Source organism: Lithobates pipiens, unplaced genomic scaffold (genome assembly GCF_037356315.1).
Source record: "Lithobates pipiens isolate NorthernLeopardFrog02 unplaced genomic scaffold, aLitPip1_a1.2 Scaffold_30, whole genome shotgun sequence".
Taxonomy (NCBI): Eukaryota; Metazoa; Chordata; class Amphibia; order Anura; family Ranidae; genus Lithobates; species Lithobates pipiens.
The window spans coordinates 116354396-116642753 of NW_027507791.1; the positions used below are offsets into that span (position 1 = coordinate 116354396).

Consider the following 288358-nt stretch of genomic DNA (forward strand, 5'->3'; position numbering starts at 1 on the left):
TGAAGTTAGAAGCTGATTGGCTACCGTGCACAGCTGCACCAGATTTTGCACTCTCCAGTTTTAGTAAATCGACCCCTATGTGTGTAGGCAAAAAATATATATTTAAATTGCTTGTAGACTCTAACGAAAAAAATATTTTAAGTGTTCCTTCATGTTCTGTTAAATATACCATCAAAAACATTTAGTTATATGTATCTAAAAAGTGCAAAAAAATCTGTTGATCAAGTCAGAAATTTAGAGCTTTCCTGTGCTCACTTCGATCCCTTTCACACTGGGGCAGTTTTCAGGCACTTTAGCGCTGGAAATAGCCTCTGCTAAGTGCCTGAAAACAGCCTCTCCCCATTCATTCAAGTGTGACTTTACACACTCGAGCGGTGTGCTTGCGGGATGTTCCGAAAAGTCCTGCAAGCAACATTTTTGGGGCAGGTTGGGAGCGCTGTATTTTGCGCTTCCAAAAAGCCCTGTCCATTAGATTGAATGGGCAACACTTCCAAAGTGCCTGAAAAGTGATTCGGAAGCGCCGCATAATGGGCGTTTTTTATTTTGGTTTTTAAACCTTCTGGAAGCTTAAAAAAATGACCTGTGGATTTGCCAGAAATGCATTATCTATTTGCTATCACACAGGGGACCAATATGGCGCTAGATGATAGCCTTTTCAACCGGACATCAGGGATCTATTATATTAGTCCCCTGATGTTTTCCCTGAATTCCACTGAAGCTAATGAAGAGCCGACTGTACTCCATTTGCTTTTTCCCTGGCCACAGCCGCCAGGGAAAGTGACACTAGAAACTAGAAGTGACAAAATCCTCATTACTCCAGGGCTCTTACCAGCTTGGGGAGATCAGTGGACATTCCATGTTCTCCCTCCCCTCTATCCAATTATACCTAATATGTGGGTCCCAGGTCTGAAGGTGAAATAGCGGAGCCCAGGAAACATGGCAGAGAGGCACATGTGCGAGTGCAGGGTGTACCAGTGAATGTTTCAGGGTTCTGTGGAAGATGTACAGCCACAGATTCCATACTCCTGAACGCTAACAGTCAGCCTGTTAGATTTGCATGCACTCTTGGCTGCTGCTGCCACAAAGGTATAACGCATATCAGCAGAAGTAAAAGTGGTACATTGATAAACCTTTGGGACATTTGCATGCATTTCACAGATGTACTGCATACACTTTTTCATTTTTCTTTTTGTTTGCCCTGACATACACTTTTACTTTACTTACTTAAGTTGACCTAATGTGATTTTTCTACTTTTGTTTCATTGTGTAAAGTTTTAACAGGATTAACCTTTTAGGAAAAATTGTGAAAAGTTTTTCCTTTTGATGTTAGTTGTGAGCAAGTGTTTTTTCCATGGTTGTTTTGTTCTGCTTTGGATCAGGATAGAGAGATAAAAAATAATTGTTAGATAGCTTACTCTTGCCTACAGATCAAATACCTATCTGTGTACAATGCTAATGCACATAAAGTCTTATTTATATTCTATGAACGTGGTAGTGTTTAATTTCCAGAGTTTATCTTAACCTACTAGTATATTGTTTGCTAAAAGTTCACCAATGGATCTTCATGTACGTGATATTCCTTTCAGAAAACTGTAGTTTATGATCATGCCAGGATAAGGCCATTAGGAAAGCAAATTGTCAAAAAGCAAAACAGTTTTTTGTAACACCCCTCTCAAAATTATAGAATAAATTATATGGACCACTGAAATTTGTGTGGAGAGGGCCCACCAGTGCAGGTGAACATTCAGAGTCAGTAACTGATAGGCACTAGGACATATTCTCCCGTCTTCTTTAAGCCAATAGCTACAGCAATGATTCCATACATAGAGTTCAGTGATTAGGCTTCAAACTAGGGTTTCTTTTCCAATCCATTGACTGTAACTGTCTGTAAGTAAAACATGAGTGCAGAGAGGGGGCATAAACATGATGCCCTTACACAGTTGAATTAGACAAATGTAACAATGGAGGTTAGGAGCTTTCAATTCTAAATGGTTGTGATTCCGGCAATATGCAGAAGAAGAGAAAGAAGACATGATCCTTTTGCTGGAGATTCTGTTTTCATTTTTTTGAATTCTGTTCAGTCTGTGGTGAAAGTTTTAAGCACAAATATAACAATGATGTAGGGGAGGTGCCCATTCATTCATATCTTTATTCATATCTTTATCAAATTCATACCCTAAAAATATCACCTAGCTATTAAAATAACAAAAAGGGCATGAATTTTTATTTTGAAAATGTAATTTTTAAAAGCAATCAATTTCCAAACATTTATGTACAATATATCTAAACTATGTGGTGCCTACCTATTTGACAATGTTAATTTTAGTTATGAGTGCATTGTCCAGGAGTGTTGATAGTCAGGCAAAGCCAGTGAAACAGTTGGTTTATGGAACACATACCCTTACAGTACCAACTTGGACACCCAAGGCAGCTTGTTTCCAGGACTGGAAGTTCTAAAGATCTCATATCTGCAAACAGGTATTTCACAGTTTAAATTACCAGATTAGGAAAGAGAATATCAGGGAGTGGGTATAGGATTATGTATAAGGAGGTTTTCTATGTATTCATTTTTTCTATTGGTTGAGTAGGACGGATTTGTGTCTTTTTTTCAACCTGACTAATTATGTAACTGTGTTTTTTAAATACATTTAAGAAATTGTAAAGAATGTGTGTACTAAGGTCATTGTAAAGAACTACGTAATGGGTGTTTCATGTAAAAATGGCAGTGGGTTTGAAGACCAACAATTTTGTTACAAGCATATAAAATGAGTCTTTACAGGGGTGAGCAGACTTTAAAAAAAAATCTCGCAAAGAAGGCGTTGGTGGATAGCAGTAGATTTAAAGGTGAACGGCATGTGTTTCCTACTGGAAAACGGCCCCTACGCTTTAATCAGCAGGATTCATCAGCACAGTTATTGATCCAGTGAATTAATCTAATTTAGTGAGGTCCCTACTATAAGAATAAAAAGCAGCAACCTTTGTCCTTGTATATCTTTTTCCACCGGCAAAAATTTTACATTTAAGCACCATAGAATAACAGGTATTCTCTTGTGTCTGCACATACCTTTGTGTGTATTCTCCCATGCTTGGAAACACGGGGCGTTTTTAATATACAACTGTTCTTGCTAAAGATGGTGGATGAGCTTCTCCTCTTGCTTATGTGTATTACTGTTGGTTCTTAAAAATGATGGTGGCTTTAGAAACCAAGAGTAAAGCACAGGGGGCATACTGTATGTGCATATCAGAGCACCTCAGGTTTTGGGTGCTTAAAGCATATGTAAACCTTAAATTGAAACGGAGATTGCTTACCTTTATTCCTCACAAATCTTATAGTAATTATTTTATAAGTGCACAGTCTGTAAAACAGAGTACATTTTTGGTGACCCTGTCAGTCCCTTTAGAAAGTTCTCTTTCTTACCACACTGGTCATGGAAAGTGCTTCATGCTAGAGTAGGTAGTTAACATCTTTATTCCTTAGTGATACAGAAAATTCTGGCAGCACCTAGAATGTGGACTGTCGGGGAATGTCAATAAACTCTGCATTGCCTTCAACAGCCTGAAACTTTGTAAGTCTCCACCCTACTTCTTCTGAGCTGTGGGGGAGAAGAAGGGACTGAGTATCATGTGATTGCTGATAATTGAAAATAAAAAAAGTATTTACAGAGGGGTTTTTACATTTTCTTGTTTGGGGAACATATTAGCTTTACAGATACTTTAAGAATAAATTCAAAGGTACCAGACGGTGCTTACTTTCAGTAATTTTTCCAATTTACTTTTCTTTTTTTTTTTTTCTTTTTTTTGCAAAAAGAGAGTTTTTTTTGTAGTCTGTTATTATGTAATATTTACAATAGGACTGCACCTAAAGGAAAGCAGGCACAAGATTTAAGACAAAATTTAAATTTATGTGATTTGCTACTGCATTGCATATTATCAGGGTGCTTATTGGAAGTTATAAAATGTATGGAAACATCATCTTAGCTAATATGTATTTGTAACAGACACTGATCTAGACAGAACAACTTCAGGCATCCTGATCTTTATTTACCATGGGATTCTCTCCTTCCAGAAACATCATTAAATATGAATGGGATCCTCTTCATTAAGAAACCAGCTGTTTGGACTTCCCACAGAACAAAGCTTTGCAATACACATTGGGGACATTTATGAAAGCTGGTGTTTGGTTCACTGGAAACCAATCAGATTCCTTGTTTTAGTTCTCAGTCTGCAGTTTAGAAAATACACCAATAAACCAATTTGCATAAATGCCCACACTCCCCTTCAGAGAAAGAGATATCAGAACCACATCAGAGTATAGCAGTTATACATTGCATGAATTTAAGCTTCGGTTCCCTTCCATAAACTGCACTTCGTCGCACAGGTGGGCTCAGACTTAGCCAAATTACTTAAATTTACCAACTTTTAATGCTTTCACACTGTTTATTTTTTTGTTTTCAAGTAGAAAAATATTTCTCATACATTCAAAGTGGTACACAAAAGAAAATGAGTGGGATTTCTAGTTTTCTTCAATGATTTTCGCTCGTATTATCCGATAGCACCATATCGATACATTCTTAACGTAAACATCCTGAGCACTTTCTTAGAAAGCGAGACCAGAATATATTCATTGTCATATATTTTAAATATATATATATATAAATATATAAAGAGAAAGAGAAAAAAAGATAATTTGGTGACTATTGTGTTAGCCACTGGGATGGGATGAGATATTTTAGAGTACACTGAGGAGAGTTGGGCATGGCAGGATTTAATAACTGTGTTCACAGATGTAATGATAGACAGGTTTGTGGGAAGAGCAAAAAAAGGGGTCTGTAACGCTTTCGCTGTGATGAATCCATGCAACACAAGGTGTTGTACGTCCCTGTGACACTGAATGGGTTACCATATTGTCATGGGGTAGGGCCACTGGAACTCACCTCATGTCTTCAGAGATACATCATATTTTTGAGGTAGGTTCCGCTGACCCTAGCAACCTTTGAGAAAACAAAATAAAGTAAAAAAGACAAAATGTGTATGTGTGGACATTAAAATATGAATTCAGCTCCCCCATGAATAGTGAATGAATGGAACATTCTAGGAACTAGGTTGACAGCTGGGCAGGAAAAAGTTTTCACACCTGCATTTTGATTGGCTTACAATATTGTATTTTCTTTTCATGTTTTTGGAAGGAAGAGCTTTCTTACCAACCGCAGTCAGGAGGGTTCCCAAATGGATTAATCTCTGAAAGACAAAGTAGTGAAAGGAGAAGAGAGGGTGTGGAGAGGTAGTAGCAGAGTGATGTGAAATGAGTTCTAAGGGAAAGTGGATAGTGTAGGATTCAGAAACCATTCTCAGACAGTCATTTAATGGTGATTAACACTTTTTTTGTAACGACTCTAATAATTATCTGTCAATCTTCAAACACTTTATTATTAAAACACTGCTTACTTGTATTTTATAGTCCATTGACAGCTATCACTAAATTCTACTGTCCTGTCATTCAAAATGCTATATACACATTCACTGATGCCCGAATGGGCTTGCTCATGACTGAGGTAGAAGCAGAGCCAAGAAACATATTTTCAAACCATATTTTTAAATTGTGCACCCGTTGCAGTGCCCCCTAAATTATTCTTTATAGTTGTAGCTTTCAGTTATGGTATAAAAACAAGTTGCTCACCTTTCACCAAAACCAGGGAAGAAATTACATGCAACACCCTTGGGACTGGTTTGGTTAATGTTTCTCCTCCGGTGTGGATAAGGCTAACTCTATTAGCTCCTACATCTTTGCATACTAATTTAAGCATGGGTTAGCCAGAATGCCAATTCCTTGATTAGCACACCTGCTCCAACATATACGTAATTCAAATCTGGTTATTCTGTGAATATAAAATGAGGCTAGATTCAAACATGATGTTCTCTTTTCAAAAACACACCAGTACTTCTTGGGAGACAATCCTTTATTGTTTCCTTTCCACATCCAACTGACTTTTGAACTGAAATGATTCACTGAACTTTACCTAAGAAAAGGAGATTGAGTTTGAGTGTTTTATATTTTTTACATAAAATTGCAAACATGAAGCCATCTGATTCTGCCAAAATCAGTTTTTGAACTCATATGTAAAGCATTTATGTATGTGCTTTCTTGGGTGTCATCATTGAAATCAAAAAGCTTTAATTACTTTGGCTCTTTCTTAAAAATTGTAAAATTAACAAAGTTTGGTCTAAAAATGTTCCTAGTGTGTATAAGTAAAGTGGGCCATGTTCATTTTGCGTTATGTAGACTGCATTAAAATATCCTGTCTTCTGGCTCCATAGCAGTGAAGTGGGATGGTCAGCAATGAAGCAGTTAAATGTGGGGCTAAAGATTGTGCAGCACAGCATCCATTCAATCACAGCAAAGTAAATGAAATATTGATTGAAAGTGTCCCTGAAAAGAGAAAGCCATTAAGGAGGCACAGGAGTCATGGCGTTCTTCATCCTCTGAACTCCCTCCCCTCCCACCTTCAACAAAGCATGAAAATTAAGTGCATTATTCCCAGGAGTTGGGCCTTTGTCCCTGAGCAGATACTGCTGGTGAGGACAGAGATAATGCTACTGTAAGCTGAACCTCTTGTGTCAGCTACAGCTTGCCTCCATACCAATTGTAATAATACTGCCTATTCCTAAAAATCACTCACCCCAACCAGCAAACAAACACAAATGTCATGGATCCTATAAAGCACAAGACTCCACAATGACACATGTTATTTGTATAGCTCAGTAACTGCCAACTGATAGGACTAGGAGCTCCATGTGGTCCTCCTACCTACTGCTCAGGATTGAATTAACTATTTAAAAAGTATTTTTTAATTGTGATTTTCTTGGTTCCTTACAAACACCTTTTAGGTCCTATTAGGATAAACTGAAAAGTGATGGACAATCCAGTGGAATACTACATTTTCTACAATCTTATCAATATGTTTGACTATTTATTACTAGAGACATTACAAGTCATTAATATAATGACTTCATATTTACCTGAGTTGGCATTTTTTTTTTTTTTGAGTTTTCCTCATGTAGAGTTTAAGTAAAATTATAGCTTCTGGCCTTTTAAGGAGTTAGAGGTTTCGTACGCTCTCTCTAGACTATATTATTAATACCCACTACGTGTATGTGAGTAAGCCTGCTTGTTTATATTTGTAGGCACTGCTATCCATACTCATATAAATGTCAGCAAAACCCTTCTGTCCAATAATGTCACAGTGGAAAGACATCTTGTGGCTACATGCTGAACTTAACATATTATTACAATTTCATGGTAGCAGTAATCCCTGAGAATGAGCACATCTTATTATGTTACCTGTGTACTATTTGGTTTGCCAACATGCACTCTTTAGTGAATTTAGCTTTGATGACCATTGAGAGAACCTTTTACCTACTTTTGTTAGAAAGCTCTAAGCTAGGTAATTAGGAATTTATTTATATTCTCTTTGCTACGAAGCCTAACTATGACTACCAGCCATCAGCAGAGCACCCATGTCTCTGCATTATTAAAGGAAACCTTTACTAAGAGGATATGGAACTCTCTATCTAAAAAATAAAGTTACCTAGCTGTCATGTTGTTCCAAAGGATTGAGGGCTTTTACTTATTAACCCAGAACAAGTGTGCAGATAAGGAGTTCTGACCTTCCAGTCTGCATGCAGGTTCCAGACCAAAGACTCAAAATATTGAAGCCAGAGACAACAAGTCAACTAGAATTCTTAGGAGGTCAGCAATGGCAGATTTCTATAATTCTCTCAGTACAGGCTTTCGTTAACCATTAAAAGCTCCAAACAATAACTTTTGGATGCTGAAGAGTATATCTGTCTAAAACTAGACTTCTTTCCAGCCAGGATGACAGTGATACATAAACAGGGGTGCACAGAAAGAGTACAAACGCCATTTCCTCAAACTAAGAGGGAAGGGTGCTTATTGACTGGTACTTTTTAACATCTTAAAATCCTTCCTATAAAATCAAAAAGGACATTAATATGTGTTGTTCTGGACTTAATATGTGTTGTTCTAGTTTATGACAAATAAATCAAGTGTGAAAAAGTATTAATGTACCTGTAAATTCTCTTCTCCCTCACAGATTAGATCTGAAGCACTGCAGTTAAAAACCAACCAACAAGTTAAGTGAGAAAACCCAGTGGGAACCTGTGTAAAAACTGGAGAACAGAAAAAAAGGAGAGGTGCCACTGTTAGAGAAACCAAATGGATACTTGATTTCTGTCTGTAGCCTGCTCTAGAAAATGACCTGCCTCTCAATGACCATTTCATAACAGACAAGGTTTGGATATTAGAAATAATGTCGGAAAACTGTTTTAGTGAATAGTTTGTGGTAGCCAGACAAACATTGGCCACAGAAGTTCAGTTTTTATTGGTATCCTCTCTGTAGTAACACAGGAAGGAAGTAGGTATGTATTTTTGGGTCAAATGTCAGTGTAAATAAGAAAACAATTTGATTTGACATTTTTATTAACTGGATATGATTCTAGCGACGTGGACTCATGAACTGACTATAAGTTGTAATCTGCCACCTACAATATAAGGAATGTCCCTCCAAGAGCCACCTACAGTCATTTTGACTATTCCATAGAGCACCCCTGGATCCTGGAAAACCGACTAGCACCTGGGTTTACCATGATGGCCCACCTACCTTCCGTGCTTCATCTGCCCATGGGTGTGATGAGTAGTTTTACTAACCGATTGAGGAGTGAGAGGTGAGATAGAGCTGGCAACCACTGAAAAGGGTCTCTTTTGTGTCTTTAGAATGCCCTGGTTTTCTGAGTTACCTAGGAATGCTTTATAGGGCAGCAGAAAGAATGTTCAGCCCATTAGAGATGCAATTTTTACAATGTAAGTGGTAGTTGGAAAATTATTTTTAGCACACTTAAACATGCATCTTTATAGGATTCATCACCCACTGGCTTCTTAGCTCTCTGAAGGTCTCTAGCAGCAAGCAATGGTTTCCCACCCTTCATAGTGCTGTAAATGGACAGTTCCATCAAAAAATGATGACTGACCATGAATGTTGTAGGTATGTAGCAATTTAGAAACAGAGAATCTGCAACCACAGAGATATAACCAGCTAGTGGGTGGATTTAACTTTCTGGCATTTACCAAAAGTTGATGTATGTGTTCTAGTTCAAACTACCTTTTAAAGAAAACTTCAACTGCTGACTTCCCCCTGCAATGCTAGTTGTTTGGTTGTAATCCTGATTCATCGTCTTTGATGCTATCTAAGTCACTGGCCTAGAAAAAACATGCTAGAAACGAAATGTGAAGTCAAAGCTTTGGATCTGCATATTTTTTCTGGACCGTGGCAGGTACCTAGCTTTTCTAGAAAGTGAGGTCAGCCTCCAAACTTTCTCAGTATGGATTTCCTTTAATTGGTGATGGGTGTTGGTATTTTTGCTCAATTTACATAACATGTTTTATGGAAAAATTTAGTTATTATAAACTAGAGTTTGATTTAAATGTTTTCTTTTTAGCAGAACCTGTTTTTCTTAAGTCTTTGCTTTGATCAGAGTTATGCTGTAACTCTTGACAACTGATCAACTTAAATGATTTCATGAATTGCTGGTAACGGCTACTTGTCAGGGCTTACAGCACATCACTGCTCTTTACTCATGTCATTAAATAAGCCCTAGCTGTTTATAAGTAGAAAGCAAACACAGTGGTAGGTACATACAATATCTGGGGTGTGAAAAAAGCAGAGTGTACATCTCATGCAAGTTGTAGTGGTTAATCCTGTTAAAGCACATGCAGTAATCCGTGGTTCTTTTCTACAAAGCCTGGGTTCTATTCCGGCCTCAATGTCTCATTTTTCTTAACTGAGAAAAATCTCTTCATCTGCCAGTGCCTCGTCTACTGACCACTATAATGTCACCTCTTATGCAGTGTATATCCAGTATAATTGTAGCCCTGTGAACACTGCAAGCACTATATAACATCAATACAACTCTAAACACAGGCAAAGCAAAACTAACACTAAGCCCTTCTAAACTGCAGGAACTGGTAACTGAGGCCCTCTGTTAGCAGATAAGAGTTCAGTTCTTCTGAATGCATTAAAACTGTGTCAATCATGTTCTGAAATAATCATTAGCATTTAAATTCCCCCATTTTGCAAAGGATCAATTGAGCATTCCAGAGTACAGCTGAGCAGGCTGGCAGGGTCTCTGTATCCATGGCAATCCCGAGCCAGTCCCAATGGTCCATGTATTGGAGCTCATGCTTGGACAGAATTAAAGTGTGACAAGGCATAATTGAGTGACTGGTTTACACCACAACTGTGAGCTACAGAATAAAAATAAAAAAAAGAACTGCGAGGGGCAACATCTGAGTAACAGGAACTCAGAGATTACTGCAAATTGTCCTTATGTGCTGAATTATGGCTTACAACATGGTAACTCCCCACTGGATTTTGTTTTAATAAATTTGACCCAATATCATAAAGGAGCAAACTATTAAACATCTATATAGAACAATGGTATAGCAACTCCCAGTAAAGAAAATGTTGCTAAATCTAGCTTGCTCGATGTCCATAAAGTGCAACTGCTTTGTGCTACTGGCAGATAGCCAGGTTCTTTATCATTTTGCATTATAGGAGAGGACAGTGCTGCTTTGTACACCTTTCTTGTACTAAAGTGCTGAGGGATGGAGGGGTAAGACTGTACAGGAGGTGCTAGGTGCAGGAGAATATATGAGTGAAGCTGAGTTAATGGTGATGCTGTAAAGAAGCACATTGTCAAGACATGAATGGGTCGGGCATTCTTTTACAAGACAAAAGCAGCTTCCTGTGTAGTCCTCCGCTTCGAGACGTGCTGCTGGTTATGATTCGAAATGACAGGCAAAGAAACCTTTTCTTTGTAAACCGCCCCCCTCATGGTGAAGTTATAATAATTGTGGTTCCTTCTGTCAGGTTTTCAAGACTGAGGAAGGAAATAGATCCATTTAAACACCCATGAGCTATACATAGAAATGGACACTTAACCCTCTCAGTGCCAAAGAGGGACTACAATGAAATGCCTTAGAGACCCTCCTGTGTCAGAGATTTAAGAGCTATTGATATGTTGCAGGCCACTTAAATTGACAAGAAGGCACTTAAAGAGCTCTCAACAGCTATGGAAGAGTAACCATTTCTGAAACATGGAAATATGTGGTACTATTCTGTCACCTGTTATTAACTACATTGAGGTGGCAGTGAATCACTGAGCCGTAGGCTGAAATAGCTTCACTGAAAGCAGAACAAGTTACATCTACTATGTGAGAACAAAAAGAACTGTAAATAGCAATTGACTTTATTAAAAAAAGGCAATATGCTAGGAACAGATACATGCAGTCTTCCTGAGCAACCAATCAAAAGTCAACTGTTATTTCTGTGACTTTATTAAGCAGATGAATGCTGTTTTCTAGCTGGTTGATAAGAGTTGGTGCTACTTATCATCTTTGCCATCATTGTTTTGTTAAGGAAGAGAGTGTATAGCTAAACAAGTAGGTCAAAAAGTTATTACAGCTATAAAGGTGCCTTATTGTCAAAAATGGCTGCAACATGTCAACAGAGATGGCTATAGGAACATCCATGTAATGGGCTGAGAGTAAGCCCAGCTCCCACACTACACATAGTCTGAACCAGAGGGTGCAGGTTTCTCACACTGTGAATGGAATGTATGATTCCGAGATACTGTTGGGATAGAAAGATATGACAAAGGGTTTGTAACATTTTCTCCCAAGAGTTCATATAAACAGATCCCTCAGAAGCCACTTCTCTGCCTCTCACAGCTCTTGGTATTTTAAAGTGTGAAGCAGCTCTTTCTATTCCATGATAAAATAGCTCTGCTGCTGCCTTTATTGCAAAATGAATATGCTGCAATGTGCATGGGTGCTGTGAACTTGGGACTATCTTCCCAGACTTTTCTCTGTAGAGAATAAAAGATTACAATCTAAAGACAAGGAATGACCCTTGTGGAATGCACCCTGCCGCTGTCGTCTGACCACACAGTTAACACCAGAAGCAGAGCATTGTTAGTGCCACATACAACACGTCATGAGAGGCTGACGGCTGTAATCACGGTAGCATCCGGTGCAGCATGTTCATTTTAAGGAGGATATCTGAGCATGAAAAGCTGATGACCTGTAGCTCTGTGTTGGTGCACCTGCTAACACCAGGACAGTGGGGAAAAAATCTGAGAGGTATTATTCACTGTTAATGTATTATAAATGAATTGAAACTAGTGACATGCAAGGAAAATAATGAGACGGGAGACAGTGATGGTACATGATGAACAAAGCACATTTATAATGATATGAGTAAATATATTCGCATCATCGGCTAACCACTAGTTACACTGTATTGTCATAAAAACTTACAGAGCTACAGAGACTATTAACGATAAATAACCATTACCAATTAAAACACAGTTTGTACGACAGCTTTGCTCTTTCCATTTTTAAAAACAAGCAATATCATTCCTTTTTTTAATATATATCAGTTTTCTCTTCTTGAAAATGTTTTTTTTTTCTTTCTGTAATCAAAGAGAAAGTGAAAATGGAAGGAAAGTAAGAAGAAATTGACTTGATCATCAGATTGGAATGGCTGGTGTCCCCCAAACTTGAGAGGCCTGTGACGCAACTTCTAGGTAGCCCAGTATTCCTCACAGGCCTCTCCAAAGTTGGGGGGCTCATAACAGTGAACAGAAACTGTACAGGAGTAAGGCAGGAAAGTTAAGGGTAAGGGAACTGACAGTAAGGACTGGAGGTCTTAAATCAATATTCCAGTATCCACTGAATATGGGACACTGTTGACTCAATAAAACCAAATAGTGATGAAGGTCATTTTTTAAAGTTCAATGAACTAAATAAAATAAAAAATCATAAGGGTAAAAAAAAAAGGAAACAAAAGATCACAGTTCAGAAAGAGAGATGCTGGACGAGAAGCCAGACGAGAGGACATCACAATCATTGTTCAGTTATCGGTTGCACAGGAGGAGCAGCGGAAAATGTCACTGAGTTGGTTATGATGGACGTTATCAATGAATTGAAGTTGAGATGGAAGGAAAACTGTTGTTTGGGAATTTCTCAGCCTGATGATCCAGAGGTAGCCAGCATTTTAGTTTTTTTTTCTTTTTTTCTTTTTTTATTATTATTATTTACTATTTTAATTACTCTCTTTGTCCATTGATTTTGATTTTTTTTATTGTTTTACGACTGCATGCATAGCATGAGAAGATGCTGGGTTTATGAACGGCCACATTTTCAGTGGCTTGAGGTGGCCCAAATGCAGAGGTTAACATAATGATCTGGCTAGTTGGCACTCAGAAACATGGAGGAGGTGACAAGTTGGAGAACAAAAAGGCTTATTCTAGAAAATAAAACCAATAAAAATGGCCCTTGGAGGATCCTGTACTGTGACAGGTAGACACACGCCGGAAATGAACACTATCTCAGCTAAACGAGCATGCAGGGAAGTACTGACTGAAGCCGACATAAAGATGCCCCACGGAAAAAGAACATGCAGGTAAACGACTATCGGAGCCTGCGATGGCTGGTTGAGCCTTGCCCCGGAGGGATCAAAAACAGCTAAAAATCACAGATACTGTTCACAGTAAAATCTACATTGACAACACTAAGAGATCGCTAGTGTTAAAATTATACACAATCAGAAGCGTTTTTAAAAGGCAACGCCCTCGCTAAGTCGTTGCAGATAATGAAACCTCATCAACTAACAGTTGGCACTTTAATCTGTTGTGTGTGTGCGTGATTTGGCTTAGAAAAAACTCCAATACGCTCACAGCACAGCATTATATCTAAAAGGGGAGAGGATGTTAATGGATCAACTGGTGTGTGGCTGGCCAGGAACTAGGGGGTCTGCTTAAAACCCCAGTCCTACGAACCCCAAATGTAAACCTTTAACCTGAATTGAAAGCAATAGTTAAGTGTCTTGATCATATCCTACCTTGGAGAAGAACAAACATTGTAGCTAGAGGTTGTGCGTAAAAAAGAGGAATGCCTTCTGAGTTACAATTGTACCACCTCAGCCCTGCAATCATAGCAATTAATTGGTTAACTTGGACTGCCATGATGAAATGTTACTAAATGGGTGACAGCGTTGTTTCTCCAGAGCAGGATTGGAAACAAGGTCATCTAGGGGAGGAAAGAAAGCTAGGCTGATTTATTAAGCAATTAAAACAAGATGGGGTGAGAGACTGGGGATTTAAAAGGATTTCAGCATGAAGGGACAGGAGGGAAAACCCAATGAAGGAAGAAAACAGACACAGCTCTTGTCAAAACTGAACGTCACCCATCAGAGTAGTTAAATCTGATGAGATTCATGAGCCATAAATGAGAGAAATGGAGCCTGGCCAGCCGGAATATTCACCGCCATACAGGTTGTTATGAAGACACTGATCTGTAAACTTATCAAAAAAGGTTATTTTTTTCCACAGTTTTAACCATTTTAATATATATTTTACAGTGCTTTTTTGCAACTATATTGCTTTTAGATAATATATATATATATCTCTCTTTTAATGTTTTAATTTAAAACTATTTTTCTTTTTTTTTATTCCAAAACATGTGTTCCCTCACACACTGCCACCCCAGGGCAGGACGCATAAGTGAAGTTGGACAGTGCTTTTGATTTCTTTACTCCCTTTTTGTTTTATAGGTACCTCACCCACCCAACCCTCCTGCTGTTTTCCAGCAAAACAGTAGTTCAGTTACAGCGTCGCTAAGGACTAATACTGATTACCTTGTGATTCTGAAGGGACCAGCAACACGTGGCTCTGCAATGCATTACTGGACACGTCAGCCCTCACAGAGATTAAAATTAATGTGTCACTTCATGTTTACATTCAGTTCATTTTCGACTACAACAATGCTGGTAAAATGGCAGGCTTCAAAAAAATTTTTTTTTTTTTTTTTTTTTTTTTTTTTACTTTCTGACGCGTAAACAATAAAACCTCAACGAGAGAGAGATAACCTGTCAAAATCCTTCAAATAAAAATTAAAAAAATTAAAAAAATAAAAAACACTAAAAAAATTCCCTCTCTAAAACATCCGTAGAACATGTATTATTTACAGATGCGCTTTGTCAACACTGTTGCGTTCATTTGCATAATTATATATTAATAACCCGACGCACACACTTCCCCTGCCAATAACAAAAAACAAAACAAAAAAAGAATATCCAAATAAAAAATAAAATATAAATCGCTCCTGCAAAATACAGTACATCCATGAAAAGAAGAAAAGGGATTGGGTAGGGGGACAATTAAGTTAACATCCAGGAAAGGGAAGGAAAGGGAGGTCATTTAACCCACTTTCTGTGGGTTGGCCGCCCGGACACCTTGCTCGTAAGTGACTCGTTGCGTTATTAGATACTGGGCAGCTTGTGTGGCGGCTGGTGTGCCTGTTATGGTTACCTTCCGGTTTCTGGTGCCGGGGACAAACTCCCCCTTTTTAGAGATCTGTATCCTGGCTCCAGTCAACTCCTGATATTCCACCAATGTCTTGCCACCTTTGCCAAGTATGGCACCTACCAAATTTTCTGGCACAGCAATTTCTACTACGTCCTTGGAGCCGTCCGTTGACTTCTCAGTCCCCAAAATGGCACTAGCAGCTAGAGGGGATGCTGCCCCGAAATATCCATTGGTAGCTGCGGTGGCAGCAGCCAAGCTGCCTAGTGCAAACGTCCCAGCCGCTCCTCCTGCAGTGCCACCACCCCCAGTTGCTTCGCTGGCGTATGTAGCTAGCAAATTGGCTGCTGCAGCTGCGGCTGGGTTGGCGCTTGCAGCAGCAGCTGCTAATGCTCCTGTGGCTGCTGCTTGACTCAATCCCAACCCTAATGTATTGAGGTTGTAACCATAACTGGCCAAAGTGTTGAGTGCTGATGTAATAGCAACTAGATCATTGCCAGTAAAGCCAGAGAGAACAGTGGGGAAGGCTGCTACCCCAGCAAGGTTAGCATGTCCTAGGAGCCCTGCAGCAGCAGCAGCCGTAGGTAGAACTTCAGCAGTGTTGGCATAAGGGGATCCTGTGGGATTGGAGTTAGCTACAGGTCCTGTAACATTGGCATAGCTGATGTTCAGACAGCTACCACTCTGTGGGTCCTCTTGGATCTTCTGCACTATCAGCTCTACTGCCTTGCGGTTTTGCTCTGGCTCGCCACTTACAGTCACCACTCGTTCCTGCAGATTAATCCCATCTGGTTTCTGGGAAAGCTGCACCCATGCACCAGACTGTTCCATTACCGCCTTCACAGTGGCACCTCCCTTCCCGATGATCAGACCTGCAGTGCTGTTTGGAACGATGATCTTCACCTAAGGTCAAAAAAGCATGAAGAGGAGCCCATAAAAAAGAAAAAGAGAAAGACAGATGGAAATCACATGAAAAATAAAGAAGCATAAATCTCAATGAGGTGTATGATGAAGGACAGTAACTAAGCGAAATATAGTAATATTGTTACATGGCAAAATTATAATGGGTATCTATTTTTAGTCAATAACCCTAAGAATCACCATTAAAGAGTCAATAATCTTGAGAACAACAATTTAAAGGTAGTGAAGAGCTTTTTATTTTAAACTCTTATAAGAGCACCTATGCTAATAAACGGGAATCTATGGGTGCCAAAAATAGCTATTAAGTAAAAATAATAATATTAATTTACTGTTACATTAAAATAAAGGGCCAGTTCATACCAGGATGCAACACAGGGAAGGTGCATTCTGTTTGTGTTTCTGGCACAGAACTCAAAATAAACTGGGGTTAATTTACTAAAGGCAGCTAGACTGTGCACTTTTGTGATTGCAGTTGCTCCAGGGTTAAGTAAATAAAGGAGAGCTCTGCACTTCCATCATCCAATCATGTGCAAGTAAAAATGCTGTTTTTTATTTTCCTTGCATGTGATTGGGCATTCTTTGTAAAGTGAACCTTTACCTCACTTACTAAGCTTTGGAGCAAGTGCATAGTCTATTTGCCATTAGTAAATCAACCCCAATGCCTTTGCTAGCTGCTGCAGGTGCCAATGTAACATTGACAGCACCCCAAATTCAGATTGCAAATACAGTATATGTGCAAGCACCAAATCATATGGTAGTACCATGCAATTTGTTGCCACACATTTTTTAATGGTGCATGCATTCCCCACATTCTGGTGAAATTTCAACCCATTCATATGAATAGGCAAAGTTGCATCATATAGGAATGTGTAGGAATTCAGATATGAACCAGCCCTTTAAAATAAGATAAAAATGAAAAAATAAATAAAAAGCAAGAAGCTTAGGGCATTGGCCACAGTTGAGATGCATGCCACAGCACTGTTTAAATCACATACATAAATCAAGTTACAAGAAGGACTTATAACCTTATGTCTCACTTAGGCCTGGACGTTTTATTGCTTTTAATGTTTTTAGCCATCTTGTTTCAGATTGTAGGAGGGCTTTATCACCTCCTCTACTGTTAGTGTGTATATTGTTTAAAGCATAGAATTGAAGTTAGAATCTGACTGGCTACCACCAGAGTTTGCACTCTCCAGTTTAAGCTTTGACAAAAAAAACCTGGAAGCTGATTGGTTTCTATGCAGAGCTTCACCAGATTTTGCACTTTCCTGTTTTAGTAAATCAACCACTAAGTGTGTTACTGGCTGGATAATCTGGAGAAAATAAGGGGGGGGGGGGGAGAAAAAATGGAAACAAATGCAGCCACCACTTTTAAGAATTGGTAAGTTGCAATATAGTACAAGTTTATTTTTGGGGTTAACACCACTTTAAAATACACATAATAATAAAATATTCATTTATATATATCATAGTTGGTAGCTATTTTTGGTACCCTTAAAGTTCCATTTATATGACTAGGTGTTGAGATTACAAGGAATGTGGTGCTAATGGTTATCTATCAATCCAATTGAGATTGTGTATTAGTTCCTAGTAAGACTATAGGTTTTAGCATGCCCAGCACAAATAGGTTTTGCATTTTACAATTTTGGAAGAGAACTGGTTGACCAAGCTCATGTTATGGCCCGGCACTAAAATTTCCCCCAAAAACAGTTTAAAATTTTCAAATGGCAAATAAAATATAACTTTATCTATATAATATAATGAAATATAACTCTGCTCAGGTTATTGTTCCAGTGCCATCTGATAATATTTGGGAGGATGTATGAACACTGAAGACAAGAAAATGTACATATATCTACAATAACAATCAACTACATTTTCCATGGGCAACACTTCCACTTTACCTTTCCTTAAAGTGGTTCTAAAGCCTTTAGGTTTTTTTCACCTTAATGTATAGAATTCTTTAAGGTGAAAAACCTTGTGTGCTGCAGCTCCCTTTCAGGCACCCCCTTTTTCTTACCTGAGCCCGATCCAATCCAGCGTTGTGCATGTGCTCCTGCCACTGTCTCTCTCCTCATTGGACAGATTGATAGCAGCAGCTATTGGCTCTCACCGCTGTCAAACAAATCCTGTGACACAGGAGTGGGGGGTGGGCTAGAGTCTCGCTGTCTGTGTCAAAAGACGCAGCAGCAGGACTTGGGAGTGAGGCTGCACAGGTGCCACCACGGAAAGTGGCTTTCCATGGGGGCACCCGATGTAGAGGAGGGACCTGGAATGCCAGCGGAGGACTCCAAAAGAGGAGGTTCAGGGCTGCTCTGTGCAAAACCAGTGCACAGAGCAGGTAAATATAGACATGTTTGTTATATATTTCTATATATATATATATATATATATATATATTTTTTTTTTTTTTGATAAAGTAAGGGAGGGTTATAGCCCCTGTCAGACATTTTTTTGCCATCTGTGTCCCATTGCCGAGATTTCCCTTCCCTTCCTGTCCCATAGCCAAACAGGAATTCCTTGGGGACTCCCAGGTCACCAGAACTAGTGTCCCCATTGGAAGATTTCCCCTCTATTACTTTTCTGAAGACAACTCAAAATTTCTTTTTTTTTTTTACTTTCCCTTTCAGTGATACAAATCTTCTTAATGGGGGCATAGACAGCAAAAAAAAAAAAAATGACAAGTGTTCTGAACCCTCTCCACTCCAGTTTTTTCTGTCCAAAACTCTTCAATTCTTTGAAAGAATAAAGAATTGCAGACTTCTACATTATAAGGCTTGCTATAAGTCTAACCACACATGACCCATAATTGGCAAAAAAAGCCCCAAATATTTGTAACAAGCCATAAAAGCGACATCCATTATAGGTGCAAGTCATTACAATGTTGTCCATGTTGTGAATAAATGTAAAATTCCTTATCCGTCAATCTCTAAGATAATGATCTGTGTTGCCTCCGTTGTAATGCTGACCTTACATAGTACAATAACTTTCGATCCAAAATTTCATAGTTTCAGAAGATTTTTTTCACAAAAATAGTTTGAAAGGATTGTTGAAGAATCAATTTATGAACTTGACTTCATTTTCTGTCAGGACAGATCATTTCTAGAGTGAATGTTGCTAATGCAAAATGCAACTGATTTATGAAATCAATATCATTATTGTGATATTCATGTATTAAACTTTATTTTTGGGGCATCTCTATACAGGTACTCCTCACTTAACGACCAGGTTCCGTTCCAACGACCAGGATGCCATTATTGTCTCTGTATACTGAATATGTTTTTATCCCTCAACCTTAAACTAAATAAAATGTTATGTACATTTTATCAGCGTACATTACTGCCCATTGTTGCCTTAGTAGCCGCTTTCTCCCTGGGTAACCTTACCTGGGCTCCTTTTTTTGTATGTCTGTTCCAATGACTAGGTCGATAAACGAATTGGTTGTTAAAAAAGGAGTCACAAGAAATCCATATTTTAAGCATTCTTAACTACTCTACTGTATTGTAAAAAAAAGGTCTAAACACAAAACTCCAGCTCAATAACGTTGTTTTAATGTCCTAAGTACAGAGCACAAATTTAAATTCTGTACTGTACTGTACAATACAATGATGTACAGAGGGTCGTTCAGGTGTGGAGAGCTGGTCTTAAGTCCAAGCGGTCGTTAAACAGGTAAGTCGTTAAACAAGGAGTATCTGTATCTATTTATATTATGTTAGACCTTTTCTGTGTATTTGGGTTTACTGTTCTCCTATGTTCTGTTCTCCTATGTGCTTCAAATAATATTCCTTGGAGTGAAGTAAGGCTTTATGCTCCACTCCTCTTGTTGGCTGCCTTACAACTAAGTTTAAATGATGTCAGAATGTTGTGCTAATTAGAAACTTTTGGATTGTGCAACATTGCATAAGCAGAGACAACTAAGTTATTGGAAAGGGTTAAAGGTTCAATGCCACCCACGCGAGATGCAAAGGGGTGAGAACAGTTCCTGACAGACGCTCATAGGCAGGAGAACACCCGTAAATTACAAAATCGCTGGCAAGACCAAAGAGCGCAGAGTGTAATTGACTGTAATGAAACATTGTAATGAAATGATTGATCTAATTAGCTCTGCCTGGTTATCAGTTGTCCCCTCTGCATGAGGTTGGTGTCACAGTTTCATTCTTCATGCATGTAAGGTTTGCAACTGAGAAGGAGACCCATCATGTTTGGTGCTATAAAGTATGTTTCTTCCACACTGATTTATATCTATCTTTATAGATTTTCTATACCCTAAATATGGAAGGACAGTACCCAGTTTATCATATGGCACTTGAACAGGTTGCTTTATTAATAACTGTTAAGTAAGCAAAATTACAAGATTAAAAATACTATTCTAGGCATTTTTACTAAGACAAGATGTACATTTCTATTTCCAGCTAAATTGTAACTTAACACAGTTGGAAGTGAAAATGTTTTTCATAGTACAATTGGTTGCTTAAGGAAACAGGGAGCTGAAAAAACCATTCATGTAATATCTCTGTATGTCTGACTTGTGGGGCCACAAAGAGGCAAATGTCTCACTAAGGTCGGGTTTACGCATGTGCAGCTGCAGTTCCCAGCATGGGCCCAGTGCATCCCTGTTGGCCAGTTCAGGTCCTTATTTTTGCCTTAATCCCCACCTGAACCAGACTCAAAGATGCACAGGACCCTTTTGGAAGGCAGACCGCAGCTGCCCCAGACCTGTGTGAACCGGCTCCATTGCAAGCCAGGCACACTCGCATGTCATGCGAATTGGATGCTGGGAAAGCCGCATCCAATTCACACATATGTGAATTGGGCCTAAGCGTGATATGTCATAAGGTTGCTGCCAATCCATAAAGGCATAGTTTACCTTTACTAAAAAAACTACCTATGCAGATATGGGATGTCTGTAGATAAAAACAAACTGTGTGGCTTTCACCAAGTAAAATAATGCTCTTTCTATAGGAGTAGGACATTTATGTACCTCATGAAGAATAACTGGAAAAGTTCTAGGACTTTGCTAAGGGCGTTCCTAAGAGATGCCTTGCTGTTACTTTTCACCATCACAGAAGCAAGCTTTTTCTCTCTCACATGCGGTTTCTCTCCCCTGATGCAGTAGCTCTGAGTTCAGTGTTTGAAAGCTCACTACTGTGGTGATAGAGGTGAACAGTAACAGCTAGGCATCTCTTAGCAACATCCTAGGAGTTTTCCATTTATGTTTCATAAGGTATGTAAATGGCCTACACCTATAGCAATGACATTATAGAGCTGTGGTCAGAGCTGCACAGTTTGTTTTTCTCTACAGACTCCCTTTATCTGCATGTGCATTTTGTTTTTTGGTAAAGGTGAACTAAACCTTTAAAGCAGAACTCCAGTGACATTTGTTTTTGTTGCTTTGGATAGCAGGGGAAATTGCTGGGCCCTTTCTTCAGACTTTTTTTCTATTGCTGTTTGTGCCCCCCTGGGTGGAGAAATTTTCCTTTTCTGTTCCGCAAAACAGGAAGTGGAACTCTCCCCAAAGTGGAGGGGGGGGGGGGGATTCTCACTTTTGACAGTTGTCACTGGAACCAGTATCCCCATTTCAAGCTTTCCACTATAATGTGGTTGCAGTTATAACTGGAAAAGTAGGATTTTTCTTTATATACTGTGATTTAGGATTTAGGATTTTTCTGCACTTGGTGATAATGATCTTTAGGGCATTTATAGTGAGTGAAATCTCCTAAATGTGGACACAAATGGAAAAAAAAGTCTGACAGAAGTTTGCACCCTTACTCACTTGGTGCAAAACTGAAAAATAAACTTTTTCACTGAAGTTCCACATTAATGGTGTTGTCATACCACTGGGGCCCATCCTAGTGTTCTGCCTGACCTTAATGATGTTTGAATGTGATGACATTCCCATTCGCTTTCAAGAAAGGGAACGACTGATACCCACTTACAGTCAACAAATTAGAAAATATTTGCGCACCTTAACAATTGCAACTGAAACACTCTTTATCTACCCCAAAGTAAACTTAGCAACCGAATCAGTTGTATTGCTTGTGTATGACAGCTCTTATGCCTGTTTCAAGCAAAACTCATTTGGAGCTGGAAGGACATACCCTTTAAGCCAAATTGACAAGGACAAACGTAATGTTTACCTTGGCTGTTTTCAATAATTTCACATGTGTATATGGGCTGAAGCTAGAAGGCATATGAGCTGCCTGGAGGTTCAAGGCTGCCTTAAAACTCCCTTAGCCAATCACTATGATCTGCCTGTATACATTCATAGGATCACTTTCAAAACTAAACAGTCAAGTACATAAATGATATAGATTAGCGTCATTAGTATGGCTTACGCATTACTAAAAAATTAACTCTTTGGATTTTAGCAACCTATTACTATTTTATATTTTATATTATAAAACATTACACTAATATTATAAATTATACCACATCTCTATCTCATTGTATCTATGCAATAGCAATATTTAAAAACAAATGTACGTTATTACTCTAATAAATAAAATAAATAAACAAAACTCGGTAAAGCAAAAATTCCTGAAATCGATGAATAGAGTAAAATGGAGTCAATGAATTATCTGAGAAATGACAGTTTAAGTGTTCACCATAACTTTGCGGCCTATTTGTAAAGATTAAAATGACAGTATCCAATTTTTCCATTATTGTTACTTTTAATGCTGTCTGGGTTTTTTCTCTCCTCGCTTTAATATACTTTATAAAGGTAAAATTAAACTATTGAACTCTCCTTGTAAATCAGATTTGCTCATTTATAAACATTTACTCACAGCTTGTTTTTTTTTTTTTTGCTAAAAAAGTCACCAATAATTTTGGTCATCCCAAACTAGGAGCTATCTATCATTTCCAATACAGGGGAGCCAGACCATGAAATTTCCTTGACGTGGAGTAATAATTTTTTTTAACTGTATTCCTCAATATGCGTGCATTTTATTTTCTTACATCTTTTTACCTCATGTATTATTATTTCCAAATTTTATAAAAATTGAAACGTGGTGGTAACATATGATGCAGTATGGATAAACAAAGAAATTATTTTGCTGATCTATATAAATAGGCCCCGTAGTACAAATGACCATTCATAAAATTCTTATAATATGAATTAATTAATCTTTTTCTAGTGATGTTATAATATATCAGGTCATTATTCATTCTTTCAAATCCCCATGCATGTATTTGATGTATGTCTGCTGATTAAAAAAGACGATTATTTCTATAATGCATATACTCAGGGTTTTATATATATTTCAAGAACAGTTTTAAATCTTAATGAATTGTACAGTGCGTTATACTCCAACACTGAGGCCAATTTGCTGAAAGCGTAAAGGGTCTGTTGCCTGGCCAGTGAGATTTCAGCAGTCATGCTTCTGTCAGGTTAGAAAGTAATCAATAGGCTATTGCTAGGGGTAATATAAACACTATTTTACACTTTTCTCCACTATTTTTTTTTTTTTTTTTTTATAAATCTGCTTTATTGAAGCAGAGCATGCAGTACTTCTTGTGTGATATGAATCACCAAATGCTAAAATGAATTATGGCCTTAATGAATAAAAACATCAACCAGCTTATTGCCATTCAGCAACAATGCCTATTGCTATTCTTGCTAAATGCAGTGGACTTGAGTATTAAAAGGGCATTATAATAACCTGCTGTTATTTCCCCAAAAACTTCAGATTCACTTTTGCCCTGGCATATGGAAATTAAAATACTAAGTGGGAACTTGATTGTTGTCTGTTGGTTGCCCTTATTAGTCTGCTTTTGAAAGATCATGTTTGACACATCTATCTATCTATCTATCTATCTATCTATCTATCTATCTATCTATCTATCTATCTATCTATCTATCTATCTATACTCCTAACTTCATTGTTTCACATAGTATGTCCATATTGTTCTATATTATATAATGATATAAATATTTTAATAATTGTAGCAGTGATTAGTAGAGCCTGTGCATCAATGAACTCAATGCCAACTACCGACAGCAATGCTGCCTAGAACATTGATGAGAATATGCTTCTGTTGAATGAAATATAGATTGCCAGAAGCTTATTGGATGAATAACTTAAAGCTATTTCCACACAGATATTTTGCTGGAGTCTGGCTTTGAGCAATATTATGAACTTTCAAATTTTTTTTTTTTCTAGAAAGTAGAACAAATAGAATCTAGAACTGATACCCAGATCGACCATCTGAGTTTTCACTTTCTAACCTGCACTGCTAAGTAAAGAAAGCTGGAATCCATTGGTTTCTGTGGGCAACATAATTTCTTTCATCTTGGTTTTAATGAGTCCCCTGTGTATTGTATCACTTTACATAAACTGAGCATTAATAATCTGGAATCTAAGAATTTAGTTAATGATGATCCCTGGCATGTTGATGGAATTTCACTTTTCTATGTGAAAAATATGAGATATGGAGAATGGTACTGTACCTGGCTGGCTCTGGAGATGGTCATGGGGTCGGATGGAGAGGACTTGGTGGCTGGTGGTAATGATGACAATGTCTGCAGAACAAAGCAGGGTCAGAAGCAGAATTCAGTCAGCTCTAGTAATAAAATGACACCTTCACTGCCAGCAGGCTGGAAAGTCATTCTGAGGAACACGCTGTCTGGCATTGAAGGTGTCTAACCAAAGGGGGAGGAAAAAGCATAAAAAACAAAGTAAAAAGCATTCTCAGGAAGAGCAAGGGTGGAGAGGAGGATGGATGACATTGGAAGAGTGACAAAAAACAAAACGTTTTCACCAGGAAAGATAAGAAAGGAAAAAAATACCACCACAAGCAACATATACAAGTCTAAGCAATTTGAATTGCTGCTACTATATGTGAGGAACCAGAATCAGGGGATTTTAGAATGGTATAACCAGTGTACCATTATGTGAGAAGGGAGGGTTTAACATAGTAAGGGCCATGCTAATCATTCAATTCTAGATAGTGCTATATTCATCATGGGTTTTTAACCACAGTTAATCTAACTTCATGAGTCTCAGAGACCTGCAATAGTTGTAAACAATTGCTGCAATGCGCAATGCTCAACAACCACTGAGGGTTCCTGCAGCCCATGTAATTAGTCTAATTAACTGTAATTTGTTACAAAACTGATCAGTTGAGGAAGCAGTGGTGATACTTGTTCTTGCCCAATGACACAGGAGCCACAGGGGTTAAAAATATCAAACATCTAAACAGCACACACCATTCCGGACCTTCTGCATGTTTCAGGATTTACATTAAAATAGCAGCTGCAGAAAGGCTACTGTTTACAATTAACACAACCCTTTCAATTGCACGTCAATAAATTCACAAGTGAAAGAATCAGCAATTCAATAACAACTCTGGAATCTGTATTTATAAGAATTCACCTTTTCAATTATTCAAGAATTATTGATTTGATTGAGGCCTCCAGACTTACTTTGTTACTGTTTCTTTGTGATTTTTTTATTTTTTAAAGGCAGCCTGGACTATTTATTAGGAATTATAATTTAATTATTAGGTAATTGGGTAACATGTATAATGATTTTCTAATAGGGTCAACTGTAACAAAAATCTCATCTTTGTGTGGTTGCAGGCAAGTTGAATGACGTGCTGCCTTCTTATATTTCCATAGAGACCCTAGTGGTGAGGTTTTTCCTCCAGAATTCCCAGTTCCACACACAGTTACGGTTCCTGTTACAAAACTAAACCAGAGAGTAACACCGTTGTTACAGTCTTGTCTCTGGGTAACGGGTGAAAAAAAGATATAAAGATTGGCAGGTGAATCAACCCATTAGTACCCACTCCATTTTGAGTGGAATTGGCCTTTGAAGCATCTATATTCCCTTTTTTGTTTTTGCAATGGCCTGTTTAGCACTTTGAAGCAATTACAGGTAAACCATTTAACATGGAATAAAAAGTCAAGCCATGCATCAATATTTAAGTCTTATAGACCATTTTAGTAAACCGAATACAAGACAACCTAACACATCATGTATTTAAACACGTACACACCTCTTGCTCCACAAATATAGCAAAATAATTAGTCACAAAGCATTTTCATAAAACATATATACTAGAAAAATATTTAGGACAATAAAATAGACTGTCAATGATCAAGAGACATCAGTCTGCCATTATTATGTAACTTTATCTCAGCTCTTCTGTTTTTATTAGATCTTATAAGTATAGATTTATTAGCACTACTAGTATACTTCTGTAATATATGGTAGTCAGATTTATTCTTAATAATGGTGAATAAATAGTGCTTCTATTGAACATTCATGTGTGGTTTGCTGTTATGCTTTTTCATATTTGTGTAAAAATATATTCTTAGTAATGTGTAAGCTGGCTGGCATATTTCTGCTGGCAAGGGCTCACTGTACAAAATGTATCATGTTTCTGTCAAATTTTAATTCTCTGATCACTGTGACTATATTATTTATTTTTCCTAATAAATATTATTGTTGTTAAAATTCCTCATTGTTTCCATGCCTCCAAAGTCCGATCTATGGTTACTTTTCTAGTACCCCTCCTCTCTGGTCTACCTGGGCAGAGATTGAGCCTGTATACTCCAAGTTACCAGGTAGTTCACTTGGTTCTGGTAGGTGAAGAGTTGGTGGGGGAATGTAGGAAAGGTAAGTACATTATCAGCAGGAAAGGAAGGGTTGGGGTGGTTTATCAAGCAAACCTGTAACTTTGCGCTGAATGAGCGAAATATGGATTCACTTTAAGCATATCCCTTTATACAGTAGATCCTTTTTGTTGCCAGCTGCCTCAGCATTTTAACTGACAGCTATGAATATCTTAAGTAAAAAAGTGACCAGTTTTTTCTGCTACTGGTTGTCCCTGCATTACTGGAGAACCTAATTCTTCTAGGAAAGCCAGCCATTTAACAGTGTGGGGAAACCTGACTTGTGGAGTGGCAAAACAATTGTAACGGTAATCATTTGCACATTCTCAGTGCTGAGTGATAAGCTCTAACTGTGACATTCAAAACCACAAAACTAGTGGTGTGCCCTCAGCTAGATTGTGAAAGGGATGTCTAACACACCAACAGAAAACATCTAACAAAATGATAACATAAATGCATAATTTCGCTGATCAGATCTGTTCAATATGTTTTGTCAATGTTCCCTGCATGTGCAATAGCATACTGTATGCTTTATTTCAAAACAATTGTTTTCCCATTAATCCTGTTAGTTGAAAGTAGATGAACAGTGACAAAATAGTGGCACACAAGTGTCTCTTGAAGACTAAAGAGGGACTTTTGTATATGGACATTTAGTCCTCGCTATTGCAAGTTCTAGCTGAGCTTTGCTGCTTTGCATTGCTGTTGATTAGCACTTTCACAATGTACATGGACTTAGGAGAGAGTCAGTGACCCCTATGACCACAACACAGGGCATGGATACAGTTATTCAGGGTTATGCAAAATAAAGGCTTCAGAAGCAAGCTTTTGTCAATTAATGCCCTGAATTACCATATCGCCAGCCAGTATGGCCATCCTAAGGGCTAGAAATCAATTTTTTTCTGATTCATTGTGTTTACAATGTTTGTTATTAAATGCCAACAGAACACCGCAGCTCAGCTAGAGGAGTACTACAGAATAAACACCCATATCCAATCAGCCCACTATTTGTACTCTGTTAAAGAGTCAGTGCATCTAAAAGTGATATTTTAATTATAAGCAGTGCTTGAATGGCTGAGTCACCCCATAGCTTCTTAAATGTCTTGGATACTCCAGCATGGAGATTTCGTACTCATATAAGCCATGAAAGTTGTGCAGACTCAGAAACTCCCATTCAAAGATCTTTTCAATATCCCAGGGATAACAAATTAACAAATTTTCACGTAGTTTTACTCTCCATCATCTACCAAAAACTGAAATATTAGTATAGCGTGGACTGGCTCTTTATTGAATCAGTTAACTTAGGACTGGATAAATATAGGTGTCTGAACTGCAAGCAAAACATCTTTACTTGGTTCTAATACAATTTCATCCATTCCTGTGTTAACTCGCTCTGTGCACTAGAGCTCAAATTCTCAATAACAATGAAGGGGCACAGAACACATACTTGTTTAATGCGATCGGGATTGACTGTTGTTTGTGGCTGCAGGATGCTAACTGGCTCGGTCTTGGCCACGTTCTGTGGCATTTCTCGTATCTTCTCTGCGATGAACCCATGGACGGCATTGAGAGCTTCAACGGTGCCCTGGATCAGACAGACCCTTTCTGTGGTACCTGAAAAGATAGAAAGGTAGATGCCTTGAAAATATATTTTTTCATATCATTACAGCAGCATGTAGTGCAAATTAAAAAAACATTTGAATGTGATACCACAGATCTCTCTTTGGGGCTGAGCTATGAAAACTGGACCAAAAAGAATGGTGCTAGAGTGGAGCAGTTTCCGATGGCAAACAAGCCGTTTTCACTGTTACAATCAGTCGCAAAATATACATTTGGTGAAATGCTTTACTTTGGCCACAGTTTTACAGTTTACGTAAATAAGCCCCGCCCTCTCAATTATTACTGCTGTTCTTTGTCCTTGCTGAAATGGCCTTTTCAAGTATGTCTAAAGCCAGCATTTTTCTAGTTATGGATAGAGTGGGGAAATGTTAGAAACCTTGTTCAGTATTGCTGTCTGCGTCCCTGTTGGGAAAAATTCACTCTCTCTCTGTGTGTTAGTTACCTTTGTTACCAAAAATGAAACGATGGAAAAACAAAACATTTTTTATTTGCCACCTGAAGTAAAGGTAATTCTCCCAAATAGGACCCTAAAATGACCAAAACTAAAAAGAAAGTTTTGACTTTAGATACGTTAAGCAGTAAAATGGGAAGCACTGCATTGAATGTACAAAGCTAAATTGAAATATAACAATGGGTGAAAACACATTACAATATATATGTATACATTAAAGTAGTGGTAAAGGAATAGGCTTTTTAATTTCTGCACCCTATAATGCCAATTCTGGTTACAAGTTGTAGCCATTGAAAAAAATGCTACTGTCCATCCATATTAAGTTATTTTCTTCTTGCCCTCCTGCCATCTTTTTTTCCTTTACAGATAATCAATGACAATATGAATATACATATTGAAAGATGAAATAGATTGATCTATCTTTATAAAGGTTGTGTTGAAATATTAAATAGTCTCTTAACGAAATGATAACCAGAAAAGGAGGTTATATATCTCCCCAGGGCATTCTGAATATTTCACAGCCTATCTGGAGTTTAAATAATGGTCACACAGCATTGGAAAGGTTGTCGGCAATATCAGGACTAAACAGTATACTGTATTACCCAGCCATTCTGTTTCTATAGAATTGTATCCATAAATGTATATGTCAAAGCTTCACTATATGATCTGCTATTATTACTGTATATATTATATTTTATAAATATATATATATATTATAGCGGACTTTTGTCATATATTTATCTTTACTTTTTCAATTACAGGTTTCAAAGCAAAAAACATGGGAATATAATAAAGGCATTTATACAATTGAGCTTATTTAGCCTGCACTAAGAGCAAATATGATGAGATTTAACGGAACTAGATTTATGTAGAAGAATGCCACTTGCACTTTACATTACTAAAAATACAAATTTCGTCTGGGTTATTAAACACTAACATAAACTAATTTGAACTAAGAATTGTTCAAATAACTGAGTGTTTCAACGAAAATGAAAGCATGTATCAGTGGGTTTTGTGAGATGCAATACCTCTTATGTACAGGTAGGCACAACTGCAGTGTATCAGTGTTACTAATAGAAGGATAGTGCCTGGATACTGCCCTTGATTGATGCTGCTAGCAAATGTTAATTGCTGTAAATAATGTGGATATTAAAGCACTGGATTTGATAGCAGAGAACAATACTTTGGCCATCTGCCCAATCTGTATATTGGCTGTAGTTTCAGAGCCTAGTTTTCATTCAGGCATTGCTGTCATTCTCCAGACAACCCCACTGTTTAAATTAAGCTTGGTGCCCAAAAAAAAATGTGGCATCCTACGTACCCCCGCTTCTCACTCATGTGAACAGGCAGGCTAGGTATTCTCAATCCAGAAGCTCCTATCTGTCTTTTACATACAAAGATAAATATTTGCAGAATTATGTGAAAAAAGGCCCTTAACCCCCAACTCAGGATCTACTAGAAACATGAATTAATTCAGATTGCTTCCATGGCTGTGACACACCAGGCACCCATGTGCACATTTGGTAGGAATGCCCCCTAGTTTGTACCTTCTGGGTTGAGGTGTTTGGGATCCTATCAACTTTGTTTGGTTTGCCCCTGATACCAGACCCTGTGGTAGCGCCCCTGAACAACAAGCCGCAGGCTTTAACATATCGTCAGTTAAAACTTTTACTATTTGTCACCACAGCAGCTAAACAAACCATACCTAAAGCATGGAAATCCACCTCCTTATGCATACTGACTATGAAACATAGAATCACCCAAGCCATGATCCATGGCAAGACTGAAGCAGTCATACTAGACAAAGTGGCCATCTAGGAAAGACTCTGGAGGCCTTGGCTCATCCACTTTTCGCTGGTGATCGCTAATGACGCTGAGTGCTGCATAGCTGCAACTTAGCAGTGGACTTTGCACAGCACCTTGACAGGTGAATTGCCACATTAGCCCATCAAAGACTTGGACTTTCAGGCATGGATCCCTGGCTGAGACACCTGAACGAATTACTAGGTCTTCCTGACCAATAAAAACAAACCACAGACAACTGCATTTGAGAACACTGCGATGTGGAAGGATAAATCCCAAAAGTGAAGGATATTTCACTCAGTTTACTTACTGTTACCTAAATGTTACCCTTCCTGTGGTCCTTCAGTGAAGTTTCTAAACTAGAGGCCTGGATTTAATATGATACAGGCTCCCTACGCCCTACCGCTCCATTTACTTGAAATGTTATCGCCTGTTGTTTTATACAGACTGCTGTATGTTTATGACTTTTTTTTATAACTGTACAACTCTTTTGATGTATTGTACTGTATTGTATCAATAAAATATTTGTGCGAGAATTAATTTAGATTAGATTATATATTAAAGTAATGCACGTGGCTATTCTAACTTCTGTAATTTTGACTGGAGAGACTGAAAGATCAGTGGGGCAGTTCTTGTTTTTCTGGCAGGTACAGAAGAATTAAATGACTGGATAAGGCTTTACCCACATATTGGTAGACTAGAACAATGCTTTATGGATAACAGGACTGCTTATTATGTGTTATAAGTGTATGTAATTAAATCATGGTTCATATATGTAGACAAGTAATGGCTTAATTTAAGCATCTTACCCTATTACAATATATATACCGTATTTGCCGGCGTATAAGACGACCCGGCATATAAGACGACCCCCTAAAAACCTGCACAGTTAAAATGTTTTGCCCGTACTCACCGTTTAAGACGACCCCCGATTCCGAGGCTTCCGACGCTTCATATTCCTCTTCTTCTTCGTTCTTGCTGGAGCCATTTCCTTCTTCCTTCTGGTGCTGGAGCCAATCACGGCGAGCAATGTATTCTATTAATGAATACAAAGCCTGCTGGGATTGGCGGAGGCTGTTACATCATCAGCCCGCGCCTCACTCTCAAAGCCAATCGGAGCAGGCTACTGTGTGTAGCCTGCTCGGATTGGCAGAGATTGCTGCTCCAATCCGAGCAGGCCCTGTATTCATTTGAATACATCGCTCACTGGGATTGGTTCAGTGGTATATACTGTATGTAGCCGAAGCTACATACAGTATTACCGGACAGCCAGAAGGCATCCCAGCAGCGGACCCGGCGTATAAGACGACCCCTCCTTTTTGCTCAGTTTTTTTAAGCGTAAAAGGTCGTCTTATACGCCGGCAAATACGGTATATATATTTATATCCTAGGGATTGTGTTGGACCTGCCCACCTATGACTGCTACCCTAGTTGGGAGCTTCAAAAATGTTTTAAAATAAATAAGGAAGGAGACTTCCCTCCTTCCTCTACATGTAATGTGAAATGTGGCATGGGACAGAAGGGCGCTCCACTGTGGAGATCCATTAGATATGTAATTTCACGTGCCAACTGAAATATTAGTTTTGGGGTATAATGGGGAAGATTTACTCAAATTAGAGCACTCAGAATCTGGTGCAGCTGTGGAAGTTAGCCACTCAGCTTCTACCTTCAGTTTGTTTATTTAAGCATTTAAAATAAAACATGCAAGCTGATTGGCTTCTGTGCAGAGATGTACCAGATTTTGCATACTCCAGTTTTGGTAAATGTCCCCCAATGTGTCTTTAGCAAAGTGCAAAGAACAGTGAGGTGTTGTAACCAATCAGAGGGGCTAATGTGACACTGATTTCTCAAAGGTTGATTGAGATACCACACAACAGCTGCATTTTCCTTTACGTGACTCAATAAACTAGCAATAAAAAAACAAATCTGTGCAGTATGGAAGTCTTACTGAATGGCAACAAATGGGAACATTGCAGAGTTGAAAAAGCGCATGTACAACAAAATGTCTGCCTTTAGATAAATATACTAGCTGAGGTTGCTCTCTCCATTGCATGTGCTCCCCAGCCATTGAAAACGACTGTTTATTATAACTTATCTAAGAAAAAAAATTCTCAAAAATAAAAATTCTCAAAAATCCTCCTGGTAGTACCTGTCGGACAAGCATTATAAATTTATGAATGCCCTCTTATTGCTAGACTGACAAATACAATCAATATCTTTTGCTGGAAAATAGTCAGCGAGTAGAAGAAGAATTATCTCCCTTTATTTTAGTGCTTTTTGTTGCCATAAAGTGGCACAGCAATTCTCAGCGGTGATCCACACACCCGCCACGCTGGCAGAGCTGTGGTTACCACCGGTAATAAAAATAAAAACCGTAAATCAACAAACTCGAGGAAAATTTTGTCATGTTTAAAAGCTTTCAGGCTTCATTAGTGTCTAAAAGGAACAGCAGGGTCCTTCATCATGGTTACTGAGCTGACAGGACAGAGCACTGTATTATAATGCTGCTGAGATGTGCTCACATAAAGCAAGGGAAAAAAATTGCTGTGATAAGTGCCTCCCGGACCATAGTATAAATCAGAAAAAGGAACAACATCTTCCTGCGGACACACAAACCTCGCTCTCTTTTTTGATGCCAAGATCATATATTAATTGAAATAAAGTAATTACTAGAATAACCCAAATAAGGTAAGGTAAAGGTAAGTTTTCAGGAAGGCTACTACCATGGCTCTGTAAGAAGTCACTATGGCCCTCAGCTGTCCAAAAAATGAATAAGGTGCATTTCATGAATATACGTTTCTAAACTGCATATTCCATATAAATACCAAATTTGATTTAAAAACTGAGAAGACTTTATTAGGCCACTGCTTTTATTGTCCTTTATTTAGATGTGCTATATTCAGCCCCTAGATACCATGTCACGTGGTTACCCCATTATCCAGAATAAAATATGGAAGGACACAGGGCTTTTTGTACAGTGTAGCATAAAAATACAACAGGTGGAGGTGTTGCTCATAGTAATCACATGTTTTGCCTTTATATTTTTTCTGTCCTGTGTCAATAACAGGTAAAAGACAGTTGGTCTACTATGGAAAAACGGCAGAAATGCTTCACCCTTAGTTACATTTTACTATGAGGACCTCCATGGCAACCATGCCTAAGAGCCATGAATTAATTCAAACCATGGATAGCGCTGATGTTTTCTTTAAAACCCGATGGAAGTCTCCAAAATAGTGAGTGTGCCAAATAGGAAGCAAATATAAATGCCATTTTGAATAATCCTACCTTACAATTCTGCCACAGTAAATTTCTAATCACTGCTCTTTGTGGCAATGCAGCTGCATAGGAAGAGGATAAAGACCTGTGTGTAAGTAGCACTTTTGCAGTTATGCAGAAAAACAAAGATGATGCCTATTTTTCTACAAGTAGTAATGTGCGTATGCTTGATCATTTCTCCTGCCCTCGTTGTTGTGGACAAGAAAATATATCCATGACAGCAAGAAGTTCTCATGAGTGCACCTAAAAATTTAAGTTGCTAATAGCATTTAAAAAATGTAAAAACTAATTTTTGTAGTGCAAAAGGAAGATATATTTACTCCAGAAAAAGAGGGACCTAACTTGGGCTTCCCAGCAGGGTAAAAATGTGCTTCGATAGATGTCATTTGCACTCTTAAGCACAAAAACATAAAGTATTAGAGAGCTAATGCTTATTAGATGGGAAGGGATAGTCAAGAAACCAGAATCTGGAGGAGATGGAGGGCCTTCAATATTAATTAGTACAAAAATGAATAGATGGATTTAGAATGATTATTTTACAGGATTTACGGTATATAGCGCCAACAGTTTGCACAGCGCTTTACAAGGTGAGGGCAGACAGTACAGTTAAATTACAATTCAATACAGGAGGGATCAGAGGGCCCTGTTCGTTAGAGCTTACCTGAGTGTAGTTCATCCTTTATGGTTGCCCTATGGAGGTCAGTTTTCAAAACACAGGTGAAGATCACAAGCTTTTGTTCATCCAGCCTTCTAAAAACTTGGGAATGGTTTGAACAATTCTTATCTTATCTTATTTTATCAGAGTAACTTATAAGCATAATGCAGTTTCCATGTGTTACCCTTTTATAATTGTGTTCATGTACAAGGGCCTTTTCACAATAGGTTTTATTTCTTTAAGTATCTATAATAGAAAGTGTTTTATCTCTTATATTTTTGTCCCTGTTCTTTTTTTTCAGGTGCCTCAATAAAAGAGTGCTCACTATACAAAACCTTTTGCTGACAAAGGAACCGCAGTTGTCAATGAGCAATTTGTTTGGAACCCTGCCTAAGAGTTTACTATTGGTTTAGCGTTCCATAGATAAGTAGATCCCAAAAGAACCTAGTAGACAGAAAGAAACATCGGATCTGCTAGGCACCTGGCTCAGGACACAGAATACATTCGCAAAAGATAAATCAGAAAACCTGAATGTGAAAACATTGGATTATCGGTGTAATGTATAACACAGTAATGTCACAACCTGTCACACTGAATAGGAGATAAAGGTTAGCTCATTATATACTGAGCTCATTATCCTGAATTTATATATTTGCGTAAAAAACTTTGAATTAACTGCAGCCCGGAAATTTCATGGCAGACGGGAAATTGGTAAAGCAGCTAATTCAAGTTGTTCTTAGTGATTGCTGTGGTCTGGCAAACTTCTTCCCACTAAGCTTCGACAAACGTAACTTTTTATAACCTGCACAGAGCTGCCAGCTCCCCATTTATTGCCTAAAGAAAAGGACATTAAGTACATGTTTTCACTCTATCCTGCAGCAAGAACGCCCCATGTGATCTCAGTGAGACAAGCAGCTGCCTCAGTACCAACGCCGACTGCCTTTAGCTGTCTTTAGCTGCACTGTGCCTATGAGCTCATGGGTGCCAATACGGTTTCTTAATGTTTAAAGACAAATAAAATGAAATCTTAATGTGTTGCCCCAATCACTTAAAGACTGAGGGCTAATTGTAATAATTAGCAGGCAAATGGAATGTGCTAATTGTTCAGAGTGGCTAATTGCTAGTGTGTGACTGTCACTGGGTGAAAACTGTATTTATCGTGCACCCCCAACCACCAGACACCACTCACCGCACAAGGAGAGATTTTCAGGGCAAATGATAAACTCCTTCCTGTAAGATCCTGAAATCTAACGACCGGATAAAGATCTTTTTACATTTTCTGTGAAAAGAAGACCCTGAAGCACAAATCTGCAAAGCGGTATACACATTAATATGTATGTAGCTTGCACTGATAAAGAAATATCGGAATGAATAGGATATATAACTAAGTGAAAGGAAAGAGAAGGCGCCTCAAACAACCAATTCAATTTCAGCTGATGGTTTTCTAATACAAGTTACATAGAGAGAGTCGGTTTTTCTTCCTAAGTGGCAGACTTTTTCTTTTCTCCAACTTATATTACCTTTTCTTTAGTACAAGAATAACTCACAAAACCTCATATAAATACTGCAGCCAAGGAAAAGTGACAAAAAAAGCTCACAGCAAACAATAAAATTTTAGATTTCATTTGTTAACCTAAAATAGTAAAAACTATTTCAACACATGAAACACATGATCAGTGGCTTCAGATTTATTTGGGAGGTCCCATATTTTTGATGATGGTGGGTGTGTTGAAGACATCTGCATAAGAATGGTGAATCTGCTGAAAAGCAAACACTATTGAACTTAAGCAAGTGCTGTAGAGACTGGTGAGGCTTTATAAACCCTGAATATTAATAATGCTTAATCCCATTGGGCTCAGCTGAAAATAACAGTTTTTTTTAAAGGATCTATATTATTGTGTAAAAGCTTTGCATGCTTGCATTCTAGCATATAACATGTTGCATAGCATCAAGTGAAAGCACTTGATTGGCTTTGCAATAAATATTAGTAGCTATAAAGTCTTTGGCGATCTACTAGAGCACTGGCAAAAGACTTGTTCAGTTACGTAAACTGCACATACAACCGAAACCCAAACTGTATCTGTAAAGACTTTTCAGTATGTATCATTGGAGAAGTGAAGGGGTTACAGTGTCATACTACAGACACAAAGCATTAAACCCTACTGGTTTAAACCCCTTTCTATACTTTGATTCCTGCTGCTATAATCTGCCAAATGCCTTGTTAATCCCAGATCTAGGGGGCAAGTATTATTTTTTGTGGGATTAAGCATATGCCACCCTTGAATGCTGGGACAGATATTAAGGAGATGCAACTAGGATACATATTAATAACTTATAAAAGATCATTTATTCCTCTATAGACAAGGAGCATTAAACACTGTTGCTGGCTGCAAATAAATTCTCTTCCTAAGACAGAAGGTTGCTTTTATTACACATCAAACCTCAGGAGGAAAATATCTTTTTACATTTATATGTTAAAAGATGATGCGCAAATATGGCTGAAGCACTGTTTGTTTACGAAAAAGCACAGATGGCCATTGATAAAGCCAGGCTTAATTGAACAAGTTTAATACTTCCAGCCACAGAAAAGAATACTCTGGTTTTTATTCTCTTGCTTGCAGATGTGCTGTAAAGACAATTTCCTATAACTTCAGTCTATACAAATTTTTATTGTTATTAACACTATTAGCAAACTAATATGTACAGTATGTATCCATATTCTCTACAGATCATGGATCAAGGACATATCAGATTTTTAAAAAGCAGATTCCCGTGTTTTTTATTTATTTTTTCATGGGTGGTTACATTGAAAAGCCAGACCATGTTTCTGTGTACTTTATTACAGAATTTTGTAAATATTTCTTAGCCTAAACGAATAAAGATGATTTATACTAATCTGCCATGGTATTTTTTTTTTTAATAAAATCTACACATGTACAGTGTAAATCTGCATGTACAGAATGCTGGTGAATAAAATATTTTATTTTTGGCTTCCTCTTAGGATGTATTGTCTAGAATTAAAGATGTGTGACATTCATATCTTTCACCACTAGAGGGTGGCAAAACACATTAATATATTTATCTGCTAAACAGAAAGAAAATGTCATAAGCATAATAAATTCAGCCTTTAATACTCACTGCAAATGATAATAGGTAAACTAACATACTGAATTACATTTATACATTCATACATTTATATATATATATATATATATATATATTATATATATATATATATATACATATATATATATATATATATATATATATATATATATATATATATATATATATATATATATATATATATATATATATATATATATATATATATATATATATATATATATATATATATATATATATATATATATATATATATATATATATATATTATATATATATATATATATATATATATATATATATATATATATATATATATATATATATATTTAGCAGTAGGTGGAATGAACAATGTCTGCTCTGTCCACATCATTACGGTCCATTTTTTTATAACGGGGATTATATATTTATCTAGTAAACTGAGAGAAAGTGTCCTAAGCTTAAAAATTCAAAGGAACCTTTAACACTAACTGTAAATGATAATAGGTAAACAACTGGCATACTGAATTTTTCATTTACTAGTTTATATATGGATATATATATATACATATATACATATCTATCTATCTATCTATCTATCTATCTATCTATCTATATATATATATATATATATATATATATATATTTTTTTTTTTTTTTTTTTTACTGTGAGAAAGACAGATATCTAGCTATTCAGCAGCTGATGTTGGAATGAAGACTCCTCTGTCCACATTACGGTCCATGTTACACCTATGTGCATGCAGTAATGTACATGTATAACGAGGGAGGGCTACTGGGTGCAGCCTAACCTGGGTTTATTTGCCCTTTTAAAGTGCCTTATCTCATGTTTTCAATAATTTTTTGTTCATGTGTTATCTAACATGGAATAGGAATATTTAAGAACAGCAAAATGGTGCAAAGTGTTTTAAAATCCACAGCATTACGTTTATTGTGCATTTATGTAAGTCTGCCATTGAAGTCAGTGTTCCTGCATAATGTGGATTAGAGTAAAAAATGCAAAATGTTCTATTAAAAATGCTGGTATGCAGGCATATGTGTGAAATAATTATGCAGGCACCATAGGGGTTGATTTATTAAAACTGGAGAGTGCAAAATCTGGTGCAGCTGTGCATGTTAGCCAATCAGTTTCTAACTTTAGCTTGTTCAATTAAGCTTTGACAAAAAAAAATGGAAGCTGCTTGATTTCTATGCAGAGCTGCACCAGATTTTGCACTCCAATTTTAGTAAATCAACCCCATATATGAAAGTGTTTTTGCTAAGAACTAGAGTTATTTCTCAACAAACACCAATCCAATTCAGGCTTTCAGGTATGTTTGATGTTGGTTGGTGGAGGAGCATTAGTTCTTAACTACATCTCAACAAAAATGCACAAAATGGGCTTGATTAACCTCTGCTCTGTTGTAGAAAAAAAATAAGACATGTGGAATCTAAGGAGTTGCTTTGGAAAACACAGTTTTTTACATCTTCTCTACTATCACTGGAATTACAACCCAATGTATGAGAGATGTTACATGCACGCAGTAGAAAGTAGTATTATAAAAAAATGCCAGTTTATTCATTCATATTAGTTCAACAACACATACTGTATATATACATTTAATCCGACCAACAAAATTAAGCATTTGCATTAGTGTGATGTTCTCAGTGAAGAACAATCATTGTTTGTTTCAGATCACATATTACAGAGGAGGTTGTACGGAAATGTTTATTCATGACAAGATTATTTGTAATGATCACCAACAAAGAAGCCACTGTATCAGACTGCAGGCCGACAGAGCATTTATAAAACTGTGGTGTTCCCTTAGACTCACAGCTCCATGTATAAAATAAAAGAAGGGAGGTATATAAAAAATAAATAATTAAATGATCTCCTTGTGGAGTGCTGAGACCTCAGAAGGTAGACTCTAAAGGGGACATAGACAGAAAGCCAGAATATTCATCAGTAAGTACCCAACAATGCAGCTTTATCTCTACTTACCATAGGTAAAGTCCAATTCCATTTTTTATTCAGTAGTCATGCAATTATAAACATGAAAATGAGCTCTCAGGGCAATGCTAATCTCTTTGTCCTCTTCTAGATTAAATGATGTCCAACACTACTCAACTCACTTTTGTGAGTAAATAGGGGAAGGCTGGAATTGGCCTTTATGGTGCCATTCTAGCACAGAGCTATTACATCACTTGTAAAAACCCTTTTCTACAGCTGTAAAGAAAAAATTCTCCAAATGAAGCTTCTAAAATAATTTAAGTGATATGGGCGATCAGGGCAATGTAGGTTAAGGACACCTTAAAAATGATATATAGTGCCTGGACTGCAATGATGCCTGGTTCCATTCAGCATCAGTCATTTTGTTTCAGGACAGCTGAAACTAAGTGTTTGTTCTTTCAAGACTTCTTGGTCACACCAACAGAGTGCACTATCACACGTCCGCTTGGTGTGTGCTGTGAAGGCCCTGCAACCTTTAATTCAGTTCTACAGGCTGCAGCTCAGTGAAATGTGGTGGATTGCGCCAAACCACACTGCTCTGCATGTCATACTCTTTTCAGCTGCTATGATAGAGTACAAGGTTTGTTTATGTGTTTGGACTGCATTGGGCAAGGCTGTCGCCAACTTATCGGGTGTGAATGGGTACTTAAGCATACAGTATAAAGTGAATCTACGTGATCCTAATTTCCAGAATCTATGGTTTCGATCCAGAACAATATGCTCAATTTTGGGCCAGAGCATTAGGAAAAGGTTAGGTCATATGATAAACAATGCTCTGCACAAATCCTCATGTTCTTCTGGAGGATCAGTTTTTTATTCACATTTCATTTCAAAAAACCTTGCTATAGCTTGAAAAAGCCATATTCCTCTGTTTTGCTGAGTTTCAGTATTGCCTGGCCTGGATGTTGATGAATGGGATTCTATCTGTGAGCTATAGATGTATAGCGTACAAACTCCCCAGTGGTGTGACTGCTCCTCATTTGAAAATGTACATGCTAAAGGAATTGTAGCACTGGGTCCTCTCCCCCTCCTGACTTTCACTGCTGCCTAACCATTTTCTTGACTTTGTCTACTCCTTTGTAATAATCCCCACCCTTCTAAGTTGTATATATGAAATGATTCATTTGGTTTTGAATTGCAGCAGGATTTGTTTAACCACCTGGGAGGGCAGATCTGAGCCTATATCAGTAGACGGACCTGATGTTTTATTCTGATGGACCATAGCACCCCTAATGTGCCAGTACAACATTTTATACATGCACTTTCTCTGACTCCAAATGCAAGAATTTTGAATGTGCAGATTAACGTGTTAATCATACCTACCTTGTCTAGGGATTTAGTCTGACATGTTGTTGTTCTTGTATTGCTTGGAAAAATGTTCATTAAACATTTATTGAAACTAAAACTATGCATAATAAGTCATCCAGTAAAATCTAGAAGTCATGAAGACAATCTATTGTATCCAAAGAAGCTTTGTCCACATGCAAGAACTGTCACTTCTACCAGTGGGAAAGACAGCGCATACACCTTCCAAAGATGTATGACTATGTGGTGCAAGGCTTTGTACTCACTATGAACACTCTGGAAAAAAAATTTGAAGGTTATCACAAAGTCGCTGCCCACGGGACACCAGGGTATTAAAAAGACCCTGCAGCCAGGCCATTAATTTCAACAGAAATCTTCGAAAATATTATTTTGTGTCTCATTTGGCTGTATTTGTCCTGTCGGTTGACGTCATAGAGCTGGTCTAGGCATTGGAAGGATTGCGACCATATGGTCTGATGCTGCATCCAGCTAGGTAAGTATGATTCACAAAAAATTGCAAATCCCATACTTCACTTTTAATGTTATTTTTCCATAAAAACCTCTCAAAGGCCTGAGACTGCTACTGGGTGACAATATCTTGGATCTGAGCAGACTCAGAGCTGTTACTCAATAAACCTCTATAGTATTCTCCTCTGTTTCTCCACAGTTTCTGTAGGGAGGCATAGAAGAGAAGGGCCAGCACAGAAGAGGAAAGGGTTATGATGTGCATGAAGGGAGGGGGCTCACCTAGGGAAAAGCCTCTTCCTGAAATAATCAATTTTTTAGCTTGTTCAGAGACACATGTGATGAGATGTGTCAGAAGGAGCACAATGTTTTGACAATCTGCTACTTTTTTGCATTGTGAACTTTGTGACTACCATACAAGACTGGTACCCATGGGCGTCTGCAGAAGTTTTTTTGCGGGGGGGGGGGCATCCTGTTAAGGTCACCCATGCTCTGCCCCTTTATGACAATGTCATAAAGGGAGGGGCTTAGTCATTATCGCCAAATAATGTGATAACCCTCCCCCCTTCCACTGCCACATGTGTTCACTTATAGGGGGGCAGAGTGTACCTGGTTTTGCCATGGTGATCTGAGCCACATTCAAAATCATGCAAAATATGCTGCGACCACAGCAAGTGAAGGTATAAATAAACATGCAATTAGGCAATCGATCAATTACAAAAAAAATAAAAAATCTATGCCTGCATGGTGCAGCACTGGCTTAAGCCAGTGGAGATTTTAAATTCTATATGGGCACAATAGCATCTTTATGCTGGTACCTGTAGTACAGAGATCAGGAGCGCTAAGAGAATTCAGCATGGCTGCTACTGAAATGGGTCTGTCACAGAACAATGGCTAATTGTAGTGTTATGCCCTGTACACACGGTCGGACATTCCAACAACAAAATCTGTCAGATTTTTTCCGACCGATTTTGTTCGAAACTGGTGTTGCATACACACGGCCGGACAAAGTTGTCGGAAAATCCAATCGTTCGGAACGATGTTCGTTCGTTACAATAGGACTACGTTGAGACTAGTAGCCAATAGCTTTGGTCTCGTAATTTGATTTGAGCATGCGTGGCACTTTGTCCGATCGGAATTCTCTACAAATGATCAGAAAAAGTCTGAATGGATTTTTTTATTGGAAAATTTGAGATCCTGCTCTCAAACTTTTTCCATCGAAAATTCCGACAGAAAAAGTCCGATAGAGCCCACGCACGATCGGATTTTCCGACAACATAATCTGATTGGACCTTTTCCGTCAGAATTTCTGACACAGGGCATTAGAGTTTACATTACAGGTTATGTTAGGTTATTGTTAGCATCAGTGATTGGGGATTTGAAGGTCAGGCTAAACATTTGCAGAGGAGTTAAGTGTAAAATGTGAGTAATGGTTGTGGAAGGCAGGTTAATTTAGGTATTAGGTTCGGTTTTAGGGGTTATGGGTTAAGCATATATAAAGGGTTTTGAGTTAGGGACAGAGGTTAAAGCTCTAAGCAGGGAGGGTTAAGTTTTAGGGGTACTGTAATGTTCAGGTTGCTTAGATGAGCTGCAGGCTTTGCACATGTTCAGAGAATTCTGCCCTGGAAGCTAACAGCACTGAGATTCAACAAACTGGGGTAGCATGGGTTTCAATATATGTAACAAAGCAGCCCCTGAGTAGCAATCATTTACAGCAGGTTGTATCACAGACTTGGAGCAGATTTACCAAAACTGGAGAATGCACAATCTGGTGCAGCTGTGCATAGAAACCAATCCGCTTCCAGGTTTTTTGTTGTCAAAGCTTAATTGAAAAAGCTGAAGTTAAAGTGGTTGTAAACCCTTACAAACCACTTTGACCTACAGGTAAGCCTAGATTAAGGCTTACCTGTAGGTCCAAGCAATATCTCCTAAACCTATATGGTTTAGGAGATATTTGCTCGAAAACAGGCACCGCTGTCTACGGCGCATGCGCCGTAGACAGCGGCGCGCAGGCACACTGAGCGCGGCATTCTCAGCGACGGAGCTGCCGCGCGTGTCGGCTCCCGTGCGCATGCGTGGGAGTGACGTCATCGCGGCTTCGCCGAATGACAGCGGCGGAGCTGCGAGACCCCACCAACAAGATGGATGCGGCGGACTACAGGGGACAGCAGCGACTTCGCTGGCTCCTGTGTCAGGTAAGTGACACATAATGGGCTACTATGCGATGCATAGTAGTCCAATATGCTTTGCCTTTGCAGGGAATGAAAAAGGAAGTAAACTCATCAGGGTTTACTTCCTCTTTAAAAGCTGATTGACTACCATGCACTGCTGCACCAGATTTTGCACTCTCATTCTAAGAATCTGGACACAAAAATACAAGTGCACTGCAAGCATTGCTTATGTCAGTTTGGACCAGTTTATATTTAAAGTGATTGTAAAGGATTTTGTTTTATATAAAATAACAAACATGTCTATACTTACCTGCTATGTGTAATAGAATTGGACAGAGCAGCCCCGAACCTCTTCTTCTGAGGTCTCCTGCTGGAGCTCCTGGCTCAGTGCCCCCAATAGGAAGACGCTTCCCATGGGGGCACTCATGTGGGTTCCCTCCCAAGCACCACTGCTGCGTTCATTTACACAGATAGCGGGACTTGGCCCTGACCCTGATCCATCGTCACTGGCTTTGATTGACAGCAGTGGGAGCCAATAAGATACAGAAGTCAGGAGAGATGGGAGCTGCAGACAAGTACAGCGCACGATCAAATGAGAGCTTAGGAGGGAATGAGTGGGGGGGGTGGGGCAATAAAGACACCTAAACAGGGAATGCATTAAGGTAAAACATGTTTATGCTTTAGAACCACTTTAATATCATTTGTGAATCTCGTAAAGATGACTTACTAAAATATTCATATCAGGAGAAGGAAAAGTATGCCTACAACAATGTGGTGAACACTTATTCAAATCTATCATCTTTCTGGTGTCATCTAAACTTGTGTCAGTATTATACCTGATATGATATATTCTGTAATTACAATAAAACTTTAATAATAATAATAATAATAATAATAATAGTAACTTGCAGTATTAAATAAATCATGCATCTAGGTCATAGCAGAACTGGGAGTACAGCGCTAACATATGAATCATGTATTTATGTATCTATCCACACTTAACTGTGTAATGGAGCAGTAATAAATATGTACTGGCTTTACTGATAGCCTCAACACCACTGGCAGTGGTCTAGGGAATGCAGAATTTTACCACTTCTCTATCTCAAAGTGTCGTTTTTTCTCAAGTTCCAGGGTTGAGAGATTTAAAACATAAGACATGGAGAATGCAGGTAAAATATTCATGTAATTAATAACATTCATATAATCGGTCCATAAAATACTGTGCGCAGTCAATATAACCTGAAAGTCAAAGTCAATTGTAGCTGAACCGCCAGCCTAGCTGTACAGAGCTAGCAGTGAGTGTTCAGTGATAAACTAGGAAAGCTGAATACTGCAGAAGGAAAGAAGGAGGCAAAGTAAAAATAAAACTGTACACTTCACATAGATAGATAGATAGATAGATAGATAGATAGATAGATAGATAGATAGATAGATAGATCATTTTTTGACAACTGACTTTGGAATTTAGTATAATTAAATTGGCTTAGTAAAGTGATACAGGTTGTAGACCTTTGATAAGGGTGTATTCAGCAATACACAGTGAAACCAAAAAATAAAGAAATAATTATACAACATGCATGAAAAAATGATTAGCTTTGCCCCAAGTTACCGATGTTCATATTACAGCTGTGGTTAACCATATATTTAGCTTAAATGATTACATTTAGATCAGTTGTAACTGGACATGAAGGGAGATCTAACCAGTCGATGACTAGCTAGACTGCATTCCAACATAGTTATATATACAATATAACAATATTGTAGTCACCTATGCAGTACATAGAGTCAGATTAGTATGGACTGGCCACACTTGTGGTCATTAGTTCCCAGAGAGGATATAAAGATCCACTATAATATGCATGCAACAGAGATCCCGATGCAAGTTATATACGTAACAATTAATTTTTACCATAATATTCCCATACGTTTTGGTACTATTAACACATAAACGTGCAAAATATTCTATTAGATATGATGATTTTTTAATTGTGAGTTCTCCCAAAAGCACTTTTCGGGCCCTTCAAGCTAAATTGAGTGACTTATAAAAATGGATTCCATTGTGTGATCATAACATTATAGATGGTTTGGATTAGAGGATGTCAATGTATCTGACAGCACCACTAGGTGGGTTTAGACTATAAATATGAATAGACTTATCAGGAAAAAATCGAATGACATGACAGCCAGTGGGAGAGGGTGAAGAGTTAAAGACCCGCTTGTTGCTCTGGCTAAACTGTCCTATATTTGTGGGTTCTGTAGCCTGCTGTGGAATGTAAAACCATAGGGAGTTTCATAGCCTTAGTTTAAGCTGCAGAAAGAGAGCAGACAGCTGTTCCTTTCTAAGCAATCATCACAGCTATTAAAATGAGGGGTTGTTCCTTATCTTCATGAACTGGCCTCATGTCCTATTCACTTTTTCCCAGTCGATCTGTGACACGGTGATCTGCCTTACTGATGACCTCTGACCTCTTCACCTCTACCTGCTTTAACAACTGCAGTGAGAGGGATTGACACAATTTGATTCTAGAGTTAATTAATCCTATTAATTCATAGCACAGCAACTTGTCTTTTCCTGGTGACACAATGACATATAAATACTTCATATTCATACCAGCTGACACATAAAGTATGACACCTAAATACTGCCTAAATCCTTTTACCCAGAAATTCTTGTAGGGTTTATGATATGTACCATACACTAGCATGACAAATAATAACTACATAGTACGCATATTGATTGTGCCTCTGTAAGGAAAAGAACAACCTCTAAAACAGCATTTCTCAACCTTTTTAACATGGAGGAATCCCTGAGCTTTTTGGCTTCAGTGAACCCCTGCTAACAATTATTATATTTACAGCTCACAGTACATTAGTGTGAAGGTCACCGTGAAGAATGTTCCTTACTTTGGTGGTCATTGGGAAGAATTCATCCCTTACAGATTACTAAAAATAATATTGGTGTCAATGGTTACTCATCTCAGAGGCAGATATCTCTTATTGCTTGAGGAACCCCTAGCAACCTCTGTCTGGAGGAACCCTAGGGTTCCACGGAACCCTGGTTGAGAAACCTGGATCTAAAACAGTGATTCTCAACCAGGGTTCCGTGGAACCCTAGGGTTCCTCCAGAGGTTGCTAGGGGTTCCTTCAGCATTGGGCCATTTCTGCCTCTCAGATAAATTCCCACTGACACCATTGATCTTTTTAGCTATCTGTAAGGAGGTAATTCTTCCCAATGACCACAAGTGTAAGGACCATTCTTCCTACTGACCATCACACTAATGTATCATGAGTTGTAGATTTCTAATTTTTAGCAGGGGTTCCCCCGAGACTGGAGAACTATTTCAAGGGTTCCTCTGTGTTGACAAGGTTGAGAAAGCCTGATCTAAAATAATGAAAGGAACAAGCTCTATAATAACACCTTCTCTATGAAGCTTGAAATCATTTTTTTGTATTATAAAATAGTCTGGTGTTACAATCACATAAATGTTCAATATCATGATTGTTTCCTGAGCTGCTTATATGCATTCAAAATAACCCTATATGCATTGAAATACACCCTGCTGTTCGAACAGCATGATCCAGATACTTCAACATGACTGTCCTATAAATGGCAGCATGCTTCGGTCCTTTTCTTTTACTTTTTGGTTTTAATTGCCTGACTTGCAATTGAGTTTCATGCTAGAATTTGTGTAAAAGATGTTTAGGAGTGTATGTATGAATGAACCTGTGTGAGCATCTACTAGTAGTTCAAATAAGCATTTTTACTTAAAAACTCCCCATTATGGAGTCTTACAAAGATTTGTGTGACAGGGAGTTGTCTATTAAGATATTTTTCTTTAACTTACCCAAAATTCCACAACGAGCATAGTAGTCTAGCGTCTATCAGGTAGGAATTATCAGTACATAGGGAACCGATCCAAAAAGCTACGGTCTAACCCAATTCTTAATTTAAATTCTGCTTCGCAAATGGAGATGAGGAAATCATGATGGAAAGTTCAAACTATAGAAATCCTAATTAGTATGTGGAGGTAAATTACACCAAACCCCTATTAAATCCATTAAAACTATCTATGGCCAAAATGTAAGAAAAAAAATGAAATACCACTTTGAATTTCAATTATTTCTAGCTTACTTCTATTAATATGAATGACCTTAAAGTTTGTAAACTTTATGAAGATCCCCACACATTTACTTCCTTGCATGCAGTGACACATATTCACTATGCCTTGTAAGTAGGAATTACTGTGTCACACATTTCACAAAACCTGTATTCTGAACTATAGAGGTGCTGAGGAGGAGTTTCAGGAGGCAATTACAGGGATCACTGCTTGCAGGAAGTAAGGTACTATGGGACATGTAGTCCTTAGAAATTGAAAGTAAACAGCAGAGAAAAAGCTGCAAAGCATGTAGGGGGTCCAAGAAGATGTGAAAAGAGATGGTCAGCAGACAAGCATAGTTAACAACATGAAAGGAGACTTTTCAAGTAAGTCCATATTGGATTGCCAATTCTAACTATTGTTTGTTTTGCTATTGCAATGCTGAGGTTATAAAATAAAAATGCGTGTGCTGTGACTTTAGATCTCTTTTGATTATTTAACTCCATTTTAATCATTGCTAGAACAAATAGGGGTTGACTTACTAAAACTGCAAGGGCATAATCTGGGGCAGCTGTGCAAGGTAACCAACCAGCTTCTAACTTTAGCTTCTTGATAAAAAAAAAAACTGGAAGCTGATTGGTTTCTATGCACGGCTGCACCAGATTTTGCGCTCTTCAGTTTTAGTAACTCAACCCCATATTGTCCAGTTGTGACAGAAAGGTCTATTTCTCCTGGGTAGGCTCTCTGTTCATGCATCCCAAGAATACATTGATAATATACATTACTGTCGAACCAACTACTGACTAAACCTATTTCAATGTGTTTTAAACATCTGTAGAGAAATCAAGCCAGTCTTAAGCAAATACATACATAAATTTGCTTGATACAGCAGAGGACAAAGTCTTGAGTTACTCATTCCCCAACCCCTTCTGTTCTTCTTTGTCCCTGAACAGTGTGCAGCCAAGGGACTTATCACTGGGAGCAAATGCACTAGAAGGTGCTGCATAAAAGGTTAAGCCCAGTGCAGTGGTTGAGAACATCAGTTTATGGGTAAGTGCTTGAATCTGTCCCTTGAGTTTCAAAGGATCAATTTTTCAATTAATAAAACACAAAAGCTTGGAGTGCCTGAGATGCTGTACTAATGAAACATGGCAATCAAACCAACTCTTGCATTTAACTCATGTTAAACCAGAGTTGCTATTACTGTACAGGGATAATCCTGAATAGTGATGGACGAACTTCCGACGGGACGTTTCGCGAACGCGAAACGCGAACGGGCACAAACGTTCGCGAAAACGACCGTTCGCCGCGGGCTCCATTGACTTCAATGGGAGGCGAATTTCGCAAACCTTTAGGTCGAATTTGCGGCCACGGGGTAATTATTAGGGGGTAGCACGTAGTCCCACCACCTGGACAATAGCATAATACATGTATGAGGTGAATTTGGGATCGATAACTACAAGCATTTTTTTTTTATTTGGGAAATTGTTCTGACAATTCAGGACTATGGAGCTAATGAAGGCAATGGAGGAGAGGGAAGGTCAGGGACCAGGGTAGGCAAACAAGAGGGTGCAGGAGATACAGAGCACTGACAGCAGCACCGTAATACAGAGCACTGACATCAGCACCGTGACATACAGCGCTGACAGCAGCTCCGTGACATACAGCGCTGACAGCAGCTCCGTGACATACAGCGCTGACAGCAGCTCCGTGACATACAGCGCTGACAGCAGCTCCGTGACATACAGCGCTGACAGCAGCTCCGTGACATACAGCGCTGACAGCAGCACCGTGACATACAGCGCTGACAGCAGCTCCGTGACATACAGCGCTGACAGCAGCTCCGTGACATACAGCGCTGACAGCAGCTCCGTGACATACAGCACTGACAGCAGCTCCGTGACATACAGCGCTGACAGCAGCTCCGTGACATACAGCGCTGACAGCAGCACCGTGACATACAGCGCTGACAGCAGCTCCGTGACATACAGCGCTGACAGCAGCTCCGTGACATACAGCGCTGACAGCAGCTCCGTGACATACAGCACTGACAGCAGCTCCGTGACATACAGCGCTGACAGCAGCTCCGTGACATACAGCGCTGACAGCAGCACCGTGACATACAGCGCTGACAGCAGCTCCGTGACATACAGCGCTGACAGCAGCTCCGTGACATACAGCGCTGACAGCAGCTCCGTGACATACAGCACTGACAGCAGCTCCGTGACATACAGCGCTGACAGCAGCTCCGTGACATACAGCGCTGACAGCAGCTCCGTGACATACAGCGCTGACAGCAGCTCCGTGACATACAGCGCTGACAGCAGCACCGTAAGCAGCCCCAGGAGGAAGTCAGCACAGCACAGGGATGGTGTGATCCCCTCATAATAAGAACCCCCAGGAGGAAGTCAGCACAGCACAGGGATGGTGGGAGCCCCTCATAATAAGAACACCCAGGAGGAAGTCAGCACAGCACAGGGATGGTGGGAACCCCTCATAATAAGCAGCCCCAGTAGAAATATGACACCGCTCAACCTCTTCAAAGAGGAGGGTAGGGGCATATAGTACGGTGTGCTTTTTTGGGTCAGGGAAGTGAGCCAAATGAATTAAGAAGGTCTGTGTGCTTGATTCCAAAAATTGTTTATAGACATATACATGGTCTACTGATCACATGTGTTGAATTCCTCCGAGATCCATGCCTCATTCATTTTTAGAAATGTGAGGTAGTTAACACTGTGGTGAGCTAGGCGAGTACGCTTATCGGTCACAATCCCCCCTGCTGCGCTGAACGTCCTTTCGGACAGGACACTGGATGAGGGGCAAGCCAACAGTTCGATTGCAAATTGGGCAAGCTCTGGCCAGAGGTCAAGCCTGCCCACCCAGTAGTCTAGGGGTTCATCACTCCTCAGAGCGTCCACATCGGCCGTTAACCCAATGTAGTCGGACACCTGACGGTCTAGGCGTTCCCTGATGCTGGATCCGGATGACACCTGTCGATGGGTCGGCTGAAAGAATGACCTCATATCCGAAGTCACCAACACATCTTCAAACCGGCCTCTTCTTGCAGGCGCTGTTGGATTGGTACCCGCAAATCCTTCTCTGGGAGTGGGAATTGCTCCTCTGCCAGCGCACGCAAAAGCAGAATGCAGCATTTCTCGAAGCAAGGCCTGGAAGTGCTGCATTCTGACAGCCCTCTGCGACGGCGGTAACATTTCCGCCATTTTGTGTTTGTACCGGGGGTCTAAGTACGTTGCCACCCAGTACTGGTCCTTGACCCTCATGCTTTTTATACGGGGGTCCCTATTAAAACACTGGAGCATGAAGGCCCCCATTTGCACTAAAGTGGAAGCGGTGTGGTGGCCTGGCTCCTGCTCATCATCCAGGATAATGTCGTCCTCTTCATTCTCCTCTCCCCATCCTCGCACAACAGGGATCCCAGAAAGGTTTAAAGCATGCTCTTCTTGCTCCTGCTCATCCGCCCCGGCACCATCCTCCTCTGACTCCTCATCAGACTCCTGTTGTTGACTTGTCTCAGATAGAGTAGCCCCCCCTGGGAATTCATCCAGCATTGCGACTTCCTCATCTTCCCGCTCCTGCTCCTCCACAGCCTGATCAATGACACGACGCAATGCACGCTCCAGAAAGAAGGCATAAGGTACCATGTCACTGATGGCGCCATGGCTGCGACTGACCAGTTTGGTGATCTCCTCAAATGGCCGCAGAAGTCTGCATGTGTCGCGCATGAGCAGCCACTGGCGCGGTGAAAAAAAACCCAGCTCCCCAGAACCGTTTCTTTCGCAGAGTTCATACAGGTAGACGTTAACTGCACGTTTCTGCTGGAGCAGCCTATCAAGCATATAGAAGGTTGAGTTCCATCGCGTCGGGCAATCGCAAATAAGACGTCTGACCGGCAGATGGTGTCGCCGCTGAATGTCAGCAAGGCGAGCCATGGCCGTGTAAGATCTTCTGAAATGGGCCGAGATTTTCCTTGCCTGCCGCAAGATGTCCTGGACCCCAGGGTATTTGACAAGGAATCGCTGCACGACCAAGTTTAAGACGTGTGCCATGCACGGCACGTGCGTGATTTTGCCCTGTTTCAATGCGCTAAGCAGATTGGCACCGTTGTCACACACCACTTTACCAACTGTCAAATTGAGCGGTGTTAGCCACTCATCTGCCTGTGAACGCAAAGCTGAAAGGAGTGCCGGGCCAGTGTGGCTCTTTGCTTCCAGGCACAACAGACGCAGCACGGCATGGCAACGTCTCACCTGGCATGTGGAATAGGTTCTGGGGAGCTTGGGCGGTGCAGTGGAAGAGACGCTAGCAGCGGAAAAGGAGGAGGCAGCTGAGGAGGAGAGGGAGGAGGATGGAGTAGGAGGAGGAGAAGAAGAGTCAGGCCTGCATGCAATCCGTGGCGGTAAAACCAAATCTACACGGGTGCCACGGGTTACATGCTTGACGGCCGTCAGAAGGTTCACCCAGTGGGCAGTAAAACTGATATACCTTCCCTGCCCGTGTTTGCTAGACCACGTGTCTGTGGTCAGATGTATCTTGGCACCGACACTGTGTGCCAGAGATACATTCACTTGCCGCTGAACATGGCCATATAGCTCTGGGATGCCCTTCTCTGAGAAATACTTCCTTCCTGGGACCTTCCATTGTGGTGTTCCAATGGCCACAAATTTGCGAAAGGCCTCCGAGTCCACCAGTTTATATGGCAGTAGTTGGCGGGCTATGAGTTCTGACAAGCCAGCCGCCAACCGTTGGGCAAGAGGGTTATCCGGCGTCATCATTTTTTTACGCTCAAACATTAGGCCCACGGAAGCCTGCCTTTTTGCAGAAAAATGTGAGCTTGGCGTGATGGAAGGTGGAGTGGAGGACAATTGTGAGGAGAGAGGAGAAGGAGAAGTAGAAGACGAGGCTGGACGGTGAGAGCCTGCAGTGTGGCTTTGTGTGTTCCGTTGCTCCCACTGGGCTCGGTGATGGCTGCTCATGTGCCTTCTTAAGGCGGTCGTCCCTAGGTGAGTATTGGGCTTACCGCGACTAACGCGTTGACTGCAAAGATTGCAGATGGCAACGCTATTGTCAGCAGCGGACACGTTAAAAAAAGCCCACACTGCGGAGCCATGTGCCGGTGTCCTGGGAGCGCCAGATGTGACCGTACATGGTCGATGACTCGCTCCTGATACATTTGCAGTCTGCTTTGTCCCTGCTGTGCAATGTAAGTCATTGCTGCTTCTCCTCCCTATCTGCTGGTCCATATCTCCCTCTGAACTCCCCTCCTCTTCCTCTCTTGTGGGCACCCACGTGACATCACTAGACACGTCATCATCAACGTCACCTTCCCCACCGCTATAAGTAGAGTAGGCAGCAACACCGGGGACCAACCTCCTCCTTGGGCTGATCTGGGTACTGGCGTCAGACTGCTGAGTAGCGCTTGTTGCTACCTCCTCTTCCTGATCCAATACCAAGAGTGGCTGCGCATCAGAAATGTCCTCTTGATATGGATCGGAAAATAATTCCAGTGACTCAAGCGGAAGGTATGTGGTGGTGGTGGTGGTGGTCGTGTTGTTGGTGGTAGTGTCTTTGGGGGTGCACATAGCAGAGAGTGAAGAAGAGGGTGCAGATCGAGAGGATGAGGAGGGTGCAGAAGAGTAAGGCTGAGCGAGCCACTCAACCAAGTCTGGTGCATCCTTTAAAGTAATTGAACGCACCTTCTGCAACTTCCCACTTTGGCTCAAGCCTGTTGCTCCTGCCCTACCCCTACCACCCCTGCGGAAGGGCCTGCCTCTTCCTCTGCATGTCATTTTTTAAATGACCCTGTGACAAAACTCTTAGTCCCTATACCGCTGAAGGACTGCTGCAGTATAGGTGAGCGGTCAGCAGTGGTGCACGTCAACCCTATCTATTGTGGACCTATAGCGGTCCTTACAGAACAGCAGACTGTACCGCACTCAAGCCTATGTACCGTAGCACCCTATACCAAGTTACCAGTCCTTATAAGAACTTTTGTGGACCAAGCAGGTTGTGTATTAGTGTTTAGCAGACTGTACGTCAGTCCCTATACCGCTGAAGGACTGCTGCAGTATAGGGCAGCGGTCAGCAGTGGTGCACGTCAACCCTATCTATTGTGGACCTATAGCGGTCCTTACAGAACAGCAGACTGTACCGCACTCAAGCCTATGTACCGTAGCACCCTATACCAAGTTACCAGTCCTTATAAGAACTTTTGTGGACCAAGCAGGTTGTGTATTAGTGTTTAGCAGACTGTACGTCAGTCCCTATACCGCTGAAGGACTGCTGCAGTATAGGGCAGCGGTCAGCAGTGGTGCACGTCAACCCTATCTATTGTGGACCGATAGCGGTCCTTACAGAACAGCAGACTGTACCGCACTCAAGCCTATGTACCGTAGCACCCTATACCAAGTTACCAGTCCTTATAAAAACTTTTGTGGACCAAGCAGGTTGTGTGTTAGTGATTAGCAGACTGTACGTCAGTCCCTATACCAATGAAGGACTGCTGCAGTATAGGGCAGCGGTCAGCAGTAGTGCACGGCAACCCTATGTATTGTGGACCGATAGCGGTCCTTACAGAACAGCAGACTGTAACGCACTCAGGCCTATGTACCGTAGCACCCTATACCAAGTTACCAGTCCTTATAAGAACTTTTGTGGACCAAGCAGGTTGTGTGTTAGTGATTAGCAGACTGTACGTCAGTCCCTATACCAATGAAGGACTGCTGCAGTATAGGGCAGCGGTCAGCAGTAGTGCACGTCAACCCTATGTATTGTGGACCGATAGCGGTCCTTACAGAACAGCAGACTGTACTGCACTCAGGCCTATGTACCGTAGCACCCTATACCAAGTTACCAGTCCTTATAAAAACTTTTGTGGACCAAGCAGGTTGTGTGTTAGTGATTAGCAGACTGTACGTCAGTCCCTATACCAATGAAGGACTGCTGCAGTATAGGGCAGCGGTCAGCAGTAGTGCACGGCAACCCTATGTATTGTGGACCGATAGCGGTCCTTACAGAACAGCAGACTGTAACGCACTCAGGCCTATGTACCGTAGCACCCTATACCAAGTTACCAGTCCTTATAAGAACTTTTGTGGACCAAGCAGGTTGTGTGTTAGTGATTAGCAGACTGTACGTCAGTCCCTATACCAATGAAGGACTGCTGCAGTATAGGGCAGCGGTCAGCAGTAGTGCACGGCAACCCTATGTATTGTGGACCGATAGCGGTCCTTACAGAACAGCAGACTGTAACGCACTCAGGCCTATGTACCGTAGCACCCTATACCAAGTTACCAGTCCTTATAAGAACTTTTGTGGACCAAGCAGGTTGTGTGTTAGTGATTAGCAGACTGTACGTCAGTCCCTATACCAATGAAGGACTGCTGCAGTATAGGGCAGCGGTCAGCAGTAGTGCACGTCAACCCTATGTATTGTGGACCGATAGCGGTCCTTACAGAACAGCAGACTGTACTGCACTCAGGCCTATGTACCGTAGCACCCTATACCAAGTTACCAGTCCTTATAAAAACTTTTGTGGACCAAGCAGGTTGTGTGTTAGTGATTAGCAGACTGTACGTCAGTCCCTATACCAATGAAGGACTGCTGCAGTATAGGGCAGCGGTCAGCAGTAGTGCACGGCAACCCTATGTATTGTGGACCGATAGCGGTCCTTACAGAACAGCAGACTGTAACGCACTCAGGCCTATGTACCGTAGCACCCTATACCAAGTTACCAGTCCTTATAAGAACTTTTGTGGACCAAGCAGGTTGTGTGTTAGTGATTAGCAGACTGTACGTCAGTCCCTATACCAATGAAGGACTGCTGCAGTATAGGGCAGCGGTCAGCAGTAGTGCACGGCAACCCTATGTATTGTGGACCGATAGCGGTCCTTACAGAACAGCAGACTGTACTGCACTCAGGCCTATGTACCGTAGCACCCTATACCAAGTTACCAGTCCTTATAAGAACTTTTGTGGACCAAGCAGGTTGTGTGTTAGTGTTTAGCAGACTGTGCGTCAGTCCCTATACCGCTGAAGGACTGCTGCAGTATAGGGCAGCGGTCAGCAGTAGTGCACGGCAACCCTATGTATTGTGGACCGATAGCGGTCCTTACAGAACAGCAGACTGTAACGCACTCAGGCCTATGTACCGTAGCACCCTATACCAAGTTACCAGTCCTTATAAGAACTTTTGTGGACCAAGCAGGTTGTGTGTTAGTGATTAGCAGACTGTACGTCAGTCCCTATACCAATGAAGGACTGCTGCAGTATAGGGCAGCGGTCAGCAGTAGTGCACGTCAACCCTATGTATTGTGGACCGATAGCGGTCCTTACAGAACAGCAGACTGTACTGCACTCAGGCCTATGTACCGTAGCACCCTATACCAAGTTACCAGTCCTTATAAAAACTTTTGTGGACCAAGCAGGTTGTGTGTTAGTGATTAGCAGACTGTACGTCAGTCCCTATACCAATGAAGGACTGCTGCAGTATAGGGCAGCGGTCAGCAGTAGTGCACGGCAACCCTATGTATTGTGGACCGATAGCGGTCCTTACAGAACAGCAGACTGTAACGCACTCAGGCCTATGTACCGTAGCACCCTATACCAAGTTACCAGTCCTTATAAAAACTTTTGTGGACCAAGCAGGTTGTGTGTTAGTGATTAGCAGACTGTACGTCAGTCCCTATACCAATGAAGGACTGCTGCAGTATAGGGCAGCGGTCAGCAGTAGTGCACGGCAACCCTATGTATTGTGGACCGATAGCGGTCCTTACAGAACAGCAGACTGTAACGCACTCAGGCCTATGTACCGTAGCACCCTATACCAAGTTACCAGTCCTTATAAGAACTTTTGTGGACCAAGCAGGTTGTGTGTTAGTGATTAGCAGACTGTACGTCAGTCCCTATACCAATGAAGGACTGCTGCAGTATAGGGCAGCGGTCAGCAGTAGTGCACGGCAACCCTATGTATTGTGGACCGATAGCGGTCCTTACAGAACAGCAGACTGTACTGCACTCAGGCCTATGTACCGTAGCACCCTATACCAAGTTACCAGTCCTTATAAGAACTTTTGTGGACCAAGCAGGTTGTGTGTTAGTGTTTAGCAGACTGTGCGTCAGTCCCTATACCGCTGAAGGACTGCTGCAGTATAGGGCAGCGGTCAGCAGTAGTGCACGGCAACCCTATGTATTGTGGACCGATAGCGGTCCTTACAGAACAGCAGACTGTAACGCACTCAGGCCTATGTACCGTAGCACCCTATACCAAGTTACCAGTCCTTATAAGAACTTTTGTGGACCAAGCAGGTTGTGTGTTAGTGATTAGCAGACTGTACGTCAGTCCCTATACCAATGAAGGACTGCTGCAGTATAGGGCAGCGGTCAGCAGTAGTGCACGTCAACCCTATGTATTGTGGACCGATAGCGGTCCTTACAGAACAGCAGACTGTACTGCACTCAGGCCTATGTACCGTAGCACCCTATACCAAGTTACCAGTCCTTATAAAAACTTTTGTGGACCAAGCAGGTTGTGTGTTAGTGATTAGCAGACTGTACGTCAGTCCCTATACCAATGAAGGACTGCTGCAGTATAGGGCAGCGGTCAGCAGTAGTGCACGGCAACCCTATGTATTGTGGACCGATAGCGGTCCTTACAGAACAGCAGACTGTAACGCACTCAGGCCTATGTACCGTAGCACCCTATACCAAGTTACCAGTCCTTATAAGAACTTTTGTGGACCAAGCAGGTTGTGTGTTAGTGATTAGCAGACTGTACGTCAGTCCCTATACCAATGAAGGACTGCTGCAGTATAGGGCAGCGGTCAGCAGTAGTGCACGGCAACCCTATGTATTGTGGACCGATAGCGGTCCTTACAGAACAGCAGACTGTAACGCACTCAGGCCTATGTACCGTAGCACCCTATACCAAGTTACCAGTCCTTATAAGAACTTTTGTGGACCAAGCAGGTTGTGTGTTAGTGATTAGCAGACTGTACGTCAGTCCCTATACCAATGAAGGACTGCTGCAGTATAGGGCAGCGGTCAGCAGTAGTGCACGTCAACCCTATGTATTGTGGACCGATAGCGGTCCTTACAGAACAGCAGACTGTACTGCACTCAGGCCTATGTACCGTAGCACCCTATACCAAGTTACCAGTCCTTATAAAAACTTTTGTGGACCAAGCAGGTTGTGTGTTAGTGATTAGCAGACTGTACGTCAGTCCCTATACCAATGAAGGACTGCTGCAGTATAGGGCAGCGGTCAGCAGTAGTGCACGGCAACCCTATGTATTGTGGACCGATAGCGGTCCTTACAGAACAGCAGACTGTAACGCACTCAGGCCTATGTACCGTAGCACCCTATACCAAGTTACCAGTCCTTATAAGAACTTTTGTGGACCAAGCAGGTTGTGTGTTAGTGATTAGCAGACTGTACGTCAGTCCCTATACCAATGAAGGACTGCTGCAGTATAGGGCAGCGGTCAGCAGTAGTGCACGGCAACCCTATGTATTGTGGACCGATAGCGGTCCTTACAGAACAGCAGACTGTACTGCACTCAGGCCTATGTACCGTAGCACCCTATACCAAGTTACCAGTCCTTATAAGAACTTTTGTGGACCAAGCAGGTTGTGTGTTAGTGTTTAGCAGACTGTGCGTCAGTCCCTATACCGCTGAAGGACTGCTGCAGTATAGGGCAGCGGTCAGCAGTAGTGCACGGCAACCCTATGTATTGTGGACCGATAGCGGTCCTTACAGAACAGCAGACTGTAACGCACTCAGGCCTATGTACCGTAGCACCCTATACCAAGTTACCAGTCCTTATAAGAACTTTTGTGGACCAAGCAGGTTGTGTGTTAGTGATTAGCAGACTGTACGTCAGTCCCTATACCAATGAAGGACTGCTGCAGTATAGGGCAGCGGTCAGCAGTAGTGCACGGCAACCCTATGTATTGTGGACCGATAGCGGTCCTTACAGAACAGCAGACTGTAACGCACTCAGGCCTATGTACCGTAGCACCCTATACCAAGTTACCAGTCCTTATAAGAACTTTTGTGGACCAAGCAGGTTGTGTGTTAGTGATTAGCAGACTGTACGTCAGTCCCTATACCAATGAAGGACTGCTGCAGTATAGGGCAGCGGTCAGCAGTAGTGCACGGCAACCCTATGTATTGTGGACCGATAGCGGTCCTTACAGAACAGCAGACTGTAACGCACTCAGGCCTATGTACCGTAGCACCCTATACCAAGTTACCAGTCCTTATAAGAACTTTTGTGGACCAAGCAGGTTGTGTGTTAGTGTTTAGCAGACTGTGCGTCAGTCCCTATACCGCTGAAGGACTGCTGCAGTATAGGGCAGCGGTCAGCAGTAGTGCACGTCAACCCTATGTATTGTGGACCGATAGCGGTCCTTACAGAACAGCAGACTGTAACGCACTCAGGCCTATGTACCGTAGCACCCTATACCAAGTTACCAGTCCTTATAAGAACTTTTGTGGACCAAGCAGGTTGTGTATTAGTGTTTAGCAGACTGTGCGTCAGTCCCTATACCGCTGAAGGACTGCTGCAGTATAGGGCAGCGGTCAGCAGTAGTGCACGGCAACCCTATCTATTGTGGACCGATAGCGGTCCTTACAGAACAGCAGACTGTACCGCACCCAAGCCTATGTACCGTAGCACCCTAGACAGACCAAGTTACCAGTCCTTATAAGAACTTTTGTGGAACAAGTGAGTTGTGAATGATTAGCAGACTGCAGCAGAAGGGCAGCAGTCAAGTATAATATTCTTTCTATATTTGGAAGAAAGAATATTATACGTGTACAAGCCTATTACCGTACCACTGATACCAGTCCTGAAAAGAACCTTTGTGGAACTAATAGTAACAGCAAGTCTTTAAAATTATCCTCACTGCCTGACACACTGCTTCCTGCCTGTCCCTATACAAATTGGCAAAAAAGAGTAGGCTGGAACGATTAGCTGGAACAGCTCTTTTGTGGACCTGATAGTAACAGCTAATGATGATGATGATGATGATGATGAAGAAAGACTAATCTGGCTGAGCTGTCCCTAAAATAGCAGCATACAGCGCTCTGTCCCTTTATCTAAACTGACAAAAGAAACTCAGGCTGCTGACCTAACACCTATACCAGTCCTGAAAAGAACTTTTGTGTACCAAATAGCTAGCGTTTTCTCTGTCCCTACTCCACACAGGATCCTTTCCCTACAGTGACAGAAGAAAGAATGTAAAATGGCCACCGGATCGGGTGTATTTATAGGTTAGGGGGAATGTCCAAGTGTCCATGAGCTGTCATGTCTCAATTGGTTGTCCTGTAACACATGATAAACGTGTCACGAAAGGTTAAAGTTCTTGTATACATTAAACACGTAAGTCCGCCGGGGCGAACGACGGAAAAAGGCGTTCGAACCCGCGGACGGCGAAAGTCGGAAATTCGCCGCGAAACGACCGCCGGGCGAACCGTTCGGCCATCACTAATCCTGAATACAAACTGTACAGTAAGCAGAAAAGTGGTCTGGACATAGATATACCACACTACAGTATATTCCTTCATCGTTTTATGCAGTACATCTTCTGGAGTTATTGTACGCAGGCACATCTTAAACACCAAATGCATATTTCTGATGGATCTGTTGATCACAAGCTAAGAGGAGCTAGCTGGCACTGCTTAGTAGGATTCAAAGAAAAGATCAGCTGGAAGTCAGCTGATTTCTCTGCACCGGGCTATTCACGAGTCTTAATAAAGAATACATCACCAGTAATTAGTACTTTATATACTCCTTGCATATCATACCATTAAATTGATATATTATACTGATCTTTAGAGTTCATAGAACTATTCACATTAGATCCCTGTCTTTTCTAAGCGTATGTTTTGATATCCTTTCTCAGTCACACAAGAATACAGATTACAAGATGCTTTTTTGGACTTTGGGGGAAAAAAACATGCAATTATAAGGGAAAACTACAAACTACACGCCTTGGCCTATAACTGGATAGTGAGGAAACAGCGGCACTCTACTGAAGTCATCTCTGTGCTCTCTCCTCACAATCTTTCTGTGGTAGATTGGCAACCTTGTCTATTGGAGGAGTGGAGCATGTTTTGTTTGACTAATGCCAGGTACACACGATCGGAATTTTGGCCAGCAAAAGACTGATGAGAGCTCTTCATCAGAAAATGCAACCGTTTGTAGGTTCCATCGGAATTTAGCTGGCCGAATTCCCGACAGCAAAAATTCCGATAACCTGTATGCATGTCCGACACGCAAAAACTCACGATTCAACTACGAGACGGAAGCTATTGGCTACTGGCTATTGAACTTACTTTTCTAGTCCCATTATACGTGTTGTACGTCACCACGTTCTTGACGGTCGGAATTTGGTGTGACCGTGTGTAGGCAAGACAGCTTGAGCGGAATTCCATCGGAATTCCGTTGGGAAAACCATCAGACCTTTTTCCGACCATAATTCTGATCATGTGTACGTGGCATAAGAACCATGCCTCTTGTACGCCTAGTACTTCTATGTACATCTAAATAAAATACATTTAAAATGGACGTTTAGGCTTAGTCTGCACCCACTCACCTTCTAACTCCTATACTGACCATACCTACAGAAGAAAGATGCTTATACTTACCTATTCTCAGGGCACTCCAGTCTGGTCATGTAATCAGCTCCCTGCGGCCTTCATCAGGGGTAAGGAGGGACAGCTGACAGTGGATGCCCTATGATGTTACTACCCAGGCATTCCATCCGCTGTTGGTGATTTCTCCTCTCCCCTGGAGCCACATGCTGGGGAGATCATGTGACCAGACAGGAGTGTTCTAAGAATAGGAAAGTATAAGCATCTTTCTTTTACAGGTAGGTTAGTGTAGGAGTTAGAAGGATGAGGTGGGAGTAGTTTGAAGCATAATTAATTCTAGCCAGGACTTCTACTCTTTTATGTACAAAAGACTCATGTTATACAGAACACAATTTGTTATTATTTGCTCCTGAGTTTCTGCACTGAGCTGTTTGGCTTCTACCTATCTCACTATATCACCTCCACTGATGTCAGAGATATCCTATTCATGCTGGTCAGTCGGAATTTCCAACAGAGAGCAGCAGTGAGTGGAAATGGTACAAATAGAGGGAGAGAGAGGGCAAAGCACTTCAAAGCTGCTGCTTTAAAAATAGATGATTGCAGGATAGATCAGGCTAGATTAGTCCTCTGTGTACTCCATTAGGGTATGTGTATGGGAAACTTTAAATGTTACATAGCATGATCTAGTCTTCACCTTTAAAACAAATATCCCCCTAAAAGAGTGTCATGAAATAAATGTGCACTTTCCAGGAACAAAGATCTCCACTGTCCCACTAAAATAGCAATGAAAGGCCATCCATGACATTTTATAAGAGGTGGATCCTAATAATATTCCTATAAAGGAAGGAACTAGGGAATGGGCAGTCTCATGACTTGATAAAGTACTAAAGGCAGGCTTCTGGCAAGATGGTGCAGCCAAAGTTCATACATCCACATGCTGGATTCAGACCTATCTTAGCCACATTATTATATGACTGACTATTGTGTATGACCTTTAAAGCAACAAGACTTACTATATCTGTACTATATTTATCCTCATTGAAAGTGCAGTTGTCAGACCCTAATTGAGTGACTGTGCTGAGCAGAAATTAATTTTGTAACTGCAAAATAGATATACTGTATGTGCCACCAGATTTTCTCTCTTGTTGTCCCTCGTGCTCCTTCAGTTGACAAGAAGCCAGGATGAAACTGTATGCTGTGCCCTTACAACAGAAGGGGATTTCATCACCATCAGTCCCATGCTGCCTGCTAGCACTTAGATACTGTACATAACTGCAGGAGGTTTGCTGCCCTGCTTTTGGAGACAATCATACTGCCATTTGTCCCAGTGGGCAAAGCTGATGGTGTGATTTCAACACTAAAAGGAATAGAGAGACAAATCAGGACATACGGTACATATAACATTTTTAAGTATACATTAAAATACTGGCATTCAAGACAATGGAACGTTTTAAACAGAGATCCTCTGTTTAGGATGTGATTTGGAATAGTTCAATCTAACAGAAGGTCTTTGCTGTTGTCCAGGAGCTTGCAGGCAGAATCCCACCCACCCTGACCATGGATGTGAACCTTTTTAGCTAAACTCTCATTTATTGTTTTTCCATGGTTTGTCTACTTCCATAGAGAATCCACTAGAGGGCGAGTACATTATACGTCCTTCATTATGTACTGGATTACCCATTGGTATACATTAGAGTGACTTGGGTAGATTGGATGAGTGGCAGATGTGATAACAGTACAATATAATTACAATATCACTTTGGGGGCCGTGTCAACAGACTTTGGGCTTGTGTCAATGACATCCATTTGTAATCAGATTAATATGCTGTTGAGTTCATTCTGAATTTATTGAAAGGTGCATCTGACCTGAGGTTGACCTCCTACAGTACCTTGCATTTGATCTGCTGCAAGCAGGTTTTTGTATCCCAGTAGATTTGTATGGGAACACAAAACCTGCTTGAAGCAGATCTTAAAGTCCAAATTGAGTTGCACAATTTTTGTGCCTGCATATAGTCACTCACGTGTTAAGAATTAGTATTTTTGCTTGATAATGGTTTTTAACACCTGAAAATGCTTCTTCCTGCCCTTCTTTACAGTGCTATCTCTTGACATAGCTGAGTAACAACTACAACCCTCAGAACAAATGTCCTCATATAGACCAGAGGGGATGTCTATGACCAGGTCTATTACTGAGTGCACATTACTGAGAACATTTGATCCAACTCTGGGGCCTATTAGACTGCTTGGTCATATTTAGACACAATGCACAACTGATGTACCGGGAAAGTGGGGGTAAGGCAGCCCATACATTACATTAGTAATTTTCCCCACCCATACATTTGAGGTGGATGGGGTACCTACGCCTTTTGAGCCTTTGTACCCTGACAGAGGGGGAATTTACCCGCTGTCAGAATAGACTAATCAGTGCTGCTGGCTATGGCACTGATCATGCAGAATTTTTTCAATAGGCTGGTTGTACAGAAGTTGATCGATAAACCAACTCCTGCACAACCAGCCTTCTCATATATGGATCAAAATTTGGCTAGCCCCTGCCATGCATGGCTGGCTTAAAGTGGTTCTAACGGCAGAAGTTTTTTTTTATCTTAATGCATTCTATGCATAACAAACCTTCTGTGTGCAGCAGCCCCTCTAAGCCCCCCTAATACTTACCTGAGCCCCATTTCAATTCAGCAATGTTGCACAAGAATCTTGGCTATCCTCTCCCTCCTCATTGTCAATTAAAGTCAGTGAGCCAATGAGAAAAGAGAGGGGGTGGGGAGCCAGCTCGAGTGCCCCCATTGCAAGCATCTTGCTTTGGGGGCACTCGGCAGGAGGGAGGGGTTAGGAGCGCTGGCGGGATACCCAAGAAGAGGAGAATCTGGGCTGCTATGTGCAAAACCACTGCACAGAGCAGGTAAGTATGAAATGTTTGTTATTTTTAAACAAAAACAAAACTGACTTTAATATCACTAGTCAATGGAAATAGAGGTTATTAATACAAATCCTGTTTGACAACATATTTATTTCTGTGACATCAACTGGGCTTATCAAATTCCACAGTCTTAAGAGGAATATAGCCCAATTCAGACTCCTGGGATATAGGCTATTAATAATAACACACCTTCATTTTGAGCTTTATTTGAACCCTTTTTATAATGATCCCATTGTTCTTTTTATAAACCAATAACTAACCCGTTTTAGAAACCTGTGCTGAAAAAATGTGTAGGCTGCCCATGCTAATACTGCTTTCTGAAAATGCTAGTTGCCTAGCTGTCATTCTGATGCAGTGCTGTCAATACCCTCTGGATCACTGACCTGTAACAGATATGCAGAGCCGGTGTTCTGTTTTCACTTGCTCACTTATTTGTTTTAGGCCAGTGACTCAGAGACAGTATGTAGGCAGAGAGAACCACCCAGATATGTTTCTATCCTTGCAGGTTTTCTTTGATTATCCAAATTGGGGTTGATTTACTAAAACTGGAGCGTGCAAAATCTGGTGCAGCTGTGCATTATAGCCAATCAGCTTCTAACGTCAGCTTGTTCAACAAAGCCTTGACAAAAATAAAACAAAATAGGAAGCTGATTGGTTTCTACACAGAGCTGCACTAGATTGTTTACTCTCCAGTTTTGGTAAATCAACCTTATTGTGTAATATTGCTTGCATGTGTTGACTTCTGAGATACATGCAGACCATTATGAATACATATTAAAATCTCATACCTCCTTTGTTGGTAATAATTAAATATGATCTATATTCCCAATGGAGCCTTCAATTCAAACATTAATAAAGGGACACCTCAGCATTCCACTGAACAAATTGTCAGAAAGACAAAAAACAACGCAACCCAAAAACTAGCTTCAAAACTAGCTTCAATGGAGCTTATGAAAAAGTGAACTGTGGCTTTACAATACAGACCACCACTGGTGACCTTTAGACCCCTTTCAAACTGGGGTGCTTTGCAGGCGTTTCAGCGCTAAAAATAGAGCCTGGGTCTTAGAAATGAAATGGTAGGTCATATTTGTTACAGGTTCTATGTTAGCTGGGACAGCGAAAATTGCTAAAGTCTTAGCCCTTGTACACACGGTCGGACATTCCGATGGACAATGTCCGATAGGACCGTGTTGTCAGATAATGCGACAGTGTGTGGGCTCCATCAGACTGTTTCCGTCGGAGTATCCGAAGGACCAAGTTTTCCAGCTGGGCTATAAAATTTTCCGACAACATGATCCGACTTTGTCTGATCATGTGTAGAGAATTCCGATCGGACAAAGTGCCACGCATGCTCAGATCAAATTTCTAGACCAAAGCTATTGGCTACTAGCCTGAACGTAGTCCCGTCCTAATGAAATAACGTCATCACGTTAAGTACGATCAGATTTTCTCACAACTTTGTCCGACTGTGTGTATGCAACAGTTTCGGACAAAATCCATCAGACAAAATCTGACGGATTTGGTTGTCGGAATGTCCGACCGTGTGTACAAGGGCTTAGGTCTGCTTCAAGATTTATCAAGACTAAGGAAAAAAAATGAACTGACTAAAAATGGGCAAAAATTGTCACTAAAGATATTTTTTCTATGATCCTTTTTTAAAGGTAAAGAGAAATCCCTAATCTGTTTAGTAAACAGTACAGACAACGTTTTCTAAAAAGATCCCTATCTCTACCAGTTGTGGGGCATAAGGAGAGCAAGTCCCATTAAAACCTATGCTGACCTAATGTGGTATTTATCAACACAGCATTCAGCAGTTTATAAAATTGCAGTGTACAGACTTGCCTCTCTGATATTGTCCAGAGAACATACCATACAAAGCAAGGTGCTAATATCTGATTGCCACCTTGAATTGCACTCAGTGGATGAGTGAAAGTTTATTTTTGATGACGGCAGCCTCACAAGCAGATGATCTTTTCAGGCCTCCCATGCCTCCATCTGCTTTCTCTCTGGCTCTCAGCTATTCTCTGCAAGTGTTTCCTCTAAGATTAGAAGATGCCCTACATTCTGCCCTACTTCCCAGCAGCACATGGAAAACAGCAAAGGATTTGGAGATCTGAAATTACTCCCTTTGCTAGTAAAATACATACAAGAGGTTCATTTAACATTAAATGACTGACAATGGGTAAAGCAGATGCCATAAGGGTCAAATTATTCTATAAACTTTTAGTAGCCCATCAAGGCACGATTAAAGCAATTATTAAACAATAACAGCTTATTTTTTGGTATACATTTATATTTGTGCAGTGTGTTAACACACATGCATTATGTTGCACATGCATTGCATTAAGGAAGCCCATTCATTTGATTGGACTTGAATAGACTGCCAACACACCCCGGTAAGTTCAAAATTGGACATGCCCCTTTTTTGTAACATACACAAGAAAATGCACTGCCATGCATTGTGGCTATCTACAACACAGGTGCATTGTGATAGGTGTGTTGGGGAATGCCTTTAAAAGTGATTGGCGCCACATTACACTAAGCCCCTGTACACACGGTCGGAGATTCTGCCAACCAAATCCGTCGGATTTTGTCCATCAGATTTAGTCTGACGGATTGTGTCCGAAACTGTTGCATACACACGGTCGGACTAAGTTGTCGAAAAATCCGATCTTTCAGAACATGATGACGTAATTTCGTTACGATGGGACTAGATTCAGGCTAGTAGTCAATAGCTTTGATGTAGGAATTTGATCTGAGCATGCGTGGCAGTTGGTCAAAATTCTCTACACATGATCGGATTACGTCCGACCGGCCCAGTTGGTCGGGAAATATTTCCAACATGCTGGAAAATTGGGTCCGACGGAGATTCGGACGGAATCAGTCCGATGCATACCACACACAGTCGGATTATCTGACGACACGGTCCGATAAGACGCATTCCGATGGATTCTCCGACCATGTGTACGCGGCATAAGACAGCTAACACGTATTATCACAATGAAAATGTGTGATTCAGCCTTTAATGATAAGAAGATTGTTTGGTCACCTAAGGGTCAGTACACTCAAATGGAGATGAACAATAAAAAATAATTAAACGGAAATTTGCACTTTGGCCTGAACTTGTGGCCCAGCAGCTAAATGGGGCCTTCTTGTCCAACTCTTGTACTTTAGGACACAAACCAGATGACCTCAATTCATTTGTCAAACAATTTCCAACGTGAAAATAAAAAGAGTTTTGTTTGGTATTAGAGAGTAAAGGTGTCAACACACATTTAAACTTCATCACTCTTTGGTCAGATTATTTTATTTTTCTGAGCACATATTACAAAATATAACAAAAATTCGTTTATGAGGATATTTGACATCCTTCTGCCCAATCTGTTGAATTCAATATTGGAGAGAGGTGCCTTCCAAAGCTCTCTGTGCCCGGGATCCCTTTCTTTTCACCTTATGTGGTAGCATCTTGCCTCCCCTACATTATCCCTTCTATTTTTGGTTTTGGTCAATGGTCAGATTTTCCCTGATATTTTTTATTAGGTTTAAATCAGTATAAAGGGCAGTAATGATGTATAAAGTTACCAATAGCAAACAATCAGATTTCAGTTTTCCTGAAGTCACATCAACACAACTTGTACATTGATGGTTACGGCATCTTTCGTGATGCCCTAAAAAGTCAGTAAAATCAAGATTTTTGTTTGGTTAGCAAAAAAGTACTCTTCAGGCTTGCGTAATGAAGTCAGTGATAGGTCTGAGGTGCTGTGCTCAGAGAGAACTCTGACAATCTTTACAGCCACGATAAATGACTGTTGAAGGACATGATTACAAACAGTTGGTAAATGCTTGTCCTTTGGGTGGAACAGTGCTCTCTGACCTATTTACTTACATAATTAGCACATTTGGGTTATTACAGACCTCACGATGGTTAATGGTGTGTAAACTGCATTAAATGGTGACATCTCTAGAGGGTGCCTGTAATTCGCTACTTTTTCTTTTTTTCAGACATGTACAGGTGCTACAGTGCACCTAATTCCAACCATTGCCATGTGCTAATGTAGTTTACCAAGATCTATGATTGTTTTTCTACAGATATAGACCCAGTCTAAAAAGTGGGGGGAAAATACGCTGTCGACTTTTCAAGGGTATAAGGTGAAGTTCTGCTGACTTTCATCATCCAATCATTTGCAAGAAAATATTACAGTTTTTTTTCTATTTACCTTGTACGTGATTGGGTATTGCAAAGTAAATTTTCATCATTTTTGCTAAGCAATGGGGACAATTCCATTGCAAAGTGAACAGCTTATTTGCATTTAGTAAATCAACCCCAATGTATCTTTATGTGTTTTATGGGGGGGGGGGGGGTCTCAGGCTTCTCTTTACATAATCCTGTGCGGTACTTGAAACCAGGGAATACACCCGCTGTCTGTGTCCCATGCAGGAGATTTTCCTTCACTTCCTGTCCCATAACCAAAAGAGAAAGTGGGGGGAAATTCCTCCAAAGTAAGGTATCCCAGGATGTCACCAGGGTCACTAGAACTAGCGTCTCCATTGGAAAATTTCCCCTCTCTTACTGTTGTGGTGTCAACCTAAAATTTTTCATTTTCTTTTACTTTCACTTCTGGTGATAATGGTAAACAGGACAAATAGAGAGGGTGACTCTCACTAATGGGGGCACAGACAACTGTAACAGTTGACGGGTGTTCTAATCCAACTCCATTCTATCCAAAAAAAAAAGGTTTTGCCTTTAGTTACATTGTGGGGTGGATTAACTAACGGCATACAGACTATGCACAGTGCAAGTGCAGTTGCTCCAGAGCTTATTAAATAAATGAGAAGAAGCTCTGCTGACTTCCGTCTTCCAATCATGTACAAGCAAAAAAATTTTATTTTTTTTTGCATTTAATGGGGTATTCTTTGCAGAAGGAAGCTTCATCTCATTTACTAAGCTCTGTACCAACTGCACTTGCAAAGTGCAGTCTATTTGTCTTTAGTAAATCCACCCAAGAAAAATGCTGTGTTACAGATAGATATGCTCAGAAGGTAGCTTGTGTAAATCAACTGAATTTAAATGCAAAATTGTAATTTATAAGGAGTGTTCCTTATTAGAACTGTATAAAAAATATTGTGTCTAATTAAAACATATTGTCCCTGAACACTGGCGACATAGATGTACGCATCTGTGAACAAAAATCAAATGTAAATCAAATACGACATATAGGTGTAATCTGTGAAATCTTCCAAAAGGATGTTGAAAGACAAACTCTAAGAAGGGCTATGTATATGAATGTTCCTGAACTAAATCCCACTGTGCTATCCAAGGGACAATAGTTTGATCTGTGTGAAAACACTATTTTAGGGGCCCCTGTGGTTGAGATGCAGGAAAATTCAAACATGCAGCTTTTCTGTGTGGTTCCCTTTTGAAGTTCTGAGTAGATCTCAGCAGGTTCCAAAAGTTTTACTACCATGTATTTGGACATATTTGCAGCACAACCATTCCAGTGTATATCACATTTCTGGCTACATTTCCAGTTCCTGAAAATAGTGCTGCATTGCTCACACAAAATTTTTTTTTTCAGAGGAAAACATGTCAGAGTTGGGCCAGAGCAGGAAAAGTGCCTGAACCAGGCAGCTCACTCTATTAAAATAAGGCTAAAAACAGTAAAAGTATTTTTAAAATGATGACATGTGGTACATACATTGACTTTTAAATTGGTCCTACAGTTATTCTGCGTACACACGGTCGAAATTTCGGACAGCAAAAGACTGAGGAGAGCTTTTCGTTGGAAAATGCGACCGTGTGTATGCTCCATCAGAATTTTGCTGGCCGAATTTCCACCAGCAAAAGATGGAGAGCAGGTTCTCAATTTTTCAGACGGAAATTCTGATCGTGTGTACGCAATTCCGACGCGCAAAAACTCACGCATGCTCAGATTCAACTACGAGACGGACGCTATTGGCTACTGGCTATTGAACTTCCTTTTTCTAGTCCCGTTATACGTGTTGTACGTCACTGCGTTCTTGGCGGTCTGAATTTGGTGTGACCGTGTGTATGCAAGACAGCTTGAGCGAAATCCCATTCGGAATTCTGTCGGGAAAACCATCAGAGCTTTTTACGTCCAAAATTCCGAATGCGTGTATGCGTGTAACTGTGGGGCATTAGCGTGACCTGAGCTTTCAGATTTACCCCTTTAAAAATGTATGCAAACCATAAAAATGTACTTCTGTTATTTGCTCCCTTTTGGTCTACTAAATTTACATTTAATCTGTTATCTGCTTTATAAGTGTAAAAAATACCTTTTGACTTTGCCAGAAATCTTGTGAGCTTTCTGTGCTTTCTGCCTGTTCGAAAGGAGATGAGATGATGTCTGTGTTTTCTAATCCATCAGAAATGAAGTAGGCAGGGCTGACACCACGTGATTAGGAATTCAGAGCAACGTTGTTATGTCAAAAAGAGGAAAATACTATTTTTCTGTACTTGCTGTACGTTTAAAGAGATGGGGAAATGTGTATGTATTGTGGGGGTGCACTAAATTTGTTTTTTTTTTGGCTTGAAATCTACTGAAACAGTGGTCATCCACCACTGAACCAGGTACATATAATGCTAAAGAAGGCCCAAACAGCTTTACATTACAATACTGATAGAGTCTTCATAACAATAATAGGAGGATATACTTCGAAAGAGGGCAAATCAGGAAACTCAGCTCTCATTCATTGCTGTGAATATAACAAGAGCTCCCCGTTAGGTTTAAGAGCAGTATATTTCTACTCTGTCGAAAACCCCTGCCCCTTTCTACCCCAAAACTTAAATGCTTTTTAAAAATATAATATTTTAAAATTGACAGTTTGAGGTAGGCAAAATGAGGCTTCTTGGGAACTATATTGGAACAGAATGGCCAGTGATCCTAAAAGGCTGACAAAGGTAGACACACAAACGTGAGCAATGAACAAATTAAAGTAGCTTTTCCTACATTTTTCTAGATTATGGGGAAGCACAGTAGCTAAGTGGTTTGGCACCTCCAACTACAGCGCTGGGATCGTCAGTTTCAATCTCACCCACGACACTACCTGCCTGGAGTTTGCATGTTCTCCCTGTCTCTGTGTGGGTTTCCTCCAGTTTCCTCCCACACGCCAAATACATGGTGGTTGGTTAATTGGCTCCTGTCCAAATTGGCCCTAGTATGTGAGTAAGGGACCTTTGATTCATTGAGGGCAGGGACTAATGTGAATGTACAATATATATGTAAAGTGTTGTGTAGATTGACGGTGCTATATAAGTACCTGTAATTAATAAATAAAATAAATTATTAATTCACCTACTACTGTTAGATGGTCAACTGTGGTGCACTTAGACTGCTCATGTAGATCTTTAACGTAACCACAATTTGCTCTTACACTGTTTTGCCCTTTCTGCAATTCTAGTGTAACTTCACATTGCCGGTAATTACCCAATGAGGTTGATTTACTAGGACATGGAGAGTCCAAAATCTGGTGTAGCTGTCCATGTTAGACAATCAGCTTCTAACTTCAATTAAGCTGAATTTGGAAGCTGGAAGCTGATTGGTTTCTCTGCAGAGCTGCACCAGATTTTGCACTCTCCATTTTTAGTAAATCAACCACAATGCTTTTAAAAAAAGGTTTTCCTCTTTCAGAGATAAATTAAAAATTCTCTACACTTTTCCCTGTTGCTGATCATAGGTTTCCAAAGACAGCCTGTGATGGCCAAAGGAAGTCAAGCAGTGTTGCCAAAGAAAAGCAGCCTTGGAAATGATTGGAAAGAGGGGCTCTGAATTAGATATCATTTACAGGACAATTCAAGAGCTCCACACTTCACTATATGGGGAGCTTCTTTAACACACCTTATTTTGACCTACAAACCCTGTTCTAATTGGACTAGATAAAAAAAAAAAAAAAAAATAATATATATATATATATATATATATATATATATATATATATATATACATATATATATACATAAATCTGCAAAAGGAAACATTATTAGAATTCCACCAAAAGGATGAAAATCTGCTTTTATTGGAGTGCATGCCAGGTGTCCTATCTCATCCCACACTGTTATAATATCAGTGGCATTGCTCTGCATGATGCAACATGAAACTCGCCAGTCATGGTAACAGACAGTAAATTCTAATCCTTTGTTATTGACTGGCTGTGTGGTGACTCTTCTGCAGGGCTGCCAACTGTCAGTAAATTTACAAACAGTTTGTAAAATCCATCATTTTTGCATCTGTCCGTGCATGTCCATTACATATATGCAGACTGCATGTCCGTAACGGACATTCATGGACAGATGCAAAAATGACGGATTTTAAAAACTATTCGTAAATCTACTGAAAGTTGGCAACCTTGCTTCTCTGCGATGATTCGTTAGTGCCTGATATGATGATGTTTGAAAGAAATCTCGTTATGTATTGAGTATCAAATCATCAGCACGGGTTCACTTTCATAATGGAAATGTTGGAAGACTGGTATGCCATAATCTTCGCTTTGCTCAGCAGGGGTAACAAAAAGCATTAAAAAGTCAGCTGAACAATGTATATCAATAAAGATGACTTTGGGCTGTTAGGTTTGTATATCTGGTCAATTTACAATGCTATGGATAGCACCCGCTATTATATATTTTGTCTATGGTGTGGCTTTTCCAACACTCTAATACATAATGTATCTAGTGCAGCTACTAAACTCACAGCAGCTAAACAATCCCCTAGAAATTTGTTCATTTTATTATTTATACGCTTCTCACTCCACTAAGCAATTTAATCCTACTTCCAACTCTGGAAATGCAAAGTTTACATGCAGCTAGTCTCTGTTAAAGTGACACTAAATTCTATTTAAATCTAACTAAGGCTAAACCTACTTACACCTCCATTCTAAGACAACCCTATGAAATAAAAGATGCTTATACTGACCTATTCTATTACCTATGCTCTGGTCCAGTCACATGATCAGGTTCCAGCACCAGCTTCAGCATAGAGAAGGGACAGCTGACAATAGATGCCCCGTAGTAAGGTGACGGCCCGGCACAGGCATTTGCAGCCGTTGTCGGTAAACTCTCCTGTTCACTGAAGCCACCGCTGAAGAAATCATGTGACCGGACTGGAGCACCTTCATTATAGGTAAGTATAAGCATTCTTTCTTTCACAGGGTAGAAAGCATAGGCTTGGACTAGGGATGGGAGCAGGTCAAGCCTTAGTTAGATTTTGACTGAACCTCCACTATAAGTATGTATTTTTAAAGTGATTGTAAAGTCTTCTGTTAAAAAAAAAAATGAACAAACATGCTATACTTACCTGCACTGTTGCTGTGGATTTGCACAGAGCAGCCCAGATCCTCCTCTTTTTGGGCTCCTCTTCTGTGCTCTGGCTCCTCCCTCTTGTTGAGTGCCCCCACAGCAAGCAGCTTGCTAAGGGGGCAACCAAGATGAGCTGCAGCTCTATGTTTCCATTCTGACACAGACCTGTGGTTCGGCCCTGCCCATCTCTCTCCTAATTGGCTAACTGACTTTGATTGACAGCAGTGGGAGCCAATGGCGCCCAATGCTGTCTCAGCTAATGAGGAGTCCCAGACAGCCGAGGCTCTCATGCAACATCCCTGGATTGACATGGGGCTCAGAAGGGTATTAGGGGGGAATGAGGGGGGCTGCTACACACAGAACGTTTTTTTTTAACTTAATGTATAGAATTCATTAGGACAAAAAACCTTCTGCCTTTACAAACCCTTTAAGCATAAAAAAATACCTTCCATCGCTGTCAGCCTCCTCCAACTATTTTTTATTTTTTTTTGCTGCTTTGATCCAACTTCCAGTTAGAGGGTGAGTCCATTCATAATCCATGGTACCACTGTATGTAGGACTATAACCACCCTTTCCTGCTCGCACCTGAGATGGACTATGAGATTTGTAGTGTGCACAGAGCAATGTACATGACTGCAACTAAAATGCACTGCTCATTCCAAACAAAAGGGAAGTGAAAAGGTTCGGGAGCATATTATGATCAGGCAGAAAAACACAGTCATAAAAAATACATTACATGGCTATTAGGTAGCAGATGCGTATGGAGTGTTTCTTTTAGAGAATAAGGATATAATTTAGTTACATTTTAAGACACCTTGCGAAGCATAACCTAGAGAGAGTTTCACAAAAAGAGAACTGCTGGTCAACAGAACCCCCCCTCCCCATTCTCCAATGGGCTGACAATGCCCTATTTACTCAGCTGCTACCAGCTTTTCTTCTTTTAGGAGGATTGTAGTAGCTAATGTTCATTACTGGTACATTTAAACTGTCTGGCCTCCATACTAAAGGCAGGAGATTCTTAGTCTATGACTAATGGTGAAATGAACAAGGGGTTAAGTCAACCCAAAATGAGCTGGCATGTAGAAATAGGGGAACTTCCAACACTGAATCCCACAGACCCTTTTATATTGAAGCTCTGTTTGAACATACACATATTTAAAAAAAAAACAATTACTGGTCCCATGGCAAATTCACGGCTGGATAGCTCTAGTCATGCTGAAATTACCATTGCAATACAATTTTGGGTGCTCATAGAAGCACAGAGGCAATCTACCATAGCATGTATCATAGACTCATAATAGGGGGGATTTACTAGACCTAGAGAGTGCAAAAACTGGTGCAGCTCTGCATAGAAACATATCAGCTTCCGGGTTTTATTGACAAAGCATAAAGCGGTAGTAAAGCCCACTTGGTCATTTTTACCTACAGGTAAACCCATAATAAGGCTTACCTGTAGGTAAAATGAATATCTCCTAAATCTGCACCATTTAGGATATATTCACCCTGGATGCAGCCAATTATGTCATCGGCTCATGCGAGTTGTGCCGGACCTTCAGAGCTTCGTGCCGAAACTGAGGGCTTCCACCAATCACATAGCCGGAGTGTGCGAACCCAAAAGAAAGACTGGGGGAAGATGTCAGCCCTCTCAGTGGTGACAGTACAGCACTGGTGGGCTTCGTTCCAAGGTCAGTATTTCATATTGCGCTAGTATGTGATGCATACTAGCAAATTATGCCATTGCCTTGCAGGCGTTTTCTTTTTTTCTTTCTTTTTTTTTTTACAGCAGCCGTGGTTTACAATTGCTTTAATTGACCAAGCTGATTGGCTACCATGCACACCTGCACAAGATTCTGCGTGCTCCAGTTTTAGTAAATTGCCCCCATTGGGGATGGTTTTCCTTGAACTTGATTGGATATTCTTTTCAAAGTGAATTTCTTCCACATTCACTAGCCTAAGGGAAAATTCCCTTGCAAAGTAAACAGCCTATTAGACCCCTTTCACACTGGGACAGTTTTAAGGCATTTTAGTGTTAGAAAGATCGCCTGTAAAGTTCCTGAAAACCACCTCCCATTAATTTCAGTGTGACTTTTCACACTGGGGCGGTGCACTTGCAGGACCTTAGGAAAAGTCCTGCAAGCAGCATCTTTGGGGCAGTTTGGGAGCGCTGAATTTAGTGCTCCCAAAACACCCTGCCCATTGAAATGAATTGGCAGCACTTCCAAAGCACCTGAAATGTGCTTCTTTGGGGTTAAACGCGCTCCACTAGCGGCTGAACAGCATTGCACTAAAGCACCGCTATAACGAGCAGCGCTTTAGCACTAATGTGAACATGGTTTAGGTAAATGAATTCACTGCTATCTCTGAATAGTCACATGAAATGTAATGTAATAGCATGAGAGAGTATTACAGCTGACATTTCGTACAAAGAGTATGTGTGACTGTAACATCCGATACAATTCTTATTTAGGCTTCAGTATAAGTTTAAAAATGTTTAAGAGCTGCTATAGCAGATACTGATTTATTATAGGATGCAATCTGTTTTAAACATTAGTACAACAAGGACTCCATTTTCTCTGACTCTAGTTATAAAAACGATATTGGTGCACAGGAATAGCTGAATAACACTGAGATCCCAGTATATAGTATGCCTTGTATAGGAGGAGGATAAAGGAGCACAGCCACACTATGTAATTAGAACAATGTCCTGCCTCTGGCCTACATATTCTATATACCCAGGGAAATGCTCGGAGATTTGAGAGGGAGAGAGAGAGAGGAAAAAAAAACACTATTGTCACAGAGAGTCTAAATTGGCCTGGTCCCCAGGCGGCGGGAAGAACTATAAATAACTTTTTGGTTGGTTTCCATGATTTTTGAGTGTGCAGTATTGCTCAGGATTGTAGCTGCAAGGGAGGGTCTCGTATTTTATTATGGCAGATAGTGAGTAAGAAAGCAAAATCACACACAGTGTTCTTACTGAAAATATTCTTATATGGGGCAAAAAAAATGGACCCCTGTGTGTGCTCTATACATGCACACACAGACTGGCTACTGAAATAATAATGAGTGGTTTACATAAAGTAGAAGAAATTGCTCTGTTTATGATGTCCGGTCAAACAGGAGAGAGGTTATCTTCTGAATGACATTCTGTTGTGTTATTTCCCGACTAGCTCATACCATACTAATGCAATAACATAAGGCTGAAGGACAGATTTATGCAGTATAACACTTCTGGTAGTAAAATATAGTAATTAATATTACCAGTTATAGGGGTCTATACATTACCAGAAAAATGGACAATTCAGGAGGAAAGAAGGGCAGGGGGATTTTGACTTTTTCCATTTTTAAAATACTCAAAAGAAACAATTCATTAGGGGCTCATTGGGGGAAGGGGTGTTAAAACCTCACAGTTTGCAGCCATGTTTTTCCTGCATCCCCCCAACTGCTACCCCCTTTATCTACAGAGGCAGTGACAGGAATTATATTCCCTGTGATTTCGGTGGGTGTAGTGTCTGCAGAACACGACTTATACTTATAAAGCCATCCACAACTCTGCCCTCAACTACATCACTGACCTAGTCTCAAAATACCAACCTAATCGTTCTCTTTGTTCCTCTCAAGACCTCCTGCTCTCTAACTTCCTTATCAACTCCTCCAATTCTCGCCTCCAGGACTTTTCCAGAGCTTCTCAAATCCTATAGAACTCCTTACCTCAATCTGTCCGATTATCTCCTACTCTATTAGCTTTTAGATGATCCCTGAAAAACCTTCTCTTCAGAGAAGCCTATCCTGCCCACACCTAACAACTGTATTTTCATTTTCTCCATCTGATCATCCCCCACAGTTATGACCTTTTTGTTCCACTTGATCCTCCCTTCTAGATTGTAAGCTCTAAGGAGCAGGGCCCTTTGATTCCTCCTGTATTGAATTACATTGTAACTGTACTGTCTGCCCTCATGTTGTAAAGCGCTGCACGAATTGTTGATGCTATATAAATCCTGTATAATAAAAATAATAATTCAAGTGAATGAGGCTGCTCTGCAAGCACCCTGCATGTATGCGGTTGTTGCACGCTAGTGCAGGGATCAAGGGGTTAAAGTAGTTGGTGAGGAGGCAATAGAAAGCCTCCTCACAGCCTGTCAAATGCATCCTGAAGAGCAATATGAGCACAGCTCACTCTTCGGAGCCCAAAACTGGTGTGAACAAGCCCTAAGAGATTTATTGAAAGTGATTTGACTTGACTTTGCAAAATAACATTCTCCTTTTGCATATCTAAGCAATTAGGCACAAGTCTGTTAGGTATGAAAAGATAGGAGTCTCGTAAACTTTTGTGGAGTGGATCCACAATATGGAGTCTGTATATATATTTCTATGGACTCTTTTTTAAGACATACCTCTACTAGGTGTCGGGATAATGGACGACTAGTGCTCAATAAGTACCAGATTCATGCCATGCTAATATGTTCGGGCTTATGTTGCTTACTCACAAATTCAGGCACCTTGCACACAGGAAAAAAAAAATGCTGCTGCTAGGGGCATCTGGATTTATTTTTTTTTAAAAGGCAGCTTCTTGGTTATCTAATGTGCATATGCGCAGAGTGTCTTTTATAGGTATATTTAAGAACAGCAATCAGGGGCATAAAAATTCCTGAAACCTGCATTCAGAAAGGAGTTTTGCAGAGTTATTCACGCCTGTACACGAGCAAACATGCCTAAACGTGCATAGACGCATCTAAAGCCCCATACACACTATCAGTTTTTCTGTTGAGTTTTTTCTTTAGATTTACCAAAACCATATACTAAACCTTAGGAGTTTCGATTTGTATGCAATTTGCAGGCCCTTGCACTACATGGTTTTGGTAAACCTGAAGGAAAAACTCAGCAGAAAATCTGATAGTGTGTATGGGGCTTAAACGTGCTTATGCACACAATTTTATTCTAGTGGCTAATGTACGTGCATAAAACCACGGCATTAGAGGCATTTATTCTGCCAACTTCTGGCAGCATATTTGGAACATTTGTGTTCTTGAGGCCTCAATCTCATTTTAAGTTGAAGGAAATATTTACATTTGAAATTTTAAGATAAATATGTGAATGAATTGTTTAACATTATTACGTGTAAAATGAAATACAAGGCTCATAATAAAAGATTTTGACATAAGAGATGCAGTAACTCTGTGTCAGGTTTTTTTTTTTTTTTTTTTTTTGGCAGCTACTTGTAATATAACTGATCATACTACACATTTATCTTCTGTAATTGTTTAGCCTGCACTCTTACATTTGTCATTTCTCATCTTACAGTCAGCTCACAGCAGGTGCAGGTAAAGTTTCCATGTACAATACAGTTTTAGTAAAACATTTTGTTCAATATTGCCCTTTGCAAACTTTCCAAAATGGTATTTTTTTATTTTTTTATTATTATTTAATACTAGTGCTATCCAGCTAAAGAGAGGTTAATAAAAATGTGACTGATGTTTAAAGGGTTGGTTCACCTATCAATTACAAATTCAGTTCAGCAGGCTGTATCACCAGTTGGCTTCTTATGTCTCTTGTAGACTCAGCAAGACCTCTTAGCTAGTTCCTGGTTCTGTTCCCCCCCCCGCTTTGGAGTCACACTTAGCCCTTGTACACACTGTCGGACATTCTGACAACCAAATCCGTTGGATTTTGTCCGACGGATTTTGTCCGACGGATTTTGTCCGAAACTGTTGCATACACACGGTCGGACAAAGTTGTCAGAAAATCCGATTGTACATAACTTGATGGCGTTATTTCGTTAAACGGGACTACGTTCAGGCTAGTAGCCAATAGCTTTGGTCTAGGAATTTGATCTGAGCATGCATGGCACTTTGTCCGTCGGAGTAGGCTACACATGATCAGAGTATGTCCGATCTGAGCATTTTGTCGGAAAATTTTACGGACAAGTTGGAAAACTTGGTCCGTCGGATACTCCGACGGAAACAGTCCGATGGGGACCACACACAGTTGGATTATTCGACAAAACGGTCCGATAGGACACATTCCGTCAGAATCTCCGACCGTGTGTACAAGGGCTTATGCTTCTCAAGGGCTCTTTTTCATGAGCGGAAACTCTGAAAAGTAATCCGCAGTGGATCACTTTTCAGGCTGTAGAACTGTGGCTGCCGGGCATTCAGGAGGTGATGATGCCACCTCCTGAGGGTCCATGCACACTGGCTAAAAAAAAAAAGAAAATGTTTCTTTTTTCTGCCTTTAAATGCTGAGCTTAAAATATTGCCTCTAATTGCCCTAATGTGTATGGACACATAGGATAACATTAAGCTGCTTCTACAGGCAAAACTCAAGACGCCTGTAGAAGCAGCTCAATGTTATCCTATGTTTCCATACACATTAGGGCAATTAGAGGCAATATTTGAAAGAGGAGGGCCGTTTAAAAAAATAAAATAATTAAAAGTCAGCAGCTGCAAACACTGCAGCTGCTGACTTAATAAGCCGACTTACCTGTCCAGGGTGCCCGCGATGTCGGCCGCCCGAGGCCGACCCGTCCCTTGGCTCTCGGGTCCCGGCGCCTCCATTCTTTTTAAGGGAAACAGGCAGTGGAGCCTTGCGGCTTCACTGCCCGTTTCCTACTGCGCATGCGCGAGTCGCGCAGCGCTTTGTGAATGGGACGCGCTGTGTTCTGGGACACACAGTTCCCAGAACACAGCGCGACCCATTACCCAGAAGACAACGCGACGAGGAGAGTAGAGAGAATATCTCTGCGGAGGAGGAAGAGGCAGATTTGGATTATGTGCCTAGCAACAGGCATTTCTGGTAAGTAAAAAAAAAATTTTTTTTCATTTTTTTTTTTAGATTTTTTTCTAATTTTTTATGTATTTTTTTTTTTTCAGGGTGGCCCTCCACTTTAAGTTCAGTATTTAAAGGCAGAAAAAAAAAACCCTTCCGGTTTGCGTTTTTGAGAAGAGTTTTCTGGTGGAAAACGTTGACCGCTCATAAACTCCTGTACAAAAAGATCGTTTTGAGCACTTTTTTCTTCCAAGGGAACTGACGTTTTTTTAAGCCCAGTGTGTATGAACCCTGAATGTGTTTTTTTTGAGAGGGGGTTTTAATCCCTAGGGGGATTTTGTATTCAAATAAATACAGTGCTGCATTTGAATTGTGCTTGCGACGCAGTCCCATTAGCCCCAATGGGTAAGTTTCACAGGAAGTGCCACCTGTGAAACTTTAAAGGCCAAGTTAAATTTATCACTTAATAAACTTTTCAAAGGGATCTTTAAATGATATAAACTTTCTCACCAGGCGAAACCTCAGTACATATCCAAGAGCACTCTACCATAAAATTAAAAAATGTTATTTGATGACTGGTCTTTATAATATTGATGATGAAGTCCTGTCCCTCATTACATTCATTTTAGATTTATAGTGACCCTGTCACTACAAGGTCAAAATGATAGATAGTGCAGCCTGAAAAGAAGAACATGTACACTTACCTTTCTGGCAGCCCATGCATTACAAGGCATGTCTGTTCTTTAGCTGCTGCAGATATAGCCTCGTACACACAATCTGACTTTCCGGTGGGAAATGTGTGATGACAGGCTGTTGGCGGTAAATCCGACCCTGTGTACGCTCCACCAGACAATTGTTGTTAGATTTTCCGTGGACAAATGTTGGATGGCAGGTTTTTAAATTTTCTGTGGACAAATGTCTGTTGTCGGATTTTCCGAGCATGTGTACACAAGTCCGTCGGACAAAAGTCCAAAGTACAAACACGCATGCTCGGAAACAAGGACGAGCCGGAAGCGGTCGGTCTTGTAAACTAGTGTTTGTAATGGAGAATTAACATTCGTGACGTGGTAAATTATAAAATCTCCAAATGCAGCGCACATTCTCTTCTTCTTTAATGGGATAATAACAAAGCTGTTTTGCTGGTGATATTGATATAGTTATTGCAAACACATTTTCAAAGGCTTTTCTTTTTCTAGTGATATCAAGAACAATATTATTATGCTTTTTTTTTTTTTTTTTGCTTTTTTTTTTTTATTTGGGCAAATTACCACAACACCATTGTCCTGTAATTTTTAAGATCAAAGATACAACTATATTGGTGTCCCTTGTCTATTTTACATTGTATTTTTTTAAATGCAACTGCCTACTCCCAAACTGTCATTTGAAGTAAAACACACAGCCAAGTATTATTCTACACATTTCTTTTATTGTGCATTAAAAAAAATTCAACATGCTATCTGCCAATAAAACCAAAAAGTGCATTCTATGCATCCAAAAATATGGAAAATATACCAAATCAAATTGTTATTATTCAACCAAAAAATTTAATAAAAGCCTCATGCATGTGTCCTGTATAGGGATTCAACAATGAGTTGGTGAAAGCAGGGGTCCGTCATCCAGAGATAATTCTGAAAAACATCTGGATTATTCTCCTGGAGCTCCTGCAGCAAAGGCATATAATATAATTGGTCGCTATTAATAAAGAAACCAATTTTTGGTTCCAAGAACTCCTCCTCCTCCTGTTCCCGGACTGGACTTGAGTCAAAGCAATAACTCCAAGCCAATAATAAATAACACATTATCTTCTACTCTTATTCTGCAACATGGCTGGTTGACGAACGGCCATTCAGAAACTAACTGAAAAGCGCGAAATGAAAAGTGTGAAATGAAAAGCGCGAATCAACACTCACCAAACTTCTACTAACACAAAATTAGCAGAAGGAGCCCAAAAGGTGGCGCGAAAGAGCTGAAAAATAACATAGTACGTCACTACGCTCGTATTTGTTGGCCAACAATTGTGTGCCGTGTGTACGCAAGACAAGTTTGGGCCAATTACCTTCGGACAAAAGTGCACGGTTTTGTTGGCCAACAATCTGATCATGTGTATGAGGTTTAACCCTGGCTCCTATGTCTTGTAGTATGGGAGCTGCTTTTCCTGAAAAGAATTTAGCATTTCTGTCCATCCAGTGCTGGGATTTCCACATCTATGCTATACTGTACAGTCATGCTGGTGACCTGACTTTACTGCAATTACCCAAACAACACAGGTCCCTGTCCCCAGCCTGTGATTGGATAGAAAGCAAAGCAAAGCTGCAATAGTTCACCGCTCTACTCACTTCCACCAGCCAGCTTGCAGCATCCTAGTGCTGTCTTTTGACTTGCTTTGTCAGATGAAGCCACATTCAGTCGCTTGCATTAGCTGGATGCAACAATATATTTCATGATTTATTTATGGATATATAACCATGTGAATAACCGTTTTTCATCCGACTAGAGCTCAGCTTTAACATTTCTACAACAGAGCAAAAATGAATTATTGAGATTACGGTATATTAGGTTAATATCAGTTCTGAATGGTCTGAATGTTTTATTTTATTATTTGCAAGATTATGTCAGCTTCATATTCCTGTTCAAAAGAAAAACATAGATGGACCTGCAGCAAATACCTAACCACTAGCATGTGTTGGCAACCTTATGGCTGCACATTCAGATACATATACTTGGTGTGGAGTGGTGTGCGGGAGAAAGGTTCACTTTAAGCTAGCTTTGCTTTTAACTGTTCCCTTATTATTGCTGACTGCAAATGGTTGTTCTACGCTATTAGGATGTTTTTCTGTTATGGTCTGAACAGAACATTATTCTTGGACATATTTTCAGCATGATGTCAGAACTGTGAACCCAAGAGAATGGAGGATGCTGGGTATTGGACATAGAACTCTGACACAGATAAGGAGGAGGACGTAGTAAAACGCAGGAAGTTTAGCCAGACATTTGGATGAGTTAATGCCAAGATAATATACTCCAGAGGTATAAATCTTATACCCACCCTTAACTTTTTATTTGCCATATTGTGCTATAAAGCAAAGAAAAGAGTTAATGTTTGTTAACTTTCTTATTTGTGATTATTGCACAACAGGGTTCGTTTGCTAAAGGAATAGACCTAGCAGAGTGAATGTTCACTTTGCAAGTGTAATTGTGCAATATGTAATTAAGGCAAATCTGTGTTATAAAAAAAATATTTTTTTGCAGCACATGATTAGATATTCTAGCTTTACCTTAAAGCATAAAAAAATACTCATATTGCTTAAAGCTGAGTTCCACCCACATTTCTATGTTTGCACCATCCGCTTCATAGCAGCAAGTTAAGTTTTCTTCCTGTTTAGCACCACTGTGGAAAGGTACGTCATTTACGCGATTGGATTGTGCCCTCCTCCTCCCCCCCGCTGCCTTCTGGGACCTGTGTCCCCCCCACAAGATGACGGGACCATTCAGAAAGAGCTGCGTGACTCCCGCATCCACAGAAACCTGAAGGCTTCACTGCTGGTTTCCCTTACTAGCAATGCCAGCGCCTGCACCTGAAGCCAATGGATGGATCAGCTTGTGGTGCCAACATCGCGGTCTCCCTGAACAGGTTAGTGTTCTTATATTAAAAGTCAGTAGCTACAGTATTTGTAGCTGCTGACTTTTAATTTTTTTCCCCCAGGGTGGAACTCTGCTTTAACGTACCCCTCATTCCCCCTGGCTGCTGCTTTACTCTCCGGCTTTGGGTGGGCTCTTAGCATTCTCGTGTACAGTGCAGAACTATTGGTCCTGCATTGTACTTGATGGTACTGCCGGCCCAGGGTGCAGCTCATACAGGATTTTTTTTTTCCATTTAACCAGCAGGCTGAACTAAAAACAAATAAAAAACTCAATTCAATGTGGATGAGGGAATCCTCCTTGCTCAGGTATTGTATTCTGACAGCGGGAAGACTCCCCCACCATCAGGATACACTGATCAGCAGCTATAGCCTGCGGCACTGAATGAGCAGCAAATATCTGGCTGGTCATCAAATTTTGATCTATGTATGGCCAGCTTTAGAGAAAAGGGAGCCTGAAGGAGTGAGGGATAAGCTAAGTATTACACCTTATTCCTCTATTCTAAGACCCAAAAAGCATTTAACCCTCCCATGATGTGTATGTGTGTGTGTGGGGGGGGGGGGGGCGATGAGGGTGGGCATTGGGGGATTGGAGCCACCACTGCAAGGGTATTTTCACTCTTTTATGTGGACAGCTTCTATTCATTTAGACCTCTTCCACACTGAGCCGTTTTACAGGTGTGTTTGCGCTAAAAATAGCTCCTTTAAACTGTCTCTTCTGCAGCCCCAGTGTGAAAGCCCGAGCTCTTTCACACGGGAGTGGTGTGCTTGCGGGACGGGAAAAAAAGTCCTGCAATCAGCTTCTTTGGGGTGGCGCAGAAGCAGTGTATAGCACCGCTCCTCCACCCCCCCCCGCCCATTGAAATGAATGCGCACCACTGCTGAAACGCCTGCAAAGCGATTTGGCAGTGGCACTGTTCGGGAAATTTTAAGCCTTTCATCAGCTGCTAGAGGGGGTTAAAAGCGCAATGCTAACACCCAATAGCGCCACTTTACCACTGTTATAGCTGCAACATTTGGCCGCTAGCTGGGCCTTTTTGACCTCTGCTGGCAGCCAGTGGTAAAGTAGCACAAAATCTAGCGCCACTTTGCAGCTAACGCCCACCCTCCCCAGTGTGAAAGTGGTCTAAGTAAACTATACACATTGCTTAGTGTGCTGCTTACTCTGGCTAGAGCACATTTTCTTTTAGAAAAATATTTTAAGGAGACCTTTACTGATAGAGACAGCTGAAGATGACCTTTCATTATCCAGTTGTATGTCATGCTGATGTTTTTGTTGCAATACTTGCTTTCTTGTTGCAAGCGTTGCTGGCTCAGAACAAATAAGTAAAACATAATATCCAGGCAACTAGCATTTGGGATCAGTAATGGAAAACATCTGTTTCTAGCAGGAAAGTTTTAATCCAAGGCTGGGTTCCCACTAGTGCGATGCAGGAACCACAGCGGTTCCTGTGCAGGTTCCCACATCGCATCTCTTGTAGGCAGTTCACACTGCTCTCTGCGAACCGCTGCGGGTGTCAATATAAAGTTAATGACACCCCCAAATCGGTTTGCAACTATAAATCGGATGGAATCGGATCGCATGGGTCCGAACACTCATGCAATTTGATTCCATTGTAGACAAAGAAAAGGGACCACCATTTTGATGTGAACGTGATGTGATTTCAGCTATAGAAACTGTATGGCCAAATTTGCATCGCACAGACATCGCATGTAATGTGCACAGCAATGTGGTGCATATCACATTCAATGTCTAGCATCGCATAAGTGTGAACCCTTCCTTAATGCTCCTTCTGTTTGGGGGACAGAAAAGTGTGCAACTCTTGATTGTAACAGGTCCTCTTTAGGGCTTAGTTTACACCTACCTTTCAGGGAGCAGTACATGTGCATCTGACAGGCATGCAGGAGGTTAACACTGCCAATTCCTGAATGCCTGCTTTATTTTTGACAGTCTAAGAGGATTTTTTAATGAGAATACCAGTCCGCAGAGTGTAAGCCTAGCGTTTGGCTCTGATTCCTCTTGTACCAAATTGTAATGTAACTGTAATGTCTGCCGTCATTTTGTCAACCAATGTGCAAACTGTTGGCGCTATATAAATCCTTTATAATAATAATAATGGTTGCAGTGGGGGCCCATTTAATGCACATGATAAACCCTATCCTGCTGCCTTTGCAGCTCAAGGGAGATGGTCTGGGGGCAGTAAAACCATAACTCAGCTGCCCATTTTTATGGCCCCAAGTATAAACGAGCCCTAAGGAAACCCATTATTTTTTATGTGAACTGGAAGAGTTCTGTGACATACTTTGTACAGAAAGTCCGACTTTGGTTTGATGCTACTTCTGATTTGAACTGAATGTGAAGCATAAGCTGTTCACTTGAAGGAGTTTCTCAGATCACAATGACCTCTACATTTGTAGCTCTATCTCAGCTACTTCTCACTTTCCTCCACAAGTCTAGCCCCACCATGGCCTATGTTTCATCAAGTTTCCAAGCAGGCTTCAGAAGTGAAAACCTACCTACCTGACACATCGTCAGATACAAGCATACAGTTGTTCCCAATCCATCCCTCTTTCTTCCTCACAATAGCCTTACGTGACCCCTGTTGGAATATTTTACTACCTCTTGATCCCTGAAATCATGTTTTCAGGCACGGTTCTAAGAATAGATACAATATGGAGGTAAACTAATACTCGAACGCAGGAATAAGCAGGATATTTTGAGAGCCCGGGATGGAATGCACAGCAAGGAAATTCATTCAGTGCAGCCATGGTGATGTTAATGAGGGATACAGACTAAGTGAAAACAGAAAGCAATAAATAGTGAAAGGAAGCGGACAATGGAACCCAAGACAAAAGATAAAGTGACAGAGAAAGAAAGTGAGAGAGTGAAAGGAAATGGGAGTCCAGATGAGAAGGAATAATACGAAGGGGTCAAAGACTCCGCTTTTGGCCTTTGTGAGTAGAGGAGGTCGGATCAGGGAAAGAGGCCTGGAAAACAGCGTAGTCAAAGCCAAGTAAAGCAGAAAAGGCTTTGCTAACACTCACGAAACAGAACTCAAGACACTCCCTGCTTGAATTGTAAGGGAGCAAACCAGCCAGAAGGATGTGATCATGAGTTTACACAGCATGGATACGGTACCTAGGCCTGTTTGTAATTGTTCATGCCCTCATATATTCACATGCATGCCTGTATAATTCATTATGACGTTAGGCGGTGGATTTGGCATATGGAGAAATGTGCGTCTGTGTTATGTTTGATCTGGGTGTGTCTGACCATGCAGTGTTGTATAACTGGGCATTAGACCACCTAGCCTTGACTCACAGGGTTTCCACGGACTGCTAGGCTTAAAAAAAAAAAACATCTGTACTTCCTCAGCAGTAAAATTCTACTGGTTGTACATTGCTGACAGAGGCAAAGGATGCTATACATACTATAGGTTTTATTGAAAGTAAAACTCCAGGAAAAACGCTTTTTTTTTTTTCATTTTTTGGTGTAGTGGGGAATGTTTTATACATCAGAGTTGTGTGATTTTCTCTCCTGTCTTGTCATGGTGTTCAATGTGAACATGGACAGCAATAAAAACCCAAAAGAGGTTCTAATCCTTTGCCAACCTTTCAAAAAGTAAAAAATAAATAAAATCAGTGGATGTTTAATTAAGTAACATCCCGATTAAACATTATTTTTTATTGTAATTTTAAATAGAGATAAAGTTATTACTTTGCAAATTTGTTTTTACGGTCCTAAAATCTTCTACTTATTGTATACACATGCAGGAATGTTGTATTCTGTATGTAGCTAATGTTATTATTAAGCCAAGAAAGTCCCTTGATTAAACTTGAGCTCCCCTATTTGTCATGTACAAAAGGAAAATGGAATGCAATACAGACTCCAAATGAATACACAAAGACACACCCCAAGAGAAAATTAGGCTCTTACATATATGAGTTTACAATCTTAGAGGAAACAAAAGACACAAAAGGTAAGGGGGTGGCAGAGGCTGCAGGTACTGGAGTAGAGGACATGGCAATGATTATTAGGAGAATAGAGAAAGATGGGTAGGCAATTTTGAAGAGGTAGAATAAAGTGACACCACATTAAGTACAGCCTGTATAGTAAGAACATCTATACTTACCTTTGCAAAGAGCTGGTGTTTGAAGAAATAGGCCATCAGGAAAGCAAGTATAGATATCCTTCTTTTACAGGCTGTGATTAGTATATGACTAACCCTGTGTTGGATTACTTTAAAGATTTTTTAGATGGAGGATAGTCTAATAAGATGAAATAGAGAATTTCAGAGAATAGGGACTACTCTAAAGAAGCATTGTATTTACATGGGAATTATTGGAGAAGACATTAGAAGGTATAATAATATAATATATAATAATATATATATAATATAATAGGAGCAAGGAGGCTAGTTTGAAGAGCATTTGTGGGCAAAGGCAGATTTATAGGCTGTAGATGAGTTGTCCTTGAAGGCTTTTATCCTAAGGTTGATTGGCCATGAAAGGGACGAATAGAGACAGGTAGGAAAAGTGGTACTTTGCCCACTTGGTGGATATAATTAATATTGTCTTTATCATATCCACCTTGGCTGTTTAGTTAAATGAGCCATAACATTTTTTATTTTATTGATTCTTTTACAAATCCAACTAACAAAAACAGCAATCGTGTAACTTTTTGGACAACACCATGAAGGGGTTACAATATTCCGACAGTGACACACATCTGCCCAGTTCTTATGTAATAGCACAAACATCTGCCTGTTCTGCATTAACACTGATTGTTTTCTTTCATCGTTGCTCAGTCGATCTGCTGGATAAGAGCGTCTGCAGCTTACAGAGCCCTCAGCTCAGAGGGGGGAGCGCTCTTTAGAGACTCCCACGGCCAATGAGCAGGAGGTCACAGCATACTCAGCTTGCACCTGCCATCAACAAGTAGAGGCACTTCACATACTCCACTCACAGCAAACAAGGTACTCGCAATTTTCAGCATAGCACTCAATCTGTAGGGGAAGTGCCTAGAAACGTATGTTAAAACTGGCTTTACAAATTATATATATTTTTTTTCAGTTTCTTAAAAATACAAAAAACTTCATGCTTCCAATGCCCCCCCACACACATAAATATTTTCTTCAAAAGATAATCTAAGATTTCATTTTCAATACTAAACATGCATAGACACAATCATCTTTGACACCATATGTTTGTATAAGAACATTTAAAAGAGTTGTAAAGGCAGAAGGTTTTTTATCTTAATGCATTCTATGTATTAAGATAAAAACACCTGCTATGTGTAGCAGCCGCTCCAGCACCCCCCTAATTACCTACCTGAGCCCCTTCTCTCTCCAGCGATGTCCACGATCCCCTCAGCCATCCAGGACACTCCTCCTGATTGGCTGAGACAGAGCAGCAGTGCCCCTGGATCAAAGTCAGTCAGCTGACCAGGCAAGAGAGGGGGCAGGACCAGGTCCGGGCTCCATGTCTGAATGGATACACAGAGCTCTGACTCGGCTTGGGTGTCCCCTGTAGCACCAGAGGGGCACTCAAAGGAGGGAGGGACCAGGAGCAGCAAAGAGGGACTCGAGAAGAGGAGGATCCAGGCTGCTCTGTTCAAAACCAACTGCACACAGGAGGTAAGTATAACCTGTTTGTTATTTATTTTTATTTTTTAAATGAGCCTTTACAATCACTTTAAATTATATTTCCAGTACACAAGGTTCCCTTTAATGATACTGATTGAATTTCATAGAAAATGTGTTCACATACTACATACTACATACACATTCACCTACACATCAAGCATATATGATATGTTTAAATCTGAACTTAAGGAAGGTATATAAAAAAAAATGCAATTTATTGTTCACTAAAGATAATTAAATATATATTTGAAATGCAGAGGTCAAGGATGGGTGTCTGTATCAGAAAACAGGCTTCACATGAATTTACTAATTCTTTGTCAGGTAAAACAGTTCACATACATGCATTTGGAATTTGTGTTTAATTCCTCTACAGAGTTTTTCTTTAAAAATAATTATACAATGAGCTAATAGGCTCTAAGGCAAGTCAAAATAGTTGGACTTTCAAGTAGGTACAAGTAATCTTTTATAAACTCATTCCACACAAAATTTTCAAAGGGAAAATCTCAACAGCGTGGGATTCATCATGGTTCAGTCAATCACCATCATAATTTAGTGTATGAGTTGAAATCAGTAAATTGGAGACTGTTCGGATCGCAGTTAATAACTTGAACAAACTGGTGCGTTCCTTGTCAAGTCCCAAACTATCCAGACCTGCTTGCTTGACTTTACTGGCCAGGAACCTCCTTAATAAGAGTACAGCTCATTCAATTGCTATAGCTACACATCTGCCCTGGTCTTATCCAAGTATACAATTTGTTTTCTTCTATGGAATTGTGGGGTTTGGGGTGAGGGGTAAACAGAAGACCAGGAATGCCGTTTAAGGCCATTTGGTGCAAAAAAATGCTCTAAAGATGTCAGTTTGCATGGAAGATGAGCAATGATACACAATAAGGTAGGTGAAATAATAGGGGTTCTGTTAGTCCCCCAATAAATCACAATCAGCATGTAACCCCATACCTAGAATTCAGTGTGAAATTCCAACTGTCAATATTGTAAGGATGTTGGAAAACTGTATTGAAAATCCTTGGTTTTGTTTTGTACTTGGTTGATATACTAAAGGCAAATACTCTGCAAAGGAGTTTTCACTTTGCAGGGCAAATTTCCTTTTGCTTCGAGAAATTAGATGACTTCTATCATCTAAACACGTGCAAACAAAAATCCTGTTTTTACATTTTCCTTGCACATGATTGGGTTTTCTCTTTATTCACAGCAATCGCTAAGCTGAGAGAAAATGGCCTTGCAACGTGAATGTTCCCTGGCAAAGTATTTGCCTTTAGTAACCTTTTTTGTGGCCACAGACTAAATGCATCTCACAAGAGATGGAAATCCTATGGCAAGCAATGTCTATTATTTTATCTCAAGTTCTATGCAGGTTAATGGGAAATACAGTTAGAATCAGTACACTATGACATTGCTTTTGGCCAGTTGTAGAAAATCATAATTGGATATGATTAAATTGTTAATGGAATTTTATTAAAAATGTATCACATAATAACTTTACAAGAAAACAGAATTCATTTTTAGGAAAGTTATACTATTTTAAATCTAGAACTTTTTTCCATATCTGTTTGTGTATTGAAATGTTCCCATGAAAATATCCCATATAACCAATATCTGTATAGTGTATAATAATGCTCTCATAGAGCCATTTAAGAAGGAAACTGAAGCACTGAGCTTTCTGCATACATAGTCACATGACCTTCTAGGTTCCCCTTTTAGGGAAAAACTGCGGGAGGGAACTAAAATAGTGTAAGGCCATACAAATGTGCTTTTCAGGGTACAAATCTAGCAAACAAAGTCCATTTTTATACAGTAGAGCTCCCACGGTGCTAATACAGCATCAAAGGACGGACTTAATCCTTTGTGGCTGTGTTATGTAAAATTGCATGCCAAGGACCTCTTAGAGACCCTTTTAGAAGCATAATGGAGTTAGACCATCTTTATTTAGAGATCAAGAGTGGAAGATGACCCTCACCCTCTATATAAGTAGTAATAAGAAGTTATAATAATAATATTCTAGCAATAATACTTTAATAATGCAATAATACTTTAATAAATGATCCTCACAGTTTTTTTCATACCATAGGTATATTTTAATACAACTTATGAGGAGCAGGTTTTGCTTATAATAATTAAAGTGGGAATCTGACCTCCTGAAAAAAACATACATTAAAGATTAAAATTAAATTATCTCATCCTATGGTGGTTGGGTTTCTTGCTGTCCTTCTTTCAGATAGGACTAATTAGGATGGTGACCCCACTGAGTGTAGTGCATTACATTAGATATAGGACTGGCCTAAAAACATGTACCTGTGTTTTCTAATTTGCTTAACAATATATTAATATAAAGGCTATTAAAATGGCACAGAAGCAGGAATCACTGTGGGCTGGTTAGCAGAGATAATGATGCAAATGTGCACTTGTAAGTATGCCTGAAAACACTTCCCTATAGTCCTGTGTCCAGCAGGGTTGGCAATCAAACTCAGATCTAAGATATGGCTCAGTATACCCAGTCCAAATGTGAGTGCATCCTTAGTCAGTGAAGCCTGAGGGGGTTCTGGGAATTTAGAGAGGTCCTTCATTGGTCAACCCTCCAAGTATCAGAACCATAATCTCTAATGGCTGGCTAGAGACATTACACATGCCAGGATAGGAAGGCACTGGTTTTTGATGTCATCAGCTGGCAGTTCTGAGCCATGTATATCAGAAAACATTATCTGCAAGGAAACATTTCTCTTACTATACTGCTAAAAATATGGAGTGTTTTGCCTGCCTGGCATTTCCCTTTAAAGATATGTTTTTGTGTTAGGTATACAGACTATATTCAAAAGAATCCATGCTGATTATTTCCCTCGTGAGTTCCTGACATTTGTATTTAGAGCTGACTGACTGCAGTTGCCATAGTAACATGATTATCAAATTTTATTTCAATAGCACTTTTTTGTGTTGCTGCATTATAATGACTAGAAGTGGTGGGTGAAGACATGTTTTCTAGGTGAACATTTCAGCAGAAATGTTAGGCTTGAACTCATCACATGCATAAGATGATCGTCGGATGTTCAGTTACAGTATAGCCATTGAAAGACCTTCGTGCCACCTAGCACATGATCATATTCAAAAGACTACCTAAAAAGCATTTCATTCAGTAATTTGAGGCTTGGCTATAAAAAATAAACACACACAAAAGACTTTAGGTCTCAGATTTTTATCAGTGAATCTAAAATATTTGCCCAATAGCTTGATGGAGAGTAAGCAGTATTTCACAAGGTTTAATAAAATAACCATGTATTTGAGGGTCTTGTAGGAGGATAAATTGTTAAGTGATCCCTGGTGATTTGCCCCGTGATTCACCCTTGTTGACCCTGACGTGTGGAGTGGAAATATGAGCTCTACTTGTAACTAGCAATAAAATCAGGTTTACATGTGAAGTTCAATGACAGTTTGCTACTGCAACTCAAACAGATATTCTCCTATCGTTATCCTTCTGCAACTCAAACAGATATCCTTCTATCGTTATCCTTCTGCAACTCAAACAGATATCCTTCTATCGTTATCCTTCTACAACTCAAACAGATATTCTCCTATCGTTATCCTTCTGCAACTCAAACAGATATCCTCCTATCGTTATCCTTCTGCAACTCAGATATCCTTCTATCGTTATCCTTCTGCAACTCAAACAGATATCCTTCTATCGTTATCCTTCTGCAACTCAAACAGATATCCTTCTATTGTTATCCTTCTGCAACTCAAACAGATATCTTTTTATCGTTATCCTTCTGCAACTCAAACATATATCCTGTAAAAAAACCTGGAGGACGCAGCAATAGCAACCCAAAATATCAATTTGCTCACCTGCACTAAAGTATGATGGAAGGTTTCTACTATGCGCAACAGTTACATTCCGTTCCTCTGTACACATAAAGCCCAAATTGTTTTCTGTGTCACCTAATTTGCAGAGGGAATGCAATGTGCCACGTAAAGCAGTTGTTACTTTCATCCTCTAAAGAAATTTGGCAGTGGTGGATTTTCTTTGATTAATGCCACAGTTTCACACAGAAAGCACCCAATGTGATACCAGCAATTGTTTCATTAACACAGGGTGACATGGGTATATTGTCCAACACTTCAGCTGCAGACTGACACAGACAGATGGTGCTACCTCTCCTTCTCTGTATATAGTCAGATATCTTTGTGTCATACTACAGCAATACCTATGTCACAGTATAGCAAAACCAGACCACAGTCTCATCACTCTGCTTTACAATCTCTATTCTTGCTAACAGTAGAACTCTAGCTAAAAAATTATTATTTTTATTTTTAGGAGTGAAAACAGGTTAAAACTTCTGTCAAGATTGTATTGGCATCTAGGACTTCATTGGAAAGGATTTCTTTCACTGCTATGTCGAAAACAACTCTATCACTATTTTAAAGCTCAATTGTAGTTTCCGTTTACATTAGCTTTTTAGGTGTATAAAACAAAATGCATTCTATGTCTTGTGCCCCGTACACACGATCAGACCTTCCAACAACAAAGCCATGGAATTTTGTTCGAAGGATGTTGGCTCCAACTTGTCTTGCATACACACGGTCACACAAATGTTGGCCAACAATTACGAATGTGGAACATGATGACGTAGCAGACATACGATGTGCCGAATCAAGCAGTGCGGCTCCTTCTGCTTGATTCCGAGCATGCGTGAACTTTTGTGTGTCAGACTTGTGTACACACGATCGGAAATTCCAACAACAAAGTTTTGTTGGCGGAAAATGTGAGAACCTGCTAGCCAACATTTGTTGGCGGAAAGTCAGACAACAAATGTTTGATGGAGCATACACATGGTCGGACTTTCAGCCAACAAGCTCACATCCAACATTTGATGTCGGAAAATCCGATCGTGTGTACGGGGCATAACAGTTTGATTTCTTTAGAAAGCAGCCACGGTCTGTATAGTAAAGTCTGTCCCCTGCCAGTTTACAGTAGAGACAGACCCTTGCTTTCTCCATGGAAGCAATAGTACCTCTGCAGAGATCCTACACACCCCCCTATGGAGACACAGCTAGAGCAATCTTTACTGCAATCAGTAAAGGTCTGGTCCCCAGCTAATTAGAGAGCTCTAGCTCTGACTCAGCAAGGGAAATGTCAGACCTCTATACAAACACCACTGCTTCCAAAAAGTTTATGAGTGTAATGAAAGGAATACTGAAGGCAATCATCAATATCATTTCACTACCACTGCCACTGCCACTGCCACTCTGCAATCAGTAAAAATGACATCCTCTGATAATTAGAGAGCTCTAGCTCTGGCTCTGGCTCAGGAAGAGGAAGTTCAGACCTCTGCAGAGAAACCACTTCTTCCAAAAAAGATAGGAATACTGACTCTGAAGGAGAATCACCAATGTTATTTCCCTACCACTAAAAACCGTTATTTTTAGCTAGATACTTTTGCAGGAAAGAAAATCGCTTGATTCCTTTATCAACACAGACAGTGTTGATGGGGGAATCCCTCCCATGGAACCATTGTATTTTCAGGCAGGGGGGTTGGGAGGGTGTTAGGGGAGGAGGGAGCCATCCCAGCCAGGAGAACACAGTGATTACTGCTAGTGGCAATAGTAGCCTCTAGCAATAATCGCATGTAAAATCCAAAAGGCTGGTTGTACCCAAGCTGATTGATTGATCAACTTGGGTACATTCAGCCTGCCCATACACGGTTTGAATCTCAGCCGTTCCCTGCTGAAGTGGACAAGATTGGAACCGACTTATGTCAGATATTACAGAACAATACAATGAAAACTAGAGAAGTTCTTCTATTCTGGCAGAAGAGTTAGTAAGTGAAAGTGTTTGAAATAAAAGGATTCTAAATTTTAATAATATGAAATCAACGTGTTTCTAGATAGTGTCGCCTCTTCATTAGAAAAAGGATTAACTAGTTCAAAGTACAGTTTTACTTTGTGACAGATTTTTAGTTTCAGAGAACCATCCTCTCATGTTAAGGATCTGTAGCGTAGAATTACAATTTGGCAACATCCAATATAGAAAAAACAAGCAAACAAACAAATAGAAAGCAGTGTTCATTTATATAAACACCATAGCAACAATCGTCACTTGATTATTCAGACTAATGCTTGTCCAACACCTAATCACCATGTAATACACTGCTGATACAGAACAATTACACAATGAGGTTCTAAAAGCATCATACTGTATATACAGTATCTCACAAAAGTGAGTACACCCCTCACATTTTTGTAAGTATTTTATTATATCTTTTCATGTGACATCACAGAAGAAATAACACTTTGCTACAATGTAAAGTAGTGAGTGTACAGTTTGTATAACAGTGTAAATTTGCTGTCCCCTCAAAATAACTCAACACACAGCCGTTAATGTCTAAACTGGTAGCAACAAAAGTGAGTACATCCCTAAGTGAAAATATCTAAATTGGGCCCAAAGTGTCAATATTTTGTGTGGCCACCATTATTTTCCAGCACTGCTTTAACCTTCTTCGACATTGAGTTCACCATAGCTCCACAGGTTGCCACTGGAGTCCTCTTCCACACCTCCATGATGACATCACAGAGCTGGTGGATGTTAGAGACCTTGCACTCCTCCACCTTCCATTTGAGGATGCCCCACAGATGGTCAATAGGGTTTAGGTCTGGAGACATGCTTGACCACAGGACATGGTTCCAATAATCCGTGGCCTTAGTCCGCTTGTCTTCAGCAAACTGTTTGCAGGTTTTCTTGTGCATCATCTTTAGAAGAGGCTTCCTTCTGGGATGACAGTCTTGTAGACCAATTTGATACAGTGTGCAGCGTATGGTCTGAGCACTGACAGGCTGACCCATCACCCCTTCAACCTCTGCAGAAATGCTGGCAGCACTCATACGACTATTTTCCAGAGACAACCTCTGGATATGATGCTGAGCATGTGCACTCAACTGTATTGGTTGACCATGATGAGGTCTGTTCTGAGTGGAACCTGTCCTGATAAACCGCTGTATGGTCTTGGCCACCACCCAGCAGCTCAGTTTCAGGGTCTTGGCAATCTTTTTATAGCCTAGGCCATCTTTATGTAGAGCAACAATTCTTTTTTTCAGATCCTCAGAGAGTTCTTTACCATGAGGTGCCATGTTGAACTTTCAATGACCAGTATGAGAGAGTGAGAGCGATAACACCAAATTTAACACACCTCATTCACACCTGAAACCTTGTAACACTAATGAGTCACATGACACTGGAGAGAGAAAAAGGCTAATTGGGCCCAATTTGGACATTTTTTAGGGGTGTACTCACCTTTGTTGCCAGAAGTTTAGACATTAATAACTGTGTGTTCCGTTATATTGAGGGGACAGCAAATTTACACTGTTATACAAAACTGTACACTCACTATTTACATTGTAGCAAAGTGTAATTTCTTCAGTGTTGTCACATGAAAAGATATAATAAAATATTTACATAGGGGTGTACTCACTTTTGTGAGATACTGTATATCAATTGTACTGTAAGTATGTAATATGTGTTAATATACTGTATGTATAAAGAAAATACTATAGTAAAAAGCAACAACAGCCAAATGTGACGGATGCACATGGTTTGACATTGGCAAGAAGTGGCGTTCCACGTCTGTTGCATTCCTAACAAAAATATTTATGTGATAAAAAAGTCTCGTTCATGAAGTGAAAAAATACAGAAATATGAAAACCAAGAAATATAACTGGAAGTACAGGGGCAATGAATGCCAAACTATTAGATGTTACCACACCATTGAAATGAATTTAAATAAATGTGCAATAAAGTAATATAGTTAGAAACTTTTGATCTTTTTAATTCAATCTTATTTTTATTGAGATAAGAAAAAGACATGGTAGAAAAAAAAAGGAGTACAGAATAATCCAACATATTTGTTTTACATTGATACATAGGCAGATAAGCAGAAAAATCCAACTCTGCTACAATGGGGTCAAACTATCTCTAGGTTAATATGAGTTCTTGAGATTCGGTTTGTGTAGTATGGTGTAAGAGCCTGTACGCCTACAGTGCCTATTCCAAGGTAAAGTGAGTATGTGCACACAACTATCCTCTCAACGAGTGATGCCCACTCATTACAGGTAGGCTAGGGCTGTTGTTCCTATTGTGGCCACATCCCCTCTGGGGGGGGGGGGGAGCTCTGTATGTGCCACCATCCCGGTCTAATGAGACTGGAGGTCATGAATTAAGTAATCAGGTGTTGGTGCAACATGTATAAGGGAGGGAAGAAAGGGGGAAAAGAGTAAGGGAAGAGGGGTCAGGACAGTAAAGAGCTTTAGGGTTCAAGAGATAGACATTCCACCCTGGTCACACATGTGTATTGGTAGAATCCTCTGTAGCCCACAAGATAAATTCTGAGTAATATCGAAACATAGACCACAAGGTCCAGGTCTTGGAAAATTGCTCCTCCCTACCCATTTCCTGTGACAACATTCGTTCCAAACTATTAATTCGGTCCACTTCAATTGCCCAATCCCCCAGGGAAGGCATGTCCATCGACCTCCAATGTCTGGGCAACACCATTCTAGCAGCCGTCAAAAAGTGGCGTAGAACATCCTGCTTGATTGACTTAAGTGGTCTCAGGAGCAGAGATAGCAGAACTAACTCAGGAGAGGGTGTGATTGAGGTCGCCATGAGTCTGCAGTACAAGTCTAGGATCTTTTGCCAGAACTTCCTCACAGGGGGGCATTCCCACCAAATGTGAAGTAAGGTTCCCCTAGATGACAAGCCATGCCAGCAAGTATCCAGAAGCGCTGAACCCCTTTTCTTGAGAGTTGGAGGAACTTTTGATCTTTATAACATACACACATTTTTTATTGTTAAAAATCATTGAATTTTTATATTTTTATCTACCATATGAACAATGGTCTAATTGAAATGCTGTCTTGCCAACTTAAATGCTTTTTCACTCTATCCAAAAGCTAAAACGAAAAAAAAAAAATGTTTTGACTATACATAAACCTTAGTGACAGTATAATAAAAGCCACACAAATATATTAAGATTGGGCTTATTCTTAATCATTTAAATTACTGATTATTGGTCTCAGTCTACCATGTTACTAGTATTTCTGATTACTGCCAATGTAGTGGTATTAACTACATGACCATGGATGTCAGTTTGGCATCTTTGCCCTGCATGCTGGATGACCTTGTCCCGGCACTGTATTTCGATGGGCAAGGGGATGTAAACGGATGGCCATCCATTTACATCCACCTAGATCTATACCTGTTTAGGGACCATTTCACACAGGTGTCATCCGTTCTGTCAAATTTTTGCTATGTAAAAACAGATTCAGTTTACATCAGTTTGTATATTTGTCTTCAGTTCAGTTCAGTTCACATCAGTCAACACCCGTTTAAGCATCTGCCATTTTAGTCGTTGCAGAAACCAATCATAGATGACAAAAGTATAAACAAAAATGTTTCTTGCCTATGGACAACATCCATTTACATCCATTTAGACCTGTCTAAACAGAAAAGGGTGTTGTCTTGTCCCGTTAAATGAAATAGCCCTAAACAGATACAAAGGTAAATGGATGATCTTCCATTAACATCTGCCCACCCTTAAAAATACATTGTGGTTCAGTCTGGATCTGCCTTAAAAACTGACAGATGGAATTAAACTGACTACCCGTGTGAAAGGCTGCATCCTTTTCTTTTCAGATGGATCTGAAAGGATGTAAACAGATGTAAATGGATGCCATTTACATCTGTTCTGCTTATCTCTATTTTTAGGCAGGAAACTATTTTTAGAAATCACTGCAAAACTTTAAAGGAGAAGTCCAGCTTGAGTTTCTTAGGTTGGGCTTCTCCTATGAGTCACAGGAGCGCAATTAGTTTTGCACTCCTGTGACCCGTTTTCAGCAGAGAGAGCAGTCTGAAGTCCACCCTCCACTGACGTCACTGCCATCAGTCGAGGCAGCGCGCCATTCTGGCTTCCAAGTCTGGATCCGCCAGGTGCCTTGATTGATGGCAGTCTCAGCGAGCCGCTGAGATACTGAGAGAGACCCTCCCCGCCCCTCCCCAGCTCAGCGCTCCAGTGAGCAGAGAGGAGAGACGCTGGCAGTCAGCAACTTTCCTCTCCGGGAAGAGTGAGAACTGAGCCATCGGTGGTATTCAGTGGCTCGGTTCTCAATGCAGAGAGGCTGGGGGACAGCTCCAGCATCGGTCTGATGCTCCATCCACTTAGGTAAGTATGAATAAAAATAAAAAAACATACTTCTCTTTTAAGGTTATGAGTAAGCACGAGCCAACCAATTTTTACTGTACTGTGCACTGTCTGTGATGTATTTTGCATGAAGGATTAATAAAGGTGAAGTGTTGCAGCGAATTCTGGATTTCTTTTGACTGTGTATCTGCAGATTAGCTGTGCTAGCACCTTCACCCAAACCCCTTTCTGTCTTGTAGATGGATGCCTAATGTGCTCACATGAAGCAGCTTTCTCTTTAGTAAGAAACATTTTTTGTTATACTTTTGTCTCCTATGATTGGTTTCTGAAACAACAACAAAAAGTAGACGAAGAAAAATATGTAAACTGATCTGAATGGAACAGAACTGATGTAAATTGAACTGAACTGAAGTGCAAACTGATGTAAACTAAACTGAACTAAAGACAGATGTACAAACTGATATAAACAGATGTAACCCGAATCGCAAAAGCGCGACTGAACGGATGATGGCCATGTGAAAGTGCCCACACATTTTATTATGTTCTTGTTTAAGCACAACACTGTAAGGAGCAAAAACTTTTAGCCATCAGCAGAGCTGAATTTTCCATTCATTGTGTATTCAGCACACATGAATAATACCCCTATTTTAGTTTCCTTCTTTTTTTTTTACACCACCTAAGTTAGTTGAAAACTAAAGCCAGAATATATATATATATATAAAACGCAAGATTGCTAATATCCAGAGCTCCCACAGTTTAGTATTGTGCAGTCTATGGCCCACAGGCAGGAGTAACTGTTGCTTACAGATAATCTTTTAGCAAGCAACCCATACAGTACCCCTCCCCTCTGGCCTCCTGTTGAATTTATCAATAGGTGTCCAGATTTAGACTAGCCCTAGATGGGAGGGAGATATTTAACCATTGTCTGTAGAACTGGTAGCTGCTGCTGCTTCTCATGAAGTTCTCACGGCAGACTCCAGTTGGTAGACTTCTTACCTCTTCTTGTTGAGAAAAAGGAACAATCTGCTAGGTAACTGCTGAGCAGTAACAACCACCTCAAATGATTGGAAGTGCTTCTTATGGCTTTTATAGGTTGTCCTAAACCACCCCAACCTTGTCAGAATATCATATCCGGTGTCGGTGCATACTGAAATCATCTATAGAAAACAAATTCCTACTATCATAATCTGTTATTATGGCGTAGATCATATAGCAGGGGTGTCCAAACTACGGCCCTCCAGTTGTTCAGGAACTACAATTCCCATCATGCCTAGTCATGTCTTTGAATGTCAGAGTTTTACAATGCCTCATGGGATGTGTAGTTCTGCAACAGCTGGAGGGCCGTAGTTTGGACACCCCTGTCATATAGTAACCATTGCACTATTAAAATCTTTGTTATGTGTTTTTCAGAATAACATGTTCAAGTGGATAAAACAACGTATAATGTAGCAGAAGGTACATTCATAGAGCAGTGAGCAATATCCATGGCAACTGCGATAATCAATAGCAAAGCAATGCAGATATTGAAAGTAATGAAGGTGATTTTTTTTTTTTCATGCACACAGAACCTTCTTTTGACATGAATGTTTGAGGCTCTTATATGATACATGAAAGAAGAAGATCGCCGTACACCATGGCAACCGATCTGCAGCCACCTTACAATTTTGTAATTGGTTTCTATTCACTAGGTTAGGGTGAAATCTGACTTTATGCTAATGGACACATTGTTTCTCTTTGTACTGTGATATTAGAGCCTCTCAATGAAGCTCCATACCCTTTGTACAATGCTGTGTAATTTGGTAATTTTAAAACAGGATATTTTTAAACTTCATTAAAAAAAAAAATAATAATACTAAGTGTAAAAGCATTGTTTTCACACCTCACCCCGATCACGCTTCCTTCAACACATATTTAGCTGAGCAAGCTAAATTGCCTTGTTCTGTAATATGGTTAGAGGAGAATCAGAGACTTTCATGTATCTCCAGGGAACTCAATTAAAGCAAACATGAGTTGAAATAGGCCAAAGGCTTTCAGTCCGTGGCTTGTGTGCCCCAGGGATGTTTCTGACAAATCTGAGGGTACTTCTCTTTGTTGGTATTAATTTTTTCCAACTGTTTTAAGTGGATTATTTTCAAGCCATTTACAGTATTTATAAGAAATATTTGGAAAATGTCTGCATGGCAAGGGATATATGAAATAATGAAAACCATATTGCAGGCAAACATTAGGTAGTTTTTACAAAGGACAGAAACTCTGAACTAGTCCTAGTATTACCATATGTCAAATCTGGAGCATCTACAGTATTACACCAGATCATTATAGAATGTTATAAACTTTAAACTTCTCAAACTAACCACCAGGGCTGATGGGGACCTTAGATTGTAAGCTCCTTAAGGGTAGGGACCGATGTGAATGTACAATGTATATGTAAAGCGCACTATATAAGTACCTTAAATAATAATAATATATTGTATTAAATTTCTTGTTGCCCATAGTAAGCAGGTGGAATCCTTATTTCATTCACAAACCTGGGCAGCAGGTTGACATATGCAAGCTGATTGTGTGTTTTAGACTCATGGATCATGTCCTGTAGTACTATAGAGAAATCTCCAACTGAATTGCTATAGTGTAGATCCATAGATGACTAGCTTTTTTAAAGTGTTTATCAATTCCTGGTTTGGTATATTAAAAATATACAACTTTCCAATTAAAGCAGTACCTTACATTGATAAATGTAGTATATATACAGGAAATAACAAGGCTGTTGGTATAACCATTAACCACAATTTTACATTTGTAAATAGGAAGGCTCCTCTAAGTATTAACATGTCCCTGTATACCAATCATATACTGTAATAGCAAGACACAGAGTCCTGCCCCTGACACACTGTACCTAATGTAGTCATATATTGTAGGATTATTCCTGTTTTAGTTAAAGTAAAACTTTGTTCACTCAATCAACATTGACTATTTTTAATATCCTGCTAACATTAGTAAATAGATAGGAAGGTATAATATATATATTTGATTTAAATGTATTTTATCCATATTTTGTATATTTTGTTTGGTTTCCTCCTGGTTTCTATGTCTAGGCAAATAGCGCCAAACGTCCCAGCAGTCTTCAGGAGGGAAGGAGGGGCTTTTTAAGCTAAGTATACCCTCCTGCCTGCATGCCAGAGTCAAGAGCAGACGTAAATGCTACATGAATCATCTGCCCTTATTCAAGATTGCCATGGCCAGAAATGCTAGGAAGTGTTTTTCAAAGTGATTTCTCAGCAAAATAAAGCATGAAGAAATAGATGGAGTTAGCGAGTTAGCTTTGAATACTAAAAATTAAATAAATAGTGTTTTTGGTTTGCGGTGCTCAGATACAATAAAGATCTGCTTTAGGCTTTGTTTATATTCTAGTGAGAATCAGTATAGCCTTGATAAAAAAAAAAAACAGGGCTGTAGAAACTATGACCCCTGTGCAGGTATTGGGTAACAGTGGAGATCTGATCCTATCAGATTCAAACCGAGTAGAGTAAACATATTTTAGATCGACCATTCAGTTGCTGGACAACAGTATGGATTTGAACCATCAGTGGGTGGTATGGTTAAAATGGCAGTAGCCTGGCAGTAAAGCATGCCTCCTGGTCCTTTTCTTCAGAAAGAATATGCAGTATGGGTTCTACTACCGTAGACTTGCCAGAACTGGTACATCATTTTAATGCCGTGCGTTAATATTATACTGCCAAATAATAATAATAATGATTTTAATAATATTCATAACATTAACAGTAATAAAAGCCTTGCACTGAATGAGTTCGTCCAATACAAAATAACATTATAATGTTTCAAGCGTTTTCAGGGAAACATTATTCTTTTGCTTCTCTGTCCTTGTTCTAGCTGGGGCTGAGCTAGAAATGACACACAACCTCCACACAGGGGGTCTCTATGATGACACGGCTTTTACGAAAATACTTATAAATATTCATGAAGTTTGATCAATTTAATCAAAAAGATGTCCTTGGAAGGGTTCTGCAGCAAATAAATTAAATTAAATCAACATAATTGTGTGGTGAGTTATTGTCAGAGATAGCAACTATATTCCCTGCATTTTGTCAGCCTGTCAGCACTCAAAGGACAATTTATCAAAAACCTACCCAGCTTCTGTAATTAATTTATGTACTCAGAAATACTTCTCAGACATCTACCTGATACACGACAGGCCATTCAGTTTCTTTCCCAGGGAAAATGCACTGCACTATGTAAGAAATATAGAACATGTTCTAGATAAAGATAGAGCTGACATACTTTTAATTAAACTTGTGTTAATATAGAAATATACTATAAGTCAAGTCACCCCTGAATAACATGATTAAATCTAAATTAAAACTCTTCTGAGGAAAACATGGAGCCTGCCATTATTGATTTCTTATTCTGCAAAAATGAGTTGCCTGGCTGTCAAGCTGAGTCTCTGGCTTTAAGAGTTGGAGTAACTGACCCCTAACAAGTACCCAGAGAATTCTGATGTGGCGTACACACTGGCAGAATAGGTCCGACGGAATCAGTCCGTCAGACATTCTAATCGTGTGTGGGCTAATCTGATTGTTTTTCATTAAAAAAATCCAATGGACCTAGAAATAGAACATGTTTCAAATCTGTCCGATGGACTCAATTCCTATCAGGAAAACCATTCGTCTGTATGCTGGACCAAATACAACGCAAAAGAGAAGCTATTGGCTACTGGTTACTGAACTTCCCTTTTTAGTCACGTCTTACGTCATCACGTTCAAAACTAACAGATTTTTGATTGGACTTAGTCTGTTCCTGTGTGACCAAGTCCGTTCGTTTGGAAGTCCATCGGAACTCCGCTGAAAGTCCGTCGGGAAGACCGTCGGACCTAGTCTTCTGGAAAGTCCGGTCGTGTGTACGCAGCATTACTTGTCTCTGACTTTGATGATCTGTATATATCTGTATAAATAGGCATTTATTGATTTTTTTGCAAAAAATTATCGTGTCTACAAACTATGGGTTAGATTTCTGACATTTTTATTTTTAATATTAATGGCGGTGATCATTGATTTTTAGTGGGACTGCGGCATTTTGGCAGACAAATCTAACCCTAAGTGATACTTTTTGGAGACCAGTGACACCAATACAGTGATCAGTGCTAAAAAAATGCACTGCTCCCTGTATAAATGACACAGGCAGGGAAGGGGTTAACCCTAGGGGGCGATCAAGGGTTAAGTGTGCCCTAGGGAGGTGCTTTCTAACTGTGGAGGGGTGTGAGTGTTACACTGGAGGAAAACACAGATTGTGTTTCAGCCTAGCTGGAACAGAAGATCTCTCTTTTCCTCACTGACAGATCAGTGGTAAATGTCTAGGCATAGACAATCAAACCTACATTGGGGTTCACATCAACATCAAATTTTGGATATTTGGTGTTTTTTTTAGCTGTTTTTTGTGCAGGTTTATGCTTTATTTTGATCATAATTACCTGCCTGATATCTACCTGCTGATCCTACGAGTAATGTCCATTGTAGCTTTTTCTGATGGTAATGTAGCTTCCTGTAATGGTGTGGTCTGATGCTGTACTGCTTCTGAATTCAGAGCAGAGTTGTCATTCTCAATTAGGTTGTACTTTCTTGTACTTCAGTGAAATAAGTATACATTTGAGCAGTGGTGAGTGGCTTAGGTGGCTATTAGCATTGTCACTTTTTGGATCCACAAACCTTTGCCTTACCAATCAGCACCTGGCCATACCTAGTTCTGGCCATTGCCTTCGGGACTGACAGCACTGTTGCTGAAATCCTCCCACTGTGAGCTGCAGTGCCTGGAGGGGGGAGCTTGTGAGATACAAATAAAGGATGATACGGCTCAGTCGGAGAAGGAAAAGGATGTTTTTTGTTTACTGTATGAGTCTCCTGCACGGAGCATTTAGTTGCACTTTGAGGATCCATTTACACTTAATAATCTTCATAACCCTAGCATTTACTCTCCTGGTAACCCCAACACTGTTAGTGACCCAGAAAGCATCAAGGTATGACAGTCTGAGGATTAGCATTTTCAGAAGAAGAGGTTAGGAATGACAGCTTACATATGTCTCTCAGTACAGGTTTCTATTAGAAAAGAACATTTTCATATCCGGTATAACATTATATGCAAAGTGGAATAGTAGAAATCAAACAAATGTAGGGCACAACTGAGTATTTGAAAGGGCTTTGCGGATTAAAGTAAAACATAATCCTTTAGCATATCATCCTGTAAGTATATGAGTTTTGCAATGTCACAGAGTCAAGATACAAAGACAGTACAAGTCAGTGTGTCACCAAGAAAAGAGTGCTTGGACAACGTTACACTAATTAGCAGCATGTTTCACTGAGTCTCTCATGTCGGGATTACTGTTACACTGCAACACTAACTTCACTTTGGGTGTGGCTATTCTGAGTCATCGGCATCCAAGTACAGAATGGTTAGGAGCGTTTCTGTCTCTGGCAGCATGAACTAGATCCCACTTCTACAACCTTTCTATATGCCCGATAGAACTCTTAGGTTGTGCAGTTTTAGTTTGTCAGAAGACTGGAAGATCCAATGCCACCACCCCCCACGATCACTCTGTAAGAGGATAATGACATAAGAATATCCATTAGAAGTTTATGTGTTGAAGAACACAACCCTGGTGGAGACCTGTTCTTCAGGGAACAATAGTAATAATCTATGAAGATCTTTTTTTTAGATCTCTCCTCTAATATTGGCCAAGTTGCTGCACATAGTAATACAAGCTGGGTTCTATCGCTACATAATCTTATGTTGCTGTGTATCATGGTTCATAATGATCCTTTATTATAATTAACACAATTCTATATGTCCTATATGTATTTTATCAGATCACGTCCATTAACAGATAAAGCTTACAAAGACAAACTCCTATGGCGGCAGGAGCCCTCAGTTAAGGTTCGCAGTGGTCTCTATACAGCATTCTGACAATTATTTATGGCAAGCAAGAGCTAGATGTTGATTGCAAAACTGCAGTCACAACAAAGTAGGGACCATGTTGGACTGCTGCTCCCACCCAGATCACCGCTATCTTTAGCTGCATGCTCCTGCTGTCCACAGATGTTTTCTTCTAGGAGAACAGGAAGCATTACAAAAAAATCTGTGACAATTAACACTACCTTTTGGATCCAACCCAACTCTGGTCCTTTGTATAGTTCATGGTGAAACTACAATTAGGCTTTAATTTTCTACCTGTTCTTACCTGCTTCTGTTATAGCAATGTTACAAGAACCATTTTCATTATGAACTACTAACACCTTTCAAAAATGCTAAATGAGAATTTCTAAGCTCAGCAAGAAAAGGGGAGGTTTTGCCAACTACAACTGAATGTCTGTTCCCCTCAGTTATGATTTCTCTGCCTAAGCACAAGAGACGGGGATGTCTCTATCAACGTCCATGTCTATAGACAATGAAAAGTTTCTAGTCCAGCACTTTTATTTTATTTTATGATCAAAAAGGTGATTAATTTAGCTTTGAGTATAAAAAATGCATAGAAAAGAAAACGTGTATACTATGCTTATTGATTCATTCATACTGAATTTGGGATTCTAAGTGTATTTCTACCAAAAACATGGAGTTAGAACTTGGCTTTTTGATACATTTCATGTCTTTTGATTTTCTAACATCAAGGACTTTTTTTCTTTTTGATATTGAATATTTTTCTTTCAATTGTTAGATGTATTGTTCTGCCTACAGTTCTAAAAGCTGCAGCCAGGAAAGTCACATGTGAAAATGAGAAAGTGTCAGCGTTTCTAGACTCCATTCCATTGCGATGAACAGGTGATTATGTATTGTTGACTTTCCCATTGCACTCTTCACCCTCCATCCGTTCATCTTCAAATTCCACCATAAAATAGGAGTCTGCTTTATCAACAGAAGTGTATATTGCAATAAAACATCTGTCCGCAGTTTGTAAACACAAAAGTGAGCAAAGCATAGGCAGAATAATCCCACAGCCACCATTAAGACAGATAACCACCTGTTAAGCAAACAGAAACTGGAAGGATGGTGGCTGTTGGCTTTCACGGAATTCATGTCCTGTTTTCTGATTTATTGCTAATAATAAGCCACCATAATAATAATAAATCATTTACTTCAACTTCTTGAAAATAAACGGAAGCGTACAACTGGAGCAGTAATCTCAATCTGTTTTGGTAAAGCGGACACTTTTACAACTATCGGTCTTGTGTAATACAGTAAAGCTACTACTACACTATAAGTATACAACCATCCAATGCCAGTCAGGACTTTATTGTGTGTATAGTTGCACATGCCTTATATTCATGGATGAGATGTATTCCTATTATTAGCCTTTGTCGACCTTTTTAACAAGGAGGAACCCTTGAAATATCTCTCTGATTTCAGGGAACATCTGTTAACAATTACCATATCTACAGTTTACAGTACATTAGTGTGATGGTCAGTGGGAAGGATGCTACTAACATTTGTGATCAGTAGGAAGATCGCCCTCTTACAAATAGCTGAAACAATCATTGGTGTCATTTGGAAATTATCTGAGAGGCAGAAATTGCTCATTACTCAAGGAAACCTTAGAAACCTCTGAAGGAACCCCAGGGTTCCACAGAACCTAGGTTGAGAAAACTGGCTTAGATGATAATCTTTCTGAGTTTGCATGGCTTAGGCCGGCCATACAGCAGGAAGCGGCTGAGAGAATCAAACCGTTAATAGGCAGGCTGAATGTACCAAGTTGAACGATCAATTAACTTTGGTACAACCTGCCTGCTGGATTCTCTTACGATTATCACTGTCTTCTCCCAGCTAGGACGGTTTCCCCTCTTGCCCCCCCCACCAGGAAAATAAAATTGCTGATTTCCCTTCAGCACTGTCTATGTTGATAGGGGAATTGTACAATTTTTTTTCCTGGAACCCATGGCAATTTGCACCGTGCATGGCCTGCCTTACCTCCAAAATCCAGAAGCATACTGATAGGTCAGTCAGCTTTGACAAAATTGGTCTAAGTTTGGGTGAATGTTTCCATATGACTATAGTGAGTACACTAGAATAGTACAGCCCTTTAGCTAAACTTTATGTAAACCGCTAAATACACAGATAAAATACATGCAATGGAGCTGCCAAAACGCATCCCTGTCCATCCAATTCTGAGATTTACACAGCTCTGCCACACCGTAAAACTGGTAGGGTAGAAATCCATTTTTTTTTCTGCTGCTGTTAAGTACCACAAAGGGGTTGATTTACTAAAACTGGAGAGTACAAAATCTGGTGCAGCTATGTATCAGGCGCACTTCCAAGTTCAGCATTTGGCGTCCATAGAGGCCGAATGCAGTACTCAGCCTCGCCCCCCCGGGTCATTGGATTTGATTGACAGCAGCAGGAGCCAATGGTCAATGGTCAGAGCCGAGAAAACCCAGCAGAAAGACAGCGCATCCCGTGGGTCAAGTTCCAGGTCTCAGGTAAGTAAAATGGGGCTGGGGGGCCGGTCACTGCCAGGTGTTTTTCACCTTAATGCATAGGAAGCATTAAGGTTAAAAAACACGTAGGTTTACAACCCCTTTTAGCTTGTTCAATTAAAATAAAGTCTTGTTTAAAAAAAAAATAGCAAAAATAAATAAATAGCAAATGCTTACCTGCTCTGTGCAGTTGGTTTTGCACAGAGCAGCCCCGATCCTCCTCTTCTAAGGTCCCTCTTTGCTGCTCCTGGTCCCTCCCTCCAGTAGAGTGTCCTCATAACAAGCAGCTTCCTATGGGGGCACCCGAGCCGAGTCACAGCTCAGTGTGTGATTGGCTAACTGACTTTGATTGACAGCCACGGGAGCCAATCGTCCAGCTAATCAGGAGAGTTCCGGATGGCTACGACACTCGTGAACATTGCTGGAGAGAGATGGGGCTCAGGTAACTGGTAGGCTGGGGAGCCTGCTACACACAGAAGGTTTTTTTATCGTAATGCATAGACTGCATTACGATAAAAAACCTTGTGCCTTTACAACTCCTTTGAGCTTAGACAAAAAAACAAACAAAACTGAAAGCTGATTGGTTTCTATGCAGAGCTCCACCAGATTTTATGCTTTCCAATTTTAGTAAATCTACCCCAAGTAGGCGAAATCCAAAATGTGATGGTTGATACTGGAATAAACGCATCTAATGAGGATACTTTTTTGAGTGACTGCTACCTAAGAGGGGATTGGTCAATACCTTGGAGAGATTTTTCCTGTGGGGTTTCTGCTGTTGTCCCTTTTTTGAATAGATGTACAGGGTTTGATTTACTAAAAACTAGAGTACAAAATCCGGTGCAGCTGTGCATGGTAACAAATCAGCTTCTTACTTCAGCTTGTTCAATTACATTTTGACAAAAAAAAATGAAAGGTAGTTGGTTTCTATGCACAGCTGCACCAGATTTTGCACTCTCCAGTTTTAGTAAATCACCCCAATTAGGTCTTGTCCTTCCTCCTGCTTGTGATTGGATAGTAAAGGGGGAAGCATTAGACTGAAGCACATGCGAACTGCACCATAATTGACTGGCTACTTGAGTTCTGCTGTTGCTGTACAAGACGCACAAGAAGTTGTTACCAAGTAAAAAGTTGTTAATTTTGCTGTTTGCATATAAATAAAATGAAGGTAATGGCATATTTATGAATACAGTGCTGCATTATTTGTCTGGAGTGTTGTATACCCATTCCGATGGGTCAACTTTAAGATGCTTGAGCCTTGACCGTTTGCTGTAGCAGCTTTTCAATACTATAACTGTCAGATCAGTGTACGTATCCCAGTGCAAACATGGGTAACAAAGGATGTTTTGGAGCAGAGTCGGTTTATAAGATATGATAGTTTTCCCACACAATATAAAGCTCTGCTTTAATTGGGTTTGTTAATTAGCGAGCAAAATGGCTGTAATCATCCGACACAGAATCTGATGAAGCTGTAATTGCTGGCAGGGCTGTGGGTTTGTGTGTATTTATTAATTATTGTGTCAAAAGCAAACATTTGATTTGTCACACAGCAGATGGAATTTAAGCTCTGGAAATGCTGAGGTATGAAAGAAAAAACGAAATCTCCGCTTCGTTATTATGTTTGCCCTAAACGGAAAGCAGCTGTCAGCGGAGAGCTGTATGAAAATTCAGTGGGAATAGGGAAAGTACAGGTCACACACCTTTTAATGGAACTCGGTGCCATAATGCAGAGAAGCAGAAATAGAGCTAAATGAAAAAAGGAAAGCAAGCCAGAGCATTCTGTATGGGGGGCCGCTGATAGAAGTTACCATTATAGACCACAATTCGAAACCCCTTAGGAAAATGAGCTTTGGAGTTTCACACACCGCTAATTAATGACAGTGTGCGAAAGGTTGTTTTTTTTTTTTTTTTCTCCAATGAGCCAAAGAAAAAAATAAATAAACTTTGCACTAATTGAGCAATTACTAAAACATCGGCAGCAATCTTAAATTAACAAGCCCTGCGCACAGTGCCAGACTGCAGTGCCAGAGACCAAAAAGATGAGATGGAGACACTAAATGCTGAAACTGTGAAGACAGCCATGTATCAGCATTGGAAATTGTTTTAAATATGTCATTCATGTTGACAGTCTTATCAGCCGCATGCATCCCAGCCAGGGAATTCAAGAGCAAACCAAGGCTGTGCTTGTTGCCGTGTGTTTGGCTGTATGTAAAAGGGTGTTGGATAACACGATAATAGTCTGTATTTGTTAAGCTAGGAAATCCTACGCAGCCAAAACCCAACAGAAACCCTATAATCAGGATGGCCCACAGATACCACACCGTCAACAACACGGCTAACCAGCCAATTCTGTGGCCACAGCGTTTCCTAATCTCACACATGGTTTTGTAAAATGGCTTATTAACCCTTTTGCTCCTGCCAGGGCTTTAAAGTAAGATGGCCGGCTTACAGTAGACACAATCTTGTTTTTTATTTTCAATAATATCAGAAGAAAGCTTTCATTGTAGAATGTATCGATCAAATTTTGGCTTTGGCAAAATTTAAGAATAATTCCAAACATCAGCATGTTGTACATAGCTACATTGGTCCAGCTTGGACCAAAGTAAAGATGTTTTTGACATACCTGGCTGATGCCCCTGGAAGCTAAAAATCACTGAAGTAGACACTGCTACTTCAGTGATTTCCACTTGCTTCGGGGTTCTGGGCTGAGCAACTGCTCTCCTGCATTATGAACAGCGGAGGTCGTCCCCTCAGCATGGGGGAGGCCATTCGGGGAGAATGCTTTGCATTCATTCAGAACATGCAAAGCATTCTCTGATGGCACCCATGCTGAGTGGTCGACCTCCAACCTCCTGTATTCACAATGCATCAGGCCAGCTGTGCAGCACATTGTCTTCTTCAGTGGTTTGCAGTTTCCAATGACATAGGCCAAGTATGGAATGTACCGGGGATCTCCAAACTACGGCCCTCCAGCTGTTGCAGAGCTACATGTCCCATGAGGCATTGAAAAACTCTGACATTCTCAGACATGACTAGGCATGATGGGGATTGTAGTTTCTGAACAACTGGAGGGCCACAGTTTGGTATATACATAATTACATTGGTCCAAGCTGGGCCAATGTAACTATGTATAGCATACTGATGTCTGTAATTATTCTTTAACTCTGGTTGTTAAAGGTTACTCTGCATAAATGTGATTTTGTGCAGTTGTGGCATGGCCCCATTGACTTGAATTGATGAGTTTAACAGGTGGTTCACCTGTCAACTCAATAAGAAGCATAAATTTACTGTGGCCATGACTGAACATGTGCCACCCATGCACTGTGTATAACCCCTTTTGGCTGTAGGTAGGTTGTAGGTGGGTGGTCAGGAGGCAGTAAAACAATGGCTCCCCTGCCTCTTTTTACCATCCCCTGGCTGCCCATGTGAGAAAAGCCTTACTGCAGCAGAGGCACCATGACTTGGTTAGGAACACACCTCCTGCCTGGCTGATTCAACAGTAAAGGAGCCGCAGAACACTAACGAGGCATCACTCTGCTCTCTTCTACTGTCGGCATGTGTACTGTCAGCATATGATGTGCATGCAGCAGGCTTCTAATGCTGGCACTTCCTCTCGCAGTCTGAGGCAAGGAGTGCTGACATGTAGGATGTTTTGTCTGATTTAATTATATGTCTGGTTAAAAAAAAGAAAAACTGCCAGACATATCAGTCTGTCCAACAGAAGTTCAGCCGGCTTCTGTCGGACTTGCATGCTGGAAAACTAGCACCCGACTGACTCCCGATCCCATCCTTCCCATATATTACATTTCATCTTCTGGGTAATGCATGGTACTGAAAAGGAAGACAGTCAGCAGCTTGGTGTAAGTGTGACTTACAGATTACAAATGATGTTTAATAGGTTTAATAACTTTAAGCTCTGCGGCAGCACTTAATAAAAAAACATATCTATGAGTAAATCAAAGCTTGGGCTACAAAAATAGCTCCACTTTGTTTTTCTATATTGCACAGTACCCAAAATAAAAGGATATATTGATTACTATGCTACAAGACACATGAGTTCTATAACCTCTCTGCAACAACAGCAGAACTTTTTTCTAATGCAGGGTGAATAAGAGTCCCCGGGGTCCTGTGAGTTTTGATGCACTTACAACACAGGCAATAATTGCATGCATTAAACATACAGTTTACTCAGTAAAGAGAACCAACCTAATGCAAAACAAATATTTGAAATATTGAGAAACTGCTTCCAGTTTGCCAAAATCTTTGCCAATTTTTATCAGCCTTGGGTAAAGATGAAAACACCTCTATTAGTAACTGGATTAACTCAATTTACTGCAATCATTATAAGAATATAACATTGGATAAAATTTTCAGCCTATGACAGATGTCCCTAAACTACGTTGTATTTCAAGGACATATGCTGAGAAAATGTGTAGGTTGTCAATCCTGACCCTATTCCTAGCAGTTTAAGGGTATATGTTGGAAGATTTCCCCTCTATTCCTGTTTCCAGTGAAAAGTGTATAATTTTAGATTTTCGATTGTTCCAATGACTCACTGTGACAAATAGAGAGGGTGAATGTCCCCATCAGGAACATAGACAGCGATGAAACCTGACATGGCTTTTAACACTTCTATCCAAAACTGAAATCCCCATTTTGGCTTAAGATAGATGTAACCCCTTCCCAACCAGCCACCACAGTTGTACTGTGGCAGGTTGGCTTCCCTGGGTGAACCAACGTAGCTGTATGTTGATTCACCTTTTGACCACTAGGGGGCTTGCACCGTTCAAAGCCAATGCGAAACAGAATCTCTGTGCTGTCAGAGGTGACAGACAGATCTCTGTGCTGTCAGGGGTGAGGAGAGAGATCTTTTGTTCATAATAAGTATGAAAAACAATCGGTCTCTCCTCACCCAGGAAGTACCATCCCCCCACAGTTACAATCACTCCCTAGGTAACACAGTTAAATTGAGGCAGTGCCATATCATGAAAAATGGCCTGGTCATTGAACAGCCAAATCTTCCAGGGCTGAAGTGGTTAAAAAATGGAAAAAAAAAACTGTAAAAATTTCAATAAATCTTAACAAGTGCTAAGCCCCGGTTGTGGAATGTGTTTTGATTATTTAAAATGGTTATTTAACAGTGTTTGCATATTGTGAATAACAAAACATTAAACCAGAGGCCTTGCATAAATAATACCTAAAAAATAGAATAAAGATGCAGAGAGAACAAATGCTAATTCTCTTCTTCACCAGCAAGCTCGCAGGAGCAGGACCCCTCCAACCCTCTTTTTTTGATTTGTACTATTTGCGTATTGTCTCCCTCTACATTGTAAAGTGCTGCAAAAACTGTTGGCTCTATATAAATCCTGTAAAGTAATAAAAACAATAAAAAGGAACGTTACTCTTTACAAAAATGATAGTTTATGTGCTCATTACCTCTTGTGTTCTTTTTATGCTCCAGAAATATACTTACAAGACCAGTTGGTTCAGTGTTGTCCCCATCCTGTCCCGCCATCTTAATCTTGCATGCAATAGAGAGGCAGATGTCTCTTTCTTTCATCAATATATTTTATTCTACAACCACATTGCACTTTGCTTTGGGAAGGGGGGGGGGGGGTTTAGGGGGGATCGGGAACACATGAGACAGGGGCAGTGTTACCAGACCAAAAAAATGTTTTTTCTTTTCTATTTATGCCCAGAAAATAAGTGTATCCCAACATTTGTATGGAATTATGCATTGTGCTGAACTGTGCCAGTGATTGCAACATCTAACATAACATACTAAATAAGTGAGATTATTGAAATTATACAATGGGGTTGCTTTACTAAACCTGAAGAGTGCAAAATCGGGTGCAGTTGTGCATGGTAGCCAATCAACTTCTAACTTCAGCTTGTTCAATCAATCCTTTGACAAAACGACCTGGAAGCTGATTGGTTTTCATGCAGAGCTTGCACTATCCAGTCTTAGTAAATCAACCTCAATGTATAATCTCCTGAAGAAGTTTTGTTTTTTCATTTTTTTTAGTTTTGAAGGGAGTATGAAAAAGTCAGTACCCTTGTTTTTTAATGTTTCAATATACTGTATGTGTCTCTGTTATCTGTTAGGCCTCTTTCACACGGGACAGATCCGTGATGATCTGCCCCGTGAACATGCGCTTGCTCAGCGAGGATCTCTCCGTCGATCCCCGCTGAGCAGGAATATGACAGGTCTGTCTCTGCACACTGCGCAGGGATGGATCTGTCAGAGCACTGCTCTCCCCTACGGGAGATCGCATGACGACGGACGACGGACATGTCACCGCTGACATCTGACGCTCCATAGAGATCTATGGAGCATCCGTTCAGGTCCGCCTAAAAAACTGACAGGCAGACCTGAATGGATCGTTCATGTGAAAGAGGCCTTAGGGAGATTAACTAAATTTGATGGTGACCATTGTCACCTGGGGATACTTGCTACTTCTGCTAACAACTTTCTAAGGGGTGTTTCCTTCACTTTGGAGTGATCCCTCCCACTTCCTGTTGTCTTTACACATCAGGAAGTGAAGGAAAATTTCTCGTGACAGGGTCTTTAAGAATTGCCACCTCTACCCAAATGAAAAATAAAAGGCTGGGTTTTAAGTATTCTTCAAATGTCCTGCAATGCACAGGTAGATTGTACTGTACAGAAGCTATTCAGAAAACAACCACCAGATAAATATTGAATCAAGCCATCATGGGATGAAAAAGGGTAAGAAGTCTGTGGGTTTGATTTACTAAAACTGGAGAGTGCAAAATCGGGTGCAGCTGTGCCTACTGCTTGGAGTGGCTAAAGACTTCAGAAACCAATCGGATGTGCTGTTTATTTCAGGGGAAAGTGATAGAATTACTTCAGGTTTTCTAGGCCAGTGGTTCCCAAACTCACTCCTCAAGTACCCCCAATGGGCCATGTTTTCAAATTGTCCTTTACTTTGCACAGCTGCTTTAAATCAATATCAATGACATGGTATTGATAAGAGCTATTTTATCTAAAGGGAAATTCCTATGGCCCATTGGAGATAATTGAAGAGTGAGGTTGAGAACCACTGGTCTAGGCTGTCCAATGCCCCAAAGAGCAGCCAACTGTCATAAACACACACATAGAGGGGGATTTACTAAAACTGGTGCACACAGAATGTGGTGCAGCGTTGCATGAAAACCAAACAGCTTCCAGGTTTTATTGTCAAAGCCTAATTTAACAAGCTGATATTAGAAGCTGATTGGCTACTATGCACAGCTGCACCAGATTTAGCTTGTTCTAGTTTTAGTAAATCAATCCCTGTAAACCTATTCGAACAAGGGACAGCACTGACAGATTTTGCAAATGTTTCTTGTTTTACAAACTTTGACGAAAATTCCTCAAGTTTATCTACTATAAATCCAAAACTTTCTAAAAACTTACAAAAAAAAATCTTTAGATGTCCTTCAATTAGTCTGAATTTACACATACCATATACTTAACTCAGATCTATACTGTATAGGCAAAACCCCCTTGCCCCCAAAAGAAAATGTTACAAGGTTACACTTGCACCTTTCAAGTTGGAGTAAGCCTCCATTCTCTACTGCCTCGTTGGGTTGCCAAACTGCCAAATGGTGTCACGAAGAAGGGTAGTCTTTCTACAATAACAAAGCGAGATGGCCCTTCCTAAACGTTGATATGCTTCTGGCCCTGCACAGCTGTCATCTGAAGCTGAGGGACAACTCAATGTGTTTCTCTATTAATATTAGAAAGCATCTCTCTAAGCTGCTGGAAAACTGGCAACCTTGTAGAGGCTTGTTCACACCAGGGTAATTGTCATGCATTGTACCACATTTTCCAGCACAATAATAAGCCATCAGAAACGACATTAATGCATACTTTCCAGTGTTAACAAGCACGCACTTAGGCTGTCTTCCGTTATACTATGCAGCTAAAATGATATAGCAGACCACTCATTAGTGAACCAGGCCAGGCCGTGTGATTGATTGCTTCATACCCACTATTTTGGCACAACATTTTTTTTTTTTGTGGCTATAAAAGTGGTTGCAATAATATAAAGCCAGTGCCCATCTTGTGTATAAAGCTTTTTGAATTGGTACAAATATTTATTTTACAGGTTGAGTAAAATTGGTGGTGCTCTTACCAATACATATTCTCGCTTTCTAAACTTTCCCGCTGAACCACAGCCACAAAATCACTACCAAGCTAAACAAATACATAAACACAAGAAACATGCAGTACAAACACAACCTGGCATCAACATCACAGAAAAGATAATGAGACTGAACCATGTGGATAAAGTAGATTTCCAAGTTAAACTTAACTAGTCTTAAAAGTCCCCTCCCCAACACCTACGATATATAGGCAATAGCAGAAAAACTCTGGATAGCCGCACACACGAAAAAGGCTTAAAATACTGACGCGTTTCGCACTGAAATCAGTGCTTACTCATAGCTATCAGCCTCACTGTGCCCATTTTCAGCCTCATTGTGCCCATTTGTAACCTCACTGTGCCCATCTGCAGCCATACCTTTGATTACCAAAACAGTGGGTGTCTCCTGCTGTGTTATGCTGTCTATTCGGCATCCGTCCATTGTCTCCTCCTCGTCTGTGATGGATGAAACACAAATACAGTTTCCCAGCATTGTATCAGTGCTCCTCTATCACGTATGAGGAGGAGGCTAGGCTTTGTTACAATGGATGGCCGCCGAATAGACTGCATAACACAGCGGGAGACACTCGCTGTTTTAGTAATCAAAGGTACGGCTGCTGTACAGCTCACTCTAGTATAAGTCGGGGGGGGGGGGGGGGTTTCAGCCTAAAAAAATGGGCTGAAAAACTCAGCTTATACTCGAGTATATACGGTATGCTAATTAACCTGTGTAAGAAAAATGTACATACTTTCCTATTTTCAGCCCTCTCTGGTCCGATCATATGATCTGGCTCCCTTATTTCAGTCATAGGTGGCTGTAGGGATGAGGAGGGAGCACTGACAATGGATGGGCCATGGGAGCTCCTAGTCATTCCCAGCTTTTGTTGAGCACTCTCTCCTCTCCCCTGCAGCCACCGCTAACAAATACAGGGACTGGATGCATGATCTGAAAATAAAAATGTGAAAATAGGTAAATATATATATATTATTATTTTTTTATGCAGGTTAGTCAGCATAAGTGTTGGTGGAGGGAGCATTTTTAGGACTAGTTAGGGTTAGCCTGGAAGTCTACTTTAATAGTAAATGTTGTTACATAGTTAAATAGTTAGTTACAGAGGTTGAAAAAAGACACAAGTTCATCAAGTCCAATCTGTGTGTGTGTGCTTTTATGTCAGTATTACATTGTATATCCCTGTATGCATTCAGGTGCCTATCTAATAGTTTTTTGAAATTATCAATGCTTTCTGCTAAAACCACTGCCTGTGGAAGAGAATTTCACATCCTTACTGCTCTTACAGTAAAGAACCCTCTACGCAGTTTAAGTCTGAACCACTTCTCTTCTAATTTTAGTGAATGGCTGCATGTCTTTTTAAATTCCCTTTCATGGAATTTTTTTTTACCTATTGTGAGGTCACCAGTACGGTATTTGTACATTGAAATCATATCCCCTCTCAAGCATCCCTTCTCCAGGGACAATAAGTTCAATGCTCGTAATCTTTCCTCATAACGAATATCCTCCAGTCCTTTTATTAGTTTTGTTGCCCTTCTCTGGACTCTCTCTAGTTCCAGCACATGCTTCCTGAGGACTGGTGCCCAGAACTGGACGGCATACTCCAGGTGAGGCTGGACCAGAGTCTTGTAGAGTGGGAGGTTAACACTGAACCTTCCAAGGCTGGCTATACATTATACAGTTTTCTTTACAATTTCCTTTAGATTTACTGTCAGACAGATTATATGGTTTTGGCAAATATAAAGGAAAATTGTATAATGAATGGCCAGCCTGACAGTCTGACCATTAAATTCAAAATAATCAAATCCACTCTTGGAGGATTATAAGATATATAAACGCAGTGACTACAGCAGGCTTATACCCCATATGATGTCTCTTTAGACTAAACGTGTTGGAACGAGCCCTGCTGATGTCATTGCGTTACCCACAAACTTCAATTTTAAGCACTTGATCCACTTTCTAAATGTGAGTGTTTCCAATTTTCTTTTAAAAATGTTTACGTTTATACGGATTCACATTATGTGGAGTTATTTTATTTTTGGTCATGCTATTTTGAACACTTGAGAAGAATTGGTCTGAGAAGTTGGCTGCTTCTGAAGATCACTTCTTGGTGACATCTCTTGACCAATTGGATTGCCTTACAACTTGATCTGGAACCCAGACGTGGAGGTCCCATATTTTGGTGGTTGTACCATAAGCCTTATTGACTCACTGAGCATATGCCCATTTGAGTCCTCTCACTCCGGTAAGCCTCCTCACCAACCGGTGGTGGTTCTATTGCCTGTGTCCTCACCTCAACATTGATGTCACGTGGAATCCCACCTCTAGTTACACAATTTGTTTTCACTGTTTATTTAAAGACTGCTATTTTGTATGATGGCACATGGACTATAGTTTGGGTGTGAAATTCACATCTCATTTTCATTATTATTCATTTTTGTGGTCATTGCACAGTATACATTTGTTTGCATACACATGTATTTCAATGTTTTGAGCTCTGCACATAATTTCACTTTTTACTTATAATGAATGGCCAGCCTGACAGTCTGACCATTAAATTCAAAATAATCAAATCCACTCTTGGTCAGTTTTTGCCACAGCTACATGGTCTGTACTGTCAGTTTTAGCTACAGCAAAAAGGCCCACCCATCTGTGTACTCCCACCACTTTACTTAGCAATGGAAACTGCTTGAACCTCATATGATCTGTTAATAGGACACAGTAAATGTGATTCAGCTATATCAATATTCTTCCAGATTATTTGTGTTTAAAATTTTCTGTATGTTAGTATATCATGCCTGGAGAGACAATTATAAATATACAAAAACAGCTACTAAAAATGTCTAATACCCTTTAACTATACCAAATGGATTTAAGTTGACCGGTTGATGCATCTATACAAAACCCAATGCTATCACATCTCAATCTTTTGGGTTTGATACACTAAAATAGACACGTTAGAGGCCTAATAGTATAGTCTATAAAAATGCCCTTTACTTTTTACCTGATGTCAACAAAAATTCTAAACCAAGTGCATATATGTCATTCAGCCCTGTCGGTTTTACTGATGTAAGCAGACATGGACAGGGTGACAGGTTTCAAATATAAGAAAAAAAAAAAAAAACTGGCGGCCTGTATTCTGCTAAGATCAGTGTATGGTAGCCGGCCCCTGCAGATGAAAGGCAGTCATGTATTGTACCGCACCCTGACAGATGAGCTGCCTCCCTTCCTGCTCCTGCACAAGGCTTGCCTCATTAGTTATATACCACACTTCTTGTTTTCTGCTCCAAATCAGCTTCATTTGCAGACAGTGCCTCGCTCCTGCACTGCCCTTCCTCTAGATATGTGTCACTCATCATTACATTTGCACAGGCCAGTGTGTTTACAGATCACAGAATGGCTTTGTTAAAATAAAAACTGCAAAAGAAGATGAGAATAGATATTCCAGAGCAATCAGCAAAAAAAAATAAAAAATAAAAAAATAAAACCCCAGCACAGTCTTACTTGACAGAATGTATCAGTGCCTTGTGCACAACACAAATAACAATTATAAAAGATTAGAAGCCAAATGCATAAAAAAAAAAGAAAAAAATCACGACAGAGCAACAAATTGCATAGTGATCTCAGATTGCTTCTCCAGCTTTTCGCTGGACCAACCATGATTGCCTTAAAATTAGGTCTGTGTATTTAAACCTTTGGTTTGCTAGTAAATGAAATCTAATAAATAGTCAAATATCAAACATCAATTGCAAGCAACAAGTGAAAAGATCAAATAGATGTAATATTGCCATCCAGAAATCAATGCAACTGTATTATAATAATAAAGTCTATTCAAGTTACCTTAATTTGAAATCAATAAAATCCACAAGGGCCAAAATCCAGAGACTACCTCACAGGTCAGCTGGAGTAAACGTCCTGAATCCGGTACTGGGCAATCTTCTCTCTGACAGATTTTGTACTGTCTCAACTACTTTTAGATGTTGAATCATTTATCAGTGATTCACCACTGATTTCCTGGAAGACCGCTTGGCCCCACTCAACCATTGCCACATGCCTTCATTGTACATTGGACAGCCCACGAAATAGAACTATAGTTTAAAATCCAAATTGCCCTACTCCGGTATGGGACTTCTTTACTTGTTGCTAGGGTACTTCACTATTGAATCTAAAATGGGACACGTATGGTCAAATTCAGGAATGGAGACATAAATGTATAATAAATAGGCCCCATCAGATGGGAAGTCAATCAGCTACAGATCAAGGAACCCCTAGCAACCTCTGGAGGAACCATAGGGTGAGGAGATTTAGAGCTGTCCCATTGGCAAATATAGAGATTTATTTTACTACTAAGAGCACTGGTGATCACATTTTAGGTATGTTAGTTCTCAAAGTATGTCTAGCACCTCCATCCAAACAGATACCCAGAAAGATATTGGCCAGTGTATCCCATGTCACAGCTGTGGATGATGCACCCCTTGTTTGACCCCTTTCATTGTGTAAATGACTTCATCAGGTCTGTGGGATTATGTCACCCTTAGAAGATAGCCAATCAAGAGCATTTTCACTTTTGCTCAGGGTAAAGGCTTGTCTTAGCAGTACCTGGCATATAAGTCATATTCAATAAATCCATGGTACTCTCACCATATACAGTGTATTAGAGTGTTACTAAACCCAGGAGCTTGCATTCACTATATCTGGTCTCCCACAGTACACAGAAAATGGAAATGCAATTATTTTAGTAAATATAAACTGTTAAATGCCTTTTCTCATCAGCAGTATATAGCAGTCTTGTGACTTCTATCAGTGTCTGGTTAAAGCTTGTAGGAGGTGATTTCATTCTGCTCTTGCTGTCCTATGAGGCTGCAGGACCCCTAAACCCTCTGCCCGCACAATGCTTATTGGCCCTGTGCTGATAATATGCACCCTCCGAAGAAAAAAAAGAAAAAAAACTCTCTAGCAATACACACCAAACTGAGCATGTGCAGTGTGACTTCAAGGGATCTGTCTTATAAGAAGATGGATTGGGGACAATGGTTTAGAAAAGATAGGATCAAATAGCCATTTTACACAATGCAAAGAATGAACCCCTTAGGTTCCACAGCGAGTATTACAAGCACGCTATACCGCATATACAGACTGATTTTACCGTTTGTGAGTTTAGTAACACTTTAATGTGTATCAATTGTTTTGGGTAGAAGAACATCAAACAGCTAACCAGCTTGTTGCTGTAGTGCTTATTTCTGATTAAATGATTATATATTTAATATTTAATATACCACCCCCATTAATTCATTCTCTGCAGCTATTACCTCTTGTGCCACCACCCCCTTCCTTTAGAATGTAAGCTCTATGAGCAGGGCCCTCCTGTACCTTTTGTATTGAACTGCACTGTAATTGTGTTGTCTTCCCCCCCCCCCCCCAATACATTGTAAAGTGATGCGTAAACTGTTGCGCTATATAAATCGTGTATAATAATAATAAAAATAATATTTAATTTAATATTTAAAGAATTAGCATATTAATTGTCTAGCCCCATAAACGTACTTTTGTGAAAGCCTGCCGTGCTTGTGGTCTTGTACATTTGCACTCTGTTTAGGATTTAAACATGCTAAATATACTACAGCAACAAAAACATTCCCAGGAGAGTAGACGTCAGCCCTTTCCTGAATTTTACAGACAACAAAATAATAGACAGGAGGGCTCTCTGGGGAGAGAAGAGGCAACAGTCATTGTGGACAGGACAGAGAGAATTGCTCCAATGTCTCCGATAGTCATGGGGTTTGTGTAAAATGTATCATGTCAGTGTACATTATTATTGTTACAGGTATTTATATAGCAGTGACAATGTACACAGCACTTTACGTTATATTATACATTCACATCAGTCCCTGTCCTCAAGGAGCTTACAATCTAAGGTTCCTAACTCTTATTTATGCATATACATACTAGGGCCAATTTAGACAGGAGCCAATTCACTTACTGCCATTTCTTTATGTAACCTAATATGAAGCATACCCATACCTTTTTGTATTACTGGTAGTGTAATTTTTTATAAAATATATTACAAACAGAAAGGAGAAATATTCGATAGCAGTATATATATATATATATATATATATATATATATATATATATATATATATATATATATATATAAAGAGCTGTATTAAAGTGGTGGTAAACTCTATAAAGCCCTATAATAAGGCTTACCTGTATGTACTGTAAATATCTACTAAACTTGCACAATTTAGGAGATATTCAGAGTGCATGCAGCTAATGGCATCACCAGCACATGTGCTCTGAAGGTCCGACATACAGTCACGTCATCGGGGGTGACGTCATGGTGCCCCCGGCCACTCATGTAGCCGGATGCCGCGAACCTGGAAGGAAGACTGGGGGAAGATTTTATCCCTCTCAGTTGTGAAAGCCGGCTCTGGAGGGCTTTGTTCTAAGGTAAGTTACTCATAATGTGCTAGTATGCAATGCATACTAGCACATTATGACACTCCCTTACAGGTAATTTTTTTTACTAATGACAAGTGTTAAATGTAGCATTCTTCAAAGCCCAGAAATGCGCAGATACCAACCAGAATCGATATTTCCTAATTTGATTACAGTTAATTGAAATCTGTTTGGTTGGTTCTGTACATTGAACTTCGCATTGCTTCACTGAATAAGCTCACTACACAGCCTTGTGTTCAGTCACTATGGTAGAAAATTGGCATTCCGTCACTGTAGGAGGACCCAAGGTGCAGGAGTTTCTATCCTGCAAAAGTAGTTGTTTTTAGAAACTCTCTCTATTTAAACAAAATTGTATATAGATTTGTTTTTCTATGGTGTCTATTTATAAAGCATTGAATAACTGCTGTCTTTATCTTTTTGAGTGCTTTTGTCTGCAGTTTTGTTTAAATAAAAATGCCTGCCCTTGTTTTGTGCACCGGAAAAACATGTCAATGCTCCACATTTTCATTCCTCCATTTGTCTTTGTTGTATTTTGCAGTCTTTTTATTTTATTTTATCTATAAAGCTTTGGGTTTTGAAAAAAAAAACAATACAATTCTTATAGAGCTCACAGATAGAGAACCACCAGGAAACTCACAAAAATAAGGAGAGGTTTCTATTTTCATTGAAACCAACTCAGCATTTTTCTAATTTACCAGTTGCCCATTAGCAGCTTTATAAATGTAGGAAAATTGTTCAGATATTTCATTCAGCTCTTTTATCAAGGCCACCCTACATCAAGTGATAGTGACAAAAAAAAAAGGTAATTCCCATAACAATAAATGCATGTTTTAGCACATACCTGCAGTGGTTCAGGTCATTTTAAAAATTGAAGCTTTCATGAATATTAAATCTGTATATTATTAGCTTGCTGACTGCCCTATAGCAGATTTACTGCTACAGGGCAGCTGCACTGTGCAGAATCATGTACAGTATGTATATATATATATATATATATATATATATATATATATATATATATATATATACGTGATTCTGCACTTTGCATGTAGGAAGCATGTGCTCCCCGCTTCTGCTATATTTTGACACATCAGAATCCGATCAGCAGGTGCTGGCCAATGGAGTGCCCTTGTACCTTTAAGAATGGATGGGCTCCCTTCAGTCCACCTGCCCATCACCTATCCATTAGAATGCATGTGCTTCCACTGTGGAGTCACTCATAAGCTAGTGATAGGACCACAGATACCAGGCTGCCGTGACAAGGCTCTGTGGCTTACGCATGTATTTTCAAATGTGTGCAGACTAAACCCCTGTTTTAACGCATACTGTTATGCCATGTACACAGGATCGGAAATAATTTGCCCAACAAAAGACCGATGAGAGCTTTTGGTCGGAAAATGTGATTGTGTGTATGCTCCATCGGACCTTTGCTGGCTGAATTTCGGGCAGTAAAAGATTGAGAGCATGTTCTCAATTTTTCGGTCGGAAAAAGTTCCTATCCGAAAATCAGTTCATGTGTATGCAATTCCGGCGCACAAAAACGCACGCATGCTCAGATTCAACTACGAGATAGAGGCTATTGGCTACTAGCTATTGAACTTCAGTTTTTTAGTCCCGCTGTACGTGTTGTACGTTACCGCGTTCTTGACGGTTGGAATTTGGTGTGACCCTGTGTACACAAGACAGCTTGAGGGAAATCCCGTCAGAATTCCATCGGGAAAACATCAGAGCTTTTTCCGACCAAAATTCCAATCGTGTGTATGCGGCATTAGATATTTTGATTCGGTTGTCCGTGTGCTGGTCGGTGAGTAAGCTTGGATCTTTCTTGGATTTATCCTTGGCCTTGTTTATATCACATGTGCCTTCCAATGCTGCTTGCTGCAATGGCCAATTTTAGGTGGGGGCAGTGGACACCTTTTCTGGATGTCCACCGGCACCCTCAGATCACGGAGCAGAGACACAGGATGGAGCTCTGTCTATGTATACATAGGTTACTAAGGGAAGTGATGGATAAAATCCATCACTTCCCTTAGTAAAAGCACCACACACTGTATACACAAACACTGGCTAGGCACACATTTAACCCCTTGCCAGCCATTGTCATTAGTACAGTGACAATGCATATTTTTAGCACTGATCACTGTATTAGTGTCACTGGTTTCCACAAAGTGTCAAAAGTGTCAGAATGGCTGTTGCAATATAGCAGTGTCGCTATAAGTCGCTTGATAAAAAATTCCAGTATGTATCTCAAAGATTGTAGATGCTTTAAATTTTGCGCAAACCAATCAATATACATGTATTGGGATTTTTTTCTTTACCAAAAATGTGTAGCAGAATACATATTGACCTAAATTTCTGAAGACATTTTGATTTTTACATTTTTTTTATTGTATATGTTTTATAGCACAAAGTAAAAAATATATCTATTTTTTCTTCCAAATAGACAGTCTTTTTTTGTTTATAGAGCAAAAAATAAAAAACACAGTGGTGGGTAATCAAATACCACCAAAAGAAAGCTCTGAATGTGAAAAAAAAGGACATCAGTTTCATATATGTACAGTGTCGCATGACCGTGCAATTTTCAGTTAAAATACTGCAGTATTGCAAAAAATGGAGCTGGTCATGAAGTAAATTTTCCAGAGGTCAAGTGATTATTTTAAAATATTACATTATGTTAATTCTTGTAGAAAAAACTAAAACGTTTCCCTGTAAAGGAAAGACCTAACACCTACCTGTCCTGAAGATTTTCGCTCTCTTAAAGAACTACAATGGCCACAGGAAACTTTAGGATCTGAAACACTTTTGGGTGTGTCGGATACCTGGTCCCTAATGATCCATTTGCTTTGGTTCAGCGACCTCTTCATCACTACTGCATCCGGTAGTGGCATAGGGGTCAGCAGATGGATCCAGAGGGAGGCCAGATATTTTACATTCTCGGGCTTCTATGAGCTACTTCTAGTAAAAAGTGATTTGTACAAAACAGGCAAATTATGATTTAGCATGCTTTAAAGCAACAGGATCTTTTTCTTTTTTTTTTAAAAGGGGTACCAACCTCTTTACCTTATGAAGTACCACTGGGTATACCTATAACTAGATTGACAAATCATACCACCTAACAATTCTCTCTCATCTTTTCTTCTTGTCCATATGCCAATATCAGTTTCATAAATAACAGCAAGGTCGCGCATATGTATTGGAGTGCAGTTCATGTCATCTTTTCCAAAGTTTCTTTATATTATTGTGAATGCCAAAGTGTTAAATAATATTGTGTGAACAAAGTGCTGAGCATCAAGACTAGGAATGCTCAATCTGTTTGCAGGAAAATCTGACTTTCCACAATGATTTCAGGGTTGGGAAAGCACAGACTGAACAGAGCTCTGTTGTGCTGTTTTTTTCCAGTGCAATCTGACCTTGATCCGCACAATCTCTATTGTGCATTATAATTGCACGTTAATACAACTCACACACAGCTTATTTTGATTTCAGATCCCCCAGCTGGCGCTCAGTGTCACTTCAGCTGTTCGCTGGTCCCGTCGATTCCCCTGCTCCTCCCTACATCATCCTTCATAGGAGTAGCCAGAAATGTTATTCTCACAGCCAAGCAGGGAACCCACACCTTCCCAGCTCTGACACACATGGTGCAGGCCCACCCGTCTCCAGGCTTCCTGAGGAAGTTAGACCTCACACGTGTAACCCTTCCGCTGCCAGGAAGCCTCCAGGAAAACGTAATCTGCTGCTAGTCTAATGTTTAACTACAATTTATTTTTGTCCCAAGTCAATTTACAGTAGGACATTTTTTTTTATATGAGAGGGTTAATTCACAAAATGCAGCTACACATTTTTTGCAGGCCATAAACTGGTTAAACATTGCACCTAATTTATTTATTGCTGCTTGTGCTTACCTCTTTATTACTGTCCTGGTGACACCAGAACAAAAATGAAGGCGAATGGGTGTTACCAGAACAGAATGACACAGCAATAAAACTGGACTCGTGTTCTGAATCTTCTCATGTACCCTATGTAATCTTGCTAACTCTGTCTTTTTTGGAGAGATGTGGTCAGTTCCTGTACTTGCAATACCTAGCCTCCAGGACAGGAAGTGAGGCTCAGTCAGGGCAGTACCATGGCAGCCATTTTTGCCTTCCTGAGGCAGATTGCACTCCCATTTGCTCTGGTGGTGCAGGTGACTGTCCTATGGTGTCTTCACGTCCAGTGCACCCTACATTGGTCTTGATGACGCAGAGAACCTTGGACCACTAGAGCACGGGCACTGATTTGACAGTGCAGAGATGCCAGGAAAGAGGATCAGGTAAATATATCAGATTTTTCAACAGAAATGAGCAGGTAACCCTTGCAGTATGGGCGAAGCCCCATTGCATGAGAGAATTGTTAGGTTTCCTGGAGTTCACCTTTAAAGTAGAAGTCCACCCTAACACTAAAATCCCTGCATCTACAGACATCCCAATCTTAAACTAACACTAGCCCTGTAAAGAAGAAATCAGTATACATACCTTTTTTGCAGCCAATCCAATGCGATCCCATGATGAGCTGTCAGCTGCGGCTTCACTGTGTAGGCAGTTGCAGAGGACACAGCCAACAATGGAAGTCTCATAGTAACTCTATGGGTGACGTCACTCCCCATTAATTTCAGAGACATTGTCAGCTGTGTCCTCTGCAGAGCTTCTGCTGCTGGAGACCGGACCAGATCGGCTTCAAAAAAGGTATGTATACTGATTTCTTCTTTACAGGGCTAGATAGGTTAGTGTTAGATTGCTGATGTCTGTAGATGCAGGGATTTTAGTGTTAGGGTGGGCTTCTACTTTAAGGATCTATATAAAGGCTAACGGCAATTTGAACACAAATACAACACTACAGCCCCCCTCCTGCCTCAAGATGTATCCATGATGTATAGAAGAAGCATAGCCTGTCAGTTAATGTAGTGATTACCATGGAAACGCCATAGTTGTCAACCAGTATCATAGAAGGAGCCTTCTTAATAATTGTGACATAGAAGTAGAGAGTAGAAAATGGCCCATAGCTCCTCCAGCTCTACAAAATTACAAAGACAAAGAGGTACAAAATGTTAAAAAAAAATCAGGGTTCTAATGCGAGACTAGCACTACAATTCAAAAAACAAGCTGCCAGTTTCTATCAACCAGCAGTCAATTTAAGGCGGCCGTTGCTTTAGGTTTCTAGGATAATGAAAAAAGTGTGTAAAGCACTTGTGTGGGTGGGCAATAGTTCTGGATTTAAGTGCTCCTTGGATCCTTGTGACATGTATAGTTTGTATTTAAATGTCATTGACAAGAGTACAAAGAAAGGGAATGTAACAGGATTATCAATTCTGACTGTGATCCATCCAGATTGAAAATCTGACTAGTCTGAAATTTGAATGTGTCCAGTAATTGTTTTGTAATATGACTGTTAGCCTTTGTGCTATATCTGTTGCTTTATGAAAAAACATTTTTCAGTTAATTTCAGTGTTGTATTATTTGCTGAAAAATGTGTTGGTAAAAAGGAAACACAACTCTTACAAAAAGATTAAGGAAATGTGTAGGTGTGTTTGCCTCATGACATATTTTATTGAATATTGATCAGCCTTGATTATTGGTACATCTTATGTTCCAATGTGTAAAGATGTACTTAAAGGACTACTCTGTTCATCCTTATTGTATAAGTCAAATAAAAGCCCCATCTATACACCTTATTCGTATTTCACTTCTTGCCAAATCTGGCCTAACTAGAATTTTTTTCTTATTATAATTATACATTTTATAAATGTACTGTATAGCAGGGTGGCTGTATGATTAGTACTCCTGCCTTTGCAGACTTGCCATTCAACATTAATTGCTGCAAAGCAGGTGATAAAATAGTCAATGTCATATGATTTTCAGATTTTTTTTTCAAAATTATTAGCGTATGGGCATCTTAATGCCCAACTATAGCAAACATTTTGTGGTTAGGAAGAGTTTTCAGATTTTTATTGCCCTATCTATCATGAATGGTCACGCATGGATGGAAATTCAAGCTGTTTAGCATGAACCAGACACATTTTGATCCATGTATGGTCTATCCTGTTTGAGAGGAGTAAATCTGGCGATCAAATCCAAATGAACGGGAGTGTTGTCATATTTTCACTCAATCTGTGCTTGCATCTAATTGGCTGCAGCAGAGATTAGTGTATTCTGGCAGTGGAGGAGTCATACTGCCAAAATGCAATAGCGCAGTGGGAGGGATTCCCCCATCTACTTTGAATGTGCGGATGGGGGAATCTGTTCCTTGTTTTTTTTGTTTTGTTTTTTTATCGGCTGGCTGATCAGTTAAAACTGATCCATCCATGGCCAGTTTTAGATTTATTTTCAGGACAGAACATGATACAAATGGGAAAGGAGTACAACTTCTAACTACCGTGTCTACCTGTTTTCCTATCAACTTCTTGATCTGGTTTCACAGGGACACAAAGAGAGGGAAAATCTCCCCAAATGAGTAGAGGGAATATTTTAAGTTGAGCCTTTATTTCCCCAAAGGACTAGTATATACATTTTTATCCATATAGCTGTAAATATTTGCATTACATGCTTACAAAGGGAAATTAAAATAAAGGATTACCACTATCGTATAGTTAGCTATAAGTTTGGGAATGTTTTTAAATTATTAAGCCCCGTGTAGAACCTTTATTTTTCCATCAATGTCCTCTAATATACAGTGCAACATATTGCACCTCCAGACTGTATAGGGGGACTCCCGTACTCTTTTTGGCAACAAACGGAACCATCTTTTTCTTGCTTACAGCCCAAGGCTACCATGTGTGACTATCATAGAAAAGTGCCTTAATTTAAATGTATCTTGAACGATTGTGTTTACTGCATATTTGGTGGTGATTCATTGCTTGATATGCACTCTATCTTTTGCAAAATAACTGCAAAGGTATGATTTTATAGAGAGGATTTGATACAAATTTATTTTGGTTATTTATTTCTGAGAATCAGTCATATGATACCAATTTCTCTTCAATGCCATCGCTATCTATATCATGTAAGCTTCTCCTTAACACAGTTTTTTATACGTCATTGCAGCGACAGGGCCAAGACATGAAGGGAATGCCCACAGAATGTCTCTCCTCGTTGGCAGGTGACTGAATGTATGCTTAGGACGTAACTGTCCCTTCAGCTGACCGAGGGTGGCGAGATTACAGGAATATCCTCACTTCCAGGGTGGGGGGAGTTGATACTCCCTCAAAGCTGGCTTGGCTCCAAACTTCTAAATGAGACAATCTTACTCTTTTACGCCAAGGGTACATAGGAATACAGACAGTAGATGTGTGCAAACTCATCTGCAGAAGATTTGTTACGCACAGAAATTTGTTGCCAGCCCTTTAATAATGACTTAAGACGCATTCAATGTGCCAAGTGTAATATCTCACAAAATGCTTTCAATGCAATTTTTTAAATCACAAAAACTAAATGTACAGCAAAAGTAAATTAAGTTAGCCATTTTCTTTAAATTGGAGAAATGTTTATGAGTTTCTGAGGCTGAGAGGCTGCGGGATCTAGAGATATTATTGCTTATTTAATATGATTTTGACTTATCTAAAATTCAGCCTTGTACAACCACAAAAATCTAACCCAGTATTAAATGAAAGACACACCATATCAAAGCTAGTATAGCATATTGAGGCTGCAATTTCATTCTACTGCAGCCAGCCAATCTCTAATCATCATTTTCTAGAGCAGGTTAAAAAATAAATCCTTATTGGTAGCCAGAAGCAATGCACCAACTTTTAGTATTTGCAAATCAGCCCTGATCTTTCTCTGTTTTTTTATTTTTTATAATGTCTATTATGGGAAAGTGGTTGAAAGTTGCAGAAATAAAAAGTTAATTTGTTGCAACAGAAAATTTAGCTACACTGTATGTTTATATATGAAGTGTTTTTTAGTGTCAGATCATTTCAGTCAAATAGAAGGGGGGAGGCGCAAAGAAAGTCACATAGGGTGCCAATAGGAGCTTAGTGGCAGCTTCCCTGTTGGACAGAGTTCCTCCTCCTGCCCCATAGGTCAGGGTAATTAAGCCCAACAGCAGCTGCAGTGAAACCAGACACTGCTGTGGTTGAGTTCCTACCAGCTGGGCCCCAATTACCTGCAGCTTTCTACTGACACATACTGTATATCAGACCTTTTCCCTTAACCCAAGTAGTTTCAAGACTTCAAACTTCAAACTTCTACTGTACAAAACTGTATAAGGGGTTAATATGGGATTTCACTCCTACAATTCAATAAACACTTGTGCTTAGTTTCTTCTAAAGACAGGCTGCAAAGGTCTAGCTAGACAGAGCCTGAAATATGGAATCTTGATGAGTGATAGTTCTCAATTCACAGTGTTTCCTTCTACAATTTTCTGCATGTGTGCTCACATTGCTATCTACCATAAAATGTTTCCTTGATCACTGTACAAATTTGGGAACCATTTTGTTCCTTCTCGGTCACTAAATGCATGCTTTAAACCAGTCTCTTCAATCTCTTTATTCAGCTGCTAAAAAGTCCTGCAATTATAATTAATTATATGAATATTCAAAATAACGCCAATTATTACAGTTGATGAAAGAGTATATATCCATGGAAGTTTATTTAAAAAGAAACCTAAAATAAATGATCTGTTTGGCAAAAATTTCAAGAATGTGTCAAAAATTGCACTGCTTCAAAAAATGAGGGGGAGCCACGCTTTTTCAATTATGGGATCTATGATTTGGAAATTCATTATCTACAATTTTTCAAAACTACAGAAAGGGGAGATACGGGAGAAAAGCATTTGCTCCTAACCTAATTGTGAGGAGCACTAATAAACAATGTGAATAGGAATGCTAGGGCCAGTCTGGGAAAGGCAGGGGTCAATTGCTAATTGTAATATAATACACAGTGGGCACATTACTACAAAGCAGAGAAAGATGATTTTTTTCTGGAAAGCACCATGTCCCAAGTACTTGGCACAGAATATATTTGCATTTGCTTTTATCATTTGATAACTTGTTGCAATGGGTTATAGAATTATACCGGCCAAAAAATTCTTAATGTTGAAGATTTTTACCCAATACCAACTAGTTGGAATTAACACCCCCCCCCCCCCCTCCCCGGTTAAAAGAGCCCTCTTTCCATACTACATTTTTTCTACTTTATATTGCATACCATAAGTTACATATATGGTGGTTATAGTGAGTCTGCAAGTATCTTGTGAAACAGCTGTGAATGACTGTGAAAAAACACACAGAAGGAATTGGCATTCGTTTTCCAGATGTAATAGGCCTTTTAACGGTTTAAAATATTTTTTCAATTGGGCCATGTGTAAACTATTAACTGTACGGGGGTCCATGTGTGGTCTATATTGATTAGAAAAAGTAACATATAATGTAAACACGTTAAATATTTTATTGCTAGGTGTTTTACTTTGGACTTCTGTAGTTATTGCTCTTAGGTCAAATATGCCTGTGTGCCGCTTCTGAAACAATTATGCATTTGTTTTAATGAATACAAATCAAATAACATACTTATATGAGACCTAGTTGCTTGCCGATGAGGTGAACTGAATTGAAAGCACTGCAAATGGTTGTCTTCTTTTCTCGTCGCTCATGTATTTTATTACACATAGAGACATGGCATGTGAATTACCTGAACTCATAGTTAGTTGACTTTACCACTGCTTGAAAAAAATGTGATTCTTGCATGCTTGCTAAGTTAACAGCTGGAAAAAAGTATTATCTCTGCATAGGGGCTAATTTAAAGGTAGTTGCCCATGCTTAAGAGGATGGTGCTTATTCCTGTTAAAATATGAGCATTTATCAAGTAGCCAGGCCCTGGTAAAGCACACACGGACGTGGTTTTAAATCAATTCCTCTACTTTTAAATTACATCATTGTAATTCAATATGCACGAAACATGCGCACAACCTCAGGGAATGATCCATTTGAGGTCACAAAATGAGGACAGGTGAGGAATTTTAAATTTTACGCTATGGAACTCTTTTAAAGCGATGAGCACCCTACAGCGGCACCTACTCATTACAGTTTTTGGACACAGTTACAGTTTGATGGTTCGGCATTCTGCCATAGGCTGCTTAGGAGACGAGCGATGGCTTCATTGTCTGCATCCCCCACAGAAACGGTAGTGAAACATTCCTTTTTTAATATGAGGCTGAGTAAAAGTCTATGTTATTTCACAGCCAAATAATTAGCAAGATAGACACTGAAAAAAAAAAGCAATCTGATGACACATCACTATGCAGCATTTGAGAAGAACGAGGCAGATGTGTTTGGTGACCGTAACAAACAAATGTGTTTTGGCTTTAAACATTAAGATTACTGATAGAAATCCTTTATACTACTCAAGATAGAGATAAGCAAAGCTGATGCCTCCACTTGTGAGCATTGAAATATGCACCGCTGCTCTGTCATAGCCCTGAATGGACGCCAGTCCTGACAGCTACTCCTGCTTTATCACACTGTCTGTGGCAAAGCTCCCTCATTCTCTGTTTACTGCTGGCTGAAACCCAGACACATTCATATAGTCAGAGCAGGACACAAATAAATAGCTAAGTGGGAATGAGATTCGTCTCAACCATGGGTACAAGAGCCATGAATTGTGCAGAATAAATTTTTGTGCAGATTTGACCGGGATAGTTTTTTTAAACCATAATACACTGCACAGTCTTTGAACTGTGGCCATCAACCTTATAAGGTTCAATAAGGGGCTTTTAAATAAGCCGGTCCCCTCTTTAAAAAGGGATGTCGGGGGGGACACAAGATAGTCATAACGTCAGTGAATTGTAAGTTTTTGCATGGAGAGCACAGAGAGAGATTAGGGTCAGTTAGAGAAACTGCCAGCTCTTTGGGAAATCAACCCCTTTGTTGACCTTTTTCCTATTATCGAGAACTTTTTATGTCTTTCATTTTATTGTATGGATGATCTGAGGTCAGTGGTTACTTTAGACTACTGTCACAACAATAGCAAACTTTGTGCTGTAATGTCTCCCTTTTAAAAAAAAAAGGGGCTTTGTTTCAGGCGGCGGTATTTTATTTTTTTGGATTTATTGGCGTTTATTTCAACAATTTTGGTGTTTATTTTTTTTTCTCTTGCTAAAAGTCTTCCCTTTTGAAAAAAGGTGCTTTTGTTCTAGAGGTAGTATTTTGGGACTTTTGATTTCTTCTTTGTTTTTTTTTCTCTTACATTGATAGGGGATTTTTGTGTTTTTGGTGTCTAATGTAGAACATTCACTTGTTACTGTCCATCTGTTCTTTAAGCTGCCTCTTTGTTTGCAGCATCCTGCTGCATCGTTGGAAAGGGGGAAAAGAATGAAGTGCATTAACAGTGTGCACCCAAACCACCTCACGTTATATAACACATCCAATGCACCCGCATATCTCCATAGGTGCAATAAAAGTTAGGCATACACCAGTTAGGCCTATTATCCCTGATTAAAATTCTCCTCCTGCCCAATTTTGCACTGCTCTATCCTCTGTGGGATCTTAACTCTTGCAGTAAACCCCAGTTTGTGCTCTTAAGCCCCATACACACTATCAGTTTTTCTGCTGAGTTTTTACTTCAGGTTTACCAAAACCATGTAGTGCAAGAGCCTGCCTGATTGCATACAAATTGAAACTCCTAAGGCTTGACCCCATATTATATGTTTTTTGTAAATCAGAAGGAAAAACTCAGCAGAAAAACTGATAGTGTGTATGGGGCTTTAGTCTCTAAATATTTTGGCCTAGGCATGCTTGGAAAATGGCCAGCGGCAGAACAGTTTTTCAACGGTGTATAAGAATAATCTTTATGCCAGTCAAAGCAGGTCCACATGTGTCGCTTTCTAAAACTACCTGAAAAAATTCTGTTTCAGACTGGGGTTCTACTGCTGTATGTAAGCCAAGCTAATTTAAAAAATCCACAGATAAATGTGTGTACACTGTCACTGAAACTATCCAGGAAAATAATACAGTTTCAAAAATTCACTTATAGTTTTAAAGTATCTAGTTTAATTATATAGTTATTTAAAGGGTATTTGTATTTTAAACATTGTCTTTGAAGCTACATGAATAGACCCACTCCCTTGCTGTATGCTATCCTTTTTTTAATTGGTACATGTGCTCTATAGCAGTGCCCAGATTTCCATGCCTTTTGATTGTAGTTTGCTTATTAGCCCTACCAATAGTCATAATTTACCAAAACATTTTTTGCCTGCATGGACTTCAGTGGAATTCACCTCTAAGTTTGGATCCATCAAATTTTGAACATGATTCGCCAAACCCCTGGCAACCTTCGAACCTGGGCAGATTCACCCATCGCTTTAGCTAAGCTTGAAACAGACAGACGTTTTTCCATGTTCCCCATATTGAGGACAGTGGTGACTTCATTACAAAACTGAATAGGGAGATGAAGAAAACTGGCATTCTGGTCCTATAAAAGTGAACAGTATTTACTATGTGGCATTTCATTTTAATCTCATCAATCAATATCAGGTAAACAGCATAGATAGAAATTGTAGTTTTTCTTTTTTCATTGATGAAAGCAGTCCTGATAGAAATCCGGGAGTGTGAACCTGTAGAGGAGCCAGAGGAGTTTCTTTACCAGTGTGCTTATCTTGGCTAATAACTGCTTGTAGCGCATTTTGGGAGCAAAGTAATTGTGTGACACGCTTCAGTGAATCCTTTCTTACATCTCTGGATATCGCTTTTCATTGAGATAACGGCTGGTCAGTTTAGACCACAGAGCTTAACAGACAAGAGCACAGTATTAACTACAACTAAAATTGAGAGAATGTTTTTGAGAAAATCAGTGGGTCTGAATAGTAAAGGAGGGCCGGTGCTTTTTTTTTTTTTGTTTTTTATATTCTTCATGCAATTTGCCTTGCAGGTATACTGTCCCTATTTAAACATACATGGAAATAGTAAAAATATATCCAAGTTGCTATGGTTCATACAGAGATGATACGATTCTTCATGTTTATGTGATCTGGAACCTGTAGATACATGGGCCAAATGGTTCTACTAGAATGAACTTTGACTAATGATCCAAGCATGGACTACAATGTGGTTTGGTGTTCATTCCTCTGCTATGCCCCGATACCCTTAATTGAAAACTAAAATTTCCTTTCGCATTCAGCTTTCTCTACAATTGGAGGCTTCCAGTCTTATTACCAGTTACATTTTAATAAACTAGGTTTTAACAAACAATTGTAATAAACATAACTGTGATTTCAACATAGGTAGTCCGCTAGTGTGTTATTGTACATCTCTGAATGTTATCTCCTTCTTTTCATCGTCTTATATCTCTTTTGTATAAGTAGTATCACAAAACACAACTAATAGTCACCATGAAGTTCATATTTGATCATTTTTGGACAGTAATACAGTACTTTGTGACACTAGAAAATAAACTAGCTTGGTTTTATAAGTAGGGTGATTAGGGACATCACAGAGCTATGATTGCTGATGGTTATCTGCAATGACGACACCACAGTGTTTAGTAAAATGCGGATTCAATGCTCCAGCACTGCCACCTGCGGAATTTTTACTGTAAAGAATATACCTAGGCATGGATGTTTCATGGAATGCTTTTCACTAACTGGTCATATTCAGTATATATCTGTGTTAATTTTCTATCAAACAACTATATTTTCAGTCATTTACTATGGCTTCAACCATGCCATTTAGAGTAGCTGGGAGTGTATGACAAAGCTTACAATCAAATCTGTATAGATCAGGGTTTTACGCTAGTATCAACTGGAATTTCGAAATCTTTAAAAACCAATATTAAGGCCATTTGAAAAATGATTTTGTAGGAAAAGGAAAAATCATAGCCACACCAAAAATTTTCTTCACGCAATTTTTTTCATACCAGTTAAAATATATCCTGGCACTAACATTACAGCATAGGTGGATTTGAAGAGGGAGATCCAGTATTAGTGCATTGGATTAAGAATAATACATACAGATTTCCATAGGTCATATTAGAATTGGGGTTTGGTGACACTTTAGACATTCATCTCTATAAGTTTAGCAAGCCAACTAAAGAGAGTGTAAAATATGTTCAGGTATTTCCATGGGAACTCAACTAAACACCTCAAAATAAACCAAGCATCAAAAAGTGTCAATGACATTCTGTTAAGAAAATGATGACAATTATACTGCACACATAGCAACATACTGTACTAATCCTGAATAACATTAAACTTCCCTAGTTAGAAATCATTATTGCTGCAGGATAGTGACGTGCCTTCGCATCACAATAGCCAATGACATGACTATGACTTTGGATAGCTTGGGAGAATGATCGACATATATGTACATTTAGGTACACATAATGTGCACAAAGTATATATTTTCACCTTGGGCAAAACACTGTCAGGTTTTCTTTAATATCAGTAAAAAGAGTAGAGATGAAAAAATAAAATCAAAAGCCCCTTGAAAATATTGGACAAATAAAAAGCCATGAAAATGTCCAGGGACGATAAGGTTAAAGCGGAAACCCCACCAGCTGTCACAATGAAGAGTCACATATAGTGACATCATTTCATTCCTCATTGCCTAAGTGATAGCATTCAGCTAGACATCCATGTAAAAAACATACACCGTTGTACACATCCCCTAATAGTGTGCGATGAAAATTTTCACCAGCCAACAAAATGAGTATATGTATCAAACTATTGGCGCCTTCCTTTTGTTCCATTCCTTATTTGAACTATTTTTACACCCTTAAAAGCGCTTTCATCATTGAACAATCTCAATCAACAGAGAGAAGCATAAGACATATGTCTCTGTTTCGATATTACATGAACTCACAAGTATAGACGTTCCTTTACTGTAAACTCAAATCACAACCTAATCACAAGAACAGAACTTAAAAAACTTAAAAAGCAGCAGAAACATCTCTCCCTGAAAGTACTGTAAATTATATTATACCTTCTGAATGGCATATATGTACAAATGTTCTTCAATAACAGCAAAAATCGATGAACCAAGACTGGTTACATCCTATTCAGTTGTTAAAATGTATAGGAAACTGAACGTTGAAAGGAGGTTTCCTAACTAGTACATCAACAGGTTATTGGAAGGCTATACATATAATAGTATACACAAACACACATATATACATCTACATGCGTAAACTAATAGGTGTGTACCCAGCTTTTTGTTTGTTTCTAAAACTAGCAAAAGTCAATGATTTTTTTTTAAATAAAGTATTTTCTTTCAGGCCTAAAAGCCTTATCTATAAAATTGAATTTATTAGAAGATGGTTATCTAGTAATTTAATTGCCACACTGAAATTACAGCTTAAGCATAATTGTTGCCTGTATGATATTGTGATTCTATTGTTATTTTTTTTTATTTGATGTATTTATGATGCTACATCAAGGACTTGGTAAAAAAGAAAAAAATACTAATAAGTAAAAAAATACCTTGCAAAAAAAAAAGTAAAAATATACATAAAACTATATATATATATATATATATATATATATATATATATATATATATATATATATATATATATATATATATATAAATATATATATATATAGATATGTATTTATATAGATATGTATATATCTATCTATATATATATATATATATATATATATATATATATATAATTAAAATATACTGGTACCCTGCACACAACTAGAGCCCAACAATGCATTTCCATGTAGAAATATAGCAAGGCAGCTAAAAAAAAAGCACAGCACGAATAGCAGACAGGCACATATGTACGCTCTGCTACAAGTATGGCCCAGGACTGCAAGACTCAAACCAATTCAAGCGGAATTAAATTATTGGCAAAACAAGGCCACTTTTAATCTTGAATTTGGGCTATCTTTTCTAAACACCGCTTTCCTATAATATCTCAGCACATCTAATACAAACTCATGTATAATGCAAGAAATGCTATTTCATTTTCAGCTGTTAAACAGCAAATTCAATTTGGCTGAACGGTTGTCTGCCAGATATATTACCTTATTAAATTTGAGCATTAACCACCCCCCCCCCCCCCCCCACCATGTTATTTTTATCTGACTATGCTGCAATAAACTCTGATCCTTTTCCATTTCTGAAAACATTAAATCTATACCTACATATATGCATACAAACTGTCAATCCTAGAGTAGGATGTGTACATTTATATAATGAGTTGCATGGTCAGCGCATAGGTATGTGCTATAGCCAAGTAGGTATAGTGTCCACATTCTGTCCAATTGCAATCACATTCATAATTTACATTACTGTAAGGGTATAGCTACCTAGATTAGAAAAACAGACCGTTTGATGAAGGCTGGATGCAGCTTTGTCACATTAATCCTACAACCCCTTCCTGATGTACCTGCTACAATAATTGCTTCATTACAGGTAATGCATTACAGGTAATGCTCACACTATGCATTTGAATAAGGATAAAGGTAATTCAAAGGACATATGTGAAAATGATCGACAATCAACGAATGTTTTAAATAATTCTAAGAAGAAAGTCATGCATACACAAGGGTCTCATACATACCAAGCAAGCCTCCCAAAACCTTCTGCCATTAAAGCATAATAAGGCAACATTATCTCATTAAAGAAATGCTATGTGCAGCGCACTAACGGTGGCTTTCTTAAAACAATGTTTTGTCTGTAAGAGGATGAACACTATGCATTTGCATATATTTTTCAGATTTTTATTTGCAAACAGTGCAGCTAAATTACGCAAAACAGACATCCTCCACGCTTTTCATTTGCATGATCTTTCCTAGAAAATGATATTAAATAGACTTTCCCAAATCAAACCGTGACACAAAACAATGGCTCCTAATTGTATAGTAGGGGCTGATGTAATTACAAATGGTTTGGATCGCACGTCTATGTATTTGGTAAGTGACTTTCGGCCTAGTGTCTTATTGCAGTCTTCTTTTGTGGTCTAAGAGTGGCAGCCTTTGAAGTAGAACATCTAATTAACTTACTGACCTTTCATACTATATTCTTACAGGGTGACACCATTGCTTTAGCAGTTCATTGCAATAACTGTCCTAATATATGGACATCCAGTTTGCGATATCCATTGTCAAATCTGCCTTTTAGAGCCTCTTGGGTTGTCTATAAAGAACACACCAATATATTTAGAGTTCAATAAGCAGAAAGCTGCTATAGATTCTGCTAGGTAGAGATTGGTTTATACAAAAAAATGTGTAATCTGTTTTTTTTTTTTTTTTTTATTTGGGCATGTTCTGTCTGTGCCGACTTCTGTTTATTTGTGCTGTAAACTGCGCAGTGGAATATGCCATGACATCTGCCATGGCATCCACTCACGTTCACAAAACTAAAATGTCACCAAGATTGCGTGACTGCAATCTGAATCCTCCTACACAGCAAGTGTGTCATAGGCAGGCAGCAATTTTTCTGCCCCTTTACCCTCCCCATATTCCAAAATGTTCAAAACCTCTATAGAAAAAAGCTGCCAGGAAATGTGGCTTACCACTGGCATTAAGATGCATACAATGCGCAACAAACCTAACCAAGGTTGATCACTTCTTAGCCAACTACGAAGATAAAACAGGGGGGGGGGATATCAGGCAGCAAACATAACTGTACATTCCATTCTTATCATCCCAAACACAGTTATTCAATGATGCATTTACATCCTACTCGACAGCAGACTTGTTACGTGCTGGCACGAGTCTGGTCTTTACCTGGATAGAAGTCTTTGGATTTGGACAGCTTGATTGTAGCCCCTGTCTCTTTCTGTAGCTGGACGATCGTCTGCCCACCCTTTCCTATGATAGATCCGGCTGCATAACTAGGAATGAGGACCTTCAGGAAAAATTGGCCGTCTTCTGTCAAGGGGTGAAAAAAAAAATAAAAAAAATAAAAAAAATCAACAGTTAGAATACAGCAGAGATATATACGACACAATTTTTAAGACATTTGCAAATTCGATGTACATAAGGTAAAGTGTTTTATCCATGTCGCGGTTTCTGCTATACACTTACATAAGTCCCTATAACACTGCTTGTGGGCACAAATCAAATATATAATTTTTTTTTTTCTGTTTTATGTGAAATTCAGCCTATAATCATTGACAAAAACAATACATTGAAATGACATAATCCATACCCTATATACAAATAATAATAAAAATTAAAAAAAATGCAAAGCAATGCAAGATGAATATACGTGGATGGATGAGGCATCTGACAAGCAAAACTCTTTATCAACATCTGCTATGAATGAACCCATGCAAAATCTCACCTCTGAACAGCATGTTTAATTTGTAAGCATTAGGTAGTTGCCAAGAAGAAAAAAAAAAAAAAACTCAATGCAATGTGGAATGACTTCCACACTAATCCCAATGTATTTCTTTAGCGTCTTTCAATCTCTCATGATCCTCCTATAAGCTTATTAATTAAAGTAGTTTAAGAAGATTTTCCCCCTTATTTCAAACTGATCTAAAGCTTAAATCACAGTTATCCTAAATACGCACAGGTCACCGGATATCGACGCGTTTAACCAACAAAGTTAAAGCAAAAACAGAATAAAAAAAAAAAATGTAAAACATAGCAAAATTGGGAAATCAATGCCCCAGCTTAATGGAATGATTGAAAATGTTGAATGTTTGTTCATTTGTTTTTAATATAAAACAAGTCACTGACTTTGCATAACCTCAACATGTTCCAGTAAATATATATCCCTGTACAGTTTATGATAAAAGTGCAGGTCCATGTGTGATTCCTGTGCTGGGAGCATACATCCAAGCCAAGGAAAAAAAAAAATGATCTTCCTTCAATTCCTCAGCAAATGCATTCACCTCTGCATCGTTGCATTGTTATGCCTCCAATAGGAATGAACGTGAAGATGCTAGGACACATCACCAGGATGCAGAAGAAGCAACCCCCAGCTCCTGTGAGCTGAGCCTCTCTCTCTTCCCCCCCTCCCCCAAGCTCACAATTAATGATTGGGGGGAATCAAAAAAAAAAAAAAAGAAAAGGCACACAGTATTGCTCCAAAAATCCGGGCACTCGGGAAAGGGAAGGTTTGTCTTGCTAAATAAAAGGATGCCCAGAAACAATGAGAAGGGACCGAGAGGTGCAGTCACTGATGTGCAGCTGACTGGTCTGGTCCCTGCCTCCTCCATGCATCTTCCAGCACTGGGATTTAACCTGTTCCTTTCCGGAGGGCTGCAAGTGATGCCAGTGACTGCATCCCCTACATCAGCAGCCGTAATGATTCACAATGAAACCCTTAAATCAGCCGTCCTTATGTCCACGGCATCTATTGTAAGCACACAATGACATGCCCATGAAGGGCAGGTACCCCTTTCTGAGCTGCCCCTTGCACCCCAGAACCATTAAGGGGTGTATACGTGTGTTGCCTTAATACAAAGCATATTGCAATGAGAGCATAGCACAGGTTGAGGACGTAAGCCATAAAAATCCACAATAATAACACAAGAAGACGCCATTTTGACCATGAATTACAATGAACATGCCTGATTTAGAAGCCCCCAGCAACGTACCACACACCCCCAACATGGTGCCTGTACCAGGAGTGCATGCAGGGCCAGAATCCGTCTCAATACATCTATTCCACCCCCTTGCAGTATAGCAGACAGTGCACTCACCTCCAGTGTTGGTCCTCTTCGTGCTTCCAGCCTCCGGGGGTGCTTCCAGGGGTCTCTTCCTTGAGTCTGGGGGGTCCAGGTCTATGGGCACCCCACTATGGGTCCCGTTTTGCTGGATGGGTGCTGCCGCCATCATGTTGGTAGGCTGCAGCAGGCTGAGAGCACAGGGTTGGGGGGGGGGAACTCTGGGGGTAAGAGGGGGGTCACAGGCTGGAGCAGTAGGGGAGTGAGGGGGGACCCCACTACCTGCACTGCGAGCACTGCAAAAGGGGAGCCCCCTGGTGCACCTCCAAAAAATACAGACACCGCTATACAACGAAAGAAGGGAAACAGACAGAGAAGAGCAGCCAAAAATAAATAAATAAAAGAGAAGCCAGGAGGGGGAGGAAAGGGATGGAGAGAGAGAGAAAGAGAGAGGGAGAGAAAAGAGGGGGAGGAGTGCAGAACGGTGGGGGTGGCAAGGAGAGTGTGCAGGGAAAAGAAGAAGGGGGTGATAGAGAAGGATTGGGGGAATGAGAGAAATATAAAGGAGGGAGGGAAGCGGAGAGGTGGCAAGCAGAAAATAAAGCAGGATGGCAGAGATGGAGAACGACGGCGATGGAGGGTGGGGGGGGGGGGGGGAGGGTGCAGAGTGATGGGGAGGGAAGGGGTGTGTGGTGGAAAGGGATGAAGAAGGGCTGAGGAGGAAAGAAAAGCAGCCACAGCGAGATGTGTATGTGTGTGAGAGAGGAGCAGTGCTGATTGCAGCCTCTGACTTGTTTCCTTGCTTTCTCTCCTCCTCCTCCTCTCTCTCTTTTGTTTCCTAATAATCCCCCTGCCTGCTGCTCACACTGGATCTCTTGTGGCTGCTGCTGTGTTCAGCTGTACAGCGTTCTGTCCTCTGCTGGCTGGGGTCTGAAGTGTCTGTGTATATGAAGGATGCTCTAGCTGCAAATCCCTAGCCCAGCATCCCACACAAAGGCTTTCTGCTACCTACACCTACCTATATAGGTCAGCCGCAGGAGCACAGGCTCAGTGCGCTCAAATAGCTTTGCCTTCCCCAGCACCGTGACATGCTCCTTTAACTTCTTACTTGCCAGATGGTTCCTCTGACAGCAACGCCTGAAAAAAAAAAAAATACACATTATTAATTGAAAGCTGGTTAACCACCAGATGTCTGAATACTTTAGCCTGATGCAGATAAATCCATGCTAGTACACTGCATTTCCATGCTATTTCTGTCTAGTTGGGACACTGCAAAGTAAATTGATGATACAGCTGTAGATATTGTTTTGGGGGGAAAGATTTATATTATGTAAATTGCAAAAAGCAGACAAAAAACCCCCAAAAAACTAAAAAAAAACATCCAAAATGTTAATAAAAAAGATGTAAATAAAAGATGTATATTATGTAAACTGAAAAAAACAAACAAACAAAATGTTAATAAAAAAAGTAAATAAAAGATTTATATTATGTAAATTGCAAAAAAACAAACAAAATGTTAATAAAAAAATGTAAATAAAAGATTTATATTATGTAAATTGTAAAAAAACAAAAAATAAACAAAAAAAATAAAAAAACAAACAAAATGTTAATATAAATCTTTTATTTGCATTTTTTTTTATGTAAATTGCAAAAAAAACTAAAAAACAACCAAAATGTTAATAAAAAGAAAAATTTGAATCTATGATCATGCCAGACTCCTTCAGGCAATTTGAAGAGTCCTTTCATACCACACCGCTCATAAAACTCACCACAACGCATCAAAAATGCATGCGTGTTGATGTACATTAAGGCTGTGTTCACACTCGTAAAAAGGTTGCGCTGCTTTCAGTGTGAGCTTCTGAAATGCGCATTGCCTGTTTACTTTTTTTCAATTGTTCGACTTTATTTGAAGTGTTATGCAGTAAAGCTTCCTTCATGTCTCCGCACAGTAGTGCGGTGCATTGTGCTGTCGTGCGGTGATATGCAAGGCCGTCCAGTGCGCTGAGAAAAACACGCTGCGTGAACGGGGTACATAGAAAACATTTATTTTTTTGCACTAGGGAATAAACGCAGGTCTCTGCACATAGTGTGAATGAGCCCTTAACATGTATTTTCAGGCAGATTGTATTATCTTACATTGGGTTTTTATGCATGTTGACATGTGTTTTCATGTCCTCAAGTGACAGGTCTCTGAAAGGGTCAAAATAATTACAAAAAATATGTTTTTATATACCTTTACCTTCACTTGCATTGCATTTACATGTATTAATGTGTGTATCATTCAAATGCAGACAAGTTGCACTGCAATGCACATGTACAGAAAATTGTGCTATAAACAACACACATAAAAAATCATTGTTTTCCATGTCACCGTGCTGTGGCCTGCGTTGACCTGGTGCAGAAAAAGCCAGGTCACTGAACGTTGGGTGAACAAGCTCTAAAAGCTTAGGCTGGGCATACACTGATTGAATCTCGGCCAGTTCAGCAGAAATCAGCTGATATTTGAACCGTGAATTGGCCAAGTTGATCAGTCGATCGTTGTGGGTACAATCAGCCTGCCGCATTCTCTTGCGATTATCACTAGTGGTTGCTATAGCCGCTAGCGATAATCATTGTCTTCTCCAGGCGGGGAGAGCTTCCCCCTTTGCCCACCCTACCCCCCTGACAGGGGAAGACAATGGCCCGGCAGGAGGGATTCCCACATCAACACTATCTGTGTTGATGGGGGAATCTAGTTAATTTCTCCAAGTATTGCCAGCCTTAGGCTGGCCATACATTATACAATCTGATTGTGCAAAGGCCTGCCTGATTAGATATAGACTGATTGGATAGAGTAGATAGGTCCTCATATTATATATTTTATAAAACTAAAGTTTATTGTACAGAGATTGCATGGTTAGATTGTAACGTGTATGGTGTCCCTTAGTGCAGCAATGTTTATTAACGGATGAGCTTTTAGGGTTTGTTCACGTATAGTGCAGTGATTTTTACTAGATAGACACCAGTCACTGCTAGGGCACATAGAAAACAATTGTCTTCTACAGTATCTCACAAAAGTAAGTACACCCCCACATATCTTACATCAGGGCTCGACAAATCCCAGGCGCCAGGTCGCCGTTGCGACTAGAAATTGTGCCCTGGCGCCTGGGTTTTTGTCACTGACAGGAGCCTCTGTTGCTCTGTGTCTGGTAGTCGGGATGGAGCAGGAAGAGAGCGGCTCAGCAGCCTCTGACATCCTCCTCCCTTCTCCACACACTGTTGGCAGAGCAGCGCCGCAGTGTGTGGAACTGTGTGTAGAGAGGAGCTGTCACAATGGAGGCTGAATGTCGGGGTGGGCGGGGCCCAGCTTTCCAACACCAGCCAATGGGATGGGATCTGGGCGGACCAATATGTGTATGTGGCCCCTCCCCTTTCTTAAAGTGGAGGGCCACCCTGAAAAACAAAGGAAGGTAAGTCGGCTTATTAACCAGTTGCCGACCGCCGCACGACCGGTGCCAGCGGCGGTCGGAATCCGTTCAGGAGCGATCCGGGATGAGGGGGCGGCCATTCATTCATGGCCACCCCCTCGCGATCGCTCCTGACGAATGGAAGTGCAGCATGACATCACTTCCTCTCCTGTAATGTAAACACAGGCAGAGGAAGTGATGTAATCTCTCCTCCGTGTCGGTATTTTTCGTTCCGGCACCGAGGAGAGAGGATCGGTGAGTTGCACCAACACTACACTACACACTAGAACATGCCAGGCACACTCTCACCCCCCCCCCCCCCCGATCACCCCCCCAATCACCCCTGCACCCCCAGTCACAGTGACACCAATTGCATTTTTTTTTTTATTGCATTGGTGTCATTTGTGACTGTAATAACTGTTAGGGCAGTTAGGGTTAGCCCCCTTTAGTTCTAGGGTACCCCCCTAACCCCCCCAATAAAGGTTTAACCCCGTGATCACCCCCCGTTGCCAGTGTCACTAAGGCTGGGTTCACATTGCAGCGGTTTATGAGAACGGATGTGATTCGCACCACACTGCAGTGCAAATCACATCCGATCTCTGTGCGATGCGAGTTCAGCCATACAGATAGTATGGCTGAATTCGCATCGCACCCGCCGCAAACTCGCACGGGACCCTTTTTTTGGTCCGCAGCAGAATCGGATCGCATGGGTGTTCACACCATGCGATCCGATTCCTGTCCGAGTTTGCAGATCGCACTGCAATATGCGAACTGATCTGGGGGTGTCATTAACATTTCACTGACACTCCCAGCAGTTCGCATAGGGCAGTGTGATGCGGGAACCCGCCGCGGATTCGTGGCGTTCCCGCATCGCTCCAGTGTGAACCCAGCCTAATAAGCGATCGTTTTTCTGATCGCTGTATTAGTGTCACAGGTGACGCTAGTTAGGCAGGTAGGTATTTAGGTTCGCCGCAGCTTTTTATAGCGCCAGGGACCCCCATATACTACCGCATAAAGCCCCCTGATTGCCCCCTAGTTAACCCTTTCACCAGTGATCACCATATAACTGTTACAGGTGACACTGGTTGGTTAGTTATTTTTTTATAGTTTCAGGGCACCCGCCATTTATTACCTAATAAAGGTTTAACCCCCTGATCACCCGGCGGGTGATATAAGTTTGAGGGTCAGATAGGGTCTGCGTCACCCCAGGCAGCATCAAGTTAGTGCCAGTACCGCTAACACCCACGCGCAAAGCATACACCTCCCTTAGTAATATAGTATCTGATCAGATCTATATTAGCGTCGCCAGCAGTTTAGGTTTCCCAAAACGCATTGTTAGCGGGATCAGCCCAGATACCTGCTAGCACCTGCGTTTAGCCCCTCCGCCAAGCCCAGCCCAGCCCACCCAAGTGCAGTATCGATCGATCACTGTCACTTACAAAACACAACACACATAACTGCAGCGTTCGCAGAGTCAGGCCTGATCCCTGCGATCGCTAACAGTTTTTTTTGTAGCGTTTTGATACAGTTGCTGACAGCCTAGGTGCTTTTTTACCTGTGAGTCTCACTAGTGTACCCCTAAATTTAGGGGTGTCTACTTTCCAAAATGGGGTCATTTGGGGGGGGGGGGGGGGGTTTGTGCCATTTTGGCATTTTATGGCCTTCAAAACTGCGATAGGTAGTGAGGAGTGAATTCAAAAATTTACACCCTTAGAAATCCTGAAGGCGGTGCTTGGTTGTCGGGGCCCCGTACGCGGCTAGGCTCCCAAAAAGTCCCACACATGTGGTATCCCCGTACTCAGGAGAAGCAGCAGAATTTATTTTGGGGTGTCATTTCACATATGCCCATAGCATGTGTGAGCAATATATCATTTAGTGACAACTTTGTGAAAAAAAAAAAAGTTTGTAATATTCCTGCAACTTGTGGCAAAATATAAAATATTCCATGGACTCAACATGCCTCTCAGCAAATAGCTTGGGGTGTCTACTTTCTAAAATGGGGTCATTTGTCTGTGTTTTTTGCCATCTTGGCATTTTATGGCCTTCAAAACTGTGATAGGTAGTGAGGAGTGAAATTACAAATGTATGCCCTTAGAAATCCTGAAGGCGGTGCTTGGTTTTCGGGGCCCCGTACGCGGCTAGGCTTCCAAAAAGTCGACCACATGTGGTATCCCCGTACTCAGGAGAAGCAGCAGAATGTATTTTGGGGTACAATTCCACATATAGCCATGGCATGTGTGAGCAATATATCATTTAGTGACAACTTTGTGTCATTATTCAATCGCTTGAGGCAAAAAAATTAAATATTCAATGGGCTCAACATGCCTCTTATCAATTTCCTTAGGGTGTCTACTTTCCAAAATGGGGTCATTTGGGGGGGTTTTGTACTGCCCTGCCATTTTAGCACCTCAAGAAATGAGATAGGCAGTCATAAACTAAAAGCTGTGTAAATTCCAGAAAACGTACCTTAGTTTGTAGATGTGACAACTTTTGCGCAAACCAATAAATATAGTTATTTACTTTTTTTTTTACCAAAGACAATTGGCTGAATACATTTTGGCCTAAATGTATGACTAAAATTGAGTTTATTGGATTTTTCTAATAACAAAAAGTAGAAAATATCATTTTTTTTCAAAATTTGCGGTCTTTTTACGTTTATATCGCAAAAAATAAAAATCGCAGAGTCAGTCAAATACCTTTAAAAGAAAGCTCTATTTGTGGGAAAAAAAGGACGCAAATTTTGTTTGGGTACAACATTGCATGACCGCGCAATTACCAGTTAAAGCAGCGCAGTGCCAAATTGTAAAAAGACCTCTGGTCATTGACCAGCAAAATGGTCCGGTCTGAAAGTGGTTAAGTCAGCAGATGCAGTGTTTGCAGCTGCTGACTTTAATTTTTTTTTTAACCGGCCCTCCTCTTTAAGCAGCCCAATCATTGGCTGGATAGCTGCCGGATCCCGCCCACCTCTGACATCACGCTGAATTTGTGAGCTCCTCTCTCTCTATACAGTTTCACACAGTGCAGTGCTGCAGGGAGCATTCAGTTTCACAGTTACATGATCGGCTGTGAAACCTGCCAGAGCCACCTGCCAGTGCAATCCAGTGCCACTTGCCAATCTGTGTCACCCACCAGTGCCACCTGCCAGTGCAATCCAGTGCCACCTGCCAATGCCATCTGCCAGTTAGTGCCACTTGCCAGTGCCAATCAGTGCTACCTGCCAGTGCCAATCAGTGCCACCTGCCAAAGCCAGTTAGTGCCATCTGCCAGTGCCACCTGCCAATGCCAGTTAGTGCCAGTGCCATCCAGTGCCACCTGCCAATGCCAGTTAGTGCCACCTGCCAATGCTGCCCATCAGTGCCACCTGCCAGTTCCCATTAGTGGCACCTCAGTGCTGCCTATTGGTGCCCATCAGTGCCACTTGTCAGTGCCCATCAGTTCCGACCTCAATGCTGCCCCATCTGTGCCCATTAGTGCAGCCTATCAAAGCAGAGTTGAATTTTTTTCTCATTTTTAAATATTGTCTTTTTCTCTTGGCATCAGGCATGAGCAATTCTTATAGTCCGATGCCCCAGACATGCAGCGCTGGGCAGAGGATTTAAATAACTGGCTCCTAACTTTTTCAGCTGGCTCCTAGATTCTAAGCAAATTTGTCAAGCCCTGTCTTACATATCTTTTCATGTGACAACACTGAAGAAATTACACTTTGCTACAATGTAAAGTAGTGAGTGTACAGCTTGTATAACAGTGTAAATTTTCTGTCCCCTCAAAATAACTCAACACACAGCCATTACTGTTTAAACCACTGGCAACAAAAGTGAGTACACCCCTAAGTGAAAATGTTCAAACTGGGCCCAAAGTGTCAATTTTTTGTGTGGCCACCATTATTTTCCAGCACTGCCTTAACCCTCTTGGGCATGGAGTTCACCAGAGCTTCACAGGTTGCCACGGGAGTCCTCTTCCACTCCTCCACGATGACATCATGGAGCTGGTTGATGTTAGAGACCTTGGGCTCCTCCACCTTCCATTTGAGGATGCCCCACAGATGAGGATTTAGGTCTGGAGACATGCTTGGCCAGTTAATCACCTTTACCCTCAGTTTCTTTAGCAAGGCAGTGGTCATCTTGGAGGTGTGTTTGGAATTATTTTGGAATATTGCGCTGTGGCCCAGTCTCCAAAGGGAGGGAATCATGATCTGCTTCAGTATGTTACAGTACATGTTGGCATTTATGTGGTTCCTTTAATGGACTGTAGCTCCCCAGTACAAACAGCACTCATGCAGCTCCAGGTCATGACACTCCCACCACCAGGCAAGACACACTTGTCTTTGTACTCCTCACCTGGTTGCCACCACGCACGCTCAACACCATCTGAACCAAATAAGTTTATCTTGGTCTCATCAGGTCATGGTTCCAGTAATCCATGTCCTTAGTCTGCTTGTCTTAAGCAAACTGTTTGCAGGCTTTCTTGTGCATCATTTTTGAAAGAGGCTTCCTTCTGGGATGACAGCCATGCAGACCAATTTGATGCAGTGTGCGGCGTATGGTCTGAGCACTGACAGGCTGACCCCCACCCCTTCAACCCCTGCAGCAATGCTGCCAGCACTCATACGTCTATTTTCCAAAGACAACCTCTGGATATAACACTGAGCATGTGCACTCAACTTCTTTGGTTGACCATGGTGAGGCCTGTTCTGAGTGGAACCTGTCCTGTTAAACCACTGTATGGTCTTTGCCACCATGCTGCAGCTTAGTTTCAGGATCTTGGCAATCTTCTCTTGGCCTAGGCCATCTTTATGTAGAGCAAAATTTTTTTTTTTTTACATCCTCAGAGAGTTCTTTGCCATGAGGTGCCATGCTGAACTTCCAGTGACCAGTATGAGAGAGTGAGAGCGATAACACCAAATTTAACACACCTGCTCCCCATTCACACCTGAGACCATGTAACACTAACGAGTCACATGACATTGGGAGCAGGAAATGGCTAATTGGTCCCAATTTGGACATTTTCACTTAGGGCTGTATTCACTTTTGTTGACAGTGGTTTAGACATTAATGGCTGTGTGTTGAGTTATTTTGAGGGAACAGCAAATTTACCCTGTTATACAAACTGTACACTCACTACTTTACATTGTAGCAAAGTGTCATTTCTTCAGTGTTATCACATGAAAAGAGATAATAAAATATTTACAAAAATGTGAGGGGTGTACTCACTTTTGTGAGATACTGTATGTGCACTATTCACAATCCAATGCAGCCTGGAGCTGCAATAAAATACAGACACCTAGCATTTTTCTACAGAACGCAGGAAGACTTTGTATGTCACCAAACAGCAGTGCGTTGTCATTTACCAGGATAGGTAATTGGTTAAATGATGGAACAGAAAGTAACTGCAACTTTCAATTTACTAAACAAGTGCAAACAGGTTCAAGATTGAAAAGAGCATGCATGCTCGCAGAATAATACACAACAAATTATGAAAGCTGCACAAACATGGACCCTTCACAGCAGGGTGACATGTGACTGCACAGCATAGTATCTAGTGAAGTGACAATAAACTGTAAATAAATCTGATTGCAAAGTCCCCTTTAGATCTTCTAACAACTATGTAATACAAGGGTGTGCCTGAATAAACACAATTTGCATTGAATGCTTAGGTTTGAACGAGGTGATACAAAGACTGAATAGTGTATGGCCAGCTTAACAACAGGGATTCAAACTGGAAATCACTACTTTGGTAAAACAGTACAGAACAGAACACAGCTACTTGCAACTATCTCCACAGTGAAGTCCAAGGTGTTCAGGAACACAGGTGAACAACTGGAGGGACCCAAGAACAAAGGGCTCCCAACAGTATCCGGGTCTCTTATAGAAGTTGTGTGCTATTAAGCTCTCATCCAGCTGCCCACATGATCGTTTTAACTGTGGAGGGCTTCTCACCTGGCTGCAGATCACTTGCCCAGCTACCTCTGCCCCTTTAGTTGTGGTGCTGAAGGAGAAAAGCAGAGAAACTTCTCTTCCCTAGGTGTGTCCAAGAACCCAAGGAGTTGTGGGAGAAGGAGTTAAAGGGACCTAAACCTGAATCTGAACATAAGGGGTAAAGCTAGGATCACACGTTTCATGTATTTTTTTTTTAATGCATATTTGGTTCTTTTTTTACTAAGTAAAAATAAAGCACAGGCAGACAGGCTCTTTATTGCAGAAGGGGCATGCAATATCTATTTTGCAATAAAATAAACCTGCCTGTTTGCTTGCAATCTTCTGCAAAATGTAGCTGTGCTGTGCACTGAGCTGTGCACATGCAGCTCAATTTGCATCTCTGGTGTTCTGCCGTATAGTGTCCGGCCATCAAATAGTGTCCGGGCCGTACTGCGCACTGAAGCTGAACGGCGCCTGCGCCGTGAGTGGAGGTGGTAGCCCCACCATCCAAGCGGACATAGGATTGTGAATATTAGAGGGCCCCTCGTGGGCGAGCTTCGCTCGCCACGCTTTGGGCTCGGCCACGCTGCGCTCAGCTCTTGTTTATTCCTACTCGATGTCCACTTGGATAGTGGGGATAGAACCTGGACTCACGGCGCAGGCGCCGTTCATCCTCTGCAATTTTCGGAATCTGTGTTGCTGTGTACTGCACATGCGCAGTACGCAGCGGACACTATCGGATGGAGGACGTTATATGACAAGACACCGGCATGGTGCCAGTGTGCAGGAGTGACATCATCCCACACCAGCAAATCAAGAGGGCTGAAAATCAGCACCCAATAGAAGCAGGGAAGAAGATGCCAGGATCATTGAGAAACCTCGCAGTCAGACTTTTGAAGCAGATGTAAGAATTTCTGCCCTTAGTTCCACTTAAATTGGAAGTAAAGCCTCCTATCATTTTCAGACAAGGAAGCTTCCATCTTGGTTTCTGTTTGATCTTCAACTGCCATGGTGCTGTACATGTGACCAGTTATGATACCAGCCATTGGATGTTTTGACAGTTTGGTTAAGAGCACAACCAATGTGACAGTTAGCCTTTTCGGCATGCCGGGAATGTAACTGTTTTTTGAAACTGTTAAATCAATGGGTTTACCTCTACTTTAAAGCGGTAGTAAACTGCTGTGGGTTTTTTTTTTTTTTTTTGGAACCTGTAATGTAAAGCCATAATGTGCTAGTATGCACATTATGTGAAACTTACCTTAGAATGAAGCCCTTCCAGCGGCGAGCTGTCAACACTGACAAGGCTTCCATCTTCTCACGTCTTCAATTTCAGGTTCATGGACTTGCTGGAGCCACGATGACGTTACTGCTGGCAAAGCATGCGGGGTATGCCGCTTACAGCACAGGACTTATATCTTGGAAGTGTTTTTTTATCTTGTGCAATAAATTATACTGGTTTAATACTACACTTAGAAAGGTGCCTCCCCTCCCCTAGTTTCTTTTCTATGTTTTGCAGAGCTACTGGACACACTCTGAGGATTACTGCCTCTTTTTAAATCACCCGCTTACCGTGGCTCAATTTATGCCGCGTACACACGATCAGATTGTCCGGCGTACTTAGTCCGCCGTAACGCATTTCAGCGGACAATTCAATCATGTGTGGGCTTCAGCGGATCTTTCCAGCGTGAAGTCCAGCGGACTAAGAAAGTATTTTTGCACTACAATCTTCCCGTCGGACTTGGGTTTCAGCGGACAATACGTTCGTCAGTATGCTAGTACGGCGGACTAAGAATGACGCATGCTCAGAAGCAAGTACGAGAAAGGAAGCTATTGGCTACTGGCTATTGAACTTCCTTTTTCTAGTCCCGTCGTACGTGCTGTACGTCATCGCGCTAGCAAACGCCGGACTTTCTGTGTGTCTGTGTGTGGCCAAGTCCGTTCGGTAGAAAGTCTGCCGGACTATCTGCCGGATTGTTTGCCGGACTAAGTACGCCGGATAATTCGCTCGTGTGTACGCGGCATTAGTTTTTACCTAAATACTGACTAATCAAATGTACATTATTACAAACTAAGGGCCTTGCCTCCTGGAGTGCCAGATATCTAATTTACCTTCACTTAAAGAAATGGCCAGGGGGGCTGTTCCTTCAGAATGCATGCGCCGGTGACATAGCCGGTGGCATGTAGAGTAAATATCTCCTAAGAGGGGCACATTTAGGAAATATTTATAGTACCTATAGCCTAGGTAAGCCTTATTATAATTTGGTTTGGTTTTGCTTTAAAGTGATTGTAAAAGTTCCAATTTTTTTTTAACAAACATATTAAACTTACCTGCTCTGTGCAGTGGTTTTGCACAGTGCAGCCATGGTCCTCCTCCTCTCGGGTCTCCAGCCAGTGCTTCTGGCTTCTTCTACACTGCAAGAGCGCCCCTAGAACCACTTTAAGGCTCCATTCACACAAACGGGACAATGGAAATCACATTGTTGTCAGTGGTGCCCACCCCCATCAATGCACTTCAGCATGGTGTGATTTTGGAGAAGGTTCCTGTACAATTTTGGTGCAGTTCCAGCACAATTTTGGCCCCATAGAATATGCTAACCACATCAAAGTAGCATCCAAGTTGCATTACATATTCGCACCGAAAGTCAGATCAAAATCACATGGCAGTAGTGTGAGCCTAGCCTTAAAGTCTTAAAGCCTTAAAGTGGAGCTCCACCCAAAAGAAGAACCTCCACTGCCACATTTGGCACTTTTTGGGGAACAGATATCTGTTTTTTCACAGGTACCAGCTCCCACTTCCATGTAATCTACGAAATTTCCAGCCCCTTCCCCTTCCTCCCGCTGCAATCTGGGACACACACAGATCCCAGAAGACGACGGGACCATTCAGAAAGCTCAGCGCAACTTGCACATTTGTGTACTAGTAGGTAACCGGCTGTGTAGCTTGAAGGATTCACTGCCGGTTTCCCTTACTTGCAACGCTGGCTCCAGCACCCGAAGCTGACTGATGAATCTGCTCGGGTGCCGACATCACGGCATCCCTGGACAGGTAAATGTCCTTATATTAAAATTCAGCAGCTAAAGTATTTGTAGCTGCTGACTTTATTCCCCCCCCCCCCAGACTGGAGCTCCTCTTGAATATTCCATTGTGTTTTTAAAGTTTCCAGGTGGCCAGAATTTTACCAGATTGCCAGGAAAAATGGTGCATGCTGCCTCTATTATTAATAGAAAAGAGAACATAAGGCCGGTATTTTTTCTCTGAAAAGGTGGCAACCTTACTGATTGTATGTGAAAGCTCCCAAACAGAAATCCTCTTTTATCTCCCGAAGCGGATCTGTGACTAGTTTAAAAGAATGAACGTTAGTCTGTTTTCGACTGTTTAATTAAATATAAACAAAGCGTTAATATCCGTGTACTAAAAAGAGCATGTTGAAGAGTAATAATAACAATAACTGTCTTATATACATGGGAATTTTAAACAGGGATTTGTTCCCTCATTTACTATCATGGTAATGGTATTGCTTACATTTTCATTATTAACATGTAGTACAACTCTGTACACTGATAACACTGTACTGATTACTGTTACTCTAGAGATAACTTACAGAGGACTATTACAATAAAAATACAATCCAATAACTTTCACATTTAGATTGTGTAGTTTGGAGCTTCGCTCAATGGTAGATCCTGTCGTCACGCTTCCAATAGAGGCTTTATAACAAATACAAGTATATTCATCTAGCCACATGGGTCACAGAGGCCCACAAGAGCTGCAAACATTAATGCAATGCATTCATTATTAATGCTGCAGGTCTGTATGAGCCATAAGCAAATGAAATGCAGCTTGTTGTAAATTCCCTGATGAGGGGTGGGATTGATTTAGAAAAACTGCTATTGTTGGCACATGTCTTTGCACCTAAACCTACCCGCTCAACAGTAGGAATCCCATCATATAATACCAACCAACATCGGGTGTTCGCCCCTTTTCTGAAGAACGAGCATTTTGGGGCGTTCACAGGAAATTCGAGCACCTGCGGAACGCCCCATAATGCACTGCGCGATCGCAGCGCATTGCTGTATGATGATTAGCCAAAGCATGCACCTGACCTGCATGCTTTGGCTAATCATCATCTGACCTGCAGCGCCCTCTACTAAGACTGCCATAATTAGCCAAAGGCATGGTGCCTTTGGCCAATCATGGCTCAGGGGGACTAAGTCTACACCCCACACTATATAAAGCTGCCTACACGGCGGCCCTGTGTAGTGTTGTTGGCGTGGACAGAGAGATAGCTTGATTACAATTAAGCAGGCCAATTATTCAGTTAGTGGCAGTGTATTTGATATATATATATATATATATATATATATATATATATATATATATATATATATATATATATGTCAGTGTGAGCTGTATGGAGGGAGTTTGTGTGTGAGTAATGCAGGAACTAGGAGTCAGGTAGGTCAGTGTATGTTTCAGTGTGATGGTCAGTGTATGTGTCAGTGTCAGTGTATGTGTCAGTGTATGTGTCAGTGTGATGGTCAGTGTATGTGTCAGTGTATGTGTCAGTGTGAGGGTCAGCGTATGTGTCAGTGTCAGTGTATGTGTCAGTGTGATGGTCAGTGTATGTGTCAGTGTCACGGTCAGTGTATGTGTCAGTGTGATGGTCAGTGTGATGGTCAGTGTGATGGTCAGTGTATGTGTCAGTGTCAGTGTATGTGTCAGTGTATGTGTCAGTGTGATGGTCAGTGTATGTGTCAGTGTATGTGTCAGTGTGAGGGTCAGCGTATGTGTGAGTGTCAGTGTATGTGTCAGTGTCACGGTCAGTGTATGTGTCAGTGTTTGTGTCAGTGTGATGGTCAGTGTATGTGTCAGTGTGATGGTCAGTGTATGTGTCAGTGTATGTGTCAGTGTGATGGTCAGTGTATGTGTCAGTGTGATGGTCAGTGTGATGGTCAGTGTATGTGTCAGTGTGATGGTCAGTGTATGTGTCAGTGTGATGGTCAGTGCATGTGTCAGTGTATGTGTCAGTGTGATGGTCAGTGTATGTGTCAGTGTCAGTGTATGTGTCAGTGTATGTGCCAGTTTATGTGTCAGTGTGATGGTCAGTGTATGTGTCAGTGTGATGGTCAGTGTATGTGTCAGTGTGATGGTCAGTGTCAGTGTATGTGTCAGTGTGATGGCCAGTGTATGTGTCAGTGTGATGGTCAGTGTAGGTATCAGTGTCAATGTATGTGTCAGTGTGATGGTCAGTGTAGGTGTCACTGTGATGGTCAGTGTGATGGTCAGTTTAATTGTCAGTGTAGGTGTCAGGTGGGTTAGTGTAGGTGCCAGGTAGATCAGTGTAATTATCAGGTAGGTCAGTGTAGGGGTCAGTGTGATGTGAGTAGTGCAGGAAGTAGGAGTCAGGTCGATTAGTGTATATGTCATGGGGTCAGTGTAGGGGTCAGATAGGTCACATGTGTAGAAAGGGCAGGGTAAAGTGGAGTCAGGGGCGCACCCGCGGGGGGGGGGGGGGGGGTTGGCAAAATTAGCCTGCTGCTGGCCATGTTATTGAGCCAGAACATAGAAGAGTTGGTGGAGTGGATAACAAAGTCAAAGTAACTTGCCTTCCAATGCAGCTGGCAAAGTGGCCTAGTCCACCGGCTCCATGTCCTCAGTCTCTTCTTTCCATAGCCCCACCATCATGCACGGAGGAGTCCCCCAAACTATTTGACCACAGTGTCGGTATATGCTGATGGAGGCGATTAGAAGGCTCTGATGTTGGTTCCCAGGTTGAGGAAGGGAGTAACATGAGCCTAGAGAGAGAGGGTGCCCAAGAAGGACAAGAAACTGTTCCCCCAGCCACAGCATACTGCCAAGTTTGCTCCAGTGACAAGGAGGGAGTGGATGATGAGGTCACTGACTCTACTTGGGAGCCTGATAGAAGAGAGGAGGCGGAGGCACAACTCCAAGGAGGCCGGATGTCCTCTAGTGGGCAGCTTAAGGGCAGCCACCCTACTGCATCACACCGCAGAGCTCCGCAGGTGCAGGGCGATGCTGATTCTCCACTGATTTTGAAAAGTTCCTTGGTGTGGGCCTTTTTTGACACGTGTGCAGCATATCACACCATTGCCATTTACAACCTATGTCTGAAGCGGATAAAGCGTGGCAAGAACAGCAGCCGCTTGGGAACCACATGCTTGACCAGACATATGACGACCTCCCATGCAGTCCGTTGGTAACAGCACTTGAAAGACCCACATCAAAGAAAAAGGCAGACTTCTCCTTGCTCCTCATCTGGGATCTCCAACCCCACTATACCGCCAGTCCTCTCAAAAACCTGCACTGAGAGGAATGAAGGTATAGCAATAGGTGTCCCAAGTACTTGCAGCCAATCTGCTATCAGTACACCTCCATCTGATTTTAGCAGGCAAATTTCTCTACCCCAGTTGCTAAACCGTAAAAAGGAATTTGGTCCCAGACATTCACATGCCCAGCATCTGAATGCTAGCTTGGCCAAATTGCTAGCACTGCAACTGCTGCCTTTTCAGCTGGTAGACTCTGCCCCCTTTTGGGAATTTGTGGAATGTGCAGTACCTCTGTGGCATGTGGAAGGAAATGTTTGGCCTCATTGGACAGGGCGGTCAGCAGTAAGGTTCATATTACTGCTGACTCATGGTCTAACAGGCATGGGATACTGGGTAACTCTGCTGGCAGCTTCGAAGGATGCAGGACAGGGTCCAGTATTTTTGGAGCTTGTTCCGCCACCATGCTTTCAAAATGCTAGTGGTGATTTTGCCACAGCTCTCTCCTCGACCCCTTCCTCTTCTTCTTCCTCTATGGCCTCGTCTGCAGATTTCTCCTCTGAACCAGCAATGCTCCATAAGCGTTAAAGGGCCTACGCAAGCACTCAAGCAAAAAGATGCCAATGCGGTGCTTGAGTTGGTCTGCTTAGGGGACAGGAGCCACACTGGGGCAGAGATTCTGTCAGCTCTCCAGGGGCAGGCTCAGAGGTGGTTGATGCCATGCCAGCTTCAGCCAGGAATGGTTGTATGCTACAATGGCACCAACCTTCTCTCTGACCTCTGACAGGGACACTTACCCATGTCCCATGTTTGGCACACACCCTGAATTTGGTGGTGTAGCAGTTCTTGAGCAGGTACCCAGGCTTACAGGATCTCCTGAGGCAGGCCAGAAAAGTCTGTGGTCATTTCTGCCGGTCATACAATGCCAGTGCTCGGCTGGCTGACATTCAAAGGGAATGTAACCTGCCCACCAACCGCCCCATTTGTGATATGCCCACCAGGTGGAACTCAATGTTGGGACAGGACAGGGTCAGGGGAGCTTGGCTTTTTTTTGCCACGCCAGTGGCTACTGATCAAGGATGCATGCACTGTCCTGTCACCATTTGAGGAGGCCACGAGGATGGTGAGCAGCAACAATGCATGCATCAGTGATACTGTCCCTCTTGTCTTCCTGTTGGAGCACATGCTTTGTGGAATAATGGACAAGGCACTTGAGGCAGAACAGAGGGAGGAAGAGGAGGACTTCCTTACCTCTCATGCCTCCTTTATCCAAATAGCATTCCTGTGGGCCTGCCAAACACACAGGAAGAAGAGAAGGAGGATTGTGTCAGCGTTGATGTAGAGGATAACACTCAGCAGCAGTCTTCAAGGGATGGTTTTCAATCCCCAGAAACCCAAGGAGTTGTACGTGGTTGGGAGGAGGTAGTTCCTGACAACATCATCCTCAGTGACCCAGAAGACTCACAATTGAATGCATCTGTAAACTTACACTGCATGGCCTCTATGATTCTGAAAAGCCTGCAAAAGGACCCTAGGATTCGTGGTATCAAGGAGAGGGATCATTACTGGCTGGCAACCCTTCTTTTGCACCCTGCCTTTGCAGAGGGAGCACAGGATGAAACATCTTCAGGAGGCCATGAAGAAAGGTTTGTGCAATGTGTTTCCAGGCTCTGGGAGGTTACAATTTCCTGGTGCTGGACAATGTGTTGCTGAGGCTTCGTTCAGTCAGAGGAAGAGCGGTGGAGAAGGTGGCCGGCTGACCGATGCCTTTAGACAATTTTTCAGTCCTCAGTGCCAAGGTCTGATCGGTTCAAGCAACCATCGTCAGCTTCTGAATTACCACTGGCCAGAACTTGCTCAATATGCAATTGAGCTACTGGCCTGTCCTGCATCCAGCGTTCTTTCTGAACTCACATTCAGTGCTGCTGGAGGGTTTGTAACAGATCATAGAGTGTGCCACAGACTCCATTCATAGGCTTACATTCATAAAAATGAATCAGTCTTGGATCAGCAGTAGCTATCAAGCACCTGATACTGATGTAACTGATTGATTTTTCTATGGATGTGGGATCCTTTGAAGACTGCCTATGCTGAGTGACTATCCTATTACTCCTCAATCTTGAAGATGCTAGCTTCCAACAAAATGTTCAGTTTAGGGCACCACCACTGCTTAAGGCCCAATTTGTCTGCCCCTGTTTAACAGGGGCATGTAATTACAATTTTTTATCAAATATTTCACAGCAGGGCCCGTTCTTGCGCCCAAAGAGAGTATTTGTGAGGGCTTACAGTGTTGTGGCACCACCATCACCACTGCCTAAGGCCCAATTCTTCTTCCCCTGTTTAACAGGGGCATGTAACTTCAATTTTCTGAAATAATATTTAACAGCAAGGCCTGTTCCTATGCACAAGAGTAACTGAGAGGGGTTACAGTGTTCTGGCACCACCAACACCTAAGGCCCAATTTTCTGCAGAGTATATAGGGCAGGCTGTATAGTATATATACTTCTGTTCAGAGTATATAGTGCCTGGGTGCCCCCCATGCCATGCCATTTAAAAAAAAATGTGGGCGCGGGGTTCCCCTTAATATCCATACCAGACCCACAGAGCCTCATCACATTAAAACAATTAACTTATGTAACTTCAAGTGCAATTCATTGTAAGGCCCCAGTGCCTCAGGTGAACATAGATTTGTACATAACATAATGGCATGTGTACAGTACAAAAAGTGGTATTCCCCAGCTACTTGCTGTTAGATCCCACAACTATATAAAACACAGTTGATGGTTTCAGAAGTTGGGATAGCCAACACGTTTCGAAAAGAATCACATAATAACTTCTTCAGGGATTTTATACCACTCTGTAACATAAAAAAACCTTTCTTAGAATCCATGCATCCTTACATATATCCGACTAATGCTGAGAACTATACCCATGGTACACAATGCTGGCCTGTATCACTAAAGCGAGGCATCATCAAATGAGGAGGGGGAAACCGAAAAGAAATATATACAGTATATTGACCAGACAAGGGCCTGCCTGATTGCATACACATTGAAACCCCTAAGGTTTGACCTCATATTATATGGTTTTGGTAAATCTGATGGAAAAAATCAGCAGACAATCTGATAGTGTGTATGGGGCTTTAGAGAACCTTAGTGAAGAAGCAGCATAATGAAGGCCAAGGAACAAACCAGACAGGTCAGGGATAAAGTTGTAGAGAAGTTTAAAGCACAATTAGGTTATAAATAAATATTCCAAGCTTTGAACATCTCAAGGAACACTGTTCAATTCATCATCCAAAAATGAAAAGAGTATGGCACACCTGCAAACCTACCAAGACATGACCATCCACCTAAACAGACAGGTTTGGCAAGGAGAGCATTAATCAGAGAAGCAGCCAAGAGGCTCATGGTAACACTGGAGGAGCTGCAGAGATCCACAGCTCAGGTGGGAGAATCTGTCCACAGGACAACTATTTATCGTGTGCACCGCAATCTTTATGGAAGAGTGGCAAGAAGAAAGCCATTGTTGAAAGAAAGCCATAAGAAGTCTCGTTTGCAGTTTGCAAGAAGCCATGTGGGGGACACAGCAAAGGAGTGTAAGAAGTTGATTATGAAGATGAGACCAAAATTTTACTTTTTGGCCTAAAAGCAAAATGCTATGTGTGACGGAAAACTAACACTGCACATCACCCTGAACACACCATCCTCACCTTGAAACTTGTTGGTGGCAGCATCATGTTGTGGGGATGCTTTTCTTCAGCAGGGACAGGGAAGCTGGTCAAAGTTGATGGGAAGATGGATGGAGCCAAATACAGGGCAATCTTAGAAGAAATCCTGTTATGCCACGTACACACGATCGGAATTCTTGTTGAAAAAACTCTGATGGTTTTCCCGACGGAATTCCGACGGAATTCGGCTCAAGCTGTCTTGCCTACACACGGTCACATCAAATTCCGATCATTTATAATGCGGTGACGTACAACACGTATGACGTGACTAGAAAAAGGAAGTTCAATAGCCAGTAGCCAATAGCTTCTGTCTCGTAGTTGAATCTGAGCATGCGTGATTTTTGGCGTGTCGGAATTGCATACACACGATCAGAATTACCGATAGAAAGTTTCCGTCGGGAAAATTGAGAACATGCTATCAATTTTTGGCTGGTGGAAATTTGGACAGCTAAATTCCGATGGAGCATGCACACGGTCGTATTTTCCGATGAAAAGCTCTCATCGGTCTTTTTCTGTCCGGAATTCCGATCGTGTGTATGCAGCATTAGAGTTTGCAAAAGACTTGAGACTGTGGCGGAGGTTCACCTTCCAGCCAGTGGCATCACTAGGGGGGGTAGAGGGGGCCATGACCCCCCAACATTATACTGTGCCCCCATGTCCCCCCCAAATAAAAGTACTTTTGATTTGTAATTTAAGTGGGTGCTCTGTGGCCGCACACATTGCTCTGGCCGCAGCTGGAATAACTCAGGCTCTCCTGAGAGCATCCCTGTTACTCTGTCAGCTCCTGCGGGGGATCCCTCCCCCTCCCTCTGCTCGCTGACACTCTGCATAATGCGAGTGGCACTCGCACAGCCATGGCCGCCTGATCTGCTCCCTCTCTCTGCATCCTCATAGGCAGGGAGGAGAGCGAGTTCCACCGGGGGGGGGGATCCCATGCCTCCCATTAGATCAGCGGCTGTTTAAAAAGACACACTGATTTCTACCGTCCATGGGACAGGAGAACCAGCCTGTAAATTCTGAGACTGAGGTGACTACAGGCTGAGCCGAGTGTCTATGACACTCTTACACAGCCCAGTGAACACACCCATCCCCCTCACAGACAGGAGAGCAGAGAGGAATACATCTCCTCCTCCTCCCATCTCTGTTCCTCCTGTGTCTGCCCATCCTGCCCACTCTGCTATCCCAGTGTGCAGCTATGCCTGAAAGAGAGGGGATGTGTGGGCGGGAAATATGAAAATCAGCAGCTACAGATTCCTGGCTGTGTCAATGATGCCTGAGCTCCCAACCAGGACCTATATGTGCGTGTAACCACTGCATTACACTGTGATCAATGGACTGTCCCTAACTCCCTCCCTTCTCTCCCCATCTGTCTCCCTCCCCCCTCCTGTACTTCCAAGACCTTCACAAACTTTCAGTTCCAGTTAGGCAGCCCATAGATGGTGCAAATTTCTTTCCTGCAACCACATATTGCAGGAATGAAATGTGCATGATTCTCCCATCAACACAGACATCGCTGACAGGGGAATCCCTCCTGCCCAGCAATTGTATTCTCCCAACAAATATTGATTTTTTATTATTTTATGGGGCTGATGGGCTCATGCACAGGAGGGCCAGCACAATTGGTTGTTAGAAATGGGCTCCTAAGACATTTCAGCTGCACCAATCAGGAAATGTCTAAGTGCCTGTGATTAGCTGTGTGCAATGTCGGCTTCCTGGCGGGAACAGGCATGTGGGATTTCAAACACACCAAAGCCCATCTCTAATGGTTGTAGACAGTTGAGCTCCCTGCATGTTGCTTAGAAGTAAGTGGAGCCTTCTCTGACATGCTGATCCAGGTGATGCTCCTAGTCAAATCTAATGTTAAATATGATAGTGATTTTATTGATCAAAGCCCACACCTTACCGGCATGGAGCCCACATGGCTGCTGAACATATGGTTGAGTTTTATATTTGTACTCTTGATTGATTCTAATAAAAACTGTGTTTATTTGATCTGACTGGGGACATCACCTGGATCACAGCCCGATCGGCATGTCAACAGAGAAGGTTATACAGCATTACTGCTGCTAGGTGAACAGCTGGGGGCTCAGCTCTCTACAATCAATAGTGCCAGCCTTCCCCTGCATGTATCCACAATGTCACCAGCACTAGGTTCTAGTAGACTGCCGCCATTGTCAAGGAGACAGACTCCAGACCAGAGCTGTCAATAGCAGGGACAGGACAGCAAGAGGAGGCTGGGGCCCACACAGTGGTAGAATGCCAGGGGCCAGTCGTAAGTGCTACCTTTGCACTTGCGACCATGGAAGGAGCTGTGAGCTCCGAGTGCATAGCCTTTCATTCCACAGAGACTGTCCTGACCCCTTCTTCCTGATTTTCCTGAATATACAGCTATTCAGCACAACATCACACCAGAACCTCTCCCAGCTACCTGGATCGTGCGAGGAGCCTGCGGGACACAGTAGAACTGTCAGGACTACATACTTATGAAGAGCATTACTCCCACTTATATCTTGTAAGTGTTTTTAATCTTGTATATTAAATTGTACTGTTTTAATAATACATTTAGAGGCACCCCCCCCACCCTTGTTTCTTTTATACCTTTGCAACCCTGGTAGTTCTCCCACTGCTTTGAACCCTTATATTTTCCTGCTGTGCTGGTAACATATCTCTTGCTTTCTGTCACCCTGGGGGACCATAATACAATAGGAAGGAGGCTCATTGTAGAACACGGGAATGGGTCCCATTGCGGGATCATAATAAAGGGCCCTGCAACGGAAGTAAAGGGCCCCGGCATATATATATATATATATATATATATATATATATATATACTGTATTTTATAGCTGCCCCCCCCCCCCCCTCAAAGTTCAGAAATAAATCCAATTTAGAATCTGTGGCAAGACTTGAAAATTAATTTTCACAGACGCTCTCCATATAATCTGACAGAGGTTGAGCTATTTTGCAAAGAAGAATGGGAAAAAATGTCACTCTCTAGATTTGCAAAGCTGGTAGAGACATCCCCAAAAAGACTTGCAGCTGTAATTGCGGTGAAAGGTGGCTCTACAAAGTATTGACTCAGGGGGGCTGAATACAAATGCACAACACACTTTTCAGATATTTATTTGTAAAAAAAATTGAAAACCATTTTTCCTTACACTACACAATTATGTGCCACTCTGTGTTGGTCTATCACATGAAATCCCAATGAAATAATAGAGAATCTTTGGGACCAGACTCTCCCCACATAGAATACCATATAAATTTGTTAGAAGACCCTCATATACCTGTGGAGTTCCAAAGGGAATGTATTACAGTTTTTCCCAATTTTACCTACAGTATATATCTCATTAAGAAGATGGTACTCACGAGTGGGCCAAAGATGGTTGGTATCAGAGCCACCATCAAGTAGTGCAGATCTGTCTCCTTTATAAGGCCATGGAATAAATGCATATCAATACTGGGATCCCTTCCTGCAGACTATATCTACCCTCTTCCATGCAGTAGGAAGAGGTAGAATGGCACCCATTGCGACCCCCAGCATCCTAATATACTGCGCATGTGCGTTGTAATGACGTCATGCGTAGTCACATCACTGCGGGGACCTTGCTTGTGTGGGGTTGTTTTGCAGGGGTTGGGCCTGACCCTTTAGTTCCAGTAAAGGTAACTCTTAAGGCGTCAGCATACCAAGAAATGTTGGACAATTTCATGCTCCCAACTTTGTGGGAACAGTTTGGGGATGGCCCCTTCCTGTTCCAACATGACTGCACACCAGTGCACAAAGCATGGTAAATTAAAACATGGATGAGCAAGTTTGTGCAGGCCAGTCAAGTTCCTCCACCACAGAGTCCTGACCTCAACCAGATAGAACACCTTTAGGATGAATTAGAGCAGAGACTGTGAGCCAGGCCTTCGAATTCAACATCAGTGCCTGACCTCACAAATGCGCTTCTGGAGTAATGGTCAAACATTCCTATAGACACATTTCTAAACCTTTTGGACGGCCTTCCCAGGGAGAGTTGATGCTGTTATAGCTGCAAAGAGTGGGTCAACTTAAAATTGAACCCTACGGACTAAGACTGGGATGTCATTAAAATGAATGTGCGTGTAAAGGCAGACATCCCAATACTTTTGGTAATATAGTGTATGTATTTGTTCTATAGTGTATATATTTGTTCCTTTTGTACCCTTGGTATAATTCTAAGCATTGGTCGGATATACAGTTTTGAGTTATGGGTGAACATTCTGGTCAAAAGGATACCATACTAAATAAGTGTTGCTTGCTGCACATATCATGCTGTAGTTAAATGTAAAGTATGCAATGATTCTAAGAAAAGTTTATGTTACAGAGTGATATAAAATCCCTGAAGAAGATACTATTTGATCCTTTCGAAGCGTGTTGGCTATGCCCAACTTCTGAAACCATCAACTGTGATTTATATAGTGGTGGGATCTAACAGCAAGTAGCTGGGGAATGCCACTTTTTGTACTCTATATATGCCATTAAATTACTGTATGTACAAATCTATGTTCACCCGAGGCATTGTGGCCTTCACATGCATTATATTTGAAGTTACATAAATTAATTGTTTAATGTGATACTTTTTATATTTAATGATATTGATAAAGAATGAATTGTTTTTAACTGTATTTGCTAATACATTGGTTGCCTTTAAAAATCCCATACAAATAGAAATTCAAATGTGGTTACAATTATAGGGATTATGGCAACCACACCCCCAGTCATATGAACATTTTCTAGAAAACAGGAGGGAAGGCGGGGAAGCAGAATAAAAGATCGATTCAGAGGAAGTCTGAAGATAACCCAAAGGTGAGTTTAGATGACAAACCTGAGGAAACTACTGACAAAGCCCAGTGAGAGGGATAAATATACAGGTGAAAGGTTATACACTCATTGGCCAGCTGTTTTCCCGCCAAAAGATTGTGTCACCAATCTGGCACTCAGCTGACTGAAGATCTGCCCAGCAACTGAGGTAAATCTTTCAAGAAACAGCAGGCAGCTTGTAACCTGAAACGCAAAACAGAAAGAACCAGCAAAGTTGCCCCAGACATGGATGTAATAGTCACCATAGCCCTCTATTAAAAAAACAGAGTTAATGTGGTTCTAAATTCAAAATGTTTGTTACCTTATTTCTGGTTCACACTTATGCGGTGTGGGTAACTGCATTTGATTCAAACAGAAATTACACCACATCCTGTTCAAATCACATGCGATTTGTTGCAGTGCAATCTGAGCCCATTCATTTTGTATGGCTAAAATCGCACCGCACCAGCACCTAAATGGTGCATGCGCCTTTTTTGCCGCGATCGTATTGTTCACACCCATGCGATCAGATTCAACCAATCGCACTGCGTTTTGGGAACCGTTTTTGAGGTGTCGTTAATTTAACATTGACACCTGCATCGTTTCGCAAGAGTGGAGTGCGATTGTGATGAAGTATGGGAAACGCACTGGAATTGCTGTAAATCCTGCACCGTATCAGTGGGAACTAGGACGAAAGGGTTAGGTCATCGTTACAAAAAATCTCTTTATGCAGGAAAGGGGTATTTGTAGATGAAAACAAACTATGCAACTTTGACTAAAGTCGAATAATGCCCTTTCTATAGGTGTAGGTCCTTTACATACCTCATGAAGCCTGACGGTAGTACTCCCAGGAGGGTGCTAGGATGTTGCTTAGTGGGGCCTAGTCACTACTGCTCACCTCCTCCATCAAAAGAGTGTGAGCTTTCTCTGATTCAAACTTCCTCACATGCTTTTTCTCTCCTCTGATGCAGTAGCTCTGAACTCAAGAGACCTTGCTCATGTGATGGAGGAGGTGAGCAGTAACAACTAGGCCTCACTTAGCAACATCCTGGGAGTATTCCAGTTAGCCTTCAGGAGGTATATAAATGACCTACACCTATATGTCTTGGCTGCATCACCTCGCCTCTCACTTCCTAGTCTCACAGGAGACATAATTGGCTCCTGCTTCTATCAATGCTGGTTCACACCACAAAAACAGACTCCAGATATATTCGGGATGCATGTCTGCATGCGTGATTTTGATGTGCTCCGGTTTGTTTTTGATGCATTTCTGGATGCTTTCACTGTACTGGTGTCTGGTGCATTTTTGATGTGTTCTTTGATGCATTTCAGTGCATTCCGGTGTGTTTTTGAGGCGTTTTACCACATTCCAGTACAGTCCAGTGCAGAAAAAATGCAACATGTTCAACCTTTTTTTTTTTGGAACTGGAATGCCCTGGAACTGACCGCACTGGTGTGAACTATGCCACTGGAAACCAGTATGATGTGAACTGGCCCTCAGTCAAACTCCTATAAGGAAGGAATGGGGGTATGGCTTCCCAGCATTGTGCTTGTCTATGGACACACACAGCCTGGCTCAGGAGCATGCATACAGGAGCCCCCTTAACACATGAAGGGAAAAGCAGACAGCGCCGACAGTTGACTGCCAAAGAGGAGGTTTGGAACTGCTCTGTGCCATATCATAGCACATAGTAGGTAAGTATAACATCTTTTTGTATGTTAATTTAAAAAAAATATTTAATATTACTTTACTTTGAAAACAAATAGGTGATAAGGGTGACAATCACATAGGCCCCTTTTTCCTTTCTTTGTTTTCTTGCATAGCCCTCACATTCTTTTCAATACAGGCTGTTCATATCTCATGCCACTTACACATGACCGGGCTTTCCAGGAGAAAAGGCCCGACGGTCTTCCTTTCAATGGAGTTACGATGGACTTCCGACTGAACGGACTTGCCCACACATAAACGGACCAAAGTCTGCTAGTTTTAAATGCGATGATGTACAACGGGACTAGAAAAGGAAGTTCAATAGCCAGTAGCCAATAGCTGCCCAAGCATCGTATTTGGTCCATCGGACCAGCATACAGACGAACGGTTTTCCAGATAGAAATTGATTCATTAAGACAGATTTGAAACATGTTCTATTTCTAGGTCCATCAGAATTTTTGAAGAAAAAAGTCAGAAGAAGCCCATATATGATCGTAATATCCCACGGAATGATTCCGTCGGACATGTGTACATGGCATCAGTCACTGGAAGCTAGAAAAAAGGTACATGAGCTTTTTTGGAGTTGCAATGCGTGTTTTTGGCTCTATAGCCTTCAATAGAAGCACCTTTATTAAGCAGTTTTGTATTTTTTTCTAGCACCGATAACAACTGATCTCCTCACCCTCTTTTCCCACCCAGGAGATTGCATACATGTGCACAAATGTTTGAAAAAACATAAACAAATGCGTATACGGGTGCAATAACACTTACAGAAAGTAATATAAGCGCTTACATAAACACTTACTAGGTGTGAACGCAGGCTAACTATCAGGATTAAAAAAAAAAAAAAAAAAAGAGAGAACAGAATGTATCTTTTGTGAGGCGATAGCAGAGCAGAACAAAGCCCTCACAAACAAGAGGCATTCACAGCCTTCGTGTATTGTGGGGATGCATCTGCATTATCAAACTGACTGCTGCAGGGGATCAGGGCTCATATACATGACAGACTGTCAGACTATGGCTACACGCTGCAGCCAGGCCTGTGATGGTGACTGTAGCCCTAGCAACAATGGACAGCCTAACCCTACGCAAGTACAAAAGGCGGGATTTCCCATGGCGAGCTACAAACTAGTGACTGAAGACAAGTCTTACATTGAAGAAAACCTCCCCAGCACACCTATGGATGTGCAGGCTCATTGCTTAGCCAGAGCGTTGTGAGTTACACTGGGGTTGATCTACTAAAGGCAAATAGACTGTGCTTTTTGCATTACAGTTGCCCCATAGCTTAGTAAATGAGTGCAAGCAAATTGCTGTTTTTTTTCCTTCCATGTGATTGGATACTCTTTGCGAAGTGAATCTTTATCTCATTTACTAATAGCTCAGCCTTTAGCAAATCATCATCACTATGGGGGTTATTTACGAAAGGCAAATCCACTTTACACTACAAGTGCACTTGAAAGTGCAGTCGCTGTAGATTTGAAGGAAAATAAAAATAAAAAACAGCATTTTAGCTTGCATGTGATTGGATGATAAAATAAGTAGAGCTTCCCCCTTTTTTCAGATCTTCCCCCTTTAGATCTACAGCGACTGCACTTCCAAGTGCACTTTCAGTGCATTTGTAGTGCAAAGTGGAATTGCCTTTTGTAAATAACCCCCATGTTGACTGAGCTCCAAGGACAAGAAAGGATATGCTCATATTTGTATTTCAGCTAATTCTAAAGAAATAGTACATATAATGTATACGTTATTGTCATTTTCTTTTTTAACCTTTATTTTTAAAGCACCAAAAAAAAAAATACATACATTTTAAGCCTTAATATATTATATACTTCTCTAACCTTTATGATACTTACATGTTAACCACTTAACAACCGCCCATTGCCGATTAACGGCTTCAGGGCGGTTGTTTAACTCTGAGAGGCCGTTAATTAACGGCCTCCCAGAAATCTGCTCTCGCGCGCCCCCTGGGGCGCGCACACGAGAGCATCCGTGACCGCTGGGTCCAGTGGACCCGGCGCATCACGAATCACGGTAAACGGCCGCTCAGCGCGGCCGTTTACCACGTGATCGCTCCGTCAAATGACGGAGTGATCACTTGTAAACAAACCGGCGTCATGTTATGACGCCGGTTCCTCCCTCCCCCTCTCTGTACCGATCGGTACAGCGGAGGGGGAAGAGATCAGTGTCAGCAGCGATGTGGGCTGCATCTGCAGTGCCCACATCGCTGCTCACCGAAAATTAACCCCTCGATTCCCTGCAAATACTCTGCAATACCCTGCCATTACTCTGCATTACTCTGCAATACCCCCATTACTCTGCATTACTCTGCAATACCCCCATTACTCTGCATTACCCTGCAATACCCCCATTACTCTGCATTACTCTGCAATACCCCCATTACTCTGCATTACCCTGCAATACCCCCATTACTCTGCATTACTCTGCAATACCCCCATTACTCTGCATTACTCTGCAATACCCCCATTACTCTGCATTACTCTGCAATACCCCCATTACTCTGCATTACTCTGCATTACCCTGCAACACTCTGCATTACTCTGCATTACCCTGCAACACTCTGCATTACCCTGCAACACTCTGCATTACCCTGCAACACTCTGCATTACCCTACACCACTGTGCATTACCCTGCAACACTCCGCAATGCCCTGCAACACTCCGCAATGCCCTGCATGCTCCGCAATACCCTGCAACACTCCGCAATACCCTGCAACACTCTGCAACACTCCGCAACACTCCGCAACACCTTGCAACACTCCGCAACACTCCGCAATGCCCTGCATGCTCCGCAATACCCTGCAACACTCCGCAATACCCTGCAACACTCCGCAACACTCCGCAACACCTTGCAACACTCCGCAACACCTTGCAACACTCCGCAACACCCTGCAACACTCCGCAACACCCTGCAACACTCCGCAATGCCCTGCAACACTCCGCAATGCCCTGCAACACTCCGCAATTCCCTGCAACGCTCTGCAATACCCTGCAACACTCTGCAATACCCTGCAACATTCTGCAATACCCTGCAACACTCTGCAACACCCGCCAATACCCTGCAACACTCTACAATGCTCTGCAACACCCGCCAATACCCTGCAATGCTCTGCAACACCCACCAATACCCTGCAATGCAATACTCTGCAACGCCATACTCTGAGATACCCAGCCATACTCTGAGATACCCAGCCATAGTCAGTGATACCCTGCAATACCCAGCCATAGACATCCCCCCCTCCCGCCGCCCTCCGGTGCTTCTATCGAATCGCTAATACGATCAAAGACAGAATCTTTTTTTTTTTTTCAGGCTTCCCAGCTTAGAGGTGAGATGTGGGGTCTTATTGACCCCACATCTCACTGTAAAGAGGACCTGTCATGCCATATTCCTATTACAAGGGATGTTTACATTCCTTGTAATAGGAATAAAAGGGATCAAAAAAATTATTTTGGGGGAAAAAAATGTCAAACTAAAATAAATAAAGTAAAATGAACAATAAAAAAAATGTTTTTTTTTTTAAAGCGCCCCAGTGCCCATGTGCTCGCATGCAGAAGCGAACGCATACGTAAGTCCCGCCCACATATGAAAACGGTGTTCAAACCACACATGTGAGGTATCGCTGCGAACGTTAGAGCGAGAGCAATAATTCTAGCCCTAGACCTCCTCTGTAACTCAAAACATATAACCAGTAAAAAAAAATTAAATCATCGCCTATGGGGATTTTTAAGTAGCGACGTTTGGCGCCATTCCACGAGCGTGTGCAATTTTGAAGAGTGACATATTAGGTATCTATTTACTCAGCGTAACTTCATCTTTCACATTATGGAAAAACTGGGCTAACTTTACTGTGTTTTTTTTTTTTTTAAGCCCAAAACTGTTTTTTTTTCCAAAAAAAAGCATTCGAAAAATTACTGCGCAAATACCGTGCAAGATAAAAAGTTGCAAAGACCACCATTGTATTCTCCAGGGTGTTTGCTAAAAAACATATATAATGTTTTGGAGTTCTATGTAATTTTCTAGCAAATAAATGATGATTTTTACATGTAGGAGAGAAATGTCAGAATTGGCCGGGGTGCTCCAGAACACCTGATGGCGCTCCCTGCATGTTGGGCCTCTGTATGTGGCCACACTGTGTAAAAGTCTCACACATGTGGTATCACCATACTCGGGAGTAATAGCAGAATGTGTTTTGGGGTGTAATTTGTGGTATGCATATGCTGTGTGTGAGAAATAACCTGATAATATGACAATTTTGTGAAAAAAAAAAAAAAGTAAAAAAAATCTTGATTTTGCAAAGAATTGTGGGAAAAAATGACAACTTCAAAAAACTCATCATGCCTCTTACTAAATACCTTGGAATGTCTTCTTTCCAAAAAGGGGTCATTTGGGGGGTATTTGTACTTTTCTGGCATGTTAGGGTCTCAAGAATTGAAATAGGCCGTCAGTACTTCAGGTGTGATCAATTTTCAGATATTGGCACCATAGCTTGTGGACTCTATAACTTTCACAAAGACCAAATAATATCCACCAATTTGTACTTATTTTTACCAAAGATATGTAGTAGTATACATTTTGGCCAAAATTTATGAAGAAAAAATTACTAATCTGCTAAATTTTCTAACAGAAACAAAGAAAAATTCATTTTTTTACAGAATTTTCGGTATTTTTTCCTTTCTAGCACAAAAAATAAAAAACCCAGCGGTGATTAAATACCACCAAAAGAAAGCTCTATTTGTGTGAAAAAAAGGACAAAAATTTCATATAGGTCCAGTGTTGCATGACTGAGTAATTGTCATTCAAAATGCGAGAGCACCGAAAGCTGAAAATTGGTCTGGTTATTAAGGGTGTTTAAGTGCCCAGTGGTCAAGTGGTTAAACAAGGCAGAAAAAGAAAAAAAACATCATACATATAATTGCTGGACCTGCTCGGCTCAAGACTCCTAAGGCGAAAAAGAAAAAAAAAAATAATAATGAACAGAAAAAAGAAAAAGAACAAATATATGCCACTTGTGGGGCTGCATTGCAGGACCCCATGAGCATTTATTTATTTATTTATTTAAAAAAAAGAAAACTCAAAACAAAAGAAAAACAACTAGATAAAAAGAAAATGAATAAATAAATAAATAAAAACAAAACAAAATAAAGTTTTAAAAATGTGTTGTGTACCACCATTTCAGAGAAAGAGTGTCTGATAACTCCCTGTGAAAGTAAAATGTATCCATCAAGTTCACATTTTTCAAAATAGAACTTCATTGAAGCAGTAAGTTTCTCCATATACATTATATTATTTACTTCTCTGATACAATGACCTATAATAGGAGGAGAGGTTGATTTCCACTGTGCTGGTATACAGGCCCTAGCTGTATTGAGTAGATGTCTCACCACAGACTGATTATATCTGTTTTTAGAAAGAGAACTAAGGTGTAGTAAGCAGGCTGCTGGGTTCTGACCTAGAGAAAGGCCAGTTAAAGTCTCGTACAAACGATCAGATTTTCGGCAGGGAATTGTGTGATGACAGACTGCTTAAAATCTGACTGTAATGCCTCATACGCACGATCGGATTGTTGGCCAACAAAACCGTGCACTTTTGTCCGCGAGCAATGACCCAAACACACGGCCACACAATTGTTGCCCAACAAATACAAACGTAGTGACGTACTACGTTGTTTTTCAGCTCTTTAGCACCACCTTTTGGACTCCTTCTGCTAATTTTGTGTTAGTAGAAGTTTGGTGAGTGTTGATTTGTGCTTTTCATTTCGCTTTTCATTTCGCACTTTTCAGTTAGTTTCTGAATGGCTGTTCGTCAACCAGACATGCTGCGGAACCGGAGGAGATAACGTGTTATTTATTATTGGCCTTGGTGTTATTGCTTTGACATTGTTTTTTTGGTTGAATAATGATTTAATTTGGTATATTTTTGGATGGATAGAATGCACTTTTTGGTTAAGTTCTATTGGCAGATAGCATGTCTAATTTTTTATTTTTTTGCACAAGAAAAAAACTGTGTAGAATAATACTTGGCTATGTGTTTTACTTCAAATGACAGTTTGGGAGTAGGCAGTTACATTTAAAAAAATACAAAGTAAAATTGACAAGGGACACCAACATAGTTGTGTCTTTGATCTTAAAAACTACAGGATAATGGTGTTGTGGTAACTTGCGTAAATAATAATAATAATAATAATTAAAAAAGCATAATAATATTATTCTTGATATCACTAGAAAAAAAAGCCATTGAAAATGTATTTGCAATAACTCCATCAGTATCACCAGCAAAGCAGCTTAATTATTATCCCATTAAAGAAGAAGAGAATGTGCGCTGCATTTCGAGATTTCATAATTTGCCACGTCGCGAATGTTAATTCTCCATTATGAGCGCTAGTTTACAAGGCCGACCGCTTCTGGCTCGTCCTTGCTTCTGAGCATGCGTGTTTGTACTTAGGACTTTTGTCTGACGGACTTGTGTACACGCGCTTGGAAAATCCGACAACAGACATTTGTTCATGGGAAATTTAAAAACCTGGTAGCCAACATTTATCCACAAAAAATTCGACAAGAATTGTCCGATGCAGCGTACACACGGACGGATTTTCCGCCAACAGCTTGTCATCACACATTTCCCATTGGAATGTCTGATCATGTGTATGAGGCTTTAGTACGCGCCATCAGACAATTGTTGTACAACTTTCCGCCACAAATGTTGGATGGTGGGCTAGTAAATTTTAGTCTGTACACAAGTCCGTCACACAAAAGTTGAAAGTACAAACACACATGCTCAGAATCTATGTTTACCAAACACGATTAGCAGAAGGTGCCCAAAGGGTGGCGCTCAAGAGCTGATATTTCTCATACTATGTTACTACGTTCATGTTTGTTGGCCGACAATTGTGTACTGTTTGTATGCAAGACAAGTTCCTGGCACACACCCTTCGGACAAAGTCTGATGCTTTGTTGGCAAACAATCTGATCGTGTGTACCAGGCTTAAGGAACAAACATTTTGCCAATAGGGATGTATTCAAAGGGCAAGTCCAGAAGATGTGAAAGGGTGTTCCCCTATTTTCACCACATCTCCAACATGTGGGATCACTATTCAGGAACATACAATGTTATTTTTCTGGAGACCTATACCATCTGGTCAACAACTTATAGCCTGACTCCTGCATTTTCAAAGATATTGATGATTTATGTATGAAGTGAAAAATAAAATCTCTTTATTTTATTGTCATTTTAATATTTCTTTCTCAGTGTCTAACTTTTATTTGGTCTTTAGCGTTTATGCACAGCGTTGCAAGAACAACGGACCTTCAATATGTCACCTCCTGTACAGCTCAGCTGATGAAGCGCAATGCTGTTTGCACTGCTTTTTTTGGTTCCTTTAAAATTCGTCCACACTATCTCATGGGTATTGCATAGGTGAACTCATTACGATGCATGTTAGCACCCTCAAGTGTGCCACTACATGTTCAGTGCATAGACTTGAATTAAGAGTAATATTGTGACACTTCAATTACAGAGGATTTAAAATAAAAAATAAAAACACCAACAGGTAGGATTTTTTTGACAGAGAGAGACCTGTTTACTCTCTTCTGTCATAAACCTTTCTCCCTGCTTGTCCTGCAGGCACAGGAGTGTCATCACAGCCTTTCCCATCAAATGGCCATCATGTGTAAACCTGTAAGAAAGACCAAGAGAACATTAAAGCGCCAGTGCCAAAAGCACTAACTTTGTAATGCTGGAGGTAATAGCTTGGCAGGTAAGTCAGTATAACGTGCCAGTATATGTATGCAGGTTAGGTTTAATGCTGCCCCAGTCAGGAGGGTTAGAAATAACATGCTTCCTGGGTTTTTCTTGGTGGGCTTTTTTGGGTTCAACCCTCTGGTCCTGTGTTATAAAAAAAAGGGGACTAGTGTCCGATCCAGAGATAAGGTGCACAAATAAAGACATGATGCTGTTGCTGGAGTCCATCCATCCAGTCTGCTGCCAAGTCCAGAACACCTGCGGATAAAGAGCCCTCTACAGTGTGTGGGACTGAGAGGATCTGCAGTTCTCCCCAAAGATACCAGCTATGGAGATCTGCCATTATGGACTCTTTCCTGTGTGGGTATGCTGGGGCAGCTACAAAGCCCGAGTTAGGGCCTAGGTTAGGAAGAACTGTGTTACTGTCATCTATAATTCTCAAGTTATCTAAGTAAAAGTGTTGAACCTTTGTCTTAACCTGGTCTGAAGCTACTAAAGAGGTGTGATGCAAGTAACAGCACACATAGTATTCAGCTTGGGTCAGTTACCCAAGTCAAGCACATTGGGGTGTGAAGACAGCTTTGCAGATCTCGCTTTTTGAAAATTGAAAAAAGAAAAATATATTTTTTCTTTTCTTTCTTCATTTTCTCTTAGCAACTACCTTGGGTGATTACTTTCCAAAATGGGGTCATTTGTGTAGGTGTTGTGCTATCTGGACATTTAATGGCATCCGAAACTGTGATAGGTAGTGAGGAAGTGAAATCACCATTTCACGCCCTTAGGCCGCGTACACACGCGCGGACTGTTGGCCCAACTTTGTCCGTCCAACAGTTTGAGCAAACAGTCCGCTCAAACTTAGCATGGACGGACATGGCCACACACGACGGACGAACAGTTTGCTGAAACCGTGCGCGATGACGTGAACGGCACGTACGACGGGACGAAAAATACGACGTCCTATACACTGCAATGCAACCTTCCGACGTGGAAATCCTTTCTGAGCATGCGCGAGACTTAGTTGGCCGAACAAGCCTACACACGAGCGAACAGTCCGCTGAAACAAGGTTTCAGCGGACAGTTTTTCGGAATTTCCGTAAGACCTTGTTCGGCCAACTGTCCGCTGAAACTGTCCGCTGAAGCCCCACACACGAGCGGACTGTCCGCCCAAACACTGTTCAGCGGACAAGGTTGGGCGAACAGTCCGCGCGTGTGTACGCGGCCTTAGAAAGCCTGAAGGCGGTGTTTAATTTTTGGGGTCCTGTACATGGCTAGACTCTCAAAAAGTCTCACACATGTGGTATCCCCGTACACAGGAGTAGCAGCAGAATGTATTTTGGCATGTAATTCCACATATACCCATGGCATGTTCGAGCAATATATAATTTAGTGACAACTTTGTGCAAAAATAAATAAATAAATAAATAAAAGTTTGTAATTTTCCCGAAACGTGTGGCAAAATATAAAATATTCCATGGACTCAACATGCCTATTAGCAAATAGCTTGGGGTGTCTACTTATCAAAAAGGGGTAATTTGGGGGGGGGAGGGGATTGAACTGTCCTGGCATTTTATGCACAATATTAGAAGCTTATGTCACGCATCACCCACTCTTCTAACCACTTCAAGACAAAGCCCTTTCTGACACTTTTTGTTGCAAAAATTTTTCATTTTTTTGCTAGAAAATTACTTTGAACCCCCAAACATTATATATATATATATTTTTAAAGCAATGCCCTACAGATTAAAATGGTGGGTATTGCATTTTTTTTTCACAAGGTATTTGCGCAGCAATATTTTAAACGCAAACTTTAAAAAAAAAAAAAAACATTTTTATTATTCTTTATTTTCCTGTTTTTTTTATTTTTAAACTGTTTCTTTATTTTTTATTTTTTTATAATTTTTATTGTTATCTCAAGGAATATAAATATCCCCTATGATAGCAATAGGTAGTGACATGCCAATCCCCGGTCGATGTCCGTTAGTGACAAAACGGGTAGAGGGGAGCCTATGACGGTGACGTCATAACCTTTTTCCTCTCAGGAGGTGGATGGGCAAAAAATATAGGAAGTGAAGTGAGGCCTATGGGGATACCGCACTTTCAACACATGTTGCTGTATTGCTTTCAAACGGCTTTTATCTTGTAAGTGTAACCCACTCGTTTTTATTAAAGATTGGCCGTGGAGGAAGCTGATCACCATAGGTCCAGTGCCTTCTTGAAGGCTGGTTTCTCCATCTACATACTTAGGAAGAAATCCTTCACGAATGGAGTCACCTGTTTCAGGGTTTGTTATTACAGTATGTGCCCCGTGTACTAATCAGGAGTTTATTTGTTTTCTAATTGCAGGTGATCTGTGGCTGTAAGCAGTGGCGTAACTAGAAACCTCAGGGCCCCGGTGCAAGAAATCAGGAAGGGCCCCCCCCCCCCCCCCCAAAAAAGCATGATTTTGATACTTTTTTTTTTCCACTGTACAACAAAGTAAAACATTTCTGTTTCTGATTTCAACTTATTTCAACTTAACCAATGCAGCCGGTGTCACCAATGCAGCCAGTGTCACCAATGCAAGCTGTGTCCTCAGTGCAGTCGGTATCACCAATTCAAGCTGTGTCCCCAGTGTGGCCGGTGTCCCCAGTGCGGCCGGTGTCCCCAATGCAGCCTGTTTCCCCAGTGCAGCCTGTGTCACCAATTCAAGCTGTGTCCCCAGTGCGGCCGGTGTCCCCAGTGCGGCCGGTGTCACCAATGCAAGCTGTGTCCCCAGTGCAGCCTGTGGCACCAATGCAAGCTGTGTCCTCAGTGCAGTCGGTATCACCAATTCAAGCTGTGTCCCCAGTGTGGCCGGTGTCCCCAGTGCGGCCGGTGTCCCCAATGCAGCCTGTTTCCCCAGTGCAGCCTGTGTCACCAATTCAAGCTGTGTCCCCAGTGCGGCCGGTGTCCCCAGTGCGGCCGGTGTCACCAATGCAAGCTGTGACCCCAGTACGGCCGGTGTCACCAATGCAAGCTGTGACCCCAGTGCGGCCGGTCTCACCAATGCAGCCGGTCTCACCAATGCAAGCGGTGTCCCCAGTGCAGCCTGTGTCCCCAGTGCACCCTGTGTCCCCAGTGCACCCTGTGACCCCAGTGAGGCCTGTGACCCCAGTGCAGCCGGTCACACCAATGCAGCTGATCTCACCAATGCAAGCTGTGTCCCCAGTGCAGCCGGTGTCACCAATTCAAGCTGTGTCCCCAGTGCAGCCTGTTTCCCCAGTGCAGCCTGTGTCACCAATTCAAACTGTGTCCTCAGTTCAGCCTGTGTCCCCAATGCAGTGGTGATACTGGAGGGGGGTGGTGGGCTGGTGGCATTCGATGGGGTGGTGGTGGCACAGTCTGGAGGGGGGGTGGTGGTAGCGGCACTGGAGGGGGGGTGCTGGTGGCACTAGAGGGGGGGGGGGTGGTGGCACTAGAGGGGGGGGTGGTGGTGGCACAGTCAGGGGGGGTGGTGGAGGCACTAGAGGGGGGGTGGTGGCACAGTCTGGAGGGGTGGTGGTGGCAGTCTGGAGGGGGGGGGGGTGGGCTGGTGGTACTGGAGGAGGGATGGTGGCATTGGAGGGAGGGGTGGCACTGGAGGGCGGTGGTGGCAGTCTGGAGGGGGGGTGGTGGTGGAACAGTCTGGAGGGGTGGTGGTGGAACAGTCTGGAGGGGTGGTGGCACAGTCTGGAGGGGGGGTGGAGGGCTGGTGGCACTGGAGGGCGGGTGGTGGCACTGGAGGGGTGGTGGCACAGTCTGGGGGGGTGGTGGCACAGTCTGGGGGGGGGGGGTGGTGGCACAGTCTGGAGGGGTGGTGGTGGCACTGGAGGGGAGGTGGTGGCACTGGAGGGGGGGGGGGTGGTGGGCTAGTGGCACTCGAGGGGTGGTGGTGGCACAGTCTGGAGGGGGGTGGTGGTAGCGGCACTCGAGGGGGGTGGTGGAGGCACTGGAGGGGGTGGTGGGGGCACTGGAGGGGTGATGGCACAGTCTGGAGGGGTGGTGGTGGCACAGGAGGGGGGGTAGTGGCAGTCTGGAGGGGGGGTGGGCTGGTGGCACTATGGTGGCACTGGAGGGGTGGTGGTGGCATTGGAGGGAGGGGTGGCACTGGAGGGAGGTGGTAGCACAGTCTGGAGGGGCGGTGGTGGCAGTCTGGAGGGGAAGTGGTGGAACAGTCTGGAGGGGTGGTGGTGGCACTGGAGGGTGGGTGGCACAGTCTGGAGGGGTGGTGGTGGCACTGGAGGGGGTGGTGGCACTGGAGAGGGGGTGGTGGGCTGGTGGCACTGGAGAGGTGGTGGTGGCACTGGAGGGAGGTGGTGGCACAGTCTGGAGGGGCGGTGGTGGCACAGTCTGGAGGGGGGTGGTGGAACAGTCTGGAGGGGGTGGTGGAACAGTCTGGAGGGGGTGGTGGAACAGTGGAGGGCAGGTGGTGGCACTGGAGGGGGTGGCACAGTCTGGAGGGGTGGTGGTGGCACTGGAGGGGGGATGGTGGGCTGGTGGCACTGGAGGGGGTGGCGGGCTGGCACAATCTGGATGTGGGGTTGGTGACTTACCGCCAATCAATCTATGATCGATTCCCCCTCCTCAGAATCCTGCAGAGTGACGCAAAGTTCCTCCACGAAGCGTGCCTCCTCCAGGAATGCCTTGCTTCAGGGAGCTCCTCCCCCGCCTTCACTGAATTGGCTGAAGTTTTTTGTGTCCGCCCCGCCTCCCTTACAGTCGCTCTGGATAGGCGGGGGCGGAGCCCACAGAGCACTTCTCTCACGCTGGTGAAGGAAGCCCTCCCCCCTCACCACTGCATGAACCCGACAGTGAATAACACCACACACCCCCGGCCGGACAGTCAGGTGGGCCCCTCGGGCGGCGGGCGGGCTGCCGGTGGGCCCCCTGAAGTGGCAGAGAATTACAGGGTCCAGTCGCACTTGCGACTGTTGCGACCCTGATAATTCCGCCACTGGCTGTAAGAAGCTGTAGGACAGTGCAGTGTCTACTGGAGAACTAGAAGGTGCATACATACTCGCTCTGCATTTTAGCATGCGGAATGGTGGGAAAAAGCCCTTAATGTGTTGTGCGATACTTTTTCAAAACAGGATTGTATTATGGTGGTGGTGTGTCATGGGGTTATATTACAGACAGCCCTTATCAATGTAGCCTACATCTGCATTAACTCATTTTTCATACCTTCTTTATTTAAATTCTAAGTAAAAGCAATGCTTTTAATTTAGGAATGCAACTTCATTCAACCTGTAAAAGTTTGAATAAGCTTTAACGTGCTAATGTAATTTGTAAAAGTAATTTTCAATATGTTTAACCCACCTCCAGCCCATATGTCATTCTTGACTTTCAGTGGTGATATCTGAATGATGCCTGCAGCTGCAAGCTTCATTCAAATATCTTCTTTTTCGGCTGGCGATTCTGTGCACCGTAAGAATGATCATAGTGGCATTTCAGCTGCTTGATTGTGCTTACAGACATCCCCCCTTCCTGGTTTTCCAGGCTCTCCCGTGCCATCGGGTACCTGGACAAAGAACCGCCACTGGATGAAGAGAATAGAGATTTCCGGTCATCTCTATGACCACCGGAGGCCCGGGCACAATGTTATGACATCATGTCTGGGCCACGGATGTAAACAAAGCCGAGATCTCGGCTGCAAAGCATTGGATCGTTCATTTATTTTTATTTTTTGATCTGATGATTTCCAGCCTGGAGGAGAGTTGTGGAGACCCCACATCTCTCCATAAAGAGGACCTGTCACGCACCATTCCTATTACAAGGGATGTTTACATTCCTTGTAATAGGAATAAAAGTGATAAAAACATTTTTAAGTAAAATAAACAAACAAAAACATTTTTAAGTGCCCCCCTCCCCGTGTGCTCGCGCACAGAAGTGAACGCACACGTAAGTCCTGCCCACATATGTAAATGCTGTTCAAACCACACATGTGAGATATTGCTACGTGCATTAGAAACAATTCTAGCACTAGACCTCCTCTGTAACTCTAAACTGGTAACCTGTATAAAAAACTATGGATATGGAAGTACTAAAGTTTGGCGCCATTCCACAAGTGTGCGCAATTTTAAAGCATGACATGTTGAGTATCTAATTATTCGTTGTAACGACATCTTTCACATTATACAAAAAAATTGGGCAAACTTTACTGTTTTGTTATTTTTAAATTCCTGAAACGGTTTTTTTTCCCCAAAAAAAGCTTTAGAAAAATTGTTGCGCAAATATCGTAAGACATAGAACGTTAAATGCCTGCCATTTTATTCAATAGGGTGTCTGCTAAAAAAAACACATATAATGTTTGGGGGTTCTGAGTAATTTTCTAGCAAACAAATGATGATTTTTACATGTAGAAGTAGTCCCAGAAAATAGGCCCAGTATGAGATAATGGGGATCTTTTCCCTCCCCGCTAGCTGACACAATTTAACCCCCCCCCCCATCATTCATTCACATGGGCCTTTGAGGCTGTCGGCTTGTAGTTTTCAATGAGCTACCATTGCACTGTGAGCACTGTTGTAGTTCATTCATTCTTCCTGTCAGCATGTATCGGCTTCCTCATACAAGCAAACAGATACACTGATAGATCTGCAGAAGACCTTTATAGCGGTGGGGTCGGCAAGCCGTCGATTGTGATCGATCGTGGGGGGGGGGGGGGGACAGGTGGATCATGAGCAGCATGAGCCTCCGCCGCTCTGCTTTTAACTGCAGAGCGGAGAGAGGGAGGCGAGAGCTGGATGGAGCGCGGGAACTGCTCAGTTATTGGTTGCTAGGTGGTCCTAGCAACCAATCACCAGCTTGCTATTATGAACTCTGGCAGCTACAGCTACCGCCTTCCACCCAGCACTCTGCTATCTCCTAATTTATTCTCTGATTAATACATGCTGGTAGGTGAGTGCTATCTACACAGCATTGTATAGGGGGGCATTATGGAAGGGGCTTGATGTGAGGGGGATCAGATAACAATGATTTGGGGGGGGGGGTACAGGACACTACTGGGGGAAGAAAGGGGGCAGAGAACACTACAGTGGGGGATGTGATGTGGTGAAGGCAGAGGACACATCATTGGGGGGTACAAAACACTACTGTGGGGGGTGATGTGGAGGGGGCAGAGGACACTGCATTGGGGGCATTGCAGAACACTACTGTGGGGGAGGGGGGCAGAAGACACTACAGTGTGGGAGTGATGTGAAGGGGCAGAGGGCACTGCGTTGTGAAAAACAAAACACTACTTTGGGGGAAGGGGGGAAGAGGACACTGCTATGCAGGGGGGGGGGGGGGCAGAGGACACTAAAGTGGGGGGGGGGTGATGTGAAGGGGGCAGAGGACACAGCATTAGGGAATACAGCACACTATTGTGGGGGTAGGGGGGCAGAGAACACTACAGTGGGGATAGGGTTGTGAAGAGGGCAGGGGACGCTGCTTTGGGGGGTACAGAAGACTACTGTTGGGGTAGGGGGCAGAGAACACTACAGTGGGGAGAGTGATGTGAAGGGGCAGGGGACACTGCTTTGGGTAGTACAGAACACTACTGTGGGGGGAGGGAGCAGAGCACACTACTGCGGGGAGGTTGATGGGGTGATGAGAAGGGGTAGAGGACATAGCATTAGGGGGTACAGAACACTATTGTAGGGGGAGGGGGGCAGAGAACACTACAGTGGGGAGAGTGATGTGAAGGGGCAGAGGACACAGCATTGGGGGGTATAGAACACTACTGTGGTGGGCAAAGAACACTACAGTGGGGAGAGTGATGTGAAGGGGCAGATGACACAGCATTGGGGGGTACAGAAGACTACTGTGGGGGTAGGGGGCAGAGAACACTACAGTGGGGAGAGTGATGTGAAGGGGCAGGGGACACTGCTTTGGGTAGTACAGAACACTAATGTGGGGGGAGGGAGCAGAGCACACTACTGCAGGGAGGGTGATGGGGTGATGAGAAGGGGTAGAGGACATAGCATTAGGGGGTACAGAACACTATTGTGGGGGGAGGGGGGCAGAGAACACTACCGTGGGGAGAGTGATGTGAAGGGGCAGAGGACACAGCATTGGGGGGTACAGAAGGCTACTTTGGGGTTAGGGGGTGGAGAACACTACAGTGGGGGGGAGTGATGTGGAAGGGCAGGGGACACAGCTTTGGGGGTACAGAACACTACTGTGGGGGGGGGCAAAGCACACTACAGCGGGGAGGTTGATGGGGTGATGTGAAGGGGCAGAAGACACAGCATTAGGGGGTACAGGACACTATTGTGGGGGGAGGGGGGCAGAGAACACTACAGTGGGGAGAGTGATGTGAAGGGGCAGAGGACACAGCATTGGGGGGTATAGAACACTACTGTGGTGGGCAAAGAACACTACAGTGGGGAGAGTGATGTGAAGGGGCAGATGACACAGCATTGGGGGGTACAGAAGAATACTGTGGGGGGAGGGGGCAGAGGACATTGCTATCAGAGGCAGAGCACACCAAAGCGGGAGGGTGATGTGAAGGGGACAGGGGACACTATTGTGATTCTGTTTTCTTATTGAGAGCTTGGAAGTTGTTGTTTTTTTGGGGGGGAGGGGGGGTTGTAGTAGACCCCCCGGGATCTTTGCCTTCCTCCATGTTGTCCAGGTAACTATCAACCTCTGAAAGGTTGCATACCCCTGCTTTACAGGCTTCTGCAACAAAAAATAATAAATTCACTTTTTTTTTTACCTTCATAAATGTGCATTTATTATTTATTTATTTTTTAAAGTGAACTTATCCCTTAATGTATCCTACCAGGCATTCAGATTCAGTCCTTACCATGTGAAGTCAATCTCACGGACCAGAGTCCCCCCACTAATGTACCTTGCTGGTACTGCTTCTGCCTGCGGGAACTGCTAATTTAATGTGGTGCAAGAAAGAAAGAAAAGTACATAATCATCTTACATTCCTTTTCCTTTCCTTTTTATACAAAAGAAAGATGTCTCTGTGCCAGCTGAATTGTATCTGCACATCTAACCTATATTTAATGGTTATAGCCACCTTGGGAGAATTGCCTGTGAAATAGATGGCCATGCTTGTCTCAGCACATGGATATGGCATATCCATTACTCTTTAAGAGCAAGACCAATGCATGCGCATTACTGCAGAGGACAGCAGCAGGACGTAAACATCTCTTATCTCTGGGCAGGCTGGGGTAATGACAAGTGGGGAGAGCGTGCACCAGAGGTCTGTACTCATATTTACTAACTGCATAGTGTATGTGTTTGTATGTGTGTAACACACTGTCACAGTGTACTTGGCAATTTGGCAAATTTCTTTCTATGGCTGCCATTTAAAACAAATTACAGGCACTATCAATAATACTTTCAACGCCTCTGGTTCAGTTTACTAACTTTTCCTTTAATGCCGCGTACACACGATCAGACTATCCGGCGGAATTGGTCCGGCGGACCAGAGTCTGCTGGACAATCCGCCGTGTGTGGGCTCCGGCAGAGAATCCGGCCGTGTGTGTGCTAGTCCGCCGGACTTTTGAAATGAACGGACTTTCCCGCACACGGAGAAAAGTCTGTTCATTTTGAACGGGGCTCCAAGTAGACGGGACTAGCGAAGGAAGTCAATGTCGCTGCCTTCGGTGGTGAGATTGACACGTCGCTGGCCATGTCACCTGGTATGGATTTAAAGGGGAAGTCCTACGCTGAAAAAACAGTGTGGGGGTCCCCCCCAAGGTCCATATGAGACCCTTATTCGAGCACGCAACCCGGCCGGTCAGGAAAGGGGGTGGGGACGAGCGAGCGCCCCCCCTCCTGAGCCGTACCAGGCTGCATGCCCTCAACATGGGGGGGACTGTGACATCATAAGGGGCGGGGACATCACCCGGTGACACCCCCCCCATTGCCACTATATAAGTCACCGCACAACACGTACCTGTCATTACTGCCAGAGACAGCGTTGAGTCAACATCTCAAGGAAGAAGAGAAGAAGAAAAGAGAAGGCGGCGGCGGCAATGACGGCGACGACGACAGAAGCCCGGGCCACCACTAGTAAAAGAGCTGGAAGAAGGAGTGGAGGCCTGACAAGAAGAACTGAAGAGGGGGATAAGACCCCTGAAGTCGGAAGAAGAGGCGACGGCGACAGAAGACTGGGCAACCACTAGTAAAACAGCTATAGGAAGAAAGCGCAGGCCCGGCAAAAAGAACCGAAGAGGGGGACAAGACCCCCGAAGTCAGAAGAAGACCCCTGGACGGCGACAAAGAAGAAAGCCGGGCTCCTCTACTAGTAAAAGAGCTAGTAAAAGAGCAGAAGATATCGGAGGAGTCCGGCGAGAAGACCCCCAAGACAGAATAAGACCCCCGGAGCTGTGCAATAAATTATTTTAAAACCTTGTGTTGTGTTTTATTTACATTTTTTTCACCAGGTGAATGGGTAGGTGTATGCATGTTTCCAGTCAGATCTAATAAAAACAGTATTTATTAGAATCAATCAAGAGTACAATCACATATATCTACAGTGTGTATGTATGTATGTATATATATATATATATATATATATATATATATATATATATATATATATATATATATATATATATATATATATATATATATACACACACACACACACACACACACACACATATTGGGTGGGTTTGAAGTCCCACATGTCTGATCCCGCCAGGAAGCCGACATTGCACACGGCTAATCACAGGCACTGAGACATTTCCTGATCTGTGCAGCTGCAGAAATGTCTTATGCATCCTCTGGGACTGTGACACCATAATGGATGGGGACATCATCCGGTGATGTCCCTATATAAGTCGCCGCATGCCTGGTCCCCGTCATTGTGAGCTATGGGAGCGATGAGTCAACATCTGAAGAGAAGAACAGAAGAACAGAAGGCGGCGGCGACAGCGGCGACAGAAGACCAAGCCACCGCCTGTAAAAGAGCTATAAGAAGGCGCGGTGGCCCGGCAGAAGAACCGAAGAGGGGGACAAGACCCCCGAAGTTCAGAAGAAGAGGCCGGCGGCGAGGAAGAAAGCCGGGCTCCTCCGCTAGTAAAAGAGCTAGAAGAAGATAGCGGAGGAGTCCGGCGAGAAGACCCCCGAAGACGGAAGACCCCCGGAGCTGTGCAATAAACTATTTTAACCCTTGTGTGCTGTGTTTTTTTGTACTTTATTTTACAGGTGAATGGGTATGGGTACATTGTACCCCATACTCATTCACTTAGGGTGGAGGGCCTGTATCTGGGATCCCCTTGTTAAAGGGGGCTCCTGGATTCCGATAAGCCCCCCGCCCGCAGACCCCGACAACCAACGGCCAGGGTTGTCGGGAAGAGGCCCTTGTCCTCATCAACATGGGGACAAGGTGCTTTGGGGTGGGGGGGCCGCAAGGCCCCCCTTCCCCAAAGCAGCCCCCCATGTTGAGGGCACATGGCCTGGTACGGCTCAGGAGGGGGGGCGCTCGCCCGTCTCCACCCCCTTTCCTGACCGCCCTGGTTGCGTGCTCGGATAAGGGTCTTATATGGACCTTGGGGGGACCCCCACGCCGTTTTTTTCTGCGGCGTAGGGCTTCCCCTTTAAGTCCATACAAGGTGACGGGGCCAGCGACGTGTCAATCTCGCCGCCAAAGGCGGCGACATTGACTTTCTTCGCCAGTCCCGGCTACCTGGAGCCACATTCAAAATGAACGGACTTTCCTCCATGTGTGGGCAAGTCCGTTCATTTAAAAAGTACCTTTTCCACTGGAAAAGTCTGGTTGTGTGTGGGCAGGTCCACTTGTTCGGAAAGTCCGCCGGACTTTCCGGTGGTTTGTCCGCCGGATAGTCTGATCGTGTGTACGCGGCATAAGTGTCACATGGTGAATCCCATATATCACAAGATATGAAATGACAATAGAGGATTAAGATACTAGGGTTTGTTTCTTCAAGGCAAATAGGCTGTTGCAAGCCAATTTTCCCTTAACTTGGTGAATGTGGCAAATATTCACTTTGCAAAGAATATCCAATCATGTTCAAGGAAAATAATAAAAATAATAAACTATAGGCCAGCAAAAATAATATTTTTGCTGGCCTATAGTTGAATGATGGAATCAGCAAAGTTTCACCTTGATCACTAAGCTAAGGGAACATTCCTTTGCAAAATGAAAAAAATGTCTCTAGTAAAGTGAACAGCCCTTATACCTTTAGTAAATCAACCACAATGTGTTGTGGTGAAATTGTCAGGGTGAAGCCAATATTCACAACTACGAGGCAATATCCTGTATATTATGGAAATTGCTACCTAGTATCATGGTGTTGGATGTCAGTGGGATGTTCTATATTATATGTTAATGGTAATAGTACATACCCTGGAAATGCCTGAAGGGTTGAATGCCCTATATCACAGAATACATCATATGTTATGGGGAGGCATTAGTTGAGAAAAGTAATATTTCAGTGGATCATGGGAAATGATGTTATTATGAAGGAGGCATGTGCATATTACAGGCTGTCACTTTCCAACAAATGTGATTGTCCCTAAAAATAGGCATATCTCATATCTTATCATATAGTTTAGACGTGTTATGTATCAGTAGGCAATGGCAGGTACTGGAGAATGTCATTTATCACAGTAAATGGCATATATGAATGGCAAATGTATTTTTCATTTATATAGTGCTAGCAAATTTCTTGTCGTGTCGCAGGGTACAACAAAGCACACCTCAGCTGCTGCTGAGGTAACTTATAATTTGATGTCTCTACCAGTCACAGGCAATTATCCTACATGTATGTTTTTAGGCTGGCTAAGCAGACTGGAGCACTATGAAGAAGCTCATACAAATTGTATGAAGATAGTGTTCTTGGTGGTTTCTGGTCTCAGAACACTAGCACTACAAGGCCACAATGCTCATCAATCACAAATAAATATCATACAAGATAGCAAATGTCATGAAGCCAATCTATAAAAAAAACTCTAAGTTGCAAGCTAACAAGAATTATTAGCATGTAAACTGGGAAAGTTGTATACAGAGTAGATTGCACAAAGAACATAGGACTGTGTAACCCGCACAAAATTATAGCCAGACATACCCATAACGGAACAACATCTGTTTCAGCAACCCCCAGCTTCTGTTGAGCGGTCATGCTGGAAAGCCAGCATTCGATCAGTGCTGGCAGCCAATGGCTTCAGCATTCACCTGTGTATTCTGATGGGGGGTATGAGGAATCGAAAGTCCCTGCTGATAGAATACAAAGACACAGAGGGGTAATCCCACCATGTGTGGTTCCAACTCTTGTGGATGCAAAGTTGGGTGGACAGCTCCCTAGGGTGTATTGTTTTTTCCCAGCTAAAGAGTATCAAAGCATACTACAGAAATGGCCCCATACCAAAAAAACAATCCTTTGTGCTCCTGCTACACACTACTGCATGACTAGAGAGATTATTGGTAATTTCTAAAGTACAGAGCATGAAGTAGATTCCCATCTCCATAATATCTCAGGGAAGGGGTTTTAGGTTAAGGAATGGTCTAGTATACAAATAAACAATGTAGGAGATGTATCACCCTGGGGTTTAGTCAGGGAGCCCTTCACAAATGTACTTGCCAAGAGTAGTTATCTTGGTCGATTGATAGAGATCTATTAATTTCTCCCTAAGTTTGGCCTTGTTGCACTTTTATCTTCTACCACTAGGTGCCCGGGAACCTGGTGGCACTAGATATGAGAAGGGCAACCCAAGGTCAGGTTATGAATATATGGGGTATCTCAGCCAATGAGCAGGGGTTTTCTTGAATCCCTCGGCCTTCTGGGAGAACCTATATATTCGGGTGAGGGCAGGTGATCTATGTTCTGTGCCAGTTGGACGGCTGTCTGGGTGGACGTGTGTCTTACACCCTGGGCTTCTTGGCCAGAGATTGGGCCTATCCCGTGGGCATCTGGCTGCTGGGCTGTGTGAGGGCCTATCCAGAAGTAAAGAGTGCAGCGCAGGGTGGGGATTGCGACTTGCAGTCCAACCAGAAGTGTCGGTTCTGCTGGCCGGAGAACCTATCAGGGGTCGAAGGTGGAAGGGAAGCTGTCACCACAAAGGGACCAACCACCTTTATCAGGGACCACAGTGAGTAACTGAAGCAAGTACCGGAACTACATTCTCACTGAAAGGGAACAGTGGAGAATCAGGAAACTTCAGGCGGTGATCAAGTCAGGGACCCAACCCGTGGAGGTGCAGCTTGCAGAGCAGCCTTGTGGGTCAAGCCAGGGACCTCACCAGTTAGCAGGGGTGAAGCTTGAGAAGTATCCGGAGTGCCACGCTAGGGACTCAGCAGGGATGCAGGGGTGACACTTGAGGGAGATACCACTGAAAACCTTTGAGGAGGTCAGGGGATTAAGAGCCAGTGAATCAGATGGTCTATTGAGAGACCGGGAGCTTAGTGTTGAAGAACTACAAGAGGCAGTTGTAGTGGAGCTGAAAGGACTGTTACATTTGAGTTAGGAACGGATAAAGACTGTTACCATAGGAGACAGCATTCCTGCAAGTGCAGATGTGACTTGCTGGGGCCTTTGTCTGCATGGCTGTTCTCTTATTGAAGTCTCGGAGTCTGCCAATTGAATTCGCAACAATATAAGGGTGTCCTGGCCCTAACCCTCTTTCCCCCATTAATACAAAAAGGACTGTTAAGAGAAATAAAACCCTCCTGTACATCCAAGAAATGTCTGCCCCCCACTAACTTTGTCCACCTTGCACCCACAATGCCTCACAACCCACCACATACAGATGGATGTCAGCTATCTTTGGCTTGGAAAGTTCTCATTAGACTGGATAAGGCCAGAGACTTTGCTACAGAGACAATTTAAAGCGTAACTAAAGGCTCAAGAAAATGCCAAATTTTGGGTTGGCATCAGAAAAGTAATACAGGGGAAATCTTCTGATGCCGACACTAGCTCTGGTGACCTGCAGGGTTGATGCCACCCCAGGATACTTTAGTTTGAAAGCAGTTTCCTCTCACTTCCTGTTTTGGCTATAAGACAGAAAGTAAAGGGAAATCTCCCTCATGGCAAAAAAAATAAAACAATAAACTGACAGGTATAACCCTACCTTACTCTATATCCAAAATGATTTGCTTTATTTATACTTTAAATAAATTGTTCATGCATGAAAATTGTTGTGAACACATTCTAATTATGCAGCATAGGTGCCATGATGAATATTGTAGGTCCCCATCTCATAATATCTCAAGGAGAGAGGTTTTAAATATTAAAGAATGGTCCAACAAACAAATAAATACAGTATAATTTAAAAAAAAAAATAGCTACAACATTTCAGGAAGCCATTTAGTTAAATCCTTGCATGCATGAAAGTTGTGGTAAAGAGATTATAAGTGTAGTGTAAAGTTTAGGGGTATAGCACCACCTAACCACGTGCAAAGCCTTTGTCTTAAACATAAAGGTGTTTATTTTTCTTCCAAAGCAACAAAACAACACTATCAGCAGCAACATGGAGCTGACTTATTTTGCAGAAACATAACACAAACGTCTGCTTATCCTCAGCACAAATATAAGAAACAGAAAGTTCATATACAGGATTTACCCCAGGGTTAGCAAGGTCCAGCTTCAGATATTTGTCACATACAAGCACACATGCATGCAGCACCCATCCAGGTCTCCTCTCAACTTCTACTCTACCCAGCACTGGAAACTTCCAGCCTTATGTGCTGCTTCCTGGAGGCTGCTTAACGCTCTAGGGACCGGAGTCCCGTAATCAGGAGTGAAGGTCCTTTTACCACCCGAATGTCACTCCGAACCTCCAAAATTCTGGGTCCCAAACATTCTACTAATACAGAGAGCACTACAAGTCAGTCCTCTCCTTTACTTAACTATCCCGGAATTCCTCACCCATCCCTGGTGAGACCCCTGAGCGCATAAAACATTACCCTTAAAAGGACCATATCTCAAATATTGATGACACATAGCAACGACCCAGAACCCCTCCCTGGTCTTCTGTACATATCCCCTCCCCACCTCTGCCTCAATGCGGAGGTGTTAGAGGCACCACTCAACATCATGCAATGTACTCGGGGGGGCACTGATATTTAGATGCTGTCTCCCTGGTCTGTGCACCACTACAAAGTTGAACTCCTGCAGAGAAAGGGACCATCTCATCACTTTGACATTGGCCTGCTTGTTTTGTCCCATCCATAACCCAAATATTGGTGACACATAGCAACCATCCAGAACCCATCCTTGGTGTTCTGTACAGTAGCAAATATACAGGTATGAGTATGGTATTGGTCATACTGGAATACTATACCCCTTTGGTATCCATCATTATTTGTAGAAATTATATTGTGATATGTACCATATACTATGTGACATATAAGGCATTCTCTCTGCCAATGACCATCCCAGTTATTTGTGGCATCCCCCTATCACAATAAGTGTCCCATACCATGACGTATTTATCCTTCATACATGGCATCACTCATTAGGAACATCATTCCTCAAAGCACCGATTACATAAATGACAGCAGTAAAACATTTGACAGGGTTTTGGGTCCTATGCTAATAACCAGTGCAGTAGTTTAAAGGTTACTTGTGCAATAAGCTTATTACAATAAGGGAAATCGCAGTCATGAAAGAATATTATCTTGTTTTTATTGCCTCCATGATAAAATATTGCTTCACTTTTGTTGCCGTCATGATAGAATATTGTCTTGTTTATGTTTCAATTATGGTAGAGTATTGCCTGGTCTATATTGTAGTAGTCATGGTAGAATATTGCCTTGTTTATGCCGCAGTCATGATAGAATATTGCTTTGTTTATGTTACACTCGTGATAAAATATTGTCTACTTTATGTTGCAGTCATGGTAGAATATTGCCTTTTTTGAGCTACAGTCATGATAGAATATTACTTTGTTTATGTTGCAGTCATGATAGAATATTGTCTTATTTATGTTGCAGAAATGATAGACTATCAGATCATTTAGGCTGCAGGCATGATAGAATATTGCCTTGTTTATGTTGTATTCATGATTAGGGATGAGCTTTGAGTTTGGGTTGACCTTGAGTTTGACCTGAACTTAAACCAGATTCGGCCTGTTCGCCAAATTGGAACTCTTGCATCTGCAGCCAACAAGTTATTTGTTTTGTCATTTAGTATCATCATCACACTCTCTGCCCTGCGTTCCCTTCCCTAGCTAACCAGGTTGCATGCTGAGTCTAATATAGATTTTTGGGGGAACCCCAATTCAGGGTTTATTCTATATATTTTTTTGTATGGGGTTCCTCCTTAAACTCCATACCAGACCCTTATCAAGGATAAGGGTCTAGTTTGGATGTTAAGGGGAATCCTCCGCTTGCTTTGTTTTCATATGGAATGAAGTGACTAGGAAATGCCATTTAGCAGCAATTTAAAATAATTATTTGTTTTTAATATTGCCCCTTAGGCCTTGTTAAAGAATCTACTCCCTACATAATGGTATTTTTAGAGAATGTGTTTTTCATTGGTAAATTTCCTCTATGGCAGCATCCAGATACCTATGCCCTTTTTGCCCTAAGCCCCTGTACACACGGTCGGAGATTTCCACAACCAAATCCGTCGGATTTTGCCCGTCGGATTTTGTCCGTCGGATCTTGTCCGAAACTGTTGCATACACACGGTCGGACAAAGTTGGCGAAAAATCCGATCTTTCAGAACGTGATGACGTAATTTCATTACGATGGGACTACTTTCAGGCTAGTAGCCAATAGCTTTGATGTAGGAATTTGATCTGAGCATGTGTGGCACTTGGTCCGATCAAAATTCTCTACACATGATCGGAATATGTCCGACCGGCCCAGTTGGTCGGGAAATATTTCCAACATGTTGGAAAATTGGGTCCGACGGATATTCCGACGGAATCAGTCCGATGCATACCACACACAGTCGTATTATCCGACGACACGGTCCGATAGGACACATTCCGACGGATTCTCCGACCGTGTGTACAAGGGCTAAAAGCTTGCAAATTGGCCAGAAAAATATAACAAGATTCACCTTCCATAGATTTCAGTGGGGTTTTGGGTGCTATGTTTGGTATACACCGATTTCAAGATAGGTTTTGGCAAACTTTCTAGTAATCAAAACCAGGCCAGTTTATGTTGAAGTCATGATGGAATACTGTCTTGTTTATGTTGCAGTCATAATGTTTGTTCACATTCCAGGATTTCTAAGCATTTTGCCAATATTTGATACACTGGCACAAAGACTGGATGCTTTTGGCTGAGACTGTTCGCATCAGGGTGCTGTGCTTGAGGGTGTTTTGAAAACCTCCTGCATTCAAATTATACAGGCATTTTTTACCAGTCATTTTAGTCTATGGTAAGATTTGCAAAACACTTGTGAAATGCTTGTTAGAGCTCATTCTAAGCCAGCAGGCTTAGAAGGAGCAATAAGGGGAATTTTGGATAAGCCTGCCTCCTCAATATGAAAGGGGAGCATAGGGCAACCACAGTGTCAGGAAATTGGAAGCTGTTGTAGGGAAAGGATAGGGAAAGCTAACAAACAGCAGAAGGAGAGATTAGGGTCAGTTAGTAAACAGTACTTTAATTTGGGTTGCTAGCTCTATGGGCGACCAGCCCCTTAGCTGTTTTTTTCAGCTTATTATCGGGAGTTTTATTTTGTTATTCATTTTAGTGTGTTAAATTGAGGTCAGTGGTTAATTTAGCTGCTGTCCTGTCCATGGCAAACTTTTTATTTGCTGCAAGGCTGGGCTTTTGTTTTGGAAGGTGATTTTTGGGGGTTATATTGCTGTTTATTTTATAGTGATGGAGCCCTTTTTCTGTTTATTTTTTATTTATTTTTTGCAGCACGGCAGGCAGGCTTTTTTTTCAAGGTTGGTATTTTTTGTTCATGTTGATAAGCCCTTTTTACAATGTAAGTGTGGGGTGCTTATTACTGTTGCTGGAGTTGCCTTTTGTTTGCAGCATGCTTCTGCATCTATTGAAAAAAAAAAAAAAGAAACAAAAAAACAAAGTGCAAGAACAGTGTACTAATCCACCTCACATTATAGCACACTATAGCACTCACATTTAACCCCCCCCCCCCCCCCCCACCATCCCTATATACAAATTAAAGTAAAAGTAAAGTAACACCCCAGCTTGTAGTCTTTGTTTCTAGTAAATTTGGGCATAGCCTTTCTATTTAAAATTGTCTTGATTTTACATTGGAGGTCATCGGATTAGGCCCTCATATGTGCTACTGGAACAATTCCTCATACTCATGTCTGGGTTAAAGGGATTCTTTCAGACACTTTTCCTGTTGGTAATGGGACACATCAAGGATGTCTACTATCTCCGTTGATCTTCATATTGACCTTGGAACCATTTTTACGCTCTATACAGGCTAACCCAGACATAACTGGCATTACCATAGGACCTCGGACTTACAAAGTTTCACCTTACGCAGATGACTTACTGTTTTTTCTCAGCAATCCAATTTTAACTTTGCTTAATCTTATCATCTGTCATTTTTTTTTTTTTTTTATATGTTTATTGAACTTTTACAGTCTCATCTGTCATTGTAAATCTTACTATGTCACACACAGTGTATACCCGGCTCCAAACGGATTTTGCTTTTAAGTGGGCCCCTTCCATAGTTGCCAACTGTCATGGATTTGCTGGGATAATCATGTTTTTTAATAAAATATCTCAACATGCCCTTTAACGGGGCTGCGTCCTGGAAAACAAACCTGCTCATGGACACTGGCCTTTTTTTTGTGTTATTGCCCTCTAGAACTCTGCACAGACATCAGGGGATTTCAAGATGCTGCCGCAGCTGGATGCCTGCACATTTGCACATTGGGGCACATTAATTTGCTACATTGCCGCCATGTGTCATGTGGACAGACAGAGATCAGGACAAATCTCCTCCTCTAGCAGTAACTTTCATTAGTCCGGCTCTGGAATGAAGAAACATCCCCTAGGCGGAGCCTTGCCTCCTCCCTACAAGACATGCTGTATAAGTGGGCAAAGATAGGGATGTGCCTGGCCTCAGAGTTCATGCCATCATAGTTACATAGTAGGTGAGGTTGAAAAAAGACACAAGTCTATGAAGTCCAACCTATGTGTGTGATTATATGTCAGTATTACATTGTATATCCCTGTATGTTGCAGTCGTTCAGGTGCTTATCTAATAGTTTCTTGAAATCTTTGAATGTTGTGTGAGTGAGCTGAGCAGACGCCAGGGAAAGTGTTGTAAACCCTCGTGTTTTTTCACCTTAATGCATTCTATGCATTAAAGTGGTTGTAAATCCTTACAGACCACTTTGACCTACAGGTAAGCCTAGATTAAGGCTTACCTGTAGGTCCAAGAAATATCTCCTAAACCTACACGGTTTAGGAGATATTTGAAAAAAGACAGGCACCACTGTCTACAGCGCATGCACCATAGATGGCGGCTCACAGGCGCTCTGAGCATGCCTCTGCTAACGGCGTAATGCCGTTAGTGGCAGCTGCCAGCTCCCGCACACATGCACGGGAGTGATGTCTTCGCGGCTCCAGCCATTCACAGCGTCGGAGCCACGATACCCAGAAAGAAGACGGACGCTCCGTGGAAGAGGGGAGAGCGGTCACATCGCTGGCTCCTGTTTCAGGTAAGTGACACATAATGGGCTACTATGCAATTGCAGGGAAACAAAGAGGAAGTAAACCCATCAGGGTTTACTTCCTCTTTAAGGTAAAAAACCTTCTGTCACTCAGCAGCCCCCCCGCCCCCCGAGCCCCGTTATACTTACCTGAGCCCTGTTTTTCCCATGACGGGAACAAACACACCAGCTCCGGTCAGTGTCTCATGTCCTGATTGGATAGATTGATAGCAGCGCAGCCGTTGGCTCCCACTGCTGTCAATCAAATCCATTGACGAGTCCTGCCTTCTGTGTGAATAGACGCATAAGCAGGACACAGGAGCGGTGTCCACGTAGGGGAACACTTCTCCGATTGGGGCACTCGAGAAGAGGAGGAGCCAGGAGCGCCGCTGAGGGACCCCAAAAGAGGAGGATTGGGGCAAAACAAACTGCGCAGCAGATGTAAGAATGATATGTTTGTTTTGTTTTTTAAAAACCCTGAACCTTTATAACCCCTTTACTGTAATTTTATTTAGTTGCATCATGAAAATAGAACACTGGACTCTTTGACCCTTTTTGTTGTACAATAATTCCTACATACTTAGCTAATGCCTGTAGTACCTTTAATAAAATACAGGTTGAAAGCTCTTGTGCATAAAAAAGAGGCATGGGTGCAAATTATAATTTGATATCTGTGCTAATTTATTTCCCACCATTTCTGACAACTGACTGACTGCGTATGATAATTAGAAAAAAAGTCAGTTTCATAATCAGGCTATGACAGTGCATAGGGATGTTTCCTGCAAATGTCTATTTGTACTTTAACTTGTACTGTCCATGTGCTTGGGGACTATGGTTAGATATTAGGAAAAGTTCATTAAATAAAGCCCTGCTGTTTGTGTACGTCTAATAATAAAAGTAGCCATGTCTTGCCCTGTAGCAAGTGGGTATATCATGCAGTCTTACAGCTGTTTTGTTAGTCCTTAACACTTAACCACTTAACACTGTCTTGTACTATTTAAAAAAAATTCATACACAAGATAAAATTAGCATTTTTTGCTCGAAAATTATTTGGAACCCCCAAACATAATAGGTTTTTGGAAAGCAAAATGGTTGAAGTTGCAATTTTTTATGTTGTACAATATTTACGCAGCTGTTTATAAAACATATATTTTCAGGAAAAAAATAGCTGTGTTTCTGTCCTTATTATGACATTTTTCCTGCATATGCTGTATTTTAAAAATGAAATGTTGCATACAGCATGTAAAGCACTGCATAAATTGTAGGCACTATACATATGCCTGCAATAAATAAATGAATGTTAATTACAGTGCCTTGAAAAAGTATTCATACCCTTTGAAATTTTCTAAATTTTGTCATGTTACTGCCAAAAACTTAAAGAGGCAGTAAACCCTGATGGATTTTACTTCCTCTTTATTTCTCTGCATAAAGCATAAAGCATAATGCATCGCATAGTAGCCCATTATGTGTCGCTTACCTGAAACCGAAGCCTGCGATGTCACCGCTGTTCCCACTAGCAACGAGTGTCCACCATCTTCACCCCTCCTCCTTTCAGGGCTGTTAACTCCGGCTCTGTGACTGGCCGGAGTTGCGTGACGTCACTCCCGCTCATGCGCATGGGAGCCACCAGTCACGGCATGAACCCTTTCTGCCCTTTCTAATGTGTTCATGCGCCGTAGACATCGGCACACAGCTTTATTGTAAATATCTCCTAAACTGCAAAGGTTTAGGAGATATTTCCAGCACCTACGAGTAAGCCTTAATATAGGCTTACCTGTAGGTAAAAGTGGTTGTACAGGGTGTGCAACCAATTTACATGTATTTTATTGGGATTTTATGTGATAGACCAACACAAAGTGGCACATAATTGAGAAGTGAAAGAAAAATGATAAATGTTTTTCATTTTTTGTTTACAAATGAACATGTGAAAAGTGTGGCATGCATTTGTATACAGCCCCTTTTACTCTGATACTCCTAACTAAAATCTAGTGGAACCAATTGCCTTCAAAAGTCACCGAATTATTAAAGAGTCCACCTGTGTGTAATTTAATCTCAGTATAAATACAACTGTTCTGTGAAGCCTGCATAGGTTTGTTAGAGAACCGTGTTAACCAAACAGCATCATGAAGGCCAAGGAACACACCAGACAGGTGTCAGAGAAATAACAGAAACTGGACTTGCCAGTATTGGCACTTTCCGCATGCAAGGTAGAATGGAGCTCCGATGCATGCGGGTGCACGATACAGCAGAACGGCACGGACGCATGTGCATTGAAGCGTGTATAACATGAATCTCCTTGCTGGCCTATAAAAGGCTGCTCAGTCTCATGTTTAATTGCTGGTTTGGCGCTCAGCTTCCTGTGTTCCTGCCTCAGTACTCTGCTATCTTGTGATTACCTGTTGTGACCTGGATTGACCGTGAACTGCTCTGATCTTCTCCAGTACTTTGACCCCGGCTCGCCTAATGGACTCCTCTACTCTACCTACTTTCAGTGTTTTGACCTTCGGCTTGTTTGAAGGACTCCCTCCCACCTCACCTGCCTGAGTTCCTGTGTATGACCCCGGCTAGTACTAATGACTTGCTTCTACTTGATTACCTGTGTTTGACCCGCGGCTTCCTCCAATGCCTCCTCTCCAGTCTCTACTTGCTGGATCCACTGGGTTAGAGCCCCAGCTGAGCTTCTTACTCCAGACTGGTGTCAAGCCTACCACAGCACGGGGCACTGGCTCTACCTGTGATAATTATTCAAGTCCCATCTAGCCTGCTGGTGACTCGTGGCTCTTTTTGCCCTATACCCTCTGTACCACTTCCAGGGGTAGAGTGCGCTTAGGTGCAAGGGGAGCTCTCAGCATCTCGACCTTGGCGAGTACCCCAATAGTACAAACCATCCATGTCAGAGCCTCGAGTGGTGAACCCGCTCTGTCGGTAGGGATGAGCTTCGCGTTCGAGTCGAACGTACGTTCGACTCGAACATTGGCTGTTCGTCCGTTCGGCGAAATCCGAACTCTTGGTCCGTTCGCGTCAAAATTCGTGTGGCGCTCACGGCCCACAATGCACTGCGATGGCACAGTGCATTGCTGGCTCATGATTGGCCAAGCATGCACTGTGACCCCGCATGCTTGGCCAATCGCAGCGCCAGCAGCGAGGAGAGCCATGATTGGCCACAGGCAGGATGCCTGTGGCCAATCATAGCTCAGGCTGTGTAGTGCACGCCCCACACTATATAAGGCCGCCATTGAGGCGGCCTCGTGTAGTGTGTTGGCATCTGAAGCAGTGGGTGTTCTGTGTACCTTCAACACAGTACACACCGATCGTTTTTGGCTGATTTCCTATCTTGCACTTGTGTAGTGGTTATTGTCTGTGCCCTGACCGCAGTATACACCACTATATTCACCTCACCTATATAGCTAGTGATCTATCTTTAATAATAGAGCTTGCAGTCAGTAGTGTTAGGAGATAATGCGTGCTGTCTGCGTGCTCTGTACCCAGTACATACCGCTATAATCCACCTACATAGCTCTTCTCTATTTGAGCCCACTTGCCATCTGCAGGAGTTATTGGAAGTTGTGTGTGCCTCCAGCACAGCACAGTATACATCTGTATATACCCCTTTAATCTCTGCTGTTTTCTGGTTATTGTCTGCGTGCCCTGACCGCAGTATACACCGCGATATTCACCTCACCTATATAGCTAGTGATCTATCTTTAATAATAGAGCTTGCAGTCAGTAGTGTTAGGAGATAGTGCGTGCTGTCTGCGTGCTCTGTACCCATTACATACCGCTATAATCCACCTACATAGCTGTTCTCTATTTGAGCCCAATTGCCATCTGCAGGAGTTATTGGAAGTTGTGTGTGCCTCCAGCACAGCACAGTATACATCTGTATATACCCCTTTATCTCTGCTGTTTTCTGGTTATTGTCTGCGTGCCCTGACCGCAGTATACACCGTGATATTCACCTCAGCCTAAGGCCCAATTTTTCTGCCCCTGTTTAACAGGGGCGTTTAAGTACAATTTTTGATGCAATGCTTTGCAGCAGGGCTAATTCCAGCAAAAAAACTAGAGTATATGGAAGAGGTTGCAGTGTGGTGGCACCAGCAGCAGTGCCTAAGGCCAAATTTTTCTGCCCCTGTTTAACAGGGACATGTAATTACAATTCTTGATATAATATTTCACAGGAGGGCCCCTTCCTGTGCCCACCCAGAGTAACGGTGAGGACTTATAGTGTTGTGGCACCAGCACCACAACCACCAAAGGTCAATTTTTCTACCACTGTTCAACAATGGCATGTAATTACAATTCTTGATATAATCGTTCACAGCAGGGCGCTCCAGCGCCCACCAAGAGTCACTTTGAGGGCTTACAATGTTGTGGCAAAACCAACACCTTGTTCCGCCATTTCTGCAGAGCATATAGGGCAGGCCCCTACTTTCAAACATCCAACTTACAAACATCTCCTACTTGCAAACGCAAGGAGACAGCAGCAAGTGAGATGAAAAAAGATGGACGACAAAACAAATTATACAGGGGTGATAACCCTTCCCTATGTTTTCCAAAAAGCTTAAAAATAGTTTTTTTGACTGGAGCTACACTTTAAAAATGTACCAGTTGAAAATTACAAACAGATTCAACTTAACACAACAAACCTACACAGTCCCTGTCTTGTTTGCACCGCCTGTATACTGCTGTTCTGAGTATATAGGGCCTGGGGGCCACACGCATTTCCTTTTTTTAATATGGGTACGGGGTTCCCCTTAATATGCGTACAAGACCCAAATAGGCTGGTAATGGGCAGGGAGGGCTACCCATGCCATTTTTCTCAATGATTTTCAACCATATTGCAGGAACCAGATATAACATTAAAACCGCAAGCAGTTTTAAATGGTGTTATTTCCGTTTAATGTCATTTTGTGCAGGGACTGTTCTAAACACGGGAAACACGTGGCACTTCACAGGCATACTACAGACACCCCCCAGGCACCATATTTAAAGGAATATTTCACTTTTTTTTTTCACTTTCATTGTCAGTAAAATCAGTGCTCCCGCCAAAACGGCCATTTTTAAAAACATTTTAGGCATTGACCCATGTCCCCTGGGGAAGGAGGCAGGTCCCCAAACCCTTTTTAGGACAGTATCTTGCATATTAGCCGTTAAAATTAGCACTTTCCATTTCGAACGTTCGAGTCCCATAGACTTCAATGGGGTTCTAACGTTCGTAACGAACGTGGGGTCCGTTCAAAAGTTCTGGTACGAAAGGGGGCTTGTTAAAGGGGGCTTTCAGATTCCGATAAGCCCCTCGCCCACAGACCCCCACAACCACTGGGCAAGGGTTGTGGGGATGAGGCCATTGTCCCCATCAACATGGGGACAAGGTTCTTTAGGGGGCTACCCCAAGGTACCCTCCCATGTTGAGGGCATGTGGCCTGGTACAGCTCAGGAGAGGGGGCTCTCTCGTCCCATCTTATTTTCCTGTGACCTGCCAGGTTGTGTGCTCGGATAAGGGTCTGATATGGATTCTTGGGGGGACCCCCACACCATTTTTTTTTGGCACGAGTTCCCCTTAAAATCCATACCAGACCCTTTGGACCCCTACGCCATTTTTAAAAAACAATTGGCGCAGGGTTCCTCTTAATATCCATACCAGACCTGAAGAGCCTGGTATGGAATTTGGGGGGACCCCAACGCAATTGTTTTATCAATTTTGGTTTGGCGGTTCCCCTTAATCTTCATACCAAACCCAAAGGGCCTGGTAATGCACTGTGGGGGATTCCATGTCTTTTTTTCAATAACTTTTATCTGTATTGCTGGGGCCAACAATTCATTATAGCCACTAGTACTTTTAAATTACAGTACTTTTTTTCCGTTAGAAATTTAATTTTGTGCAGGGACTGTTCTAAACGTGGGTAAAATGTGCCACTTTACAGGCATACTATAGATACCCCTGCTTTTGTTGTTTCACTTTAAGTATTATTAATATCACTGCTCCCCAAAAAACTGCCGTTTAAAAAAAAAATGTTTTCATTGATACATGTCCCCTGGGGCAGGACCCCGGTCCCCAACCACTTTTTATGACAATAACTTGTATATAAGCCTTTCAAATGAACACTTTTGATTTTTCATGTTAATGTCCCATAGACTTTATAGAATTTTCCCCGAACGCTGCATATTGTTTCGGTGTTTGCAGAACATCCAAACAACCAAAGTTGGGCCCGACCTTATGCTCGGGCCGAACCGTTTGCCCATCCCTACCCAGGAGTCCAGGAACACAACTGGTGATTCCAGGAGCCACTTGCAAGTCAGAGAAGATCCAGGAACATGTACAGTTTTCCCCAAACTCCTCTGCTGTGTAAAGTCAGAAGTGCTTAGCTCTGAGTATTTCTGGTTTCAGGGCTCTCTGAACCCCGACTCAAATGCTGGGTGTGCAGCAGATCAAGCACTGTGCTGTGCTTGATCAGTAATAGCAGATGGCAAGGTGAGACATTAGGGTCCGATAGCCCTCTGATTAGTCCACAAAGTGGACCCTATGTACCCTCTGCTTATTAGCCCCTTGTGAAGTTAAATGAAAAATAAAAATGTTAAAAAAAGGAAAACATAATAAAATTAATATAAAAAAAAGAGCCCCTCTGAACTACACACACTGGCAAATCCAAAAATGCACAAATGCACAACGGTTGCACAACCCATGTTATATATTGCCACAAATGTCAAATGAGAGTGATAATCCTAGGGCCTTCATTTACGTTTCACTTTTAACTGATGAGCTGTAAAGGCATTTAATATTCCCCTATTGATACTTTTGGGTACCATATTTTTTTGGACATTTTGTGTGGTTATCCAGTTTTGAGGACTGACATATTTTGGTATCTATTCACTTGACGCTACCTCATCTTTTATTTTGTACAAAAAAATTGGGAACAGAATTCATTTTAGTGTTTTTTTCTTTTTCCTGAAAATATAGCTTTGATAAACATATTTTACAACATAAAACTATCATCTTTTTGTTTTTCTAAAGGCCCTTATGCGTTCAGAAAACATATCATGTTCTGAAGCTTTTAAGTAATTTGAATAATAAAGATTTTGATATATGTGTGCAAAAGAAAAAAAAAATTGGCCAGAATTAAAAACACAGAATTAGTGACCGAAAAGTTGTAAATTTCAGATAGTATTCACCGAAGCTTTAGCGAATAGAATTTGGACAGATTCACCCATCCCTACTTATACAATATAACTGAGTGCATGGTGTTCAAGTATGGCAGAAACATCCATGTCTAAAGGGAAGTCAGGGATGCCTTCTGCTATAAAGCACAGGTCCAATCAGGGATAAAGGGGAAGGCTTCGCTTTATTACCCAGCGCAGCTAAAAGATGCAATCAGTGGGAGGGACAGTGAGATTTTTTTTTCTTTCAGCTAGAGTTGACGTATTTGTTCTCCATAATGTGATGCTGATGTATCTTAAAGTAGTAGCACCTGTTCTCGTTATTTCTTCTGGCAACCAAATTTAGATGTCATTCAGCTAACAGCAGGTTGCTCCGGAAAAGAATCTAGTTGAGTGCTTGGAATCTCAAATAGAATTTGGGGTGTTTGTTGATATTCCAGCAAATTGTTCTTCTTGTAATGAACTATAGCTCTTCTTTATATAAAATTGCCATCATACTAGGCTGAGTGTGCGCTGAAATTAGAGCGACGGTAGAGAGAAGTCGAGAATGGAACAACACATAAAAAGATGTTCTATCTGTATTTAGATGTCGTCATGTATCATGCACTAATGTTTGCACTGTTTGCAACAATATTTAAAGGCCAAATCCAGGCACAACAAAAACTACCATTACAGCGGAGCCCCCAGACTGCAAGTAATAAATGTTCATTATGTCCAGGACTGCCAGAATCATACCTCCCAACGGTCCCTGATTTCGAGGGACTGCCCCTGATTTGGAGCAATGTCCCTCTGTCCCTCATTCCCCCTCATTTGTCCCTCATTTTGGTCTGCTCTATATAGTTGTATATAAAATGCACTTTTTATCTTTCAAAAAGTGATTCCCAGTGCTAAACCTTTCATCTGATTTATAAATTGCTGCATTTGTACATTTTAACCACTTAAGCCCCGGACCATTTTGCTGGCTTAAGACCAGACCACTTTTTGTGATTCAGCACTGCGTCGCTTTAACTGACAATTGCGTGGTCATGCGATGTGGCTCCCAAACAAAATTGACGTCCTTTTTTTCCCACAAATAGAGCTTTCTTTTGGTGGTATTTGATCACCCCTGCGTTTTTTATTTTTTGCGCTATAAACAAAAATAGAGCAACAATTTTGAAAAAAACACATTATTTTTTACTTTTTGTTATAATAAATATCCCCAAAAAATATATAAAATTTTTTTTTCCCTCAGTTTAGGCCAATACGTATTCTTCTACATATTTTTGTTAAAAAAAATCGCAATAAGTGATTATTGATTGGTTTGCGCAAAAGTTATAGCGTTTACAAAATAGGGGATAATTTTATGGCATTTTTATTAATATTTTTTTTTTACTAGCAATGGCGGCGATCAGCGATTTTTATTGTGACTGCGACATTATGGCGGACACATCGGACATTTTTGACACATTTTTGGGACTATTGTCATTTATACAGCAATCACTGCTATACAAATGCAGTGATTTCTGTGTAAATGACACTGGCAGTGAAGGGGTTAACCAATGGGTGGCAGTGTAGGGGTTAAGTGTTCCTAGGGGCTAGGCTTTCTTTTAGTGAACACTGATCTCTGCTCCAATCACATGGTGCATGGTGCAGAGACCAGCATCACTTGTTGCTAGGCCGAACTGGGAGATGCTGTTTACAATGGCATCTCCTAGTTCAGCCGCCCCTGAGACGATCGTGGGTATGCCCGTGGCGATCGAGTCCGCGGGACCTGCAACCAGACTCACGGGGGTCTGACCGGCGGCATGCTCACGATGGCAGGGCGGCAAATTTAAAGGGATGTACAGGTACGTCCATTTGCCTGCCCGTGCCATTCTACCGACGTACACTGGCGTGCGCCGGTCGGGAAGTGATTAAAAGCCAATATAAAGGAATAGTAGTGGTAAAAAAACTGTTGGATTTAATTAACCTTTTTTTAGGGTTAATTTTCCTTTACAGTGGTGTGGCAGGGGGCATGTCCTATACCTACATACATTTTCTAGTAGGTGTCCATCATTCCCATCTCCAAATGTAGGGAGGTATGCAGAATGCCAGAATAAGGATACTTATTTTTTTTCATCTCTCCAGGTGTGCACTTGGGTCACTGCAGTCTCCTTCCTAAGCCACTCAGGACTGCAGTTTCAGACTTACCCCTCCACTTAAAATTCAGAGTTAATAGCTCAAACTATATTTTATTATAAAATGGAAGAGGTTTAGACATTACTTAAGGTTGCCACCATCCTTTCAACACCGCAATTTCTACTTTCTACATTCCTCCAATGAAAGGGCAACAAATTCTGTACTACAATTAAATTGCGTTTTGCTTTATTTTGCATACATCATAAAACAAACATTTGTTAAAACACAAACAAAAATGGCCTGAAAATTCGTACAAAATATTGCATGGCAGCAAACCCCAATTTCTGTTTCAATATGTTTATTAACCACTTGCCGCCTGCCCACAGTACATTTACTGCAGGCGGGCGGGACATCTATGTACCTGTACATCGTGGTGTACTTCTTGGTTTTTGCCCATGCATGTGTGTGCATATGGCTGTTCAACTGTGGCCAATCACACCACAAACCACTTTGTTTGTAAACACAGGCTCTGGATGGAATTCTCCCTGCCATTCAGAGATTAACCACTTTACCCCCGAAAGGTTTTACTCCCTTCATAAACAGACCATTTTTTTTTTGCTATTCAGCACTTGATCACAATCAGAACTATACTAGTGTCCCAAAGATTATAGTGTCCCCAAGAACGCAATGTTAGCAGGATCAGCCCCCGATCACTGCCAGTACTTGCAACATGTAGCAGAATACATTTTGGGCTAAATTTATGAAAACATTTAATTTTATTGGATATCTTTTATAACAAAGTGGAACTTTTTTTTTTTTAATTGTCTGTCTTTTTTTTATATAATAAATTGGTTGATCAAATACCACCAACAGAAAAATTGGGAACAGAATTCATTTTAGTGTTTTTTTCTTTTTCCTGAAAATATAGATTTGATAAACATATTTTACAACATAAAACTACCATCTTTTTGTTTTTCTAAAGACATTTTTTTTTGATTTTATTGGATATATTTTATAACAAAGTGGAACTTTTTTTTTTTTTTAATTGTCAAGATGGTAGGTATCACAGGTATCAAAAACATAAAACATAAAGCAAAAATAAGGTAAATTGAGCTCATCAAGACAATCTGATTATATCCCCCCCCCCCCCACTAGCTAGACACGCCAATGCTACATCAAATTACCCCAGCGTTCCATAGCAACCACTCATTATTAGAAGGATAAATACTCAAAATCACAATCTGTGATAATTGGAGGGACACTATGTCGTTAATCAACATAAAGGGAGAAGCAGGAGTGAGAGGAGAGAAGAAAGAGAGGAAAAGAAGAAAAGCAAAAAACCAGAACCCATCCAAGGGCCCTCCCAGCTGCCACCAAACTTTCATGAAGCAGGAGGTTTGAGGTAGTGAATCCACTTAAACCTTGAAGTGGTATCTTTCAAAATTATTTTCATTGATCATTATCCATGTCAATCTACGTTTTATCACTGCCAGGTCTACCACTGGGCAGGTGGTTGTTAATCTGATTTTGGCTGCTAGGAACATAAAAAATATCAAGTGTATATAAGAACCCCTTTAATAGATTTGTTAAGTAATGCCATCTTGGGGTCCTTGACAATGTTTATCATGGTCACTGAGTAGATCAAACTGTGTACTCTTATCCAAAATTGCGGGACCTTAGGGCATGTCTACCATGTGTGATACATTGTTCCCACCTGCCTGCACCCCGAAAACACAGCGGGACAGATGCTGGGTACAGCTTGGAGGGACACTCAGGAATGAAACACCACCAGGTATGTCATCAATAAGGTCGACATTCGAAGAGCCCAGGCATTCTAATCATCCTTGGCAATCTCTTCTCCCAAGTCCCTCTCCTAGGCGCGAAATTTAGCAGTCGCAGTAATAAACTGTTAATACAGTGCTGAGATGCCACCCCTTTGAGCCTCGCCATGGAATCTATTTTCAGAAACTGTTCGTATTGTAATATTATCAGTAGTTTGTTGCAGTGTGTGTGTAAAAAGCCCTTGTGGTCAATAAAATGGCCTATGCAATAGAGTCCCTTGTTTACCCACCAGTGGAATTCATGGAGGCGGAGGCCAGGCAGGAAAGCCACGTTCCAGAATATGGGTGCCACAGGGGTGTGTGGGGACCAAAGCAGGGTCGGCTTGCAGGAAGAATCCAATAGTTGTCGAGAGTGTGGGACAGATTTAGGGAAATGGGGATTTTAACATGTGTGAAGACATTTAGTCACTATCACAAAAACAAAATTAGTATTTTTTTTTTTATACAAAAGCATTAAAAACAAGAGACGTGTAACCTTCTAAAAGAGTAGTGTGTTTGATACATAGGCATACAGTACATTCATCTGTATAGGAATAGATCACAGAAGATATATGGATCTATATATTTGATGCCTACGTATCAAACACATTACTCTTTTAGAAGTATACACCTCTCTTGTTTTAAAAGCTTTATATAAATACAAATACTAATTTTATCTTTGTGATAGTGATTAACTGTCTTCAGGCATGTTATAATCCCCATTTCCAAAAATCCCACCAACTGGGGAGATATGGGAAATAGCCCCTTTTCAAATTTTGAATTCATTTAGGGGCTTGTGCCGGAATTTATTGAACATGTTCCCCCACCCAATATTCATATATCTTATTCTCAGTCTATTGGCTGGGTGATCCAACACGTTTCAGTATCTTTATCTTCAGCAGGGGAAACAGTTTGCCACTATAATAGATGGACATATACAGTTTTATCAGCCATTCCTTAAAACCGCAGATGCCTCATTTTTAGTCTGTCAGGGCACGTATCTCCATCTCGGATCATCTTCCTACGAGTACACAAAGATTACATAGACCAAATTGGACAAAGAGAAGCTTAGTTCTCAATGCCTGGAGATCTGAGATGCAAAAACGTGTAACATATATAAAAAAGAAAAAAAATGACCCAACCCCCGAAAAAGTCCACCGGTGGGTGTGCCTATGTAGGAAAATGACAAGTTACACATTACATATTGTTGTGAATGTCAGAGTGAAAGCAATAATTATAGGGCTATAGTTCATGGTTAACTGCAAACTGATAACCTGTAAAGCATCATGCAGTATACAGCACTACATGCCGGCAGAACTACATGCTCCCAGAACAAAATCGTACAAAAGTGCTGCTCAGCCAATTAGTTGGAGATCGAGACACCATTCACCCACCTCTCAGCCTCAGTCAATCATAGAATAAAAAAGCTCCCTGTGAAAGGCTGAGTGTTGCTCAGCCCAATTTAATTTAGTTCCAGAAGAGAAACAGGAAGTTTCCATCCAACCGCCCTAACACAGCGTTGTATACAGTATGTTGCTATAAAAGTTTGTACAGGTTATTAGTTTGGAGTTAACCATGAAGCTGAGGCCACACACAGCTTGTACAGCGTACCCAGCCTCTGCATCTGTTGGTGAGGATAATCGTTTGTTTGGATCAGCTTGGTCCAAATAACTTTATTAACCACTTGCTTACTGGGCACTTAAACCCCCCTCCTGCCCAGACCAATTTTCAGCTTTCAGCGCTGATGCACTTTCAATGACAATTGCGCGGTCATACAACACCATACCCAAATGACATTTTTTATCATTTTTCCCCACAAATAGAGCTTTCTTTTGGTGGTATTTAATTACAGATGGGAGTTTTATTTTTTGCTAAACAAAGAAAAAAGATGCAAAAAAAAAAAAAATCATGTTTAATAGTTTGTTATAAAATTTTGCAAACAGGTAATTTTTCTCCTTCATTGAAATGCGCTGATGAGGCGGCACTGGTGGGCACTGATAGGCTGCACTGGTGGGCACTGATAGGCTGCACTGGTGGGCACTGATAGGCATGGTTAAGGTGGCACCGATAGGCACAGATAAGTTGGTACTGATGGGCACAGATAAGGCAGCACTGATGGGCACAGATAAGGCGGCACTGATGGGCAAAGATGGGCACAGATAAGATGGCACGGATGGGTGGCATGGATGGGTGGCACGGATAGGTACCACTGATAGATGGGACTGATGGGCACTGATAGGTGGCACTGATAGGGGGCTCTGATAGGGGGCACTGATGGGCACTGGTAGATGACACTGATGGGCACGGATATGTGGCATATGAGGTGCAGCACTGTTGTTGAGGCAGATTGTGGGCACTGATAGGTGGCACTGTGGGCACTGATAGGTGGCACTATGGGCACTGATGGGTGGCACTATGGGCACTAATGGGTGGCACTATGGGCACTAAGGGGTGGTACTGATGGGTGGCACTTTTACTTTAATTAGGTTGCACTGGCAGGGGGCAGGTAGGCACTGATTACTTGGCCGTGATCAGGACTGAAGTCCCTCTCACGGCCGCCGGTGATCGGGTTTTTTTTTCTGCTCGCGCTGACAGGAAAAATAGCCGATTACCAGCTCTGTTGTGATCACATGATCAGCTGTCATTGGCTGACAGCTGATCACGTGGTAAGGGGCCGGGATCGACCCCTTGCTCCGATCTATGATCAGGCGAGTCTCATAGACTCGCTGATCACATAGCGCGCCCCTCAGGGGGCGCGCAGGCCGCTCGTGCACGGGACGACGTCAATAAACGTAGTCCCGGCAAAGCAGGTCCGTGCTGTAGCCGTCATTCGTAGTCCCGGCAAAGCAGGTTACCAATCATTAGATGTGGTGGCTGCATTCGTTTTTCTTTTTTTCAGCTTTTTTCCTCTGTTTTCACCTAGTTGTCTGGCTCAATAATTTGAGATAGCTAGTAAAGCGTCTTACCTGAACTCTAATGCCTTGTACACACAGTTGGACATTCCGACCACAAGATCCGTCAGATTTTTTCCGACGGATTTTGTCCAAAACTGGTGTTGCATAAACACGGTCCGACAAAGTTGTCGGAAAATTTGATCGTTCGGAACATGGTGAAGTTAATTTCGTACGGCGGGACTACGTAGAGGCTAGTAGCCAATAGCTTTGGTCTCGTAATTTGATCTGAGCATGCGTGGCACTTTGCCCGTTGGAATTCTCTACAAACGATTGGAAAAAGTCTGATCGGATTTTTTTGACTGAAAATTTTAGATCCTGCTCTCAAATTTTTTCCGTCTGAATTTCCGATGGAAAAAGTCCAATAGAGCCCACACATGATCGGATTTTCCGACAATATAATCCGATCGGACCTTTTCTGTTGAAATTTCCGACCGTGTGTACAGGGCATAAGCATTCTGTCACCTCATCAGTGACCATCAATGCAGCCTATCAGTTCCCATCTATGCCCATTAGTACAATCTCATCAGTGTACATAAGCGAAGGAGAAACATTACCTGTTTGCAAAATTGTATAAAAAACTATTTCAAAATTTTAGGTTATTTGTTTATTTTGCAAAAAATATAAAGCCCAGTGATGATTAAATACCACCAAAAAAAATATCTCTATTTATGTGAAAAAAAAAATGATAAAAATACTGTTTGGGTACAGTGTTGCATGTCCGTGCAATTGTCATTCAAACTGCGACAGCGTTGAAAGCTGAAATTGGCCTGGGCAGGAAGGGGGTAATAGTGCACAGTAGGCGAGTGGTTAAAGAGTTTAAAAAAAAACATTCTCCACTGGAGGATCAATGTACATTGCAAGGATTTTAACACATTTTGTTGGTGCTCTGATGAGAAAAACTGCAGTGTCAGTATCTCTTTAGATGAGATGTGAATAACTCTTTGAGAGTAATTCACTAACAATTACATTGGCATTGCAGAGGACTCCCAAAGCCTGACTTGTCTCACCAATACAACAACATCTTCACACCAGCAGAAAATGACACCGCTGGGGGCCTTCTGTATATCAACTGAATGGAACTCCTCCAGGAGCCCCATTGCATCAATCTTATAAAAAAATAAAAATTACAGTGGCCACAGTTTGGGAAGAAAAGGTCATTTTAAAAAACATTAAATTACAACATGGCTTGTATAGCAATTGTATATGCTATTTTTTTTTTATCGCTATATTTTTTCCACCAAAAGTGAAGTTGCCCTTTAAATAAAAGCAGAACAAGATAAGGTGATGCTGACATGGTTTATTGTAGAGAACATGTAATAAGGTGCTGGACACCCGACTGACTGGACTCTTGAGATGTGGAAGGAATTCCTGCCTGTGATTACTATCTAGAGTGACAGATGGTTAAACAGAGGAGCGTCTTTTGTATAAAAAAAGAAGGTTTTAAAGGAGAGGTACAGAAGTTCACAAAGTTAAAATGAGTCACAGAAACCAATGTAATTATGAAGAACCCAACTTTTTCGTTGTGTGTTGAAGTTTATTGAACACCAAGCCAGCTTTGGTTAAAGTGTAAATATAAATGTAATCACTAAAATATACTATATGTTTTAACACACTGTCAATTTAAGCGTATGGTATGGAAAAATGGCATGCAGTCATTGTTCGAGCGATTGCATGTACACAGGAAGTGCATACAAAGTGGCTACAGTAAATCAACAGCAGTGAGATGTCACAAAGGTTGAAAATAATAAAATAAAAATGAAAAAAACAACTGTTTACTATACACAGGCTTTTAGTAAACTTATACCCCATACACACGATCATAAATTCCGTCAGAAAAAACTTGGATGGTTTTTCTGACGGAATTCCGCTCAAGCTTGGCTTGCATACACACGGTCACACAAAAGTTCTCTGAACTTTTGACTGTTAAGAATGCGGTGACGTGGTGTCGACCGCACCGCCCGCCTGCCATCAGCTGTTCGCCTGTACGAGACAGAGCGGACGCCCCAGGTGAAGACAGCACAGAGAGAGCGAGCAGAGCGAGCGTTCCCTTGTGAAGCAGGGACACAGCGGTAGGACGGCAGCAATGTGCGGAGCCCTGTGCCCCCCCCCCCCTCTCCACTGAGCCGACCTGACTCCACGGACATCTTTACCCCCCCTCACGCCCAGGTAAGGTCTCGGATCAGATAACAGTGACAGAGCAGAGGAGCAGCGGAGCGGTGAGGTGAGCAAGTAATCTGGATGAAAGAAGGGGGAATGGACAGTTGATCTCTTATATATCGCTACACACTAAAACTGACTGAAAGTACCGATGAAAATGGCTCTTTTTTTTTAAAGTGATAAGGCGAATAGTTATAACCCTCCTAATGAATGCTATCAGTGTGACGCTCACTACCAGACCACTGGATTGCTATTAATCTTGTCTGATCAGTTGGATATAAACCCTGTAGGACGAGAAGTTGTGTGAGGTGGATGGATATATGAAGGGCAGACAAACAGCCATGCAGTGTGGAGTTTTCTCTCTCTTTTGCATACATTTCTCATACAGAGGCATAAAGTAGTGAGGACGGTTAGCGCTCGCTTGCGACTATCTTCCCCCTTGCCTACTCGACAGTGGACCGGCAGGCAGACACAGGTGGTAAATGCTGGTATTGACGCGGGAACTGAACTACGCCATATACCTGTGACAAAAAGGGAAGCCCACTGCCCATCTGCTGTCGCCTGTTGGCAGACTGGCATAAGGGGGAAGAACTACATCATTGTGCGCCCCCCACTTCGTGAAAGAAGGAACGGGGAAGGGGAAGAAAGGAAAAAAAAAAAAAAAACTCCCACGCAAAATAATTCTCTTCAGCACCTCTCCCTAATTGATAGAAGTGCCCCGCCCCTAGAAAGTGATGTAAGCAACCGGTACCCCACAAAGAGTTACAGGAAAAGGAAAAGGACCTTGGCCCTGAAAAAGGCCTTGAGTCTCTGGAGCTGACCCACTACAAAAGGAGTATGCGGGGGAAAATGAATAAAAGGGGAGGGGCGGGACCTACTAGTCCTGGGGGGATACAACGATATCTGGTGGGGGAAACAAGTACGACGGAAAACAGCCAGGAAACCCCCAGCCAGAAGACACTAAGAAAATCAGGCGCGGGCATCAGTAAAACTATGGAGATGGGAGAGGGGCGGGGAGCGGAAAAACCTAAGGACTTATGCTCAACTCGCACTAGGATGGGGGGGGTTAGCTCCCGAGAAGAAGATAAGGTCAAAAGAAGGGAAGAACTGGGGAGAAAAGGAGAGGCCCCTCCCCAACCCGAAACTCAACCTGAAACTCAATTTGACATAGAAGGAGACCCAGTGCTGGCGGAGCCACAAGCGACCTTGGGCATGTTGAAAGAGATATTTACAGAGGCATTGACTAAAGTAGAAACTTCACTTAAATCCGATATAGCTGGGATAAGGGCGGACATTGGTCTAGTACTAGGCAGGGTCGAGGAAATGGAGGAAAGAATGAATGGGTATGAACAGAAACTGAGGGACCTAAACGAACAAGTGAAATCAGCCCAAAAAATAAATAGGACAATCCTATATAAAATCGAGGATCAGGAAAACCGCGGAAGAAGGAAAAACTTAAGGATAAAAGGTTTGGAAGAAAAATTTAAAAATGAAGAACTTCCTAAGGTGATGCGGGACCTGTTTAATCCTATCCTAGGAAGAGCGGAGGATGAAATACTAAAAATAGATAGAGTGCACCGAGTCTTGGGTTATCGGCCCCAAGCCACAGGAAAACCAAGAGATGTAATAATCAGATTTCATTTCTATGAGGAAAAGGCGCTAGTACTGGGGAATATCCGAAGGAAGGACAAGATTATGTTCCAGGAATCGGAGATACAGATATTCTCAGATCTGGCGGGGGAAACATTGAGGAGAAGAAGGCTCCTTAAACCCCTGACAGATCTGATGAGGTCATTAAACGTTCCCTATCAATGGGGATTTCCAGCATGTCTTAGGGGAAGGAGAGACGGCCGCACTGCAGTATTAAGGTTCCCAGAGGACTTAACGGACTTTTGTAATAGGCTAGAAATCCCTCCACCACCAATTCCAGGATGGGAGGAGGGGGGGGGGAACAACGGAAATAGTGGGGCTATGCAGTGGTCCAGGGTCGGGGATAGGGGGGGGAGAGACGGGGTATAATCACCATCATTGAGGAGCGGGGGGTGGGGGCGGGAGGTGGGGGGGGAGGGCGCGGGTGCTTCGATAGGCTGTGATTGAGGCGGCCCTCCCAAAGAAAGCTAGGCGGGCAAAAAGGCGACCTACGGGTCACCGGGACACCTATGCGAGGAACAAAAATGGAATTTGTTCACTCCTCTGAAGGGAGGAGGGGGGGAGGGAGATGGGGGAGGGTTAGGGAGGGAGGGGGTTGGGTAGCGGGTGGGAGGAAGGGGGGGGTGGGATGGGGGGCAATCTCTCTCTCAAATAGGGGACATGTACTCTCTCTCGCGCTCTCTCGTCTCCCCCTCCTCTCGCTCCCCGCGTCGACCCCCGGCGGGGGGGGGGCCTTTGCCCCCCCCCCGGCGGGGGGCGGGGGGGGGGGGAGGGGAGGAGGATGAGTGAGATATGACAAGGTTGAATTTGATAACATACAATGTGAGGGGTATAAGCACTCCCCAAAAAAAGTTTAGAGTAAACAAGGAGCTAGAATTATATGGGGCGAATGTGATCTGTCTGCAGGAAACGCATATGTCACACGAGACCAGAGGGGGACTGACATCTTGGAAGTTCCCTACATGGTTCTATGGCGACTCTACTACATGCTACGCGAGGGGGGTAGCAATAGGATTCGAGAGGAGTGTCAGGTTTGAAGTTGAGAAACAAATGGCCGATCCGGAAGGGAGATTTTTGTTCATAAGGGGAAGTATCTTGGATGGAGTATACACTTTTGCGAACATATATGCCCCAAATAGGGACCCAGATAAATTCCTAAGGAAGGCCCTGGATTTATTGGCAGAGTTCAGAAAAGGTAAATTGATAGTGGCGGGGGATCTGAATATGTGCCTCGACCCTCGGGTGGACTCTTCTGCGGGGTCCCCCCGATGGTCGGGGCTTAGATATAAAAAGATAAAGGCTACGCTTTTAGAATTTCAGCTGGTCGACGCTTGGAGGATTAAACATCCAAATAGCAGAGACTATACCTTCTACTCATCGGTGCATGGGACATTTACACGAATCGACTATGTACTGATTGAACATCAAATGCTCCCAGCACTCAAAGATATAGTAATAAAACCTATCTCCCTATCTGACCATGCCCCAGTTATGGTACAGCTGGAGCTAGCAACAGACCAGGCCAAAAGAGAGACATGGAGATTAAATGAAGCGCTAATTCAGGACCTAGAGACTAGAAGTAGGATTGAAACAGAGCTGGAAGAGTTCTTTATAAGAAATGACTCCCCAGAGGTTACGAGGGGTACGATATGGGAGACCCACAAAGCATTTATAAGAGGAATTTTAATAAGCATCGGGACAGGGAAAAAGAGGGAAACGGGGAAAAGGTTACAAGAGTTAAATAAGGAGATTTGGGAATTGGAGCAACGAACAAGACCAAAGGGGATCCCAGAGAGAGTAGAACTAAAAGATAAGAAGCTAGAATTAGAAGGACTCATGGAGAAGGAAAGGGTGCGAGTCAACCACTGGGCAGAGAGTATAAGATACCAGGAGGGGAATAAATCTGGGAAATGGTTAGCAAGAGTAGTGCGGGAGAGAAGAAAGGGGGAAATGAAGCATTCCACTCCCGAAATTGCAGCGGTCTTCCATGGTTATTATAGCCAGCTATATAAGGTAGGACAGGGAAAGGAGAAAAGCAGGAATAAAAAAGATACTATCGAGTACCTAACAGGAATAGAGTTCCCTACAGTTCCAGAGGATGAGTTAGAGAGGTTAGACGCCCCGGTAACGGTAGACGAGGTGGTGCGGGCAATAAGGGGGATGGCAATCGGGAAGAGTCCAGGCCCGGATGGGTTTCCAATCCTTTATTATAAAAAGTTTGAAAAAATATTGGCGCCCAAACTATGCGAGTATATGAACGCAGTCGCAGAAGGGGAAGAACTTAGGGAAGAAGCACTGATGGCTTACATAACTTTGATATTAAAGGAGGGGAAGGACCCAACAACCCCGGGGAGTTATAGACCGATCTCTCTTCTGAATACGGATGTGAAGATATTTTCAAAAGTAATAGCAGAAAGGCTAAAACCATTACTACCCCAATGGGTCCATAGCGATCAAACGGGGTTTGTCATGGGAAGGGAGGGTAGAGATAACTGCCTTAAAACCCTCATGTTGATCCACGGAGTGGAAAGCAGCGGATCCCCAGTCGCCCTGTTATCAGTGGACGCTGAAAAAGCATTTGACAGGGTCGACTGGGGCTTCATGTTCGAGACCTTAGGGCATCTGGGATTAAAAGAAAAAACATTGCGATGGATAAAAGCATTTTACTCCCACCCGACGGCAAAAATAAAAATTAACGGTAACCTTTCCCCAGTAGTAAAGCTATATAATGGAACCAGACAGGGGTGTCCTTTGTCCCCAATGCTGTTTGTTCTGGCCTTGGAACCCTTGTTGGTCTCGATTAGGAAAAATGAAGATATAAGGGGAGTGAGAATTGGTAGAGAAGAGTATAAGGTCTCTGCGTATGCAGATGACATATTATTTTATGCCTCAGAACTCAGGGTGACTCTCCCAAATATAATTAAGGAGATCCATAGATATGGGAGGTTGACAAATTTTAAGATCAACATATCAAAAACCGAAATTCTGAACATAACAGTACCTAAAAAAGAACAAGAGGAACTCCAGAGCTCTTTCCCCTTCATTTGGTGTAGGGAGGAGCTGAGTTATCTGGGGGTAAGAATTACGCCCACATTGTCATCTGTATACGCGGCCAATTATACATACATATTAAATAAGGTTAAAGAATGTTTTAAAAGTATGAGATATAAACCCTTGTCATTAATAGGGAGAGTAAATGCGTTAAAAATGTTCATTTTACCAAAATTGACATATATGTTCCAAATGATCCCAATAAAAGTTCCGCAGGAGTTCTTCACGAAACTTAAAACTCTAACTTTAAAATACATATGGGGACGTAGGAATCCCAGGATCTCTTATGCGACTCTGGAAAGGGGGAAAGTAGGAGGAGGATTAGCAGCCCCAAACTTTAGAAGATACTATCAGGCAGCAGTAATCTCACGAGTGGTGGATTGGGTGTATGATAAAGGGGATAAAGGGTGGGTAAATATAGAGAAAATACAAAGTGGAGTTAATCTAGGAAAGAGGATCTGGATACCAAGGGATTTTCGCGATTTGGGGAGGAGCACTAATCCACTAACTACTAATTTGTTTAAAACATGGGATAAAGTGGGCGAATCAAATCACTGGCAGTACAACTCACCTTTAATTTCTTTATTAGACACAAGTTTTTTTAAACCAGGGAAGGAGGAATTTGTTTACTTCACTAGATGGGCAAAAAAAGATGATATTTTACTGAAAGATGTGATGAACGGGGACAGATTTTGCACTTTAGGAGAAATAAGACAAAGATGGGGAAGTAGGAATTTAGATAGCTGGAGATATGCACAAATTAAACACTTTGTTCAGACTTTGCCTAAGCCACTCCGAGGGACAGGAGATCTCAGACCAATGGAGAGAATGCTCTCGGATTCGAGCTGCAAGAAAAAAAGTATGTCCAAAATCTATAAAATCTTACAGGAGGAAGAGGACCCAGGGGAACCACTATACCTGAAAAAATGGGAAGAAGAGTTGGGCACCGTGGGGGATAAGGAACGTAGAAAGAAGATCTTAAGAATAGCAGGTACAATATCTAGGGACAATATGTCATTAGAAATGTCATTTAAATTAATGGCAAGATGGTATGTTGTCCCACAAAGAGCCCATAAGAGGAGAGCAGGTATATCAGCACTATGTTGGCGGGGCTGCGATAAGGTGGGAACCTTTGCACACATATGGTGGGAGTGTGGAAAGATTGGCCCATACTGGGAGAAAATTATAGAAAATATTTTCCGAATAACAGGGGAAGAGGTAAAGAAGGAACCATGGACATGCCTGTTTCACGACACTGACAAAACACTGGGGGAATATAAAAACTCATTGACCCCCCACTTACTGATTGCAGCAAAAAGCCTGATCCCAAAGAGATGGGGCACTCCCGAACCCCCATCTATGAGGGAATGGTTAGGCAAAATAGAGTGGGTAAGATCAATGGAGGAATCAATATCTAGAAGAGGGGACCAAGTGGAATCCTACCTCAGTAAGTGGGAAAAATGGCTGGAGTATAAGAAAACAAGGGAATATCTCAGAATGAGTGGATCCGAGGGGAAATGAGGGGGGGAGCGCGGGGGAGAGTTGGAGAGAGAGAGAGGGGAGGGAGGGAGCGGGTCTGGGAGGGGGGCCGGGGATAGATACGAAAATGGAATGGGCAGTATATATTTTTTTTTTTTGTAATATACTTCTTCTTTGAAACCTTAATAAAATAAACAAAGAATTAAACAGAGGAAGTGTTAAAAAAAAAAAAAAAAAAAAAGGGGTATGCATGTGATGTGAAAATAGCACTGCCAATAGGCAAAATGGTGGCGATAAGAAGAAGGAACTAAGGTAACAAGGGCGCAAAGTTGGCCACAATTTGATGAAGAGAGACCATGGCGTGCTGTATACTGATGCAAAAAAAAAAAAAAAAAAAGAACGCGGTGACGTACAACACTACGACAAGCCGAGAAAATGAAGTTCAATGCATCCGAGCATGCGTTGAATTGTTTATGAGCATGCGTGATTTTTTACGCGTCCTAATTGCATACAGACTAACGCATTTTCAAATAGAAACTTTTTCCTACTAAAAAATAGAGAACCTGCTTTCAATCGATTTGTGGCTGGAATTCTGCCAGCAAAAGTCCGATGGAGCATGCACACGGTTGGAATTTCTGACTAAAAGCTCACATCCGACTTTTGCAGGCAGAATTTCTGATCGTGTGTATGGGGCATAACAGTGATTCAGTTAGAGTTTAGATTTATGCAAATTCAACTTGGCATAGTGGTTTTGAACCATGGCCATCATGCTTAGAACGGTCAATGAGGGGGCTTTAACCACTTCCCATCCTTAGGCCATTTGTAAACGATCTAAGGTTAAAGTGGTTATACCGGGATCATGGTACAGGCAAGATTCTGGTATTGTATTTGGCAGCGGATTCCTTACAATGTAAACATGATCCAGAAGATATAAATCCACTGGATCACACTTACAGTCATCGGAAGGGGCCCCCCTCCTCCCTCCATCTTTACTGAGCATTCCCATCGGATCTGGGAGACCGATAAGGATGAGACCGGTGGCATGGGCTTCCCCAAATACAGTGAGAGGAACTGATAAAGATTTTTAGGTCTCATTATTTGGTGCCATTCCATGGGGGTACGTAATTTTAAAACGTGACATATTAGATAACTATTTACTCAGTGTAACATCATTTTTTATGTTTTACAAAAAAAATAAAAAATGGGTATTATAGTGTGTTTGTGTTCACTAAAACTCATTAAAGCGGGAGTCCACCGGGACTCCGCGTTTTTTTTTTTTTTTTTTTAAAAGCCAGCAGCTACAAATACTGCAGCTGCTGACTTTTAAATAGTGACACTTACCTGTCCAGCGCGCCCGCGATGTCGGCACCCGAAGCCGATCGCTCGCTCGGCTGCCGGGTCCCGCCGCCATCTTGGGTATGGGAATCAGGAAATGGAGCCTTTCGGCTTCATTTCCCGGTTCCCTACTGCGCATGCGCGAGCCGCGCGGCACAATCCGGACGGTCCCCGCTGCCTCTGGGAGCTGTGTGTTTCCCAGCAGGCAGCGGGGCACTTGCTGAAGGGGGCGGGCGCTTGCGGAACGGAGGCGTAACCTACGCTCGTTCCGCAGAGCGCTAGCCCGGAAGTGGGTGCAGTTACCTGGATTATCCAGGTAACTGCACCCCCCTCCCCCCTGAAAGGTGCCGATTGTGGCGCCGGAGGGGGGGGGGATTCCGATGAGCGGAGGTCCATTTTAGGGTGGACCTCCGCTTTAAAGTGTATTTTTTTCCTGAAAACTTGCGTTTGATAAACTTCTGCACAAATATTGTGTGACAAAGCAAAAGTGCGGCAGCAACCATTTTATACAGTCTGCGGGCATCTCCCGCTGTGTGTCTCCGAGCTAAGTGTGAAAACTTTGGCGCGCTGTGAGAAAAGTCCCGCCCTCCTCTTCGATCAGCTTGTGTGATAGATGCAGTGTTTTAGCACGGCTTCGGCCGTTGCCATAACAACGGTGCAAAATCAGCTAAAAGTAGTTGGATTTGTATGTGCATTATAATTAATCGAAATGAGTCGATTACTCGATTAAAAAAGAAATCAATTAATCTAACATGAAAATTTTAATCAGTAACAGCCCTAATATTATATATATATATATATATATATATATATATATATATATATATATATATATATATATATATAAATGTTTGGGGGTTCTAAATCATTTCCTGGCATAAAAAAATGCAGATTTTTACATATATGACAGAAATATCAGCATTGCCCCAGATTAGACGTGATTACGATACCCCAGCCTCCTCACTTAAAAAGGGGGGTCAAGCAGCCATAGTATCAGTGAATAGGAAGTTGTTTCAGAGAAAGCACAGTTAAAGCTGACAGACTGCCTAATGAAAGATTAGGGTCAGTTAACAAACCCTTTGATTGCTATCTCTTTGGCCAATCAACAGCTTTGCTGCCTTTTTTTGTTCTTAGTATTAAGGGCTTTTGTCATTCATTTTATTTTGTGGTTAATTTGAGGTCAGTGGTCACTTTTAATTAACAGCTGTCCCATCCATAGAAAACGTATTTTTGCTCTACAAGGCATTTCTTTATAAAAATGGGATTTTGTTTAGGGGATGGAATTTGGGGGTTTTCAGTTATTTGGAAAGTAGGGTATGGTAGGTAGGGCCTTGATATTAGGCTACACAGCCTTCAAAAAAAGCTTCCCTTTAAAAAAAAAGTTGTTTCAGGGGGTATTTTTTAGAATTGCCATTTCTTTTTATTTTATTTCATGTTGGTAGGGTTTAGTTTTTTTTACAGGGTGAGCATTCACTTTTTTCTGTCCATCTGTTCTTTAAGCTGCCTTTTGTTCACAGAATGTTGCTGCATTGCTTGAAAGAAAATAAAAAAAAATAAAGCGTAACAACAGTGCGCACGCAAACTATCACTTATTACATTATATCACAGTATGTATCGGCAGTATGTTAACACATTTCCAAAGGGGAAAGCCTCTTTACCTTAAGGCTGTATTTTTTATTTTATTTTTTTCATATTAAAAGCATTTACTACAAACACCAGTAAAATATATAATCAAATATTGTAAAAATAGAGAAAAATAAATAAGAAAAAACAATAAAAAAATTAATATGGACAAACAGATAAAAATACATTGTTATAGTAAATATCACATGGCATGAGACTACACAATAAATGATGAAGTAATAGACTTAGACTGTATAATCCATGAAAAGAAAAAGGAAAAAAAAAGTCTTTAAATTAAGATAACCTTGATGAGGTTAGGATACTGATGAGGGGGAGGAGGGAGGGGGAGTATTAGGGAGATTAGTACCCCTGATCCAATCAGGAAGAGCAGGGCTTTTATTCAGGGGGAACTGTGTAAAAGCATTCAGGCTTTCAAACTGGGGAGGCATGAGAGGGGCTTTTCAAAAGCGCCTCAGCATGAAAGGGGTCTAATGCCCTGTATGCACAGTCGGATATTCTGACCACAAAATCCATCGGATTTTTTCTTCTGGATTTTGTCCGAAACCTTTGTTGCATACACACGGTCGGACAAAGTTGTCGGAATTTCCGATCGTCAAGAACGCGGTGACGTAAACCGCGTACAACTGGACTATAAAAGGGAAGTTCAACACCACGTGCGGCACCCTTTGGGCTCCTTCTGCTGATCTCGTGTTTATCGCGTGTTAGTAGAAGTTTGGTTAGAGACAATTTGCGCTTTTCAGACTTATGCTTCAGATCGTTACTGCTCTACAGTTTGTGCTTGTAGGTGCATATCTGCTTATCAGTGTGTGTAGTCAGTTCACATTTGTTTGTCATTGCGGCCTATATTTATATAGTATGCTTTGATCTTCAGTGCTAATTGTCCGCTCATTTCTGTTTTTTAGTTCGTTCTTTCAGGCCTTGCTGTTTATCGGTGCTTTCTGTTAGTCCGTTCTGACCAGCTGACCGTTTTAAAGCCACGTTGTGTGTACGTACTCGTCGTAGAGTTAGTGCTGTGCAGGGGCTTGGTGTTGGGCTTTTAGCTTTGACCCAAGCCCAGTCCATGAACAGGGTGAGGAGGAGTTCATGGAGCAAGAATTGGTTGCTCCAGCGTGACCAATTCTAGCACATGCCTTTGCTTCGTGAGATCCGGGAGAATAATCCTGATGATTTCAGGAATTATCTCTGGATGACGGACCCCATTTTTCACCGTCTGTTGGCTTTGCTGACCCCTTATATCAGCAGGCAGGATACCTGCATGAGGCAAGCCATCACTCTGGAGCAGAGGTTAGTTGCCACGTTGCGTTACTTGGCGACAGGGAGAAGTCTTCAGGACCTCAAGTTCTCAACAGGCATCTCCCCGCAGGCTCTGGGGATCATTATTCCGGAGACCTGTTCTCCCATCATTCAGGTTCTGCAGAAGGACTATATTAAGGTAAGATTTCTCCTTTAACATCACTTTCTATGTTTTTAATATTTGCTAATGTATTGTATTTCTTTCATTGTTCCCTAATTACCATGATTGTTATATGCTGTAATATGTTGTGCCCCTTTATCCTCATGCATGCTGGAAGCTTTTAAAGTTCCTTTTTTGTCTTTCATGCACATTTGCCTTCACTAACCTCCCCAGCATGCTCTTCTGGGCCCATATACACCTATAGCCTAGTCACTTAGCAATGTATTTTGTCAGCTCTATAGTAGTGCTTTCCCCTAAACACCCCTAAAATGTTTACAAATGTTATGTGTCCTTAAATTTAGTGATGGACGAACTTCAGACGGGATGTTTCACAAACGCGAACCGCAAACGCGGCCAAAAGTTTGCGAACCTCAAAGTTCGCGGCGGACCCCATTGACTTTAATGGCAGGCGAACCTTAAAAACCTACAGGTCATATTTTCAGCCACAAAATACTTACTAGCTGTGCACACATAGTCCCACCACATGGACACCGACATAACAAAAGTATTAAGCGAATCTGGGATCGACAACGACAAGCATTCTTTTTTTATCTGTGAAATTTTGACAATTCAGGAGCGCATGAAGGCCATGGAGGAGAGGCAAGGTCAGGGCAAGCTATGAAGGGGGTGCAGGAGATGATCAGTACCACAGTCAGGGCAGCGCAGTCCTGTGCCAGAGTCCCAGTGTGCCAACCTGTGCTTGAGCCCCTCCCTCTGCCTGGCCCTTACCCCCACCTATGCAGGGCTCCACTGCGGTGGTCCGGAGGTGCCAGTCCAGTGCTGATCCTCAGCTATGGTGCTGGCACTGCCTGCTGATTGGCTTCTCCGCTGCTATCTCCCTCACTGTCTGAAACCAGCACGATAGAGACTGAGCACTGACACCAGCACCGTGATAGAGAGCACTGACACCAGCACCGAGATAGAGAGCACTGACACCAGCACCGAGATAGAGAGCACTGACACCAGCACCGAGATAGAGAGCACTGACACCAGCACCGTGATAGAGAGCACTGGCACCAGCACCGTGATAGAGAGCACTGGCACCAGCACCGAGATAGAGAGCACTCTGACACCAGCACCGTGATAGAGAGCACTGACATCAGCACCGTGATAGAGAGCACTGACACCAGCACCGAGATAGAGAGCACTGACACCAGCACCGTGATAGAGAGCACTGACATAAGCACCGTGATAGAGAGCACTGACACCAGTACCGTGAGAGAGAGCACTGACACCACACCAGCACCGTGATAGAGAGTACTAAGACCACACCAGCAAGAGATAGAGAGCACTGACACCGCACCAGCACCGTGATAGAGGGCACTGACACCAGCACCGTGATAGAGAGCACTGATACCAGCACCGTGATAGAGAGTACTGACACCACACCGGCACCGAGACAGCAGCACTGATACCAGCAACTCGCTGTGGGACCCAAAAATATGACACCACTCAACCTCTTCAAACAGGAGGGTACGGGCATATAGTAAGGTGTGCTTTTTTATACAAGGAAGTGAGCCAAAGGTAGAAAAAAGGTCTGTGTGCTCGATTAAATAAATCGTTTATAGAGTTATGCATATACATGGTCTACTGGTCACATGTGTTGAATTCCTCCGAGATCCATGCCTCATTCATTTTAATAAATGTGACGTAGTCAACACTGTCGTGAGCTAGGCGAGTGCGCTTATCGGTCACGATCCCCCCTGCTGCGCTGAGGGTCCTTTCAGACAGGACACTGGACAAGGGGCAAGCCAACAGTTCCATTGCAAATTGGGCAAGCTCTGGCCAGAGGTCAAGCCTGTCCACCCAGTAGTCCAGGGGTTCATCACGTGATAGAGACTGAGCACTGACACCAGCACCGTGATAGAGAGCACTGACACCAGCACCGAGATAGAGAGCACTGACACCAGCACCGTGATAGAGAGCAATGACACCAGCACTGAGATAGAGAGCACTGACACCAGAACCGAGAGAGAGCGCACTGACACCAGCACCGTGATAGAGAGCACTGGCACCAGCACCATGATAGAAAGCACTGACACCAGCACCGAGATAGAGAGCACTGACATCAGCACCGTGATAGAGAGCACTGACACCAGCACCGTGGTAGAGAGCACTGACACCAGCACCATGGTAGAGAGCACTGACACCAGCACCGTGATAGAGAGCACTGACATAAGCACCGTGATAGAGAGCACTGACACCAGCACCGTGATAGAGAGCACTGGCACCAGCACCATGATAGAAAGCACTGACACCAGCACCGAGATAGAGAGCACTGACACCACACCAGCACCGAGATAGAGAGAGAGAGCACTGACACCAGCACTGAGATAGAGAGCACTGACAGCAGCACTGATACCAGCAACTCGCTGCGGGACCCAAAAATATGACACCACTCAACCTCTTCAAACAGGAGGGTACGGGCATATAGTAAGGTGTGCTTTTTTGTACAAGGAAGTGAGCCAAAGGTAGAAAAAAGGTCTGTGTGCTCGATTAAATAAATTGTTTATAGAGTTATGCATATACATGGTCTACTGGTCACATGTGTTGAATTCCTCCGAGATCCATGCCTCATTCATTTTTATAAATGTGACGTAGTCAACACTGTCATGAGCTAGGCGAGTGCGCTTATCGGTCATGATCCCCCCTCCTGCGCTGAACGTCCTTTCAGACAGGACACTGGATGAGGGGCAAACCAACAGTTCCATTGCAAATTGGGCAAGCTCTGGCCAGAGATCAAGCCTGCCCACCCAGTAGTCCAGGGGTTCATCACGCGATAGAGACTGAGCACTGACACCAGCACCGTGATAGAGAGCACTGACACCAGCACCGAGATAGAGAGCACTGACACCAGCACCGTGATAGAGAGCACTGACACCAGCACCGTGATGGAGAGCACTGACACCAGCACCGTGATAGAGAGCACTGACGCCAGCACCGAGATAGAGAGCACTGACACCAGCACCGTGATAGAGAGCACTGACACCAGCACCGTGATAGAGAGCACTGACACCAGCACAGTGATAGAGAGCACTGAGAACACACCAGCACCGAGATAGAGAGCACTGACACCACACCAGCACTGAGATAGAGAGAGAGCACTGACACCAGCACCGAGATAGAGAGCACTGACAGCAGCACTGATACCAGCAACTCGCTGTGGGACCCAAAAATATGACACCACTCAACCTCTTCAAACAGGAGGGTACGGGCATATAGTAAGGTGTGCTTTTTTGTACAAGGAAGTGAGCCAAAGGTAGAAAAAAGGTCTGTGTGCTCGATTAAATAAATTGTTTATAGAGTTATGCATATACATGGTCTACTGGTCACATGTGTTGAATTCCTCCGAGATCCATGCCTCATTCATTTTTATAAATGTGACGTAGTCAACACTGTCATGAGCAAGGCGAGTGCACTTATCGGTCATGATCCCCCCTCCTGCGCTGAACGTCCTTTCAGACAGGACACTGGACGAGGGGCAAACCAACAGTTCCATTGCAAATTGGGCAAGCTCTGGCCAGAGATCAAGCCTGCCCACCCAGTAGTCCAGGGGTTCATCACGCGATAGAGACTGAGCACTGACACCAGCACCGTGATAGAGAGCACTGACACCAGCACCGAGATAGAGAGCACTGACACCAGCACCGTGATAGAGAGCACTGACACCAGCACCGTGATAGAGAGCACTGACACCAGCACCGTGATAGAGAGCACTGACGCCAGCACCGAGATAGAGAGCACTGACACCAGCACCGTGATAGAGAGCACTGACATAAGCACCGTGATAGAGAGCACTGACACCAGCACCGTGATAGAGAGCACTGACACCAGCACCGTGATAGAGAGCACTGACGCCAGCACCGAGATAGAGAGCACTGACACCAGCACCGTGATAGAGAGCACTGGCACCAGCACCATGATAGAGAGCACTGACACCAGCACCAAGATAGAGAGCACTCTGACACCAGCACCGTGATAGAGAGCACTGACACCAGCACCGAGATAAAGAGCACTGACATCAGCACAGTGATAGAGAGCACTGACACCAGCACCATGATAGAGAGCACTGACGCCAGCACCGAGATAGAGAGCACTGACACCAGCACCGAGATAGAGAGCACTGACACCACACCAGCACCGTGATAGAGAGCACTGAGACCACACCAGCAAGAGATAGAGAGCACTGACACCACACCAGCACCGTGATAGAGAGCACTGACACCAGCACCGTGATAGAGAGCACTGACACCAGCACAGTGATAGAGAGCACTGAGAACACACCAGCACAGAGATAGAGAGCACTGACACCACACCAGCACTGAGATAGAGAGAGAGCACTGACACCAGCACCGAGATAGCACTGTCAGCAGCACTGATACCAGCAACTCGCTGCGGGACCCAAAAATATGACACCGCTCAACCTCTTCAAACAGGAGGGTACGGGAATATAGTAAGGTGTGCTTTTTTTGTACAAGGAAGTGAGCCAAAGGTAGAAAAAAGGTCTGTGTGCTCGATTAAATAAATTGTTTATAGAGTTATGCATATACATGGTCTACTGGTCACATGTGTTGAATTCCTCCGAGATCCATGCCTCATTCATTTTTATAAATGTGACATAGTCAACACTGTCGTGAGCTAGGCGAGTGCACTTATCGGTCACGATCCCCCCTGCTGCGCTGAACGTCCTTTCAGACAGGACACTCGACGAGGGGCAAGCCAACAGTTCCATTGCAAATTGGGCAAGCTCTGGCCAGAGGTCAAGCCTGCCCACCCTGTAGTCCAGGGGTTCATCACTCCTCAGAGTGTCCACATCGGCCGTTAACCCGATGTAGTCGGACACCTGACGGTCTAGGCGTTCCCTGATGCTGGATCCGGATAAGACCTGTCGATGGGTCGGCTGAAAGAATGACCTCATATCAGAAGTCACCAACACATCTTCAAACCACCCTCTTCTTGCAGGCGCTGTTGAATTGGTACCTGCAACTCTTTCTCTGGGAGGGGGAATTCCTCCTCTGCCAGCGCACGCAAAAGCAGAATGCAGCATTTCTCGAAGCAAGGCCTGGAAGTGCTCCATTCTGACAGCCCTCTGTGACGGTGGTAACATTTCCGCCATTTTGTGTTTGTACCGGGGGTCTAAGTACGTTGCCACCCAGTACTGGTCCTTGACCTTTATGCTTTTTATACGGGGGTCCCTGTTAAAACACTAGAGCATGAAGGCCTCCATTTGCACTAAACTGGAAGTGGTGTGGTGTCCTGTCTCCTGCTCATCATCCAGGATAATGTTGTCCTCCTCGTTCTCCTCTCCCCATCCCCACACAACAACAGGTATCCCAGAAAGGTTTAAAGCATGCTCTTCTTGCTCCTCCTCATCCACCGCGGCACCATCCTCCTCTGACTCCTCTTCAGACTCCTGTTGTTGACTTGTCTCAGCCCCCCTGGGAATTCATCCAGCATTGCGACTTCCTCATCTTCCTGCTCCTGCTCCTGCACGGCTTGATCAATGACACAACGCAATGCACGATCCATAAAGAAGGCATAAATTACGATGTCACTGATGGTGCCATGGCTGCGACTGACCAGTTTAGTGATCTCATCAAATGGTCGCAGAAGTCTGCATGCATCGCGCATGAGCAGCCACTGGCGCGGTGAAAAAAACCCAGCTCCCCAAAACCTGTTCTGCTGCAGAGTTCGTACAGGTAGTCGTTAACTGCACGTGTCTGCTGGAGCAGCCTATCAAGCATATAGAAGGTTGAGTTCCATCACGTCTGGCAATCGCAAATAAGATGTCTGACCGGCAGATTGTGTCGCCGCTGAATGTCAGCAAGGCGAGCCATGGCCGTGTAAGATCTTCTGAAATGGGCAGAGAATTTCCTTGCCTGCCACAAGATGTCTTGGACCCCAGGGTATTTGACAACGAATCGATGCCCGACCAAATTTAAGACGTGTGCCATGCATGGCATGTGTGTAAATTTGCCCTGTTTTAATGCGCTAAGCAGATTGGCACCATTGTAACACACCACTTTACCAACTGTCAAATTGAGCGGTGTTAGCCACTGATCTGCCTGTGAACGCAAAGCTGAAAGGAGTGCCAGGCCAGTGTGGCTCAGACGCAGCACAGCATGGCAATGTCTCACCTGCATGTCGAATAGGTTTTTGAGGAGCTTAGGCGGCGCAGCAGAAGAGATGCTAGCAGTGGAAAAGGAGGAGTCAGCCGAGGAGGAGAGGGAGGAGGATGGAGTAGGAGGAGGAGAAGAAGAGGCAGGCCTGCATGCAATCCGTGGTGGTAAAATCAAATCTACACGGGTGCCACGGGTTACATGCTTGATGGCCTTCAGAAGGTTCATCCAGTGGGCAGTAAACGTTATATACCTTCCTTGCCTGTGGTTGCTAGACCACATTTCTGTGGTCAAATGTATCTTGGCACCGACACTGTGTTAGAGATACATTCACTTGCCGCTGAACATGGCCATATAGCTCTGGGATGCCCTTCTGTGAGAAATACTTCCTTCCTGGGACCTTCCATTGTGGTATTCCATTGGCCTCAAATTTTCGAAAGGCCTCCGAGTCCACCAGTTTATATGGCAGTAGTTGGCGGGCTATCAGTTCTGACAAGCCAGCCGTCAACCGTTGGGCAAGAGGGTTATCCGTCATCAAAAATTTTTTTTACGCTCGAACATTTGGCCAACAGAAGCCTGCCTTTTTGCAGAAAAACATGAGGACGGCATGATGGAAGGTGGAGTGGAGGACAATTGTGAGGAGAGAGGAGAAGTAGAAGACGAGGCTGGATGGTGAGAGCCTGGAGTGTAGCTTTGTGTGTTCCGTTGCTCCCACTGGGCTCGGTGATGGCAGCTCATGTGCCTTCTTAAGACGGTCGTCCCTAGGTGAGTGTTGGGCTTACTGCAACTTATGCGTTGACTGCAAAGATTGCAGATGGCAACACTATTTTCAGCAGCGGACACGTTAAAAAAAGCCCACACTGCGGAGCCATGTGCCAGTGTCCTTGGAGCGCCAGATGTGACTGTACATGGTTGATGCCGGGCTCCTGATACATTAGCAGTCTGCTTTGTCCCTCCTGTGCAATCTAAGTTCCGCCTGCTTCTCCTCCCTATCTGCTGGTCCATATCTCCCTCTGAATTCCCCTCCTCTTCCTCTCTTGTGGGCACCCACTAGACATCACTAGACACGTTATCATCGACGTAACCCTCCCCACCGCTATAATTAGAGATCTCGGAGTAAGCAGAAACAGCGGGGACCAACCTCCTTGGGCTGATCTGGGTACTGTCGTCAGACTGCTGAGTGGCGGTTGTTGCTACCCCTCTTTCTGATCCAATGCAAAGAATGGCTGCCCATCAGAAATGCCTTGTGATGGATCGGAAAATAATTCCTGTGACTCAAGCGGAAGGTATATGGTGGTCGTGGTGTTGGTGGTAGTGTCTTTGGGGGTGCACACAGCAGAGAGTGAAGAAGAGGGTGCAGATCAAGAGGATGAGGAGGGTGCAGAAGAGTAAGGCTGAGTGAGCCACTCAACCAAGTCTGGTGCGTCCTTTGACGTAATCGCACGCACCTTCTGCAATTTGCCACTTTGGCTCAAGTCTGTTGCTCCTGCCCTACCCCTACCACCCCTGCAGAAGGGCCTGCCTCTTCCTCTGCCTGTCATTTTTTTAAATGTCCCTGTGACAAAAGTCTCTAGAGAAGTGCAGTATGTATGTGGAAGAAGGTATATAATACCCCGCTTCAATCTGTCATTTTTGGGGGCCACTGGTCTATCACACCAGTTATAATACTTTTTTTTTTAATTGCGTTTGTCACTCTTTGTAGTATCGCTGTAGAACCGCTCAGCAGTCACAATGCTGCACAGTAGAAATGCATTATACTATGCTTTCTATATGTGCAAGTATTTTATACATGTATAGCACCCCTATATACTGCACACCAAATAGTACACCTATACCAGTCCTTAAAAGGACATTTGTGGACCTAGTAGCTAGTGATTTGCAGACTCTACTGATAAAAGACTGCTGCAGTATCGGTCAGCACTCAGCTCAGCAGTCAAGTATAATAGGCTTTCTTTATTTGAAAGAAAGTATATTATACGTGTACAACCCTATATACTGTACACCTATACCAGTCCTTAAAAGGACCTTTGTGGACCTAATAGTAATAGCTAGTGATTAAACTGACTGTCCCTGCTCCACACAGTGTCCTGTCCCTACACTGACAAAAGACAGCTGCAGAATCGGTCAGCAGTGCACTCAGCAATCAGCAGCACAGTAGTCAGCAGCAGTGCACCAGAACCCTATATACTGTACACCTATAGCTAGTGATTTGTGTCACTACAGTATGTCCCTGCTCCACACAGCAACCTCTCCCTACACTGACAAAAGACAGAATGTAAAATGACCGCCAGATCAGGTCTATTTATTAGGTAGGGGAATGTCCAATTGTCCATGTGTTGAAATGTTTCAATTGGCTGTCCTGTACCCCATGATGGATGTGTCAAAGTTCTTTCACAATGTAAACGCATATGTTCGCCGTGCGAACAGCGCCAGAAGTCCGCCGGTTTGGCGAATTGCGCACACGCAAAATTTGCCGCAAACCGACCGCCGGGCAAACCGCAAGGCCATCCCTACTTAAATTCATGCAAAGTGCCAGAGGATTTTTTTTTGGTGGGCCAAACTCATTAGGAATCCCCCAACTACTATCTGCTGACTTTGCCAAACCCATACACACTATACCTACCTCTTTTCTGGTCAGATTTATGGATGAATTCACCAAAGCATGTAGTGCAAGGGCCTGTCTCAATACTTTCAAATGCTACTGTTTAAAGTTTTTTCTCCTATTATCTACATAGGTAATAGCAGAATGTAAAAAAAGTGCTTCCATTTGTTCATTGTTTTTTTTTTTTGGATTATGACACTTCTTACCTGTCCGGTGGACTGTCAATAGTGTAAAGTAAGGAGGGGCTGGCCAAAGTTAACACACATTATTTATGCATTTAGCTCTTAATGAAGTGGAGAGGGTTACCTGTCCAAAACATCCCCCCCTCCCCTAATTTTTTGCAATGGGCCATCAGATGGGGTGAGGAATCTGATAGGGGGACCTTATACTTTTGGCTTTAAATACTAATTTCCAAAAATGTTATACTGATCTTGGCCAAAAATGTTTGTGTCTAATCTGCTTGCAATGTTGATGTGCAAAATGACAATTTTTTTTTTCTTGTTTGACTCCACAGCTTCTTTTAGAGCCACAGGAATGGCAGACTGTGGCCTCCCACTTTGCCACCTGTTGGGACTTTCCCAATTGTGGAGGTGTAATTGATTGGAAACACGTCCACATCGTTCCACCCCCAATTCGTGGTCCTACTATTATAATTACAAGGGGTATAATAGTATTGTGATGTTGGCAGTGGTGTCAGTGACATACGACTTCCTGTATGTGGACATGGGGGAAAAATGGGCAGATGTTGGATGGTGGAGTGATCGCGCACACAGAGTTCTACTGGCATCTCCATAGTGCCAGTTTGGGCTTGCCACCTCCAGAGAAGAATGTGGAAGGACTCCCCTTTGTCTTCGTCGTGGATGAAGCGTTTGCACTGGGGGACCATCTTATGTGGCCATTTCCGATGAGGGCCCTCACCCCAGACCAGAGAGTTTTTAATTACCGGCTGGCCAGAGCCAGAAGAGTAGAGGAGAATACTTCCGGGATAATGGCCAACTGGTTCCATCTATTTTTGAATCCAATGCACATGGTGGAGTATAAACTGAATCATATTGTGCTTTCCTGCTGCATTCTGCTATTTTTTTTTTTTTAAAAGTACTCTCCGAACAATGTGGCCTCAGTTGGGCCTGACACAGACTTACCAGAACATGCCAACCTGACGGTACTTGAAGCTGGCTGTCCTAGCTTGCCCCTCCACGAGGTCAGAAACCGATACATGGATTACTTTGTGGGAGGGGGGCCATTGATATGCCAGACAATGTCTGAGAGGCATTTTTTTTTATAAATTTCACTTTCATAGTGCAATAATATTTGTTTTCATTTAGTGCTTGGATTTGTTTTAGGTGTCTCCTAGGTTTTCTTTTTTGTATTTTATTTTAGGCCTTTTTCTTCAACAGTGCAAACTAAATTTCTGTGTAAGATGAGGTGACAGTCTCTTCTTCGGATAATATTATTATTATATTGTGGGTCTGCTACACACACACACCTTGTTTTTGTTGTTAATGTATGTAGTGCATTAGTGACAAAAATATTGCTTATTTTCAGTACCATAACAGAAATGTGTGGAGTCATGAAAATGGCATGATTGGGGAAAATTATAAAGCACTGTGGGTTTTTTTTCTGTGACAATGGGGGTTATTTACTAAAGGCAAATCCACTATGCACTACAAGTGCACTGCAAAAGTGCACTTGATGTGCAAATGGATTTGCTTTTAGTAAATAACCCCCATTGACACAGAAAAAAAAACAACTCTACTACAAATACTGCTTTTGCGCATTGAAAAGGGCACACATTGGTGATAATTAAACTTTTTACTCAAAGCACATTCACATGTGCGTTTATAAAAAGGTTTTACAACAAACCAACATATTTGGTGTATATAACATTATTTTTGGTAACATTAATATAACTTGTTTTTGTGGAAGCAGGCATGTATCAAAGCATAGCAGAGGAGGGTATTATGGCGCTCGCTGGGGATCCCAAAAAATATATTGTAATATGATCACAAAATGTTAATATAAAGATTGTATGTATTGGTCGTCTTTATATAGCCAAAGTATATCGATTTTTGTGTGAGTTTTGGGTATATCCACACACCAGTATCCTCGAAGAGAAGTTCAGGGTCTTTGTAGATCATCAAAGTGGTCCATAAGGAGGATCAGCAGTACAGGCTGTACCTTAAAGGGCTGCCAGTCTTAAAGCAAGAAGTAGCTCTAGGAAACAATGGAATAGAGAAAGAGACGGCGCCCTCTAAGTGCAGCAATAAAGTTGCTAAAATTTATTAAAAATGGTTAAAAAACACTCACATTAAATTAGTGGTGTACAGCCTGATGAAGGAGCATGCATGCTCCGAAGCGCCGCTTTGCCCAGCCCGTCTCCTGAGGACACCGACTCCTTGAACATCGGACTAAAGGCACTACAGCTACCAGCACTACTCTGTCTGCTCTGACCATTCCGAGGAACACAAGGAATAGACCAAAACACCAACCATCGGTCATAAAGTCAGATGCCTGAAACCCTGCCTTACAGCCCTGCGAGTCGCCCCCATGGACATACGGATGAAACATTACATCCCTGATGTGCCTGTACACCACTAATTTAATGTGAGTGTTTTTTAACCATTTTTAATAAATTTTAGCAACTTTATTGCTGCACTTAGAGGGCGCCGTCTCTTTCTCTATTCCAATGTATCAAAGCATAACATACAGAATTCAGGAACTTACAAAGTTCAACTTAGAAAAGTGAAGACAATATCAGACATGAGTATGTGCAAACTGTGTTGATAATACCTTCATCACACGGGGTGTCACCCCTGTAAAAGCCAAATTTGGAAGATGCACACAAATTGTGATTCAAACTGGGCATTTTCCTTATGATGCTATGCCTAATGTCAACATGTGCTATCTCCCATAATGGAAGATAAATGTACTTGTTTTGGGGGTGCAACCCCTTCATCTCAGCCACTTTAGTAGCAAGGAAGGGGTTGCACCCACAAAACACGTACATTGATCCCCCATGATGGGAAATAGCACATGTTGACACACTGTGTGCATCTTCCAGGTTTGGCTTTTGTCAAAATATCAAACTGGTTTTTAAAAATCAAAATGGATGCTAGCTAGTTTTGGGTGTTTCAGATTCTCACTAAAACATCAATGATGTTCTTCATTTTCTGTTGAACATCATTGATGTTTTTCTTGAGATTATCTAAATTGCGATTGCACCTCATTATCTCCCCAATGATGATCTGGGCACTTTCACTGGTAAAATGCGATTCTTCTTCCACAACATCCACATCACCTAAAAATAAACCAAAAAACACACCATGTATTATAAATATGCAGGCATACATCGATTACTTACCTGAAGCTGTGGTCTCAGACACTCACCTATTGTGGTGCCAATTTCGCCAGTTTCAACAATCTCTTCTTTCTCCTCCTCCTCTGCTTGTGCAGTCCCTGTGGAGAGTTGTGGAGTCCCTGGTGTCCTCAGACGTCCCGAGTCTTCTCTTCTCTATGAGAATGTAAAAAAGGAACACTTAGCACACTGATATTTGAGGGCAGAAATAGGAATATGCCAAAAAAGAAAATTTTTGATACGACACTTCCAAGCAATGTTTCAGAGTTCAAAGCTGAAAACATTATTTTTGATTCAAAAACTGGAATACTTACCTGTTTTGTGCAAGTTTGACAGATAGAGACACCCCTATAGTATCCACTGGAGCACGTGTGTGGGACATCCTAATAAAAAGGGTGTTCTGGTGTCCCACACTAGTGCACCTGAGTCCAGATGTGTAAACAGCTACTGAGTGTCCTCTCCTTTAGGCTGGGTTCACACTGCTGCGGGGGGAGATCCGGATGTGATTCGCACCGCAAATCACATCCGATCTCCGTAGCGATGCGAGTTCAGCCATACAGATAGTATGGCTGAATTCGCATCGCTCCCGCAGCAAACTCGCACGGGACCATTTTTTTGGTCCGCAACAGAATCGGATCGCATGGGTGTTCACACCATGCGATCCGATTCCTGTGCGAGTCGGCAGATCGCACTGCGATATGCGGACGGATCTGGGGGTGTCATTAACATATCATTGACACTCCCAGCCGTCCGCATAGGGTAGTGTGAACTGGCGGCGGGAGGTGTGCGATGCGGGAAAACGCTGCAGATTCGCGGCGTTCCCGCATCGCAGCGGTGTGAACCCGGCCTTACACTGAATCAAGTTTTCATTACATTCTTTTACAAACCCATCTAAACAACAAACTTCCTTTGATTAGAAATAGGCATGAACAAATGTAGTTAAGTGCAACTTTCAAAAACATTGTCTTTAAAATGGGCGAATGAATGTTGTTTACTATGAACGATTGAACCCTTTAACATGAAAGTGGCCATTTTAAACTGTACAACATTAAATCAAAGCACATGGAGCAGTATGCAAGCAATAATAATAATATGAACACACGACAACTACTTACTTTTTTGAAGAACTCGCTTGATCCTTCTGTACTAATCGTGTCCCTCAGTTTCAGGTCTGACCAGCATTTCCTCAGTTGATTCTTGGATCGTCGTACCCCAAAATTCTTCTGAAGACTCTTCACAACTTTAGTCATGATCTTGGCCTTCCTGACATTTGGGTTTGGGTAAGGTCCATACTTCTCATCATAACTGTTTCTCTTCAATATGTCCTTCATCTCCAACATCTCTTCAAAAGACATATTTGAGGCCTTAAATCTTCTCCTCTGGGATCGGGACATTTCTGGCTCCAGGCTTTCCTTGTCCTCCTCCTCGTTAGTGGGATAATTAGTGCGCACCTGTGTCTCCGTCATGTGCTCTCCCCATTGCGCCAAAAGAGAAGGGGCAGGGAATAGACTAGAAAGAACGTCGGGGTGGGCGGAGTTTCACGCATGTGCACTGTATATAAAACATAACATGCGTGCATTGTACGTATGATCTGTAAGCGGAGGTAGGAGGAACTGAAGCGCCGATCATCGAACGAAGGTACAATTTTAACTTGGTACATCACTAGCCTATACTGCTTCTAGATTGAGGCTTATATTGGGACAAGATTAGGAGAATTTAGCCTGACATTAGGGTTTGTCTTGTGAAGTGTCTTGCAGAGAATATGGATGGTTTCAACGACCATAGTTTCCTCCCCCTGTTCATAGACAAGTACAGGGAGCTGCGTTGTCTATGGCAAACAAAACACCCACATTACAGCAACAAGCTATAGAGGCAGGCAGCGCTGGAGAAACTGCTGAAGTTGGTGAAGCTGGTGGTCCCCAGGGCAGACATCACCTATTTAAAAGCGAAAATTGGTGGCCTGAGATGCACCTGCGAAATATTCTCTTTCTGCATTAACATTTTGTGCGGAGTACATATCTGAGGGAGCACAAGAAGGTCCAGGAGTCCATGAAATCTGGCGCTGCAGCAGATGACGTTTATGTCCCCAGGCTGTGGTACTATGAGAGGCTGCATTTTCTGTCAGACCAGACTGAGGTCAGGGAATCACTCTCCACTCTTCCTTCCATGCTTCCTTCTACGCTTCATTCCAACCCTGCTGAGGCTTCTGATGCCCAACCTGGGACTTCCAGACAGGAAGAAGTGGAGGAGACCAGCTTGAGCCAGGTATAGTATTGTTCTACATATTTTTGGAATAAAAATGAATGATGTTAACTTGATTTTTTCTCACTAATTGCTGATTTTATAAAGTGTTTTACATATCAAGAGACAGTAGTGGCCAAAATATTTAGCACAAGAATGAAAAATGCTGGGCTCAGAATGATAGTCTTTTCTATTTGTTAACATTCAATTTGCAACAGTCAAGAGCGGAAAATTGTGTGTGTTTGATGCACCAAAAACTAAAACTATGTCTCATTCTCATTTTAAAAACACTAAATAAGGGGTTGAAGGGCCAAATGACACCAAAAACACACCTGTGTGATTTGGACCATGCTCCTCCTCCTTCTGCCATACCTCCAACACCACAGCCACAGCCTGGAAGGAAGTGTGGAAGGAAGATCAGAGAGTGATGACCTGAGTTCAGTCTGGTCTGATAGAAGATGCAGGCTCTTGTATGACCACAGCCTGGGGACATAGATGTCATCTGCTGCTGTTCCTGATCTCTTGGACTCCTGGGCCGGACTGTTCTCCCTTAGATATGGGCTCTTCAGGCCACCCATTTTTGCCTTTACATAATTCATGTGTGTCCTGGAGCCCAAAGTTTTCCCTAGTTTCTCCAGCGTTGCCTCCCTCTTTATTTGATTATGACACCTAATAAAGTTTTTTTTTGTTTAAAGAAATACTTGCCTATGTGTTTTACTTCAAAAAGGACAGTTTATTTGTGAGTAGGCAGGTACATTTCAAAAATACAAAGTCACTTTAACAAGGGGCACCAACACCAAACAACCTAATCGAGGTTAAAAAATAAAACAATAAAATAAAAAGATAATAATGGTGTTGTAGTAAGTTGACACACAAAACACACCAACAAAATTACGAAGATGAGCAAAATATAAAAAAAATGAGATCTTGATTAAAAAAGCTACCACAAAATTTCCAAAAAAAATAAAAGATAAAAATCCAAAATGATTTGGGAGATCTGACGAATAAAAATATTCTATTCATGAAATCAGGAAAAAGAATAAAGAAATACATTTTGGAGAAGTCTGTGTGAATATGAGCAGCAAAACAACTTCATTCTTCTAGCATTATAAAGAAAAAGAGAATGCGCTGCATTAAACGATTTTTAACATTGCAGCATGGCGAATGTGCTATATCCATTACGAATGCTAGTTTTACCTGACCGAGCGCTTCCGTCTCAGAATTTATTCTGAGCATGCGTGGCACTTTGTCCATCAGACTAGGCTACAGACGATCGGAATTGACGCGATTGTTGTCGGAAAGCTTGAGATCGAGCTCTCAAACTTTGTGCGTCGGAAATTTTGACGGAAAAAGTCAGATGGAGCCCACATACGGTCGGATATTTCGACAACATGATCCGCTCGCACATTTTCCGTCGGAAAATCCGACCGTGTGTACAAGGCACAAGGGTATTGTGGTGTAGAGCTGCCCAACACCCTACCTGTTGTGCTTGCTATATAATAAAACCAAAAAAACAACAAAGAACAATAGGTAAAAATGTATCTGAACTACAGTGCACCTCCACCAATTTTGTGTACTGTGGTCAAAACACCTCTGTTTGACCTGTTTGTGAAAATGTTGTAAAGTATGTATATGATATGACTCTTCCACTTGAAAAGAAATGCCGTACTACAAAACACCCCCAATCAAAAATTACATGGATAAACATTCAGTGCAAAATATGCTTCATGTGTATACAAATGTAGTAAGATAATATTGTAATATAAAGCACCCCCACTTCAAAAGTTGGTGCTGTAGTATAAAACCTCCACTCATAAAAATACATAAGTGAACAATACCAACTAATGGATAATACACATAAATTAAAATTGTGCTCCACATATAAATAAGAAATGCAAGCATCGGATCTACAGAACACCTTCCACGTGAATATATTGCGTGCAGTCTCTTGTGAAATCCTTATTAGCATGCAAATTTAACTTGCGCTTCTTCAATATGATAAAAATCAGTGGTGCTACTCATACTTGTTTTCCAAATCCCCTCTCACCACAATTCCTTAACCCTTGGTGATTATGTGGGTCAAAATGCACTTATGGGTTAAATGTCCTCTGGCTCCAAGCTGCTCCCACAAATGGTTGCTTGCTCTGGTCCTCTCTCCACTCCTCCACACGGACCATACGTGGTAAATCAAAGGGAAATCTTCCATTGTGATAAACTGTTTATTAATATTCCTAAAAGGGATGTGCATATTACTGAGGCTACTGTTTCCTACAAAGCCATCAACCCTTCTAAATTCCTTACCAATAATTGACCAGACAACACATTCCTTTTTGGAGTCGAATGGCCATAGTAGCCTCTTTATTACAACAAAATACAATACAAAAAATTCACAAACATACAACGTAATGCGTATACCGTATATACTTGAGTATAGGCCGACCCCGAATATAAGCCGAGGCCCCCAATTTACCCCCCAAAAAACTGGCAAACTTATTGACTCGTGTATAAGCCGAGGGTGAGACATGCCTGTCCATCCCTGTGTGTGTGTCCGTCCCTGTGTGTCCGTCCATCCCTGTGTGTCCGTCCATCCCTGTGTGTGTGTGTGTCCATCCATCCATCCATCCCTGTGTGTGTGTGTGTCCATCCATCCATCCATCCCTGTGTGTGTGTGTGTCCATCCATCCATCCATCCCTGTGTGTGTGTGTCTCCATCCATCCATCCATCCCTGTGTGTGTGTGTCTCCATCCATCCATCCATCCCTGTGTGTGTGTGTCTCCATCCATCCATCCATCCCTGTGTGTGTGTGTCTCCATCCATCCATCCATCCCTGTGTGTGTGTGTCTCCATCCATCCATCCCTGTGTGTGTGTGTCCATGTGTGTGTGTGTGTGTGTGTGTGTGTGTGTGTGTGTGTGTGTGTGTGTGTGTGTCCAGCCTACCTGTGTCCCGAGCCTGTGTCCCGAGCCTCCGTCCCGTGCCTTGCCTCCTTGCCTCCGTCCCGTGCCGTGCCTTGCCTCCTTGCCTCCGTCCCGTGCCGTGCCTTGCCTCCGTCCCGTCCCGTGCCGTGCCTTGCCTTGCCTCCGTCCCGTGCCTTGCCAGGATCGCCGCTCTTCGTCGGCGCCTCGGCGGCCATTCTAAAATTCAAAAGCCGCGCCTCCGCCTTCGCCTGTGATAGGCGGAACACTGAATTTCCCAGCAGCCTGTGTTCCGCCTATCACGGACATCGTCTCATCCTCGTACTACGGACGAGGATGAGACGATGTCCGTGATAGGCGGAACACAGGCTGCTGGGAAATTCAGTGTTCCGCCTATCACAGGCGGAGGCGGAGGCGGAGGCGGAGGCGCGGCTTTCGAATTGTAGTATGTCCGCCGTCTGTCTGCTCGATACGCTGATCGAGCAGTCAGACGGCGATGACTCGAGTATAAGCCGAGGGGGGCACTTTCAGCCTCAAAAAAGAGGCTGAAAATCTCGGCTTATACTCGAGTATATACGGTAATCCATTTTTTACATAAACATTAAACCAAATACAAATCATTTTAAACCTGCCTGGTCTAGAGGTCTTTGAAGGGCAATAATTTCTCGACCAAATAGTTATATCGGTACACCGCTGTGTATTATGCAAGCTCAGGGACAACCAGTTACTACCTTTCAGATACAACCAACTACACACCATTGTTACCATTGTATTCTTAGTAAGGGAAGGGACACCCGTACCTCCAGATGGGCCCAAACCCCCTAAACCTCCATTATTTTTCCAGCACTGCCTTCAAAGACCCCATAGACCTCCCTCTCCTACAACTATCTAGCAAAGAAAAACAACAAATTCTCTACCGTAAAGAAAGGGAAAAAAACTCCCCCATAATGTCGGTCCCCCACCAGATGTGAACCATCAGTCACAATGCGGACCTAGCAAAGGTGACCCTCAAACAAAATTAACCCAAAAAAGGGGAGGGTGGGTGGGAAAACCTCCTACTTCTGCGGTCACCAAGCTCCGACTGACCACTGATCAGTTGAAATGCCCTCAACTTTTGCACAGAGCAGCCTGGGTCCTCCTTTTCTCGAGTCCCTCTTTGCTGCTCCTGGCCCCTCCCTCCTTTGAGTACCCCTCAGCCAGCAGCTTGCTATGGGGCACCCAAGCTGAGTCAGAGCTCTGTGCATTCATTCAGACAAGGAGCCCCACCCCCTCTCTCCACTGATTGGCTGACTGACTTTGATTGACAGCCACAGGAGCCAATGAGGTCACTGCTCTGTCTCAGCCAATCAGGAGGAGTGTCCTGGATGGCTGAGGGAATCATGGACATTGCTGGAGAGAGAAGGAGCTCAGGTAGGTAATTAGGGGGGTGCTGGGTGGCTGCTACACACAGAAGTTTTTTTTATCTTAAGATAAAAACCTTCTATCTTTACAACTCCTTTATCTGCTTCCTGACCGGCACACGACGATGTACGTCAGCAGAATGGCATGGACAGGCAAATTGGTGTACAGGTATGTCCATTTAAAATTGCTGCCGTGCTATCGCGTGCACGCCGGTCGGGATCCCCAAGAGTCCGACCGTGGGTCCCACAGACTCGATCGCCATGTGGATACCCGCGATCATCTAACGGGGAGGGAGAATGGGGAGATGCCGATGTAAACAGCATCTTCCCGTTCTGTCTAGCAACAAGTGACAATGATCTCTGCTCCCTGTGATTGGAACAGAGATCAGTGATCAGTAACACACAGCCACACCCCCCACAGTTCGTAACACGCCCCTAGGACACACTTAACCTCTACACTGCTACCCCCTGGTTAACCCCTTCACTGCCAGTGTCATTTACACAGGAATCAATACATTTGTATAGCACTTATTACTGTATAAATGACAATGGTCCCAAAAATGTGTGAAAAATGTCCGATGTGTCCGCCATAATGTCGCAGTCACAATAAAAATTGCTGATCGCCGCCATTACTAGTAAAAAAAATTATTAATAAAAATGCCATAAAACTATCCCCTATTTTGTAAACGCTATAACTTTTGCGCCATCCAATCAATAATCGCTTATTGCGATTTTTTTTTACCAAAAATATGTAGAAGAATATGTATCGGCCTAAACTGAGGAAAAAACATGTTTTTTATATATTTTTGGGGGATATTTATTATACCAAAAAGTAAAAAATAATGCGTTTTTTTCAAAATGGTTGCTCTTTTTTTTTTTATAGCGCAAAAAAATAAAAAACGCAGGGGTGATCAAATACCACCAAAAGAAAACTCTATTTGTGGGAAAAAAAGAACGTCAATTTGCCACGTTGCACGACCATTCAATTGTCAGTTAAAATGTCGCAGTGCCGAATCGCAAAAAGTGCCCTGGTCTTAAGCCAGCAAAATGGTCCGGGGCTTAAGTGGTTAAGGTAAAAAAAGTTTTTCAATGACAGCTCCTACAGCCCCCGTAAACATTTTATCAAGCCCATTCTTGATCATTACTGTACCCATCTGCTGCAGCTTTTCTCTCCTCTTCTTGGGCTTGAGGCTCTAACAGCAGCCATTGGCTCCTGCTGCTGTCAGTCAGAAGAGAGTGGAAGGCAGGGGCAAGCCAGCACTGTGTGTGTTTATGGACACACGCAGCCCGGCTTGGGAGTGTGCCCGCACAAGTGTCTTCATGGGAAGCGCCTTGCTATGGGGGCACTTGCAGAAGAGGAGGGGCAGGGTGTTCCGGTGGGGGGCAGAGGAGGTTAGGGGTCACTGATTACAACGGATTTAATTCTTGTAGTAAAGCCCCAGTTTGTGCTCTTTGTCTCTAGTAAATTGAGCGTAGGTTTACTATTTTAAATTGTCCTGCTACTAGCCAATGTTGCACTACTGTATCATCTGAAGTCAGTCTAATTGATGTAGTAAAACACCTATCTCTTTTTCTCTAGTACATTTTAGCCAATTTATTAAAAAAACCCTGCTGCTCACCAGTTTTACACTGCTGTATCATCTGCAGTCTCAAAATTCTTTTTTTTATCAATTGTATTTTTATTGAAAAGTTTTTCCAGAGAGAATATACAAAGGGAAGTACAACAACAAATAATTGTCAGTGTCAACAATGTTACAGACAAAAGGCCAAAAAAAAAGAAAATAAACACAAAAAAATGTAATGGTCAGGCAATATCTAGTCACAGGCACAATTAAAGCAGCAATTTACCCATCAACAGGGGGGACGGGGGGGAAGCGTCAGGAGGAGGGGGGGAAGGATCCAATGGGTGGGTAGGCCAGATCCATGAGTGTCTGCAAAGGAGGCACAGCCAACCACCGGATCTGGGGTATGCTCGTTTCCCGGAGGAGCCTATACCAGACTGAGGCAACCTCGGGAAGAGACATATACAGGTGGAGGGGTAAGGGAAAACATCAAGGAATCTCGAACGGTCTATAGGTAGGGGGGCAATGGAACTGCCCCTCCGTACCTTCGCTCAAGAGGGTCAGCAATGTTAGGGGGGGGGGGGCTGTAGGAAGTCCTGGATTAAGCTGGGAATGGTCCCATAAGTCCCAAACTCGGAAGAACCTAGGCAGCGTGTCATGAATAACAGCGGTAAGGTGCTCCATTCTATGGATCTGTTCCAGAGTTTGTAGTACCTGTGGGAGCGTTGGCGGAGACTGCGATAACCATCTGACTGGTATGGCCTGTCTCGCTGCCAGTAGAATAAAACCTAAAAGTTTCTGGACATTTGCAGGCAGGTCAGGAAAGGGTAAGCCTAACAGAAAGTGGATTGGGGTTAGAGGGAGGGTAGTGTCAAAAAGGTCTTGCAAATATGCATGGATAGAGGACCAAAAAGGTTGGATGACAGAACATTCCCAGAAAATGTGAAAAAGAGATCCAGTAGCCTTCTGACATCTGCAGCAGAGTGGGGAAACCCCGGGATCGTATTTATGTAGGATCTTCGGGGTCCTGTACCAAAACATTAGAATTTTAAAGATTGTCTCTTTTTGTTCTACACATCGAGACGATTTAGAGGCAGTCTCCCAAATTTTCAGCCATTGGGGGGTGGTAATGGTCTGGCCAAGAAGCAGAGACCATTTGTGCATATAGAGGTGACCTGGGCCAGAAAGAGAGGGAGAGGCCTGTAGGTATTTGTAAATCTCGGAGATGAGTCGCGTTTGGTATGGACCTTGGGAGCAAAGAAGTTCAAAAGGGGTAGGGTTGTTCAGGGTAAGAGTGGGGTTTTTGGAGCTAAAGTAGTGTCTGATTTGAAGATAGGAGTAAAAAAGACCTTTGGGGACCTGAAATTTACGTTGGATGTCAGCGAAGGATAGAAGATAATGTGTAAGTGGGTGTACCAAATTATGAAGTTGGAAGATACCCGCACGTGTCCAAGGGAGCATGCGCGAGTGAGACAGGCTGTCCGGAATGTCAGGGTTAAACAATATGTTTAATAATGGCGAACATGGAGAGGCCAGGGAGAAATGCTGGGCACATTTCTTCCATATAGAAAGAGTAAAGAGCATGGGGCGCAGACAAAGGTTCCTAAGCTGGTGTATGGAAGTTTCCAATTCTGCCCAAATCATCGAGCAGGGGTGGACCGGGGTAGTAATGCTCATTTCAATGTCAAACCACACACTGGACGACATTCTATGTGACCATACTATGACCGGTTTCAAATGTGTAGCAAAATAATATTTAAGGAGGTCCGGGGCCCCCAGTCCACCTCCAGCTCTGGGAGTGAGCACTACGGAACTAGCTATCCTGTGAGCCTTATAGCGCCAGATAAAGTTAAGGAAGGACCTCTGGGTCGCTTTAAGTTGGGACATGGGAACGGGGATCGGTAAAGTTTCAAATAGGTATAAAAGTCGTGGCATAATAGACATCTTCAAGACATTGATGCGACCCAAGAGAGAAATGGGATACGAGTCCCATTGTCGCAAGAGTCGGTCAATGTCCCGAAAGAGTGGTGGGAAATTAGCTTGATACAGACTAGGGTAGGAAGAGGTAAGGTTGACCCCTAGGTATTTGAGGGAATCCGTACACCAATGATAAGTGTAGTTGCGCTGCAAAGGGACAAGGTCTGCGGGGGGAATAAGGATACCGTATATACTCGAGTATAGGCCGACCCGAATATAAGCCGAGGCCCCCAATTTACCCCAAAAAAACTGGGAAACTTATTGACTCGTGTATAAGCCGAGGGTGAGACATGCCTGTCCATCCCTGTGTGTCCGTCCATCCCTGTGTGTGTGTCCGTCCATCCCTGTGTGTGTGTCCGTCCATCCCTGTGTGTGTGTCCGTCCATCCCTGTGTGTCCATCCATCCATCCCTGTGTGTGTGTCCATCCATCCATCCCTGTGTGTGTGTCCATCCATCCATCCCTGTGTGTGTGTCCATCCATCCATCCATCCATCCCTGTGTGTGTGTCCATCCATCCCTGTGTGTGTGTCCATCCATCCCTGTGTGTGTGTCCGTGCAGCCTTGTGTGTCCAGCCTACCTGTGTTCCGAGCCTCCGTCCCGAGCCTCCGTCGTCCCGTGCCTCCGTCCCGTGCCTCCGTCCCGTGCCTCCGTCGTCCCGTGCCTCCGTCCCGTGCCTCCGTCCTTCTGCCATGCCAGGATCGCCGCTCTTCGTCGGCGCCTCGGCGGCCATTCCTCTGTTCAAAAGCCGCGCCTCCGTCTGTGATAGGCGGAACACTCAATTTCCCAGCAGTCTGTGTTCCGCCTATCACGGACATCCTCTCATCCTCGTCCGTAGTATGAGGCTGAGCGGATGTCCGTGATAGGCGGAACACTGACTGCTGGGAAATTGAGTGTTCCGCCTATCACAGACGGAGGCGCGGCTTTTGAATAGTAGAATGTCCGCCGTCTGTCTGCTCGACACGCTGATCGGGCAGGCAGACGGCGATGACTCGAGTATAAGCCGAGGGGGGCACTTTCAGCCTCAAAAAAGAGGCTGAAAATCTTGGCTTATACTCGAGTATATACGGTAGGTAAAGCTTCTGTCTTGTTGGTGTTTATTTTATATCCAGAGAGTGAGCTAAATTGGTGCAGGAGGGCATGGAGAGAGGGAAGGGAGGTGTGGGGTCTGGTCAAGGTCAGCAGAATATCGTCAGCATATAGAGACAATTTATACTCTGTTTGGCGTAGTTGCACCCCTCGAATATCAGGGTGACTACGAATAGCAGCTGCCAGAGGTTCCAAACAGAGAATAAAGAGCAAGGGGGACAACCGACAGCCCAGCCTAGTGCCATTACTGAGGGAGAAGGAAGGTGATAGGTAGGAGGATAGTTGGACTTGCGTAGAGGGTCTGGAATACAGTGCCCTAAGGGCAGCGATAAAGGGACCTTCAATGCCAAAGTTAGAGCGTGGCAAACATAAATGGCCAGCTGAGTCTATCGAACGCCTTTTGAGCGTCAAGGCTCAGTATTAGAGCCGGGCAGTTCTTTTATTTAGTAAGTCAATCAAATCTATGGTACGTCTAGTATTGTCCCCTGCATGTCTAGCCAATACAAAACCTTCTTGGTCCTTGTGGATGAGCTGTGGTATTAAACGGGATAGCCTATTCGCCAAGATTTTGGTGAAGATTTTGTAATCGGAATTTAGCAGCGCAATAGGCCTGAAATTATCCGGGAAGGAGGGGTTTTTACCCGGTTTTGGGATCACAGAGACGTGGGCATGAAGAAACTGGGGGTCAGGAATGGTGCCTTTCAGTAAGGAGGAGAATAGGGAAAGTAGGTGTGGACTCAGAAACCGAAGAAAGGTTTTGTAGTAGGAATATGGTAGGCCATCAGGGCCAGGGGCTTTTTGGTTGGGAAGATTCTCCACCACCTCAGCTAATTCTTCAGGGGAGATAGCGGAGTTCAGAGATGGGAGGTGGTCAGGAGAGAGCTTGGGAAGGGGCAATGATTCCACGAAGGAGTTAAATTTCTCCTGGGTGAAAGCGTATTGATCATCAGTGAGTAAACAATTATACAGCTTATGGTAGAATTGGCCAAATATTTTGGACATTGTGAGAGGGCAGTAAGAGGGGGAACCATCAGGTTGTTTAAGGGAATCAGGATATGCTTGGAAGGGTCTAGGTTTAAGTTTGTTTACTAGTATCCTGTGGGGCTTGTTAGAGTACTCGTAAAATTTCTGTTTAGACCATAGGAGGGATTTATCTATTTTCTGCATATCAAGTGATCTAAGGTGGTTGCGTAAGTAGACAACAGTCCTAAGCCCTGACTCAGTGGGAGAAGAGAACAAACGGTCTTTGGCCTTGCGAAGCCTGAGAAGAGCCGAGGCTCGTTGGTGTGTGGCATCTCTTTTGAGTCGGGAGCCTATTGCAATACAATGCCCCCTGAATACAGGTTTATGTGCCTCCCACAGAGTCGAGGGCTCAGATACGGTGCCAGTGTTGAGCTCAAAATACTCAGTAAGGCAAGCGAACAGTTGAGCCTTAGTCTCAGGGTTACGCAGAAGAGTCTCATTGAGCCGCCAGTGACAGGTGCGGGGGAAGGCCGAGGATAGGGAAAGTTCCAGATGGACAGAGGAATGATCCGACCAGGGGACGGGATTAATTTCCGAGGATACTGCAGCTGTCAAGAGGGGTGTGGAGATGAAAAAATGGTCTAATCTAGAGAAGAGTTTATGAGGGTGGGAGTAGAAAGTATAGTGTTTCTGAGTGGGGTGTTTAATCCTCCATATATCTAATAAACGTCGGGCTCTGATAAGTCTACGGAACGATTTGGAGAGGGAGTCTACATTGGAGGGGGTCTTAGAGGGGAACAAGACATGTTTGTCTTTACCAGGGGACCATATTAAAATCTCCACCAATCACTGTAAAAGGGTGTGCATATTTATCTAACATGTCAAAAAGAGCATTGAGAAAGCGAACCTGACCAGAATTGGGAGCATATACATTCAGGATCGTGATAGGTTGAGACTGAAATGTGCAATCCAGAATAATAAATCTACCCTGGGGGTCCAGGTAAGAAGATTGAATTCGCAACGGGCAGGAGCGGCCAATCAGGACCGCCATGCCCGCCTTGCCAGATGGATCCGAAGCCAGAAAAGAGGTCGGAAATGCTTTGCTGGCAAACTTAAGGGAGCCCCCAGGATGGAAGTGTGTCTCCTGGATCAGTATCACGTCAGCCCTGGAAGCTTTAAACTCTTTCAGAGCCAACCACCTCTTCCAAACAGAGTTTAAACCTTTCACATTACTGGTAAAAAATTTCAGCGACATAACAAAGGAGACTGGTGAAAAAGCATAGAAAGAAGTACAGAACAATCAGTGGGTACTGAGTCCCAAGTGGTAAGGAGTAAGAAGCAAGAGGAGAAAAGGAAACAAAAGAAGAGAAAGAGAGAGAGCCTGACACTCTGGGAAACATTGGTATAACAGTAATATTGACAGTGACATTCATCTAAAAAATTGCGGCTATTGGTCACCAAGAAATACAAAGGAGACGAGGCCTGAACAAAAAGGACTTCCCAAAAAAAAACGAATGTAATATTGAGCGGCGTCACAAGGATATGTGAAACACCCGAAAAAAGCTGTAGACAAAAAGCAAAAAAAACTAAAATAAACAAAAAAAAAAACAGCCTATGGGGAGACTGCATGGACAGCAACAACAAAAAAAAAACAGAAAAAGAAAAAACCAAAAATAGAAATGACATCCGAAGAGAAAGCTGGAGAAAAATAACCTCCAGGAAGCCCAGGTCTGAGCCCGGGACCAGAGCAGGGGTCATGAGGACCACCTAGTATGGGGGAGGGAAGCCCAGAGGCCGCGCCCCACCTTCTATAGCTGGAAAAACTGATTCAGCCAGTCTTCAAAAAAGAGCCAAGCAACTGTGTAAGAAAATGCAAAAAAGATAAAATAACAGTCAAAATGCAATATACCAGAGCTGTAAACAGTAAATAATGAGCAATGAACAATGAACAGTGCACCCCGTGGGCATCGGGGAATAGGTATGGGGGACCCACCATGGTATAACGGCAAAAAAAAAAACTGCACCATGGAAAATCCAACAAAGCCCCATCAGAGGGGGTAGATAAACTCAATTGTGTTCCGATGCGGTGTCCCTCAAGTCGGGGGTCTGAAGGACGGTCTCCGTTGAGGGGTGAGGTTGGATCTAGAAGGCTTTGGTCGAACTGGGGTCCAAATCCGGGCTGGAAGTGCGGACGGCCGAGGTGTAGAGGGAAGCGGAGTAGGCTCTTTATCTGGAAGAGGAGGGAGGCCAAGGCTACGCAGGAAGGCGTCGCTTTCATGTAGATCATGAAGAGAGAATTGAGTGCCTTCTCGGGTCACTGAGAGGCGGAAGGGAAAACCCCATCTGTATGGAATCTTGTGGGTTTGGAGATGAAGCGTTCCTTCGTCTCGCTAAGGTAATGGGCGAGAGATCATTAAATATTTGAATTTTGGCTCCTTTAAAGTCCAGCCTGGGTTGATTACGAGTGGCGAGCGTAAGTGCTTCCTTGCTGTCAAAGTAGTGGAACCGAACCACCACGTCCCTTGGGTTAGCACCTGCAGGGGGTTAGGCGCCAGTGATCTATGAGCCCTGTCTAATCGCCAATCAATATCCGGAACTTGGGGGGCCATCACGTTAAACAAGCTCAGAAGATAGGAGCGGAGATCCCTGTCCTCTACCGCTTCAGGGATGCCTCTGATGCGCAGGTTCTGTCTGCGTTCACGATTTTCGAGGTCTTCTTGTTGTGTTTGGAGTTGAGAAACAGAGTGTTTAACAGCGGCGTTATCTTCCTCCAACACTTGAACATATTGAACCAGTTCATCAAATTTAGTCTCTAGGGTGTCCGTTCGGCCGCCCAATTGGTCAATCTCACCCCTCAGCTCCTTCCCAAGCTTCCCAACTTCCTGAGTTATGGAGTGAGTGATAGCTTTGAGCAGGGATTGGAGCTTAGCATCTAGGACATCTGCCGTCAGCAAAGTGGATGAACCCTGGTCTAGGGTGGGCGAAAGAGCGTCCGAGATGTTTAAATCTGGTTCATAGCGAGGATGAGGGTCTGATGCAGGGTCTCCCTCCAGTTGGGAGGAGGGGGTGGGTTTGTGTAGATAACGGTCCATGGTGGATGAAGCTTGGGGGAGAAGTGCAGAAGCGTAGGACTTTCTTTGGTCTCCTATTTTCCCCATGGGGTGCACGGCTGGGCTGAGTGGGTGAGGATGCGACTCCCGGAGGTAGTAAAGCTGCAAAATGTTGAACAGGAGTCTTAGGAAGGCGGGGGTGAGGACATGGCCCCAAAATCACATGGTTGTCATAATAGAGGGATTCTCACATGTTCTGATAGTCAATAGGCCTGGCCAGGTTGGCACAGGGGTGGAAGGGGGGGCAGGAGAGGCACAGGGAGACTCGGGGGGGGGGGGGGGGTGGGGGCAAAGCAGTCAGCCCAGGTGAACGTGGGGGGAGGCAGGGGCACAGGGGGGAATGATGGGGGGGGGTGGATGCAGGAGAGTACCTGGTTAGAAGGCAGGAACAATGTGCTGTGTATCCAGGCAGGGGTCAGGTGCAGTGGGGGGGAGAGCAGTCCGGAACCCTCCAGGGTCCTCTGACGGGCTGCACCACAGATGGAGGGTGGTGATGGATGCAGACCACCACAACAGAGGCCACCAGCACCTCCACTGGGCGAGTGGGCTGTACAGGCCTGAGGCCTAAAGATGGCGGCCGGCCGTGTGTGAATGGGGCTCCGCAATAGGCCTCAGCGCGGCCGGATCATCTGGAAATGTTTCAGGCCACCTCCGCTTGTTGGCCTCTCCCCAGATGGCTGTAGGGAGGCGTCAGCCGCGCCGTAGGACACTGGGGGCAGCGCGGAGGTCTGGAGGTGAGGTAGGCCCCAAGATGGTGGCGGTGGTCCGGCAGACAGAAGTAGGCTGCGAGCCTGAGCGGGGCTCGAGCGGCCGACGAGACAAACAAAAAAACCCCTGGGATGGTGCGGGGGGGTTCCAGTACTCAGCGGGGGAGTCTAGGGCCCTCTCCCCACACGGATCGTCCCGATGGCGGCAGATTAGGCGGCAGCTGTGTCGGAGCTCTCAGTCTCAAAATTCTTAATGAAAGCTTGATAGAAATTGGCCTGCAGCAGGACAGGAACAGCCACAGTGAACTACTATTTGCCAGGCAAAGCGGGTCAATTACCAATTTTAGAAAAATCATATGTTACTACTACAGAAAGCTGAGAAATAAAAATCTTCAAACTGAAATTAGTCAGATTTGGGGTGCTGCTGCTGTATACAAGACAAGTTCATTTTACATTAAATTACTGTTTGTAACACCACATTATTGCACTCAGCTGACAGAAATAATGTGAACCACTGCAACTCAAATATCCTGAATACTAGGCCAATACATAACTTCCGATATAGCACTATCAATGGTGGATTTGAAGAAACCACCTCATGGATTTAAAGAGCCGCTCTCCACACAGGCATATGTAGGATATTAATAGAGAGACGCCTCATAGCGTAATACAGTTTTTATAATCTTTATTAAAAAGTAGAGTTACACTTACATTGAGGCAGTAAGTAACAGGTAGTGTATGAAAGTAACAATCCGGCTCTCAGGCGCGTAATGACCTCACACACAGACTCCGCCCGACGCGTTTCCCAAAAATTGCGTCTTCTGGGATTGGAGGATCCACCATTGATAGTGCTAGATCGGAAGTCCCTTGACATTTAAATAGCCCACTTGGTAGATGGAGCTTGTGCATATTTGATCCCTGTTATTCCAGATTCACGTATCTGGTAAAAGACCTCTCTTTCAATATAGGAGCACCTTGAGAACTGAAGCACTTTGAAGTTAAATTTTTCATAATACACTGAGCATTTTGCCACTGTGTATTTCATAGGGACTTTTATTTGAACAGGCATGCTTTTTGATGGACTTTAATATTTAGTTTATATGATATTGTACATTATAAAGTATTGTGTATTGGTTTATTTGCACTTGCACTTTTCATACATGCCTCATAAGTTCTAATTTATCCACAGGTGTTGTTACATATTTTGATTTGAATTTGTTGGTTTTGCACTGTTATATGCATATGTATATTTTTCCCTACGTTTACACTTGTTTATGGATTAGGCATTTGCTTTTGAGTTTTAAAGGAACAGCAATCCAGTTTTTTTGCTTCATGTTATAAAATTTGTGTATTTTCAATGCTGCCCTCAAAACGGTATGACAAGTTCCTCTCATAGTTGTTTTTTTCCTCCATAGCAGTTCCTATGTCTTTTGACAAAATTTGCCTATTAGCCCTAAAATTAGCAGAATTTATTAATAATATTCATTCCCCCCCCCTCCCTATAGACTTCTATAGCATGTTTGGTTTTGCCAAAATTTGAATAAGACCCACTGAACACCTGGGTATCGAACCCATGCTAATTCGCCTATATCTAACTATAACACAGAAGAAGACAAGAGTCCTGCAACTGTATCTTGGTCCCTTTTCGAAAAAGGAACCCCCCCCACACATTTCACTCCCTCCACCTTCAGCATAAGACCCTTACTGTTTCTTTCTGCAGAATTACAATAGCTACTTTGCACATTCCTAGCTTGTTTGTAAATGTGATCAGCAGGGGCTGGTGTTGTCTCTTTTGTGCTCCTTCATTCAGACTGGGGAATAGTACTGGACTTTAAATCACTATTACCTGGAAGAACACTGTGGAAGAAGGCTTCCTTTCAGTGTTGTTTACTAAGAATGATAGCTGCCTTTGCTACCTTTGCACAATTAATATTTGGTGGCTTGGTGCCCCATAGGAGTAAGGTGCCAGCCCCAACTCTACTGTTCATGGAAGCTACCGATGGTAGTTCATCCTAAAATTGGTAAAATTGCAACTCGGTTCTCACCTGCAGTTAAAGATTTTTCTCACCAATCTATTAAACAAAGATACATTGGTGGAGAGTTGGATTAGGATTTTGGTAGGCCCTTTGATCTGTTAATATTTTAGAGGCTGTTCTCTAATATTTGATAGGTCAAAAGAGGAGGTCCACAAATTGACAGCATTACGTTTTGCAGAGTGGAGAATGAAAAGGTAGCCACCACACTTCAGGGGCTTATTCTAAGAGTGGGTACCCGGTAGTTGATTTCTATATCGTGAAATAAGGGTCTGCTCTGGTTACTGGTCTAGCAACCAAACGTTTGGTACTTATCTTCATTCTACCATACTTACTGCTTTCAATTTTTTAAACAGAGAACTATAAACATAACCAGGGGTATCCCATTGTGCCAGGGGAAATGAGGGAATTATCACCACATGAACAGAATTACATTTTTTACTGTGATATGGGTCATGACATGTACTATCAATAGGTTTTATAAATGGCTGACTCAGTGGTTGTGAGGTGGATGTGATTGAGTCAGCCAATTTTTACTCACAATATGATTAACAGGATTGGCAGTAGTTCTTTTTTTTCCATGTTTAGCTAGATAAAGCAGTACTGGGCAGTATTCCTTGCTTTCCCTCTTACTTCTCTCCTTTATAGTGGACCTAGTATTAAAAAAAATATGTTTTAAAGCTCAAAGCATGCATGCTAAATTTGTGGTACACATTTAGAAGTATTAATGGCCTTTCACAGAGGTCACACTATTCTCATTGACAATGCCTTTATCTGCCCTTTTACCTAAAAGGATGGAGCCTTGTTCACACATTCCTGGACGTAACTACTGGCTCAGATAACATAATCATGCATTCACAAATGTCTGACACAGATCAGTCCCTGATGCAGCCTCTCACCTTGTGGCTTGCTACAAATTTACAATGTTGCAGTTTGTTTACTAATAAGAGGAGACTGGAGACATGCTTCCTTCTGCAGTAAAATAATGACATTATCTCAGCCTTCCATTTGGAGCTCAAGGCCTGCCTCTTAAGGGTTAAAGGCATGGTGGCAGAGAATCACAAAATGCACCAATATTGTCATTTCTTAGATTGGACGAGGTGGAGATTAGACATGTGCAATTCGTTTAGTAACATATTCATGTTAATCAAATTTCGACCAAATTAGTTAATTTGGAAATATCTAAATTAACGAAAACCAGTTTAACAAATTTTTCCAAATATTTGTAAAACTGAAAATCCGAAATTCAAAAATCCAAAAAAACAGAAAATGTCATATCTGAAATAATAACTAACTAATAATAACAACGTAACTATTACTAACTATTAAATTATAGGTATTGGAATTTGCTTTCAAATTTGGCTGTTAGTGAACGTAACGAATACAAATTTATCCAAAGTTATGAATTATCCAAAATAACGAATGCCGTATCTAAATGAATGGAACCTAACAAATTAATAATAATAAATAACAATATTAATGATAAAAAAGTTTTATTATTATTTTAATTTATTATTAATTTATTCCATTCCATTTGTTTAGATGCGGCATTCATTATTTCAGATAATTCTTAACTTTGGATAAATTCCTATTCATTACATTCACTAACAGCCAAATCTGAAAGGAGATTCCAATACCTATAATTTATTAGTTAGGTATTTTTAGTTAGTAATTCTTTCAAATTTTTGGATTTTCTTTATTATTATCTTTATTATTTTCGGATTTTTTAATTTTCAAGTTTGTGAATTTTCAAATTTATGTATTTTCAAATTTTCAAATTTACAAATTGAGATGACCCGAAAAACAAAAAAAACAAAAAAAAAAATGAAGCAAACTAATTTTTTGGCAGTGCAATTGTCTAGTGGAGAGGTGGGGTGATGATGTATTATGTAATTCATCTTTAGAATTATAAAAAGTGGCCATAACCATACTACTTTTTTTTGCAGAAATTGCTACTCTGGGATCCTATAGTGGCTTAACATTAGTAATGGGTAGATCTTTTGGGGTTCAACTTCAGGTGTATGGTCATTCCCTGTAGCAACAGCAGGTTTGCTTCAACAAACATGCTCATTAGTTTGCCTGTTCGGTAAACAGAGAAGAGCCAGAATTTGCGTCAAAACTCATGTTACTAACGCTGATTGTATCCCTCAATGGGCTCATCTGTGCTTACTGGTGGCACGGAGAACTATTTTAACGCAATGGATCAAAGTCCCACCACCTACCCTACAGGCTGTTAAAAAGGCCCTGACGACTCTTTTCTATCTTGAACGGCTAGATACCATCCTGCTGAGCTTCAAATCTTCCACACGCCTCTTTTCAAAGTGGCGCAAATTTATGGAACATGTCTTCTCTCAGGAAGAAATACATACCAATATGCAGCCATTTCGATACACGGACTGGTACCTTAAAAGAGAACTTACGAACTCTTTGGGTAATCTGAGGATACCCAGCAGGGCAACCAGAGAGCGACCCCCTTGAGATGTAATCACACCACCACGACTAGTTTATTACATAGCTTTAGTCATAAGTGAGATGAAACGTTGCTTCCGCTCCTATATGCATTATCTTTCGTTGGCATGATAACATGATGCAGTGATATATCTATGTTTGACTTGTTATCCTTTGTCTTCTGTATTTGACATGTACGTGTTTATAGTGAAATTCTAAATAAACATTAAAAAAAAAAAAAACTCACGTTCCTGCGAACTTGAAGCATTTGGTCACAGATTTCTGAAAGATCAAAATTTAGACTGGCAGAGTAGCAGTTTTTAAAATGAAGGTGAGTGTTTCATTGCTCCTGTAAAAAGAAAGAGAAGCCCCCGTGTTCAGACCAAAGCATCACTCAGTTCTCAAACAAAAACACAATTTTCTCAAGGGACTTTGTGCTAAATAAAGTAATAAAAGTACAAAACATTTTATTTCAATTTACACAGAATTTACAATTCACCAATGTACATTAACGAGGCCAACGTGGTTATTAAAGCATTATTGATTTGCAGAAATGTTTTTTTTTTGCTGCTTTTATATTCTTTAGGGAAACAGTGATTTTTTTTTGTTATTTGGCTATACAATTTAAAGGTTAGGGCAAATAAATTGTAAATCACTTACACTGTGATATTGGCAAAATATCAGAATTTGAGGTTAAACTGTGTGAGTTAACCACTTTTGCTGCTACAAGGCAGCCCTTTTGCGCTGGATCACGTATATACGGCATACATGAGATCCTGCTCTTCCGGGTAGCGTGTGTGAATGCGTTCCACTGGCAGCTAGCTCCCACCATGATTATACACAGCGGGAGCTGAGTGACGGGTATTGCAGACTTGATGTCTGCCGGCACCAGCCGATCCTTTGGTGCACAGGCAGAATGGCAGTCTGCCAATGTAAACAAGTCATGTCGCTGTTCTGGCATGGATCCTGTGTTCCTGAAAAGCAGGGACAAGGATCCACATATTTCTCTAGTAAAAGCACCTCCTATAGTACGCAGAAACACTAGCTACTCACCACTAGGTTAAATCCTTCCCAGCTAGTGTCATTAGTACAGTAACAGTGCATATTTTTTAGAACTGATCGCTGTATTAGTGTCACTGGTCCCCAAAAAGTGTCAAAAGTGTCATAATATTTGCCGCAATATTTCAGTCCCGCTGTAAGTCACGGATCACTAGACATGTGCATTCATTTTCGTCCGAATGCATTTTCATCCGAATTTTGGGTATTTTCGTTTTAATAAATGATAACGAATGTGCAGAATCCGAAAACTGAAAGATCCGACATAAACAAATGCTTTATTTTAATTTTCGTTGCGACAACAGTTCGATATAGATAGGAGATTCGACATGACACTGACAATAGCGATCTGTGTCCATTGAACATGTGGTCGAATGTGGCTAACCTTAGCTCTATTAGTTCAAGATTATTCTACATAGAGAGAAAAGATTCGACATAGAGAGAAATGATTTGTCTTTATAAAGACAATAGCAAAAAAGGTTGAATGTGCCTAACCAAACTCTATTAGTCCAAGATTATTAAACATAGAGAGCAAATATTCAACATGAAGATTCGACGAAGCAATCGCCGCGAGTGGACATTTATGGTCAAATGCTCCACCCATAGGCTATAGAAGGATTCTAATGTTGGTTGACTAGTAATAATAATTAATAAATATAATTACTAGTGTCATACATTAGAATTCTACTATAGCTTGTATGGCATTCGACCGTAAATGTACGAGTGCAGCTTCGTATAGTGAGGCTGCTTCGTCAAATCTTCTTAGAACATTTGAAAGACACCATAAGCCTTCAATGACAGATTTGACCTTAATTATTTCGGATTTTCAGACGAATGCATTTTTTAACGAAACAAAATAAATAAAAACGAATTTCGGGAGTAACAAAATTTATTTATTTTTCGGAAGAAAACGAAATTCTGAAATTAAATTTTTCAGCGTGCACATGTCTACTAATCACTGCCATTACTAGTAAAAAAAAATATAAAATTTATAAATATCCCATAGTTTGTAGACACTATAATTTGTGCATGAATCAATCAATATATGCTTATTGTTTTTTTTTGTTTTTTTTTACCAAATATATGTAGCAGAATACAAATTGGGCTAAATTGATAAAGACATTTCAATGGGATATGTTTTAAAGGAAAAAGTAAAAAAAATATTTTTTTCAAAATTGTCGGCCTTTTTTTGATTATAGCGCAAAAAACAAAAGCTGCAGAGGTGATCAAATACCACCAAAAGAAAACAGTATTTGTGGGAGAAACAGACCTAAATTTTATTTGGGTACTGTGTTGCACAACCGCACAATTGTCAGTTAAAGTCACACAAAATGGCCTAGTTAGGAAGGGGGTAAATCTTCCAGAGGTGAATTAAAGTATACCTGTTAGGAGAGAAATAAAGGAGAGCATGGTTAGAGATGCAGTGAAATCCACACACTGAATACTGTTTTATTTTATTTATTTATGTATTTATTACAGGTACTTATTGGGCGCTGTCAATTTATGCAGAGCTTTAAATATATATTATACATTCACATTGGTCTTATAGTGGTAAGAAAAATGTTTTGATAGTTATGGAAAATCATTTCTGGATGCAGAATTGATAGGATATATTTTTTTTTAGATAAACTGTATATTTTTCATCAGTACCTAAGTAAAATGGAATTTTCCTTTAAGCCCCAGGCAGTAGGGAAACCCGTGGGACACCTTATATCACATGCCCACTGAACCCTGATGACTGAAAAATCACATCAGTTTCTATGGTTACAACTTATCTATTGCTAGGTTTAGTTATTCTGATGTTCTTGCTACAATTCCTGAATAGATATAAAGCCTCACAATATGGATTCAGGTCTCCATTTAGATATGTGGTAGTTGTAAGTTGAGCCTAGATTCACACTGTAGCGATGCTGGAACCAGTACGATTACAGCACTAGTTCCCACATCGCATATCTCCCACAGGCAGTTCGCACTGCCCTCTGCGAACCGCTGTGGGTGTCAATACAATGTTAATGACACCCCCAAATCGGTTCCCAGATCGCAGTGTGAACTGTGAGAACACCTATGCGATCCAACTCCAGTGTGGGAAACATAAAGTCCCTGCACTATTTTCCTGCAATCCAATGCGAGTTCAGCCATACAACTGTAGGACTCCACACGCATTGCACAGACATCGGCACCACAGTGCGGGTGCGAGTCACTTGCGATGTCTGTGTTTGCACAAGTGTGAACCCAGGCTTAAGGTTGATAGTGATAAGAAAACACACTTAGTTCACGCGTGGTGACTCAAGGGTTTTTCATTACTGTGACAAGGAACAATGATTTTAGCCATGCACACATTTGTTAGCTTATAAAAGTTCTATAGGAGTGTGGACCCTGTACAGAAGACCTGCCAGCATGTTGCTGCAATGCCCATGTACACAGTGCATAGACTCCATACCCACGATATCCCCTTCTCTGTTTTCGTCTTCGAATGTTAGGGCCACAAAAGAAAAAAACAGAAAAGTGGACCTGTGGGATTGTCACCCCTGGTGACTAAATAAAGGGTGAATACTTACCTGCCAAACGATCTCTCACCGGCCCTGGCATCTTCTTCTGAGTGCCGGTCTTTGGACCTCTGTATTGGCTGTCAGGGGATGATGTCACTCCTGTGCATGCTCAGGAGTTAATTATCCCAGCACTCAGAAACCGATCTGGAACTGTGTGCTGAGCTTCGCATGCAGAGAAGATAGCGAGCAAGTAGGTAGGGGCATTTTAATTCAGAAGAGACCATGCATGTCTCTTCTGCAATAAACATCTGCTTATGCGTTTTCGTTTAACTTCAGTTCCACTTTAAGTCCATGTCTCTTTAGGGCAGCTTTTCTGGTTCTTTCTGTTTTGTGCTTCAGGTTACAAGCTACCTGCTGTTGCTAGGAAGATTTACCTCAGTTGTGGGCAGATCTTCAGTCAGCAGAGTGCCAGATTGGTGACAAATCTTTTGGTGGGAAAACAGCTGGCCAATGAGTGTGACCTTTCACATGTATATCTGCTCCTGTCACTGAGCGGTGTCAGCAGTTACCTAAGATGTGTCACCTAGACTCACCTCTGGGTTATCCTCAGCCTTCCTTTTGGATTTTTTGACCCGTTTCTCTGCCCATCTTGCCTTTTTTTTCTGTTTTCTCTCACCATGGTCCATCTTCATGAGGTAATGTCACCTACTTTGTGGGTGGACTGTGGTTGTTTTTTGGTTGGTTTAAAATATTACTGCTTGAGTTCTGGTGACTAAGCATGTTGTTCTGTTTCAATAACAGCAGTTCTGTTTGATAATAAAGGCTAATGTTTTTTCATAATTAAAACTGATTCAAACCCAATAAAGGTGCCGTGACCCAAAGTTTTCTTACAACTTTTATTGTGTGTTTACTTTATTGCTTAGGTATGTTGCTATGGTATAATCAGTGTTAACGACGTGTACATTCCCATACGTTTTTCCTATGTAGAACCATATGAAGAAAATCTGGTACTACTTTTTTTGTGCAACCTGAAAAGACAATGGAATACAATTACTCAAACTTGAAAAAAAGGTTAAAGGCCAACTTCAGTCGATCCTTATATATAATTTTGGATACACTTGTACAGAGTAAACAGTTATTTGATGTTTTTATTTCTGGTAACTCTTTGGGGGGGATTTTGTGTTGCTTTCTGTCCATGAGACAGCAAGCCTAGAAAAAGGGAGAGTAGTTGACACTTGGACAAAAAGTGGAAAGGTCACAGACTGAAGTAAAAAACTGAAAAGAGTTCTGTCCCTATCCCACTTTTTTCAAAAATAAAAAAATAAAGTTTTTCTGAAATTGGGCTTTACAAAAACACAGTTCCCTTGCAGTTGTCTGTGTAAAGTCTATCAACCACTTTTTTATACTCTCCTTTCAAACGCTCTCATAAAACTCTTTATTCTTGGGCTGGCACTCCAAAATATATGAGGAAGCATGACCTTTTTTGATTCTCTGCTCAGGTCCAGTAGCCCATCGATAGACCTGAGCACTAGAGGAAGGGAGTCACAACACTTGTCATGGTTATGCAATAGAGTTGTTCTGCTTACCTGTCTGCATGTGTTCATTTCTAGAGACCAGCCGAGCTTCACCTGACTGCTTTTATTTCCTTCCTCTGGCATGGCTCCACCCTAGCTCCTATCAGACAACTCTATATTAACCTGTGCACTGCTAGCTTATCCTGCTGATCAACCTTTGTGTGTTAGCTTCCTGTTTCCTGCCGTGTGCTCTGCTACTGTTTTCCGTTACCGACTTTGGCGTGTTCTGACTATCCCTGCTTGCCTGTGACCCTGACCTTTTGGCGTGTACCCGACTATTCTGTTCTGCTTGTGGCCCCGACCTTGGCTTTGTCCCTCACCATCCCTATCCTCCTGTTGCCTACTGTGGGTGTGAGCTGGGGGACCCTGGGGGTCGCGACCTGGAGCCAGTTGCAGCCAAGTCCATCCTCACCACTCGAGGCTCTGGTGAACACCTGCTGGCTCTTAGACTCCGCGCCCCGGGGAATCTTACACTCTAACCCCAGTGGGATCTGTCCCCCGTCTGCAGCAGTCAGCCGTAGGGTCCACAACCTTGCGGTGCACCCCTAACCCTATGGTGTGCATCTGTCACCTGGGCTTTAGGTGACCTGACAACACTGCTCCCTCTGAGTTCCAACACCAGCTGACACCAGGTATTTTGGTGGCTGCAATGGAGGAAGGAAAGGGTTCTGAACATGTTGATATAAATTGGTCGAAGTCTGAGCACACAGAATGAGTTTAGATCTTGGTGTATGGTTGGCTGAAAAATAAGTTGGGTCCCAGTCACTATGGTTTTTTTTCACAATAAACGTTTATTGAAAAGGAAAGGTTGAATATATACATGGTATAGTATGGTGTAATCAAAAGAAATAAAGACAAATGAAATATAATAAAAATTTTAGGGCTGTTATGCCGCGTACACACAAGCGGACTTTTCAACATCCAAAGTCCGACGGAATGATTCCGTCAGATTATTCGATCGTGTGTGGGCTGCAACGGACTTTTGATTCGCAAAAGTCTGACGGACTTTAGAAAATGGAACATGCTCGTGTGTATGCTATTCCGACGGACTAAAACCGACTCTAGGGCAGCTATTGGCTACTGGCTATGAACTTCCTTATTCGAGTCCAGTCGTACGTCATCACGTTCGAATCCGTCGGAGTTTGGGGTGATTGTGTGTGGTCAAGTCCGCTCAGTCGAAAAGTCCGTCAGAACTCTGTCGGAACTCCGGCAGAACTCTGGCAGGACTCCTTCGGAAATCTGTTGGACATAAGTCCTCTCGTGTGTACGGGGCTTTACTGATTAAAATTTTTGTGTTCGATTAATCAATTTTTTTTTATCGATTAATCTACTAATTTTGATTAATTATAACGCACATACAGATCAAACTACTTTTAGCTGATCTCCTTGCATTGCAACTCTGCATTAGTCAGTGGTAAATGTAGTATACACTATATACAATCACCTGACACTAGTTAGTTTCCACAATCCATGACTTAACTTCACAGTTCACACAAATACATTTTAAATTCAAACTGTAGAGCTGACGTAGGTCATTTTATTAAACTTTAAGAAAAACTTAGAAAGTTAGTTTAACTTTAATTATAAAACTTATCTAGTATATTGACTGTCAGTCACTTTATAGTAGGCAAGTAGGCATCACTTTAGCCAGTCATGCAGACATACCAGAGTGTTTACATGTTGCTTGTTTTTTTACAACAATGTTAAAAACCAAGGTTATCAAATTTGCCTACACTTAGCTCACTGAATGATCCCAGTTAACCACATTATTTACCATCACTGTCCAGGCTTGTCCAGTGACGTCACGGACATTGACGTCATCGAACTCCTCCACCCTTCCCTTCGTTAACAGATGGAGGCACTTGGGAAAGGGGGGAGGAGTCTGGTAATGTCGATGCCCGTGACGTCACCGGATCTCTGACGGAACTCCCTGAAGACCCAGAAGCTGGTGGAGAGGTGAGTACCGATCAAAATAATGTTGATCAATCAAAAAAATTAATGATTAATCAAGGAATTAATCTTTAATTTTCCCAGCCCAAAAAAATTTCAATGTATAGTAACACAAAAGGCAATACATATAGCATCATGAAAATGTCTTACAAAAGTAATTTTATCTTTTATTACTAAAATCAATTCTAGGGAAGAGGATTTAAGTGTGCAGGATACCCAAAAAGAGCACAGAACTAGTAGGGAGCAGTGCAGTTGTCAATTTAAGAGTGGCCTCTTGGTAATTTCTGTCTCTGTGAGAGTAGAAAGACAGATCAATGACCCTGTAAGGGCAGTCCCACTTTCTTAGGACTAATTTACATGAGCAATAATGTAGTGGCTGCCAGGCAATTGGGGGGTGATCAATTTCTAGATTATAGGTGACACTTAACCATTTTATATCAGTCACAGAAACCTTGATTTATTAGCAATGAATCTTTCTCATACTTTTCAGGTGTCGGCTTCTACCCACCACCTTCGCAAAACCCTATGGCAGCAGGCTGGCGACTGCTTTTAGCTGCTTGGCAGGACACTGCGGTGCATTGAGTGAAGGGTGAGGGGAGGATACACAAGGAATTTGAATTTGCTGCCACTGCAGCTGGAGACTATGCCCGCCCCTACTTTCATGCAGCTGGGAAGGAAGAGACTAGGTGGCTGCTGGTCTATAGCTGGGCTGAATGCTCTAAAAGCCTGTCTGGGACCATGTGCTGTCAAACAGAGCTGCTGTACTACTAATCAGGCTGCTTAGAAAGTGAGACCTGCAAGACCAAGAGGCTGCTGTCCAGACAAGTGTGTAATCTGGGAGGCCCAAAGTGTGTGCTGCTATTCACATAATTCCATTCACAAACTGCAGTCTAAATTCAGTCTATGCCCATCCAGTGTGTGGGAGCAGCCATCCAGGAATAGACCAAATCTGAAATAAATTTCCCCAAGCACAGGTGCGGTGAATGGCCTATTGGCCACCTTGATACATTATTTGGCAGTGATACGCTGAGGAGAAGGAAAGCTGAATTCCTAACTGTGCACAAAAGGCTCAGAAAAACCTGGACACAAACTGCCTACCCCTGTTTAAGATGATAACCTTGGGTAGCCCATGTAACAGAAAGATCTCCTGAGCAAAAATCGATGCCAGTTCTTCAGGGCTGGACTGGGACAAAAATTTGGCCCTGGAGTTTATCCAGACCAGCCCACTTTAATTTTGCAAACAAGCACAAAAACAGTATATAAAACTATACTTAATTGTGCAAAAAAAACATAAGTAGCATAACATAAGGAGTCCTCACTAACCTCTTCTATTATTTCACTTATTCTCCTCTGTATTTTTCTCATCTTTCTCACATAGCTGCGAGAAGTTGAGGGCAAGCCACGCAGCTATTACTTTGTCACTGAAACCGGCCCACTGAGCCATCGGCCCACCGGGAAACTCCCTGTAGTCCCAATGGGCAGTACATGCCTGCAGTTCTTTGGATGTAGGCAACTTCTTAAATGGAATACAATGTGAAATCTTCGAGAACCGGTTAACCAATATAAGAATAACTGTGTTATCCTGGGAGTAGGGTAACTCCACAATAAAATCCAAAGACAAGTGGGTCTTGAGTATGGGTTGTAGGAGGTGGCGTGGTGTTTTACTCTGAGAAAACAGGTAACAAGAGGCTATGAAGGCGTTTACATTTACAGAATTATTGAGAAATAGACTAGATGAGTTGATTCTTCCCAGGATGATCAGCTGCCTTGGGAGAATGGTAAGTCTGGAGCAAACAAAGTGTGGAGATTCTCAGGGACAAAGCAGCGGTCATGAAGGTTTCTCAGGAGGAGAATGGATCTAAGCAGCAAGAATTCTGTCACGAAAGGTGACGAACGGTGCAAATAGTGGCTAGAATGCGATCAGGAGGTATCACAGGAGTAGTTACCGACTCCATCTTGGAAGAGGAGGAAAACTGTTGTGACAATGCCCTTACATTCTTAGTACTGGGTAAAAATGAGACTATGTAATTGAAGCTTGAAAGAAAAAGAGCCCACCGCGCCCCTCTGGGAGATAAGGGTTTTGCATCATACAAGAATGTGAAATTCTTATGGTCAGTAAATTGAGGACCAGCAAAGTGGTACCCTCAAGGAGATGCCTCCAATCCTTAAGAGCTAAAGCTATAGCTAACAATTCTCTGTACCCAATCTCGTTATTGCATTCTGCAGGAGACAATTTCTTAGAAAAGTAGCCACAAGGATGCATACCACTCTCAAACGTAGGACTTTGAGACAGAAAGGTGCCTACTCCAGTCTCAGACGCATCAACCTCAAGTATGAAGGGTAACGTAGGATCGGGATGTGCCAACACATGAGCTGAAACTAAGGCAGCCTTGAGAGACTCAAAGGCTTTAAGGGAATCCGGAGACCAATTCTGTGGGTTACCGTCCTTCCTGGTCATATCAGTCAGGGGTTTGACCAGAGAAAAGAAATTACGAATACATTTCCGATAATTTGCAAAGCCAAGAAAACATTGTAGTGGACGTAGACCTATGGGTCGAGGCCACTGTAGAACTGCAGATAGTTTCTTTGGGTCCATCAAAAAACCAGCAGTAGAAATGACATAACCCAGAAATGTAACCTGTTCACAAGGGAAATCGCACTTTGCCAACTTACAATACAGGTTATTATCTCTCAAGCTCTGTAGCACATGGGAGATGTCTGTGTGGTGGTTCTCTAGGGATTTTGAATATATTAGAATATCGTTGAGATAAACCACCAGACATTGCTGCAATATATCTCGGAAGACATAGTTGATGAATTCTTGAAAAACTGCAGGAGTGATACAGAAAGCAAATGGCATTACAAGGTTTCATAATGTCTGTTTCTGGTATTAAATGCCGTTTTCCATTCATCCCCCTCCTTAATCCCCAACAAGATTATATGCCCCCTTCAAATCGAGCTTAGTGAAAACCGTTGCTCCCTTGAGGTGGTCATATAATTCCATAATCAATGGAATTGGATAAGCGTTTCCTAACTGTGATGCAATTGAGACCCTGAATAATCGATACAAGGTCTCAGTTCACCACTCTTCTTTTTCACAAAGAAGAAGCAAGACCGGCAGGATTTGCGGATGAACTCTCAAGAAAGTGATTTGGCAACTTAGGCCGCGTACACACGGGCGGACTGTTCGCCCAACTAAGTTCGTCAAACAATCCGACAAACAGTCCGTTCAAAATTTGCATGAACGGACTTGACCACACACGATGAGCAGACAGTCCGCTGAAAGCGTGCGCGATGACGTGAACGGCACGTACAACGGGACGAGAAATTTGACGTCCAATACACTGCAATGCAACCTTCGCCGTGTAAATCCTTTCTGAGCATGCGCCAAACTTAGTCTGTCGAACTAGCCTACACACGAGCGGACTGTCCGCTGAAACCAAGTTTGGACGGACTGTCTTACGGAAATTCCGTAAGACTTTGTTCGTCAGACTGTCCGCTGAAACAGTCCGCTGAAGCCCACACACGAGCGGATTGTCCGCTGAAACACTGTTCAGCGGACTAAGTTGGGCGAACAGTCCGCCCGTGTGTACGCGGCCTCAGTCTCAGAGGATAAAGCCATGGAGGACTGACAAAGGGTAGACCCGGCCACAAGGAGGCATGGCACCAGGCTGAAGGTCAATTGCTCAATCATATGATGGTGTGGAGGCAAAATACTGGCTTGACCTTTGTCAAATACATTGCTAAATTGACAGTACTCCTTTGGCATGGAGGAGAGGGAAGAGGTGCTCAAGACCTTACCACTTTCTGAAAACATGTTTTACTGCACTGTGGCAACCAGGAAAAAAAACATAGCATGAAAATCAAAAGTGGGGTTATGCCTCTGTAACCAAGGATAGCTTGCATGCCAAAAAAAATGAACTTCTATTGCTAGCAGAGATCATGCCTGATCTTGCAAACACTGTGTCTTTGCAGACAATGTATCAGAGATAGCAGTGTTCAGAAACATTATACTGACACTACATTTGTTTGGGGGGGTCTAAATGAAAGTGCTGGCAGTGATTGGGGCTGATCCTGCAAACGCTGCATTTTTGGGGACACTAAACTATTGGGGATACTGGTATAGTTTTGATTGTGACCAGGATACTAATCCATCCAGACACTATACTAGTAAAGGCAGTTATAGTGTGACTGTGATAGTGTGGAGGGCAATCAGGGAGTGGCCATAACTGACTCTGGCTGGTGGGACCCTAACTGATCACTATCAGTAGTTATTGATTCTTACTCTGAAAGGTCAAAGGTTATCAGTGATGTACCCCAAATTAAGTGTTGGGATCCTTACCTTTTAATATATTTATAAATGATATTGGGTCTGGGATTGCATTGGAATAAATCATGCAGTGGAATAAATCATTAGTAAGACCTAATCTGGAATATGCAGTTCAGATTTGGCCACCAGTTCACAAAAAGGATATCGGGGAACTGAAGAAAGTGCAGAGAAGAGCAACCAAACTGATAAGAGGCATGGAGGAGCTCAACTATGAGGAAAGATTAGAGGAACTGAATGTATTCTCTCTTGTGAAGAGGAGAACCACTTCAACCCCAGAAGAATTTACCCCCTTCCTGACCAGGCCATTTTTTGCAATACGGCACTGCATCACTTTAACTGACAATTGAGCGGTCGTGCGGCACTACCCAAACAAAATGTATGTCCTTTTTCCCCACAAATAGAGCATTCTTTTAATGGTATTTGATCATCTCGACGTTTGTTTGTTTTTTTGCGTTATAAACAAAAGAAGAGCGTCAATTTTGAAAAAAAAAAAACACAATATCTTTTACTTTTTGCTACAATAAATATCCCAATTAAAAATAAAAACAAATTTCTTCCTCAGTTTAGGCCAAAATGTATTCTTCTACATATTTTTGGTAAAAAAAAAAATCATAGTAAGCATATATTGACTGGTTTACAAAAAAGCTATAGCGTCTACAAAATAGGGGATAGATTTATGGCATTTTTATTATTATTATTTTTTTTTACTAGTAATGGCAGTGATCTGCGATTTTTAGCGGTACTGCAATATTGTGGAGGACAAATTGGACACTTTTGACACATTTTTGGGACCAGTGACATTTATACAGCGATCAGTGCTATAATTGATTATTGTATAAATATCACTGGCAGGGAAGGGGTTAACACTAGGGGCGCTCAAGAGGTTAACTGTGTTCCCTAGGTGTGTTCTAAATGTGGGTGGCATGGGACTGACTAGGGGAGGAGACCGATCGGTGTTCAGACTTAGTATGAACACACAATCTGTCTCCTCTGCCCTGTTTACACACACAGATCCTGGTTCTTGCTCTGTCACAAGTGTCCCCGGCGGTCATTGCGCCCAGAGGGCACTCACATCAACTCCAGGGACATGCTGTGGGTGCACACGCCTTCTACAGTGTCTTAAAGAGTCGACGTACAGCTACGACAGCTCACCCAGGGGAGCCAAGTGGGGGATATGATCAACATGTATAAATACATAAATGGTCCATATAGTGAACTTGGTGTTGAGTTATTCACTTTAAAGTCATCACAGAGGACAAGGGGCAGTTTTTACGTCTAGTGATTTAATCTCCAGATTTGAAAAGGTTTCTTCACAGTTATGCCCTGTACACACAGTCGGACTTTCCGACGGAAAATGTGCGATCGGATCGTGTTGTCAGAAAATCCGATCATATCTGGGCTCCATCTGACTTTTTCCGTTGAAATTTCTGACACACAAACTTTGAGAGCGGGATCTAAAATTTTCTGACAACAAAATCCAATCATTTAAATTCCGATCATGTGTAGACAATTCCGACGGACAAAGTGCTACACATGCTCAGAATAAATTACGAGGTGAAAGCTATTGGCTACTGGCCCGTTTATAGTCCTGTCGTACGTGTTCTACGTCACTGTGTTCAGAACGATTGGATTTTCCGACAACTTTGTGCGACCGTGTGTATGCTAGACAAGTTTGGGGCAAAATCCATTGGAAAAAATCAGACGGATTTTGTCGTCGGAAAGGCCGACCGTCTGTACAGGGCATAATGTGGAATAGACTCCCTCAAGAGCTGGTTCTGGTCAGCTCAGTAGATTGCTTTAAAGGCCATGGATTATTTTCTAAATGTACATAATATAACTGGTTACTAACATGTATAGGTAAAGTTGATCCAGAGAAAATCCGATTGCCTCTCGGGAATCTGGGAATCATTTTTTCCCTTGCTGGAGCAAATTGGTTCATGCTTTGCTGGGGTTTTTTGCCTTCCTCTGGATTAACTGTGGGGATAGGATTGTGCATATAGGATTGTATGATTTTTCTCCACTTTTATTGGTTAAACTGGATGGAATTATGTCTTTTTTTTTCAACCAGACTAACTATGTAACTATCTGACATCACTAGCGATAATACTGTACACTGTTACTGTACTAATGACACTGGCAGGGGCAGACTGACCATTTGGGCACTCGGGCACTGCCCGAGGGCTCCATGCCACTAAGGGGCCCCATCAGGGTTGCCAGCCTCAATCTGGACAGTATGTAAAAATCTGTGGTTTTTTTTAAATTCCAAGATTATAGCTGCCCCGCCTCTCCAGTACCTTTTCAGTGTGTGTATTCTGTGTGTCTGTGTGTGTATATTGTGTGTGTGTGTACTATGTGGCTCCATAATCTATTGCTTGGGGGCCCCATAATCTCCTATTGCCTAGGGGCTCCATAAACTTCTCCTATTACCCAGGGGCCCCATAATCTCCTATTGCCCGGGAGCCCCATGAGTTGTCAGTCCGCCCCTGGGCACTGGATGGGTAACCAGATGGGCAATAAAGGGGCTAACTGTGTGCCTAACAAGCGTATGAGTGCTGATTTTACTCATAAATCTGGCTGGGTCTCTCTGTGGTCTCAGTTCTAAATGGTAACTGAGACCAGCAAGAAAGAAACAGGTAGATCCCATGCTCTGTGTTTACTAACACACAGATCTTTGTGTTGTGGTTGGCCACACCAATCAGTGGGTTTACAGCCCAAACCATTGTCTGTTGCCTGCTAAAAAACACATGCTGTGTCCAACCACAGCACAGAGAAGCAGGGGGTGTACACTACTACTGGTCAGTCGGCAAGTGGTTAATTATATTACAATATCCATGAACCTATACGACCTCCTGGACTGTACAGTGGTGTGAAAAAGTGTTTTCCCCCTTCCTCATTTCCTGTTCCTTTGCATGTTTGTCACACTTAAGTGTTTCGGAACATCAAACCAATTTAAACAATAGTCAAGGACAACACAAGTAAATACAAAATGCAATTTGTAAATGAAGGTGTTTATTATTAAAGGTGAAAAAAAATCCAAACCATCATGGCACTGTGTGAAAAAGTGATTGCCCCCCTTGTTAAAACATACTATAACTGTGGTTGTCCACACCTGAGTTCAATTTCTCTAGCCACACCCAGGCCTGATTATTGCCACACCTGTTCACAATCAAGGCATCACTTAAATAGGAGCTGCTTGACACAGTAAGGTCCACCAGAAGATCCTTAAAAGCTACACATCATGCCGAGACCCAAAGAAATTCAGGAACAATTGAGAAAGAAAGTAATTGAGATCTATCAGTCTGGAAAGGGTTATAAAGCCATTTCCAAAGCTTTGGGAATCCAGCGAACCACAGTGAGAGCCATTATCCACAAATGGCGAAGACATGGAACAGTGGTGAACCTTCCCAGGAGTGGCCGGCCGCCCAAAATTACCCCAAGAGCGCAGCGACGACTCATCCAAGAGGTCACAAAAGACCCCACAACAACGTCCAAGGAACTGCAGGCCTCACTTGCCTCAGTTAAGGTCAGCGTTCATGCCTCCACCATCAGGAAAAGACTGGGCAAAAATGGCCTGCATGGCAGAGTTCCAAGGAGAAAACCACTGCTGAGCAAAAAGAACATCAAAGCTCGTCTCAATTTCTCCACAACACATCTTGATGATCCCCAAGACTTTTGGGACAACATTCTGTGGATCGATGAGACAAAAGTGGAACTCTTTGGAAGGTGTGTGTCCAAGTATATCTGGCGTAGAAGGAACACTGCATTTCATAAAAAGAACATTATACCAACAGTAAAATATGGTGGTGGTAGTGTGATGGTCTGGGGCTGTTTTGCTGCTTCAGGACCTGGAAGACTTGCCGTGATAAAAGGAACTATGAATTCTGCTGTCTACCAAGAGATCCTGAAGGGGAATGTCCGACCATCTGTTCGTGTACTCAAGCTGAAACGAACTTGGGTTCTGCAGCAGGACAATGATCCTAAACACACCAGCAAGTCCACCACCGAATGGCTGAAGAAAAACAAAATGAAGACTTTGGAGTGGCCTAGCCAAAGTCCTGACCTGAATCCTATTGAGATGTTGTGGTATGACCTTAAAAAGGCTGTTCATGCTCGAAAACCCTCTAATGTAACTGAATTAGGACAATTCTGCAAAGATGAGTGGGCCAAAATTCCTCCAGGACGCTGTAAAAGCCTCATTGCACGTTATCGCAAACGCTTGGTTGCAGTTGTTGCTGCTAAGGGTGGCCCAACCAGTTATTAGGTTTAGGGGGCAATCACTTTTTCACACAGGGCCATGATGGTTTGGATTTTTTTTCACCTTTAATAATAAACACCTTCATTTACAAATTGCATTTTGTGTTTACTTGTGTTGTCCTTGACTATTGTTTAAATTGGTTTGATGTTCCGAAACACTTAAGTGTGACAAACATGCAAAGGAACAGGAAATGAGGAAGAGGGCAAACACTTTTTCACACCACTGTATGTGTTAATTCTTCTAGTCTGGGTACCTCTGCCACAGGGCCCCACTTACAACTTTTTCACCTAATAGTGCCATCACGTACGTAACTGGTATGTTACAGTATGTATTCATTTTAATTTTAATATTTACATATCTGCATTCATTTGTGCCTCTAGAGAAGAGAAAATAGAGTGATAGAGGAGCAGTGTAGGACTATTTTAACCAGCATACAGTAGGTGTTGGGGGAGGAGGGTTTTTAAGATTAGTTAGGTTTCATTTGGAAGTCTACTTTAATTTTGAATGAATGCTGAATGGGACAAGGGCTAGAAATGACATAGTAATAAAGCTATATCTAGTTGTGACTTCTCAATGGGAAGAGAAATCATTCTGAGTTGGGTATACTTATGTACAGTGACCTGTGAAGAGCACGTACAGAGCTTCTGGTAGAGAAAATATAGTCACATAGTAATGCATCTGGGAAAAGTGTGTATGTTGTTATGCCCTTTTCATCAATATAAATCAGTAGAAAATATTGACTGTTCTCCAACTCTGTCATTTGATAACGGATTAAATCAATGTCACAGCAGCAGTAATTGTCAAGGAACTGCCTGCCTTATAAGCATAGCTTTTCACTGATAGAATTGTTGAGGTCAATACACAATTCAATGAATGGCACACTAAACATCAGTATAAATATGAAAATAATATTATTTTGCTGGAAACATCTGTGCCATATAGCAGAAACAAGTACTAAAATAAAGATGCCAGTCAAGTGTAACCTCAGAAAATGGTATTGTTCTCCATCAAAACCAACAAGAAACAAGAAGTAAAATAGATTGGCAGCCCAAAAAACCTTTTTCGAAACATTATGATGGTCAGCACTGTGAGCAGACCGTTCTAGGTTCCACCTGATGCAGTATGGCTGCTTTGGGCTGAAGTCTGAGACTCCCATTCTCTTAAAATCCAACTGAACTTTCAGCCTAAATACACCTCAAATGCTTTCAAAAAGGTGTGCGAAGACTTACAATTTATTTGACTTAAAAACAGCCCAGCCTGAGTGTAAAAGCCTTCCCCGCTGCAGAAAATGACCTATTGCTGTGTGTAAGCAGTGGTCTTTCTGCAGAGAACAGAAATGCCCCCCCCCCCCTCCGGGTAAAGTTATTTGCAGCTTCCCCCACAGTCCCCCCCCCCCAATACTTACCTGAGCCCAATCACAATCCAGTGATCATGTGCACAAGAGTAGCTACTCTTCTGGGTCTCTGCCTCCTCATTGACTGAGAGACAGCAGCGGGAGCCAGTGAGGAGAAAGCGGGAGTGGGGCCAAACCCCGTTCTGTGTGTCTTATGGACACACAGAGTGGGGCTCAGGAGTGAGCACGTATGAGTGCCCCCATAGCAAGCGGCTTGCTATACGATCACTCAGAGAGAAGGAGAAGCCAAGAGTGGGGGACGCGAGAAGAGGAGGATTGAGGCTGAAAAACCACTGCACAGAGCATGTAAGTGTAACATGTTTGTTATTTTTTCTACCTTTAATATCACTATAACCAGTTTTCCTCTCACACCTGTTCAACCCCTGTGGACCAGAGTAATTTTTACATTTCTGCTATGGACCTGTTTATTTGACAAAAACATTGCCATTACTTAAGATAACAAGATAATATTATACAAACACACACACACACACACACACACACACACTCATATGTATATATAATTTATTGTTACCCGTTTACTATATTTGAGATTTAATATCTCTCAGATTTGGGTTAAATGAGAGTTCTTTGACCATGAGTGAAAGCTTTAAACACAATAACAAAAATGTATTGGTATATAGTAACGTAGGCCTTGACTAATAAACAGCAGTTTATCTAATTGTACAGGAAAAAGGGTAAAAATCATGGATTCCATAAAGAAATACAGAGCATATTCCTTAAATCATTAATCTACAAAACAGTAGGACAGAAAAGACATAAGATAAAACATATGTAATTTCAATAGTTACCAGGCTATGACCCACAAAGGTTCCATAGGCGACCGCTCCTCCAGAGAGTGTGTGTGTTTCCCTCCCATCTAGTCTGTTTATATCTTTACAGGCTGATGCCTCATTGGTTGGCATGGCATTGCTCTGATTGGTGGGCCTCTCTATTCCTGGGTAAGGACTGGCTACATCTCCAATCCCTATACTTTACATAAGCCAGCCCCCTTTAATGCAAATCCTTGTCCCAGACTATTTTGAGCAGGAAACTTAACCTTGCAAGTAGATTCAATTTTCAGGGATATTAAGTATACATAATGGACTGGCCACAGCCCCTCATTGCATATTCAAACATGGGATCCTTTGAAGTGAGTATGTGTAGAACAATGAGGTTTGGGTCCCATTGTTTAATACACAAGCTTAGGCACCGAATTGTTGATCTAACAGACTTCTGGGACACTATCTTACATAGATACAAAGCTAACGTAAATATATTCATGATTACAATATTTTACAGCTATTAATGGAGATTTCACATAAACTCATAAGGCAACAATATATATATATATATATATATATATATATATATATATATACACAGTATATATATATACACACACACGCGTGTGTGTTTGAGCTCTGGGGTGCACCCCCTAATGCAACAGGCTGCACACACCTATGCCGTTATATGTAGTTCCATGGCTTTAACCTGCACAGGTTCTGCTGCTATCCCACAAGTCTTGTGTTTAGGATTGGTTATTCCCCTGATTCAAATAGTAAAATGCTCAGTCCCATCCCAGCTAGTCCACCTCTTTTTCTATATAAGCTGGGCTCATTACCACAGGCATGGTCCGAGCAACAGCTCTCTCTCTCTCTCTCTATATATCTATATATATATATATATATATATATATATATATATATATACATACACACACATACACACACACACACACACACACACACACACAGTATCTCACAAAAGTGACTACACCCCTCACATTTTAGTAAATATTTTATTATATCTTTTCATGTGACAACACTGAAGACATTACACTTTGCTACAATGTAAAGTAGTGAGTGTACAGCATGTATAACAGTGTCAATTTGCTGTCTCCTCAAAATAACTCAACACACAGCCATTAATGTCTAAACCACCGGCAACAAAAGTGAGTACACGCCTAAGTGAAAATTTCAAAATTGGGCCCAATTAGCCCTTTTCCCTCCCCGGTGTCATGTGACTCATTAGTATTAAAAGGTCTCAGGTGTGAATAGGCAGCAGGTGTGTTAAATTTGGTGGTATCGCTCTCATTCTCTCTCATACTGGTCACTGGAAGCTCAACATGGCACCTCATGGCAAAGAACTCTGAGGATCTCAAAAAAAAATTGTTACTCTACATAAAGATGGCCTAGGCTATAAAAAGTTTGCCCAGACCCTGAAACTGAGCTGCAGCATGGTGGCCAAGACCATACAGCTGTTTAACAGGACATGTTAAACTCAGAACAGGCCTTGCCAAGGTTGACCAAAGAAGTTGAGTGCATGTGCTCAGCGTCATATCCAGAGGTTGTCTTTGGGAAATAGACGTATGAGTGCTGCCGGCATTGCTGCAGAGGTTGAAGGGGTGGGTCAGCCTGTCAGTGCTCAGACCATACATCGTACATTGCATCAAATTGGTCTGCATGGCTGTTGTCCCAGAAGCAGGCCTCTTCTAAAGGTGATGCACAAGAAAGCCCACAAACAGTTTGCTTAAGACAAGCAAACTAAGGACGTGGATTACTGGAACCATGTCCTGTAGTCTGAGACCCAGATAAACTTAATTGGTTCAGATGGTGTCAAGGGTGTGTGGCGGCAACCAGATGAGGAGTACAAAGACAAGTGTGTCTTACCTACAGTCAAGCATGGTGGTGGGAGTGTCATGGTCTGGTGCTGCATGAGCGCTGCCGGTGTGGTAAAATTTCCTGCGACTTATGAAAAACCCTCACCCCGTCACTTCCGGTGCGGCTCCGTCACTGTAAAAGCTGACGGCGGGCCTTTACTGTGCATGCGCCAAGTCCGGGATATTAACGGTGCATGCGCAAGATCTTTATTTAAGCGGTGGTTAAAAATTATACACTCAAGTGGGCGGGGACTTGCGGGTGGGCGGGCGGAGCTGAACAGATGCTTAGAACGTCAGCAGCAGCCCCGCCCACCCCACTAACATGCCCCTGAATCGCTGGATCTTTGTTTATGGTCGAAAAAATGTATGGCTTCAGCTGCTATTAACAGCAATCACGCATGCGCGGGATCTTTGTTTACTGACCAGAAAAATTATCCACTCAAGCACATTCTTATTGGTGATGAAAATTGATAGACTCGGGCGGGCGATGGCTTTATTATATCATCGGCAGCACCAATATGCAGTGTATTTATTAAATCAGCAGAATATGGGCACAATGTCTGCGTTTGGGGACAGTGTGTGCGTTTGGGGCACAATGCCTGCGTTTGGGGACAGTGTGTGCGTTTGGGGCACAATGTCTGCGTTTGGGGACAGTGTGTGCGTTTGGGGCACAATGCCTGCGTTCTAGCCTCGAGTGGGCGGAGACTTGCGGGTGGGTGGGCGGAGCTGAACAGATGGTTAGAACGTCAGCAGCAGCCCCGCCCACCCCAAGATTTTCTTCACTGGTCAAGAAAAATTATGGCTTCAAGCTGTATTAGTGCATGCGCGTGATATTTGTTCAGCGGTCGACCAAAATTATGGACTCAAGCGGGCAGAGACTTGCTGGGAGGGAAAGATAGAGCGGAGCTTAGAGAGGGGGGCGGGACTTGGAGAGGGGGCGGGGCCCCGTGCATAGCACTGACTACATATACAGTACATTGTTCTGCCAATAAATACACCTCACTGCGCCCAGCAAACGCCACCTCACTGCGACCAGAATTTGCCGCCTCACTGCGCCAAGCAAACGCCACCTCACTGCGCCCAGAAATCGCCGCCTTACTGTGCCCAGCAAACGCCACCTCACTGCGCCCAGAAATCGCCGCCTCACTGTGCCCAGCAAACGCCACCTCACTGTGCCCAGCAAATGCCTCACTGTGCCCAAAAAATGCCCCTCACTGTGCCCAGCAAACACCACCTCACTGTGCCCAACAAACGCCACCTTACCATGCCCAGAAAACGCCTCACTGTGCCCAGAAAACGCCTCACTGCACCCAAAAAATGCCGCCTCACTGTGCCCAGCAAACACCTCACTGTGCCCAGCGAACACCGCCTCACTGTGTCCAGCAAACGCTGGCTCACTGTGCCCATCAAATGCAACCACTGTGCCCATAAATTGCCGCCACTGTGCTATCAAACACAGCCACTGTACCCATCAATTGCTGCCAGATTGTCAAGCTGTAGCTGTGCTCCCTGGGGATATGCTGATCACCCATCTGTGCTGCTGGAGGGAGCCCAGACGGGCATAAATGAGGGACCTGCATGTCATGGTAAGTGAGACCATCCCATATCCCACTCCATCTTTCCCGAGAACAGGGACCCCCTTCCAACCCCCCCTCTGAGGACCCCCTCCCCCCAAGACAGAGACCCCCTTCTCCCCCCTGAGGACAGGGACCCCCTTCTCTCCTGGGGACAGGGACCCCCTTCTCTCCTGGGGACAGGGACCCCCTTCTCTCCTGGGGACAGGGAACTCCATCTCCCCTGGGAACGGGGACCCCATCTCCCCTGTCCTCAGGGGGGAGAAGGGGGTCTCTGTCTTGGGGGGAGGGGGTCCTCAGAGGGGGGGAGGGGTTCCCTCTCCTGGGGGGGTTGGAAGGGGGTCCCTGTTCTCGGGAAAGATGGATGGGGTTATGGGATGGTCTCACTTACCATGACATGCAGGTCCCTCATTTATGCCCGTCTGGGCTCCCTCCAGCAGCACAGATGGGTGATCAGCATATCCCCAGGGAGCACAGCTACGGCTTGACAATCTGGCAGCAATTGATGGGTACAGTGGCTGTGTTTGATAGCACAGTGGCGGCAATTTATGGGCACAGTGGTTGCGTTTGATGGGCACAGTGAGCCAGCGTTTGCTGGGCACGGTGAGGTGGTGTTCGCTGGGCACAGTGAGGTGTTTGCTGGGCACAGTGAGGCGGTGATTTCTGGGCACAGTGAGGTGGCGTTTGCTTGGCGCAGTGAGGTGGCGATTTCTGGGCGCAGTGAGGTGGCGTTTGCTTGGTGCAGTGAGGCGGCGATTTCTGGTCGCAGTGAGGTGGCATTTTTTTGGGCACAGGGAGGTGGCGATTTCTGGGCGCAGTGAGGTGGCGTTTGCTTGGCGCAGTGAGGTGGCGATTTCTGGGCGCAGTGAGGTGGCGTTTGCTTGGCGCAGTGAGGTGGCAAATTCTGGTCGCAGTGAGGCGGCGATTTATGGTCGCAGTGAGGTGGCGTTTGCTGGGCGCAGTGAGGCGTATTTATTGGCAGAACAATGTACTGTATATGTAGTCAGTGCTATGCACGGGGCCCCACCCCCCCCTCTCCAAGTCCCGCCCCCTCTAAGCTCCGCTCTATCTCTCCCTCCCAGCAAGTCTCCGCCCGCTTGAGTCCATAATTTTGGTCGACCACTGAACAAATATCCCGCGCATGCGCTAATACAGCTTGAAGCCATCATTTTTCTTGACCAGTGAAGAAAATCTTGGGGTGGGCGGGGCTGCTGCTGACGTTCTAACCATCTGCCCACCCGCAAGTCTCCGCCCACTCGAGGCTAGAACGCAGGCATTGTGCCGCAAACGCACACACTGTCCCCAAACGCAGACATTGTGCCCCAAACGCACACACTGTCCCCAAACGCAGGCATTGTGCCCCAAACGCACACACTGTCCCCAAACGCAGACATTGTGCCCCAAATGCACACACTGTCCCCAAACGCAGGCATTGTGCCCCAAACGCACACACTGTCCCAAAACGCAGGCATTGTGCCCCAAACGCACACACTGTCCCAAAATGCAGACATTGTGCCCCAAACGCAGACATTGTGCCCATATTCTGCTGATTTAATAAATACACTGCATATTGGTGCTGCCGATGATATAATAAAGCCATCGCCCGCCCGAGTCTATCAATTTTCATCACCAATAAGAATGTGCTTGAGTGCATAATTTTTCTGGTCAGTAAACAAAGATCCCGCGCATGCGCGATTGCTGTTAATAGCAGCTGAAGCCATAATTTTTCTCGACCATAAGCAAAGATCCCGCGTATGCGCGATTGCTGTTAATAGCAGCTGAAGCCATACATTTTTTCGACCATAAACAAAGATCCAGCGATTCAGGGGCATGTTAGTGGGGTGGGCGGGGCTGCTGCTGACGTTCTAAGCATCTGTTCAGCTCCGCCCGCCCACCCGCAAGTCTCCGCCCACCCGCAAGTCTCCGCCCACTTGAGTGTATAATTTTTACCACCGCTTAAATAAAGATCTTGCGCATGCGCTGTTAATATCACGGATTTGGCGCATGCGCAGTAAAGGCCCGCCGTCAGCTGTTACAGTGACGGAGCCGCACCGGAAGTGACGGGGTGAGGGTTTTTCATAAGTCGCAGGAAATTTTACCACACCGGCATCAGGGAGCTACAGTTCATTGAGGTAACCATGAATGCCAACATGTACTGTGACATACTGAAGCAGAGCATGATCCCCTCCCTTCGGAGACTTGGCCGCAGGGCAGTATTCCAACATGGTATCAACCCCAAACACACCTCCAAGATGACCACTGCCTTGCTAAAGAGGGTAAAGGTGATGGACTGGACAAGCATGTCTCCAGACCTAAACCCTATTGAGCATCTGTGGGGCATCCTCAAATGGAAGGTGGAGGAGCGCAAGGTCTCTAACATCCACCAGCTCCATGATGTCTCCATGGAGAAGTGGAAGAGGACTCCAATGGCAACCTGTGAAGCTCTGGTGAACTCCATGTCCAAGAGGGTTAAGGCAATGCTGGAAAATAATGATGGCCACACAAAATATTTATACTTTGGGCCCAATTTGGACATTTTCACAGAGGTGTTCTCACTTTTGTTGCCAGTGGTTTAGATATTAATGGCTGTGTGTTGAGTTACTTTGAGAGGATGGCAAATGTACACTGTTATACAATCTGTACACTCACTACTTTGCTACAATGTAAAGTGTCAATTCTTCAGTGTTGTCACATGAAAAGATAGAATAAAATATTTACAAAAATGTAAGGGGTGTACTCACTTTTGTGATAGATATATATATATATATATATATATATATATATATATATATATAGGTCGAGCATTTAGTAAAGCTACGTCTGGGGTCCTGGGGACCTGGCAGCCTGTCACCCTGAAAATCATGTTGAAGATTTTGCTCCAGAAGGATTGGAGCCCGGGGCACTCCCAAATGTGAACTATGGAACCTAAGTGTTGACACCCTCTAAAGCACAATGGATTTGCCGTGAGGTAAATTATAGCCAATTTGGTGGGGGTGAGGTACCATCTGGTTAACAATTTGATGCTAGCTTCCATAAGTGATGTATTCTGGATCCCCTGAAAGGATCTGGTCAGCGCCGCTTGCCAGGTCTCCAGACTGTGTATGATTTGGAGATCAGCCTCCCATGCTGTCATATAGGGAAATTTATCCATTGGGCCAGTGAGGGCCGAGTAGATTACCGATATGCCGCCCCTCTGCTCCCCAGCCTGTCCACACCATGTTTCGTACTCAGTGAAAATGGGCGGAAGGGGCTTTTCCTTCCATTTCGAGTGTAAAAAATGAGATATTTGATGAAAGCGAATCTTTCAGAGTCAGGGAGCTCCAAGTGTTCAATACAGTGGGTGAGAGAAACCGGGCCCTTGGAGGTGAAATAGTACCCTATCCGGTATAGGCCCTTGTCCAGCCACCATTTGAAAGCAGATATGTTGAGGCTGGGGGGAAATCAGGGTTGCGAAAGAGATGAGCTAGGGAGCGCTCAGCTGAGACCAAAGTCGGTAGCCCACGAAGAGCGTCCCACAGGGAGCATGAGTTGGAAAGGGTAGGCGAGAGAATGGGAGGCCTAGTTTTGGGGGAACACCATAATAGATAATCTAGAGTATATGAGGGAACAGCTTGGCGTTCCATGGCTATCCAGTCTAGTTTTTCATATTTAGAGTAGATCGTGGAAAGTTGGGCCAGGCGAGCTGCAAGATAGTATTTGTGAAGGTTGGGTAGTCCCAACCCTCCCCTGCGCCTGTGAAGGAAAAGTGTGTTTTGTGGGATGCGGTACCCCTTGTTACCCCATATATATTTTAATATCTTGCTTTGCAATAAGCGTAGGGGGTCCTTCCTTACTGAGATAGGGAGTGCACGGAAATAATATAAGATTTTAGGGAGAAGGGTCATTTTAATAGAGTTAATCCGGCCCAGCCAGGATAATTTGTGTTTAGACCATAATTTAAGATCGGCTTCCAATTGCCTGAATTGTTTGGGATAATTTTGAGTGTAAAATGTCTCTATCCTGGGTGTCAGTGAGATGCCCAAATATTTAATGAATGTGTCGCTCCATTGGAATGGAAACGAATGTTGTAGAGAGGAGGCCAATTGGGGGGGGGGAGAGATATTAAGGGCCAAGGATTTAGAATAGCTGACTTGTAACCCCGATATTTCAGCAAAGTCATTCAGGACTCGAGATAAGTTAGGGAGGGTAGTAATGGGGGATGTGAGGAATAAGAGTATGTCGTCGGCAAAGAGCCTGCACTTGTGTGTCTGGCCACCGCACTGAACTCCTCTGATGTCCATGTTATGACGAACAGCTATCGCTAACGTTTCAGTGGCTATGACGAAAATGAGGGGTGATAGGGGACACCCTTGTCTGGTGCCCCTAGTGATGGGTATGGGTGTGGAGTGGTATCCCTGAAGTCTTATTTGGGCCTTTGGTTGGGAGTATAGAGCTCGTAGAAGGCCAAGGAAGCGAGCCCCAAATCCCCACCTTTCAAAGAGCTGGAAGATGTACTGCCAGGAGACCGAATCAAAGGTCTTCTGGATTGGCTTTGTAATTGCAAAGGTTAGTTAAATGGGGGGCTAGAGTATGAGCAAAAGCTTTGTAATAAGGTATCGATAGGCCATCGGGGCCTGGAGCGGAGCCCTTTTTAAGATCTTTAATGACTCCTAGAACTTCTTCCAACATGATGGGTGACTCCATTTTTTGTTTGTGAGTGTCAGAAAGAGAGGGTATAGGGAGACCCTCCAAGAATTGTGGAATGAGATTTGCGTTGGGCGGAGGTGGGCTGCTGTATAAGGAGACATTATAGCCCTGAAAAGTATCCAGGACTTTTATCGGGTTGGACGTGGGCGACTGACCCGTGGCCCTGATTTTAGGCAGGGTGTTTAATTTGACTCTAGAGAATAGCCTGTTGGCCAATAGTGTGCCTATTTTGTTTGCCTGCGTGTAGAATTTGTGGCCGGACCATCAGATGGACTTTTCAGCTTTAGTGGTTAGGGCTAGATTGAGTTCTAGTCTAGTCTTGTCTAGTAGGGCGGTGGGGGTTCAGCGAGGATCCTTTTTGTGTAGGGCCCTGAGGCTTGAATATTCCTTTTCTAGCTTGGTAATGTCTGCTTGTCTTTCACGTTTAATTTGGGTGGCCATCTGAATGAGCTTGCCCCTGATAAAGGCTTTGTGCGCCGCCCAAAGCGTTTCTGGGGAGATATCTTCCGTTGTGTTAAGGGATAAGTATTCTTGTAGGGCTTTTTCAAGTTCTATGATCCTTGTTGGCTCGGACAATAAAGACTCATTTAGTCTCCAGTGTCTGGTGGGGCTACCGCTGGAGCCAGCAATGATCGTTACTATCACCAAGGAGTGGTCGGATACCACCGTGTCTTTAATGGAAGCTTTAACAACCTGGGGCAAGAGAGAGGTGGGGACTAGGATGTGGTCAATCCTCGCGTAGGACTGGTGAGGAGCAGAGAAATGGGTAAAGTCCCTCTTCGAGGGGTTTAACTCCCTCCAAGAGTCTGAAAGGCCATAGGCATGGAGTAATTTGGCTACCCACAGGCTTATTTTTGTGGGTCGGGTCAATCGTGAATGTAGAGGCGAGGACCTATCAAGGCCTTGATCGAAGGCCACGTTGGAGTCTCCTCCAAAAATGACTGACCCTTCCAGATGGGGGGCAAGGGTGTGCATTAGGGATTCAAAGAATGTGGCTTGACCCGTGTTTGGGGCATAGTAGGAGACCAGGGAATACAGATGGTCTCCGACCGTGCCATTTACCAGAAGGAACCTTCCGTCTGGATCCGCCATTTCATAGGTTTTATCAAATTTGCATGTCTTGGCAATCACTATGGCTACCCCTTTAGTTTTTGTTTCCGCGCTTGCTAAATAGAAGTGAGAGAAGTGAGTGTGAAGGAACTTGGGGCCATACCGGGTAGGGAAGTAATCAAAAACTTTCCTGCGTTTGGTGGGAGAGTTAAGGCCCTGAATATTGTGTGAGGCTACCTTGAGCCTAGTATCCGGGCAATTAGCCATGGAGCAGAGGGGGAGCCCAGCATCTGAATAAGCCCTCACTTACACAACGGATAGTGTAGACCCAGGCAGCATTGGTTAGGTCCACAACCTGCTGTGACATCGTTGAGGTTGTGCTATAAAGGAGCAGTGGCGTATTCCTGAAAAAGAAGATAGTGTTAGGCATGAAACTTGCAGAGGTAGCTTTTGGAGATGGAGAAGGGGGTCAGGAAAGAGGTGAAAAGGTCTCCTGAAAGAGGAAAGAGGAGTTCGGAGCAGGAGAGGCCCCCCGAAGCCCAAAAAGAACTAAATAACGACATCCAACCCTTATATGGTCAGACGTCCCGACCCTCAGACGCCCGAGAGAGACAGAGGGTGGGGGAGTTACGCAAGGGATCCCTCGTGGAACCAGGGACCCCTAGATGGGATAAATCCCAATCTAGGATTATGTAAGTAAAATGTATAGCACGCAACAAACTGACTATGAAAGAGAACAATAACAGAGAACTGAAACCAAAATAAGAACAACCAAGTGAGTCCCCAAATTCAAGATATCTGCAAGGCTTCGCATCCCTCCACAGTGACTGCAGAACATTCATTGAGGCAAACTGGGAAGGAGCAGGAGGGATAAGTGGGTTCAGAGGCAGTCCAGACAAGGGGAAGGGGGGAAAGTCAGATATCCGGGGGGCTTAGTGAACTGGGGTTGGGATGGTAATAGTCCTGGACAAACCCAGTGAACAGTGGTCCTAGAGATCATAGGGAGCCAAAACATGGCCAGGTCAAGTTGCTCCTGCACCGAGTAAATGTGCCTGGAGTTTTGGTTGGTTATGGCTATGGTGTCTTCCATTTTGTGTTCGATCGTTTCAATCCGTGAACCCAGATTAATAAAATCAGCTTTTAGTTCCCCGGTAATTTTCAAGGCTGTTTGGGATAATCCCTTCTCCAATAGCTCTGAGAATTTGTGGAACAAAGTGTCCATGTGGGATACAGGGTCCCTATGCTGGCCATCATGGGGGATAGGCCTGCCTGAGCTGCCGAGTGAGACCCTGTGGGGGAAGGGGAGAAGTCCTGTATAGTGCGCTCCAGTAGGGATATAGTGGAGGCCGGGGACGGAGTGATGTCCTTGGGGGGGCCCCTATGACTGCCTGGAGTAGCGTGGGCAGGTGTATGGGCTGGCTCTGACCTGTAGTCCACCAAGCCTGTGGAGCGGTGTTCCTGTCACAGGAGCTGTGCTGCGGCGGCCATCTTGGATTTCTCCCTCTCTCCCAGCGATGCAAACAGCGGCCCCAAATTCCATTTTGCCAGTCCCCCGATCATCCAGGAATGTGCCCGGATACGTTGGGGAGCTGTCAGGGCCTATTGGGGGGCAATTAGTGAGCCGTGCCGTATGCTGAGGGTCCCGTTGTTCCGCGGGGCTCTAGATGAACGCAGCCATCTTGCGAGCCTCGCGCATGCACACTTGATATATATACAGTATATTTATATATACACACTTAGACTAAAACATGATGGTGTCAGCAGAGCAGTGGACGGTGTTAGTAGTTTTTTTATTATTTTGTCTTTTTTTTTATTACATTTTTTTTTTTTTTTTTTACAATATTATCTTTAATTTTTTTTTTTTTTTTATAGGAGCCTCAATGGGGAGGCTTTGGTGAAATATCAGGGATCTAAATAGGCCCCTGATGTCTCACTTTTGAGGACAGAGATTCCCCAGTCCCTTTCTCTCTAACCTCAGATGTAATATACAGTAAATTAATGGGAGGTTCTCTGTGCTGAGCTTCTTCTTGTTCATTCAGAAACTGAAGCACAGTAAAGGCAGTTTACTATGCTTCAGATATGAATGGACACAGGAGCAATCTGTACCAATCACTCTTTGTGTTCATTCAGGAAATGAAGCGGACTGTAAATGACATATTAGCCCCTTCCCAATCTGTCCATCCTGAAATATCTCCCACAGCAGCCAGTATTGCTGTGGGGAGGTGGGTGGGAAGCAGGAGAAATCAGCAGTACACCTGGCACACCCTGTGTACCCATGTATACCAGTATATGTCTGTTGGTATTCAGGAATAGGGGCTACCTTTTGCTGCTGACCTGTGACACTGTCTTCTATAATGCAAAATTACCTGAGCAGCTGATAAAATAGACCGCAGATATCATGTTTGTTTATTAACTCTTTTCAGGCAAGTAAACAGTCCTGGTTTGTACACATAATTGCAAAGAAGCATAAAGGAAACAGATAATTAAAATATATGCAATGAACCCTATTCATCCAGAGTTTCATCTCTGCAAATCTTAGTTATAGTGTATAAGTAACTATAAGAAAAAACACACTTTTTCAAATTGTGACCTTAAATTAATACCTGTTTTAGGTATTTATATTGCATCAAAAATTTACACAGTGCTTTACATACTGAACACATTCACATTAGTCTCTACCCTCAAGCAGCTTACAATGTAAGGTCCCTACCCCACATGCATATAGACACATACTGCAGATTTCTTTCCCTTTTAGACGTGAGCCATATAAACCTGCCAGCTTGTCCAAAAGCCTCATACACACGATCAGACTTTGTACAAACTTTCCCGTGGATTTTTGTACAAAGGGCGTCGGCCGAGAACTTGTATTGCATACACACAGTAGGACTTTTTCAGCCAACTTTCACCAAATCACGTGGTTTTTCTGCTCTTTGCCACCTTTGGTCAACTTCTGTATTGTTGTCTGATCTTTTGCATTGGTTCTGAGCATGCGTGTTTGTACTTTGTACAAAAGTCCTATGGTTTTCTGTACACAAGATCGGACTTTGCTCCATCTGACTTTTGTTGCCGGAAAGTTATTATTATTATAGATCATCCCTTGACATCCTTGAACTGTTGTCTGACCAAGATACAAATTGACCAAATACACTAGACCAACTGTATGTCCTGTTATTGCTGGTACAGTCTTCGTCAATAAGCCCCTTGCTGACTATTTTGGATTCAGTCCCCTAGCCCCATAAAGAAGAGCAACTATTAGCACACAATATGTAGGCCCTGGTTACATGGACCACAGAGCTCTAATATACAGAAAACGAAGGGCTAAGCCACACTTTTTTAAATTCCTTTTTATATTGGATTTTCAGAATAACAAATGTAATAATATAAAGGTTGGTTAAAAGTATGTACAGCATAACACTTTTGCTAGTAAAATACAACTTTTTATATAGAGATTTACACAGCAGACCTAAAAGAGGGACAACTGAGGGTGCAGGAGAGACAGAGGGATTTGGTCTCAAAAGAGGGACAGCACTTCCACATGAGGGACAGTTGGAAGATATGATGAAGTCATATTTACATGTCAGGCTTATTTTAACTAACTTAGGTATAAGATCTATACTTGTGATTTGTATATGTTGTATTAGTTAGTTCCCCAGGAGTACATGTAGGGATCTCACATTCTGCTTACATAAGATTTCATTTATAACAAAATTAAGGGGGACAGTGTGAGATTGCAAGAATCACGTCTTGCTATTAGAGAATTAAAGATGCTTATGATTACAAGAGAAAGACATCATCACAATTGCTATAGGAGCCTCTCAACGGGATTCATCCCACTGGCGTCTACCCAAAACCGAAATATTACTTTTATATAGACTGATCCTTTACAATGTTTGTGAATATTGCTTGGACTGAAGAAGTGGGAAAGGCCCAGAACTTCTAAATGACTATTTTTAGTAGTAATTTTTAATGATTTTCCACCATTCCTGCATATCATGACTTACTGCCAAGTCCGTTCTGTAATGTAAGCAGATTTTTTTTAAATAAAATGCATTCAGGAATGTCATCAATCTAAAGGTTATTCTGGGCCTACAAGCCTTTTAATT

General features: G+C 42.3%; 1 protein-coding gene across 5 annotated transcripts; it reads right to left on the reverse strand.

Annotated features, from left to right (window-relative positions):
• Window positions 1–12296: 12296 nt before the first annotated feature.
• NOVA1 (NOVA alternative splicing regulator 1) lies at window positions 12297–144652 on the reverse strand. 5 transcript variants are annotated; one of them, XM_077464783.1, is made up of 5 exons: window positions 143743–144652; window positions 141815–141958; window positions 28422–28588; window positions 24809–24880; window positions 12297–16341 (listed from the first exon to the last, which is right to left on the reverse strand). In XM_077464783.1, the coding sequence occupies exons 1-5, from the start codon at window positions 143876–143878 to the stop codon at window positions 15334–15336; spliced, it is 1527 nt and encodes a 508-aa protein (XP_077320909.1). In that variant the 5' UTR covers window positions 143879–144652; the 3' UTR covers window positions 12297–15333. The 5 variants fall into 5 exon arrangements, with proteins under 5 accessions (XP_077320909.1, XP_077320912.1, XP_077320911.1 ...); XM_077464786.1 differs by lacking the exon at window positions 143743–144652 and adding an exon at window positions 142930–143212; XM_077464785.1 differs by lacking the exon at window positions 143743–144652 and adding an exon at window positions 142775–142923.
• Window positions 144653–288358: the final 143706 nt, after the last annotated feature.

Excerpts from the sequence above, each read along its gene's own strand:
- NOVA1 (XM_077464783.1), bottom strand. The coding sequence starts at position 143,878 with ATGATGGCGGCAGCACCCATCCAGCAAAACGGGACCCATAGTGGGGTG. Across the intron at positions 24,881-28,421 it reads ATCCCGATCGCATTAAACAA|ACATTGTCATCATTACCACC; the intron begins GTATGTGTTCTG and ends TTTGTTCTGCAG. Across the intron at positions 16,342-24,808 it reads CCATCTCCAGAGCCAGCCAG|GTGAAGATCATCGTTCCAAA; the intron begins GTACAGTACCAT and ends TTTTGACCTTAG.